At 50.5% G+C, this 243,793-nt stretch overlaps 1 protein-coding gene and 1 long non-coding RNA gene across 2 annotated transcripts; one reads left to right on the top strand and one right to left on the bottom strand.

The window, feature by feature from the left end:
- Positions 1 to 1,044: 1,044 nt before the first annotated feature.
- LOC308627589 (uncharacterized protein) lies at positions 1,045 to 130,975 on the top strand (the record flags this gene model as incomplete). Its single annotated transcript, XM_081253893.1, has 5 exons — positions 1,045 to 1,085; positions 1,262 to 1,764; positions 4,100 to 4,161; positions 81,028 to 81,208; positions 130,451 to 130,975. The coding sequence occupies 3 exons, from the start codon at positions 1,045 to 1,047 to the stop codon at positions 4,150 to 4,152; spliced, it is 597 nt and encodes a 198-aa protein (XP_081110019.1). The 3' UTR covers positions 4,153 to 4,161; positions 81,028 to 81,208; positions 130,451 to 130,975.
- Positions 47,354 to 53,489, bottom strand: LOC308627729. Its single transcript, XR_014017427.1, has 3 exons — positions 53,477 to 53,489; positions 50,072 to 50,123; positions 47,354 to 47,546 (listed from the first exon to the last, which is right to left on the bottom strand). It is a non-coding gene; the product is annotated as an uncharacterized lncRNA (long non-coding RNA).
- Positions 130,976 to 243,793: the final 112,818 nt, after the last annotated feature.

The following is a 243,793-nucleotide window of genomic DNA, read 5'->3' as shown; positions in this document are numbered from 1 at the left end:
TGTTGTAAACAGCTCTGCATCCCACCACCTGCCTGGTACCTGATGGGATCTTGCAAGGGTGTTGACCATCCCCCTTCTGAGCTCTTGCTCTGGATGTCTGTCTCTCACAGTTTAAAAACCACCAGGAGAGGCTCGCCTATCTCCTTTCTCTGGGTGCACAGCCCAGTCTGTACAAAGCAATGAACTTCCTGAAAACACCACCTTCAGGAGGCCTCTGCCTTAAACAGAACCTGTGCCTGTCTCATCATCTGCCTGATCTCTCTAATGTCTCCTGCTCCAATTTCAAGGCTCTTCTACAGTCGTACTCTCGACCTCATCACCCGAACACAACCTGTTAACGTGGGCTAGTCACCATCAAGGTGACGATGCATGATCTTTATTCTGCCCCCATCACATGCTCATGCTGGTTCCGAAATCTATTGACATGGTGCTCTGTTGTTTGCTCTTCTGGCTCTCCCAGGAAAGCAGAGGTCACCGAACAGGGTGACCAACATGCCAACAGAGGCCCAGGAGACAATCGACTGATGCAACCCCAGAGGAAGAGAGGGAGGGGGGAGGGGGGCATTTTGTGGAGGAGGCTGCAGCTACCCTCCCAGAGGGATGCAGGTTCCTAGCAGAGTTATCAGTGAAGGCCCGTAGGCACAGTGCCTAGAGCCCCCCCAAATGTTTACATTTTAATTTTTTTTGAAATCAGAAAAAAAGATAATGAATGTAACAATAAATCCATCCTGGATTATATTTGTGGTTTGTAGCAGCAAAATATAATTTAAAAAAATTTTGTTGTTGTTTTGATGGACAAAAGGGGCCCACGAAGACAAAAGTGCGTAAGGCACTGGACAGTCATAATTCGGCCCTGGGTACGGTTTACACTTTCTGGTTTTAAAAAAAGAAACGGATATCCAGATATTTGTAGGGGACCTCTTGTTTTTAAATATTAGGAACTCGCTTTAAAATTAAACAAAACGTACACGTCGTGGCCCAACAAAACACGTGGAGCTTAGCCTGCACCCTCTCGAAGGCCTGGGCTATCACGGTGTCCCCACAATGCCCGTGGTTGGACACGATCCGAGCACCCCGCTCAGGATGTAAGAAGGGGCAGCAGAAAGCCTTCGGGGCAGGACAAGGGTCTGACGGTTAAATCTCTGCCCGGTCCGGTCTTGGAAGCTCGGTCGCCACCCCGGCCCAGGCGCTCCCTGACTGCCCCACCGGCAGGCGCGGGCTTTGCTCATTCACGGGTTTTCCCGCTCCTGTCGACTTCCAGGGCGGCGCGGGGGGTAGGGGGGTGGGCTCCTCCATCTCACTGGTCACGCGTGGGCGCGGGGCAGAGGCGACAGCCCGGGGCATCTGCTGCCCAGGAGCCGAGGCCGCCCCGCTCGGCCCCACCCCTCGGAACAAGGCCCGCCCCCCGGCCGCAGCCCGGCTCCTGGATTAGGCCTTCTTCTCGCGCGGCCTGCTCCTGGGAGGCGAAGCTCCACACTGAGGACGCGGAGGTGGTTTCAGACCGCAGCGCCCGGGCTCCTCCTCCCGCGCTACCCAAGGAGGCGGGCTGTGCTCTTTTCAAGGTCCCGCCAAAGGGCCCCGCCCTCCCGGAGGGAGACCTTCGCAGCCTTCCCTCGTACACTAGGCCGGGGACCGCCGGACCGGAAGCTGCGGGGTCTCGGAGCCCCGGCTCGTTCTCGCCTAGCCGCAAGCCGCGGGTGCGCATGCTCCGCGAAGGCCCGCACAGGGCCCGGGTGAACCCTGATAGAGCCATCGCGAGGCGGGGTAAGCAGAGCTCCAGTGGCGCAATCGGTTAGCGCGCGGTACTTATACAGCAGTACATGCAGAGCAATGCCGAGGTTGTGAGTTCGAGCCTCACCTGGAGCATGACCCTTTTGGATACCCGCATCCCCCTTTTACCCCCTTGCTCAAGGGAACGAGTCAGTCTCTCTTTAGTCTCCTCAGTTCCTGTCTCTCACTGCTCTGCTGGCACGTCCTGCTTCGCTGCAGGCAGGAAGCCGCTCTCCTTGGCGCCTCACTCGCTTTCCAAGCTACTTGTTGCCCCCGCGCACTGCACCATCCAGCCGCCCGAACCCGGACGTTTACCTGCTGCTCCCTCTTCCTAGGCATTTCCTTTAACGGCACCCAGTCCCGGGTCCCGGTACCGGGGATGAGGACGGGAAGTCCCGGGGCGCTGCACCGGTGATGGGGCCCTACCTGGGCCTCGTCATCGAAAATTCCAGGCGCCCTTTCTACGAGGCGGGCCCGAGTTCCCGGCGCTGGTTCCCTGCTCCTGCCCCTCACCCAGGGCCGGGAGCGGCGTGGTGCGCGTTGGCTGTCGGGGCCCGAGCGGGGCGACCACTCCCGCGAGCTGGGGCCCGAGGCCCAGCGCAGGGCCTCAAGTGCAGCAGTCACTCTCCTCCTTTTTAACTATGGTTTGGCCAAAAAGTTCGTTCGGGTTCTTCCGTCACATCCTTACCAAAACCCCGAACGATCTTTGTGACCAACTCAATGCTGATAACTGGTCGTTGCCGCCTCCCCCCGATCTGCAGAACCCCTAGACCGCGGGCCCTTCTCCCTTACCCAGGCCTCCAGGCCTCCCTGGGCGGATTTGCCGAGTTTGGGAAAACTGCCTAGGCGTTTCCCTCCCCCCATCTGTGCCCCTGCTCCCCGGTGTCAGTCAGGAGTGGTGGAATTCTCTGGCAGACGGGAGAACAGACCGTTTTCTAGGGATATCCTTTCCTGCCTGCCGCACACCCCAGGTTCAGAAGTACCCCCCGGGGAGCAGGAAATCTGCCAGCTGGGTTTTGAAATCTTCCAGCACGCGATTATTCTGAGGCAGGGGGGCCACTTTGTCAGGGGGTGGACGGATGCCCCACGTCCTCAGAAGGTGGGGCGAAGTAGGGAGCAGACTTAGTTGTGATGAGAGGCCTCCCGGACGTGTTCTTCCGAAAGAGTGGTTTCAGCTGTTTTCATGGGCGTGCTAGGAGTTAACTCCTGGGATGGAAATACTACCAGGAGCGGTGAGAAGCAAGACCTAGAAAGCTCGGAGGAAGTGGGTGGAAGGTGGAGCTCTTGTCTGTCTCCTCGGCTGCTAATCCCAGCCCCAGATTCCGAAAGGGGAGCCCCATGCCTCCTGAAATGTGAGAAAATCCTTCCACCTCACCCAGCCTGGCTGCCAGTTCCTCGCTGAACCGGATCTTTTCGCTCACAGGCTCATCCTCAGCAGATGGTTGAGTGCTTCCCTTTAGAAATCTAGCCAGCCTGGGAGCAAACATCTATCCCCACCCCCACCCCCCAAAAAAAGTTTGCTTAATTTTTTTAAAAAAACAGGTTTATCGAGATATAATTCATATACCCTACAATTCACCCAGTTAAAATGTACAATTCAACGGATTTTAGTACATTCACAGATATGTGCAACCATCACCACAGTCAATTTTAGAACATTTTCATCAACTCAATAGGGAATCCTGTATCCTTCAGCTATCACCTCACCCCACCCCTAAATAGCCACTAATCTACTTTCTGTATCTACATTTACCTATTCTGGACTTTCATATGAATGGAATCATGTAATATGTGGTCTTTTGTGACTGGCTTCTTTCAGTTACCCTAATGTTTTCAACATTCATCCACATCCTACCTTGTATGGGTGCTTCATTTCTTTTTTATGGCTGAATAATATTCCATTGTATGGATTCTTCCCAATTTTGAACAATGGAGAAAAGGTTGGCATTTTTAAAACATTTGCTGAAAACTGCTTTTTAAAAGGGAATTAATTTTAAAATGTACAAAGCATAAAAACAGTCACACTTGCCAAGTGTATGTTTTTCACCTTGAGAGGTTATCACTGCAAGAACCGGTAAGATACTTCCAAGAGCTCAGCCAAGAGCTGAGCACGGAGCAGTTTCCTCACGTGGACAGAAATGCATGAATGAAAGATCATTCTGCCCAACTCCCTATCCATGTTGGAATATCCCTTCTGCAAAACCCTAGCTCCTGTTTGAAAAGTTCTAGCATCAAAATGTCATTTCTTCACAAGAGGATGCATTCCACTTTCTGTCAACTCTCATGGCTAGAACATTCTTCCTCTTAAATATTGTTTCTGTCCCTATAGGTTATTGCTGGAATGGTGGTGGTTTGGAGAACTCTTTTTTGGTGAGATGGTGAAGTGGGAAGGTAAGAAGCTAAATTATCAAGAGTTGCCCTTGCTCTATTTAATCTGGAAATCACAGGATAGATTATTAGTGGATTATAAGCAAACAAATAGACCACTGGCAGATTTGTAGATCAATGTCTTAATGTGAGGTTGATAGGATTTTTAAAGGTTGTGATGGGTGATAAAGATCAAGTCAGAAAATTATGGGAACATGCTATAAAAACCATAAAGTACTCCATATACAGGTGTAAGGAGGTGGCATTCCTGTCACCACAAAACTAGTGGATTAGGCCTATATGCAACGTATGGTGGCTTCAAGGAGGAAGACGGGTAAATATGAGGTGGATGAACCCAGAAGGTAGGTTGAAGTTATAGCTGAACAGCTGTAGACGTCTAGCAGGAGACAAGCCTAACCTACCCGTTGAAATCCGTTGAACTCTATTGAACTATGCACACAGGTTGACATTAGCTTTGTAGATGGCTTTGGATGGGCTCATTAAAACTGTGTGTGATACAAAGCTGGAAGGGAGTGCAAATTCAGTAGAATTTGGAGGAAGAGTGGAGCCAATCCAGGGACAAATGTTTCTGACAAATGACAAGATGCAATTTGATGGAGATAACTGTAAGCCTGTGTTCAGTTCTGAGTTCAATGTGGGGCGTGCCTGGCTTGACAGCTGTTTGCATATAAAGGATCTGGGCATTTCGGATAAGCACAGCCTCAGTTGTCCTGGCCGTGTGATTCAACTGTTAAGAATGTCAGCCAATTATTAATGCATTACTCTATAACGCATTACATGGTGTGGTGTCAGAGATCGAAAAACAACAGTCTGTGGAACAAATCTAGCCTCCAGACAGGTTTTGTTTGGCTTTCTAGCACTGACTTGCAAGTGTTTAAAAAATTTTAAATCATTTGCCTGCATATTGGGAGGTTTTACTGAAATGCCTGGATTTCAAGTTTCTAATGAAAAATTAGAAGACTTGGCCATCTCGGGCCTTATTCCCACATGGCAACATTGGCTGCCCCCTTTGGATGGGCAAGTGATCTTTTGTTTGCCGTGGTCCTACCACTCTCCATTAATCCTCGCAGAGGTGGGTACCAGCTGCTTGCTTTGCTGTTTTCTTAATCCCTGACTTATTTCTCTCATTTGTGACCTACGTTGACTGTGTGGATCAAGGTAGGGAATACCCATGTTGAAGTCAGCCTGAGGGCTGTGATCTGGGTGAACACAGCCCATTTAAAATTCAACAAAACAAAACTCCAGTTCTTTGTTATGGAAAATTTCAAACATACCCAAAGTAGAGAAAATAGTATATTTAACCACCCTGTATCCATCCATCACTACTTTCAAGAATTGTCAACGTTATTTCATCTATCTCGTTCCCACAACATTCTCCCCTACCCTAGCACTGTCACCAGATTATTTTAAAGGAAACCCCAGCTATGGTTTAATTTAACTTGTAAATACCTCAGTATGTATACCCAACAGGTAACCACTTTTAAAAAGAGCATAACCATAGTACCATTAGTACACCTAACAAGAGTAATAATAGAAACTCTGCATCATCTAACACCTCGTCTGTGTTCAAATGTCCACACTTATCTCTGAAAGATATTTTTATGGTTGGTTGGTTTGAATCGAGATCCAAACAAGGTCCATACATTACATTCGATCAATATATCTTTTAAATTTCTTACCAATTACCCACTCCCTTTTTTGATATTTATTGATCTATGGAATTTCCCACAGAATTTGGCTAATTCCATCCTCAAGGAATCCTTTCACAAGTTCTTCAGTCCCCCCTGACAATTAGATCTGGAAGCTTGGTAATATTAAGATTCAATTTTTTTCTTTTTGCAAAAATAGATTGTAGGTGGTACTATATACTATTGTATCACAAGAGAGAAAATACATAATGACTGGTTGTTTCACTTTTACTGATGTTAATTTTACTGGTGATTTCAGATGTGGTTAGCCTGGTCCATCCATTATAAAATGCCACATCAGCCTCTAACCTAATGGTTTTAGCATCTGTTGATGCTCCTTGTCTAGATTTATTATTGTATTAAGGATTACTCAACAAGGGTTTTCTAATTCAATTATTCCTTCTGTATTTATAACTGTCATTCTTAAAACCCCCCCTTTTCCACCGACTGTTTGGTTTTCCTAAAGAACAATTCACATAGAAAAGACCAGGTAATATTCCTGGACTCTTCCTTTTTCTCCTAGTCTTTAGAATAATGAATTGATGCTCTAACAACTCCCAAAGGTGACCAATTAGTTTTTTTGTTTTTTTTTTTACAGCTTTTTAAAAAAAGTATTTGACATACAATGAACTGCCTGAATGATGCTGAGTAGCTTTTCTAGTGGTTATTAGATATTCAGATATCTTCTTTGGTGAATTGTCCATTCATATCTTTTGTCTGTTTTTTATTGGGTTGTTTGTCTTTTCATTATTGAGTTATAAGAGTTTTTGTCTATTCTAGATATAATTCCTATGTTGGATATATGTTTTGTAAATAATTTCTCCCAGTTTGTGGTTTGAATTTTCATTTTCTTAATGGTGTCTGTTGAAAAGCAAACTTTTAAATTTTGATAAAATTCAATTTATACAATTTTTTCCATTATGGATGGTACTTTTGGTGTTATATCTAAGAAATTTTTGCCTAACCCAATGTCACCAAGATTTTATTCTATGTTTTAGCTCTTACATTTAGGAGTTAACTTTTGTATATGATGTGAGTTAGAGGTCTACATTTTTCTTTTTTTGTATATGGATATCCAATTCTGGCACCATTTGTTGAAAAGCCTATCCTTTCCTGATTGAATTGCCTTGACACATTGTCAAAAATGAATTGACCTTAGCTGTGTGGGTCTTTTGTTGGACTCTCATTCTATCCTGTTGAGCCATATGTCAGTGTGGTGTTATGTGTGGGTTACTATAATCGTATAATTTATATGAATCATGATTCAATTATATGATTATAGTAATCCACACATAACACTATATATATATGTATATATATAAATAAACTTTAGGGTCAGTTTGCCAATTTCTATGAAAATATCCTGGGATTTTTACAAGAATTCTGTTGAATGTATTGATCAATTTGAGGAGAACTGCCTCCTTAACAATATTGACTCTTCTGATTCTATAAGCAAGTTATACATGTCTCCACTTATTTAGGGCTTTAATTTCTTTAAGCAATGTTTTGTTGTTTTCAGTGTTGAAATGTTGTATTATTTCTTCCTTAAATATTTGGCAGGATTCACTGGTGAAGCACTGTGGGCCTGCAGTTTTCTTTGTAGGAAGTTTTCTCTTTAAAACCCTACAAATTGAATTTCTTTAATAGATTTGGGGGCTATGCAGATTACCTATTTATTCTTGAGTGAGCTTTGGTACTTTGTGTCTTTCAAGAAATTTGTGTATTTCGTTAAAGTTATTGACTTTATTAGCATAAAGTTATTATAATATTCCCTTCTTGTCTTTAGGATCTGTAGTAGCTGTCCTCTCTAACTTCTGATATTGGTAATTTATGGTTCCCCCCGCCCTGGCCCCGATCAGTCTCAGAAGATGTTTTCCACTTTTATGTATCTTTTCAAATATCCAGTTTTGGGTTTCATTGGTTTTTCTTTATTGTCTTCCTGCTTTTCATCTGATTCTGATGCACTGGAAGAGAATGTATACTGTGCTGTTGCTGGACAGTGTGTTCTGTCAATGTCAATTATATCAAGTCGGTTTATAGGGCTCTTCAAGCCTTCTATACCGTTGATTTTTCTGCCTGCTTGTTCTGTCTGTCACTGAGAGAAGGGCATGAAAATAACCAACTGCAGTGATAGGTTTTTCTCTTTTAGTTCTATCTTTTCCTCCTTCATGTTGCTGGAAGCTCTGTTATTGGCTGTATACATGTTTAGGACTGTTATGTTCTCTTTTTTTAAAAAAATATTTTTATTTATTTATTTTTGGCTGTGTTGGGTCTTCGTTGCTGTGGGCGGGCTTTCTCTAGTTGTGGCGAGCAGGGGCCACTCTTCGTCGCGGTGCATGGGCTTCTCACTGCAGTGGCTTCTTTTGTTGCAGAGCACGGGCTCTAGGCATGCAGGCTTCAGTAGTTGTGGCACGTGGGCTCAGTAGTTGTGGCTGGTGGCTTCTAGAGAGCAGACTCAGTAGTTGTGGCACACGGGCTTAGTTGCTCCGTGGCATGTGGGATCTTCCCAGACCAGGGCTTGAACCCGTGTCCCCTGCATTGGCAGGCAGATTCTTAACCACTGCACCACCAGGGAAGCCCCTTAACTGTTACATTCTTTTAAATACTCTGGTTAATGAGTTGATTCCTTCTCTTTAAAACTTTCATTACACCCTTCTCTCCATACCTAGTCTTTTCATTCATTTCCTCTTAGCCTTCTTTCCCTTTTTTCTTCTAAATTTATTTTTATCTTCTCCTATCTATTTTTTTCTTCTTTTTGACATAAACTGTAAAACTGAATTCTCTTTAAGTGTTTCTATGCTCCTTGCTGTCTGGTGGGCCCCTTGGGAGCAGAGGCAGGCAGCTGGGGTGGAGTTCATGCTGGGGGTGAGCCTGGTGGGGTGAGGATCGTTCCCCTCTTCTGTTGGTTTCCTGCCTTTCCCCACAGAATCCTTGACAACCCCTGACCTTAATGATCCAGATGCCCCTCTTACTTCCCATTACACTAAGCCATCCATGATGACTACAGTTGAAACTCCAAGGAATATGGATCCCAGAGAAGAGTGGGCTGAAGAGGGTTATATGACTTGCTTTCAGATACTCATGAAAGGAGTAGACATATTCAGTATTGACCTAGAGGGAAGAACATGAACTTAGAACTCCAGCCCATGGCGACTTCCCTGGTGGTCCAGTGGTTAAGACTCCATGCTCCCTATGCAGGGGGCCTGGGTTCCATCCCTGGTCAGGGAACTAGATCCTGCATGCCGCAATGAAGACCTGGGGCAGCCAAATTAATAAATAAGTAAATATTAAAAAACAAACCAAAAAAACCCCAAAAAACTATAGCCCGTGGGCGATGATGACAAGGAAGCAAATTTACTTTCAAAATGATTAGCAGTGTTGAGAAATGGGATGGGTTGACTGGTGAAGGAGCGTGTTTCCCAACTTTAAAAGTGATTAAGCTGAAGCTGTAATGTAGTAGAAGAGAATCTTGCATTGGTTGGGGGGTTGGTGAGGCTTCTAAGATCTCTTTTAACGCTACGATTCTTAGTTCTGTTTTCAGAAAAGAGACATTGTACAGTAGATTTTGTAATTATCTTCCCAGCTCTTATTTCCCCTTTCAGAGATGCGCATGTGACTCAAAACCTACCAGAGTCCTTCCATGGGATGTTTCTATCTTGAGCTGTCTGGGAAGAGTCTTTTTTTCTTTCTGTTTAGAAACATAAAGAATATAAATCCAGAGCTTCCTGCAGCTCCCAGATATCTTTCTAGTTGAGCTATTTGGCCGGGGAGAACAAAGGCTACATTTAATGTGAAGCAGGGAGATAAAGAGGTCGGCAAGTGTTTGAGTCTCTGATTCTAAAAGACTAGCTTCGGGGGCTTCCCTGGTGGCGCAGTGGTTGAGAGTCCACCTGCCGATGCAGGGGACACGGGTTCATGCCCGGGTCTGGGAAGATCCCACATGCTGCGGAGTGGCTGGGCCTGTGAGCCATGGCCACTGAGCCTGCGCATCCGGAGCCTGTGCTCCGCAACGGGAGAGGACACAACAGTGAGAGGCCCGTGTACTGCAAAAAAAGAAAGAAAGAAAGAAAGAATGTTACAAGAGACAAGGAAGGACACTACATAATGATCAAGGGATCAATCCAAGAAGAATATACAACAATTATAAATATATATGCACACAACATAGGAGCACCTCAATACATAAGGCAACTGCTAACAGCTATAAAAGAGGAAATTGACAGTAACACAATAATGGTGGGGCACTTTAACACCTCACTTACACCAATGGACAGATAATCCAAAATGAAAATAAATAAGGAAACAGAACCTTTAAATGACACAATAGACCAGATAGAATTAATTGATATTTATAGGACATTCCATCCAAAAACAGCAGATTACACTTTCTTCTCAAGTGCACATGGAACATCCTCCAGGATAGATCACATCTTGGGTCACAAATCAAGCCACAGTAAATTTAATAAAACTGAAATCATATCAAGCATCTTTTCTGACCACAACGCTATGAGATTAGAAATGAATTACAGGGAAAAAACATAAACAACACAAACACATGGAGGCTAAACAATACGTTACTAAATAACCAAGAGATCACTGAAGAAATCAAAGAGGAAATCAAAAAATACCTAGAGACAAATGACAGTGAAAACACGCCGATCCAAAACCTATGGGATGCAGCAAAAGCAGTTCTAAGAGGGAAGTTTATAGCTATACAAGCCTACCTCAAGAAACAAGAAAAATCTCAAATAAACAGTCTAACCTTACACCTAAAGGACTAGAGAAAGAAGAACAAACAAAACCCGAAGTTCACAGAAGGAAAGAAATCATAAAGATCAGAGCAGAAATAAATGAAATAGAAACAAAGAAAACAATAGCAAAGATCAATAAAACTAAAAGCTGGTTCTTTGAGAAGATAAACAAAATTGATAAACCATTAGCCAGACTCATCAAGAAAAAGAGGGAGAGGACTCAAATCAATAAAATTAGAAATGAAAGAGGAGAAGTTACAACAGACACTGCAGAAATACAAAGCATCCTAAGAGACTACTACAAGCAACTTTATGCCAATAAAATGGACAACGTGGAAGAAATGGACAAATTCTTAGAAAGGAATAACCTTCCAAGACTGAACCAGGAAGAAATAGAAAATATGAACAGACCAATCACAAGTAATGAAATTGAAACTGTGATTAAAAATCTTCCAACAAACAAAAGTCCAGGACCAGATGGCTTCACAGGTGAATTCTATCAAACATTTAGAGAAGAGCTAACACCCATCCTTCTTAAACTCTTCCAAAAACTTGCAGAGGAAGGAACACTCCCAAACTCTTTCTATGAGGCCACCATCACCCTGATACCAAAACCACACAAAGATACTACAAAAAAAGAAAATTACAGACCAATATCACTGATGAATATAGATGCAAAAATCCTCAACAAAATACTAGCAAACAGAATCCAACAACACATTAAAAGGATCATACACCATGATCAAGTGGGATTTATCTCAGGGATGCAAGGATTCTTCAATATACGTAAATCAATCAATGTGATAAACCATATTAACAAATTGAAGAATAAAAACCATATGATCATCTCAATAGATGCAGAAAAAGCTTATGACAAAATTTAACACCCATTTATGATAAAAACTCTTCAGAAAGTGGGCATAAAGGGAACCCACCTCAACATAATAAAGGCCATATACGACAGGCCCACGTCAAACATCATTCTCAATGGTGAAAAACTGAAAACATTTCCTCTAAGATCAGGAACAAGACAAGGATGTCCACTCTCACCACTATTATTCAACATAGTTTTGGAAGTCCTAGGCATGGCAATCAGAGAATAAAAAGAAATAAAAGGAATACAAATTGGAAAAGAAGAAGTAAAACTGTCGATGTTTGCAGATGACATGATACTATTCATAGAGAATCCTAAAGATGCCACCAGAAAACTACTAGAGCTAATCAATGAATCTGGTAAAGTTGCAGGATACAAAATTAATACACAGAAATCTCTTGCATTCCTATACACTAATGATGAGAAATCTGAAAGAGAAATTAAGGAAACACTCCCATTTACCACTGCAACAAGAAGAATAAAATACCTAGGAATAAACCTACCTAGGGAGACAAAAGACCTGTAATGCAGAAAACTATAAGACACTGAGGAAAGAAATTAAAGATGATACCAACAGATGGAGAGATATACCATGTTCTTAGATTGGAAGAATCAATATTGTGAAAATGACTCTACTACCCAAAGCAATCTACAGATTCAATGCAATCCCTATCAAATTACCAATGGCGTTTTTTACGAAACTAGAACAAAAAATCTTTAAAATTTGTATGGAGACACAAAAGACCCCGAATAGCCAAAGCAGTCTTGAGGGAAAAAAACGGAGCTGGAGGAATCAGACTCCCTGACTTCAGACACTTACTACAAAGCTACAGTAATCAAGACAATATGGTAGTGGCACAAAAACAGAAACATAGATCAATGGAACAAGATAGAAAGCCCAGAGATAAACCCATGCAGCTATGGTCAACTAATGTATGACAAAGGAGGCAAGAATATACAATGGAGAAAAGACAGTCTCTTCAATAAGTGGTGCTGGGAAAACTGGACAGCTACATGTAAAAGAATGAAAAGCCATACACAAAAATAAACTCAAAATGGATTAGAGACCTAAATGTAAGACCAGACACTATAAAACTCTTAGAGGAAAACATAGGAAGAACACTCTTTGACATAAATCACAGCAAGATTTTTTTTTTTTTTTTTTTTGCGGTACGTGGGCCTCTCACTCTTGCGGCCTCTCCCGTTGCGGAGCACAGGCTCTGGACGCGCCGGCTCAGCGGCCGTGGCTCACGGGCCCAGCCGCTCCGCGGCATGTGGGATCTTCCCAGACCGGGGCACGAACCCGTGTCCCGTGCATCGGCAGGCGGACTCTCAACCACTGCGCCACCAGGGAAGCCCCCAGCAAGATCTTTTTTGATCCACCTCCTAGAGTAATGGAAATAAAAACAAAAATAAACAAATGGGACCTAATGAAACTTCAAAGCTTTTGCACAGCAAAGGAAACCATTAACAAGATGAAAAGACAACCCTCAGAATGGGAGAAAATATTTGCAAATGAATCAACAGACAAAGGATTAATCTCCAAAATATATAAACAGCTCATGCAGCTCAATATTAAAAAACAAATAACCCAATCCAAAGATGGGCAGAAGACCTAAAGAGACATTTCTCCAAAGAAGACATACAGATGGCCAAGAAGCACATGAAAAGCTGCTCAACATCACTAATTATTAGAGAAATGCAAATCAAAACTGCAGTTAGGTATCACCTCACACCAGTTAGAATGGGCATCATCAGAAAATCTACAAACAACAAATGCTGGAGAGGGTGTGGAGAAAGGGGAACCCTCTTGCACTGTTGGTGGGTATGGAAATTGATACAGCCACTATGGAGAACAGTATGGAGGTTCCTTAAAAAACTAAAAATAGAATTACCATATGATCCAGCAATCCCACTACTGGGCATATACCCAGAGAAAACCGTAATTCAAAAAGACACATGCACCCCAATGTTCATTGCAGCACTATTTAAAATAGCCAGGACATGGAAGCAACCTAAATGTCCATCGACAGACAAATGGATAAAGAAGATGTGGTACATATATACAATGGACTATTACTCAGCCATAAAAAAGGAACGAAACTGGGTCATTTGTAGAGACGTGGATGGATCTAGAGACTGTCATACAGAGTGAAGTAAGTCAGAAAGAGAAAAACAAATATCGTATATTAACGCATATATGTGGAACCTAGAAAAATGGTACAGATGAACCAGTTTGCAGGGCAGAAATTGAGACACAGATACAGAGAACATACATATGGACACCAAGGGGGGAACAGGGGGTGGGGATGGTGGTGTGATGAATTGGGCGATTGGGATTGACATGTATACACTGATGTGTATATAACTGATGACTAATAAGGACCTGCTGTATAAAAAAATAAATTAAATTAAATTTAAAAATTTTAAAAAATTACTGTGTTATGTAAGTGGCAGTTGCTTATCTCCCACCATTAGAATATTAGTTCCTCCTGTGCTGAGCTAATAGGCACTCAACAATTAATGAATGAATGAGTGGAAGATAATAGAGGAGCAACACATGGGTGCAAACACTAAAGATGAGTGGAGAACGTGGGCCTCGTTGCTGCTGGTTTACTTTGCAGATTCAGGTCTGGAGCCTGGTTTTTACAAAGTTCTCTGGAGTCTTTCCAAGGTGTGTGCTGTGCCTCAGGTGGCTTCCCATCTAGTTGAAGAGTAGTGTTCCCACCAGAAGCTGAAGAGAAAGCACAGAGAGTCGGGGCAGTGACTTGGTGTTTATAAGAATCACCTGGGGAATGTTACAACGCAGATTCCTGGGCTACAGCCCGCAATTCTGTGAAGCCCTAGAACCGGACTGTGTGGAAAGATAAGGACTAGGTGACCAATGCATCCAAGCTGGCCTGGAACACCCCAGTTTTAGCACCAAAGGTCTCTTACTTCCTGAAAATCCCTCATTCCCTGGCAAATGACGTGGGTTGGTCACCCTCAACTGAAGGTGTTCAGAGAGGGAGATAGCAGTTGGTGGAGTAGCTTGGAATGGCTTTTTGGAGGAGCTGAGATAGAAACATTTCCCGTCCTAGACTTTGGGTGTTGGCAATCCCTTTGGCCCTGCCTTTGGGTAAGTCTAGGTTTCCCAGACACCAAGCCCAGACAGAAGGGAAAGGAAACCATTATTTCTTGAACACTTGCAATGAGCCAGTGGCTGCTGTAGGACCTTTATTACCTAATCTATTCCTCAGCAGCCTTTTTATTGCTCCCATTTTAGAGGCAGGGCACTGAGGCTCATGAGATTATGTAATTGCCTGAGCTCAGACATACACCAGCCAGAGGAGATGGGAGTGATCCACTCCACCTGACACAGAAGCCCAGGCCCTTCCTGTGTGTTTTGCTATGTGTATGGGGCTGTGTGTGTCAGAGATGTGGCTGGGACCTCAGCTTGACAGTCATCCATCAGCCCTCAGGATGGGGCTCTCCTGGGATCTAGGGAAGACCCCCAGTGACTAGACAGTGAAATAGTTAAGGAAGAGGCATCCAGGAGGTGTCGTCTGTCTTTGGGCAGGCTCCGGCCTAGTTGCGCAGATGGCCCTGTACACCAGGTGGCGCTGTGGCTCTGCCGTAGGGGGCTCCCCCTAGGAGTGCAGCCCTAGCACGGCAGCCACAAGACCCGCCACAGGACCAGCTGCAGGTCCAGCCACTGAGCCTTGTTTTATCTGCAGCCTGCAGGGCAACTAGGGCCTGTCCAGAGCTTTCTGCCTTTCCCAGACTCTGGCAGGCCAAGAAGAGAGAGGGGAGAGAGGGACAGGAGGTCTGGAGAGGAGGAGGCTTGGGCCAATGCAGAGTCTTGGCAGTGAGGGTGACGGTTGAGTGCCGCTGTCAGGAGGAGGGGCGGGGACTTCTGTCCCGGGACTAATGGGACTCTGGCACAAATCATCTCCCAGTGTGCAGGAAACACATAGGGAAAAGTGGACTTGCTCCCTCATGGTGGGTGCGGGTTTGGGGCTTGGACAAAGAGGTGCTTTTCCTATCCTACAGACTGTTTTGTCCAGTGAAGGTCTGGGCTCATGGGGAGGGATGGCCCTCAGTCATCTGCCTGTCAGCCCCGTGCTGTAGCCAGGGCACAGAAAAGGTCCCCATCCGCCCTCTGGCTGCACCTGCCATTTGGGAAAATGACTCCTAGCATGCTGGCCCTTGGGAGCTGGATCTCTTATCACCTGTTTCCTATATAAGGACTCATCCAGGGCTCTACCCCAGGGCTCAGGCCTTTTCGAGATTGTCATCAAAAAACATCACCGCGACAAACTTTTAACTCTTTTTTTTAATATAAATTTATTTATTTATTGGCTGAGTTGGGTGTTTGTTGCTGCACGAAGGCTTTCTCCAGTTGTGGAGAGCGGGGACTACTCTTTGTTGCAGTGCGCGGGCTTCTCATTGCAGTGGCTTCTCTTGTTGCGGAGCACAGGCTCTAGGCGCATGGGCTTCAGTAGTTGTGGCTCGCAGGCTCTAGAGCGCAGGCTCAGTAACTGTGACTCGCGGGCTCTAGAGCGCAGGCTCAATAGTTGTGGCACACGGGCTTAGTTGCTCCGCGGCATGTGGGATCTTCCCGGACCAGGGATCGAACCCGTGTTCCCTGCACTGGCAGGCCGATTCTTAACCACCGCGCCACCAGAGAAGCCCCTTAACTCTTCCTTAACGCCCACACCAGTGCCAGAAAGCCGTGATTTGCTATGTATCAGCTGCTTAGCAGTGGGCTTGGCCTGCAGGGTTGATGTCAGAACCTAAAATGATGTCCGACCTCGATGGCTGCAGCTTTCTTCCTGCTCCTTAGTGCTTCCCCGAGTGGGCGGTGGTCTGTCAGGCCCTCCTCAGCCCCTCAGCACACGTGAGTCAAGCAAAGCCCATCTGAGAGCGGGTTGTGAGGGTGGGGAAAGAGGGAGGGAGGGTGCAGGGCGGCTTTGGGAAAGAGGGGTGCTTGGAAGCGGGACAGGGGAGCAGAAAGCAGAGGGTGGGGCTGCTAGAGGCAAACTTAGTCACTTTCACAGTCGGCCTTTCCCTGCTGTCTGTGCTGAGGGCTGGGGCAGAAGGGCCCTCGGGAATTTTTTTTTTTTTTTTTTTTTGTGGCCATGCTGCACAGCGTGTGGGATTTTAGTTCCCTGACCAGGGATTGAACCCAGGCCCCAGCAGTGAAAGCAAAGAGTCCTAACCACTGGACCGCCAGGGAATTCCCAGGAATTTTTTTAATATTAAATTTTCATTCATCAACTGTTCACATAGACTCAATTATTAAGTATTTTGTCTGATTTATCTTTAAAATGCCATCTGTTTCTTTTTTAGTCAGTATGTAATACACTCAAAGTTTCAAAGTTCAAAGAGTTCAAAATAAGTAAACGTTTCCTTTAATATATAAAAGCACAACCTAATGTTCCCAACAAAAAACAGCAAGGACACTAAAAGACGTAGGTGGAAGAAACATGTTAAGGGTGTAGAAAACTTCCTCTGAGGCCTTTTATTTTGAGGTTTTTTTTTTTTTTGCGGTACGTGGGCCTCTCACTGTTGTGGCCTCTCCCGTTGCGGAGCACAGGCTCTGGATGCACAGGCTCAGCGGCCATGGCTCACGGGCCCAGCCGCTCCGTGGCATGTGGGATCTTCCCAGAATGGGGCATGAACCCGTGTGCCCTGCATCGGCAGGCGGACTCCCAACCACTGCGCCACCAGGGAAGCCCTGAGATGTTTTTGATGTACAAAAGTTCCAACGTTTTAAGCCATGTCTTTCCCTGTATGAGCTCTTCTTTGCCTGGAAAGTCATTGCCTATCCTGAGATCAGTTCAGTAGTCTTTTTCTTCAATTGTGTTTCCATGGCTTCATAATTTGCCCCCTAAGCCACCTCAGAGAAGTTTCTATTAGTGCTGTGGTTTTGAGATGGAGGGCTGGTGTGGCTACCTGAGGGTGGTGGCTTTGAAGGCCATTGGGGCTCCGACTCCAGCCCTGGCTCTGAACCGTACACCCTCTCCCCACTTGGCAGTTATTCACAGCAGGACAAGGCTGAGAGGGGCTAGCGTCCTTCTTGCTGGAAAACAGGGCCTGGGGAAACCGACTCTGCCGTGGACCTGGGACGTGGTAGGGCCAAGTCTGTTCAGCGTCTGGGTGCCTTTGTCAGCTGGTCTGAGATGCAAGTGTCCCAGGGCCTAGGAAGGCCAAGTGTGGGCGATTCTGGTGGACAGCCTGTGACTTGGGGAGTCCTTCCCACCAGCCACAGGGCAGAGCTGGGATCCAGATCCTAGAGAATGGGGAACCAGGGAGGCCATAAGACTGAGAACTCTGAACAGGACCATGCAGGTGGGATGGGTCCTCTGAGATATGGAGGAGCCCAATTAATCAGGACAGGCGTTGGTCCCGGCAGCCAGCCTACTCTGTGGCATTTCAGAAGATGGTACCAGAGCAGCTGAAATGATCTGTGTGCTAATGTGTGTGTGAATCCTTAGAAAACGTATCACTGTGGACATATATCAGGCCCTGAGCTACTACAGGGTCGTTATTACTGCCTGGTGCCTTAGTCCCAGCAGGAGGATGTAGATGCCCCCCTTTCCCTCACACTATCTCCCTGGATGTTGGGGGTGACCCTATCAGCCTTGTTCCTAATGGGGCCCCTCTCGTTTCCCAGGACACCTTAGTCTGACCACTGAGTTGGGGACTCAGTTCTTGGCCGGGAGGCTTGAGATTAAATGTTGCCTTCAAGCCATCCTCAGTCATGTGATGTCAGAGGACATTCTGCTCTTTCCTGAGTATCAGTTTACTCATCCATAAAATGGGACGAATGATATTGCTCCAGCCAGCAAACCAGATGACCAAATGGAGGAATAGGTGAGACACTGTTCTGGAAAAAGGAAAACGAATCATTCGAAGGCAGGATTCTGAGGTGGTCCACCCTGGGCCAGTGGAACATGGTTCCCCAGCTGGGCTGTCTCTCCCCAGGACTCCAGTAGGTGGCAGCATCGCCCTCTGCGTGGGCTGCTCTCCACCCCCGCCCCTCCTCCCAGACACCTTGGACCTCACTCAATTCACACCCCACATTCCCACCTCCCGGGGGAAGGAGGAGGGATCGGAAAGGCCTCTGAGACAGCGGCCAGGGCTAGGAGCCCAAATGCCTGGACGGGAAGGGCCTGGAAAAAGAATTAAAACCTTGTTCTTTCCCTCAAAAAAGCACAGATAGGGCAGGGGGAAGGGACCCGTTGTGTGTGAGCCCAAGAAGGTTGATGTGAGCGCTTGGGCGGGAGGGATGCCTCTGCCAGGACCTGTCCCACACCACCTGGAGGAGGCCAGGACTTGTCCTCTGCCAGGATCGTTGTCTTTAGTTGGACAGGCCAGCTGGCACTTCAGTGGGGGCAGGGCAGGGTTGCCTATTTTTGTGTGTGCAGTAGGGTTGAAAATTTCACTCACACTTCATCTGTGCAAAATAAAAAGTAATTTCTTTATTATGTAACTAATCTGGCCTTTCCCCCAACCCCTATCTGATGAGTAGTGAGAAAAACAATGAAATGTTCAACCTGATTTAAATGTCAGGGGACCCAACAGTTTAGCCTGTCCCGTTAAGTGATGTTTGTTTCTCTTAGAGAAAAGTGTTCAGTTTTCAGATTGCCTTCCTAAGCTCCTGCCACGAAGATGAGGTCGAGGTGTGTGGATGGGCAAGAGCAGCTTATGTGACATCGGGTAGGAGCGAGGTGTTGGGATCCTGTGGTGTGGCGTCCTCTGGTTTCCCGGCAAGATTCCTTCTGCCTGCTGGCCACGGATTGTACTTGAAGCTGAGTTTGTAACTCGTGGTCTGGTCCCTCCTGGTCTGGCCAGAGCCCCTGTGGTGCCCCCAGCTGCCCAACCCACTGGATTCTCCTGGCTAAACTCCCACAGGGCCTCCCACTGACCCAGCAGTGCCCCCTCCCTTCCTGTGGCATCTCCTTGTTGTGCAGCCATGACCCTGGCCACACTGCGGGCTCACAGCTTGGTAGCCAGGAGTGTGGGAACTGCAGTTGGCCTGTGAAGCTGAACTCCCGAGGCTCCTCTGCCTTACCCGGAGCCTTGGCATCAGAGGCAGAGGCCAGGTGGGTTCAGAGCAGCCTGGGAGACTGGGACAGGGGCCTCACCAGGGTTCCCTTTCTGGAGCAAAGCAGATGGGACTTCCTCTTCTTGCCTGGGCATCCATTACATAAAATGCCATGATCACACCCAAGGAGAGAGATGAAGGCATCCAGAAAATATGCTCTCAAGAGAATAGCCTGGTTTAGAAGACTTTTGACCTACCGCATAATCATATTTTGCATGTCAGATGCCAAACATTACAGCATTTTTCTTTTGTGCTTTCTATGTCAAACCTCCATCCTAGTCTCTCCCCAGGGAGAGATGGATGCCTCGGGCCAAGGAAGATGAAGGTCATGTATTCATAAAGGCAAGAAAGGAAAGCACATTCATAAATTTTCAAATATCCTTTTATGCTTGAAATGTTACCAGCATTGGATAATGGAACCAAAGGAAACGTAACAGCTAAAATGTGAAGGCTTTCTCCACGAGGATAATTCACTATCTTGGTCGTGTTAGACTCTGCCCTTTTGGGCAGGATACACAGTGAGCCAGAAGTAGATGCCACTCAGCATAAAAACGGTACACACTATGGAAAGATGGCCCAGCCAAGTGGGAATCCTTCCTGAGCTCCCTGGGGCCAAGGCAAGACCAAGGCAGGCATAGGATGAAAGGAAGGCTGTGATTGGTCGGCTTCTCTCCAGGCTCCTGTTTGCCCTTTCCTATTGGAAGAAAGACGATGCAGGCGATTCAAGCTAACTCAGAGCCTGGGAAAGGGAGTGGGTGGTGGGTGTAATTTACTGCCCCCAATCCAGTGCTGTGGGCAGGCAGGCCATGGTGTGAGTCTTCATCTCTCACACAGCTCACTCAGGAAGGGGGTCTCATCGGGCAGGGCTGACAGCCCACACTCACAGGTACTCACTGGCATGTGTCTGGAAACGTGCTCAGCCGTTCACATTCACATGTGTTTCCACGTGAATACCTGTAGAACTCTTGGGGGTACTGCCTGACATAGTGAGCACAAAATAAATGCCAGCCGTTATTATCAGTGGACGCACAGAAAGGTCTCGGCCATCTAATCAAATATAGAGAGACACAGATGTGTACATATTCATACTGAAAGACATACAGACACCCTTAAACCTTTATGTAGAAACAGTTGAATCTATATTTGTCGATGTGGATATACTGTCACGCATGGTAATTATAACCTATTGGAAATTTCCTACACAGTAGGCATTGTTCTAACGCTATACAAGAGGGTTACAACAACTTCATGAAGTAGGTATTGTTATTTATCCCAATTAACAGATGGGTGAATTGAGTTACATAGAGGTGACAGCTCAAGGTCACAAAGCTAATAATGGGTAAACTTGGGATTCAAGCCCAGTCAGTCTGGCCTCAGAAGCTACGTAGGTAACCACCAGCTAGCTATTTTGTTGTTTTTCTCACAGACACCCCAGGCCCATCACAGACTTTCCTACAGATGTGAAGAAACCTCCTACACACAGGTAGATGCACTTCCACAGGACACGTCACGAGGCATGGAATCCCCACCGCACGCGTGCTGAACCGTGCAGAACTGTCTAGCTTTCTGACTAACTGGCCTAACGTGTTAGTGTTTATTCTCCTGAGTGGACTTTCATATGGCTCCAGTCTTGCCACCTGCTGTCGTGAATGTTGGGTTCACAACTCCCACTCTTTTGGGGGCTCAGCATGGCTTTGGGGAGGAGGCCAGACTTGCCTTCATCTCCAGGAGCTAAATCAAGTTTTGGCCTTGCCTGAGATTTTAGGACCCCTGGCCTCGCCTGAGATTTTAGGACCCCTGGCCTCTTCCCACCCCCTTGTCCTTTGTGAGTGCAGGATACTGCCCCTGGCTGATGGTCTCAATTTCTCTGTGTTTGCCCAAGTCTGGCTCTTGTTCCTCATCTCCATCCCCAGGGCCAGGTGTCCCCCAGTTGGACCAAGCTTTGAGGTGGGTCCAATCGGGAAATCCCTTGGGCATCCTGGGATCTGGGGGAGAGGTCTCTGCATGAAGGGGAGGGCAAGGCGGCTCAACCAAGCCCAAGGGGCCACCTCAATGGCCTTCCACAGCCCCTGGCTGAGTGGACACTGCTCCCAACGTGGGCTTTGACCCAGGGCCAGGCTTGGGTGGGTAGTGAGGCTCCATGTCCCAGAATGTTAGAGTGAACTGGAGGCTTTGAAATTATCTAGTCCGGCCACTTCATTTTATAAGCTAGAAAACTTGAGTCTCTGAGATGGGAAGGGATGTGCCTGAGGTCACCCCGTGAATCTACAACCTCAAGTCTTAACTCCGACTCTAATTTCAGCGTGTCACAGGATGAACCTCCGTGGGGGGAAGACTAAAGCTCCCTAAGTGCACAAGTTATGGAAATTCAGGACAAACCAGAGATGCAGGCATCCTTGCTCTGGGTGACAGACTACAATTTTAATCCAGACCCAAGGACACCTTTTTGAAAATACTTTGGCGGTTGCGTGGCTGTGACTTGGAAGACACCTCTGCTCTGGTCAGGGCCCCAGCTCTGAGCCACATGAAGACTTCTGGCCTGAAAAGATCTGAACACCCCTCCTTAATGAATTTGCATTTAACTGAGAAACAACCCTCATGCAAATCTGTGTTTACCCCATTTTTCTCCTGGACTGTTCTCTCTATTGGCAAATGTTAACATAGGCACTTCCTGTGAGCCAGGCTCTGTTCTTAGCACTTTACCTGTTACTCATTTAATCCTCCCAGCAACTATCATCATCTTCATCTTCATCATCATCATCATCATCCCCATTTTATCCATTAGGAGACCGTGGTACAAAGGGATTAAGTAATTTGCCTGAGGCCCCCAGGTTAGAAAGGGTCAGAGTGAGGGCCCAATCCCAGGCAGTGCCCCTTCCACACCAGAGCTGTGAGCTTGGACCTCCAGTAGAATGGTCAGCCATCACCACCAGCTGCTCTCCTAGACAGTTCTGAGAGTCTCACTCCCAGTGACCCCCTGGTCCAGTAAGAAGAAAGCTCAGGCAGGCAGAGAGCTGCACACGAGCCCCAGACATTGTGCCGTCTTAAGATCCAGATCATTGACCTGCATAGCCTTGCAGAACTGAGACCTACACGTGAGCCTGGTTACGCACAGGTCTCAGCTTCCCTGGCCTTCAAGAAGCTGTGGCTGATGAAACTTCAAAGCTTTTGCACAGCAAAGGAAACAATAAACAAGATGAAAAGACAACCCTCAGAATGGGAGAAGATATTTGCAAATGAAGCGACTGACAAAGGATTAATCTCCAAAATATACAAGCAGCTTGTGCAGCTTGATATCAAAAAAACAAACGACCCAATCCAAAAATGGACAGACGACCTAAATAGACGTTTCTCCAAAGAAGATATACAGATTGCCAACAAACACATGAAAGGATGCTCAACGTCACTAATCATTAGAGAAATGCAAATCAAAACCACCATGAGGTATCACCTCACACCGGTCAGAATGGCCATAATCAAAAAAATCTAGAGGGCTTCCCTGGTGGCGCAGTGGTTGAGAGTCCGCCTGCCGATGCAAGGGACACGGGTTCGTGCCCTGGTCCAGGAAGATGCCACATGCCGCGGAGTGGCTGGGCCCGTAAGCCATGGCCGCTGAGCCTGCGCGTCTGGAGCCTGTGCTCCGCAACGGGAGAGGCCACAACAGTGAGAGGCCTGTGTACCGCAAAAAAATAAATAAATAAAATAAAATCTAGAAACAATAAATGCTGGAGAGGGTGTGGAGAAAAGGGAACCCTCTTGCACTGATGTGGCACATATATACAATGGGATATTACTCAGCCATAAAAAGAAACAAAATTGAGTTATTTATAGTGAGGTGCATGGACCTAGAGTCTGTCATACAGAGTAAAGTAAGTCAGAAAGAGATAAATACCGTACGCTAACACATATATATGGAATCTAAAAAAAAAAAAAAAAGTCCTGAAGAACCTAGGGGCAGGACAGGAATAAAGATGCAGACGTAGAGAATGGACTTGAGGACACAGGGAGGGGGAAGGGTAAGCTGGGACGAAGTGAGAGAGTGGCATGGACATATATACACTACCAAATGTAAAATAGATAGCTAGTGGGAAGCAGCCGCATAGCACAGGGAGATCAGCTCGGTGCTTTGTGACTGCCTAGAAGGATGGGATAGAGAGGGTGGGAGGGAGACGCAAGAAGGAGGAGATATGGGGATATATGTATATGTATAGCTGATTCACTTTGTTATACAGCAGAAACTAACACACCATTGTAAAGTAATTATACTGCAATAAAGATGTTAAATTTTTAAAAAGTCCTCATAAAGATTAAAAAAAAAAAAAAGGATAAAAAGGTGTGGCTGTTACCATCTCAATCCAAGCTCCGCATCCCCCTTTCTCTTCTCCCCCACTCTACACTTTTGACGAAATAGGGACAAACCCTTTTCACCTGAATTTTGCAAAGAAAAGATTAGGGCTTTTCAGAACTTATACTTGGAAGAAAACTATTAGGGAAAAGAAGCACATTCGAAACTGTGGAAATAGGTCCCTGTGGAAGACATAGATCTCAGTTACTCATCAGTAGGAGACTCTGACTGTTTGACTACAGACTCCTCTGAGTGTGACACTAGGCCCTGGGCCCTGACCTGGGGGCTTCAGGAAGATGTGATGCTCTCCAGCGCAAGTCAGGTTTTAGGATGACTCTGGGGATGTTCCCACACCTGGTCCCAGGCCATGCCATGCCATTTGGGTATGGCCAGTGGAGCAGTGGCGGGGCAAGCGGGCTTCTCAACATCCCAGCCCACCTCAGTGCTCCTCTCTGTCTTTGCTGGTGTGGTGGCTCAGGTGTCCCTTCCAGCCCTGAAAGTGCCCAGCATCTCTTCTGGCCCCCACCTTGGTCAGGCACCTATTTCATTGGTTCTAGTGATATCCACTCCTGGGGAAAGGTAAAATGGAGGCCCACAGACCATATGTCTAAATATTTCAAAGTTCTAAGTCCAACTAACAAACTGTTAATTAAAATCTGTTTTATCCTTCAACCTTGGGAAGTTTATCTTCAAAATGATAAAACTGAAAAGACACGTAAAGTTATGATTTTTATATGACTGGAAGTTTGCAAAATATTGAAGACCACTGAATTGAATTATTTTTGAGCACGTCAGGGGTTCTGTTGATGGACCAGTGATGTTTGAATGAATAATAAAGACATTTATAACAACATTTATGATTCATAAATTAGTATATATTTATTCTTTAAAATTTATTTTCTGGCCTTAATTTCAGCAAAATTAGTAATCATGCTTTTTTTTTTTTTTTTTTTGCGGTACCCGGGCCTCTCACTGTTGTGGCCTCTCCCGTTGCAGAGCACAGGCTCCAGATGCGCAGGCTCAGCGGCCATGGCTCATGGGCCAGCCGCTCCGTGGCATGTGGGATCTTCCTGGACCGGGGCACGAACCCGTGTCCCCTGCGTCGGCAGGTGGACTCTCAACCACTGCGCCACCAGGGAAGCCCTGTAATCATGCTTTTATAATAGAGAACTCATAATTTGTGTTCTAGTGACAGTAATGACCTAAAGGATTAAATATAAAATGTGCTTGTATTCAGAGTGGTTTCAGTTACCTATTGCTGTGTAACAAAACACTCCAAAGCTTGGTGGTTTAAAACAATCACTGTTTTATTATCTTTCATGGTTCTCTGGGTTGCTTGGGCTTAGCTGAACATCTCTTCTGCTGCTTTGCTTGGGAATTCTCACGTGCTTGTGCCTGGGTGGTGGGTGGGGCTAGAGTCATCAAGAGACTCAACTGGGATGCTGGCACAGCTGGTCCTTTCCTTCTTTCCATATAATCTCTGTGCCTCTCTCTCTCCATGTGGTTTCTCCAGTAGGGTAGCTGGACTTCCCAGATGGCAACTCAGGACTCCCAGAAGGGAGTATTTCAAAAAAGAGGCAGAGGAAACTGCCCGTCCCCTTAAAGGCCACATCCAAAACTTGTGCCATGTATATCCAGTGCATTTCATGTGTTAGCATGAGTCACAGGTCAGGCCAGATTCAGTGAGGGGGAGACCACACAGGGCATACATTTCAGGAGGTCTTGTTCATTGGGGCCTTCTTTGGAGACTTAGGTACCTGAGTGCTGTTAAGTGAGTGATGTAACAAAAAGCCTTAAGCCTGTGGTTTACTTCGGGACAGTTGGAGAGCAGAAGCTGAAGAGTGTTGAGGAGTTTCTAACGGCTCAAAACAGTAGGGAAACTTATTGGAGGCTGGAGAAGAGGGGACCTGAGATAGTCACTCAGGATTATGAGAGAATGGGCAAAATAGAAAGGGTGCCTAATGACCTTGTGATCTGGCTGAGGTGATTTCCAAGCAGAATGTTGAAAGTGCTCATTGGCTTCTTCCAGCTGACTCTGATAAAACAGGAAAAGGTAGAGAGGAACTAAAGAAGCTTTGGAGCAGAATATAGGAAATCTAAGGAGCCAGGTCTATTGTCCCAGCCAGCAAAAGGCTGGAAAAGTAAGAAATGGTCTCAGGGCAAAGAGAACATCCAGGGTGCTGCCAGAAAAATGTGTTTTCATGCAGAGTCATGAATGTGGCTGTTAAGACCCTTTAGAAATATTTAAGGGTGTGTCTTTAGATCCCTTGGATAGACAAAAGGGCTTCTAAGAAGGCCAAAGGTGTACCTCTTGGGTCCTCTCCGCTGGAGAGCAGGACTAAGAATCCCACAGTAACCTCACAGGTGGCTTAAGGTAGGAAGGGCCTTTTTGGAGATAATTGAGGGTGTGCCTTTTGTCTAAAGGAGTAGGTTATAATTTGATATGTAAGAAACCCACAGATCTTTAAAAGAATTTTTTCAGCTTGGATTGAAAGGGACAGAGACAGTTCCAAATGAAGAGACCTTTTTTATGGGCAGGAAGCAGGCTAAGAAGTGCATTTGGTTGCAGACACTGACCATTTCTTCTGGAAAAGGAAGGATAATTCAGAGTGTGGAGCCGAGAGCCACAGACAACCACCCCCAGAGAGCAGGACCAGACCCTAATAAAGGAACTGACTTGATTGCAGAATTGCTCTGTACAACTTTCTCATCCTTTCTGAATGAGAGTGTCTATTGCAGTTGACCTGTGCTGACCTCCTTGTGGTGTGTTGGGTTTGGGGAGGAAGACAACGTGTCTCTTCAGCTCACAGATCCTCAAATCAAGAGGAAGCATCCCTAAGCACCCACACCCGAGGGCCCTCCTCTGCAGCGGACCTGAAGTAGATGTTGAGGCCCTGGGTCTGGAGCCTAAGCCTGATGAGTCTCATTCATGGATGAGACTTTGGGGGGTCTCAGACAGTGAGTGTCTTTTTTAAGTGTGAGGGGCGTGGTTCATTAGGGCCCAGAGAGCAGACTGTGGTGGTCTCGAGAGCTAACTCCCAGTGAGCCATACCTCCAGTATGCATGACCTTGTGTAGTCCTCTATCTTGAATCTGGGCTGTCCCTGTGACTCACTGTTAGCCAGTAGAAAGCAGCGACAGTGGTGTTGCATGATTTCTGAGGACAGGTCACAGGAAGCCTTTTGGTTTCTCTGCCTGGGTCTCTTAGGATGCTCATTCTGGGATAAGCCAGCCATCTTGTAAGAAGTCTGATTCCTCTGAGACTACCACGCTCTGAGGAGGCCAAGCTAGCCATGTGGACAGGTCACAGTAGAAAGCAGTAGAGTCAGACAGACTCCACTTGTTCCAGCCACCCCAGCTGAGCACTGGATATGTGAGTAAAGATGCTGCCATCTTGGACATACAGTCCAGCTGAACCTGCATTTGACTTTAGACCTTGTCACCAACTACAACCATACAAGAGATGCCCCCCCACCCCGCTCCAAGTGACCACTGAGCCAGCGAATCCACAGAACTGTGAGAGAGAAAAATAATTTATTTTAAGCTACTAAGTTTTAGGACTTGCTATACAGCAATAGATAACTGAAACTGTAAAAAAAATGCCTGATATTTTAATTAAAAATGAAAATTAAATTGTGAGATCAAAGGTTCACATTCCTTTCTGCATAAGTTTTAAACTTTTTTAATTTTCAAATTTATCTATTAAAATTAAAAGGCAAATATAACTAATAGTATAGCTATTACATTTTATCTAATACATGCAAAAATTTTAATGAACTATTTAAAGCTGAATTTTAATTTAAGTTTTAAAAATTTAGTTAAATCTTAGTAAATAGTTTTATAAAAATAAAATCATTCACAGTTCTAGGGTTGTTCCATATCTGTTTAGTTGCCAACGTGAAGAGTATCGCACCGCATGTTACATCTTGACCTGCATATGTACAACTGTAGGAGAAATATGAATTATTTATACTGGAAAATGTTCCTCAGCTGCCCGTACAATTGTAACAACTGCTGTGCTAATTTATGGGTACCTCTGGAACCACAAAGAGAAGCAAGAAGCCGCTATTGAGACATGCTACTTCTACTGCATTCTTGCTATCTGAGAGGAAGGATTCGATAAATCAGTCTGTCTTTTCTCTTACCTAAGTGCCTCTACCCTTCAGTTATCCCTACACTCCAGAGCAGGGTCCGTCTCTGATGTCAGTAGCAACACGACCCACACATTGTTATAGCAATTAGACAGTCTCCTTTTGATTCAAGGACTTAACACGAATGATGTGGAGAAGCATTTCCCTGGGTCCTGAACGGTGTTACCCAGGAGAGTGGATGTCCAGGGTTAGAGATCACCTGTGCTCGTGCTGAGTGCTGGATCCCAAGGGCAGAGGCATCCGTGTGTTCTTTAATTGTGTGTGTGTGTACATGTGTGATTGCTGCTTCCGACCATCTGGTACAGGTCTGGCAGAGGTGTGCCTCTCTCCTGAACTTCTGCGGAACCCTGACCCTTGGAAGACTCATTCTCACCCTGACTTAGTTCCTCTGTTTGAAACATATTTCATAGTCATTAGCCTGGTGTATCCGTTGAGACATTGTTAGCCGTAGGTGACAAAAGACCAATTCAAACAGGCTTAAGCAGAAAGAGAATGCATTAGCTCTCACAACTGGGGAGTCCAAGGGCAGAGATACAGTGCTCACACTTTGTTTTTAGGGGTGGGGTTTGGGAAGCCATGTGAGTGACAGACGGCTCACCAAAACTCCTAGAGTTAGGGGGCGGGCAAGCACGCTTAGTTCCCCCCAGGAGGGGAGGCAGCCAGAACCCAGCATGCCCTCCACGCCTGCTTGTAACTGTTTGCCAAATTCAGTTTCTTGGTCTGTTGTGCTGGGCACCTGGGCCAGGTTTCTCAAGCAGCCCAGGTAGTAGGCACTAGCTTCCTAAAGCTGGTGGCTGCCTGAAGCAGATTCTTCACCCACTCCTGTTTCAAAGCTCTCAATCCCTGGCCAAGCCCCTGGGGCAGGTGTGACAGTCACCAGCAGGGCAGAAATGACTGAGCCCAGGGAAGGCAGAAGGCTTTCTAGGTGTGGGTTACCATTTCCTCTGGCCTGTTTGAACACTCGGGGATCCTCCAAGGATGGCTCCCCCAGAATCATACCCCTGTACTTTTCTGCCAGGCAACTAGGGGGTCGTTCCCCTCCCCCAGAGCTCCAACGACAGGCCATCTGTGGACGGAGACCCTTGTGGACGGCCTCTGGTAACATTTTGCTTCACACGGCTGCTCCTCCACATGGACTCCCCCAGAAGCCTGGCAGGCAGGACCAGTTACCCTTCCCAAGGCCCCGCAGGCCCCTCCCCAGTTCTCCCCTCCCTTATTCACTTTCCACTGACCCTCCCAGCTGAATGTACCCATTGCTCCTTCCTCCCCTCTCCCCTATCAGCCCAAAGTCCCCAGTGTTTCCTGACACACACTCCCAAGGTTCCTCAGAGCCGGCTGAAAACTAACCCTGGGAGGAAAGAAAGGAGGGGCAGGATGGCACGTCTTCCAGGCTGCCTGCCCAAGCTCCGTTAGGCCCACTGCCCACCGGCAGTGCATCTGTGGATGCGTGGAGGCCACACCTTGGGCCAAGACGTGCCTGACCCCCTGCTCTGGTCTGCGCAATGCTTCCTCCCACCCTTCTTCTCTGACTCCCTCTCCCTTTCTCCTTTTTCCTCCTTAGATCTCGCCATAGCCCTCCCCCTTCCCTCCTCTCCTGCTCTCTCTCCCTCTCCCCCACCCAAATGAGGTTGGTTAAACAAACCTTAGTACATCCAGTCTATGAACATCGTAAGCCAAATCGTGTTTTTAAGAATGTTCATTGACATGAACCTACCCATGAATATCCTGCAGAGGGAAGAGGGGCTCACGAGGCATTACGGGCAGTATGAGCTCAGTTTTCTAAATGCCCCTCCCACACCCAAAGACAATGCAATCACACCACACACTCATATATATAGCACCATAGTGTTCACTTCCTTTCTCCTCTACCCATTGGGGTCTAGGCCCTGTCCCTGGGTCGAGGCCCTTTGAAGACCCAAGGAATGGCAGATCCAGCCAGAGACAGGCATGCGTTTCAAAGGCTGGTCCATACCTCCTCCCCTTTGCCCCACTATGGTGTTTGTCACTTCCTCCCCTTGGGAGCATCTGGAGGCCCTGGCCAAGGGGAGAGATGAAGGCAGAATTGTTGGATCAAAGTCCAAACACATAATAAAGGCATCTCCCTGCCCCACCTAAGGACATGATAATGTGCATTTACCCACACAAAAACACAGAGCAGTGGGCTGGTGTGCCATAAACCTTCTCTTATTACAAAGCCGGAATCTTTTCCATCTGTGCTTAAGCTGCAGCCTAAGAAATAATGTTTACAAAAATAAGATTGGAAGCAAAAATATTGAATGCAATAAATTATGACTACACTGTGTTCTCTCCTGAGGGATGTCCTGGCCAAAGAGCCTTCAATATTTCTATCTAGGGCTGTGCTTTGTCTCTTCTTATAAAGCATTCCATTTATTGATGGCAAGAAAAGGCCTAGACGGCCGAGGTTGACTCAATAGAGCTATGGTGCTTGGCTGTCTGTACCTGCCTGGCATCTTAATTTCTCTTCTGAAGCAACAACAGCTCTGCTTGTTGTGGAATCACAAAATGAAAGCCCAAAGGGAGGCTGCCCAGGGGAAGATTTGTTGGCTAGTTTCCGTCACCCCTACCATCTCCCTCCTTCCAACCCCACCATCACATCCCCACCACCGTCATGACCATGAATCCAGACACCATCATGATCACCCTTCTTGGATGCAACACACCCTACCACTTCCCAGGCATTGGCTAGGGTTTTGGAGGGAGGGAAACCTGGGAAATTAATGACACAGATCTGAGATTTAAAAATCTCCAGGGAGATGGGCCAGATGTACAAATAACTTAGAACAAGAAGGAAAGTCAACAACAAGGTACTGAAAAGTTCTCCCAGAGTTCAAAGGAGGGAGAGATGAAGCAGCTTTTGAGTTGAGTCTGGAAGGATGGGTTGGATCTAGACCCCCAGAACTGGAAGGAAAAGGCCTTCTTGGAAGAGGGATTGATGTAAGGGAAAGTGCAAAATTGTAATGCGTGGATGAAGAGGAGAGGAGTGAATTCAGTTGGGCTGGACCCCTAGGTGTCTGAAGGGCAGTGAGGGAAATCAGGTTGAAGGGTGGAGTGGGAGTAGATCAAGAAATGTGATGGATAAAGGAAAAGGCCGCTCAGTCCAAGGATTTGGGCCTTTTACATGGTGGGAAGTGGACGACCGATGGAAAGTTATTGAGCTGTGGGAGGATGGAGCTGGTTTTGAAGCTAATCATTGTGATGTGATCTTGGGGCCAGTGAACATTCTCTCCTTTCTCTTTCCTGAAAAGATCCCAACTCTTCTCCCCTCTTGGCTGATTCAAAAATTTAACAAAAATGTTGAGTGTTAGCCATTTGCTTTAAATCCTACTACTTCATACTTTGTCCCTTAAGCATTTGTGACAGAGAGGAGGGAGAGGGGTAAGAATGAAACACACAGCCATTGACTATTACTCATACCTCTGGGCAAATAAGTATATCAGCTGCTTTCTAGAGAGTGGATTTTGCTTGCGGCAGGTATGGCATATGAGGGTACCCCAGGAGAAGCACAGGGGACAGCCTCCTGTCAGCTCACACGGCTTGCTTTGCCTTCTTTATGGGATCAGCTCCGTGTGGCTCTGAGGTGTTCGACTCAGAGTAGAGAACCCCAGGGCCCAAGGCAAGGGCACCCCCAAGAGCCAATGGGAGGAAGCCCTGATGGTTGGATAAGGCTGGTGCCAACTTCTGCGGACTCTGTCCTTGGAGCAAGGGTGGCGCTGCCCTCATTCCACTTTCTCCATGATTCCAACGGGAACCACTGGAGTTGCATCCGGGAGTCATTTCCAAGGCATTTTCTTTTTCAATTCCTTACTTGGCTTTATTTAATAACGCAGTCCCCAGTGCAATAACATCCCCTACTCTGTCCTGTTCTTCTATGTAGATAGAAGAAAGCAGACCTCTTGTCTTATTGTGGCTGGGCCTCGACCCTCATTTTCTGGCAGACGTTTAGGATGGAGCTGGGATCCCTCCCTCCGACTTGGGACTATTGGAGAAAAGGCGCCTGTGACCCTTCCCCCATCTTCCGGCCTGGTTTTCCTCTGAGGACAGGGGGAGAGGGCTCTTCCAGGCCGAGCTGGCGGCCAGGCCAGCGTTTGTGGTAGGCGGTGTTTATGTGAATGCACAAATGTTTATGCGAGATTGCCAGCCGGTTATTTATGAGTCTCTCAGTTCTTCCCCAATAAAAGCTGTTCCCTCAGTGTTCTGACAGGCCCCGCATCTGTAACTAATGTGTCACTCACTCAGCTAATGCAGTTCACTTGTGTTTATTTTTGCACAAAAGCAATTTATCCAGCCGCTCTGGGGGGGAAAAAAAAAGGCCGTGTCAGGAGCCTTCTTTGGAACAGAGTGTTTTTCCTCAAAAGATATTCCAAATGGCTCACAGGGCAGGGCAGGCTTCTGGTGTGTGTGCCTGACCGTGTCTGTGGGTCTGTCCTGAGTGTGAGGGAGTGTGTGGGCCCGTGCTTTGAGTATATGGATGTGTGTCTTTGTGCCTCTGTCTGTCTGGGACTGAGTGGCTTTGAGTGTTTACCCCTGAATCTAAGAGTTCTGCCCGGGTGTGTTTGGGTTACTTGTTTAAAAGGTATTGGGTGGGGGTGGGGGTGGATGTAACTTTGCATTCCCTCTGGTAGAGATAAATCAAAGTTGGGAAAGTAAGTTGTTGGCGGTTAAAATGCCTGGAGGAGGAGTTTGGAGGAAGGAGGGGAGGGGGACCAAGGTTAAAAGGGAGGATGATTGGCTTCAGGGCAAAATGAACATTAACACTGTCCGGCCAAGGACTGTAACTATAAAACTGCAGAGGAAGGCCTGGGCATCCTTTCCCTGTGGTTGTTAATTTTATCATTCCCACTCTGTTTTTCTTCAGTATTGACAGTAAACCTTCAGAGTGAAAAGGATGCTCTGTGGGCTTGTTTCGGGGGTGCTGTAAGAAAGGAGGGAGCTTGAGAAGTCATTGCCTGCTGCACAAGCAGATTCCTGGGAAAAGGAACCAAACAGTGGCAGGAGGATGTGAGGGGCATGTCCCCACCAGGGTGGGGGTCAGGAGTCAGGCTGAGTGCTTGAGGTCTGCCAGAAGGGAAAAGAGGTGCTGACTTGGGCTGGGGAAGGGCCTGGTGGACTCTGTGGTCCTCAATCTCATCCCATAGTTTGTCACTCTGACCCTGGCCTGTCAATGAACCAGTCTGCATTGGGCAGGAGAGTCCAGAAATCTCCATGTAGACCCCTCCCACAGCTGGGAAAGCATCCATGGATGCCCATGGCCAACTGCCATGGAGGAGGTGGCCCTGATGGCAGATGTCCTTTATGTCACCCCTAAATGACCCAGCAGTAGCAATGGCATATTAATTAGGACAGTGGTTCCCAAACCTCATGCTCGAGGAACCCTCACACTCATTACTCGAAACAGATGTCTTCTCACAGCTCAGACCAAATCTTGGCTGCTTTGTCCCAATCTGCAGGAAAATATTGGAGTTCTTCCCTCTTGAGTTTTCCGCCAATAAGATTTCATTAAACCTCTGGTGCCTGTCGAATGATACGTCAGTCGATATTTATATAAACATAGAGAAATGTACAATTGTGCTTTGCCTGAAAGCTTGTTTTTATGGACCTGGGCTTTCCAACGCTGATTTTTTCTGGCATCCGTAACCTGACTGTGAATTGGGGTGGTCAGGGGAAACCGTCCATTTGTCTCATGTTTTCTCTGGCCAGGTGACATTCATGGTCATCCCTTTGTCTCCCTGTGACCTGAGCAAATTTGACTTCGGGGCCTGCTCTTCCCCTCGGCAGGGGTGTATTCAAGGTCAGGAGCAGAAGGATGTCAATCAACTCAGTCCTCTGGTTTCCAGTGACAATTCAACTTGGACAGACTTGAGGGTAGGACAGTGAGGAGGCATTTGAAAAGTTGGGATTTGCCCTTTTGATCTGAAGGTCTCCGTGGAATACCCTGTCCTCAGAGTAGGCCTCCCTGCCCCTTCCTCGTGCCCTGGGAGCGTGTGTTTCCTTGGCCCCCACCCTCAGAGCCCCGCGCTTCCTCCTGCTTCTGCTGTCGTCCCTCCTTCCAGTCAACCTGGAATTTTTTTTTTTTTTTTTTTTTTTTTGCGGTACGCGGGCCTCTCACTGTTGTGGCCTCTTCCATTGTGGAGCACAGGCTCCGGACGTGCAGGCCCAACAGCCATGGCTCACGGGCCCAGCCGCTCCGCAGCATGTGGGATCTTCCCAGACCGGGGCATGAACCCGTGTCCCCTGCATCGGCAGGCGGACTCTCAACCACTGCGCCACCAGGGAAGCTCCACCCTGGAATTGTAAACTCCTTCTTGCAGTTGAATTCGTTCCTAGGCCGGTGGCCGACCCTCAGTGGTAAGTGAGCCTCCCAGCCACCTCTGTCTTGGAAATCTCTGGAGCAGGCTCAGGCCTCGCGTGGGTCTTAAGTCCCAGCCCTTCCTTCCCTCTCCTGTGGGCCTATGACTAGGGAGAAGTGGGGAGCTTTGAGTCTGGGGGTGGGGGGCAGAAGGAGCGAGGGGTGTACTCTGGAAAGAGGCTTACTTTAGAATCTAAGAAGAAAAGCACCAGCTCACAGCCCTCACCAGGTTCAACCATCCATCGCCTTTCTGGCTCTAACCAGCACAGCTGTCTGACGGTCGGGCTCACCAGCCTCTCCTCCCTGCTTGACTGTCGGCTGTGTGGCAAGGCTGTCCTTTCTCGCTGTGGCCTTTGGGGTTGCTCCCCACCCAGGCTCTCTTCCCTAACTGGCATGCTCACCTCCCACCTTGGCTGCTGCAGTCCAGGGAAAGGGCCATCCCCGTGAACATTTGCATCACAAAGCCATATTTTCCCATCAGCAAAATTGTTCTCAGGTCCTAAACTGAGGATCCACAAGCCCCACTGCCTGCAGGGACCCAGGAGGTAATGTAAGGAGAGGAGGGGACGGCCTCAGGGTTGAGGGCAGTGGGGAGGGGTGGCCCTGAGGCTCCCTGGAGCACATGCTCTGTCCACAGGGGTGACCCCTTCACAGCAGGAAAGGGTTACCATGTTTGGAATGCCAGCCCAGTGAAGCCAGTTCTTCTATTTTCACATCTGGACTTTTATGTGGACTCTCCTAATGTTACATGTTGGCAACCAAGTCCAGCTTAAAACATGGTGTGGGCCAAGCAAAACACGTCTGCTGGCCAGTCATGGCTCGGTTGCCCCTCTACTGGTGTGAAATGACGGGGAGCTTGTATTGTGGGTGTTCGGGGATGTACGTGGCGACGTCCAGGCCTTCGGCCCTCAGCTAACTGGGGAATCCCATCAGGTGCCATGAGGGCTCATGCTCTTTGCTAAAATCTGGACACAGCCCGTTTCCTGAGAGCCGGATGTTTAGCCTACACTGTCCTGGGGTAGCATAGGTTTGCTTGGTCTCCAGGGAGGGATGCAGACCCCTGTTTTTTTGCTGAGTGTTGTCCTGTGGAAGGCCCCTCTGGGGAGCCTGGGCAGGGAGGGCGGGCAGTGGCCATCCTGGGTCAGGATGCCTTATCCATGCAGGTGACAGATGGATGTCAAGGACGGCTTCCAGGGTTCGTGCAATGGGCGGGGGGATGTGGTACCTCCTCCGGAGAGGGGGAATACTGGAGAATCAATGCGTTTGGGGAAAACAGCCGGACATCTCTAGGTTTTTCCCCATTTTCCTAGGTCGTAAGGAAGGGGGAGGGCAGCTTTTGGCCTGAGATGGGGCGTTGCGATTGTGGCCTCTGCTTCAGCCCCTGTGTAGCCTCCAGGGGGAGGGGGAAGCAGGACCCAGAGCCCCAGTCTTGTCCCCAGAAGCTGTTCTTGGGCTCAGCCTGAGTCCCCAGGGACAGCCCGTCAGTGACACCAAACTTGGGAGGGATACTTATGTTGGTTTCACGGTCACTGAGGCTTCTGGGATCACCTGGTGTCAGGGAAAGAGCTTGGGTCCCAGCTCTGCACTTTATTAGCTTGTGACCTTGGCCAGTGATGTCACCTCCTGGGATTTAGTCCCTTGTCTGTAGATGGGTCTGTCTCGTTGGTCTGTAGCCTCCATCCAGCCTCCAAGTTCTCTGACAATGTCTGCTGCCAGCTGCTGCCGTAGCTCCATTTGACGTGTCTTTCAGAGCACGGATGGGACTCTTGCTTCACCCCTGACTCCCGAGTGTCCAGCAAGGCACAAGGCACATCGTAGGTGCTTAGCATGTCTTTGTTGAATAAATGAGCAAGACCAGCTCCCTGGCAGCAGGGAGCAGGCCACAAGCAGAGAACAAGGCAGGCAGGAGAGCCCCGGGGCAAGGGAACACTCTTGCTGCGGCTTCATCCTGGGAGCGAGGGTGCCTGCAGGCTGAGGGCTGCTGGGGCCTGGAGGCTGGAGCCCCATCTCCCAGCCCAGCATCTTCTATAGCCCGGCCCTGCCCCACCCTCCCCCAGAACTGCCCCACAGTGACCACTTTTCCAAGTCCTTTCACTGTCTCTGAATGCTTAAGGTTTTAAGATGCAGCCCTTTGGCGACATCACAGGGAGCAGCTGGACCCCGAGCCGGGCCAGGCTGGCATGTTGGAGGGCGAGCCTTTAGCTAGGACACACTCAGTCGCCAGTTCTCTGCTGCAGGCAGGAAGGAGCAGGCCCAGGCCCGGTCTCCGAGCTCTTGGAGGAGCACGAGGGGGAGACGGCCGTACCCTGGGCCCTCTGGGTAGCTTTGGGCTTTGCGGCTGCAGCTGTGGCCCCGGCCTGGGTTCTGGGCCTGAACAGCTCCAGGGGCCCCCGCTTTTCCTACGAGGCCTGTGTGGAGGGACGGGAAGGCCTAGGGCTGTGAGGGTTGGGCCGTCTGGGAGAATCAGCTTAACAGGGCGACAGTGGGGCTCTGGGACCTCAGGCAGGGGTCCTGGGGTGCACTTCCTCCGGCCGGCCTCGAGCACACTGGGGGCCTCAAGGAGCTCGCTGTCACCCCCACTGAGTGCCCGCACCCCGCTTCGGGGCAGCCAGGGGTCTCTTCTGAGTACCTCACCAGCCCCTCCCGCCCTCATCCCTGGGCGGCAGAGGAGTGAAGCGAGGGACCCAGGCTGAGCTGTGAGGGTGAGTCATCGGGAAAGCTCCTTGGGTCTTTGGATCTGGGGGATAGTGGATGTGAAACTGGACATTTTTCTTTCCTCCTCCACCCTCTTCAGGCCTCATTCTCCTGAAAATACCAGAATGAATAGGGATATAATGCACACTCATGTAGCCACAAACCGGTTTCCGAAATACAATTACAAATCCAGTCGAAGGCCTCCATGAGCACCTCCCAAACACAGCTCCCTTCCACTGCATTCCCCTCCTGCCCAAGAAGTAATTACTATCCAGTATTTGGCATCACAAATTTCTTTAACTTTTTACTACATATGCATGTTTTCTTGAAGTATTTACAGAATTGTTTTGCATGCTTTGAAACTCTGTGTAAATAATATCATTCTAATATGTATTCTTGTGCAGTCAGTTTTTGCCTCTCAATATGTTTAGGGATTCCAGCACGCGGACACGTGTGACTCTGGCTCGCTTATTTTCTACGCTATGTAGAATTCCACTGCGTGACTACATCATTTCTCCAAGGAAGCCTCCTCCCAGCCCGCTGAGGGGTGGCTCTTCTCCCTGGGGATGCTTCCTTGTGCAGGGAGCCCCAGCTCTGTGGATGCTCCCCGCCCCACGTTAGGGTGCCAGAGCCCTTCTTCCCCTCCCAGAACTGTTGCTTCACAGAGGAGGAATTTGAGTGGATTTCAGGCAACCTTGTGTTTGCCATAAATCAATGTTTAAAGTGAAACCCCAGCCCAATGGGGCTGCAATTGCAACCAGCTGAGTGCAGCCAGGCAGGCTGATTCGAACCTGGATGGAAGGAGCTGTGTGCTCCACATGGACAGGGTCTTTGACCGGGACGTGCTGGCAAGCCCTTCTCCAGTGCATGGGGAGACACTGGTGCGGCCACAGCCCCCGGCAGAGCCCCTGTGGTGACCCTGGCTCGAGGCCCACCCTCTTCTCTGCACTGACCACTCTTGCTTTGCCCAGTGGCATCCAGGGTGGGTTGGGCCACGTGGATGTGAGGATGGATGTTGTTGTATCAGCTTTGGGGGAGGGGAGTGAGGTTCTGGGACCTGCTCGGGGGCAGCCTGTCCTGATGGGCTTACATTTTAGACCCTTGAGAAGGACAGAGGCAGCAAGTCCCCACACTAGTTCAGACCCCGACCCCCAACACCCACTGCACCCAGAGCTCCCAGAGCCACACGATGACTTCTGTGCATCTACGTAATTCTGCCTTCGTGGGCCCTTTCCTCCATAAGAGAGTATTATAAATTATATTTTATGATTGTCTTGCTGTAAAGACTATGGTAGGCGCAATCATGGCTCTCAAAGATGTCTGTGTCCTACTCCCTGGAACCTGTGAATATGTCACCTTACATTGCAGAGGTGCTTAAGTTAAGGATCTTGAGATGGGGGATCATTCCGGACTATCGGGGGGGTGCCTAATGTGATTATAGGGCCTTCATGAGTGGAAGAGGGTGCAGGAAATTCAGAGTCAGAGTGGGTACATGTGAGGACTCAGCCCACCTTTGCTGGCTTGGAAGACGGAGGAAGAAGCCTTGGAATCAAGCAATGGCGGCAGCCTCTAGAAGCTGGAGGAGGCAATGAAACAGGCTCTCCTGAGAGTCTCCAGAAGGAGCACTTTCTTGCCAACACCTTGATTTTAGCGCCGTGAAATGCATTTTGAACTTCTGACCTCCAGACCTGTAAAATAATAAATCTGTGTGGCTTTAAATCACTAAGTGTATAGTGACTTGTTACAGGAGCAATAGAAAAAGAGGAGGAGAGAGGCAGCAAGCCTCCATGCTTGTCCAGACCCCAGCACTGAACACCCGCCGCACCCAGAGCTCCTTTGCTTTTGTGGGATTCTTCCTCCATAAAAAAATATTTAAAATTATACTTTATTCTAAATAAATAATATTGAGACTGTGCTGGTATAAAGGTGAATATCATCGAGACTGGATTCATCATTATATATTCATTATTATTATATATTTTTTAAATTCCTGATTTTAAAAGAAATGAAAACACTTCGGGGGTCCCCTAAAAGTATCATGGGCCCTGGGCCTGCCAAGGGAGAAGTCTACCCTGATGGCTGCTGCGGAGCCTCCAACACCCTCCCTCTATGGAGACTGCGACCCCTCTCTTCTCCAGGACACTTTCCCTGCATGGCTGGAGGGGAGGTGGACGTGGCTCCCCTAAGCCCCAACCTCCCCAGGCCTCTTCTCCCATCATGGGGGCTTGGGTGCCATGTGAACAGAGGGCTTTGTGAGTGGCCCGCCTCATGGGGGGCAGGGGGCAGCCTGAGTTCTCTACACAGGGCCACGGGGCAAATCCTCCTCAGTGCCTTTGTTTGGTATTGGGTGGGTGGCATTTCCAGATCGCCCTGTACTGGGATTGTTAAAGGACTGTAGCCTATGGTGGGGAATCCACCCTAGGGCTTGTCCAAGGTGAAGGTGGGATCTTCTGTGTACAGGTCAAGGGTGTGTTAGTCTGCATTATCAGGGCCATTGGATGGTTCCCCATCCCAAGGGGTTTATCTTGAGGGAAACCCTGATTCTATCTTGGGGATGAGGCAATGGGATCGTTACAGTAACTAAGGAAGGGGATGTATTAGCTCAGGTTGCCGTAACAAAATACCACTGACCGGGTGGCTTAAACAACAGAAATGTATTTTTTCATGGCTCTGGAGGCTAGAAGTCCAAGAGCAAGGTGTCAACAGGTTATGTTTCCTTTGAGGCCTCTTTCCTTGTCTTGCAGGTGGCCACCCTTCTTGTGGCTTCTTGTGGACACCCCTGGTGTCCCTCTGTGTGTCCAGATCTCCTCTTATATGACACCAGTCAGATTGGATTAGGGCTCACCCTAAGAACCTCATTTTCACTTAATAACCTCTTTTTTTTAGTTAAATTAAATTTTTTTTTTGCGGTACGCGGGCCTCTCACTGTTGTGGCCTCTCCCGTTGTGGAGCACACGTTCCAGACGCGCAGGCTCAGCGGTCATGGCTCATGGGCCCAGCTGCTCCATGGCATGTGGGATCTTCCTGGACCGGGGCATGAACCCATGTCCCCTGCATCGGCAAGTGGACTCTCAACCACTGAGCCACCAGGGAAGCCCCACCTCTTTTTTTTTTAGTTAAAAAATTTTTGGCTGCGTTGGGTCTTCGTTGCTGCGCGCGGGCTTTCTCTAGTTGCGGCAAGCGGGGGCTACTCTTCGTTGCGGTGCGTGGGCTTCTCATTGCGGTGGCTTCTCTTGTTGCAGAGCACAGGCTCTAGGCGTGTGGGCTTCAGTAGTTGTGGCACTTGGGCTCAGTAGTTGTGGCTTGCAGGCCCTAGAGCGCAGGCTCAGTCGTTGTGGCGCACGGGCTTGGTTGCTCCGCGGCACGTGGGATCTTCCCAGACCAGGGCTCAAAACCTGTGTCCCCTGCATTGGCAGGCAGATTCTTAACCACTGTGCCACTGGGGATGCCCAGTTAGCCATATTGACTGAGTCTGAGCCAGGTCATGTGACTGTCACACTTTCATGGATTAAGTTGAAGGATGGGGGGGCAGGTCATGTGACTCCAACAACCTTTTAGACTGGGCTGGTCATGTGGCTATGGCTTCTCTTGGTCTTGTAATGACCATATTCCTTCTAACATTGATAGAATCTACTTTCAAAGGCTCTCCAATCTATAGAGGGAAATATGAGGCGTGGTCTTGAATTATCCCTGTTCTGACCATCCAAGAACTGTCTGGGAGCCTGGTGGCCAAAGCTGGCATGACCACACGATCCTCCTCACTGCCCCAGGGGCTTCTGGAGCCCAACCACCTCTGCTAGAAAGCTCTATCTCATTGCATATCTCATTGCCTTGAGCACAGGGCATCTGGTTCCCGATATCCCCATTCAGGGGCTGGCTTTTGCAGGGGAGGTTGGGAGAAGGGAAGGAAGAGGGAAAGGAGTCAGGGAAGCCCAGAGTCATAGAGGCGCCAGTGGGGGCCAGTGGGGGCCAGGGCGGCTGGCTGGGGGCCGAGGGAAGGAGACCTGCAGCCCTCGGGTGAGCTCTGTGAGCTAGGAGCACGGCGGTGTCCTCATGGCTTGCCTGTCCTCCTCTCTGCCGGGTTCCCCTGTGAGAGACCCTTGGGGGCTTCTGAGAACTAGGCTTGTGGTGGGGAGAGTAGAGGGGGTGAAGCTTCTCAGCCACCTCAGATTCTACCAGAGAAGTGCACGAATCGTTTAGGGGCCACATCCCAGAGAGAGACCACCACTCCCCTGCATTCTCTCCAGGTTGAGTTTTCAGCTCCTAAGTCTTGGCTCCCCAAATGCCAAAGGTCTGACTCAGTCAAATCGCAGTTCAAACCAGTGCTTGCGCTGCTCTCTCTCCCCTAGCCCACCACGCTCCATCCTACAGCCACCCTGGAAGGTGGATATCATCCTCATTTCACAAACGTGCAAACACAGACTGCGGTCAGGTGGCCTGCCCCAAGTCCCACGTCCAGTTCTCATAAGGCAGAGCGACACTGGGACCCGGGCCCGTGTGACTCCCCGGCTGGGAGTGCAGCTGTTTGCTTGGCTCTGCACCATCAGAGCCTGTACTACACGCGTCACTGCTGCCCTGCAGCTACTTGCCTGGTGCCCTGGCCCCTGGCTGGCCCTGCTGGGCTGTGGGATTGTGGATGAGCACTTCCCCCAACTTCTCCTTTGCTTCTTTCCCCTCCCGCTGTTCCAGAAGGCAGGACCCCCACGTTCTCAGTTCCAAGACTGGCAGACAGACAGCACCCAAGTACTGAGCAGACCTTTCCGAAGGGACAGTGAGGCCCTTCCCATGTTGCTACCCAATGGGCAGACATGGACCGCTGCAGCCACCGTGTTCCAGAAGCCCAGAGATGTGTGGCATCTGGTGTGTCTACTCCTTCTCTCCCTCCCCGTAGGGTCTGTTTCTGTCCCTACACTGGGCCACAGGTGGGGGCAGGATGATCGGAACGCTTTTATTTTGTCTGTGCTAAAAAGTGTGCTATCTCTTGGGGCTGAGGCTGTTTGAAGATGAGCTGTGAAAAATGATCTGGCCATGCTTCAAATCAGGTCTTGGCCCTTCCTGACCTGCTCTGGGGAGAGGAGGGATGGGCTCTTTTTTTCTCTCTCTTTTTTTTTTTTTTTGCGGTACGCGGGCCTCTCACTGTTGTGGCCTCTCCCGTTGCGGAGCACAGGCTACGGACGCGCAGGCTCAGCAGCCATGGCTCACGGGCTCAGCCGCTCCGCGGCACGTGGGATCTTCCCGGACCAGGGCACGAACCTGTGTCCCCTGCACTGGCAGGCGGACTCTCAACCACTGCGCCACCAGGGGAGCCCGGGATGGGCTTTTTGCCAGAGATTCGGCCCCATCAGAGGTGGCTGGACCACCCAGCCCACCAGCAACAGGGTGTGTGGTGTGCGTGTGCGTGTGCGTGTGTGCTTGTGTATGCATGTGTCTGTGCAGGTCTGCATTTACTTGTGTGTTTGTGTGCGCACGTCTCTCTGTGTTTACACACGTACTCCTGTCTGTGCATATGTGTACATACATGCATGTTTGTGTGTGTGGGGTAAATGGTGATATGTATGCCTGTGTCTGAGACCATGTGCTTGCTCACCTGTGTGTTTGTGTGTGCCTGCACACGTGTGTGCCCTCCAGATGAATGGCAGGATGTACACCAGGCACTAGCTGGCTGAGGGTTGAATCTTAGGTCTTGCCTCAGGTTTCCAAATGGCCCACATGTAACCCTTCACCCTCCCCTGTGGCTGTTGAGCTCTCTGCCCCTGGAGACCAGAGAACTTTCCTTTGGAACCCAGCGGGCCTCACTGCCTGGGGAGGGCAAAAAGCTACTTCCAAAAGCAAACAGGATCAGTGTCATGCTGGGGAGCCTGGAGCCAGCAAGACCTAGTTTAATTCTGAAGGAATGTGTGCGGGTTCCTGCCCAGCAGAGCAGGCCATGGCCGGACTGGGAGTGCGGAGCACCAGCCGCAGTGGCTGCCCTTGGGGGAGGGAGCTTGGCTGGCCAGGCACACACCTTCCAGGGGCGGTCAGTCACACAGACTTGTGCGGCTAGAGTGGGCTAAGGGTGAGGGAGGCCTGCAGTGCTTGGTGGGTAGCATATGGTACAGAGAAGCGGCAGAGGAGTGGTCCCTGGGGACTGTGGTCATCAGGGAAGTCTTCTCGGGGTGCGGGTTTACCTGGGCCGTGAAGGGTGGGGATGATGTGGAGGGAAAGAGGTCATTTCAGGAAGAGGAGAGGGCTTTGCAAAAGGCGCAGAGATGGAAAAGGGCAAGGCCTTTATGGTGTGAAAGTGCTGACACTGGTCCAGAGGGAGTCTGGGGGGAGAGAAGGGGGAATTAAAACTCCTGTCCACACAGGGGTTCGAATGCCAGCCAGAGTTCATCCTTAGGTAGTGGGGAGCTATTGAAGATTCTTGAGGCAGACAGCGACCTGCTGAAAGACTGGCCAGGTGGTCAGGTCACGTGGTAGGTGGGGATGGAGGCTGGGACAGCAGAGCAGAGTGGAGGCAGTGGGTGTTCGGGGTGGCGAAGCCTGGGGATGAGCGGGGTCAAAGGTGGCAGAACTAACTCTACTTCACGTTGTATGACTCTTGGACGCTCTTCAGGTCTTGTTGCTGTGTTTGGATTCCCCTGACCGGAGAACACTGTCAGCCTGTCCTCCCCAGCTGGCCAACGGAACCAAATGGGCCTGGGAGACAGAGGCCAGGCCCCGAGCCAACCCAGGCCCCAGCCCCTCCTTCACCACCCTGCCCATTGTTGTCCTGACCCCTGCAACGGGCCTCTGGGTGTCTCATCCACCTGGAACCGAAAAGTGGCATCTGTCGCTGGGGGCAGGTGTCACCCCAGGGCGGCAGAGGCAAGTCCAGGGGAGCCCTTGAGCATGAACACGGCCATGTGAATGTCAGTGTGGCCCAGGCTGGGCGTGGACATGAGTGTGAGCTCCATCCAGTCATTATAGGGGGTGTGGGACACCGTCCAGCCTGAGTCTGTATGTGTACAGCTCAGCATGAGTGCGCACACAGCCTAGCCTGCACGGGCCCGGTGCCTAGCACATAGTGGGTACCTGTGTTTGTTGGGTGAGTCAGTGTGAATGTAGGCACAGCCCAGACCCCTGGGGCAGACAGAGCTCCAGAAGCAGCAGCTGGAACTGTCCTCACTGCATCACCTGGGCAGGGCTGCCTGGCCTCCTCAGTGGGTGGACACTGGCTCAGCTGTCCCTACCCCGGCCCCCCAGGCTTGATGCAGGCTTGATGGCGCAGTCGGGCTGGGGCCGTGACTCCACCCTGTCCCTCCCCTCTGTTCCCCTGCCTCTGTAGGCTGGAACTACGGCCTCCTTCAGCCATTCTGAGCCCAGTGCTTCCTATAATTGTGAGGTAAAGCAGCGAGAACATCCTGGAAACTGGCCCTAGCCTGGGGCTTGGGGCAGCTCCTGGCCTTGGGAAGGTCCTGGGGTGATGGGGGCAGGAGTCCACTCTCTTCTGTGGTCTGGCTGAGCAGACACAGGCTTCCCTTCTGGAGACGAAGATGAGTTCAGTCTTCAAGAGGCAGAGTCATGAGCTGCTGTGAATTTTTTTCCAAGCTGGGAAGAGTGAACCTCTCTGGCAGGCATGGTGATGGGATCCCTGTGCATGCAGGACCCTGAGGCTCCTATACTCCTGGGCCCTGGCCTACCACATGGGCTCCTAGGTCAGGGTCCCCTGGACGCATGGCCTGCCCAGCCTCTGGTGCCCACCCCTTCTGTAAAGGGGTCTCCAGAGCCAGGTGTTCTTTCCTGGAGACGTCCTGGTGGCCCTGGGGGAGATGGAGGTGGCCCTGGTGTTTGACAGGAGCACTTAGTGTCTTATCAGGCCCAGCCCAGCCCGAGTTATGCAGGCAGGCCTGAGCAGGCTCAGGTCCTGCCCTGCTCCCTGCTTCTCTCCCTCCCTGTCCCATTCCCCAGCCTCATGTCTGTCCCTTTACCCTCTGCCTCTCCCTTCCCAGGAAGCTGGAGTGTGTAGCCCTCGTCTGGCCAGCTGGCTTTTTCAGGTTCTAGCTGCTCTGGGGGCTCTTTTCCTTCATGGGTGTTGCTGCACAGACTGCTCAAGCCTCTGCAAAACTCGTCATCTGGCTGGTTGCAGAGTCTCCTTAAATCTACTCTGAGCTGCGTGTACTGTCATCCTCTTGGCACCTTTGAGGAGTACGTTTCTGTTTGCGATGGTCTCATCTCGACGTACAGTCAACGCAGTGCCGGGCTCCACTGTGTTGGAGCCTGAGGCAAAAGGAAAAATCAGTAATATGGATCCTGTCTTTATTGAAAAATCTGGTATTTCATTCATCCACCGTGGATATTTTGCATTAGTTTTGGTGTTTAAAAGTATTGCATTAAAATATGTTTTGTCTTGCCTACTGACTTTTCTGGTGTCCCTAAGGGTTTGCACCTGAGGAGAGTGCAAAGAGAAAGGATTCCTTGGTCTGGGCCCTGGAACATCCAGGACTGGAAGTTGACTGGAACTCTTCCTTTCTAGGAGTGGCTTGTAGAGGCCGGAGCCTGTGGGTGTGTGTGAGGGGGTGGGGGAAGGAGGGAGAGAAAACGACTGACAGATTTCAGAGCTTCTGCTAATGTTTCCATGGAGCTGAGGGGCAGGGCCTGGGGAAGGGGCCCAGCCCAGGGTTCCACCAAGGGGGAGGGTGGGTCTTTGCAGTGGAAAGAGAAGCAGGGAGCAGGGTTAGGATGGAGGGGGAAAAAAAAAGTCTGTGAAATGAAGTGAAAAGAATTCATTTCTATGGAGGTGGGCTTGAGGGGATGAGACTAGAAAATGTAACGGCTGGGAGGCCTTTACAGAGCCACAGGGGGTCGTGAAGCCCTCCACCACCCCGACCTTCAATGGGGTTCGCTCCATATGCACTGGCCTTGTGCGAGTGAGTTTTTGCTGGGGGAGTAATGGAAAGGGGTGGATCCCGGGCTTCGAGCCTGTCTGTGTGGAAGTGGGGCTGAGAACATGGGGCAGGGATGCTATCTGCCTGCTGAACTTTTCAGCGGAAGCCAGTGCCGAGAGGCAGAACTGTATTGGGCAGGTATGAGTGACAGGATTTGGGCTGGTTCTCCTGGAATCTCCAAGGGCAGGCATCTTGGCGTGTGTGTCTATGTCTTGTCAGTTTGAGGATTGCCAGGCCCCTGGCTTGCTGCCCACTTTGAGACCTTTGAACGTTTTTTTCCTCATTAGCTTCTTCTCCAGAGGGTCGACGGGGGTGAGCAGGGGAGCCCCAGGCTGTGGTGAGGGGCCAGGGCAGCTGGCCTGGGGCCTCGGATGGGCCTCTGTGCTCTGGAGCAGCCTTTCCTGCCTCCTCGGGCTCAGGGTGTACTGGACCCAGCCTGCATCCTCAGCTTATAACCCTACCCGGGCTGCGCGCGCACACACACACACACGCACACACACACACACACACACACACACATTCCTAGGGTGCTAGTGTCAGGGTATGTGTGTGTGTGAAGAGCATCAAGGCCGCCTGACCCCTGCAGTCAATTCCCCTTGTCTTGCGCTGTCACTCCCTCCTCCGTCTTGGAAGGGGGTGGAGTCTCCTCGGAGAGGGTCTGGGGAATTGGGAGCCACTCGGCTCCCAGCATACCAGCTAAATAGAGGGCGCCTGTGGGCTTCCCTGGTGGTGCAGTGGTTGAGAGTCCGCCTGCCGATGCAGGGGACATGGGTTCGTGCCCCGGTCCAGGAGGGTCCCACGTGCCGCGGAGCGGCTGGGCCCGTGAGCCATGGCTGCTGAGCCTGTGCGTCCGGAGCCTGTGCTCCGCAACGGGAGAGGCCACAACAGTGAGAGGCCCACGTACCGCAAAAAAAAAAAAAAAAAAATAGAGGGTGCCTGGACTGATCCTGCAAAGGCTGAAGGTGGGTTAATAATGGAGAATTGTGGGGCCTGACTCCTGTTACCTCCGGCTGGGGTCTGTGGCTACATTAACCTAAGAAAGCAACCCTGCCCCTTACCCTGAAGTCTCTACCCTCTCCCTCCACGTGGGAGCTCCTACCTGGCTCAACAGAGGTGGAGGGAGGACCCCCTTTCTCCCTCCACCCTGTAACCACCCTGCTTGTTGGGATTCAGCCCCAAGGGCTTGCCTCCTACAGGATGCTTAGGCACATGCTCCCTCTCTGGTCCACAAACTTCCCATCTTTTGTTTATTCTGGTGTTTCCCTGGTCATAAAACTCATTTATACTAATTGTAGGAAACATGGAAAATTGGGAAAGCATAAAGTAGAACATCGTAGTGGCTTAAACCCGGCTCTTGGAGATCCACACCGTTGTCCATTCGGAATGCCCCCCACGTTTGAGTTCCCGTTGGCTGTGGGTGCCCTATACTTGTCACAGCACCTTCCTGTTCTTGTCACATTCGATCTTCTGGCACAGCCTTATGAAGGGCCATCAGCAGTCCCCGTTTTCTCCTTTTTGTAGCTGGGAAGTTGAAGCAGAAAAGTAAGACTTGTCCCGATGTGTACCCTGCCTCGTCCCACCCAGGCCTCCTGAGCACGCTGTCCCACCAGCTTCTCAAACCTGCTCATAAGCCTGAGCTGGGGGCTGTGAGCCCCTCTGCACAGTGGACAGCCTTTCCAGCCCCCTGCCTGCACGCAGTCTTCCCTGTGGGGCTGGCTTTGAGCCTCACCCACCTGCCTGGGGGATGATGCATCACAAGCTTAGTGAGGTTCGGGGGGAGGGGGTGGGGAGGCGGAGGGAGGGGGCAGATTTCAACGGCATGCCTCTTGGAAACCACATCAAATGGTGCAGCTAGGAATTAACAAATAAATTTGGGAGACAAGTCAATTACCCTCCCTCCGTGCCCCTGTCCCTGGGGGCAAACAGCGGTCTGTGGTTCCCAGCCTGAGCACGCCTTTGCAGGGGCAGGCCCAGCCAGCGCTGCAGCTGGCTTCTGTCAGATTAACTGGGCGAGATGTGACAGGCCTCTGTCCTCTGGGGAAATGGCTCCCTTCCTGGGAGGTGGTGAGGACATTCCCAGGTTACTCTGTTCTTACCCTCTCCGCGCCCCTCCCTGTCTCACTGCCTCATGGGTGTCCACCTCCACCCCACCCCCCCCAAACACAGTCTCCTGCTCAGTTAGTTACAGGCCCCAAGGTCCACTGTGGTCACTGATCACCATGATGCCTTCAGAAGATGCCCGTGAAATGCATTTACTGAGGGAGGGCCACCTTGTTCGTCTCTGCCAGACACATTAGCACCATGGTTATTATTTTAAAACTCAGACTAACTGCTTGTTGCCATAGAAAGCATTTATTTACTTGGCAAATATTTTTAAATGCTGCTTTGTGGCAGAGGTTTTGCTAGTTTTTGCTAGTTGTAGAGATACAGAGAAAAGAGACACGCCCTCACCCTCTAGGAGCTGGCAGTTCTGTGGGGAAGTCAAACACAGACAATGACTGTGCAGGAAACTGCGGGAGGAAAAGTGGGGGGCACCTAGCCTGGGGCTTGGGGGGCTTCTCAGTAGGGATGCCCACCCAGGCTGCATCCTGAGGGATGAGTTGACATTGAGACTGGGGGATGGAGAAATGCTGTTCCAGATAGAGGGAACAGCATTTGCAAAGTCTCAGGCAGGGGAGGGCCTTGAGCTGGATCACAGGATGTGAGCGGAGCAGGGGCAGGAAGAGAGGCAGAGGCTGGCTTGTGTGCAGCCTTGAGATATCTATATATCTATCTCTCTATCTCTCTATCTATCTATATATTAACAGGGTTGCATGAGAGGGCGGTGGTATGTAACCCTCTTTCCTTAAGTCTTTTTAACGTGATTAGATTATAGATTCTTATCAACTTTCTGTGTGTGTTGGGTGAGTAGGGTGTTTTTTCTGTTTAGAAACAACAACACAACTCCTTAGAACCCAGCAGACTACAAAGGGAAAGCAGTGGTCTTCAAAATATAAGAGCAGCATCATGGAAAAATGAGCTCCCCCTCTGACATTTGTTGCCACTGAATTTTCTATGGTTGCATTAAGTAGGAGTGTTCTTTAGATCAATGATTCTCAAATTTTAGTATGCATATGGTGTTTGGGATCTCTCCTGGAGATTCTGAGTCAGTGGGGTCCAGCAATGTGCATTTTTAAGAAGCTTCCATGGTAAATCATATTCGGTCAGTAGAACGTGCTTTGAAAAGCACATTCCTAGAACCTGAATTAACTATTTCGTCGTCCTGGGGAATTTGCTTGCAATTCAGGAGGCTGCCACCAGATGGCAGTGGTGCTTTGTGATGGATCTAAGCAGAGAGGCTCTCCCCCCCCACCCTCCCATGTTTGCTGGAGACACAGTTCTTTATTGCAAGAATGTACAGAAAATAATTATACAATTATTGGTAATGAAATATGAAATTTCAGAGCTTAATTTTAAATTTACCCTTCAAACATTAAAGCTGAACTTTCCAACACGGTGGCCACTGGACATGTGTGGCTTTTCAGCACCTGAAATGTGCTTAGTCTAAACTGAGATGTGTTGAAAGTATAATAAACACGCTGAATTTCAAAGACTTAAAAAAAAAAGGAATGTAAAATATCTAGTTAACAATTTTATCATGATTTCATATTGAAATTATAATATTTGGTATTAAAGTTGTATTATTAAAATTAATTTCATCATTTGTTTTTACTTTTTTTTTTTTTTTTGGTCCCACCTTGCAGCACGTGGGATCTTAGTTCCCCAACCAGGGATTGAACCCGTGCTCCCTGCAGTGGAAGCATAGAGTTTTAACCACTGGACAACCAGGGAAGTCCCCATTGCTTTTTACTTAAAAAAAAATACTAGAAAGTGTAAAATTACGTATGTGGCACACATTCTATTTCTATTGGACAGCAGTGTATGAGAAATCACCTAAATTAATTTCTTCATTTTGAAAGTGAGGGAATTAAGGCCAAAAGTTTGATGGAAGAGTGCCAGACTTGAAGTCAAAAGACCTCCACTTAAGTTCTAGACTAAATACTCACTGCATGCTCTTGGGCAAGTCGGTGTACCTTCATTTAGCCTCCATTTCATCATCTGTAAAGAAGGCATAATTACAGCAACCCTACTCACTTAAAAGAGTTATGTAAAAGACCTATGAGATAATGAGTCCGTAGCTTGTGTAAACTCTTAAGCATCACAAAGAGATCAAATTACTATTGTTGTGGTTACTGATAACCACTAAAACCCTGGTCCTATAGTCTCACAGTCCTTGAAAGCACTCCTGGCACGAAGGTCAATGGATTGGGGCACTTCCCGACTCTTAGGAGTTTACAACCGAGTTAAGGAGTTACTACATACACTTAGGAAATGTAAAATGACAAAAGAATAGTGATTCAAGTAAGTAATGGGAAATGCCACAAGGTGTATATAGTTAATAGTGAGTCATTTCTTTTTTTAAAAAAAATTTGCATTTATTGAGCTGGGACAATAGGATTGAAAGGTTGGAGTGGGGGAAGGGACAGTACCAAAAAAGAATAACATTTAGTCTCTGTTTGCAAAGAGGTTTATCATCTAAGGGGGCAGAAAGGAGACACAAATGATACGCCAGCCTCAGGAGCTCTCAACGGAACATTGGTATTAGGAATGAGTGACAGGGGCTGCCAGTTCCTGACCAACTCTCCCCTTTCCTCTTCTTCCTTACTATATAACATCTGGACTCTTTGGGGAGTTGGCAATTAGCCCAGCTAAAATACTACATTTTTCAGCGTCATTTGAAGCCAGGGGTAGCCATGTATGCAGTGCTGAATAATGAGATGGAAGCAGAAGTTGGATTGGGCTTCCATGAAAGCTCCTTTAAAGGTGGGGGACATTTAGCCAGTGTGCACACAAGAGCCCTTGACCCTCCCTCTTGCCTGGAGGGTGGGTGTGATGGTAGTGACTCCAGCAACTATTTTGTAATCATTAATGTAAAAGTCATACCCTATGGTAGCAGAGGAGAAAGCTGGAATGAGCCTGGGACCTGGACAACATCATGGGGATGCTAGACTGTCCTAAATTTCCAACCTTTGATCTTCTAATTATGTGAGAGAAAAATGAGCCCTATTTTGTTTAAGCCACTGTTATTTGGGTTTTCTGTTCTATGCAGCCAACCCAATTCCTGAATGACACCGAGCATATTAGTGTATATGTCAAGTCTCTTGAGTTCCATGTGTCTGTGGCAAGGAGACTCTAGGGGATTTTATTGGGGTCTGGGGCTGGAGAGTCACATGAGATGGATAGGGCCACTCTTAAGTGCTAACCCAGCAGGCTGGCTGGTGGTGAAGTGTCTATTTAGTGGACACTTCCTCAGAAGAATGTAGATAGTGATAGCTCTAAGAATCCCAAAGAAGGAGAAAACAGGAATACCACAAGAAGTAACATTTAAGAGAAGTGGATATTTAGGTACTGACCTTACTTCTTATCTTCTCTGCAAATGGGTCTAGGTGATGTAAGGGGGAAATGTAATTGGCAAAATATATTGAGTTTGAACTGATTTCTTAAAAAAAATTTTTTTTTGGTTAAAACACATAGTACAAAAACTGATCTCTTTTAAATATCACCCTTTCAGTCATATTTTCTTGCATCTTTCACTTCAGAAGATGAGCCATCAGACATTGCCACAGGGAAGGGGTGGGAGAAACGGTCATCTTTGGGGCTCAAGCTGACTTTCTTGACCTCATTATTGAAACAATGGGGTGGAAATCCGGGCTTTGTGGAAATAGAGGGATGGCTAACAGATCCTTCTTTAGCATATTCAGGTCAGGTTTGGTGGATTAGATAACAGAGTTTACCTCTCCCCAGGTGGGGAAGGCTCAGGTGAGGACAAAGAGGAAGTGGAGGGCCCCTCCTTCCAAGCCCAGGGATTATGGAGGAATCTTTGTAAGAGTGTGGCAGGGGGTGAGAAGTGTGTGCTCTGCTTTCTTCTATCCTGGCCCTATTCAGGTCCTGGTTTAGGGGATGCTGAGGGTAGAGGGGCATTACGCTGCCTCATGGGGTGTTAAAGGAGGTCTTCCCCCTGCACTAAGCTGTGGGTGGCCACATCAGAGTAAATGTGGAGGCACCGTGTGGTTAGGCAGAGGTAGGGCCCGAGGTCAGCTTTCTCCAGCTGCCTTGGTGTCTGTGCTGTGTGCATAGGCTCTGGAAGTGTCCACATGAGCCCAAAGGAGCCTGGAAGTTAGCTGAGAGTGTGACTGGGAAGCTTACCAGAGGGTTTGTGGCAACAAGAGTAAAGTGCCCTATCGCTGAGGGTCACAGGGCAGACCACCTGTACTGGGCACCAGATGAGAGTCACAGTTGGACCTTAGGGGATCATGGGTGAGGTGAGGACCCTACCCGAGACAAAGAAAGCAGAGTGGGATTCTCTGGCCATGGACTTTAGGCAAGTGGACCAGAGATACTACTTTGGAGGATTTGGAGGACGACAAGGCTTGTACCAGTCAGCTCTGGCTAGGTAAGGCCTCAGTAACAAACAGCCTGCATCTCCACGTCTTCAAACGTAGCATTTTATTTTGCATTCACATTACTTGTTAATGGCTGCCGTTGGCTGGGCTCTGCCCCACATGTCTTCTTAGTCTGGGACCCCACTGTGGGACATGCCCTCCTCAGGGCAGGGGAAAAGAGTAAGAGGCTGGTGGAAACCAACACTGGTTTCTTAACGCATCTGCTTGGACATGGCACATGTCACCTGCCCTCATGTGCCACTGGCCAAGGCAAGTCACACGGTGGCCATATCCGTGGGGTGGGAAAGGATGGTCCTCCCATAGAAGTCGCTGCAAGTCCCATGGCCACGAGCAGGGATGTATCACCCTCTTTCAGGAAGGGAGAGAGAGGAGTTGCAGATAAGAATAGAATCTACCACAGGACTAGGCTGCTTTTCCATCAACACAAATTCACATCAGTAGTCCCCTCCCCTCGCCCTGAATCCCCAGACATCTTGAAGAGAGCGGGGGGAGCTGAAAGACCGAGGGTTTCCTGCAGAGGCTGAAAGGACAGCTTGGGTCACTGACCCAGGCTCCGTTTGCAGGGCTGGATGAGCTGTGGGGTGAAGTGCTTGTGAAGCCCAGATCCCCAGGGGGAAAAGCTGTGTGTTGTAGGTTGACCTTGGTGCGAGCCACTCTGTCTTCCTGCTCCAGCACTGAAGCAGACCCGGGGCTCTGTGTCCCCTTGGCCTCACCGTTACCGGCCCTCTCCCAGTGAGCGCACACAGACCCCCATGGATGTCTCTGCAGGAGGTGTTTTCCCCAAGCTGATAGCATCAACCTGTTCTTTACCTCAAACCTGTTTTTAAAAGGACTTTCCTGTTTTTTTTTTCTTCCCTTAATGACAGAATATTTTTATAACATACTTTGAACAGAATAAACAGAACCTAGCAAGACAGTTATTAAAGAGCTATAAAGTGGTTTCCTCACCTTTGCCTTCTTTCATTTCTTCCTCTTTCAGATGGGTGGGGCTCGGTGGAGTCTCAGTGGATGATCCTGGGCGAAGGAGCTGTGAATTAGTGAGGGGCCATCTGACGAGGTGCCCGCATCCACCCTACATGTAAAGGAGCTGGGCCCCCCTCCCCCAGCCCTTCGGGCACATTCTTGCTCGGCCACGTTTTGTTCATTTATAGGCTGCTGAGCACTCCGTTCTCGGGTGCTGGGGCCACCAGGCTGGGCTGATTTTACAGCCGGTGCAGGTTGTCACACCCAGTGGACGTGCAGGCAGTGGGAAGGCCTCTCTCCCATCACTTCATCTCACCCCGCTTTCAAGATGCCTGATATCCCACCATTAGAACCCCACGCCTTCTGGCTGAACATGGATGTTGGGAAGGTCCCACATTAAGCTGAGAAGACCTTGGTATAATGAGTCCCTCGTGATCACTAGAGCCAGGGCTGCAGGAAGGCACTGGGGACTTTGGGAAGCGAGGAGAGGTTCCTGGAGGTGGGACAGGGGCCACAGAAAGGGGTGGGGAGAGTGACCCAGGTGAGAGTCCACCCCTGCCCTCTGCTGCTTCTGTCTCTAGCAGGCCTGGGCCACCCCCTACAGTTGCAGCAGAAAAGGCTGCAGCCCAGAATGGGCACAGAGGTGAGTCCGTCTGGCTTGTGTCCCCGGGCAGGTGGAGGACTGGAATGGGGGAGCACCTGGGGGGATAAGCTGAGTCTCCTTGCTCCCAGCTGGGCTCCTGTGGAAGGGTGGGTCTGAGGGGTCACACACTGCCCTGCCCCCATAGGGTGTCTTTGCTGGGGGCTGGGTGGTCAGGGAGGAGGGCCCTGGTCCCAGGAACACTTCCTGCCCTGGCTGAGGCCTGGGCATCTCTGCGTGGGGTATGTGAGTGGGGTGGGGATTTGAGGAGGAGGCGAGATCTTTCCTATTCTCAGTCTGCCCCTTTCTCAGAACCCACAGTGTGCAGAACTGAAAAAGAGCCGCCCAGGCCTGGAGACACCATTGTGACCATCTCCCATGTGGTTTTTACCAAGGTAGGCACTGGACACCATCTGCTGTAGCTTTCCCCCGAGCCCTGGATGGCTGATAAACTCAGTTACTCTGAGAAACTCATGACTGATAATGGTGAGCAGTGTGTGCCTTCCCAGGTGGATCTGCCCTTTAATAAGAGAAGAGACTCACTGGAAGCTGGATTGCCCATTAAGGGAGGAGAGGGAGAGAATTTGAGGCCGGGAGACTTTCTGCTCTTTCCTATCACGAAGGTTATACTCATCAGCCCCATACTGATAGAATATGCTAGAATTTGCAAAGCCATTTCACATAGGTACGTTATTTAATCCTCCCGTCACTCGATAGAGGTGGGCAAGGAGAGGACTGTTATCACCACTTGCAGATGAAGAAACTGGGGCCCAGAGGGCTCAGGGATGTGTCCAAGGCTGCACAGCCAGATAGCGGCAGGGCTGGAACAGGGAATTGGTCCTTTTCTCTCTAAGTGAGGTCTTTTCTGGGATGCTGGCCTTCAGGGCCTGGGCACAGGGGTGTGGAAGGGGCAAAGTCCAGAGAGGCACACTCAGGTGGTGGATGAGGCAGGAGCTTTGCAAGCAGAGGACCTGCCTTTGGCTTCCAACTTCATCTATTTCTCAGAAGTTAGTTACCACTCCAGAGCCTTGATTTCCTCACCAGTCAAGTGGGAATAACAACTTTCCACTCTCACCTACCAGGGTTACTGCGAGGCCCCCAAAGGAGATAAAGTGATTGAAGCATAGTTGCAAACTGCAAAAGGCTGCCCACATGCTTGATTCCAGGAAGCCAGGGCTGGACTCTTTGCACTGTTCCCACCCTTCCTTTGGGGGAGGTAGAAGGCTCAGAAATAGCCTTCACTTCTGTCCTCCCTGCTTCCCCCGGGATCGGGGCTGAGTGTTTTCTTCTTGGAAAAACAAAAAAATCAAAGCAGTTGCAGAAAAACCGACGGTTGGTTTCTGCTTCCCCTCGGCTGCCCTTCTGCTCTTTGGGGCCAAGAGGAGAGGATGTTGCCAGAGGCCAGGGTTTGGCTGGGGGCCTTTCAGAGTCCTCACTGCCCTGCAAGGGCCACCAGGAGAGGTCTGGATGGCATCTGTCATGCGCTTAGAAGCCAACACTGGTAGTACTCTGAGGTGTGGGACCCTGATCTTCCTCGGGACATGGGGCAGGGAGAAGAGTCCAGCTTTTCCAGGCCAGGCTATCATGCCTGGACAAGCCAGAGAAACGTAGCCTCTCCTCTAAACCAGAAATAATTTTTCATTTCAACTGACACCTTTCTGGCCATTTGCAAGATGGAGATCAGGATCCTTTGAGTCTCTTTTTTCCCCTTTAATGATCCGCAGATGAGTTTTCAGGGTGTGTTTATCTTTTTCTGGAAACAAGGAAAGACCAGTTTAAGAGAAGAAACAAAACCTATGGCCCACATGTTTTGTGGCATAGCCCAGGGACCCCAGATGGGAGCGGGCTGGGTCCTGGCCCTCTGCCCTGAGCTGGTGGCTGCTGACATGGCTTCCCACTCCAGACCTAGGGTCTTCACCTGAGATGGTTAGGCAGGCCCACCTGTGTCTCCTAAACCATGTCTGGGGGAAAGGGGGTCTTTACTCACAACTTAGTAATGGTAGCAGAAGGGACTTGTCGGGAAAACCTAACCTATAGTACAGATAAACTATATATGGTTTCCTAAACAGTTAGGCACTGCAATCTCAGACAATACAGGGGTATGTGTCTGATGTTAATTTCCAATTCCTCCCCAGTGAGGGATTGAGGAAGGAATGTTCCAGTCCCTGTTCTAGCCCAGGTTTCAGGCAGTATCTTTCTTCTGGTCCTCCTCTTGTTCCAAACCATTTTCAGTCCCATGTGGTTCCATACCAGCTGCTCCCTTTCTTCTTAGGGCCTGCAGCCTAGGAACTCTTAGTTTCTCTAATTTCCCAAGGTTAGAATTAGAATACATTGTTTAGTAGGCATGGTTTCATAGCTCTATTTCTTTGCTGTTTGCTAGAGCACAGGCTTGTCTGGAGACTGGAAATAGTGGGTGGGACTCTCAGCCAGTGTATTCTGCTAAAGAAGCTGGCTGTGCTAAGAGCCTTTTATCTGCCACTGCTGTGGTTGGTATCGTTCTACTGGCAGCCTTGGGATTTGACACGGCAGGAAAGGCACAGCTTCTGAATATTGTATCAAAGAGTTTTCCTCATTTTCTAAACTAATTACTATATGACTAATCACTATTAGCTATCTGTATACATACCCACACGTGTTACTGCAACATACTCACCCAAAGGCCAGGCATGAGGTGAAATTAGAGGCTACAGGCTTCTCTCCTAATGTGTGTTATAAGGGCTGGGTAGGGGGTTACCAGGGAGGATCCAGAAAGGCTGATCGTGTAGTTAGGGGTTTTTTTTTTAACATTTATTTTTAATTTACACTTTTTTTGATACATCTTTTTATTTTATTTTATTTTAAAAAAATTAAAGATATTTATTTATTTTTATTTTTGGATGCGTTGGATCTTTGTTGCTGCACACAGGCTTTCTGTAGTTGCAGTGAGCAGGGGCAGTGGTTGTGGTGTGTGGGCTTCTCATTGCGGTGGCTTCTTTTGTTGCAGAGCACGGGCTCTAGGCTCGCGGGCTTAAGTAGTTGTGGCACGCGGGCTCTAGAGCGGGGGCTCAGTAGTTGTGGCACACGGGCTTAGTTGCTCCGTGGCATGTGGGATCTTCCCAGACCAGGGATCAAACCCATGTCCCCTTCATTGGCAGGTGGATTCTTAGCCACTGCTCCATGTGGGAAGTCCTGGGGGTTTTGTTTGAGGGCTAAAAATCACTGCCCTCATGGGACTGAATTTCTAGTGTTGTGATGTGACTTCATTCATTGTCTGTGGGGTTTAGGTGTCAAGGTCCTCACTCAACACTGTGGTTGGTTTAAAATGGCTCAGGCGGCAGCTTCCCTCCCCTACTCTCTCCTTTTCTTCCATCCTCTTCTACACAACCCTGGAGTTATTATCCTGCTCTTCAGTGATCAGACCCAAGACCCTCCTTGGGGAAGACCCAGGTTCTGGGGGCCACCATCCTAGGGCCTCCAGGTATGTGGTGACTGTCTCTTAGGGCTTCCCTTGGCCTGTATGAAGGATCTGAGGTCACAGAAGCACCCCTTCCTACCCACCTCCCAGATTTCTTCTCACGCCTTCCAGGGACATTGACTGTATGCTGAAGAGCAAACAGCAAAGATACAATCTTAAAAGCAGGCAGAGAGAAAAGACACAGAAGACTGACAATTGACTTCTCGAGTGAAACAATGGAAGCCAAAAGACAATACTGTAATACCTTCAAAGCCCTGAAAGAGAATAACTACCAAGTGGAAGTCTATGGAAGCACAGAGATCCTTCCAAAATAAAGAGGAAGTAAATATACTTTTAGAAAAACAACACTTGCTAAATCTCATCACCAGCTGACCCACACCAAAGGAAATACTAAAGGGTGTTCTTTAGGCAGATGGAAAATAAACTCAAATGTAATCTGGGAGATGCAGGAAGGAAGGAAGAACAATAGAAAAGCTGAATACATGTGTGAATGTAAATGAATATTGACTATAGTTACAACAATGATGATATCTTGTGGGGTTTTAAATGTATGGTGAATTAAAATATCTGAAATAACATATGATGATAGCATCTGTTGGAGGATGGTGGTAGAGTTAAAGCACTCTGAGGTCCTTGCATTGTCCAAGAAGTGGTAGGCTTACTTATTTGTAGCAGACTTTGATTAGTCAAAGACAGATGTTGCAACCATATCACATTAAAAAAAAAAAAAAGCAAAAACAGCAAAGTGTATTACTCTCAAAAGAGTGAGTCAAATGGCACTATAAAAACATTGAATCAATTCAAAAGGAGGCAAGAAAGGATCACAACAGGCAGGATGAGTATAAAGCAAATAAGATGGTAGATTAAAGCCCAATATAACAGTAATTAAAATAAACAAAGAAGGATTAAATACTCCACTTAAAATATGTAATTGTCAGAACAAATGACAAAACAAAACAAAACTATGTCCTGCTTACAAGAGATAGGTTTTAAATATAACTATACAGAAAGACTGGAAGAAAAAAATGATAAAATACACTGTACAAAGAGAGTTGGGGTAGCTATAGTTATATCAAATGAAATAGATTTTAAGACAGAAAAACACTGCTAGAGTTAGTGATACTTCACAATAATACAAGGTTCAATTAACCAGAAAGCTAAAACAATTGTAAAGTTGTATGAGTCTAATAATGTTACCTCAAAGTAAACAAAGCAAAAATGACAGAACTAAAAGGAGAAATAGAAAATCCACAGTCATATATGTGGGAGACTTTATATACCTCCTTCAGTGAGAGGTGTATAAATCAAGCAGAAAAAGTACCCAGTAAGGATACAGATTTGAACAAGATGATTAACAAACTTGAATTAATTGATATATGTAGAACATAGTTTCCAACAACTTCAAATATACATTTTTTGCAAGTGCAAATGGAGCATTTACAAAAATTGGCCCTATGTGAGGCCATAAAGCACATCTCAACAAGTTTCAAATGACTGAAATGAATATACTCACTGACTACACTGGAATTAAGCTTAAAAACCAGCAACAGAAAAGACAATTAGAAAATCCTCAAATGTTTGGAAATTAAACAATACTTTTTTTATATAACTGATGGTTAAAGAAGAAAACACAATAGAAATTAGAACTTTGAACTGAATGCTGATAAAAAGACTACATTGCAAAACATGAAGGATGCAGTTAAAGCCAGACTTCGAATATGTATAGCCTCAAATGCTTATAGTAGAAAAATAAGGCTGAAAATCAATTATTTATTTATTGTAAATTTATTTATTTTTGGCTGCGTTGGGTCTTTGTTGCTGTGCGCGGCTTTCTCTAGTTGCCGCGAGCGAGGGCTACTCTTTGTTGGGGTGCGTGGGTTTCTCATTGCGGTGGCTTCTCTTATTGTGGAGCACGGGCTTTAGGCGCGCAGGCTTCAGTAATTGTGGCTCATGGGCTCTAGGGCGCAGGCTCAGCAGTTGTGGCGCACAGGCTTAGTTGCTCTGTGGCATGTGGGATCTTCCCGGACCAAGGCTCGAACCCGTATCTCCTGCATTGGCAGGCGGATTCTTAACCACTGCGCCCCCAGGGAAGCCCCTGAAAATCAATGATTTAAATATCCAGCTCAAGAAGTTAGAAAAATAAACGACACCCAAAGCAAACTAAATCCAAAGAAAGTAGGATGATAGAGATAATGAAGATGTGAGCATAAATTAATGAAATTTAAAACAAGCAAACAATAGAAAGAATCCACAAAGTTGATCTTATGAAAAGACCAGTAAAATTAATAAGCCTCTGCTCAAATTAATCAGGGAGAGAGAGAGAGAAACTAATGTCAACAGTGAGAAAGGAGACTTTAATACAGATCCTACAGATTCTACAATAAGAGACTTTGATGGACTTTGGGCCTCAGGGGCTCCTGTCCTGATTGGCTGGCTCTGGGTAAGTCAGGGGATGGCCACCCAGCACTGGCTCCCAGTGCGTCTGCCCTCTGCCCCTCCCCTGACCTGCTTTTAGGGGCAGTGACTGCTCAGCCGTTCACTGCTCTCATAGGACCCCTGGGCTCTCCCCCTGTGAGGGGGAGGGAACCTCAACTTCAGGAAAGGCAGGAAGCAAGCTTAAAAAAGCACATTCCTTGGCAGGTTAAAAAACACTTTTTTTTTTAAGTGTAAAGACTTAACCTTTGCTAGGAAATGGTTGCGGTATTTTCTTTAAATGAAAAGAGACCATTGTGAATCGAACTTTGGAAAATACACAACATCCTGGTGCTGTTCTCCAGGGCGGTCTTAGGCAGCCCTTGTCAGGCCGGCTCTGCCTTTCCTCCAGATGGTCTCTCTATGCACAGTTGAAGGGGCTGGACCAGGGGACTGGTCCCTGGAAAGGTCACAAGAATGCTGAGCCCCTCCCCAGCAGGGGACCTCGGGCAGAAGGGACTTCTTGTTTCCTGCAGCGGCCTCCATTCAGGATCAGCTCCATAATTTGTGGGCCCAGTGCAAAATGAAAATACCCTGGTTCCAAAACTAATAAGAATTTCGAGATGGCAACAGCAGAGCATTAAACCAAGCATGGGGGCCCTTCTGGGCACGGGCCCTTGTAAGTGAGGGAACCTGTATGAGCACACAAGTCCCAGGCCAGGCCACCACTGATTCTGACAGATAATTTCACACTCATTCTGCAGGCTAACTTGAGTTTTTGAGACTTCTCTCTTGGGTGATACCTCCGGGGTTAGACATAGACCCCAGATGATACAGGGCAGGACTCAGGGCTTCCTTTTGGGGTCCCATCCCCATCCCTGGCTCCCACATACCACAGCTGGCAACAATTTCCCAACCTGGCTTTTCGCTCAGATTTCTTTCCAGTCACATTTCATAGACCATACTCCTTGGTCGTGAAAACATTCTGGGTTTAATCTGCACTTGCTTGTAAGGCGGGGATCTGGGGTAATCAGGGAACGCAGAACGGCTGCATGGAGTGCTGGACTCCTTGACGCTCCTTGAGTTGTTTACAAGCCTCCTTAGTGGACCTACTGTAAATAGGACAGTACAAACACATGCCGATTTTGCAGCAAATTAAAACCATCCGCTGCTTTCCCTGAATCCTAACACATAGCGGTTTGTGTTTTTGTAGGAGTTACTGCCTTGCGTGCTACTTCCAGACTTGTGTAGCTCTCTGCTAAGCTGGGCCTAAGCATGTGTGCCCTTCAGGGCCTGGGAGGCCCAGCATGTCCTAGAGCCTTGTTCCTAGGGTCAGCTGGACCTCCCAAGCCCAGACCCTCTCCAGAGCTATGCTGTCCGAGACAGCGGCCACCAGCCACTTGTGGCTCTTGATCGCTTGAGATGTAGCTACACTGAGCTGAGATGTGTTCTTCATGGTGAATACAAACTGGACTTTGAAGGCTTAGCACAGAAGAGTGCAAGAGATCTCATTCATAATTTTCCACATTGATTACATATTGAAATGACAATATTCTATAGTGGATAAAATAATTTATTAAATTTAATTTCATGTTTATAATGTAGCAATTAGAAAATTTTAAATGATACACATGGCTTGCACCTGTGGCTTGTGTCATTTCTATTGGCTAGCACTGCTCTAAAGCCCTTCTTTGTCGTATTTCCATGTCCAAGCCTATGTAGATTTTACACACACACACACACACACACACACACACACCCCTGAGCAACTGGCAGAACCTTGGAAGGACAACCAGGCGCAGTGAGCTTGTGTGACTTGACCCCAAATGCCATCTTCTCTAGGAAGACTCAGTAGAATGTCCCAGGGCCACCTCACATTACCAACCCAGGGGCCTTAGTTTGGCCTTTGGTGATGTCAGAGTGTGGGCTCCAGATTCTAGATGACTTGGATTATAGGCCTGGCTCTACCATGTATGAGCTACATACCCTAGAATGAGTGACTTACCACTTCATGCCTTGGTTTTCTCATCTGTAAAATGGGAATTGTAACACCCTAGTGCAGAATCAGGGTGGTGATCTAGGTGTCTACCTACCTCACAAGGTTGTTGTGAATATTGATTAGGTCGAGGCACAGAAGGCCCTTAGCACAGAGGCATTCGCCATACTGTGAGCCTGCTGTAGACATCATGGGCCTGATCTGGCCTCTGGACTTTCATAGCAGCCTCTGAGGAAGGAAGGGGCCAGAGTGAGGGCACCAAGTAAGTGTAGGAACTGTGACCCTGGGGAGGGTCCAAGGTGAGTGGTGAGACCTTGTACTAACCAGGACACAATGCCAGAGGTTGGAATCCAGAGAGGGTCCAGTCAGGATGCCAAATTGGAGGGCCTGGGATAGGTGGGGCTTGAGAGAGGCCAGATTGATGATGTGGAGCCAGAAGATGAGTGAGAAATGGACAGTTCTGCTCTCAGTTTTTGAACTCAAAGCATTCCCCCCAACTGGAGCCGAACCAATGGGTAAGACTGAGGGTGTGGGCTCAGATCATGTTCCAAGTTCAAAATGGGGTCTAGGGAGGCAGATCTGGGGTGTCGAGCTCATTTTTTTCTTTGCAATCTTGCTCCTCTAAGGCAACTGAATTAGGATAATGTTTGTTGATGAAACGAATAAATCCCCAAATGTCAATAGCTGAGCACAACAGACTTTAATTCTCAATCATAACCATTCAAGGTGGATGTTCCTGGCCAGCAGGGAGCCTTCTGTGTGGTGATTCAGGGATCCAGGCTCCTTGCATCAATGCTGCGCCCTCCCTCATGGCCTCGGGGTTCTCTGCATCCTGCAGGCAGACAGGGAAGGAATAGAGAAGGCAACTCTCTCTCTCTTTTTTTTTAATTTAAATCTTTATTTATTGTGGTAAGAACACTTAGCATGGGATCTACCCTCAACAGATTTTTAAATGCACAATACAGTGTTGTTAACTACAGGCAAGATGGTGTACAGCAGATCTCTAGAGCTTATTCATCTTGCATAACTGAAACTTTATACCCCCGAACAGCAACTCCCCATTTTCCCTCCCTCCCAGCCCCTGGCAACCACCATTCTGTTCTCTGTTTCTATGAATTTGACTGTTTTACATGTTTTATATAAATGGAATTATGCCGTATTGGTCCTTCTGTGACTGGCTTATTTCACTTATCATAATGTCTTCAAGATTCTTCCACGTTGTCACGTGAGAAGGCAACTCTCTTAACCGCCTTGGCCAGGACACGATAGCTCACATGCCTGCCATGAGAACCAGTCTTCCGGTCTTCCCGGATGCAAGAGTGGCCGGGAGATGACGACCCTGCACGGCGCAAGAGAGAGCACTGGTTTGCGGTGGCCATCTCTCCCGGCTCCCACTCTCTAGGGAGACCTGACCCAGCAACCTGGCCTCCTTGCTCCCTACCAGGCCCCACCCTTCCCCAAGCCACCTGCTGGTCACCATGGCCAGGCCAGGTTCTGAGGGGGCTGCTGAAGAGGAACAGAGGGAACACACGTGGACACTCACTAGGGAACAACACAGGCAGATGCACTCCATGCTCACACCGTGGCCTCACACTTCAGGCAGCCTCCTTCTCAGAGCCCCTCAAACCACACCAGCCTCTGGCCTTTAGAGACACAGAGCGCCGTGAGCCGGGCCTGCAGTGTGGGTCTGAGGAGGGTGTGGGCAGATAGCTTCCTGGGGCTCCTCCCGTCCAGGCCAAAGGCAGCCAGGAGGGATCTCACAGGGATCCCCTGGGATTTTCTGGGCTGCTCTCCCTGGTGACTGTGCTGATAAAATCCCAAGTCCCCGCTGGTCAAGACTGGATCAAGGGGGAGCGGTGTGGGCGGGATGGAGGGCAGGGATGACTTATCATCTGACCCAGGCCTTGTGCCTCCAACCAGGGCTTCTTACACACCTGCTGGCTCCCGAGGATGACACGAAGGATAACAGGGCTGGCTGGGCTTCAAGCTGCTCATGATCTATGCATAGGATGACCAGATGTCACTACCTTTGTCTGATGCAGAGTATGTGTCAGGCCCCTCAAAGAGGGGTAAATGGTGAAGGCCAGAGGGGATCACATGCCCCTTTGGGGCAACCAGGGAAGGCTTCCTGGAGGCTGAGGCCTGGAGGCTGAGACTTGAAGGATAGGTAGGGAGGAAGCCCTCTGGGATTCCTAACAGTATTCCCATGTGTGTGGTGTGGTGCTTTGTCATTTCTAAAGCCAGCTAGGCAGGCAAGGCAGACAGGGAGGCAGGGTCAATCGCTTCCATTTGACAGGGGAAGAAGGTGAGGATCAGAGTGGCCAAGCTCCTGGCCCAAGGCTGCACAGAGGTTTGTGAGTGAGAACGCAGATGTCGGCCTAGCAGCTCTGGGTGCTTTGTATCGATATAGGCTTGATGAGCATGTTTCTTCCTCAAGGCTGGTCAGGGCTGGGTCCCCAGGTGGGGCTGGGAAACTCTCATCTAGGGGGCAGGTCCTCCCTGCAGGCTTCTCGGGGCTGGGTGCTCAGCCTCCCCTACAGAACATGTGTTTCCTGTTTTCCTTCCCCCTCTGGCTCAGGACGAAGAACAGGGTTTTCCTGAGCGGAAGAGCCTCAAAGACCTGGCCCACTCCCAGCTGGTTCTGGCCGATCCGCCTGCTCATGGCTCTTGTTACTCAGGATGATGACCCCCCTCACCTAACCATCCAAGGATCTTTGTGGCCATTATTTCCCCAAACTCCTGAAACCTGGAATTCGAACCCATGGCCTTGACTCCCAACTTGGTGTTCTTTGAAGACCCTTTGCTGATCAGCCAAGCTCCTTGGCAAAACCTGGGGCTTTGTGCTGCCCTGAAGCCTAGGAGCCAGGGCTATGGGGCAGGTCTCTGGGCCCCAGGGCCTGCGTGAGGCAAGTCAGGACTTTGGCCAGCCCTTCAGCCCTGGAAGGTTCTGAGCCTGTCACCCCCATGGTTTCCCACTTGTCCTGGGTGGAGGCTGGGGCCAATGGGTGACATCACCCCCTTCTCCAGCCTGTATCTTGTGAGATTGGCATGATCTTGGGCTCAGTACTTAACTCTTCTCTGAACCACGGAGTCAGCATCTTGTCCGCTGTCTGGTCCCTGCTCCTTGGATGGAAGAGATACATGGGCTAACAGAAGAGGAAGGGCAGGAGAGCATTCCAGGTCTGCAGAGCCTCGGACCCCGGTGCTGGCATGGGCATTAAAGAAGAAAGCCTGGATTTCACAGGAGCAAGAATAGAACGGTGGTTGCCATTCTGTTGGGGGAGGGGAAAATGGGGTGATGAAGGTCAAAGAGTACAAACTTTCAGTTGTAAGAAGAGGAAGTTCTGAGGATCTAACGTACAGCCTGGTGACTGTAGTTAATAGTACGGTATTAGAGACTTGAACGTTGCAGAGAGTAGATCTTAAGCATTCTCACCACACACACAAAAAGTGAACTATGTTAACTGTGAAATGATGGATGTGTTAATTATCTTGATCTTAATAATCATTCCACAATGTATACCATCACATTGTGCACTTTAAATATATACCATTATGTGTCCATTATTCCTCAGTGAAGTTAAAAGAAAAAAAAGGAAGGTGGCAGCCAGTGCCCCCTACACACTGTGACTCCCACCCTGTGAGTGGAGAATAGGAGGGAAGGCCCTTCTGCATTTCCTCGCCTGCCCCATCCCACCCCCGACAAGGAGGCCCTGAGGGGACCCCAGTCCCGGGCTCCCTGACAGTCCAGGAAGCCTGTCTGATGAGGTGCTGGGTATGAAAACGTTGTGGGGAGGGGCGGCAAAGGTGTATCTGGGTACAGAAGTCTGTGGGGTGCTCCTGTGTGAGCTGGGTGCTGGGCATGTGAGGGCAGGATTCATGCCCTGCCTTGGCCTACAGCCCATGGACAAGCCTGGGGCCTGGGGCCTGGGGGAGACAACTGCCTCTGATGACCCGGCCTTGGGCTTTGAAGTCCTCCTTCCTTCTGGAGGCTCCAGGCACGAGCAGCCCAGGTTTATTAGGTACAGGTTTATCTGGGGCTAATTTAACTTGTTAAGATAATTGTGCCAGCAGCCGCAGCCTAGGCCCCCGCCTCAGTAATTACCCTTCTCCTCACCTCTTTCATCTCCAAGGGCTGCTCCCCCTTTGCAGAGCCTTACTGGGCCCCTCATTTGTTGGGTCCTTCCAAGGCCTCGGGAGGGGCCCTGGCAATGCTTTCACATGGTCTCATATTTTTGTAAAAACTTGCAAAAGTGTGTTATTTCGACCACAGTCATTGAAGGCTGCTGTTTCTTTTCCCCCTGACTTTCCCTCTGTCACATTTTCCCTCCTGTCAGGTGGTGTTGGAATAGCTGTGGGCATTTTTGGGATCCAGCTTAGGGAAACTTGAGTTGGGGATGCGTTTAGCGTGGGCGAATGGGCGGGTGTTTATGTGGGATGCAGTATATGTATATAGTGTTTCATGAATGTGGCTCTTGGTCACTTCTGTGTCTCGTTACAGTTATTGAGGGAGGAATGGTTTCCAGGAATTCAACTACTTCCCGTGGTGTTGACTCACCTGGTGTGATGCAGTGAGAACGTGTCCTATGGCTCTCAGGACAGGAAGCTGTGGGAAGTGGTAGGGAAAAAAGATTTGAAATGTACAGAGCCAGAGGCTAGTCTGTGGAAAGTTCTTTTACTCTTACAGCTCATATATGAAACTTGTTAAGGATTTACCCAACTGACAACAGTCCTAACAATTCACATGACATTGGTTGAGAAGCTGAAATAAACGTTTCTAAATTCTGAATAACAAAGTGCATAATTCGATCAACTATATTAGGAGGAAAGACCATTCTATACTCTGTATAGAAAGTGCCAAATCATGAAATCACTGCCATATGATGAGGCAGTCAAAGAGAACATACAGCCCAAAATGTAGAGGATGTCAGTGAGTGAATTTATTAAAATATTATTTTTCTGTTTTTTGTGTATTTGGCAGCTTTTTAAAAAATGAGTGAGTGATGGGACTTCTAGAAAAGAATGAGAAGCATTTTAAAGAAATAAATTTTCACTTTTACCCTACTTTTGTATTTTGTTTTTGGTTTCTTAAAGACGGCTCTCTAAGTTGTGTAAGTTTCAGGCCCCACAAAACTTGGATCCATTTTGGTGCTGCTGACATTTGTCTGTGGGTGTGGGGTGAGGGAGAGCCCCTATCTCCCCCTGGCCCTGAGGATGCCCCGAGTCAGGAAGCAGGGCTGGGGAGGGGCCTAGTGGACCTGGCCACTGTCCACGTCTTTCCTGTGGCCCAGGAGGGGAACAGCTGGACTCCTTTGCAAGGCTTCTCAGGCTGTCAGAACTTCCTGAAGGTAGGAGCTGAGTGAGTTGGTACCCTAAAGGCCCTTAGATCTCTCTCCATATGTGTCTGCAGGCAGTGCAGGAGGACCACAGGGAGTGGAAGACATTCTTACACCATTGTTACCAAGTATTTCTGTTGAATGATTATTTCTTTAATGTTCATCTCCCTGAGTAGACTGTAAGCTCCATGAGGACAGGAACCTTGTTTGTCTCTCTCACCACTGTAATCCCAGAACCTAGCACAGCAGCTGGTATAGAGTGGTGCTTAATAAACTTTTATCAAAAGAATGAGTTGAGGGCTTCCCTGGTGGCTCAGTGGTTGGGAGTCCACCTGCCGATGCAGGGGACATGGGTTTGTGCCCCAGTCCGGGAGGATCCCACATGCCACAGAGCGGCTGGGCCCGTGAGCCGTGGCTGCTGGGCCTGCGCGTCTGGAGCCTGTGCTGCACAGCGGGAGAGGCCACAACAGTGAGAGGCCCGCGTACCGCAAAAAAAAAAAAAAAAAAAGAATGAGTTGAATAAATAAATAAGTGCACAAGGGCAGATGGAGGGAGCCAGGCAGGGCTGCCAAGCCCTTCTCTCATCTCTAAGTCAGGAGCTCCAGGAGGTCCTTTGCAGACTTGTGGATGGTGTGTGTATGTGTGTGTGTGTGTGTGTCCATGGATGCGCCTTCTTAGGGCCATCTGTGCCATCGAGGAGCTGGAAGGCTGCAGGGGGCGGGGCAAGGAGCAAGGAGTGATTGAGGTGATGACAATGAGAGAGGAAGGAGGAGAGGATCAGGTGATGAGGATGATGAGAGAACTAGCAATTCTCGTAAAATCTGAACCCTGGAAACTAGGAAGGGCTGTGAGGCCTGGAAGAAGATGGCACCAGCCATCTGGCTGGAGTGAATGAGACAGGACATGCCTGCTCATCAAGGTTCAGGGGTGGAAAGGTCCTAGATAGAGGTCTAAAGACCCCCGAAAATGTTGGGCTACTGTCCACTGGGGCGTTTTGGCCGTTATCCCCTTCGTCACGCTAATGTGTGTGAGAGTGTGTAGGGGGTGTGAGGGAGGGGGTGTGAGGGAGGGGGAGTGGCTCTGAGCCCTTGCATCCACTTGGTTCCAGGACACCTGCTTTTGCTGGTTTTCTACATTCAGGTCCCTCAATAAGGGCTCCTGACAGTAGAAAAGATTTGGAAATGATCTATTTGGAACAAGCCATTGCAAAGCCAGGTTTTTGTGGGGTTTTTTAAAAATTAATTACTTTAATTTATTTATTTTTGGCTGCATTGGGTCTTTGTTGCTGTGCGCGGGACAAAGCCAGTTTTTATTAGTCTCTCTGTGTGGGTTTTTAATGTATCACACACCAATTGTTTTTTAGTATTCATATTTTTTAAAAAATCTAAAATCAGAGTAATTTGTCTTGAAACCACCCAGAGAGTTCTATGCTACATTAGAATTCCAAATAGAACAAAGGGACACTCATTTAGAAAGCATTTTTTTTTTTACATTTCCATAATTCTCAAGAGGAGAAAGGAAACGCTAATCAACACAGCAAAGCTTCTTCTGAAGCTCTAGTTCTACTTCAAAGAGCACAAGAGCATTGAAAGGGACACAGCCGATGGTGTGGGAGTCTCCTTCTATACCTGATGAGAGTAAAGGAGGCTTTCGTTAAAAAAAATGAAAGTGAATGCTTACTATCAATAAAAAGGCCTCAGTCTCTGCCCATTTCTGCCAGAAAGAAACAAAAAGCTATTAACAAATTAAAAATTTATTAAACAAGAGATAGATTTTTTTTTCCTATTATGATGATATCAAAAGAAGAATTTGGGGCTTCCCTGGTGGCGCAGTGGTTGAGAGTCCGCCTGCCGAGGCAGGGGAAACGGGTTCGTGCCCCGGTCTGGGAAGATCCCACATGCCGCGGAGTGGCTGGGCCCGTGAGCCATGGCCGCTGGGCCTGTGCGTCCGGAGCCTGTGCTCCGCAACGGGAGAGGCCACAACAGTGAGAGGCCCGCATACCGCAAAAAAAAAAAAAAAAAAAAAAAAAAAAAAAGAATTTAGTGTTATAACTCTCTCCTCACTGCTCCCCTGATCGGTGTAGAATCAGAAAGAGCTTTCACAGCAATGGGAAAAATTTGCACACAAATGTGCTCGACTTAACAATGACCCAATTTTTTTTTTCAGGATTGTATTAAAAAGATCAAATAATATTTAATTTTCAGGCTTCCCTGGTGGCACAGTGGTTGAGAGTCTGCCTGCTGATGCAGGGGACACGGGTTCGTGACCCGGTCCGGGAAGATCCCACATGCCGTGGAGCGGCTGGGCCCGTGAGCCATGGCCACTGAGCCTGCGCATCCGGAGCCTGTGCTCCGCAACAGGAGAGGCCACAACAGTGAGAGGCCCGCGTACCACAAAAAAACAAACAAAAAAACCAACCAAACAAAAACAAATAATATTTAATTTTCATAGTTAATTACATTTCTTGTTTATCCTTTGAATAATAATTATTTGAATAATTATTTATTTTAAAATGTTTGTCTCCTAATGATTTATTCTGAATTAATATTAAGTTTAATGTTTATATGTCTATAAAAGCATGTTTTACTTAATGTTTTATCTGTTTATTAATTTTGAAATTAAAATAAATTTAATGTTTAGTTTGACTGATTTAGAAATTTATTAATAATTCTGAACACTTAAAATACATGTATTAAGTAATTCTGTATTTTGGTTTTATTAAAAAACTAAGTATAGCCCATACTGCAACCACCACGTGGAAAAATAACCTTGTCCTGACACAAAGGACAAAGCGCAGAGAAGTTAAGGGGACTTACCCCAAGGTCACGTGGCTACTTAGCGAATGGCAGAGGATGGCATATAAATTCAGCTCTTCCTATGCTAAGCCTATAGCATGCGCCCCCGCCCTGTGCCGCCAGGCCCTCTGACCCAGGAACACCAGTGTGGTTCCTCCTCATCTGTGTTCCCAGTCACATCCCTGTTGAAACCCCAATCCTAACGCAGGACTGAGTCCCGCTACTCTTAGCGACGATGAAACCACAGGACCCAAAACCAACTCTCTTGCCTGTCAGCTCCCATCCACATGCATGGATGCTGGGGACCCAAGAAGAGAGAGAAATGGGAGTCAAGAGTCAATGAGTCAGAGAGGCAGGGTCTGACCTTCTAGGAGAGGGCCAGATGCAGAACCAGGTGGTTTCTGCTGTCTGCCTGCACATCCTGGTGCTGTGGTGTGGTGTCACACACATCTGTTTTGTGCTGAGTCGGTGCTGTATTCTCACTGTCGGGTGATGCACTGCAGGGAGTAGGGGCTGTTGCTCGCTGCCCAGTCCCTGGTGTATCACATGTGTCATGTGAAGGCCCAGCTTAGAGCACTTTCCCAGAGAGACCCCGGGGCTGGTCCTGGTGACCCAGATCTATCCTGTAGCTTCACTCCGGGTCTGACTTGCTCACAAACATCACCCTCAACTCCCAATTCGCAAGCCGAGGGCCCCATTCCCGGGCAGGCCCAGCTGCAGGCCACTCTGCTAATTAGTGACTGCTGATTGGCCCAAGAGGTGCACTCATTATGCCCAGTAGAGATCAAAGCCAGGCCCAATAATCTGCTAAACGAGATGTCAGATTAGGGCATTCTTCTGGGCTATTAGAAAGATTTTTCTCCCTGGGTAAAGGCCTGTCAGGGCATATGACCCTGTCACCCACCATGAGCTGAGCCAGAGGGGGGATCTGCAGCCTTTCTGCTCCTCTCACTTTGAATGTGGCCATTTAATGGGACAGCCCCACCCCAGGGGCCTGCATGATCCCCAGGGAGGTCACAAAATGGGAGGAGAGTCATGTTTGGGCAGAGTCACCTCTGCCTCTTTATTCTTGGGGTTGCTGAGGGTCAAGGGGAACTGTGGACCTCCCTGGATCCCTGCGCTTTCAGCTGTACTATGGGCATACTGCCTCAGTTTACCTCCTAGGGCTGGGGGTCAAGTTTAGTGTTGGTACCAGTCCCTCTTCTCAGGAACAAGCCCCAGGCTGACACTTACTTCAAACTGCAACCCCTAGCCCAACTTTCTCACTCCAGGTTTGAGAATAGAGCCCCAGTTTTTAGTATTAGTGCTAATTGCTATTTATTTTTTTAAAATTTCTTATTTATTTGGCTGTGCTGGGTCTCAGTTGAGGCACATGGGATCTTCATTGCCGAGTGTGGGACCTTTAGTTGTGGCATGCACGATCTAGTTCCCTGACCAGGAATCGAACCCGGGCCCCCTGCAATGGGAGCACAGTCTTGACCTCTGGACCACCAGAGAAGTCCCAGTGCTAATATCTATTAATGGCTACCACTGATCAAATGCAGAGAGTATCATGCACTGTGCTGGCTAAATTCTGATTTTATTTATAATGTCTGAAAACACTACAAGTTAGGTATTATTAACATCCTCTATGAAACATGAGGAGAGCAAGGCTCAGTAAATTGTCCAGGTCACTCAGCTTAGCAGCAGCTCCAGTGGTGGGTCCTGATTGGCTGAAGTCAATCAGCAAGTTGATTGGCTTAGAGAAATGCATGTGACCTATTTTTGGCCAATGAGAGAGCACTAATCACTAGACTAAGGGAGGTCCTAGGAAAGGAAATCTTTCTCCCTGGATGGTGTGGGGTATGTATGGGAGGTCTGGGACTGCTGAAGCTATTTTTCTCTCACCAGAGAAGAATCTGGAGCTGTTGGAGGGTGGGTAGCATGAGACCATGTGGGGCCAGCATGGTGGGTCTTTGGAATCGTAGTTTGAGCCACTGAATTGAACTAAGCTAAATGAGCGAATACATTGTCTTTATTGTTTAAACCAGTTTGAGTCGGGCTTCCTGAGACTTGCAAGTAAAAGGCTGGTATATGGCCTCTGTCCCAGAGGAACTAGACCTGCCCAGTGGGTCTGGGCCCCAAGAGTCAGCTCACGGGTGAGCTCACCTGGGAAGCCAGGAAGCTATTGGAAGCAGGCTTGGCAGTCTGCCACATACTATGGTTACCGCTTGTCCTACCGGCCACTGTCCCAGCTGCCACCTCAACCCAACTTGGCTACCGCCTGACCTGCCACCCCTCCTTTGCCTGATCACTGTCTCCCACCATCCTCCATCCTGCCCAGCCTAGTTGGGATGCCCAGATTCAGCCCAGGCCTGGATGAGCCCTCTGTGTTGGTTAGGATTAGGTTTGATTGCAAGAAACAGACATTCAAAGTGACAATGGCTTAAACAAGATAGAAAGCTATTTTAACAGAAAGTACATAACATTCTCAAGATGGGTGTTCATGGTTGGTGTGGCAGCTTGGCTCCACCAGTGTTCATTTGTACCTTCACTCTTTTTACATTGGTCCGCTTTGCCAGAGATTTGTCTGCTTTATCAGTCTTTTCAGAGAACCAGGTTTTTGGTTTTATTGTTGCTTGCTATGTCCATTTTCTGTTTCATTAATCTCCGTCCTCATCCTTATTATTTCTTTCCTTCTTCATTATTTGGGTTTACTTTGTTGTTTCCCTCCTCCCTAACTTGAGCTGGACAATTAACTCTAAGTCATAGCCGTTACTTTTCTTACATAAGCCATAAGTGAAAATGCAGATTTTCTCTCTAACATCCCTGTAGATGCATCAAGAAATTTAGAAATGTTGTTATGTTAATTATTGTTAGGTTCTAAAGATTTTCTCATTTCCATTATAATTTCTTTTTTAACACTTGAGTTATTTAGGAATGTGTTTATCAATTTACAAAATAATGTCTTAAAAGTTATTTCTTGCTGTCAATTTCTAATTTCTAGTTTGTGCATAATACATGGTCAATCTTTATAAGTATTCCAAGAAAAAAACAAATAATATAATGACTGAGTGAAGTGTTCTATTTTTGTCCATTAGGTTAAGATTGTTAATTTAAATCATTACTAATAGTATCTCTTTGCTCTCTCAGTTATAGAGAGATCTGTTATGATTGTAGAAACGTTGGTTCCTTTTTTGTAATTCTGTCACACTTTATATATTTTGAAGTCATGTTGTTAGGTGTCTACACATTAAAAAATCTTAAATCTTTCCTAGTAAATTTCCTTTCATTATTACATATTGATCCTCTTTATTCCTAATTATGCCTTTTGCCTTAAAATCTATTTTATCTGAGGGCTTCCCTGGTGGTGCAGTGGTTGAGAGTCCGCCTGCCGATGCAGGGGACACAGGTTCGTGCCCCGATCCGGGAGGATCCCGCATGCTGCAGAGTGGCTGGGCCCGTGGGCCATGGCCGCTGAGCCTGTGCTCTGCAATGGGAGAGGCCACAACAGTGAGAGGCCCACGTACCGCAAAAAAAAAAAAAAATCTATTTATCTGATATTGATATTACTATACCAGCTTTCTTTCAGTGATTATTTTTTGTTATATTTTAATTTCATCCCTTTACTTCACACTTTCTGGGTCCATATATTTTAGTGTGTCTCTTGTAAATAGCATATAGCTAGATTAAAAACATCCAATTTAACAATCTCTGGCTAGGTTGGCTCATGTACATTTATTGTGACTTCTGTTGTATTTGTTTATCTGGGAATGTCTTAATTTCTCCTTCATTTCTGAAGGATAGTCCTGCTGGATAGAAAATTCTTGATTGACAGTCTCTTGTATATGATGAGTTTTGTTTGTCTGTTTTTTCTCTTGCTGTGTTCAAGATTCTCTTCTTATCTTTTGACAGTTTGGCTATGATGTGTCTAGGCGTAGATGATGTAACATGGCAAGTCTGGAAATCAGATTCTCCTTTCCTTGAAGGGTTTGTTGTTTGCTGTTGCTATTGGCTTGCTTAGTGACTTTGCTGGACTAATTCTATAAAAGCCGTATTTCCTGTATATGCAGCCATTGAAGTCTCTGCTGGGTCAGCCTAGTGATTGATCAGAGATATCCTTAAATGCTTTGAATAAAATTTTCTAATTTTTCCATATTGATACATGAAGCTCTAGAACATTCACTTCAACCTCTATATAGTTTTCCATTGTATGACTATACCTCCATTTATTCATCCTTTTATCTATTAGTGGACATTTAGGTCATTTCTAGTTTTTTGACATTACATGGAAAGTGGTATTGAATATCTTTGTGTGCGTCTCCTCTAGCCCATGTGTGAGAGTTTTCGACCATATATACCTGGATCTGTAATTGCTGGGTGATGGAATGCATATCCTCAACTGTAGGAGATATTGCCAAACTGTTCTTCAAATAATTGTGCTCTAATTATACTCATTTATGTGTCCGTTATCAGTTTAGTTTTTTTTTTAATAAAAACTTAGCTTTAAAGCTGACCTCAAACGTTGTCTCCTTCATAGGGCCTCTTGTGGTTCTTCAGCCCCACTGTGGAATGCTGTTTATTTCTGTCCTGTTGCATTTCCTTCACTTTGCCTTGTGCCACTGTTATTACGGATGTCCCTTCTCAATTACAAGATTCAATTTTCCTGGAGGACGTGGACCATGGCTTGTTCATCAGAGCATCCCCCCAAAAGAATCAGATACAGAGTAGTCACTGAATTGAATGATTCACGATGTCAATACCTTTTTCTGGATCTGGTCCAGGTCTGGTCCCATAGGGGAGCCTTCAGCTTTCCCTCTTTCTCCTCTTGATATTTCAACTCAGCTAAGTTCATCTCATATTACTAAGCACCCAAGTCTGGAGATACTCATTTTGAGATGGGTTAGGGCTGGGATCAAGGTTGTCTCATGTGGAAATTTTGGCTAAACTCCTCTTCCTGCTGTGAAACGCAAGCTTCCTCATGAGCTGCCAACTCAGGCAAACATCTTTGATTTTCGGGAGGTGGTCATCTGAGGTTCGGAATAATTTGGATGTTGCTGGGAAGAAGTTAATCTTTGCTTAGCCACCCTTTCTTCATGGAAGTACAAAAAGACAACGATGTTAGGAGAGACATTCACACAAGACATTTAAAGTCACATCATTCACATATAGACAACTGCTTTGCTGGCTACAACTCATTCTTAGCTGGTCCTTGAGGCAGTTCCCCAAGGACCTCTCCTGGTCACACCTGGTTCCCATTACTGTATCTACATAAAAGCAGTAAAGCTGCCTTTCTTCAAAAGTACTGTGAAGCACGATAATTCACTCTGACCTGCCCCTAGGTTGTCCAGATGAGCTTGTCTGACAGTTTCATGTGATCACAGTTATCCACAGCCCCTCATGAAGGCACATTCAGTCCAGACAGAAACAAATAATTGGCCTGCCAGTTTAAAATGCCAACGGGATTCAGCACATACCTCTTTGGGCAAAGCCATCTGCTCTGCAACTTGGTTGGCAGTCGTGTCTCGCACACCATTTCCTGTATGCAGACACATTCACCTTATACAGATGGAACTCCTGCAGTTGCCTGGGCCCCTGGGTGGAAGTCCCAACCCCTCGATTGGTAGAAGAGGGCTGGGAGAAAGCTGGGAGTTGGTGGCTTTGGGGGAAGTACGCAGCTCTCATAAAGAGAGAGGCTATTCTTCCCCTTCTAATGGAGAGGCAAAGGGAGTCCTTTCTCTTCCTTAAAGCCAAAAAAGGGGGACACCAAGAGGCCCATTACTTTTTTTTTTAATTGAAGTATAGTTGATTTACAGTGTTGTGTTAATTTCTGCTGTACAGCAAAGTGATTCAGTTATACATATATATACATTCTTTTTCATATTCTTTTCCATTATGGTTTATCACAGGATATCGAATATAGTTCCCTGTGCTACACAGTAGGACCTTGTTGTTTGTTCTTTCTATATATAATAGTTTGCATCTTCTAATCCCAAACTCCCAGCCCATCCCTCACCCACCCCCCTTGGCAACCACAAGTCTGTTCTCTATGCAAGAGATCCTTTCTTAAAGGACCCATTATTTATGTCTCCTGGATGGTTCAAAATGGTTCAAAAATCATTTGCCCACATTTAAATCTCTTTGAAGAAAGTTAAAAAAAAATCTTTTGGAGGTGCTTGCAAAAGCCTTTTTATATTTTGAAGGGGCCCACAAAATGGAAGAGGGCAGTTTCTGGTCCGCCCCTGTGTGACGCGAGCAGGAGAGAGGGCTGGCTGGCAGAGTGGAGACGGAGCAGCGGCTCTCCCGCTATTTGGCAAAGCCAGGGTTCCCGAGCTTCCTGTGGGTTTAGTGGATGCCGGATAAGGATAAGGCAGCTGGTCCTGAGTTCTTTACTGTTACCCCCTCCTGTCTGCCCCTTTCTCCCTTCCTCCTATCTCCTCCCCACCAACCCCGCACCCCCCACCCCCGCCGACCCCACCGCCTGCCCCCTCCTTCCCCCGCAGCAGGCTGCCTGCTGAGTGAGAAGTACCAGCAGCAAATGGCCCTTTGCTTCTTGCCTGGCCTTCTGAAGAGCCCAGACATGCATCCCCTGGGAGAGCCAGCCCGTGGATGCCTGCCTCACTGGAGGCGCCAGAGGTCATTTGGCTTAACTAAATAATTAGCAGGGGCAACCAACCTGGTTGCCTTCAGCCTGACTGGGTTAGAAGATGTGTGCCCTTTTCCACCTCCTTCTCTTTGTCCCAAACGCTGGATGACCTGGACCTAGGAGGAGGCGGGGGAAAGTGTGTGAAGATCAGATCAGATCCCTTCTCCATTGCAACTAACTGGGTCTACAGCTCTGGCCTCTCCTGGGAAAGGGAGGAGAAGAAACAAACCAATAAGCAGAAATTTGTCTTGATGAACAGAACCAGATTGTCCTGGAAACTCAAGGAGACTAAAATGTATGGGTTGGACCAAGTTATAGTTGGGTTGGACCAAGTTATAGTTAAGGGAGCCTTTAACCAATGAGAAAAGGAATTTGTCATAGTATAGATAGGGTAGGATAGAAGACATAAAACCATTTTTGTGTTTATTTCCCACTAAGTTGAGACTCTTCAATAAACCAGTTATATTTGTGAATTTTTGAAGGATCAACATACAGTTCTATAGATTCACAAGCCCTAGACTTGATAATGGAGCTACAAAACATGAGACCACAATGATGCATCAAGAACTGCTGAAGGGGGCTTCCCTGGTGGCGCAGTGGTTAAGAAGCCTCCTGCCAATGCAGGGGACACGGGTTCGAGCCCTGGTCCGGGAAGATCCCACATGCCGTGGAGCAACTGAGCCCATGCGCCACAACTACTGAGCCTGCGCTCTAGAGCCCGCGAGCCACAACTACTGAGCCCATGTGCTGCAACTACTGAAACCTGTGCACCTATTGCCCGTGCTCCACCACAAGAGAAGCCACTGCAATGAGAAGCCCACGCACCGCAGCAAGGAGTGGCACCTCGTTCGCCGCAACTAGAGAAAGCCCGCACACAGCAATGAAGACCCAACACAGCCAAAAATAAATAAATAAAATAAATAAAAATTTTTTAAAAAGAACAGCTGAAGGTTAAGCTTTAAAGATTAATAAAACAGTCAAAAAGAGACCTAATTGTGGGAAAATGATTTTTGAACCAGGAAACATGAGTACAATGAAATAGTTCATGGTGGGAACGCAAACAGAATTGTCATCATTCTAGAAAAGCACTGAAGGGATGCTGCAGGTGGCCGTGGTGGGCTGTGTGCTAACCGAAGTCATACGGGAGCAGAAACTAAAAGTGAACAAAGCAAGTGGTGAGTGCACAGAGGAGAACACCATACAAAAGAAAGCAAAGATGCTGTGAGAGGAGGCTGGTCTCTGCTTTGCCTCAGTCCCAATTCCCTTTCCTTTCCTCCTCTTTCCTTACAAATGAGATGCTTCCACATCTGTGATTCATGGGGGCCAGCCTCAGTGGTGTTGGTTCAAGAGAACAGAGTTCAGAAGCCAAACATGACGTCACTAGAACTTCAGTTCTGTCCTTGGATTTCTCAGTCACGGAAGCGGATACTTCTGAGCCCACACATCTCTCCACCTCTGTGCCTCCCCAGGACACAGCTTTCTCCTCTCCCCATAATTCCACCTCAAAGCCACCCAGTGCCTCTTGGACCTTTCTCTCCTTTCCCCTTTTCTTCCAATTTCTGCTTTTCAAAGGCCCAGGGAACCACCTTCCCCGGCAGGGATGACGTCAAGGGTGGGAAGGAGAGGCCAGGAGGTGGGTCGGCTGAAGTCCCTTTAGCAGGAGAGGGGAAGAGGGAGGCTGGGAACAGTCACTGGTTAATGATTTTAACCCGTCAAACAGTAAGTATGTAGGGTCTTTGCGGCCAGATGAACCTGACAAGCACACTGTGTGACTCAGAGTGAGTTAGTTAACCTCTCTGAGCTGCAGATTCTTTAGATTTAACTGGGCATGATGATTCCTGCCTCATGGGGTTGGCTGTGAGGGTTGAATGGATGACCCGTGAGAAACACAGGGTCCCCTTGAGCCCAGTGGCTGAGCATATCTCTCTGTGGCCCCCGGGGACATGGGAGTGCAGCCACCTAGAGCCTAGGGGACATGTGTTCCTCAGAGCCCCCCAGGATGAGGGGCTTCCCCTCAGCCCCTGAATCCAGCTTCTCGGGGCCAGAGCCCCCCTCTCAGCTGCTCTGGGCTTTCTCTGACTCCCTGCTTCTTCCTCAAGACCTGGCCCAGCTGTCTGGGGGCTTCCCCTGCTTTCCTCTGATGTTGGAGGGGGCTGCCTTTTCATCTGACTGCCTGGTTGGTTTGGTTTGATACTCCTTGACTGTGCGCCTCTGGTGCCCCAGGCCTTGCTGCGGGAGCCTCTGGCATTAACTTTAGAGGTGTGGATCTGTGGGGCTGGCTGGGAAACGTTCCTTCATGGACATCCAGGCAGAAGGGCTTCCCTACTTGGCCTGGTGCCCCAAATCTCCAAGCAAACGCCTTCTCTGAGCCCCAGATCTCTGCCCCTGCTCTGTTCCCTTTGCTGCTCTGACTGGGTCAGTCCCCCTGGGTCCTCTCAGATGGCTGGGCCCTTCCTGCCTGCCCAGGACGGGGGCCCTGAGGCCAGCAGCCCCTCCTCCCCCGGCACGGCCCTGGGACTGCCTGGAAATGTGGCGTTGTGGATCAAAGGTGGAAATCTGAGGGAAGGAAGGAAGCGGGGGAGGGAGGGAGGAAGGGAGGAAATAAGTCAGTCCCTGCTCCATCACAGGGCTGTGATGTGATGCTCCTAGGAGTCTATCTGTAAAGGGCGAGCCCCGTGCCCCACACAGATGTGTCAGGTGGCTATTGACCTGACGCGTCATCTTATTAATTTATGAGCGTCCGATGGAGGAACCACGCTTGGCTTCTCCCGGCTCAGTTTGTCTCAGGGTCAGCACAGCCAGCCCTTGAGATGAGCAGTGGACTCCGCTCCCCCAGGATGTTCTGACTCGGGCCTGGGTTCATCTTCTCACTGTCGGCGCACAAAGCAGGACTAGTGTCAGCAGGATGGGGAGGCCCAAGGAGTGGGGAGTGAGAAGCTGTTTAACCCACTTAGTGAATCTGCTGCTTAGAAACACAAACAAATAATGAGTGTGCTAATTACAAAAGACAACAAGGTTTGCTGGTTTTCAACACCTGTCAGTCATCTCATTCCAATCTTCCCGCAGCCTGTGAGATGGGCCGCGTTTTTCCTGGATTTACAGATGTACTGCTGAGGTGACTGAGAGCCAGAGAGGTTCAGGGTTGTGCAGATTTGCACAGCTGGGTGCAGATTCAAACCCAGGGCTGAGTGTCACCACCTCCCAGGCAGGCTGTCCTTCCCATCACGTTGTGGGCTACTTCCGGGCAGCCCTCGGCCAGCGAGGCAGCCGGTGGTAACTCAGCATGTCACTCTCTCCCGTTGGCCGAAGGGTGACCACTCTCAGCACCCACAGGCGGAGGGACCCACCCCAGGTCTCAGGAGGCTCCTGTGCTGGCCCTGGACAGGCCCCTCAGGCCTGGGAGTCATTCAGCCAGTGAACTGGGGGTGTGGATGGGGCAGGAGCACTGGCCTTGGAGTGGGACAGCCCTGGGGTTCCAAACCCAGGCACTTACAAGCTATGACTTCAGGAGGGTCACCTTCTGTGCCTGGGCCTCATCTCCTTCAACAATAAGTGGGAAGCCAGGGAGCGGGGGTGCATCATAATCCCAATTTCTTATACTTGCTGTGAGTTTCTGATATTTGCCCCATAAATGTTCTTTTAACTCTGTGGCCACAGAGACTCCTCAAGGCCACCCAGGAAGGGGCTTTGCAGGGTAAGGAAGGCCTTATGGCTGATAGCAGGTGAGAGAAATGCTGAGGGTAGTGTGGGCTGGAAAGGGGGTGATTCAGCATCTTCCCCAGCCGGAGGCCCCTTGCACGAATCCATAGGCCTTTCAGTTTTCCGAGTGCTTTGCACACTTAACCTAGGAGAGTTGGTATCCCATTTAATAGTTGGTGAAGCTGAGGCTTAGGGGAGGAAGGAATGCTAGTGAGTTCCTACTCCACCCCCAGCTTACACTGGGCATTCTGGCACCTGTTGTCACCCTTATAGAGACCCTCCCTATGGGGTCAGTATTATTGTGCCCATTTACTGTTGAGGAGACCCAAGGCTCAGAAGGAGTCATTTGCCCATGATCACACAGCTGCCAGATGATGGAGCTAAGGTTGATGCCTGGGGGCTCTGATTACAAAGTCTATGCTTCATTCATCACCAGGACAGGACAGGTACTCTGCTCAAAGCCAGCTTTCTGGACATTGAGTCCAGTGCTCTTTCCTTGGCCCACGTTCCCCTTGTCCTGCTCAGAGACTTCAGAGGACACTAAGTTGGGATCTGATGGCTGTGCTTTTGCCTTCTCAGGTGCACCCCGTTTCCAGTGGGCTCCCACTTGGTGCTGGCTTGGCTTCTTGGAAAGAGAGTGAAAAGTCCGAGCCTAAGAGCTGCCACTGAACTCCACAGCCTTCGCCTTGCCTCCTCCTGTTTGGAAGACCCAGGTCCAGTGAGCGCAGTCCTGCTTCCCAACTAGGCGCCCGTCCACTGAGTAAGTGCTGGTGGGCAGGGCACTGCCCATTATCACACCGTTGCTTATGCCCTCTGGGCCTGGGAACCCATTCCCCTGGGGCTGAGGTGTTGCTTCCCTTGATGGTAATATGGTTCAGGGCTCTTATTTCTGTGGCTCAGGAAGCGAGGGAGTGTGAAAGGGTTAACTTAATTTTGGCCGTTATTCCTTTTTGGCAACTGCAAGTCAGCTTAATAGGATCTCAGCTTTCCTGTGGCCTCACCAATGAAACAGAAACCAGACCACAAGGGGGTCTGGAGATGGTTAAACGGTGATGCCTCCGGTGATGCCTCCTGGTGGGCTGAGGGGCCTCCTCGGAGATATCATTAGGAAGTGATGCTAGAAACGCCATGCAGGGCTCCCCTGTCACCCGGGTAGGGGAAGGGGCAGGGAACTGGGGGCTCCCCGGAAGGCCCGGCTCCAGGCAGAGGGGAAAGAGGGCAGGTGTAGTGTCCACAGATGTGGGCTGGGATCCAGGCTCCGCCACCTTTACAAAATCTGGGAGTTGCAGCCTGCTGGGGTTCTTACCACTTAGGATTCAGTGCCTAAAAGGCACTCAGCTTGCCACAGAGCATGCCCAGCTCAATAACTGTCAGCCCTACCCAGCTTCTGGTGTTTCTCTCTCTTCCACTCCTTCACTCCCGGGCCTTTTCTATTCCTCTTCTCTCTTCCTTCTGTTCATTTCTTGGCCAGCTCTTACTTCAGATCTCAGTCTGAATGTCACTTCCTCCAGGAAGCCCTCTGAAACCAGGCTGGCAGACCTCCTGGTGCCCTGAACTTCCCCTTCCGGTCATGTCCCTAGCCCTCCCCGCCTCCATCGCGGTTTCCCCATGGGGCAGGTGTTGACTGTGGCTCCCTCACCCTGGGGCCTTGGCAGCAGGGCCTGCGAGGGTCTGCACCATTCACAGCCTTGAGAGGGAAAGAGGAACGGATGGGCGAGGGAGAGGGACAGGTCACCGGTGCTCTGACCCACCGAGGCGCCCTCTGGGAGCCAGGAGCAAGGGGATTTAGCCAATCCCGAGGTCAGGACTCTCCTGCCAGGATCGCTCTTCTCTCCGCTGTGGTTTTCATTATTTTTCATTCCCAGACTATTTTGGAAGCTGGCTGCCATGGGAACTGAGTCTCTGGAAAGCCCCGGCCTCTTTTCCCCTCCTGCTTCCACCCCTCCTTCCATCTCCATTCCCTCTTAATTGGTTTTTAGTTCCCTGGCTTTCAGGCTGGTCTGTTTATTTTGATTGCTGCTCGACAGAGCAAATCTTTAATGAACAGGCTTGTGGGGAGCGCCCTCAGCAGCCGTCTGCCTCCAGGGAGTGGGGGAAGTGCCCAGGAGGAGGTGGTGGCCAGGCACAGGGTGGCAGTCTGTGGTTTGGGCCCAGTCTTCCTTCAGGTATAGTCTGAAGTAAGGAAACAGAGCTTGTCCTCCCTAGGCTGTCTGCAGCCTCAGCCTGGAAGATCCCACAGCTCTTTTAAACAACCCTTCACAGGGCTCTCCCCGTCCTCCCAGTGACCCTGAGGGGAGTGGGGCTCAGAGACACTGAGAGACCCAATCACCCAGCCAGCAAGCCTGTGCCTCCATGATCTGGGGCCTTGCTGTCATGCCTATGTCTTTTTTTCCTTGTATCCTCAATTTCCCAGGCGCCTCACTCACCCTTAGGCCAAATTGGCAGCCTATGGTTCCAGCTAGGCTCTTCCAGACCCTGGCTTTGCAAGCCAAGGCCTCCTTGTTTTATGCCTCAGTTTCCCCACCTCTGTGGCTCTAGTTTAGAGCCATCTGTGCCATACACTACTTATAGGGCAGCTTCTTAGAGTGGATGAGATTATACGTGCCTGCAAACTGGAAAAGGTTGTATGAATGTGTGTCACTATGATCAGTGTACCACACAAGCCATAGAGTTTTCCTAGCTGCAACCAGGCTAGAAGAAGCCCCAGGCCCTTTGGCCCCATCTTCAGGGTGACCTCAGGGAATGTGGGTAGTTCCCCCTTTCTTATTGACCCCATTCTGCTAGAGCCATTAATCATAGAAGCAGAGACCCATGGGGTGTTGGAGTGAGAAGCTGCCTTAGAGATCAAGCCCAGTGGCTTTCAAACTGGTGTTAAGGGCTCCAGGGTTCTGGGACTGGGACTTTGAGGACAGTAGGAGTGGGGCTAGCTTTCTTCCCATTCCTAACTCCATTCCAAGGTCCTCTGCTTTTATTTGCTCTGTATCATGGGGTCATGTCGTATTTCTTTAGAGAGGAGGGCTCCCTTTCTGTACTGGTCATGGTTGGCTCTCCAGAATACATTCAGACCAGATGGCGATCCCATCTTTCCTTTTCTGTGATTGGTTGGAAAGGGGCACTTCTGGCCAATGAGCGGTAAAAGGAAGTCTGATAGGGCCTTGTGGGAAAAACTTCTTGCTCCTAAAAATCAAACACAAGAAAGATGGATTCACTTCATTCTTGGCTAGGGGTGTGCCTTGGTTGTGCTGCCTGGTACTGTGGTAGCCATCCCGTGCCCCTGAAGGAAGCCAGATCGAGGACAAAGCTAATCCATGGAGAACTGCAGAGTGCCCGACGACTTTGGTGGGCAGCTGACCATACTAGCCCTGGAGTGGTCCTGTCTCTGGACTTTATCAGATGATAACTTTCTTCATTGTTTAAGCCTGTTTGAATACACTATCTTTTTGTTTTTGATTTTTGCTGTTCATTTTTTGCTTGCTTTTATTATTTACAGTTAAATGCAAACTAATTGATGCATACTTTGAAAACTTTGACCTAACTCAGTCCCCACATTCCAAAGATAGGGTGACTGAGGCCCAAAGGAATTGGGAGTGACTGGGTCAAGGTCATGTCCTGATTAGTAGCAGAGGTGGTCCGGCATCCCAGGACTTCTGACTGCTGGTCTAGGACTCTTGCCTTGGATTCACAGCTGGAGATATCCTGGGGCTGTCCCAGCTGGCATTGCCTTCTGGTTTCTGGAAGATCCAGGGAAGCTAGGGAGGCCCTGCAAGTCTGAGAGAGTTGGGACCAAGGGGGCAGTATAGACTGAGGGCCTCTTCAGCTGTTCTTGTGGGCAGCTTCTGAAAAGCACATGGTAGATGGATAATCCATTCCTGTGCCAGGCTGTGAGATCATGAAAAGAGGGAGAAAGTGAGGCATTCAGGGTAGCCATGTATATCAGTTAGGAATTACATTTGGCTGCTTAAGAGAAACCTTAAACAAGTTAAACGGTTATTTTTCTTACATAATAGGAAGGCTAGAGATAGGCAGTCCAGGTTGGTACAGCTGTTCAAGAAAGTCCTTAAGAATCAAGACTCCTGCTATCTTCCTGCTCTGCCATCCTTGACTGGTAGCTTTTATCCTCATGGTCACAAATGGCTGCACCACTTCCAGGCTTCACAACTGAGTTCCAGGCTGGAAGAAGTAGGTAAGGAAAAAATTTGTGCTGGCTGGATCAGTGTCTTTTTATCAAGAAAACAGAACCTTTCCAGAAGCCCCACTATAAAATTCTTTGTATGCCTCATTGGCCAGAAATATGGACATCTTCAGCTAGATTTGGAGGAGGTGAATATTTTTAACAGGGAATTTTGCTGCCCCAGACAAACTCAAGATTTTCTTAGAAAGGAGAGAGGGGGAAGTGGATATTGAGAGGCAACCAGCAGTCTTCCACAGCAGGATTTGCTCAGTCTTAGCTGAGCAACTGAGCCAGGAATCCAACCCAGAGGGTGTGAGCCCCTCTCTGAAAGCTCTGAAGCTGCTCAGGCCTCAGTTTGCTGCTTCCAGGGTCTCCGCCCTCTTAATCATCTCCATCACAGATGTCAAAGTGATCTTCCCACAGCACTGGGTCTGTCACATTACTTCCTGGCCTGAAATGTCCCTTTGCCCATAAGATGCAGTCCAAATTCTTTGGCTTAGTATTTAAGGTCTTCTGATCAGGTTGCAAACCACGTCTCTAGGCCAATTTGACTCCTATCCCCATCCTCAGCTTGCTTTTTTCCCCATTTGGGCATTGCCCCTTAACTTGTCCTTGTGGGTCATCTCCTATCCTTTTCTGCCTGATGGAATCCTACCACCTTTAGGGTCACCTCATCCCCAAAGCAGACGCAGCAGCTCTGGACCTTCCCTATGGTTCCTTCAGGCATGATAACTTGTGTTACTCAGATCAAACATTTGTCCCCTTCCAACCACCCCAGAATTTAAGCTTCCTGAGGGGTGAAAATGGACCTCATGTTTATAGAACCAAGTCTTACACGTAGATGATGCTCAATAAATATTCACTTTCCTGCAAAACAATTCACCTTGAGCAACGTCAAGCCAGGGACTCTGGGAGTGTCCTTGGATTATTGATGGATTTCAAAACACAGATGTGGGAATATGCTGACAGTTATGCTCACAGTGATTTAGAAAGTTGGGAAGTCTGTGTTCATTTGAACTGCTGTGGCCATTTGATAGGCAGGAAACCTATCTGTCTTGTCTACCACTGTGTCCCCAGCACACAGTAGGGTACCTGGCACTCGTAGGCATTGTACAAATACTTATTGAAAATGACATAAGAAGGCACTTCTGGACAACTCACAGTTGGATGGAATAGGCCTGGTTCCTCATCCTCCTCTGGGACTTGGCCTGCAGCCTGGAAAAAGCTCTCTCATCTCTCAATCCTAGTGGAGGCAGCTGAGCCTCTCAAGCCCCTCAGGAGAGCCTGAGGCCTGAGCCTCTCAGGCCACCCAGGGCCTCTGTCTCCCTTCAGTTGTCCAGAGTCAGAGTTCCAGGTTGGCACAACAGTGTGCCAACCAAGAACACAAGTGCCCTGCCATGCTGCATTTCGAAGGGTCACACGCTCTTGATCTAGCAACCTGAGAGGCTAGGAAGTCACACAACTGGGGTGCTCAGCTGTAGTGGGAAGCAAAGAAGTGGGAAAGAATGATTTTGGGGTAGACAATGAACAGCATGTGCTACTGTTCTGTTTGAAGATAAGGGAATAGGGGCTTGGAGAGAGGGAGGGACTTGCCCAATGCCCCATATAGGTAAGTAGCAGAGATGGAGACTATCTGGCTCTGAAGCCCCTTTACTTCCAGTCTGTCATCTTCATGGTGCAAGACCAAAATGTGCACTGTAGAGTGTGCACACTTTGCACACTGGGGTGGGCAGGGTATTTAGAACCTGGGAACCTCCATCCCAGGGACCAATGAACATGGCATTTCAGACACAGGCCCTCTGGATTTGTAACTCCTTCCCCTTGAAAATGGACTTTATTGGGTGAAGATGGATGGAGTGGGATGGAAAGAAGAGGCTATATACCTTTATTTTTTTGTTTGTTTGGCTGTGCCGCGCAGCCTGTGGATCTTAGTTCCCCGACCAGGGATTGAACCCGCGCCCCCTGCCGTGGAAGCGCAGAGTCTTAACCACTGGGCCACTGGGGAAGTCGCCTTCATCTGTTTTAAGCTCTTAGTTTTAAGTATAATATGCATTCAGAATAGGGTACAAATTATGAGTAGAGCTCAATTAATTTTCATAAAGGGAACACACTTGTGTTCAGCACCCAGATCAAGAAACAGAACATTACTGAAGCCCTTTTCTTTGTCCCCTTCCAGTCTTTATATCCCCAAGGTAACCATTATGCTGATCAAAACAGTTTTGGTATTTCCTATAAATGAAATCATATGGTATATATTCTTGTGTGTAAAACTTTGTTCAGTATTATGTTTGATATTCATCCATGTTGTTATGTGAGTTGTGGTTCATTCATTCTCACTGCTGTATAGTATTCCATTTTGTGAATATAGTATATTTATCCATTTTACTACTGATGGATATTTTGAGTAATCCCTAGTTTTTAGCTATTAGAAATAGCGCTATTTTGAGCATTTTGAACATGTACCCAATTCTGTTGGATCTATATCTGGGAAGGTATATGTTTAGATTTAGCAGACGCTGCTAAACAGTTTCTAAAGAAGTTATACCAATTTACATTCCCGCCATTATACGAGTTCCAGTTGTTCCATATTCTTGTCAATACTTGCTATTTTCAGTGCTTTTCATTTGAACTATTCTGTCTGGTGGGAGTTTGATTGTATCTCATTTTGGTTTGGTTTTCGTTTGCATTTCCTGCTTGACTAATGAGATTGAGCGCCCTTTAAGTGATTATTGTTTTACATGGCTTTATCTTTGAACTTTGAGTGAGGAGGGAGAGAAAGGGGAAGAGGCCTTCTGAGTGTGAAGGTGTGTGACTGCTGGGTATGGGGACTTTCAGAGGTGCATATCCACTACTTGAAAACCAAGTAGAAGGGGAATCTGGGAATGAGGGCTTCAGTGTTCATGGGGTCACACCCACGGGAGAGGCAGTGAGACACCGATGCAGAGAAAGAGCTAGACTTGGCTTGGGCGCCTACTAGCTGCTACATTTTGGGCAAGTGCTACAGTTTCCACCTCTGTCAAATGGAAGGAAGAATAATGCCAACCTGACAGTGTTGTTGTGAGCTTTAAATGAGATGGGATGTGAACAGTGTCTGGCACAGGCTACACAGAGGTAAACCATCTACATTGTCTGGCTCAAGAAGTGACAGCCATTATCACTATAGAATGACTGGCAGTAAAAACCAGAAGTTCACATCAGTTGTGTAGTAGCAACATCAGAAGACCTGGTGACTAGTACAAGACTTCCTTTTTTTGCTTAGAACTTTGCCTTTTATACACTGACCCTCACCTTAAGAGATTAACCAGTCTAAGCGTGTGTCCTATTCTGATATCCTGCTCTAGGAGCTTCTGAGCCCCACAAGGAGGAGTAAAATAAAATGCATTCATTTCTCCTAACAAGATGTCATTTAAGAATTGTCAGTATAGTGTTCTCCCGTGCTGCACTAAATCAATAAAAGTCAGTTTTCCTTCTATCAGAACAACTTTCTCTAACTGAACAAGGGTTTTCTCCAATTTAGACATTATTCATCTGATCTCACCTTTGTCTTGTCCCGTTTAGTCCTAAACTTCCTATGTCTCTAAGGGGAAAAAATGGCCATAGCGTTGTCAGCAGATGAGTACCAATAAGTTAATGGCCAAAACCAGCCCCAAGGACCAACCAGTTTAAGGTCTTGCTTGGTTGGTGACCTTCAGAGGATGAACTTCAGCTTGGCTCTCCATCTGAAAATGTTTGCCTCCATCCTGAGTTTGTGTCCCAGAGGGTAGATGTGGGAGACAAAATTTCCAAACACCTCTTTTGCTGAGGGACTGCAGCTGGAGATAGCTACCTTCTGGTTGGGAGCCCTAGACAGGAGGTGCAGAAGCAACTCATTTGGCCAACTGTTATTAAGTTACATGGGGTCATCTCAGTCTAAGTCTGCTTCTCCACTAGGCTGGAGGCCCACTCTTTGTAGGAGTCTCATTGTAACCCAAGTTCTTGTGCATATTTTACAATATGGCAGAACCCCTCCAAGAACAGTCTGGAATTACAGTGGCCAGGTTGGGGAACTTACAATACGACCCAAATGGCCCATGATAATGGTGCCTTAGACCAGGAATCAAGAAACTTTTTCTGTAAAGGGCCAAATAGTCAATGTTTTAGGCTCTTTGGGACACACGGTTTCTGTTGCAACTCTTCAGTTCTGCCGTTGGGGTGCAAAAGCAGTGATAGACGGTCCAGATAGGCATGACTGTGTCCCAGCAAAACCTTATTTACAAAAAAAGTCCATGGGCCAGAATTGGCCTGTGGGCTATTGTTTACTGAACCCTGCTCTAGTGCATACCTCAGCTGCCAACAACATAATCTTGGCAAAACAGTAAAGGTGGGGCATGCCTGGGAATCAAGACCTCAAGGCCCATTAGAAAACTTCCAAATGAATGTCATACAATTATCCTTTTTAATGGAATATGAATATGTCCTGCTGTTTTTGTTTTTGTTTGTTGTTGGCTTTGGGGGCATGTTTGTTTTCAGATTTGTTGAAACCTTTCCTTGTTGAAGAGCATCAGAACAAGCCATTCAGTTTTGCGTTTCCTGCTGGAGGGGACCCATCTACTGCTGTAGTTAATGAGTATCCTCGAATTACTAAGATGATCATTAAGGAGTTCTGCAAGAAGACAGTGCTGCTTACTGAAAATTCCTCTGTCCATACCACACCCAACCTTCAGGCAAAGTAGAAGGATGAATGGAATTTTCAAATTAAACGTAGCCCAGCTTTCAGCAACAACCGAATTTCCCTGGTCCAAAGTCTTGCCCTTGGCCTTAATGACAGTAAGATGAACTGCCCTGAGAGTACATCAACCCTCTCCTCATAAGTTAGTCACAGGCCTCCCCAAGCATCTATGACTATCACCTCCAATCCTTGACTCTACCCTGTTAGGAGCAGCAATAGCCAAATACTGCAAGGGATCGATACACTAGGCCAGTTTTATTATTAACAGCCTCCTACTCCATGCCTGCACAAACTAAAACTTCATTTTTGGGAGAAACATCATAGAAACGCAACCCTTGGACCCTGATGGAAAAAGACATTATCAGTTACTGCTAATACCTAGGAGAGCAGTAAAACTCCAAGGGTTTGATTTTTGGATGTATGCTTCCCAATTAGAGAAACACAAATCACCCCTGGCAACTGGAAGGCCATCACGAACAATAATTTCCCAGTGAGGATGCTTAAGGATCCCCTCGAAGCAGAAGATCTTCAGAAGGAGACTGTAACCTGAGACCTTCATATTAAGCAGAAGAAAGCACGAAACAGACGTGCTTCCAGATCTTCAGAATAAGATCGCTCAGATGCGGGAAGTCACAAATGAACACACTCTCCTTTGTCTAACAGTCTTCCTTTAATTTTTGCCTATTTCTTTCTACTTTGCTATTTTGTGGCAATAGTTTGCTGATAGTATAGTTGCTTCTCCATAGCATAAGCTTTATTTAGAAAATGTCTTTGGTCATTATCATGTTTATTATTATTATTATCATTTTTATAAATTTATTTATTTATTTTTGGCTGCATTGGGTCTTCATTGCTGCGCATGGGCTTTCTCTAGTTGCGGTGAGCGGGAGCTACTCTTCGTTGCAGTGCACGGGCTTCTCATTGCAGCAGCTTCTCTTGTTGTGGAGCATGGGCTCTAGGCGTGCACGGGCTTCAGTAGTTGTGGCACGTGGGCTCAGTAGTTGTGGCACACGGGTTCAGTTGCTCCGCGGCATGTGGAATCTTCCCGGACCAGGGATCGAACCTGTGTCCCCTGCACTGGCAGGCCGATTCTTAACCACTGCACCACCAGGGAAATCCTATCATTATTATTATTATTTTGGTTCTACCCATAAGAGGTGTCAAGAGATTATCCAGCTCTATCATTAGGCACCTACATCCTCAACACAGTCTATGCCCCACTAGAGGACTATTTTTTTGTGTGGAAAGCAAGCCTTAACTTCTTAGAAATGCTTAGGCATTTAAGATCCCAACACCCTCTGTGGAACAGTCTCACTGAAGCATGCCTCTAGGAATTTACAAAATGAAGTCACATAAGCTATTCTAGAAAATTACCTGGAAGAAGTATTGATTCACTTTTTATGTGCACCATCCAAATGGTGATCTCTATAATGAGGGCTATATCATTGGAAAAGAAGGACAGAAATGTACTATTAACCTTAGTTGATGTTATAAATAATTTTCCATAGCTTTTGAGGTTCATTGGACAAATCTAAATTCTTTGGCCCAGTGGAAATGGACAATCAAATAGCTTTATATTTTCTACTAGCTAGCCAGGGAATTATCTGTGCCATTGTCAACATTTTGTGTTACACCTGGATAAATATTACTGACTAGGTATAACAATCTATTTTGAAACTGAAGCAGATGGCCACCTTTCTCTCTAAGGTAAACCCAAATGGACTCTAGGACATGATTTTTAACCTGGGATTCCACAAAGCCTAAACATCACCCTTTTCATGTCCATGTCCATGGTGGTTGCCAAGTGTAGATTCTCTGGAGTCTTGACTGTGGGTGAACAAGTATAATCACATCATATGATCCAACAACTCATCTCCTGATGAACGGAACAGGGAGGCCAGATTTCTCCCACTCCAAACTGTTGTTTCTGAGATGACAATGTCACCTAGCATCCTGACAGTGATGTAGAGGCTGCTTTTGTGGCTGACCCTTTGGTTTGGCCAGGGAATGGCCATAAACGGGAGGGTCTGGAGGATAAGAACCAGTACCCCTCTCCCGTCAATTATGCAATTATCACCACAGCATGTCTGGATTTCTGTAACACTTTGTTCTTCACTCATCACCTCACCTCACTTGAACCGACCTTTGCCTTAAGAAAATAATCAGTCCAAATACCGGTGCCACTTCTGATATCCACCTTCTACTAGAAAAATGAAAACCATGGCCTCACTTCTCCTAATGAGACATCATTTCAGGATTCTCTCTATAACATTCTACCTGAGTGCAGTGGGTCAATAAATCTCAGTTTGCTTGTATCATCACAGGTTACATTTGGGGGAGGAGGCTTTTCATAGGAATTACTTTGGATCTGTTTTAATATGTTACCCATTTACCAATATCTGGTCTAGAATCCTCTGAAAAAAAATTCATGTTAGGTGTTCTAGTGACAAAAACTTTTGCATTTTGGGGGAAAAGAGTTATTTGAATCCTGGAAGGGACAGCATGCATGCCTTAATTAAGTAGTTAGTTAATTCCCTTGTTTATTCAACGGCTGTTTTGGGTAGCTGTTGTGTACAGGAGCCTGTGCTAGGTGACAGCAATTCAGCAGTGAGCAAGGCAGATGAGGTGCTGCCCTCGGGTAGCTCACAGAGGTGTTTCTTGAAGGCATGAGCAGTATTTTGTCTCCCTCACTAGTTCAGTCAGCTCTGCCCCATCCACAGCCCATGGCTGGAGGGATGCCCTGAGGATTATCCAGGGCAAAATAGTTTGCTTGCTACACAGCTGCTGCAGTAAGTGTGCATGCTCGGAAGTCCCTTGATATCATAGAATTCAAGAGTTGGAAGGGAACTTGGACATAGTTATCCAATCTTTTGTTATGTAAATTATGTTTATTTATAAATTAGTCAACTGAGACCCAGAGATATTGAGAAACTTGCCCAGGATCACAGAGCAAGTGTGTTGCGCGCGCGCATGTGTGTGTGTGTGTACAAAAGAGGGGCATAAAAGTTGTATATTCTAAGTAGGGTGAGTCAGAATCACGGTCATTAAAAATGGGCTTTCTGGGAATTCCCTGGCGGTCCAGTGGTTAGGACTTGGCGCTTCCGCTGCCGTGGGCCCGGGTTCAATCCCTGATCGGGGAACAAAGATCCTGCATGCTGCGCGGCCAAAAAAAAATTTTTTTAAAGGGGCTTCCTGAGAGACCGCCAATTGGTTATGAACTCCAAGGCTTTATTTTTTTAAAGTAAAAGATTGTTCAGTTTGAATATTGAAGCGTCAGTGTTTCCTCTGTTTTTGGCACATTAGGATTTTTAAAACTTGGATTTAAAATATCACATCAATTATTCAAAAGCATCCTCCACTCTTTACATAAAGCTCACATTGCTGTTGTTGTGTTGTCAACAGAAGTAGCACCTTATAGCCCAAAAGTTATCAATATCTGGGAGGTAAGGTGGGGGGGGGTGCGTGAGACCCTTGAGAGGCATCAGGCTTCTTTCCCTGAGCAGAGGCCGTTCTGAGGCAGAAGGGGTCACTCAGAGATAGAGACGCCTCTGCCTACCTCTTCTGTGTGGAGTTAGGCTCGATCCTCCCAGACTTGCTGACCCCTGAGAGACCCTTCCAAATCCAGATAATCCTGTCAGAGTCAAGCCACCAGCCCATCACCAGCAGCTCCGTCAGAGCCTGAAATGTCCTGGGCTGGGATGAAGGGAAGCTGGGCCCCTGAGACTGTCCCCTTCCTCACCAGTGGAGATGGTCTTTTAGGTCTGGTGAGAGGTCTGGCAGAGTTACCCCAGGCCAGGGAGTCAGAAGGGTCTCATTTCTTTCCCAAATTGCAATTATCGAAGGAAGAGGGCCTTCATTTCGAACCAGCCTGGACCAAAATTTGCTTTGTTCTTTGGGGATCGATTCTTTGCAGAGGCGCTCCCAAGGGATGGCTGAAAATGGCACAAGGGTAACACAAAGGGAGTGGAACCATATATGAGGGAGAATAAACCCCAGAGAATCCAAAGCTGGTTCCCAGACAGGGGGGGCGACTAGAGGGGAGATCAGCAGAGACAGACTTAATCCCTGTCCTCAGAGAGACCTGCTCATTGGGTTTTAGCAAAAGCCTCTGTGCTTTTTCTGTTCCTGGAGAATTTAGACAAAATATCCTTGAGCCCCATGAGGCAGGGCAGCAGGAGGCCCTCCCCAAGCTGGACTGGGGCCTTCATGGGTCTGATGAAGTCTGCGTCTGGAGGGACTGAGTGGGGCTGGCAATTGGGAACAGAGCCTGTTGGGGAATGGAGGCTTCAGAGTGTCCTCAGAACTGGGAAGAACTATCTAATCCAATCCCTGCAATTGTCAGGGATGAACACGGAGGAACAGGAGAGGCAAGTCCTGCCCATGTCACACAGGGCCTGTCGTGTTTCAGATGCAGAACTCCTGACTCCCAATGGAACCCTCTTCCCAGATCCTCAGCCTGAGTGCCAGCTTAGGGTTTATGGTTCGTTCCTTCGTTCGTTCGTTCGTTCGGTTGTTCATTCATTCATTCATGCGTGTGTTTCTTGAATAGCAGCTTTGTGCCTTGCCTTGGGTAAGATCTGTGGAAAAGTCAGAGGAAACTCACCATGTTATCTTTGCACCTCAGGAACTTAAACTCTAAGCACACACGCACACACAAGCATGCACACCCACACACGTGCCCACAGAAACACACACATGCAAACACGTGTGTACAAGAACATGCATGCACATGCAAACATACACACAGTTAAGTTGTGATGGAGAGCCGTACATGGTCTCTTCCATAATGACCTTATGGACACAAAGTATTATAGGAGGTCAAAGCATGAGGAATGGAGTGTGCTGGGGAGGGGGCCACTCTAAATCTCAAAGAGCACATCTTCGCCCGTACCGCAGACATGGTCTATTTTATGTCTCTGCCCAGCTCCGAAGGCCTTGGCTTGCACAATGCCAGAATTCTTGGGATGGAATTGAATTGATTTGAATTGAAATGGCACTTAGCTAACTGTAGAGATAAGTAATGACCCGGGTAGTGAGTGAATCAAAAAAGGTGAGTGGGGGAATAAAGGGCATCAAAAAGGTGAGAAAGACACACCGGTTAGAATGGGCATCATCAGAAAATCTACAAACGACAAATGCTGGAGAGGGTGTGGAGAAAAGGGAACCCTCTTGCACTGTTGGTGGGAATGTAAATTGATACAGCCACTATGGAGAACAGTATGGAGGTTCCTTAAAAAATAGAGCTACCATATGACCCAGCAATCCCACTGCTGGGCATATACCCAGAGAAAACCATAATTCAAAAAGACACATGCACCCTAATGTTCATTGCAGCACTATTTACAATAGCCAGGTCAACCCAAATGCCCATCAACAGACAAATGGATAAGGAAGATGTGGTACATATATACAATGGAATATTACTCAGCCATAAAAAGGAACGATATTGGGTCATTGGTAGAGATGTGGATGGATCTAGAGACTGTCATACAGAGTGAAGTACGTCAGAAAGAGAAAAACAAATATCGTATATTAACGCATATATGTGGAACCTAGAAAAATGGTATAGATGAACCGGTTTGCAGGGCAGAAATAGAGACACAGATGTAGAGAACAAACGTATGGACACCCAGCGGGGAAAGTGGTGGTGTGGTGTGATGAATTGGGAGATTGGGATTGACATATGTACACTAATATGTATAAAATAGATAACTAATAAGAACCTGCTGTATACAAAAATAAATAAAATTCAAAAGAAAAAACAGGTGAGAAAGAGAAGGGCATTCTGGGTTGAAGGAATAGCTAAGGTATAGTAATAATATTAGCCATCATTTATTCACCACCAACTATATATCAGACACTAAGTTATTTAAGTTTATATACATGATCTCATTTAATCCCCATGATAAACGTATGTGGTGGTGCCATCATTATCCCCAAATTATAGTTGGGAAAACAGGCACAGACAGAATAAGTAACTTTTCCAATTAGTAAATAGCAGAACTGGAATTCGAACGCAGGCCTTCTGGTTTTAGAGCCTTCTTGGATCTGTGCTGTGTGAGAGAGCTTCTCTGTGTTCAAATGGGACAGCTTTGTTTGAATAAAAATGAGCGTTCCTCTCAAGAGTACAGGAGGGGAGACCTGTGGCAGTATAACTTGGTGTAATCTTTCGGAAAAATGATGTGGCAACATGTGTGGAAAGAGCATTAAGGGCGTGCATACTCTTTGACCCAGTATTTTCACTTCTAGAAACATATCCAAAGGAAATAATCAGAAATGTGCAGTAAGGTGTACAACTGGAAATGACCTAAATGTTCTTCAGTAGGGATTGGTTAAATAAATTGTAGCATAGTTCTACAGCAAAATATTACGCAGGCTTTAAAAATGAAAAATCCTATTTGCTCCTCTTGGTTTGTGTCTTAATGGTGCTTTGAGGAAATAGGAGTGAGGTCTGTGAAAAGAAAGGGGGGTGAGCCGCTCTGTCAGGATAGCAAGAAGCTGGAGCTGGAACCCCTGGCTAGTTCTGGGGGAGGCAGGGAGTCCAGGCAGAGGTGAGGCCTGCAGCGGGGACGTGAAACTCCGCTCCAAGTAATCACAACCCAGGGGAGGGGCTGCAACCAGCCAGCAGCCAGCCTGGGCCCTGGCACCGGCTCCAGTCTCCGGGTTTAAAGAGTTTTAAAAGCTTATTAAAAAGGTTCTTTAGACATCAAATGGCTCTTAAGAATCAATATTTTGATGATTTAAGTGCAAGAGAATCAGAAACATATGGATCAAATTGCCCTCAAATTATACACACTTTAAAAAAAAATGTGTTGGTCTTTAGCAAGCCCCAGATATTTGAAAAACAGATAGAGACATTTTCCTCATCTCCAGACAGAGCTCAGCCAGGTCAACTTGAAGAGTCCAAAGAGGAGGTAAGTGGGGGTGGGGCAGGGCTCAGAGGGAGACAGAAGGAAACTCCTCCAGCTGGAGCCTTGCCATGGAAGCAGGGCTGCAGGGGTCAACTGTGTTGTGCCTACGTGTATGCGTGTGTGTATGCGTGTGTGTGCACATAAGCATGTATGAGTGAACATGGGTACACATTCTCCTCTGGGTCTGCCCTGACCCTCCTGATGCAGCCTCGTCCCTCTGTGTCCTGGACATATATATGTATTTATGTGTCCAGTACTGTACCCAACCTAAGGTCTGAGGAGTTAAGTCCCTTTGGTTCATCCTTCTAGGGTCCTTCCTCTCTCCCCGGGCAGCCCGGGCCCTCCTGCAGTGGGTGTGGTGCTGCCGGTCTCTGGAAACTTCAAGCTGGGACAGAAACAGGTATCACCTGTCCCAGAGGTGATCCAATGTTTCTCAGCTGTGAACTCATTCCGCACATGAAATCTTAGGGGTGAAGCCCAGTCCGCAACCGATAAGACCAGAGTTGCTCTAGCCCTGATTCTTTCCTATAGAATGCTTGGGCTCTGAGAGCAGAGTTTGAAAACCACAGATCTCATCCCAGATCCTCATTTTACAGAGAAGGAAGCTGAGGCCCAAAGCAAGAAGACCCACAGCACACCAGCAGAGCCAGAGGAAAAGCTGTCACACACACCACTTTAGCTTATCTCAATCGAAAGCAATAAATATTTACTGGCCCCTCCCCTTTCTCCTGGCCCAGCCCAAAGTCCTGCTTGGGGTGGTGGGTGGCAGAGCCCATGCGACCTTGGTGCCAGCCTCATGGTGACGAGGAGGTTTTTTTTTTTTTGCAGTACGCGGGCCTCTCACTGTTGTGGCCTCTCCCGTTGCGGAGCACAGGCTCTGGACGCGCAGGCTCAGCGGCCATGGCTTACGGGCCCAGCCGCTCCGCGGCATGTGGGATCTTCCCGGACCGGGGCACGAATCCATGTCCCCTGCGTCGGCAGGCGGACTCTCAACCACTGAGCCACCAGGGAAGCCCAGCGAAGAGGTTTTGAAGATGACTCTCCTGTGCTTAATTCCACCGCTGGGAGGGGGCAGTTGAGTTGGGAGCGGGGAGCTCCCACTTTTGAAATCTGTTGCTAGAGCCTTAAGAAGGGGGAGACAGGCCACACCTGGAGGCCTGGGCTGAGGACAGAGTGGCTCCAGAGGAAGCAGAATGGGGGCCAGCTGGCTTCCCATCTCCAGCTCCTCCGGACTGTGTGGTTTAGGCCCTTTCAGGCCCCCCGACCCAGCTGTCCAAGGCAGGATCTTGGGTGGGAGACCAGTGCCTTGAAAGGGATGGTGGTGACTCAGCAGGCCCCTAGGTGCATCTCTGCAACACCCACCTCCCTGGCTAAACCCATTTCTGGCCTGGGAGTTGGCCCTCCCCACTGGACCCCCTGAGCCTCCATTTCTCTTGCCCCAAGGGATGCGCTGGATCCCAGGCCTTGTGACACCTCTGAAGGACAAGGGGCTCGTTCTCTGTTCTGGCCCCAAGCATGGCTTGGGAAGCACTGGCCTTTGTCAGGGGTGGGAGGCAGGGGGCTCACCAGACGATTCAGCCGCCCTAGTTGTCTCCTCGCCTCTCCACCCTCACCAGCGACGCCCGGGAGGCTTGTTAATTACTGCAATGATTTCCACCTCGATGGCCAGAATCGAGGCTTGGGGCACTCCCCCTGCCCCATATACACACATAGGCTGAGTAGCGGGGAGGGGAAGGAATATCAGAAAGAGAAATGAGGGAGAGATGGATGGGGATGGGCAAGGGTACCAAAGAGGATGGGCCATCTGCTGGCATCTGAGGTTGGCTGGGCACAGGCTTGTGGGACAGGGTGAACCATTAGCAGCCGGCCACTGGCAACAGCGGCATCATTAGGAGAGCCAAGGGAGGTAAGCTGGCCTTGTCAGCTGCCATGTGGGTTCTTTACAGCCCTGTCCTCAGGGCCTTCTTCCGGGAGTGCCTGGCTGAAGAGGGGGAGACCAGGTAAAAGGTGGGATTGCAGTGGGGTCTGGGAGGAGAGAGGGAGCGGGGAGCCAGCTGGGGTCCTAGGCCTTGGCTGACCTCTCTGGAGTGACTCAGGGAGAGAAGCTGAGGGCTGGTGACAGATCCCTGAGGACTACGGCCCCCTTGGCTGGGACAAGCTAGGGTGCAGCCTGTAGAATGCGAAGAAGTAAAATCCTCTCTTCGACACCACAGAAAGGACAAGGAGTGGAAAACGATGCTCAGCTCAAGTTTCCTGTTTCCGGACACGTACTTCTCCCTGTCACCTCTGTGCCCGGCCCGTGGAGACTCCACGTAGAGAGAAACAAGAGACCAGAGATCCAGCTCCCTGGCTTGGACCCAGCAGGCCTTGGGCTAACAGCCCCCCGAGGAAGGGCTGCCCCCCATAGCATCTGGCCACTGCATCTGAGTGGGCTGGGGTCTGTCCCCCCCAACAAAGGCAGGTCATTCTAAGCATCTGCCTCCCAGGAGCCTTGGCCAGGCCCGGGCTGGGGAGACCCCTACAGTTCTGGAACATGGCCCCTTATCCTACCTCTGCACCTTTGCTCCCCCATCCAAGGCCCTCCACCCATCCTAATCCCGCCCCTTGGGCTTGGTGCAAGTTCTTTCGTCCCTCCTGTCTTTGCCACATGCTGTCTCTCACACATAGGATGGGGTGGGAGGACATGAAGTGGATCTCAGAGGATGCTAGGATTTGATTTGGCCGAGAGGGAGGGGCAGCTCTGTCTTTAGCCCTCCTCTGTCACTCAGCTCAATCCTCCTGCCTGGTCCTCTCCTTGGGCAACACCCAGGTCTGGGTTTAGACAATTCCAGAGCTCCAGGCCAGCACCTTCCCCTCCAGACCCACATCCCTAACAGCCCCCAGATACATGGCTAAGGCTGATACATCATCCTCTCCCCCTGGATTCCTGCCTGCCCACCTGCACTCAGCTGAGCAGACCAGAACCCTGGGGTCATCCTCGACAGCACCCTTGCCCTCTTTCCCTCCTGTCAGTTCATCGCAAGGCTCTCCCACTCCCTCCTAAATGCCTCTCACATCTGCCCTTTCACCTCTAACCCTGCAGCCCCAAGTCCCAGCCATCAGTGCTCGCCTGGGTGACAGCCACAGACTCCCAACTTGTCCACTTTTACTTCCCACCAGGGCTTTTGCAAATTTCTGGTAGTTTGAGCTTTCTAAAATGCAAAGCTGCCTATGTCTTTTCCCTTTCCCTTTTAAAAGCCCTGGTGGGCTCTCCACTGCCTACCCAGTAAAGCCCTGGCTCCTTGGGTCCGCCTGAGGAGCTAGGGCTTGCCCCCCAGTGACCTTGCCCCCCGTGACCTGGTCCATCCCTCCTCCAGCCCCTTCTCCGGCATCTCCCCTCCCTGAACCTTCTGATGCAGGCCCAGTGAACTCCTGGTGTGACCTAGGCCCACGTGGGCACTCTCTTCCCTCTGTGCCTTGGCACATGCTCTTCCCTGTCCCTGGCACGCCCATGCTGGTCAGCCCCTCTCTCAGCCCACGCCCGACCTCCTTGTCCCTGACGTCCCCAGCAGAGCTGTGGCCCCCAGATCATCTCACTCTCCACAGGGTCTGAGCACAGTTCACCAGTAGGGTTCTTTGACTGTCTTTCTGGAAAGCCTGGGTGCAGCTTGAGGGCAGGCACCACACGTGAGACCCCAGCTCAGCACCTGGTCAGTGCCTGTGGAGCAGAGATATGAATGAGCTTGTCCAGGTGGAACCCATGGGCCAGTGCCCCCCGCCCTCCCTCTGGGTGAGGTCCCATCAGGACCCCTACATGCCAGGCATCTGGGCCTAACAGAAGCAACATGTGGCCCAGCTGTGGAATCTGATCTTATTTTTTGAAGTTTGGGCTGTTTTCGATGCAGCCCAGGGCTGGAATGGAGAGGCCCCAAGCTTCCTGCTCACTTTGTCATTCTGGAGGGAGTTCGATGGAGGAGAGCGGCATACATCTACGGGGACGCCTGGACGTTGACCTGGTTCCACCTACCCAAGCCATGTAGCCACTCATTTCTTTATTCCTTCCACAAACATTTATTGAGCACCTACTGTGTGCTTGGCCCTATCCCAGGAGCTTGGATATAGGTGGTGAACACAATGGACGCAAGCCCTTCCCTCCAGGTGAGAGTCTGGCCAGGAAGACAGACCTCAGATAAACACATACAAAATCAGCACGTTCCCAAGGGGAAGGGAACAAGAGGCAATACGGAGCAGACTTCTTCAGACGGGTGGTCAGACAGGCCTTCTCAGAGGGACAGTGTTTAAGCTAAGACCTCAAAGATGCCACTCAGAGAGCCGAGGGGGGAGAGAGATCCCGGGGAGCGGGGGGGAGGCAGCCTGTGCTGTGGCTTGAGCGAGGTGCTTGATCCCTCTTCACGCCTCCGTTTCCCCGTTTATGGTGGAGAAGCTGTGTCCTCACAGGGCTTTGGTGAAGGACGGGGAGAAAGGACATGTCCAGTCAGGCTCAGCGGCCATTTGGATCTGTTCCCATGTTTATGGCAAGACGGCTGTCCCCTCCTGTTCTTGCACAGGGAGGTGCCACCATCTTCATGCTCCTTAAGAAGTAAACCACCCTGGGAGGGTCTCCTCTCAGCCTTATCAGCTGCGCAGTTCTCAGTCTGAATTCGATCATCAGAATCTATCAGGAGACCAGATTTCATAGATGAGAGAGCTGGGATCTGAGATAGAAACGGGTAGAAGAGACCACTGTGGGGAAAATGGGAGAGCAGGTCTTCCTGACAGGAAGCCCTCGAGGATAACCCCAGTGCCTGGCACGGTGTCTGGAACAGAGCAGGGGCTCCAGATAGGTTTGCTGAGTGAAGCAACAGACATTCCCCACAACTGTACCCACAGAATGGAGACTTCCGGGCGCTGAGAGTTCTCTGGGGTCCCCACTCCCTACCCTTTCCCCTTTCTTGCTTCAGTTCTTCTTTCCAGCCTTTTCTTGCAAGCTTTCAGTGGTACTAATGTTCCCACTTTCCCAGTGGACATTTGGCTGGGCCAGTGGGATCGTGTGTGTGTGTGTGTGTGTGTGTGTGTGCGCGCGCGCGCGTGCAGTCACGCGGGCTATGAGGGGGCTGGAGACAAAGGCCCCAGAGTGAGATTCAGGGCACAGCTGAACTGCCCTGAACTTTCCTTTTTGTTTTCAAGGAAATGCATAATCCAAGAACCACCCACGGCCCTGGCGGCCCTGCTAAGCAGGGCTGGAATGTGCTGCCTTTCCCGTTAGTAATTGTTTTTTCTGGTTAGGCTGTAACCCTTCCCCTGCCGTTCCCTGTTGCTGGGGCCAGGCCCTCCCTTTGGGGCATCAGCAGATCTGGGGCTGGCACCTAGGCTGCCCTCTTCAAGATTTCCCCAAACTCTCCCGCCCACCCACCCCCAGGGCGTGGGCCAGTGGGGTTGAGGACCTGACCTTGGCGTTGCATCACAGACCATCTGCCTGCACAATGATTCCTCTGCTCTCGCAAGGGGTGCTGGGGGCTGCCAAGGACTCAGGGACCTCGGAAGGCAGCCTGGTCCTGCCCGGGGCCTGCCAGCCTTTGTTACAGTGGCTGTGTGTCTGACTGTTGCCGTGTCTGTGATTGTGAATGGGTGTCAGTATGAGCCTGTGCAGAAATGTGAGTTTGTGTGGGTGGCTGTGATCTGGGACACCAAGGGCCCACTTGTGGCCTCAGTGTGTGTGTGTGTGTGTGTGTGTGTGTGTGTGTGTGTGTGTGTGTGTGTGTGTGTGTGAGTGTGTCCTGGGAGGGAGAAGAGGCTTGCTCCGGAGCTGACTCAGCACTTCTCTTTCCCGCCCACCCAGCTGAGGGGGCTGAGCCTTTCCCCAGGGAGGAGGCAACACCCCAGGCCCCCGTGTTTCTGTCTTTGGAGGCCCCACCTCCACCAAAAGGAGGGGACAGGCATGGCACCCTGGGCCCCTTCCCGGTTAGATCCTTGTCTTTAATCCTTAGGGACTCAAGAGGTCAGAGGCTTGTGCTATTTCCTGACCCTCTCTGCCAAGCCCTGTATTTTCTGGTCCTGGAAGAACGGTCTGGAGCCCTCTGGCTGCATTTCCTGAGGTGGCTGTCACTCAAGGCCGGCTTCTGCTCAGACGCAGGCAGCCTCTGCAGAGTAAGAAGGGGCACTGGGGTGTCCCTTGCTGCGCCTTGACACCACCTCTCTCCACGTTGACACAGCTGCCTCATCCTCAGATAGGCCTGACGTTCGGCTTTTAATTCTTAGGGTGAGCACTGCCACCCTGGATAGGGAGTCGACGCCGGTGTGGGCCGGGCTGCTCCATCTCCAGGGGGGTCTGCACCTCCAGACCTCAGGAGCTCAGGATGACGGAGGGGCTGGAAGTCGGGGGCAGGGGGAGGGCTGGGATCTCAGGTAGCAGCCTTGGGGCAGAGGCCTGCCTGTGCCCTGAGCAGCTGGCAGGGGATGCAGTGCCAAGGCCCGGTCCAGTGTGACCGCTGAACATTTGGTGCGAATCAAAGGCTTTTTCCAGCCAGGAGAGGAATGCTGCCGAGCGGGGTTTGGGAACGGGCCCGGCAGGGCAAACACTGCCCTAATTGAGGCCCTTCTAGACTTTTAATTATAAGCAGTGTTTTCCCAAGCTTCCTAAATTGACCGTGGAGACCCGCTGGTGTTATTGCCCCTGCCAGGGACAGGAAAAAAAATTGTTGTTAAAGCTTTTTCAGCAAGGTTTATTTTAGCCATGTTTTGAGGAGGAAGAGCTCACACAAGTGGAAGCCAGAGCCATTTTTCTCAGAAGGCCTCCTACAGACACAGAGGGACCATCGCCCACAGGTGTGATCAGATACTCAGATAGAACACGCAAACACACAGACAGACACCTGGGGAGAAAGACACAGGTACAGACAGACGCGGTCATGGACGCGCGGCTGCAGATGCTGTAAACACAAGGCTGGAAATCCGATCCAAGCACCCGGAGCGTTTTAGAAAGGAAAACACTGTTCCTGGCTCCGCCCGACCCACACCTCCACCTCCATCTCCTCCCACCCTGCAGGCTGGCCCGGTCTGGGCCTGCTTTGGAGCCCCTGTCCCCTTTGCAAGGCCTGTTTACAAAGGCAGACTGCAACCCCCCAGCTGGGTGTTCCTTATTCCAGAGAAGCCTTTGTCCCGCTCTTGTCCCAGTCCCCAGGGGATGTGACTGTCTGGGAAGGAAGGCCACGCCCTTGTCTGTGGAAAAGAGGTTAGAATACAACGTCAGCACCACAGCTGAATCCTTGGGGCACCTTCCAAGAGAAACATCCAGGTTCTGGAGGCAGCCTGTCCTGGTGATGGATGCAGAAAATGGAGGTGCCGCTAGACACCTGAGTGCCTAGCTCTGCTTGTGTACAAGCATCACCTGGATCCCAGGACTCCCTTCAGGCAACAAAATCTGGATCCCCGTGGCTAGGGCCTGGGAGTCTGCATTTTATACCACTGCTCACCCCTTGTATCCCGAACACCGGAAGTGCTCAGTACATGTTTGCTGAGTCAGTGAATGGCTGATGCTGGGCTTTGGGGCCCTCTGACAGCTCTGAAGGACAGAGTAGTTTCCCCACACACACGGGTGGTCTGAGAGGGAAGCCCTCAAGGAACCTCCCATCCACTTCTCCTCTTTCCCTTCCCATCATGCTCCACGCCTGTGGGTCTGGACTGCCAGCCAGACTCTAGAATCCCTTCCCATCATGCTCCACGCCTGTGGGTCTGGACTCCAGCCAGACTCTAGAATCCCTTCCCAGTGTTCAGCTATGAGCCCAGGAACGGTGCACGATAGAAATGGGCAGGAGGAGGGCTCCTGAGTGGGAGGGACAGAGGCCAGAGACAACTGTCCCCAATCTGCCATTTTGCCAAGGGTCCTCTTGGGCCTGGGCAGTGCCCAGACACAGGGCAGGAGGCCAGAGGCCAGGAGCAGAGAGAGGCCCTTTAGTCAGGGCTTGGGCAGGGTGAGCCTCGGTGGCCGTTATAGGCCGTTGCTATCGTCCCTTATCTGGGCTCCTGGCTCTTACATCACGTCCCCAGCCACCCCTGGGGTCAGGGGGCCCCTGCCGCTCCCTCCCCAAACAGACCGTTACTGGGTTTCCGTTGTTTGGGGAGGGGGTAAGGAGCTGTCTGCTTAATTAATCATTTTAGGCCACCCTGGGAAACTCATTAAGCCACATCTCAGGGCTCGGAGAGCAACGCTGCTCTCAAAGTTGGAACTTTCTGGTCTGCCCCGTTGGGGTCCATTTTCCCTTCCACTCATGTACACACACGTGCGTGAGAGTGTGCCTGTGTGTGTGGGGAGGGGAGAGAGCGAGCCAGTGTGCCCTCCTATCCACGATTGTGTGTGTGTTTGCGTTTCCTAGATTCTGCAAGGAACTTCCCCTGATTCTTCGTAATTACCAGCCTAGAAGAAATTCAAGATGCTGAGAGCAAAGGTCAAACTCCACCTGTTTTCCCTGCACTTCATTTTCCGGCAGTTCCCACAATAGTACAGATAAGTAAAAGATTAAGGCAATCTTTTCTAATTAAAGTAATTAAAAAACGGTGATGATTGCACCTTTCATCCGAAAGGGAAAATATTTACTCATCCAAACTGCAGGCCCTTAAAAGCATTCAGGAGGTCTGCTTTGACAAACAGGTCCTCTTCCCCTCCCCCAGTCCATTCTCTCTCCTCCGGGACACACACACAAAGGCAGGTTTATTTAGCAAGAGGCAGCTTGACAGGGGCACCCTGAAAGCTGGGCAGGAGGATGGGAGCCTGAGGCAGGTTTTGAGCAAGTGGACACTGCAGCCTAGTCCCTGCCAGGCCCTGCAGGGATTTCTGGGGCTGTAGGGATTTTGATTTGACCAGTCGATGTTTCCTTCTCCTTCCCCCAGGGGCACCCACCCGAGGGTCCCCTGCCTCCCTCTGACAGCTTCACTCTCTTTTGGCCTCTTCCCTTTGAACTGGCTGGCATGGAGGGCTCAAATGGAAGACTGGATATAGCCTGTCCACCTGCCCATCGTCCCATCCTTTCAGCCAACACACGTATTAAGTTGCCTGTGTGCTCAACATCAGCGCCGATGGGGCTCTGTGGGGTGGGGGGGGTGGGGGGGGTGGCATAGCCCCTGCCCTCAAGAAGCTCAGTCTAGTAACCTTTTACGCAAACTGCCCTTGGCTTCCCCAGGAGAAATCAAACACTGAGTTTTTGAGGCAGTGTAATCACCCAGTTTCCTGGTGAGTGAGGTTTGAGGTCCCAAGTTGCAACTTTTCCCTACTTAAGGAGTTATGCCTGTGACACGTGGCAGTGGGGACTCTAGGTGCTGGAGTCTGTGGGGGACTGGGGGGTGTGAAGGGGCAGAGGTGTTGGCCGCCCAGTCCCATGACCTGATGACCTGGGCGTGACCCAGTCACTGCCCAATACACCCCTCCTCCTCACCTCCACTGCCAGGAGATGGGACATGCTTTGGAGCCGGTGCAGCTAGAGTTTAAAGCAGGCTTGATGGTATAATCCCACTTAGAGGCTGTCCCCCAATCCTCAGAATATGACATGAAGACAAATTCTGGGAGTTCTCCTGGAACATCAGGGCCCAGCTGTCCCCTGAGAAGGGCCTGGTGGCCTCTGCCCCTCCAAGAGGGGCTGGATGGTGTCCTCAGCATGACCCATAGCTCTCAGCTGTCTTCCCTGCAGAGGCATGGCCTCAAAGAGCCAGCATGGGCAGATCCGTTTCTGCAGGGAGCCTGCTGTCCAGGAGGGCTGGGCGAGGAAGGGGACGGCATCTGTGCGTGCGTGCACATGTGTGCGCTGTGTGTCCAACCTGTTTGTGGATAGTCTTATTTTGTACCCAGAATGTCTCACCAGAGACTGGGTCCAAGCCTACAGGGTTCCCCCTGTCCCACAAGCTCACTCAGTGTCAACCATTTTTGGACTCTGGCCTCTGGCAAAGCCACCTGAAAATCTCCCTCTTGGGCTTCCCTGGTGGTGCAGTGGTTGAGAATCTGCCTGCCAGTGCAGGGGACACGGGTTCGAGCCCTGGTCTGGGAAGATCCCACATGCCGCGGAGCAACTAGCCCCGTGAGCCACAACTACTGAGCCTGCGCATCTGGAGCCTGTGCTCCGCAACAAGAGAGGCCACGATAGTGAGAGGCCCACGCACTGCGATGAGGAGTGGCCCCCACTTGCCGCAACTAGAGAAAGCCCTCGCACAGAAATGAAGACCCAACACAGCCATAAATAAATAAATAAAAAAATTTTTAAAAAATTCACAGCTTAAAAAAAAAAAAAAAAGAAAATCTCCCTCTTTTCCGCATGGAATGACAGCTTTCATTTTACCACTCCTCTGCCTGGTCACCCTCAGCGGCTCCCCAGCTCTGGGGAAACAGATTTACCAACACACCTAAAGCAGAGGGTCCGAGTGGCCTACCTCACATCACAAGGGGCTTGAGTCAGGCCTGACCCCAACTGGACTCTTCTTGCTGGTCCCAAAGATCAGGGGAGCCCGTGAAGGCTGTGGGCTCTCAAGAGCACATGTGTGTCCACCACACAAAGATGCAAACAGTTGCAGGGATCCTGGGTGCCCCAGAGCCCAGGTTGGGAACTTTTGTCCCTCCCACAGGCCCAGCTGCTGGGTTTGTCTCCAGGCTACCCGCACCCTGTCCTCGTTTCAACCTGCAGTGCCAGCCCCTGGGCCCAGAGCCTGAGCTGGGCAGGTGGCTCCCAGTAGCCAGGCTCAGGCTGCCTCAGTCGGACTCACCCGGTGACTTGTGTTTGACCAACCTACACATTTGGTGATTAAGTTGCTCGGTGGAAACAGCCCCTGGGGAACTGGAATCCTTGTTGCAAAAATAAATTTTCCCTCTAGACCTAGTTTTTCTAATCTTGCTTTCTCTGCATTCTTTTTTTTTTTTTTTTTTTTGTCTTCTGTCTTTCTAGTATCCCAACCCATTTTATCTTCTTCCTTTCCTCCCACTGAGACCCAAACAAACCTCCTGGTAAATAAACTCTCAGGCCACACTCTTAAAGAGACAGTGCCTGCTTATTGCCAGCTGGTTGCTCATTCCTGCTCACTCTGTGAGAGCCCCAGGTGTGATGGTCTGGGGGTGTCGAGGGGTCACAACGGGACACTCACAGGATGAAGTTGACTTTAAGTGGTTTACCAAAAAAGTGTCCTAGGAGATGCCTCTCCTTTCCCACACCTCGCTGGAGGACACAGACCAGGAGGAAATAGCTTGGGGTTTCGCAGTAGCAGAGGTCTCCCTGATCCCTGCCTTGAGGTACTGGTGAGGTATGACCATGAGACTACTATTTTCTTTTGTCTATATGATCTGAAAAGGATTCCTTCCTTTTCAAGTGTGATTTTTAAAAAATGTATATTTTCATCTCAAACCTCCCACCCACCACCACCAAGCGAACACATCTCTGAAGTGATCACATCAGTTGAAGGGAAAATACGATCAGGGGGACAAATCTAGTTTGCACACAACCTGCCTGGAACTTGGCTACTTTGTGACTTGAGGAGGCCGTGGTCTTAAATTGTGTCATTTGTGTATTGCTGGTTTGGTGCCATGGACTCACTGCGGGACAGGGGTGAGGTTACGTGCGTGTACGTGTGCTTGTGTGTGCACGAGTCTGCACGGGTGCCGGATGGCTGCCTTGAGGGTCTCTGCCCTGAACAGGGGTCTCCTCAGCACGGGGGATGTGGACAAGCTGAGGACACTTGTCATTTCCCACCTGAGTTGTCTGGACTGGGAAGAGGGCAGCTCTTGGAGGAAGGTGCTGTGCTGTTTCCATCCCCCAAGTGGCCCCGGGCCAGGGAGGAAGGTGTCCACTCCAGGACCAGTGCAGCAGGCTTGGAGGGGCTGAGAGTCTGCGTTTGTAACAGCTTCCTGGCCAGGCTGAGCTGTTAGTCCCGGCCCACGTCTGAGTAGCAGGCCCAGAGAGGCGGCAGTGGGCCTGCAGGGCTCCCCACGCCCTTTCCTTGTCCCCTGCATTGAGGACTGGCCTCCACCCGGCACTGGCGCTGCCATCAAGGCCCAACTCCTGACACTCCTGAACCATAGGCCTCTGTGGAACAAACAAAACCTAACTAAGGTGGCTTTTCCCCTTTAAGAGAATACATTCCTCAGCAGGACAGTTGCCCCCAGGGCTCTCTCCCACTCCCACTTGGAAGCCAGGCAGAAAAATTGCCTGATGGGCAGGATTACGGGATTAGTCAACTTTCCCAAAACAGGCCCAGAGCCTCTGGGTCCGAAATGAGTTTTGTTCTGAGCCTTGGCCTGTGATTAGTGACAGATGTGTCAGTCGGGCCCACCCTCCTCCCTCTCCCAGCCTTGCCTCTTCCTTGAGTGCTAGTAACTCACGGTGTCACCTTAATCACAGGCCCCAGAAATTTGGAGGAAATGTGTTTCAGTGGAAATGGGCCCTATGGTTCAGTGGCCCAGGGCCCAAGGAGGAAGATATTACTGACTGGACCAAGGGTCTGGCTTTGCCAACCTCTCTGCATCCTCACCAGAGAGCAGCCCCATCACCTGCCCCACGCCACCAATCCCCCCACCCCGACATTTTTCCTGTACTAGAGAGGCCGAGGGGGCCTATTAGGCCATGATAGTCTGTAGCCTGTCCAGCTCCTGTCTCAGATTCCTGTCCCTGCTCACTGTGCCCTCTGTTTCTGGGCCCAGCTCCCAGGGTTCCCCTAGAGTCCAGGCTGGGCCCCGGCCCTCCTGGGTCTACCCTTCAATCTCAATCAGTCTGTGAGCTGGCCTGCACCAGTCCCAGAGCTGGTGTTTCCCAGGAATCCAGCTCCTGAAGACCACTCAGCTAAGGCCACCATGCTGGGACAGTCAGATGTCTGAGGATGTCCCTGTGGACAGATCTAGGGCTTGGATCTAAGCCAGGAAGGGAGGCCTCTTAATACCCTTCATGGGCCTAGAGGCCTTGTTTGCATTTAGAAGTTCCTTGCAGAGAAAGCATATACCCACAGCTGGTGTCTCTATAGCAGGGTGCTCTCCTTGGAGTTATTTTCTGAGTGAAGGCTGGTGGCAAGGAAATAAAATTTGTTTCTGACCATAATGCCTGGGATCCCCAGAGCTAGCACAGCCCTCCTTTTAGCTCTTGGCCTCCTCCAACTCTCCTGATGGAGCTGACTTGATAGTCTGTCTGGAAATGAGATTCTGCTGCCCTGTGACAGCCACAGGGGCTGAACTTGGTTCCTCTGGGCTATTATATCTCAGGCCACACCCAGAATCCAGAGTCCTGAGCCCAGGCCAGTTCCCAGAGCACAGCAGGACCAAGGTCTGAGTTCCCGCAGAGCCCAGAGCTCTGGTGATGCCAACTTCAGACTAGGCTGGAGCTGGGGACAAGGCTGAGTGCTCAGTCTCTCTCAAGAGAAGGGCTGGTCCTTCTTTCAAGGGTATAACATAACCTGGGAGGTAAATACTTCTTCTGGGTAAAAGAAAACAGCTCATTAGATATTAGAGCTGGACAGAAATGTATAGATCTCCCAACTTTAGCTCGCATCAGAGTCACCTAGAAGGCTTGTTAAAACACAGATTTCTGGGGACTTCCCTGCTGGCATAGTGGTTGGGAGCCCACCTGCTGATGCAGGGGACACGGGTTTGAGCCCTGGTCCGGGAGGATCCCGCATGCCGCGGGGCAGCTGGGCCCGTGCACCACGGCTGCTGAGCCTGCGCTCTGGAGCCCGCGAGCCACAATTACTGAGCCCGCATGCCTCAACTGCTGGGGCCCGCACACCTGGAGCCCATGCTCCGCAACAAGAGAAGCCGCCACAGTGAGAGGCCCGCGCACCGCAACAGAGAGTAGCCCCGGCTCACCGCAGCTAGAGAAAGCCCGCGTGCAGCAACGAAGACCCAACGCAGCCATGAATAAATAAATGAATAAATTTTAAAAAACAAAGCAAAAAAACCCCACACAGATTTCTGGGCCCTGCCTGAGAGGTTCTGATTCATAGGGGTGAGGTCTGAGGATCTGTATTTCTAACAAGTTCTCAAGTGATGATTGTGCTGAAGGGGACACACTTTGAGAACCATGGTACTAGCCCTCCTCTCCCATTTTATGGATGTAGAAACCAAGACCTAGTGGGACAAAGCATCTTGAGCAAGATCAGCAGGGGGTGATGGTGCAGCTGGGAGGGCAGGATTCTCACCTCCCTGTCAGCGGACGTTCTACTGCCCAGTCCTGCCTCATGTCCTTACGCGCAGGGTCACACAGCTGGTAGCCAGCCCTCCCTGCTGGCGACCACGGCCCACTGGTCACTGTTTAGTGCTGGTGGTGACTTAGAAAATGGGTTTGTGCCCGTGGCACCCAGTTGGTGCTGGAAATGGAAGTGGCATGTTTTGGCACGTCCTGGCCTCCAGGCTGAAAACTGTTTGTTTGGACAGTTAGTAACACGACTTCAGCAGAACCGCAAAATCAGACGGAAACCTTTATCTTGGGTGGCATGCTCTTGGTTTCCGCTCCTGCCCTTGCAGGCTTGCAGAGGGGGGCCACATTGGACACGTGCATCTGGGTGATTCCAGGGGCTCTGGCCTCCGCTCTGGAGAGATCAGTCAAGGGTGTCAGGAGCAAGCCTCCTTGGTCGCGCTTTGTGCTGAGTTTGGGATGGCAATGGGGGTGTTAGGAGGGGACCCGAGCTCTTTAATCAGGGATGCTAGGGCCTTTGGGGTCGCTTGAAGTGTGGTTGGGGTTTTTTCTGCAACTGGCCGTGGGACTCGGTATCTGCTAGGCCATCTTCCGCCACCCCCAGAGATCATTATCTCCACTTATCTCCTCATCCTCCTCCAGCCAAGAAAGCTCACATCACCCATCCCCACTCCGGGACACCAGGGGGCCCTTGGTGCTGGCAGCATTCGGTCCCCCTTTAGTCCCCGCCCCTCTGGGCGTTCCTGGGCCTCTACCATGGTGAGGGGCTCATGGGTAGGTAAGTCAGGTGTCTGCTTATAAACCTCCTTGAAGTTTAAGCTTCTCCCCAAACAAAACCCAAACCTCAGCCTCCCCCAGTGGCTCTGAGAGGAGCCAGCCCACCTCAGCCATAGCAGGTCACGGTTGGCCACTGTGTTGAGACACAGTCTCATAACTGGGTGCTTGGGGGCTCTGTGCGGGGTGGTCATGACAGCCTCCCTCCCCAAGCCGCCCTCCCTCATTCACTGCCCGCTACGGCAGCAGTGCAGGCCTGCCCTGCTCTCAAACCCTCCAGGGCCCTACCTGGAGCCCACCGGGTCCCTGCAAACACTGATAGAACTTGCCTCTAGAACCTCAGCTTTTAAAATCCTACATCTTATTCTGTTTCTAAATGATTCACGTTTGTCAATCTCATCTCTTTATCTGCACATTGTAAAACCTTCTTGGGGCAGGAACTGGGTTTCCTGCCCATCACAAGCCCTGGTCACCACCCACTTTGCTCCCACGACCCACCTGGGGTCTGGGTTGGGGCTGATGAGTGATTTTGGCCTTCACCACGGTGGCTAAGGACCCTTGTCCCAGGTTGTCTGTGTGAGGGCTGGCAGGTGAGGGCACTGGAACACATCTAACCTTTCTTTATCTGCCTCATCAGCTATCTTGGGATGCAGCCCCCCCACACACACACTGGGGATGGGTGCAAGGGCGGAGGGCTGGGAGGCAGGAGGGTGATGTCTCCCTTCGGGAAGCGCCTTTCCGCACTCTGCCCGGCGTGGATTCCAGCGAAGGGGGTGGAGGGCGGGCATCTCGATGGAAACAGTCGAATCCCCAATCTGTTTCTTCATCCTGGCTCCAATCCCAATTTTCAAAAAAAAGAGAACAGCAAAGAAAAGAAGCTTGCCTGGGGCTGAGCCAAGGGTGGGGGAAGTCAGCAGTCCAGGGAGGTGAACGTCAGGCAAGAGCGTGAAGAAGTCTGCGTTGTTTTGAAACTGGTCACTTGCTTCCATATTCGTATAGACTGGTAGAGACAACATGGCCGGGGAAATGGGATTTTAATGAGAGAGGAGAGAAGAAACAGCAAAGCACAATGTAAACCTGGGGAGGATACTTTGGGCTGCCCGTTAGCCTGCAAGGCCAGCGGCTTAAGGAGTTGAGGGCGCCCCTCCCGTCCTGCCCCGGTCCCTCCAAAGCCTGCTGGCCCGGCCCGCCTGCCTCCGCCTCCACCTGGGCAGCCTGGAGGTTTGGACTGTGAACAGGTGCTTTCCCCTGGGCTGGGCCCTCACTACACCCCATTTCCTGGAAGGGAGGCCTGCCTGAGAATGGGCTCAGAGGTAAGCGGGGGAGGGACGGGGGAATGTGGGCTCTTCCTCTGGGAAGGAGACGGATGTAAGCAGTGGGGAGATGGCTCAGCGGTCCCTGTGCTGGGATCCCACCCTCAGGAGCCCCCGTCCCCCCGTCATGCTCTGGGGAGAGAGGCCTGGCTCTGAGGGCTGTCCGGCCTCCTTTAGACGCAGTGCTGCTCCCCGCAGAGCCCGGCCCACACGCTAATATTCCGGGCAGGCTTGACTCTACCAGAGGTGTGAACAGGCCTGGGTGTGGGGACCAGAATGAGGCACACTCATGGACAAGTTGGAATTTGTTTGTGAACAGTAAATTGCCCCAGTCCCTGAGGCCATTTTCCATCATAAATCTGAACAACTGGACTCTGCAGAGCCCCAGTGCTGGAGCCATTTCCAGGGCAACAGGAAGGCTTGCGGGAGCTCTAACAGGGCTGGGCCTGCAGGAAGCGGAAGCCTGGCCCGCAGGGGAGGCCATAGCTCTGGGCCACCTCCCGCCTTCCTACCCCCACCCTGCTTGGCACCAAGGGTCCTGCCTTCCTCCTGGAGAGCCTGTTCTGGGCGTCGAGGGCACGCGCTTTCCTGACTATCCTCAGACCACTGAGCTGGCTGCTTCTCCTCTCCTCTGCCTCATTCTGCTGCCTCTCGCCAGGTTCTAGACAAGCGTCTCTGTCCTGGGGTACTGTCTGTGCCTACAGCTTCAGGAATCACGCTCTGTGGATGACCTCAGAGCTGTGTCTCCAGTCCTGACTTCTTTTTTTTTTTTTTTTTTTTGCGGTACGCGGGCCTCTCACTGTTGTGGCCTCCCCCGTTGTGGAGCACAGGCTCCAGACGCGCAGGCTTAGCGGCCATGGCTCACGGGCGCAGCCGCTCCGCAGCATGTGGGATCTTCCCGGACCGGGGCACGAACCCGTGTCCCCTGCATCGGCAGGTGGACTCTCAACCACCGTGCCACCAGGGAAGCCCGACTTCTTTTTTTAAATTAATTAATAAATAAACTAATTAATTAATTTATTTATTGGCTGTGCGCAGGCTTTCTCTAGCTGCATCGAGCAGGGGTTACTCTTCGTTGTGGTGCGTGGGCTTCTCATTGCAGTGGCTTCTCTTGTTGTGGAGCATGGGCTCTAGGCACGCGGGCTTCCATAGTTGTGGCGTGCGGGCTCAGTAGTTGTGGCTCACAGGCTCTAGAGTGCAGGCTCCGTAGTTGCGGCGCACGGGCTTAGTTGCTCCGTGGCATGTGGCATCTTCCCATACCAGGACTCGAACCCGTGTTCCCTGCATTGGCAGGCAAATTCTTAACCACTGCGCCCTCAGGGAAGCCCTCCAGTCCTGACTTCTCTTCCATGTCTGCCTGTAAGATTCTCCACAAGGGTGTCCCACAGGCACCTCAAACTCGTGCTGTCTAACCCGAATTCATCCTCCCCTTGTCCCCCACCCCACCCCACCAGTGGGCCCAGAACCTCTCTGGAATTGCCTTTGGCACCTCCCTCTCCCTGGTCTCCCAGGTGGCCCCAAGTCCTGCTTCTAGACCCCAGAGGTCACGTCTCCATCGTCCCTTCTCCATCCCTCTCAGAATCCCATGGACTGGATCATTTTTTGTAAGAGCCTCCTGAAAGTCTTCCAGTCGTGTAGCTCCCGGGCAGTCATCCCCAAGCCGGGCCCAGAGTGTGTTACTTCCCAATGTCAACACTCTTGATGGCTCCCCAGTACCTCTAGAATACCCTCAAAAATCTTTAGCATAGATTCACAGTCCCCACCTTGAATCAACTCCCAGCCCCACTTCCTCCCCTGGTTGCCCACTCTTGCTTATTAGAACCCATGTGGTGCAACTCTTCCAGATTTCCTGAGTCAGCCTTGCTCTTACTGACTCCGTGATGTGGCTCCCGCGTGCCTCCGGCTTGGCATGGACAGTGCTGCCTCTGCCGATCACAGTCCTACCCTTTGTTTAAGACCCAGCCTAGGCACCAAACACCCAAACCCAAAAGGTAGAACAAGGAAGCTAGAGCCAGACTGACCGTGTACAGGACCCAGTTCTACTACTTTTATTGTTTGAGCTTTTGGTTACTTAACCCTTCTGTGCCTTGGTTTACTCATCTGTAAAATGAGGATAATAATAATAATAGTAACACCTGCCTCACTGGGTATTTGAAGAGTAAGTGAGGGCTTCCCTGGTGGCGCAGTTGTTGAGAGTCCGCCTGCCGATGCAGGGGACACGGGTTCGTGCCCCAGTCCGGGAAGATCCCACATGCCGCGGAGCGGCTGGGCCTGTGAGCCATGGCCGCTGAGCCTGTGCGTCCGGAGCCTGTGCTCCGCAACGGGAGAGGCCACAGCAGTGAGAGGCCCATGTACCACAAAACAAAAAAAACAAAAACAAAACAAAACAAAAAAAAGAGTAAGTGAGACTGTGTAACGTGGAACAGTGTCTGGCACGTGGTCAGCACTTTATGAGTCAACGATAATAACCCAGATTATGAAGCCTCCTCTGATCCCCCAGGGCCAAATCTCCATACTTCCATAGCATTTTGGTTGACACTGCTGGTAGCACTCACCACACTTGCCTGGTTATGGAGTTAGAATTCTTTGATGACAATTGGGAAATTGTCAGAAATCCACTGGAACAAACAAGGAGATTTTTATCACAAGCATATGGTGGGTCTTATAGCACCCAACGGCAGGAATGCTGTGGCACCTCAGAGGGCCCTGGCATTGGCAGCTGGAAATATTGCTTGGGCAACATTCTCTCTGAGAACATCCACTTAAGTGTTTTCTTTATAGACTGTAGCCTTGAAGAGCTGGCTGAAATCTTCTGCCCACTGCCCTGGAGGGCACATGCCACTGTCCAATACAGCAAGATAGAATCTCTCTCTTGGTCCCAGTTCAGGAACTCTGACCAGCCTCTCTTGGATAAGGGCAGGGAAGGGGTCATGTGATACCGGATTATTGCTGGGGGTGCCCCACTGTGGGAGAGGGGATGAATTTATGGGGATCCGTACCACAGACTGCAGTTGGTCCCTGTCTTTCTTAGTAAAAGAACTCCCAGTTTTTGCTGCCCTGAATGATGACTACATTTCCCTGCCTCCCTTGTGGTTGGATATAGCCATATGACTAAGATCTGGCCAAAATGTCATTAAAGGGCAGGGAATGCCCTTCTTAGCTTCTTCCTAGTAGCTGGACTCTGGAGCCAGACTGAGTTGAAATCCTAGCCCTGACATCTAGGGGCCTGACCTTGGGCAAGTTACTTAAACCCTTTTGTGCCACAGTTTTCTTAGCAGTAAACAGGAGTAAAAATAATACTGCTGTAATAGGGCTGGGGTGAGGAGTCCATGAATTGAAATTTGAAGCGTGATTAGAATGGTTCCTAGCACATAGTATGTGCTCTGCAAGTGTGGCTCTGGTGAGGAAGATGGTGAGGAAGATGAAGAATGGGATGAGCAGGCTGGAGCTTGAATGTCATGTCGGATGATGGGGTAGAGCCGTATGTTGAGGGTGGCCTGGACCCTAACATTTGTTGAGCCACAAACACCAGCCCAGACTGCTTGCCTCCTGACTTTAATTATAGCAAAGAAAAATAAATGTTCACCTTCGTTAAGCCACCATCATTTGGGGTTTTCAGTTACTTGCAGCCTAACCCAATCCTAAATGATACGGGACCTTGTAAGTTCAGCATACAGCCCTGTTCACTGTGTCATGCCTTGAGATCATGTCTTATTGTGCCTACTTAAGTTGTACATTCCTTCAAGACAGGGTAGCTCTCCACACTATCTTTGTGTCTTTATACTCTTTATAAAATCCTGCTCATCGCAGGTATTCAGTAAGTAAGAAGTGAATAAATGGGAGAATGATGCTAAAAATTGTTGTCCTGGTTGGGTAGACTCTGTCTTTGTTTGAAACACCCAAAGGATTCTTTGTATTGGTTGGTTGCAGAAAATCTGTGAGAATATTAAGAGCAACATTTATCCAGCATAATGCCTGCTGTTCCACATACTTCGAGTGCATTATATATTTTAACCTTCATGGCAACCCTGTGAAATAAGTACTCTTCTCAGCCTCATGCTGCAAATGAGGAAACTTGGCTTCAGAGAGATGGAGGTCAAGGTCTTAGATCCAGCCAGGAGAGCCAGGACTCAGACTCAGGCAGCCTGACTCCAGAGCCCAGGAACTTAACAATTTTGCTATGAAACGTTCTCAGGGCTTTTGTCCTATGAGCCCTTTGGAAAGGAGATTGAGATCACACAGAAGCTGTTCAGGACAACAAGAACACATCGCTTCAGAGAGACCTTGCTTCTCTTTACACTTCGAGATTTGGTTGGAGGGCTGAGCTTCATAGAGACTGAAAGGAGAAAGTCGGGGTTTTCTTGAGTCAGTGAGGTGGAGATCCCCACCGACCCTGCCCCCTGGACCAACCCAATCTCTCTCCCTTCCGTACTGCCATAGCGTTTTTGTGGACATGACTAGCCGCTGGTCCAACTGGCCAACTGGTGGCAAAACAGTGGCAGCGTTTGTCTTTATTCCGTTCCTATCTGCCTGTTATTTGATTGTCACCATCTGATGTCCTGTTAGGGATTTCACATGTTATCTCAGCAAGGAAAGCTTCATTTTGAAAGATGAAAATAAAGAATGAAAAACTTAGTCGTCCCTCCCCCCGTCTGCCCCCAGATGAAAATTTCACGGTGAGAGTTTAGTCCACAGAGATTCGGGGGCTGGAAAACTTCCTGCAGCCCCTCAAATCACTACTGTCAACTTCTTCTCCTGTTCCTTCCCTTCCTCTTCCTCCTTCTCCTCCTCTTTTTTTATTTTTATTTTTTAAACCATTTTGCATCCCCTTTTCTTCTTCCCACCCCCAGAGCCTGCATGTCCTTCAAGGCCCACTTCCAGTCCCCTTGTCCAGGAGGCCTTCTCTACCTATTCCCATGCACAGTTGGCCATCCCCGTCACCCTGGCCATCCCTGTCACCGGCCATCCTGGCTGAGGGTTCTGTGGCTCCTGCAGTCTAGGCTGCACGCTTTAGTGCCCCTTCCTATACTGGGCCAGTCCTCCAAAGGTTGCTTACAAAGTCTTCGATTTTGTTAAACTGTTTGCTCTCAGAGCACCAAGGCCACATGGAGCTGCCCTGGATGCTGTTGCAAGAATTTCTACTTTAGGAAGTCGCTTTTTTTTTTCTTTGCCATGCCACATAGCATGCGGGATCTTAGTCCCCACCGCCCACCCTGACCAGGGATTGAACCTGTGCCCCCTGCAGTGAAAGCCTGGATTCTTGAGCACTTGACCTTCAGGGAAGTCCCTGGAAAGTCGCTTTAAAGTGACCTCTTAAGGCTCTTTCTGCGCTGAGACTTGAAGTTTTTCTCCTTTTCCTCTCATTTCCCCCGTGGTGCCTGCTTCAGTGTTGGGGAACAGATAGGTGCTTAGGAAGGGTTTATTGAGCTGCTAAGGCTTCCTCTTTCTGGAACCAAGAGTGAACGTCCCTGGAGGCAATGGTGGGAAAGTTCTCCTGTTTTCAAAGATCTCCCAACAAGGAGGCCTGTCCAAGGCAGTGCACTTTCAGGGTTTGGGGATCAGTGCTTTTTTGAGGCCACCGTGCTACCTGATCTTGGTTGTGCTGCAATGGACGCTCTGGCGCCCCCTCTGGTCTGGCTGGCCTTTCCGCTCCTCTGGGTCCAGTCTCTGGGCCTATCTTCTGGCCTGGGCTGGAAACCACAGCGGCCCTTCCTGAAATGACTCAACATCCCACTTGGACTCGGCTCCAGCTCCTCCCCCGGCTCCAGGCGGCCAGTCCCTAAGGACCAGGCCAGGACCACAGAGGTCCCAGCTTTTCTCAGAAAGATCTTGCTGCTGATCAGGGACAGCCATGCCAGAGATTCTGCAAAATGCAAATGCAAGCACTTTCAAGCCGTGGGCTTCGTGTTTCTGTCCCCACGGCCTCATTCCACCAAACTCCATGTTGCCTAGATGGAGTAAGTTCATCTCAGACTGGAGCACATGTTTCCCCTCTGACTCGCCCCAGGAACCTGCTTGGCATGGGGCTGCTTGGGTTGGGACCTGGGTAGAGCATCCTGCCCTGCTGGAGCTTGGACCCTGACCCCAGCACCCCTGAAAAACCTGGTCCCTTAGGGAACCCACTCTAGACAAAGCCGAGGAGGTGTTTGGATCTGGGTTTGAGTTTGCAGTGTGACCTGGTGTTCGAAGACCCTTTTGGTGCCCTAGGTGATGGTACCCATGTTCACAGCACACAGCTCAGGACCTTCCTGCCTGCCTCTCTCCCTCCCCAGCACTCTAGCCACAGGGTGGAATGAATGGAGGGGTGACTGAAGACACAGGTGGAAACAATGACCCTTCCTTCACATTTGCTTGAGACCCCAAGGCCTTTGCATCTTGCCATACCTGAGTTATTCCTCCCTTAGCATGTTGAATCCACTGCCTGGAATGGCCTCACGCCCTTGCCTGGTCCACATCCTCCCTGTACTTTAGGGTGTGGCTCAGTCCTGCCGTCACCACCTCCCTTCCCTGCCCAGCAGTCCTCGGGGACCTCTTTTTCTCCTTTGAACTCTTAACTCTTGACATCTGCATCTCTCTCGTGTGACATTAATCCACATTCAACATTGTGACATTGTTCATTGTCTCATGCATCATCTATGCAGTGTTTTGTGTGTTTATTTTCCATCCACTTTCCACACATTTTAAACCAGCTCTTCCCAATAGAAATATAATGTGAGCTGCATACGTAATTTAAGAATTTCAGTGCTTTTTTGTACATTAACGAAGTACAAAGAAACAGGCAAAATTAGTATTTTATTTAACTCAGTATATCAAAAATACATGAAACCAATATACAAATTATTAATGAGGTATTTTACATTTGGGGGTACAAAGTCTTCAAAATCTGGAATGTATTTTACACTTATAGCACATGTCAGTTTGGCTGCTAAATTTTCATAGAAAACTCTTGATCTGCATTTAGATTTAATCATGACCTCTCCTTTTCTTACAAATATGACAGATATTGGACCAGAGCTTCTCCTTAGTGTTTCCGAGATGGAACCATACAATCAAGGGGATTCTGGGAATTGTAGTTCCCAGCCTCTCTCAGTGCCACAGAGGAGACCTAAGGTGGGGTGGTAGTGATGCTGAGCTGACTGCAGATGATCTGCCTATTATTCCATTAGCTCCTAGGAGTAAGTAGGAGGACTTGCCAGATGGGAGGGGCAGCAGAAGCAGAGCACAGACAGGGAGAGAAGGCAGTAGGTAGAGCAGGGACCCTGAATAAACCAAGAGGAGAGGAGTCTCTGGTGGTGGTAGGGGAAGCAGAGGAGGAGGAGGATGGAGGGAGGAGAATGGTGGGGCCCCTAAATTGTTCTGGGCATTCAGATGCCCCAGTGTCATGAGGTGGCCAGGACTATATCTCGATAACACCCATGGGGGGGAGGGGGGAGGGTGCTCACCGTTGTCCCTCCCCCTGACTCTAGGTGCTAAGGTTTGCTGGAACAAGGTGGTTGCTCCTAAGGTCTCAGATACTCTCTGAACTTAAAGGCCATAGGAGGGACTTCCCTGGTGGCACAGTGGTTAAGAATCCACCTGCCAATGCAGGGCACACAGGTTTGAGCCCTGGTCTGGGAAGATCCCACGTGCCGCGGAGCAACTAAGCCCGTGCACCGCAACTACTGAGGCTGTGCTCTAGAGGTCGCGAGCCACAACTACTGATTATTCGTGCCACAACTACTGAGGCCTGCGTGCCTAGAGCCCATGTTCTGCAACAAGAGAAGCCACCACAATGAGAAGCCCGCAAACTGTGACGAGGAGTAGCCCCCGCTCGCCGCAACTAGAGAAGGCCGGTGTGCAGCAACAAAGACCCAACGCAGCCAAATAAATAAATAGGTGAATAAACAAATAAATAACAATTTAGAAAAACTATTTAAAAAAAAAAAGGCCATAGGAGTCCTACCTCCTCCAGGAAGACTTCCCAGTCCACTCTCCCTTCAGCCTGAGCCCTCTGCTTTGACACTTGCTCACACATGCACTGTCATGGCTTGCTTGCTGTTCTGCGTGTGCTGTGTCCCCCATGCAGCCCTTTGGCATCAGAGGCCCAAGCTATCTCAAAATCCCACACACTCCTGGAAGGTGCTCCATATATCTGGGCTGGACTGAGCTGTGGCAGAAGCCAGAAGGAAAGGTCCGTGGATATCAGCAGAGTCACCTAGGCTGCTCCGCGCCGATGGGCAAGGCTATGGAAGGAGGGACAGAAGTCCATCTAGAGCCACTTCCCTTCATCCCCCAAGGCAGCCAACCCAACTGAGGGAACTGGAGGAGCAAACCTTGCTGAAGGAAATCAGAGATCAACTGCACTGAATCCTCAGGCTGTTGAAAGGAGCAATGCAAACAAAACATGGTGTGTGTGTGTTGGGGCCAGCGGGGAGCAGGGAGTGGGCTCCTGGTTGCCATGACACTAAGGGCACTGGGCCACACCCACCAAGGCTGGGCCAAAGCCTGGGTGAGGTTCTGAGAGGGAAAGTGGGTTAAACAGCCAGGTCCTCCCCTGGAGAGGAGAGGCCCTCCACAGCACTGAGACAGTTGCCTAGTAATGAGGAGACCCCCAGTTGGTGTCCAACTGAGGACACCAGCTTCTGACCAGGGGACGAGTCACTTACCTCTCTTTCTAGATGTTAACTCTAGAGATTGGAGCCACCCATGACCCTCTCTGTGCCTTCTCAAGGACTTTAGGGCTGGGCTACCTGTATGCGCTAGGGCTCATCTAGTCCATCGCCATCATCTTACAAATGAGGACACCAAAGTGAATGCAAGGTCAGGTTTGAGGTAGGACCTAGTGTCCTGGCTTCTCCCAATGGCTTTTCCTTCTTCCTTGGGTCCTTCTTACTGGTCTCACCTCATGTATTGTCTCATCCTCTCTCAGGACTGGAATCTTTTTTTCTGATCTTTCGTCTCTGAAGAGATAGCACTGCCCATATTTTAGCAGTGTCAGAGCAAGCACGGAGTGCCTGGTGCATCTGAGGACCTCATGAATGGTTAGTGAGGTCACATCTAGTGAGCAGGAGGGAAGCACGCACGGGACAGCAAATCAGACCCTGTGGGCCTGTTGAGCCATCCAAACACCCAAAGTCAGACCGTGGTGTTTGAAGCAATGAAGTAGGGTTGATTGGACAAGTCTTGTCCCTGGATTCTGTCCCCCACCCCGCAACCACCCAGACTATGTGCCTGCAATTCAGGTGTCTGGCACCAGATGGCAGTGTTGCTCTGTTATGAATTTTAGACAACCCTCTCCTCTGAGAAAAGTTTTAAATTTCATTCATTCATTCATTCAGCAGATATTTACTAAGTACGTACAATATGCCAAGCACTTTTAGGTACTTGGGATACAGCAGTGAACTAAACACAGAAATTTGTGCCCTCTTGGAGCTTATATTCTCATGCAGGGGGATGGTGAATGAATGAGAAAAACACTTGGTATATCAGGTGATAATGGGTGCTATGGAGAAAAATAAAGCAGAGAAGGGGGAAAAGAAGGACTTGGATGGGGGGATGTAGTGAAGTTAAAGTGGAGGTCAGAGTTATAAGATCTTAGAAACTCTGCTGGGAAAGGCTATGGAGGCTTTAGGCAGGGGGTAAATCATAGAAGCAAAAAATGCTTGCATAGCATTTTAAAGGGGGTTATATTTGACAGATGGGGAGACTGAGGCTCAGAGAAGGAGAGTGACCTGCCCAGGGTGAAAAATCTGGAGGGCACAGGCTGGCAGCCTTCAGTTCCAGGCCCAGCTCACCCTTCCCTCCTGCCCCACCTCCTCCCAAACCCCACCTTGGTCCTGTGAGGGGCCCTCTCTCAATTTGGCAGAGACTATGAACTCACCAAATTCTGTGTACGTTTCTTCCTGAGCACATTTTCCAGCCTCTTTTGCAATTAGTATGTGCAGTTACCAAGTTCTGGCCAATGGATATCCGGCCAGAGTGATGTATACTAATTCCAGGCCTAACCCCTAAAAACTTCCTGTAGGTACTTCTGTGCACTCCCCTTTTCCCCATCTGTGCAACTAGAACTCTAGAGGACTCTAGAGCCCTGGAGGATGAGGAAGGCAATAAAACAGGGGTCCCTAGATGACTGCATGAAGAGCACCTCAACACCCTGCTTTGGACTGTGATGTGAGTGAGTCTGGTGTGTTAAATCATTGAGATTTGGAGGTTGTTTGTTACAGCAGCTAACTCACCCTAATTGATACACTCACCATGACTGAACCTAACTGAATACATGTCCCACCAGCTTCAACTCCCAACACTATGTGTAGGGGATGCCTGCTGTTTCCGTCTGCCTGCGCAGCACCATTCTCTCTTTTCTTGGTCATAGCTCCCATTTTTATTAGAGGAGCCACCCCTCTTCTTGGTGAAGCTATTTCTTATGGGGCCTCTTCACCACCACCCAGAGGGGGGCGTGTGATCCAGGGGCCATTGGCGTACACCATCCTCTTGGCCAAGTGATTGGTTCAGGGGTAGATACATAATGCAATCAGTCTCACTTAAGATTCAGGCTTTGGATGCTGGAAGGAGAGTCTCTCCTCCACTGAGATCCTGAGTGTTGAGGAGGTACTGACTGATGAGAGCCTGAGGCTGCTGGAGCCATTGCCCAAGGACACAAGAAGAAGCTGTTGGCAGAATGAAGCCAACACATTGAGGAAAGTAGACCAAAGGCCCAGAGACAAGATCCAACTCTGCATCATTCCAGTCTTCGCAGAAGCCAGGCCTGCCTTCAGTTTTCCCAGTTGCAAGAGCCAATGACCTTTTTTAAAAAATTGATTCCGTTTGAATTTCTGTCACTTAGCACTGAAAGAGTTCTGATTAATAAGTAATTATTGATCCAGTATGTATTGAGACCTACAGCTCATGTTGTGAGCCAGAGACTGGGGGTAAATGGTGAGCAAATTAGACACGAGCTGCTAGGACCTCCTGTCCCCATACACAGATATATTTGGCAGGTGGGCCTGATGCCAGCGTAAAGTAGGAGAACAACCTGTCGAGAAATGGGGTGTCATTTTTCTACTTTTTAGGTTGCTGGCTTATCAGGATAGAAGAGGGAGTGTGTGCCTTTTCCTTTACACTTCTGGAAAGCCCAGCTTTTGAGTTCTTGAGGTTTGAGCTTTCCTTATCAGCCTGAGGGAAGTAACAGTCTTTGGTCTGTGTTTCCGGCCAAATGGAGAAGTTACCAGGCTGGGGTGGGCTGCCCTGTGATTTGGAGGGCCTGTGCCCATCAGGTGGTTAAACGGGGAATCTGTCGGTAGGGCCAGGAGAGGGGGCTGGCCTTTGGGGAGTGTGGGCCTTCTTGGACTGCAGAAGAGAAGAGTTGGAGGTTCTGTGGGGTGTGAACACCAGAGATCGGCCCCCAAGAATTGCTGGATGGGAGAGGGGCTGTTCTGTGCCTGCGAGAACTGGACCCCAGGTGCTGAGGCTCAGGGACCTTGAGAAAGGTCTCCAGGCCAAGTCTGCCCCAGAATCAAGGTACCTCCTCTGCACGGACCATGTGGGCGACGGCAGGGACAACCATGGATTGAAGATTAAGCCCCCGCCATCAATCTTCATGGGCCAGGCATAGCCTGGGGTCCTTCGATAACTTTTTTCATCAAGTACCTATCATCATGACAAATGCAGGTTTTAGCAAGATGTAACCTACTTGGGGAAATTTTTAAATGCAACGCTTCTTGCACTGTAAATTTTGTGGCGAGATTAACCTCTATATTTAATTACAAATTGTTACAAATTATGAAGGGAAATTATGGGGCTCCATGAATCCGTTTAACTGAATTTCATCAATTCCGTGGGAGTAAATGATATTTTTTACCGAATGAGGGAGTTGCTTTAGGAAACCTCCTTAGGTGCAGTTTAGTCTTACGGTTAAATGGAGTTCGGGGACTCTCACAGTTCTTGGAATTTATTTTCTATCAAGACAAATTATAACAATCGCTTATTATGTGCAAGAGCTTCAGGCCCTCTTGATCCTCATCGCTCAGTATCTCAGAGGTAGAGAAACTCTCTCTGGCATCCATAAAGAAATCTTAAGCAAAACCCTGATTGGTATCACTGGGTTGTGTCCATCCCCGAACCAATCAATTTGTCAAGAGGACTGTGTACTTGGAATAGCCAGCCTAGATGATCTTATTCAATTCTCACAACAACCTTCTAAGGTAAATATCATTATCTCCATTTTACAGATGAGCAAACTGATGTGGAAACAGGTTAATTTACTTGTCCAAAGTTGTGGAGGACATTATTATTGCCCACCAGCACCTGGTTCCCCTCTCCTTCCCGGAACGTGGGAGGATGGTGCTTTCCAGCCCTCTTGAAGTTAAGTGAAGTCATGTGACTTTCATGTGAATGGACCTGATATGGGTCACTTCCCAGTGGCAGCACTGAATCGCTTGTGCTTGACCCCCAATTTTCTCCCCTCTCCACAGTGGTCGAAGAAGGCCGTGTCAATCTGGAGGGGCACCACAGGGTCTTCACATGGAGGGCAGCTGCACAGAGCCACCTAGACATGTAGCAAGGCTTTGTGTCAGTGAGCAGACCTTTCTTGTTTTAAGATTTGGGGGTTATTTGTTCCTGCAGCATAACTTAGCCTATCCTGACTGATGTAAACATCACTCAGCTAATAAGCAGCAGAACTAGAATTTGAACCAAAACGTGTCAGGCCCCAAAGCCTGTGTTCATAGCTATTCCTCTAAATTTCCACCATTCTTTGGGAGGTATTTTTGCAAAATTTGCACTTCTCCTAACTCTAGTGTTCTGTGTAATCTCTGTGAGTTTTGATCTCCAAGGGATGCAGCTTTCTCCCTCAGCTTTCATATACTTCCTGCGTAGCCATGTTTCTCCTCGTTCTCATCAATTGAAATTTGGCAAAAAACAAGGGACTTGCCTTCAGAAGCAGCTGGCACACCTAACTTGGGTATGAGTGGCTCTTCTCTCCCGCTGTCCTCCAGCCAGTCTCTGCCCCTCACTGTGATCCCCATCTGGGAGCCCGATTCCTGCTGGAGACTCTTTGGAGGAGGATCCAGTTGGGAGCCCAGGGTTATTGCCAGTGTCGTGCCAGGGAAGGAAAAGCCTAGAGACCAGGCAGGTTGTTGCTGCGCCATCCGCTGGGGAGGAATGGAAGGTAAGACAGCCTCGGGAGTGACAGGGAATCCAAGAGTCTCTGAGATGCTAAGAAGTTGGGGAACTGAAACCTGAACGGGGAAGCCCAGAGGCGCCCCCAGCAGTGGTTTGATGTCATTGGTCTGCAGCGCAGGCTTGAATGTATACATTACACATTACCCAGATGATTACCACACAACGGACAGGTTCTTGCCACCCTGGGCTGGGCACACAGTGAGGCCAATACAGACTTGTGGACTGTCTGTGACAAGACTCAGACCTCCCTTCTTCTCCTGGAATCATCCGTACAATTGGCCCTGCGACTGCTTAGTTGGAGTTGAGCCTGTTCACTCACTGTTGTTTCAGAGGAAGATGAATAGCCCCCCTAGGGGAGAGGATGCCCCTACAGCCCCAGGGGTGACAAGTTGGGGGACAGAGCAGGGGTCTGGGAGGTTGTGAGCCCTCCTAACAACAGGGAGGACATTCATGGCCATTGTGTCTGATCTTCAGCTACCCTCTAAACACCACGCTAATTGACCACCCAAACGCCATTCTCAACTTCTTCCCGCCCCCCCTCCCCCGCCCTCTTCCAACCTTAGAGGCTGAAAAAGTGACACTTTCCCAGCCTCTTTGGGGGCATGAAATGGTCACATAACCCAGTTCTGGCTAACAAGACGTAAGAAAAATTTGCCGGGAGTTGTGGGGAATGGCAATGGAAAAGCTTCTGAGAAAGATTTTTCATCCTTGATCAAATAAGAAAAGCACATGAAGAGAGCTCTTTCCACTTTGACCATCACCCTACATCTGACTTTGGAGGAAGTCTTAAGATGTGATATCTGGAGCTGTGGCAGCCGTCTTGCAACTGTAAGGGAGAATATAGAGAGAATTTGGACCCTGATCCAGAGCGCTGGCATCTTGAAGTTGCAAAGCCAGCTTGATAACTGCCTACCTCTAGACTTCTTAGTAGGCAACTCTCTTATGGTTGAAGTCCCTGTTAGTCAGTTTCTATTACTTGCAGAAAAACACACAGGCTCTGTTATAGACATTACCCTTAGGGTACAGATGAGACCTGGAGAGGTTAAGGACTTGCCTGAGGTGTCCTGATGTGAAAGGACATGTCCTCTCACGGGTGGGGCCTCTGGAACAGCAGGAGAGGAGTAGGGAGCCACTGAAAGTTTCTGAGCACGAGGGAAGGGGTAGTTGGAGGAGGCACAGGGAAGGTTTGGGGGGACTTTGACCAGAAAGCACACATGCAAACTCGCAGGTGGAACAACAAAGGGTAGCCGCCTTCCAGCAGGGACTTCCTTATGGCTGTCTCCAGAGAGCCTGCAGGAAGGAAGGAAAGGCAGTGGCTGGGATTCAACATAGACTAAAAGGACCTAAATTTAGATCAGATATTCAGGGCGAGGCTAGGAAATCCACTTGCAATTCTCTCTCTCTCTCTCTCTGCAACGCTTTGGCCTACAGAGCACATCCAGCTACACTTTCTTATATGACCCTCCAGCAGTCCTTCATGGTCGGCAGGGCTGAGAACTGTCATTTACAGATGAGGCCACAGCAGCACAAAACCACACGGTGGAGGACGGCCAGAACCCTGGTCTCAGCCATCTTTCTGGGAGTGGAAAACAAGTAGCCCAGATTTGTAGCATTTGCTGATTTCCATGGTGTAAATGCTCCGTGGCTGATTTTGCCAACCTTTAAACAACTTTCTTGCAGAATTACTGGCATTTAACAATCGGCTCTTGGAGCCCATAGGAGCCTGCTCCAGGACACCCCTGCTTTAGACGCCGCCCACCACGGCCCCCCGCCCCCGGCCCCCCATCCTGACTTAGTTCAGGCCCGCAGGCCCCTCCGGCCTTCTGCTGGCAGGTCTGTCCCTCTCCCACCCCGACCCTGGTTGTGGGCTTTCAGCTCGTGGCCCCCCACCTTGATGCTGCATGTGTGTTCCTACCCTCATCCCTGGTTCGCCACCTCTGCTTTCCCTTAACCCTGACCCCAGATTCCTGCCCCTGGCCTCTGCTGGTAACGGGCTGGATGGCTTGTTGTAGGACCCATTCCCTCCTACCTTGGCCACAGCTGCTCCGTGTCCCTGGCAGCCTGTCTGGATGGGCCCCGGGGCCTCGTATGGGACATAACATTCCACCCCATGATGTGGGACTGGGGTGTCTGGATAGTTGCAGATGAAGAGGCCCAGGGATCTCACTCTGAATTTCTTTCATTTTCCAAATGTCACACTCTTCCCTCGCAGTGCTCTGAGACCCCCTTAAAGCCTGGATTCCCCTCCTGTCTTCCTGAGGGCAACCCTCTCCCATGCCCTCCTTCGCTGACTCTCTCTCCCTCACTGAGTGAAGGAACACGTCTCAACTTGACCCACAGCCCCTCTGGCTCTCCGGGACCTCTGTCCTTTCCAACCCTCCCCTTCGGATCCACCCATCTGGTGTCTGCGTCTGCTGTCCTGTGTCCAAAACCTACTCTTCCATGCTCCCTCCCTGCCTTTATTAAGGTCTTATCACTGTTTCATGACCCAGATCCTAACCATCATTACTGAGGTTTCCACCAAACCTGCCACCTCCCAACCCACCCCTGAAGTCCCACTGCATTTCCAGCTGAGCTCTTCAGCACGCTTGAGCATCACTTCCTCCAGGAAGCCTTCCCTGATCTCCCCCCCCCCCCTGCATCCTGAGTAAACCTTGATTGTAACTCTTCTCTCATTGTGATATAGCCATTTATTTGGGGGTCTCTCCCATTAGGCCATAGTTTTTTTTGGAGGACAAACTATGTCACTCTGCCTTGAAGCCTAACACAGCGCCTGGCACGAGGTAGGTACTTCATAAACATGGTTTACTTTGATGATGCCTGGGGTTAATGGTCATTTCTCTTGCAGCACGCTAAAAGCACTTCCTGTTGGAGTGCCTCTCAGCTCCTCCACTAGAGTGGAAGTCTCTTGAGGCCATGAACCTGTCCTGTTCCTCAGGGCCCTTCCCAGTATGTAGCTTCAGGCAGCTTCCTGATGCTGAGGCATCATAGCTACTTGGAGGAGGGTGGGCAGAATCAGGTGTGTGTCCCATATGTCTTCAGGTGCAACTGACTGTTGACTGAGGCATCTCAAGAAGCAATTAAGTTGAAGATAGCTTTTAGTTACATGCTTGCAAGTCCTCACCCTGATTACGAAGACCCCTGGAGGGGCAGGGGGCTGTGAGTTCTGCACGGAAGCTGGTGGCAGGAGCAAAGGCAGGAGGGCTGGGAGCCAGGCAAGCTGGTTCCCGAATGGCCCATCCAATCCCAGAGAGGCCAGAGGAACCTTTGAATGTGTCTGAGGGGCTGGGGATCGCTGATGAGGGTGGGGCAAGCCCTCCCCTCCACCCCTTGGCCAGCCTCCTTAGCAGGGAACATGGACTCTGGCTCCCAGCTGGAACCCCACGAGGAGAAATGTTCTTTTGGTTTTCCTGTTGGAATCCCACGAGCAGGAATGTTCTCGTGGTTTTCCTGTTGGAATTCCATGAAAAATGCTTTCATTCTCTCATCCTTGTGCTCCTGAAGTTTCAGGGGCATGGGGTCCGGAGGGATTCCCAAGCCCGGCCCCTCCCAGGCTTTGCCTGCGGGCTCTGGGTATCTAACTAGTATGGAAACCTCCTGGACGAGGAGCTCTTTGGCCACAGACAATGCTGTTGCTGCAATTTCTGAGCTAAGCTCTGGTAATTTCTGTTCTGCTTCTATAAACGGGGTCCCCTGGAAGGTGGGCAGCCCTAGTCTGGGGTGATGAGGTAGGATGTGGTGATGCTGAGATGGAGCCACACTGACTGGGTCTGGATCCAAGCTACTTAGTGGCTGGCTGTAAACATACCTGAAAGTCTCTGAGCCTCAGTTTCCTCATCTGAATGGTAATCCAGTCTATGGCATTAGAACGGTTGTGAGGGTGTGATAAATGAGATGACTCCCCCCGTCTCCTTTCACCGAGCCCAGGACCAGGCAACACAAGCCGCACCCTTGGTGAGGTCCAGCCACTCTGTGCTGTTGCTGGGCAGAATCTCTCTTTTTCCTTGGCAGTGTCTCCTCCATCTCACGACTCCATTCCCAGGACCCCTTCCTACTCCCAACAGCTCTGGCCAGCTGTCAAGGGTCATGTGCAGGTGCCCATGAGCCCTACCCCTGGCCCCACCCACCTGCAGCCACCTCCCCTGCAATTTTTGGCAGGATGAGGGGCCTCTTTTGGACCACGGATGTTTGAGGAAAGAGGCCAAGGGCTGAGGCCAGAGCAAAACGTGTCCAGCTGGCATGTCAACTTTACTGAGGCTCAGCTCCTGGTACAATGGCTCAGTGATTCCCCCATTGGGTGCCTCCCATCCCTGCCCTCCTCCTCCTCAGCATCATCATCCCAGCCTCTTTCTCAGGGCACTTGTGTATTCACTCTCTGTCTGAATCGCTATGAAACCCTAGTTAGGTGGGTGAGGCATAAATCACCTTCCTCGTTTAGGGAAGAAACTGAAGCTCAGACAGAGTAATACCAGTAGGTTACGCTTTTGTTAGTTCAAAACATTTTGCAATAGGTAATTCGCTCACATGGTTGACGGATCAGAGCTGTGTGAAGATGTGTACCGTCAAAAGCCCTGCTCCCACCCCATCCCCTTTCACCTTCCCAACACAAGGTAACCCCATTTGCTAGTTTCTTAGGTATCCTTCCAGAATATCCTTCTGTAAATCCAAGCAAATAGGGCATGTGGTCTGATTTCCCCACCCCCTGCCCAGATGGTAGCATCCCACACACCATGCCTTCCACTCAACATCCGTCTTGACAATCTCTCCCTGTCAGTTCCTGGGTGTCTCTTCTGTTCCTTTACCATCACTGACCACCTGCATTGAGTATTTGCTGCTGCCAGGTGCTGTGCTGAAGGATCCATGGGGATATCGTCACATCAACCTAAATGCCTGGGGCGCTCTTATCATCCCCCTTTACAGATGAGAAAATTGAGGTGTGGAGAGTTAACCTAGTCCAGGGGACACGCCATCTGGTTCCAGAAACAGAGCTCTCATCCGCCGTGCAGCCTCAAGGTTCTGGAAGGACCCACCTCTTGATTTTACCCACCTCCCAGTGAGTGGTTTGAGTGCAAACACCCAGCTGTGCTGAAAGCCACAGTCTTTAGGCTGCCAACTAACACACACCCAGTTGCTCTCTTTCCCCACCCACGAAAGGAATGGGTCAGAATGTTATGTAAGTGGTTAGACATGTGCCATTGTCTCACCGAACCCCCAACATGTAAAAATTATTATTCCCATTTTCTGGAGGAGGAAAATAAAGCTCTGAGAGGGTGAGCGACTTTTTTAAAGGGATTACGACTCAGGACTCAGGTCTCCAGACTTCCTCCTGGCAGCCCGCACCGTCTGACTCCCCTTCCTCTACCTGCCTCCTGGGACAGGGCAGTGCTGCTGCTGGGGTCCCTCTCTGGGAGGGAGGTGAGGGCTGCACCTGCGTCCCCAAGGGGCAGCTGTGGAGGCAGAGCCGGCTCTGGGTCAGCTCAGGTGGGTGGTGGGAGGGGCTTCTTGAAGGTTATAAAGAGGGACGAAGATCTGTCCCCTCCCCAGAGCTGGGCTTCCTGGGACAGGAGGACCAGACTCCTTAGAGTGACGCCAGGGCAGCTAAAGTGGCTGCTGGGAGCCCTTTTCCACAAAGAATTGGCTTCTCTGATCAGCCAGGATGATGGACTCTGCTTGGTTTCTTGATCCTCCCAAATGCACTGGGTGGGGGTGGGGGGGTTGGGGGTAGGCCCTGAGTCGCCTGCTGGCCTGTCTGGCTCTTGTTCTGCTCCTCTGGGCACTCGGCTATCCAAACCGTCCCACCAAAGGGAAGACCTCCCCAGGATGGAGAGGCTCAGGGCTTGGTGGGAGGCTGACCTGCGCTCCCAGCCTGGGGAGCCGCGGAACCAGGGACGTGTAGCCATCAGCAGAGGGGCCCTGCTCCCCACACCCTCAGGCCCTTCGTAGTGTCCGTGTTAGGGTCAGCACCCGGGGTGCCGCAGGTGGGTCAGGGTGGTCTCAAGGCCCATCCAGCTTTGGGACATATGGTTCCGCTAACTCTGCAGTGCCTTCCTCTGGCCCCTTCTCGCCGGATTCCTCTGCCTCTCCCTCCTGCCTGCCCTCCTCTCTCCTCCCCAGCATTCCCAGCCCTGCCTGTCTCCCGGGAATCCCAGCAATAACAGCCACCATTTATTCACCACATGCCACATGCATTACAGCTGCCATTTATCAAGCCCTCACTGTGTGCCAGGCATGTGTGAAGCATTTACACACATGCACACGCACATGTGTGCTAAGTCAATTAATACTCGAAACGCCCAAGGGAGGAAGGTAGTGTTATCATTTTTTTGCATATGAGAGAACTGAGAAGTGAAGAGACCCATTCAAGGTCATGCAGCCAGTGCGCAGAGGGAAGGTCTGAGTGAATGTGGGCTGAGTGGGCATCCCAGGTGCGGGGAAGGAGCCGGGAAAGAAGCTTCTTGTGGGTCAGTAGGGCTGGTGCCCAGGCAGCGGCTGGAGACTCCACGCCCTCAGTACGCCTCTAGGCCATGGACCATGGGCCCAGTGGAGAAAGGAAATGGTCCACTGTGTGTGTCCCTCTATTCTAGTGCTCGTGAGTGGTCACCCTTCCAACTGTCCTGAGTTGTGAGCTGGGGGTGGGTATCAACAAAGAAAAACCTCCTCTCTCTTCCTCACTTTGTCTTTCCATCTCTCTGCATCTTGATGCTTCTGTTTCCTCTGTTTCTCTGTCTCACTCAAATCTCTTTCTTTCTCTCCATCCATCCATCTTTCTTTATCTCTTTGTCCTGGCAGGGGGTAGGGGGAGGCCTCTGGAGCCCAGGTGGGGTTGTGCCCTCACAGTCAAAACCTTTAGAAGTCTCAAGAACAGAGAGGCTCTTGTTATTGCACTTGGATTCTTTCGGCTCAGAGTCCAAGGTCTGTCTCAGCTTAGTAGACACACCTGGGAGCACCCTCTTGGCCCCCGGACACATCCACCACACAAAGCTTCCACCCATGGTTATGAGGAACTGGATGGCTATTGGGAAGCCATTTCCTGTGTGTGACCTCTCACCCTTTTCCTTTTGGGGCTCCCCAGGGCAGGTGGTTGCTTATCCTCTCTATCAAACGGGCCCTCCGAGAGCAGAGCCGTGCCTCCCTCACAGGTGGAGGACGCTACCCCTCTCTGATCCTACATCTGTCTCACTGCCTTGCTCCTTCCTCATTCACTGGCTCTCCTGCAGGAGGTCTGGGCCTTTAATTCCATTTCCTCGGCCCTGGATCTATGCCTGCTGCTGACCAGCGCATAGCAGCAGGGGGCTGCTTTCCCAGGTACCCCTGAGAGAGCCCTTCCCCTAGGGCAGGAGGGCAAGTCAGGGAAGAGGTCACTCTTGGAAAGTTGCATTTCTGGCTTTTCTGAAAGTTGCGAAAATGTGACTTTGAGCAAGTTAAAAAAGAAATCAATGCCATCTCCCACAAATGATACCGTTTCTCAGGCTCAGGGAGCCGCAGTTGGTAGACAAATAGGACATTAAAAATAGCTTTGTGTTTCCCAATCTTACAGCCTCTGGGGGCTGCAGGGAGAGGCCTTGGCCCAGCCTGGTTTTCTGGCCCATTGTCTGCCTGCCCCCGGGTTAGGAGTGGGCGTGGACGCTGTTTCTAGGCACAGTAATTCCCGGTCAGAGAAGGGAGGAGAGGGAATTCTTGGCGAGGATGAGCCAGATAACACACACTTGAATGGAGTAGCTGTTTGGTGTTTACTTTTCCTTTCCCAGGCCAAGAAATAGAGCACACTCCATTTTGAACTTTGGTTTCCACCAACTTTTTTTTTTCTTCTCCTCTGCTTTTTCTTTTTTTCAAAAGTGTACAGGGGGAGACTGAGATACAAGGTCTTATTTCCATCTGGGCTGTGGCCCAACAGCCTTGACCAAAAAGTTACTTAAGTCATATTTCCATCATCTTCAGATGGCTGTGTATTTATTTCTCACCAAAGTAAAATCCCAAATGGACTGCAGATATTTGCACGAGTCAAAACTGCTTCCTCCTGGCAGGGTTGGGATGGGGCTTTGATCCTTCTGAGAAAACAGAAATGTTGGCCTCAGCCCGGCAACAGTGATGCCTTTGGGATTTCGCAGAACTACCGGAGAGCTAGGCCTTGAGGGGGTGGGATGGGGATCTTGGGATCCAGAGAGACCATATCCTGGAGATGGGTGTGGGAGCTTTGAGAAGCAAAGCCGGATGAGTGATCGGGGCAGAAATCAAAGCAGGTAGGGTCACTGAGCAGGTGACTGGCCCAGAATAACCCTCTGGAGGATGGCAGCCACCAGAGGAGCGCTGTGAGCACGACTCTGTACGGAGAGAAGGGCGAACTGTGGAAAATTACTCAGGGAGAAACCGCCACTCCTGGACACAGAGCCCTGCTGTTAGGCCAGTGTCCAGTGGCCCCCATCTCTTTCTTTGCTCCCTCACCCCCCAGGGCGCTGAGCCTGCACTGGGAAACAGCCCCTGGCCCGAGCCGGGCAGGTTCAACCCTGGGTCAGGAAAGGCAGCCGGGTTACCGCTGAGACAGGGCTCTTCTCTGCCACCAGGGGGCGCCCTCATCTCCAGGGTGGAAAGCCTCTGGGTGCCCGCTGTCCGCCTCCCCAGATGGCTCCCAGGAGGAGAGGGTTTGAGTGAGGATGGTGGGGGGCTCTCCAAGCTGAGGGGGATCCACTTAAGGGCTGAGCGGACGAACATAAGGAACCAGAGAAACAAAGAAAATGGGAAAAGACAGAATGTCGAAAGCTTGTGTTCTGACCTCTTCTTCCCTCTGCCTTTTCCTGTTTCTCATTTTCATTGATGTCCAGTGTGTATTTACATTGTTCCCTCTGTTTCTTGGCTTTCATTTTCCTCTTTTTTGGCTTCAGGTCCCTTGCAACAGTGCTGATTTCTGTAAAGTGAGTCCTAGGTTGCTGCTGATAAAATCAGTGTGATCCATGATAAAATCGCAGATGTGTCCCCGTGGTCATGGGAGTTGAGAACTGAAGGCTCTGCAGAGGAACAGAACCTTCGCTTACTGACAAAGGAGGCAGAAAACTGCCAGTTTGTACCACTTCCAGAACTTTCCCAGCTTCCTCAGGGCTGTCCTTTCTGCTGCCCTTTTCCCAGCCCCATGCAATTCCTCTCAGCCTGGGCCCTCCTGGCATCCCAGGCTGCAGGGCCTGCGCGGGACTCTGTGCCCCGGGGTCTGACTTTCTGGGTGGAGCCCCCCTTGGTAAATCCAGCATCAAGTGCAGGGAGCTGGGTCTCTGGTGCGGTTTCTCCCCTGGCTCCTCTCCATCCGGGTCAGTCAGCAGGCCCGTTCCCCAGCCCAGGCCCGCCCTCTCTCTCCCACATCTTGGCTCAGCGCTCTGTTTTGCTTTAAGACTTTCTTTCAAACAGAGCCCAGAGTTGGCCACCAGTGTCTCTGGCCTGGCCCACCTCGAAGCCTGACCCTGACTCACGGCCCTGGGTCCCGACAGGACGTGGTTCCCACCAGTTTAGAAAACTCGGGACAGCAAAGTCACAGACCACCTGCACCCTCTTCTTCCGCTCCAGACGTTATTTATGTGTGCGGCTTTGTACTCGTTGCTAAATGCGGCCTGTGTGAAGGCTGTTAATTAACCCTTTGAGAAATGAGCTTCCCATCAGGGAAGGGACAGGAATCAGGAACATGTTTGTAATCAGGCTGTTACAGGCCGATGATTTATCCTGCTTCAGAGCAGTGGCTTAATGAAGCGGAGGAACGGGTAGAGGAGATGCCCTCCAGAGTGGTGTAAATAAAGCCCATCTTGTGCACACAGGTTGTCAGAAGGGCCGGAAATTCTAAATCAGCGGTGCTCCTGGGCCTTGGTGAGGGGGCAGGAGGTATGTTGGGAGGCAGTGGGGGGTGGCAGTCTGCCAAAGCTCGCCTGTGTGATCAGGAGGCGGGTGCAGACAGCCCTCCCGGTGATGAGTTATGCGGTCACTTCATCCCCTTGGCCATCTGTAAAATGGGACCGTGCCTTGCCCTGCCTTCCTCACAGGTCAGCTGTGGTGAGAGGACGGAAGAGAGACAAAGCAGGAGGTGGGACTTTCATTCCCACTTGGGAGGGAGGGTCTGGGGAGAGGATGTCCAAACATTTTCTGCAGGGACCTTTATTCCCTCACCTGCAAATGAGGGTCATTCTAGAACCTTCAGGGCTGGCTATGTGATTGTAGTTCCCCCGATGCTGAAGACAGTCCTTCTCCTGAAATGAGAGACCAGCTTTCGGGTGTCCCTGAGCCTTGGTTTCCTGACTCAGGATCCATGGTTCCCCACCCTCCCCAGATGCTTGGAAGGTGGCTCTGGGAAGGGCAGGCAGGAAGTCCCACCTTGTCCCGGCTGCGCGTGGGCCTCAGGGACTGAGTGGGCCACCAAGGCCTGCTGATGTTTCTAACAGCGACTCTTTACGTTCTGTGTAAGGCATGCCTAAGAAGCATCATTGAGAGCAAGGGCTCAGACGCCTGCACTCAGCCAAGCTTCCTGTCAAAGCCGAATGTGCCCAGAGCACAAAAAAATGTATTCACAGCTCTCAGCCTTCCCTGCTTCCCAGGCTTATTTCATTTGAAAATATTCAGAGCTGGAGAGAGAGGAGGAAAAAGAAACAAGAGTCCAGCCTGATTCCTCAGTGACCCTGCGTCTGCTCGGGGGTTCTGTAACCTCTCGGAGCTGCACATTTGCCAACTTATAAGGACGTTGTGAGGAGTTGAGATAGTGCATAGGAAGAGCGACTTCAGCAGGGGAGGCACAAAGAGTGCTCCCCCAGCCCTCCCTCCCCTTTCCAGGACCCCCTCCATTCTCTCCTGAGGTCTCCACATCACCCCTCCGTTGCATCCGTTTATAGTTATAAAAGGGACCCAGGTTAAACCAATCCAATACCTTTCAGTGAGTTACCCAGAAAGCCAAGCGAGAAATGAACTCTCAGGTGAACTGAACCCAAATATCTGTATTTCAGCGTGACTCATAAACAAAGTAAAAGTGTGTGTGTTTCAGGCTTCCCTGGTGGCACAGTGATTGAGAGTCCACCTGCCGATGCAGGGGACACGGGTTCATGCCCCGGTCCGGGAAGATCCCACATGCCGCGGAGCGGCTGGGCCCGTGAGCCATGGCCGCTGAGCCTGCGCGTCCGGAGCCTGCGCTCCGCAACGGGAGAGGCCACAACAGTGAGAGGCCCGCGTACCGCAAAAAAAAAAAAAAGTGTATGTGTTTCAAGTTTTCATTTAGTTAGCTGTGCTTTAGCAAGCTTCCAGGTGATTCCGAGGCAGGCTAAAGTCTGAGACCACTGTTCTAGAGTGTGTAAGTGCTCCCAAGCCTAGAGGTGAGGCAGGAGGGAGCCATGACATTTCTTACTTGCAAATGGCTCCGGGAGCCCTTTGCTAGGAAGGACACCTGCTTTGGCCACCTCCTTCTTCCCTGGGGCCTCTAGTCACTCAGGAAGGGCCCAGAAACCCACTCTCCACTCCAGGAGTGGGGAGTTGGAAGTTGCCTTTGGGGAGTGTCTGTGCCCCTTGGAGGTTGACTTCTGACTCTCCATTATGGCGTGTCCATCTCCTCACTCTTGAGGTCCAGAGACGACTGAGAGTATTTCTCAAGTGTATCCCACCCATAGCCCTCTGCCCACCCACCCCCAGGGTCAGTAAAGCTACCAGGATTCCCTGCATCTTGGTTTTCCCAACTGGCAGACACATCTCAATAGAACTTCCTGTGTTGATGAAAATGTTCCATGTCTGTGCTGTCCAACCTGGCAGCGACAAGCCACATGTCACTGTCGAGCACTTGCAATGTGGCTAGAGTGGCTGAGGAACCGAAATTTAAATTTGCTTTCATTGAAGTTAAAGTCAGAGAGCCACATGTGGCTCATGGTGACTACTGCACTGCATAGTGACGTTTTAGAATCTCCCTCAATGCCTTTGTCTCTGAGCTCTACCTTCCCTGCCCCCTTGACATCTGCTCCAGGCCTATGGAATCCTGTCCGATTGCATGGAAGGGAAACTGAGGCCCGAGAGAGAGGGCACTCTGGGATGCATAGGAAGCTGAGGGGACTGGGACCCACCAACTACCCCTACTCTGCCTTCAAGCCCAGGCCTCGGGCCAGCGGCCCCATCAGACCCTGGCCTCTGGCCGAGGTGTGGGAAGTCAAGTGTGATGAAACCCAAGCCCCCTTGGCTGGTGCCCAGCTGTGGTTTCACACTTGAGCCGCGGAGTCGGGCGGAGGCGGGTGGAGAGGACTGTCAGAGGATGGGAATTCGGGTGGCCTGGCCAACAGGCCCTGTGAACAGGAGCTGTCCCCAAGGGGGTTTCCAGGCCGAGCAGGCTGCCAGATTCTGTGGGTGCCTCCTGGCGGCTGAGGGCTCTGTGTGACCCAGGCCCTCCAGTTGCCCCGCCGTGGGGAGCGGCAGAGAAAGGACAGTGAAAGTGGTGACTGTGTGTGGTGAGTGTGTGTGTGCGCGTGCGTGCGTGTGTAGGGGGTGTGCGCCAGCTTCTCTAGGGAGGAAACCAGCCAGCTCGCCCCGCCTTCACCGCCATCATCCCGTGCTCCATAATTTGCAGGGCCCAGCGTAAAATAGAGACGCGAGGCCCCTTGTTCAAAAATTATTAAAGATTGCAAGAAGGTGACGTCAGAGCATTAAACCAAGTGAAGGGCCTTCTGAGCACGTAGTCCTGAGTGACCGACAGGCTGCAAACTCATGAAGCTGGCCCTGCCCCCAGTGCCGGAGACAGACGTGGGAAGGTCTCAGAAGAACAGAGTACCTATCTTCCTGGCCAGTGAGGGCAAAAACTGGCCCGTTCCTCTGTCCTCAGCCCTGCGGGGCTCCTGGGGGCAGACAGAAGTTTTGAGTTTCTTCTAGGACATGCACCCCAAGTCTTCTCTTAGGTGGGCTGATGCCTTCACACTGGGATGAGGGAGGCTTGAGACACCATCTCAGCACCTGCCCTGATCCCTGCCAGAGCCGCCAGGGGGAGACCAGGGAGGCAAGATGCAGCACGAGGTCATAAAAGCAATGCACGTTTAGTGAGTGCTTACTTCACGCCAGGTGCCTTGCTAAGTATCTTGGCAGTATTACCTCATTTGATCTTCCTAACACGCCAAGAGAGAGGTACTCTTGTCTGCCCCTTTTATGGATGGGAAAACTAAGCCCAGAAGGAGGGACTTTCTGCGGTGAGGGAAATGTTCTTTATCTTGATTGTGTGGTGTGTGACATGCATGTAGACATTTATCAAAATTCATCAAGCTGTACACTTAATCTGCACGTTTACTGTGTGTAAATTATCCCTCAATAAAGTTGATTTATTAAAAAACATATTTGGAAAACTGAGACTTTGAGAACTTGCCCAAGGTCGCATTCCTAGTAAGTGACAGAACTAGGATTTTTAACTTAGGCTAAAGAGGAGTAAGTACCAAGCTGGTGCAAAGATCCCCGGTCCTGAAAGATGAGGTTCCAGACCTACCGACTTCTTGTTCTTGAGCACATTACAGAGCCTCTCTGAGTCTCAGGCTCCTCATCTACAAAATGGGCCTCCTGAGGGGGTGGTTTAGGGTGCTGTCAGGGACATGTTCACAGGGTGAGAACCCCACAATGTCCCCAGAAGCTGTACTCAGTGCTCTTGTCCTGCTGTTCGTGCCTGTGCACTGGGGGCAAAGCTGAGGCTCTCATGCGGCACCCTCCTCTGCCTCTACCAGACCCTCTGTGGCTTTCGGCTCAGGTGCTGCCCGGTAACTGGGAAGCAGGGGCATGGTGGGGCATGGCCCATGCAGGGCGAAGGTGGCAGGGTGACACCAGGGCTCTCCAGGGTGGCATGGGAGGAGGGGACCTCCCTTTGTGGAGTCACTGACAAGCTCCCACAGAGGGAATTGATTTGGGATTTAGAATGTGGAGGATGGGAGGTGTCTGGAGGGCACTTGCTAAGGTCTTCCTGGTCTATGTTGGAAGGAGGATGGAGTTTGCTGTAGATTTTATTAGAAAAAAATATCAATTTAAGAACGTCTTAAAAGTTAAGAGTCTCAGGCTTCCCTGGTGGCGCAGTGGTTGAGAGTCCGCCTGCCGATGCAGGGGACACGGGTTCGTGCCCCGGTCTGGGAAGATCCCACATGCCGCGGAGCGGCTGGGCCCGTGAGCCATGGCCGCTGAGCCTGCGCGTCTGGAGCCTGTGCTCCGCAGCGGGAGAGGCCACAACAGCGAGAGGCCCGCGTACCGAAAAAATAAAAAATAAAAAATAAAAAAATAAATGCTGTTAGACCAAGAACTGAGAACTGGGGTTAGCCTGCCAGCACGAGGACTTAGGCCCAAACTCTACCAAACTACCAAGGGGGTCGCCCAATCCATTGCTCAGGTAGGAAAGTGACTCTGGACCCCACCAGCTTCCTGACATGGGCCAACTCTGGTGGTTCTGTTTCCAGGCCAATTCCTTCTCAGTTCTGTTTTTGGGGAAATTCTGTTGTTTTTATCCCTAAAGAGCCGCCTTGGTCCCCAAGTCCTAATAATACATCCATCAGTAGAGTAACACATGTGTTACTCATGAGAAAGCTGAGGCTCAGAGAGGTTAGGGTCTCTCCCAAGGACACACAGTGAGGTCTTGACAGAGCCACCCCAAGCACTTTGGCCTCCTGGACCCCTGTCCAGCACCATGATACACCCGTTGCCTCTAATGCTCTCAGCCTCCACCCCCCCCACCCCAGTAATGGAACCCAGCTGAGTGGGGTTGGCTGCTGAGAGGCTCCAGGCTTGGCTTGGGCCAGCGACTCATGGAAATTGGGCCATTTTCTTTGGGCGGAAATGAGAAGCAGATGTGGCTTGGGAGCTGGGGTGCAGGCTTATGCCATGTCAGGGGTCTCAGGTTACATGAAGGAACACGTGACTGTGGTTACAAAAACAGCCTGAAACCCCCAAGCCCCACATCGTTGGGGGTCTGCCCAGGCCTGGGGAGCCGAGCCTCATCCCCACACCTTACCTCCTGGGTAGCCCCTGAGATCCTGGAGGGAGCGTGAGACAGGAGGGGCTGAGGGAGACTGGGGCCTTGGCTGCCATGCCTTCTCACTCTCACTCTGTAAGGGGGCGGCGGGGTGTAGTTACTGCCCCTCAGCTCAGGGCTGAGCCCCAGCAGCAAGTCCCTGTCCTCTGGAGGACACCCAGGAAGGGCAAGGCACCCTGTACAGAGGCCACAGCAGGCGCCCCCCGAGGGCTGGCTTGAGGCTCGGCCCAGGCCCCAGACGCCTTTTACTGCCTGAAACACCTGGTGTTTCACCGCTTTGCTCCAATCCTTTGTGTTAAGGGATTGTCCCTGGTTGCAATGCATAACCTTTCTGAGAAAGCATCCGGTCTTAGGCAGTATTCAGGCAATCTTACCTGAGTGGAGATTAACTTATCATCTCCTTCTAAACAGCCAGTGGGGCCTGGACCCAAGGGGAAAGGGCAGAGGCAAGGCTCTGGAGGAAGAGGCTGGAGATCCTGGCACAGGAGGGGCCCAAGAACAACTTGGCAACGGCATGGTTTGTGTGGAGGGGTCTCTGCTCAGACCCCTGATCTTCTCCCTCAGCCAAAGGGGCAGGGCCCCATTCATTCAATCATTCATTCATTCATTCAATAAATAAATGGTTCTTGTATACCCACTGTGGCCAGGGCAGTGGGCTAAGCCCTGAGGATCCAAAGGTGACTGAGCATGGATTTCAGCTCTAGGGTTTCACTGACTGCTGAGGGAGCCCACCAGTAAATAGCTTTGATTGACTGATTGATTACTGAGTGTATACCATGTGTCAGCAGTATTCTAGGCTCATAGCATCTACGGAAGGGAGACAAACTATAAAACTAAAAAATAGGGCTTCCCTGGTGGCGCAGTGGTTGAGAGTGCGCCTGCCGATGCAGGGGACACGGGTTCGTGCCCCGGTCTGGGAAGATCCCCCATGCCCCGGAGCAGCTGGGCCCGTGAGCCATGGCCGCTGAGCCTGCGCATCCGGAGCCTGTGCTCTGCAATGGGAGAGGCCACAGTGGTGAGAGGCCCGTGTACCACAAAAAATAAATAAATAAATAAATAATAAGTTAAATAATATGTTTAGAAGGTGAAAAGTGCTATAAGAAAAGAAAATGGAGCAGGTGAGGGGGATCAGAAGGCACAGGCTGGTTGCGGTATTCACAGGGCTGGGAGGGTGCACTTTCCTGAGAAGGTGAGACTGGAACAAAGACTTGAAGCTGATAGGGGAGATGAGAATGGGCTTCTGGGGGGTGTGCAAAGGCCCTGGGGGCAGGAGGCGGCCTCAGGAGTTCAGGAGCAGCAAGGAAGCCAGTGCGTCTGGGGTGGAGAGGGAAAGGTGAGAAGGGATGGAGGTCCAGAGGTAAGGAGGACCAGGCCAGGAGGATCTCAGAGGCCACTGTAGGGCTCCAGCTTTTATGGTGAGTGAGATGGGAGGTGCTGGAGGGTTTTAAGCCGGGAGATGTGTGTTGACTGGCTTTTTCAGAGGACCGCTTGGGCTGTTGTGTCTGCAGTAGCCTGGAAGGGGTTAGGGCCAGGGAAGGGGGACCAGTCAGGAGATATCTACAACAGTCCAGGTGGGAGGCGACGGTGCTGTGGCCAGGCCGCACGGTGGACGATGGGAGAGGCACCCCGGGAGAAACCTGAATAAGGTTCTACGGTAACGGGAGAAGGGAGTGATTAAGTCTGACGAAGGACGCTTTCCCAGGGGATGTGACTCAAGCAGGATCCTGAAAAATGAGCAGTTCAGCAGTCACTCAAGAGAGTGAGCATTCCAACACCAGGTGTGACAGGGGCCAAAACAAGAGAGAGCCAGGTCTGTTTGGGGACCCATGAAGTAGCTTGTCAACGTCAGAGCAGAAGGGCCAGGGGAGGCCGGATAGGGAAGGAGCTTGCCACTCTGCCAAGGGTGTTATCCTGTAGACACTGGGGAGTTTGGGAAGAATTTTAAGCTTGAGGGCTTAAGACCTAATTTCCCATTAAGAAAAGTCCTGTGGTCACCACGAAGGGCTGGGAGGGAGGTGGCGAGAGGAGACCCAGATGGGAAGCAGAAAATGAGGGCTGATCCAGTGCGGTGGGGGAGGGAGGGAGGGATGAGAACAGTTTAGGGAGAAGAGAGGACCAGACGCGTGTGGGTTTAGGGAGAGAGGAGCAGGTGCTTCTGAGGAAGAGGATGAGTCAGTTTGGGACAGGCTGAACTGCAGGAGCCGCTGGGAGATCAGCTAGCAAAGTCTCAGAGGAGCCCATGGAGGGGTCTGGAGCTCAGCGAGGGGATGCGTCCAGAAGCCTCGAGGGGCAGGAGGCATTTAAGCTGTGGAAGTCCACCAGCTAGAGGGCCCCTCCAGATTTTTATTATTTATTTATTTATTTATTTGTTTATTTATTTATTTATTTATTTATTCGGTACGCGGGCCTCTCACTGTCGTGGCCTCTCCCGTTGCGGAGCACAGGCTCCGGATGCGCAGGCCCAGCAACCATGGCTCACGGGCCTAGCCGCTCTGCGGCACGTGGGATCTTCCCAGACCGGGGCACGGACCCGCGTCCCCTGCATCGACAGGCAGACTCTCAACCACTGCGCCACCAGGGAAACCCCCAGATTTTTATCTTTAGGAAGATCTGAACAGAGGTATCGTTGCCTCCTCTTTGCCTCCCTCCCAAGGCCTTTGAGAGATGGGGAGAGAAAAACATTCCTGAGAGTGAAGAGGAAGGATCCAGGAGTGGGTCTCCTGGGGTACCACTGAGAAATCCCTGAACTGGTCCCACTTCACCCCAGGGTGTCTGTGGTGGGGGGTCTAGATAGGCAAGGGTCTTGGTATCCTTGTCTATGGATCTCTGCATGCAGATATGTAAAGTGATGTGTTTTTATCTCCCCGTGATTACTGTTTTCCTGTAGCCCTTCTCCATGAGTCTTATTGCCCAGTAAAGCGGAGGGAGGATTCAAAATAAGGCTTCAAGCAGGGGTGAAGCAGACGTGATGTAGAGAAGCTGCTTCTGATGGCAATGGGGCCAGAAAGGGGGATCCAAGGAAGAGGGAACACGAGAAACAAAAAGGCAGCACCATCCTTCAACCTCAGAGGCTGGTGTGGGAGAAATCCCAGTCAGCTTTGAGGGAAAATCTCGCTGCAAGGGATGGGTGGGGCTTGACTCAGATTGCAGCGGGGAGGAAATTTTAATGACACTCCCCTTTGCAAAGCAGAGATTCAAGATGGTGCCAAAGCACTATGGTGCCAACCAGGAGGTGGTTTGAAATGGCTGAGGAAAGGGGTCTGGGAAGTGGCTTCATGGAACGCTGCTTGTTCCGGTGTGGCTGGGAAGAATGCAGCCAGGTGGTCCTAGGTCCCGGCGGCCATAGAGGCAAGATCTGTACCACCAGCCACATGTGGGGACCACACACTTCAGTATCACCCCTCCTCACCCCAACCAGTGAGCCCCAGGGACCAGGTGGGACCAGCCCTGTCCCACCTGTGTGTGTTTGTAAGAATGCAGAAGACTCCACTCAGAACTTCCACCTCCTCTTCCCACTACCATGAGGTCCATAAACGTCTCTTTGCACCAGAAAGTTATCTTGGCTAGGAGAAGAGGGAGGGGTGAGAAAACCTTGGAAAACTGAGCAATTTTACTCAAAGGAGACTGAGTTAAACATACAGAAATGGAGGTACGTCTAAGGCGCAGTCTAAAGGTTTCTTTTTGTTTGTTTTATTTTCCTTTTTCTTTTTGTCCCACTTGTCAATAGTAGGAATCATCAGATCAAGATGAGAAGAGTGCAAGAAAAATTAAGAATGATTCTGGTTTGACCCATCTGGGTAGGAGTGTGTGATTTTCAGCCCTGCCACAATCATGTCTGTACAAGTTTGCTGGGGCAACAGTGTACACTTTTTTTAAAGATTATTTCTTGATTGATTGATTGATTTTTGGCCGCCTTGGGTCTTAGTTGCGGCACGCGGGCTCCTCGCTGAGGCATGCGGGCTTCTCTCTAGTTGTGGCATGTGGGTTTTCTGTCTCTAGTTGTGGCACGAGGGTTCCAGAGCGCGTGGGCTCTGCAGTTTGTGCCACGCGGGCTCTAGCTGAGGCATGTGAGCTTATTTGCCCCACAGCATGTGGGATCTTAGTTCCCCAACCAGGGATCGAACCTCCAGGGAAGTCCCCTGTACTTTTAATTCTATCCGTCAGACCTTTCCTTGAGGAGCTGAGAATCATCAAATCATCAAATCTGTATTAATTATCTATTTCTGCATAATAAATTATTCCAAAATTTAGCTGAAATAAGCATGTATTATCACACATGCTTCCTGGGGATCAGGAGCAGGGGTTTCTGGCTCAGGGTCTCTGATGAGGTTACAATCAAGATGTGGTCATCGAAAGGCTCAACTGGGGCTGGAGGATCTGACCCTAAGACCCACCTGCCAAGCTGGTGTTGGCTATTGACAGGGGCTCTCAGTTCCTCAACTCATGGATCTCTTTCTAGGGCTGCTTGGGTGTCCTCATGACATGATGACTTACTTCCTCCAGAATAAGTCATGTGAACGAGCAATGTCTTTCATGACAACTTTACCCCAGAAGTCTCACTTTCCCAAATGGTCCCTGCTCTCAAAAATGTTATGGTATTGCAGGCTAGATGAAATGTCCCTACCGCAAAATGCGATGTCTGAGGTCCAAGAGAAGTGATATGGGCTCTCTGAGGACAAAATGAGCTGACCAGTCAGGCAGCAGGAGGCTTCCCGGGAATGGGCAGAAAAACCCTGCCCCCTTGTCCTGCCCCAAGTGGCTCTTCCTTGTGGAAGGAGGCCTGGTACCTGCAGACCGGTCAGATGGGGAAACCTGCAGCGGCCTGGCTGAGTGAGAGGACTGATTCGTGCTCACTGGACAACCAAGGGTGTGTAGAAGGGGGCACTCTGAGACTGGAGAGAGGCTGCCAGGGGGCTTCTGGGGGCGAGGCAGGGTAGGGCCCCGGAGGGACTTGAAAGTGAGACGAGGAACAGGGTGGTCAGGTGAGAGACAGGGCTTAGTGGGTGGGGGAGGGCAGAAAACCCAGAGGGCCACATGGCCCTCTGTTGGTCAGCATGCCATCTTCCTGGCTGTCATCCCTGGCCACAGACGCATTCGTTCATGCGTTCATTCGTTCATTCCTGCATGCCTGTTTGCTACAAAGTCCAGGTCCCTGTTCTTGGTGAGGTCAGAGTTGGAGGGTTGTTTGTATACGAGGAGCATACCTTCTTAGGGAGGGTCGGGGGGCTGTCAGGAAAGGCTTCTCACCGGAGGTGAGGTCTGAGCTGCTTCTTGAAGGGGAGGAGGATTAAGCCAAGCAAGGCAGGGTGTTCTAGGCTGGGAAACCAGCACATTCACAGGCCCAGGTGTGGCAAAGCACGAGGCATCCCTGGCACTGCCTCAGCGGGACGGCTGGGAGAGTGTCGAGAGATGAACCCGGAAGGACCAGAAGAGATGTGGCCTTGCCCACCAGACGGGGTGGTTTGGAGTTCTTCCAGAAGACAACAGGGAGATTATGCAGGAATTTAAGCAGAGGCATGAAGGGATCTGCTCGGAAACTTGGAAAGCGTGTCTGGGCAGTGGGAACGAGGATCTGCAGAGGGAGAGTCCAGGAGGAGAGGGCACTACCCCGGGCTAGGCCTGCGGGGGAAGAAGCAGGGGTGGAAAGGAGAGAAGGAGCCCAAGAGGCCTTTAGAAGGCTGAGCAGCATCCACTCCTGCCTAGAGGCTGAGTGGCAGCCCGGACCACAGACTGAGCCGTCTCAGCTCATCTCAGAGAAACTGTCTAATTCAGGTCGGGCACAAACCCAGCCCTCTGCTTTTTAGAAGATCTCATGGCCCCAACAGCCTGGCCTCACGTGGACCCAGCCAAACCCCTACCCCAGCCTGCTGCCCTCCTGCCAGGGGGATGCTCAGTCTCGTAGAAGCCGGCCTTTAGCTGGAAGGTGGTGAGGACCTGTGAGTTGGGAAGTGCTGGGGTGGGGAGGCAGCTCGGGGGCTGTGGCCACAGGGCAGCCCGAAGAAAGGAGGCACTGGGCTGGGGTCAGTGAGTCAGGAGAGGTCCAGCCAAAGACGAGAGAGCCGGGCAGGGTTCCAGCCCCATCCAAGTGGGCCTGAGTAGCGGTGTGGGCACCTGGAAAGTGAGGAGAAAGAAAGACGCTGGGCACCCAGAGCACTGGCCACCTGAGAGGTGCCTGGGGGTGATGGGAGATGACCCCATACTGAAGGCTATTTCCTATGGCCCAGAACCAAGGCTGCGATCCCCGAGATGGGAGTTACTGCCACCCCAAATTCTCAAACCCTTTAAAGGAGTAAGCTGTGCTGTTCCCTCCTCACAGCAGATGGCGCCATCGTGCTGGGATTGGTGACCGAGGGGCCTGAGGGATCCCGCCCGGAAACCCTGCCTGGGAGTGGGAGGGGCCGGGCGCCCGCGCTGGGAGCTGCTGGAGGGGGTGGAAGGGGGCACCCTAGTCCTGCCTCCCTCCCGGAGGGTCTGCTGCTCCCTGGGCCCCTCACCTCGTGCCTGCCCGCTCCATTCACTCCTTCCCACTGGCTGAGCCTCATCGCCAGCCTCTTGCTGCCTCTCCCCTCTGTCCCTGTTTCCCTCGCTGTCCCCCACCCTCCGTTTCTGCCTTCAGCTGGGGTCAGCGTCCGGGAGCTGGTTCCCTTGGAGGCATCATCCCAGGATAAGGGAACTCCAGGCCCAGCCAGGGGGGATGCATTTGCCAGTGGGAATGTCCCTGTGGGGTCTTCCCTGAGCAGCTCCCAAGGGCTTGCACACATCCTATGTCCTCAGGAGGTGCTCAGTGCCCCTAACTAGGGGAGGGGGTAACCAAGATGGTGGCAGGAGAGGCAGGGTAGAGAGGGCGTTTGCTCTGAGTGAACGAATGACAAAATAAATTACAGCAGCTTTCAGTATGGCGGGGAAACTTCCGCTGATGACAGTGCCTTGTATCTCCCCATCTCTAGGTCTTTAGTCAAGAAGCAAAACCTGAAGAGCCCTTTCTCTCCCCACTTCTTCCTTTCCTGTGCTTGGGGTGGGGCAGCCGACTCGAGGCAAAGAGTGGGTGTCAGCTGGTGCTGGCGGTACACGGAGTTGGGGGTGGGCCCAGGAGGGCAATGGGGTGGGGAAGCAAGGGTGCCCGGGGCAGAAGGACCAAGGGGAGACCTCCAGGGAAACTTCCAAAGGAACCTCAGAGTCCCTAGCACGGGGTCTTAGGGGCATGAGGGCTCCTGGGGAAAAGAGCAGGGGTAAGAGGTGTGTGTGTCGGCTGATCTCCGCCTGGGATACACAGTGCCCCACCTGCCACTCCCCTGATCCGGGATTCCTTAAGGATAGCTGCCATGTTTTTAGCCTTTAAATTGGTGCTGTTGGTTTGATAAGAACGAGGCCATCTATGAGACAATAGGGCAGAATATGTTACAGAAGGGCTGCCTGGTAGCAAGAAGTGCCCACTCCCTGGCACCCATACCACCCGTCCCCAAGCTGCCATCCATTTCCTTACCTCAGCTGGAGGTGGGTGGGGTGCTGCGTTGTATTTCAGCCTTAAATAAGCAGCCAGTTGTCACACTCAGCCTTCCTAAGGATGGGCTGCCCTCTCTCTAATAGCTCTGGCTCACCTTGAACTTTTAGGTGGTCAGTGTATCGTAGGCAGTGGTGAGTCTGTGGGTTAGATGTGAACTCTTGTGTCAACGTGTACCTGGGCAGGGGCAGGTGGGTCGGTGCTGAGCGTCTGGGAGGGAGGAAGTGTGAACAGAGGGGGAGAGATGACAGGATATCAGAGAAAGGGGGATGAGGACAACCAGGCAAGAAGAGGGTGTCCCTGTCAACTGCTCTGTCGCTGCTCAGGAAAGGATGCCGGTGGCACCCCAGCAGTGGGCGTGGGGCTGCCGCAGGGAGGAAGGGGCCAGGAGTGGTGGGCCTGCACTCAGGACGGGATCGACGGGCAGTCATAAGGGTCGGCCAGGAGTGTGCTCGGCTGTTCCCAATCCAGGGAGCACGCAGGCTGGGCTGGAAGTGACGGAGGAAGGGGATGATGATAAAGAGTCCTCAGATGTCTTGGGCAGCCAGCTGGAGGGAGGTCTGGGCTGGCAAGGCTGACTCTGGGACTCTGCTGTATATCTGGAATTTTCTGACCCAGGTAAAAGTTGTCCTCCGAGTTGCTATTCTGCAAGAAAGTAGCTTCTTGCTTGATTTATGGCTGAGGGTGACATTGCTGATAAACCTACTAATGGTGCTCGTTTGCCCGTGGTAGGGAGAGGGGGCAGTCATGGCTCCCAGCCCCAAAGGAGCTTACGGTGCACCTGGGGAACCAGCACGGGCACGATGAGGTAAGAGCTTCAGTGTAGGAGGAACCAGGGGGATGGGAGGAACCAGGGGGTGGGCAAGGAAGACTTCTTGAGAGAGGAAGGAGATTCAGATGGAGAAAGAGGAAGGGTTTCCAAGATTATGGAACAGTGCAAGCAAAGGCATCAGGAAGGCGTGGAAGTTTGGGGGGATGGGGAGAGGTGGTGGGGGACACTAAGGAAGGACTTGGCACACAGAAGACACTCAACAGATTTCCTAAGGAAGGAAGGGGGGGCGAGGGGAAGGCGGGAGAGAGGAGAGGGCAGAGAGCTGCTCTCAGAGGCAGGTCGCCCCCCACATTAGCCCTGGGGCAGACAGCTGCAGAAGCACCCCCCTTGGGGAGCCACATGGCAGGCCCTCGTTTCCCCAGCTCCCATCCGGGGCTTGCTCGAAAATATGAAGCTGAGGCTTAAAAACAGGCTTGTGGTCAAACCCCAGCCCGTCGTCTTCTTCCAGGGCCTGTCTCTAGCCAATTCCTTGCAGAGTGGCAGCCACTCCAGCGCCCTGCTGGAGAGGCAGGGGTGTTGCCACCATGGGGTGACTGACCGGCCAGTAACCCCCCACCAAGATGGCAGCTTAGGGAGACAGCGGGCCCTTTGTCTGGTCCTGACCCTGCTGGGAGGCCCGCCGGCCTGAGTTTGCTCAGTGTTAATAATTGACCAGGTGCCCAGGGACAGGGCCCCCTCCGGCCCAGCCGGATGGAGGGCGCTCGGGGCTGGGGCCTTGGCCTCCCACAGCATCAGGTGAGACTCACCTGGGGCCGGGGGAGGAGAGAATCCTGGCCTTGAGTGAGGCTCAAAGAAGCCCGATGCCTCCCCCACTGCTCCCCAAGCCCAGAATTATGTGAGGTGCAGGGAGGGCCCAGCCCACGGTGGCTGGAAGCCTCGTAGTTGTGACCCTCCAGAAGGACAGGGCGGGGCAGGGGCAACACCTTTACCCCAAGAAGAAAGGAGATGGAGGATGGAGAGAAGACCCTGGAAGGCAGGTGTGAGGTCCCCTGAGGAGGACAGAGCTGGACTCTTAGACCCAGTGGCCCCAACCCAAACAGCACGTGGCCACAGACCCCTTCCTCAGGCCCGCTGATGGAAAATGCCAGCCAGAGAGAATGCTTGGGTTGACTCCTTCTGGGCCAGAGGGAAGAGGGTTAAGGACCCCCAGCCCTGGTCAGACCACCTGTGGTCTCTGGCCCTGGGTGAGTCAGGCACTGTTCACCCCAAAGCCACGTCGGGGAGGCCTCAGCCGGGAGCATGAAGGAAGGTACCTTGTGATGTGCATCTCAAGCCACAGGAGGGAGAGGAGGAGAGAAGAGAGAGAACGAGAAGGGGAGGGCGATGCTATTGACAGCAGCTCCAGCTCCTAGGGCTTCTTTATAAGAGTAAGTGATCTCGGGGCTTCCGGGGCTTCCCTGGTGGCGCAGTGGTTGAGAGTCCGCCTGCCGATGCAGGGGACACAGGTTCGTGCCCCGGTCCGGGAAGATCCCACGTGCCGCGGAGCGGCTGGGCCCGTGAGCCATGGCCGCTGAGCCTGCGCGTCCGGAGCCTGTGCTCCGCAACGGGAGAGGCCACAACAGTGAGAGGCCCGCGTACCGCAAAAAAAAAAAAAAAAAAAGAGTAAGTGATCTCAGTCAGTCATCCTAAAGAGCCCTTTGAGCCGGTGCTGTGACTACCCCCATCTGACAGTTGAGGAAACTGGGGCACAAGCCGGTCATCTGTCCAAGCCCCGGAGTTGGGAAACAGCAGAGCAGAGGCAGTCTGACTCCAGCCCTGTGACCTGTACCACTCCCTTATCTCCTGGGGTCAGGGCAGGGGGGAGGGCTGCAGGAAGGAGAACACCCCCCCCCCAGTAGCAGAGAGTGGAGAATAATTGAGGAGGGTGCTGCCTGGGGATGCCTTTGAGGTGGAAGGGGGTGGGATCCAGCTTGTTCCGCTACTGCAGCCTGATCACCCAGTATTCTCCTTAGGGAAGGAGACCAGGTGGGCTGGCCCCTGGGTGTCAGGCAAGTGTGTCTCAGGCCTTGAGAGGGAGGGGCAGCGAGCCTCACCCCCCCGCCTCAACCCCATCTCTCCCTTTCCCCTTTGGCTTCACCTGTGAGAAGTCAATATTGATGTTTTATGACCCAAGATAAACACACATTTTTTTCCTCCCATACAGGGGTTATCTGGTCTGGAGGGTTAATCAATGACCACTGGAGGTGGGGGGAGCCTCTGAGAAGAAAGCAGCTATTCAGTTCAGTCCCCTGCCCCAGCCTCTCCCCTTCCCTCCTCCTCCCACCTGCGGCCTCCACCTCCCCCAGCCAGTGGGGACTGACCTGGCCCTGCCGGTGAGTGGGGACAGGGAATTAGGGAGTGTGAGGTTGGAGTCCGAACGGGTGTGTTTGGGGGACTTAGTGGGATGCAGCAAGGAGAGCATCCTTGAGGCAGTTTGCCCTGTGGTTTTCACCACAACAACTGTTTCATTCAGTTGGCGGGACAGGTGGGCCCGCACGAGGCTGCTGTGGGCCCAGCCTGGCTAGGTGTCTGGGAGAAAGAGGGAGCGCTGTCCCCTGGGAGCCGCACACAGAGGAGATGAGACTCATGTCAGAGAACACTCGAGTTGACCCAGGATGATGCTGGCCGCTTCCCAGGCAGGGGCGTTGGCGCCCAGTGTGTGGGCCAACCCTGCCTCTCACCCGCTCTGTGGCCTTGGATGGTGGCTTAACACCTCTAGGCCTCAGGGGCCTCACCTCTCCTTGCAGGGGGGTTTCAAGGGTCAAATGAGATCTTGTACTTAGAGTGGGAAGGAAATAAAGTGACTAAAGTTCACACGGATTGTAGCCTCCTCTGCCTTCTATGGGAAGGGCATGATTCATCTCTGGGTTAATGGTCCTTTTACTTAAACAGTGATCGGCCTTTAGAGTTTAGAAAACAGAGGGCCTGTGAGCGCAGCCTGGAGGGGTGAGGCTGAGCTGAAGCAAATGGGCAGAACTGTGATGCTGTGAGGACCGTTCCTGGGAGCGCTCAAGGGACCCAGAAATAGGGGAGAATAGAGTGATGTTGGGCGTCTGGAGAGAAGGCTTGAAAAATACCTTGTGGGGCAACAGAGGAATACTGCCAAGGGGAAGCTCCTGGGGTGGGGAATGACCAACACATTTTGAGAATGTAGTATGTGACCTTGAATTTGAAGTCGTTTCCACCTGATGCTAAAGTCACTGTCCATTATTCCTAAATGTGATTAAATATCTGCTACACCCATGAGCCTTGGGTTCCTGGTCGCAGAGGGATGAAGGAGGAGACTGGCATCAGCTTAGCAAGAGGCAGTTCTCAAACGGGACGCCAGGCGCAGGGTTGAGGGCCACGATGAGGAGTAGCACCCCGGCTGCATCAGGAGAAACCAACCGCCCACCTCAGAAAGCCCTCAGGAATACGGGGCATGAGAGGTGACTCCACAAGGCTGGAGAACTTGAAGACACACAGACCAGGGGCACCTGGTTACATCAGTGAAGACGCCTTTTAAACACGATCATGCCACAGATGGCTGCCGTCATGGGATTGGGTTATGGTCTGGGAAATTTGAGGTTGAACACATGTAGTCACTGACCCCCTGCTGGGCACTTGGCTGTGCCTACAGGTGATGATGGTGAGACAGGTCTCTGCCCCTCAAAGAGTTCTCTTAAGAGAGGACAGGCTGTGACCGACATGACTAATTTTCCCCTACGTCACTGGCTCCCCTTGTTTCTCGTTGTGATCGAACCCCCGCGTTTTCAGCTGGGCACATCAGCCCAGAGTAAAGACTGCTCTTCATGGTCTCCCTTGCAACTAAGTGTAGCCACATGGCCAAAGGGAGGTGAGCAGGAGTGGTGTGTACAACTTCTGGATTGCATACTCCCCAGCCTCTTTCCTCCTTCCTGTTCACTGGAATTGAAAATTGGGGGTGACCATGTTGGACCCTGTAGGCGGGGACACCCTCCTGGGACAGGAAAGCAAAAGGGCCAAAGAAGCCCAGAGTGTCACAGAGTAAAACCATCGGACCAGCTTTGATTCTCTCATGAGAGAGAAATAAACTTCCATCTTCTCGAAGCTGCTGTTATGTTTGGTCTCCCAGTTATAGCTGCCAAAATCTTTTCCGTATTTGATTTCGACTACTTGGAAGTAAAGGACTGTCATAAAAAATACTCACTTATGTGGTACTGGCTTCACAGTCAGGTAGGGCCGACACAGATATGCAGACGGGGAAGTTGGTGACCCTTGTTATGCTCTGGCAGAAGATTTAGTAAACTGTCATCTTTTTTTTTTTTTTTTGCGCAGTACGCGGGTCTCTCACTGCTGTGGGCTCTCCTGTTGCGGAGCACAGGCTCCGGACGCGCGGGCTCAGCGGCCATGGCTCACGGGCCCAGCCGCTCCGCGGCATGTGGGATCCTCCCGGACCAGGGCACGAACCCGTGTCCCCTACATTGGCAGGCGGACTCTCAACCACTGCGCCACCAGGGAAGCCCCTAAACTGTCATCTTGATCAGTACCTTGACAGGAAGACCACATGTGCTCTGAGCCTGTAGAGAACTTGAGAACTGGGGAGGTCCTGACTACTTGCTGCCTTTGGCAGATTCCTAGAAAAGAGAGATGAACTCGGGTTAGACCTAGCCAGTTTTCAAGCAGAGACGGAAGGGAATACAGTTCTGCTAAGGACACCTATGCCTGCTGCCTGCAAGCTAAATTGACTGAGAGTCTGGAATTTTGGAGCCTTGAAGAATTGTCAATGCCAACTGCTTCTGTACCCCAGATGGAAGGAGTGACCAAAGTTGGCTCTGAACAGACAGCCTTAGTAGGAGTTAAGACTATGGCCCTGAGCCTTCCTCAAGCTTTCCCAGGTGAGAATTCTCTGCCAGACTGTGGGAGCCAGCCCAGCAGCCAAGATCAGATTAAGGGTGTTCCCTTTCCACCCTGGCCTATTGTCTCAGATGGCCTGAAGATAGCAGCCATGAAGCTGAGAGAGGGGTCTGAGCACGGAAGACAGTAAAAATACAGCCTGACAAACTCTGTCAGGACAAGACCTTTGGCTGAGTTACCTGCACATGGAACTGACTCAAAGCAAATAGGCCAGGAGCCCGAGAGAGGCATATTCTTTGATGCCCACTTCAGATATGGTTATGGAGGTCAGTGACCTAGTAAGAGTCTCCCAGAGGACAAAGCCAAGAGCCAAGGAGGACAGTGGACAAGGGAGTTACTTCTAGAAAACAGAAGGACAGGAGTCTTTATAACTTCTAACTAGCATGATTTGGTAATTGCTGTGGACTGGGGCCATCTGTGTAGTTCCCATTGTTTTATTTTCTGAGTAAGAATTGTTTTTAGGGCTTCCCTGGTGGTGCAGTGGTTGAGAGTCTGCCTGCCGATGCAGGGGATGTGGGTTCGTGCCCAGTCCGGGAAGATCCCACATGCCGAGGAGCGGCTGGGCCCACGAGCCATGGCCGCTGAGCCTGCGCGTCCAGAGCCTGTGCTCCGCAGCGGGAGAGGCCACGACAGTGAGAGACCCGCGTACCGCAAAAAAAAAAAAAAATTGTTTTTAAAATGTGATATGTGGTTCTTGTTCCATCATTGTCTGTTGGAGGAGGGTGGGGTGCAGATGTGTCCTTTTTTTTAATATATAAATTTATTTATTTATTCATTTATTTAATTTTTGGCTGCATTGGGTCTTTGCTGCTGCACGCGGGCTTTCTCTAGTTGCTGAGAGTGGGGGCTACTCTTCGTTGCGGTGCGCGGGCTTCTCATCGTGGTGGCTTTCCTGGTTGCGGAGCACAGGCTCTAGCCGCACAGGCTTCAGTAGTTGTGGCGCGTGGGCTCAGTAGTTGTGACTCGCGGGCTCTAGAGCGCAGGCTCAGTAGTTATGGCTCATGGGCTTAGTTGCTCCGTGGCATGTGGGATCTTCCCGGACCAGGGCTCGAACCCATGTCCCCTGCATTGGCAGGCGGATTCTTAACCACTACACCACCAGGGAAGCCCCAGATGTGTCTTTTAAGTGTGTTGGTCTCCAGGCCACAGGTAACCACATCCAGATCTGATTGAGGTGTTTGGTGCAAGATGACCTGGTGTTTGAGGTTGTTTGTCTTGGAAGACAATGTTAGTGTTTTATGTATGAAAAGAAGAGTGATCACAGATAGTAAGGTGGCCAAAGGGGTGGACTGTGGCAGAGACTGCTAATTTGCCCCAAGATCCTCTAATAATATAACACCTGAAGTAGGGTGAAGCAAGTGGCCACCCAGGATAAAACTGCATTTCCCTGACCCTTTGAAGTTTTATGTGGCCATAAATCTAAGTTCTGGGCAATGGGATGTGAATAAAGTGAGGGTACAAGTTCTGGATGATATCATAGAAAGGCAGGAGACACTCTCTCCATCCCCTTTCCCTGTCTTGATGGCTGGAAGGCAGACATGTTGCAGAGTCATGTTGGTCCACACATATGATTGCAAACCCTAAGGATGGTGGAGCAACAAGATAGAAGGAGCCTGGATCCCAACATTGCAGAGCTGAGGCAGCATGCCAGTTGGGACTTTTAAATGAGACAGAAATAAACTTGCTCAAATCACTGGTATTTGGAGGTTTTATTTGTTTTTGTTGTAGCGTCTGAACCTCTAACCTAAGTAATACAGCACCTCAATTACTGCAATACCGTGGAATAAGAGCTCTAGTAGACATATGTGTAAGGTGCTATGGGAGTGAAGTGAAAAGAGTGATTAATTGTGTTTTGGGGAAATCTGGGAAGACTCCCAGGAGGGGATGATATTTAAAATGCATCTTGAAGGGTGAGAGACTTTTCCAGATGCACAAGTGAGGCGAAAGGGAAGGACATACCTGGACGTTGGACAGTATGAGCAAAGGCTCAAAGTGGTGAAAGCACCTGTCAAACGGCTCAAGATGCATAAAGGGAGAGGCAGTTCTGGGAGATGGGACTGGTGACTTAGATGGAGTCAGTTGGGAAGGACCTGTCATGCCATGAAGTTTAGACTTTATCGTTTGGAACCATGGAAGGGTTTAACAGGGAAGTAACATGATCTAATTTTTTTTTAAATAAGTCTGCAACTGTGTTTAAGATGGATTTGTGAAGAGAGAGCATGGGGGCAGAGGAAAGGCACTATGTAAACGTAATGCAAGTCAATTTTGACTTTCCCACAGAAACAATGTTATAAAAGAGGATTATGCTCCTGGCCATGGGTCTGACATACAGATTTTTATAGAACTGACCACAAAACCAAACTCAAGGAGCTATAATGGTATACCCATAATCTCTACATTACAAAGTTTCTAAACAGTATATGAATAATTAAATAGGGCCACACAGTAACTAACCACAAAAAGATATGTATAATATAATATAATGACTTTAGTCTCTTATTTCTACCCTTTAAGGAATTTATTGTTGCAAAAGTAATCTGTTTATTTTTAATAGCTTTATTGAACTATAATTGACCTATAGTGAACTGCACATACTTAAAGTATACAATGTGATAAGTTTTGACATACTTATACACACTTGAAACCATCACCACAGCCAAGAAAATGAACATTTCCATCACCCTAAAAGTTTCCTCTTTCGTAATTCTTCTCCCACCCCTTCCCCATCTACCAATTCCCAAGCAATCACTGATCTGCTTTTTTTTTAATATTCTAGAATTTTATATAAATGGAATCATATCATATGTACTCTTTTTAGTCTGACTTCTTTCTCTCAGCATAATTATTTTTGAGATGTATCCATGTTGCAGCACATATAAATAGTTAATTCTCTGTTAATATTGAGTAATATTCCATTGTACAGATATACCACAGTTTATGTGTCCAGTCAACTGTTGATGGACTTTTGGTTGTTTCCAGTATTTGGTTATTACAAATAAAGCTATTATGTGCATTCATGAATAAGTCTTTGAGAAACATATGCTTTCATTTTTCTGGGTAAATACCTAGGAGTGGAATGGCTGGATCATGATAGGTATATGTTTAACTTTTTAAGAAACTGCCAACAAGTTTTCCAAAGTGGTTGGTGGTTGTACCATTTTACATTTTCACCAGCTATGTATGCAAGTTCCAGTTCCTCCATGTACTTGCCAAAACTTGATAGGGTCAGTCCCTTTATTTTAGCCATTCCAATAAGTTTTTAGTGATATCTCAAATCTTTTATCTGTTATTGATTAGATTATTTTCTTACTATTACATTTTGAGAGTTCTTTATATATTCTGGATACAAGTCCTTTATCAGATATATGATTTGCAAATACTTTCTCCAAGTCTGTGGTTCCTCTTTTCGTTCTCTTAATGGTGTCTGTTAAGAGTAGACATTTTGAATTTGGATATAAGTCCAATTGATCAATTTACTCTTTTATGGATCATACTTTTGGTGCTATATCTAAGAAATTTTTGCCTACTCCATGGTTGCAAAGGTTTTCTTCTAGATGTTTTACTTACAGTTAAGTCTATAGTCCATTTTGAGTTATATTTTGTATATGGTGCAAAGTATAGATAGAGACTTTTTTGCTTATGGGTGTGTAATTGTTCCAGCAGTATTTGTTGAAAACACCATCTTTTTTGGACTGCATTGCCTTTGTTGAAAATCACTTGTCCTGTAAGTATAGGATAATACTTATAGGTCAATTTCACCTCAATAAAGCTGTTTTTTTTTAAAAAATATATAGGGTCTATTTCTGGCCTCTTGATTCTGTTCCATTGATGTCTATTTTTATGCCAGTATCAAGCTGTCTTGATTTATTGTAACCTTTTAATAAATTTTGAAATCAGGTAGTGTTTTCCAACTTTGCTCTTCAAAAGTTGTTTTGATGATTCTTGGTCCCTGGCACTTCCGTATGAATGACAGAGTTAGTTTTCAAACCTCTGTTTACTTTTATATACAAAAAACACAGAGAAAAAAGTAAAAATCACAATAATCTTACCACTTAGAGACTATCCCTGATAATATTTTGGTTGTATACTTCTTTTTTTTTAAGTCCTTGTTTTATTTATTTTTGGCCACACAACTTGCGGGATCTCCGTTCCCTGACCAGGAGCTGAACCTGGGTCAGGGCAGTGAAAGCACCAAGTCCTAATCACTGGACCGCCAGGAAATTCCCTTTGGTTGTAGATTTTTTTTCTATGCTTTAAAATATTTGCTTTATTAAATGTTTATGTAGCATTATATTCTAAGCACTGTTTTTTTTAACATTAGGTTTATCGAAATATATGTATGGTGAAATTCACTTTACAAGTGTATGGTTTGATGAGTGTCGACAAATATATAGAGGCATGTAACCACCATCACAATCAAGATGTAGAATATTTTCATCACCCAAGAAGTTCCCTCATGCCCTTTTACAGTCACTCCCCTCTTCCAACCCCAAAGAATCACTGGCCTTATTTCTGTCCCTATACTTTTGCCTTTTTTCTAGAATATCACGTATTTGGAATCACAGTATGTAATCTTCTGTGTCTGTCTTCTTTCACTTAGCATATTGCTTTTGAGTTTCATGCATGTTGTATATATGAATAATTTGTTCCTTTTATTGCTAAGTAGTATTCCACTGTATGGACATACCAGTTTGTTTATCCATTCACCAGTTGATGGACATTTGGGTTGTATCCAGTTTAGGGCAATTGTGAATAAAGCTGCTATAAACATTTGCATACAGGTATTTGTGTGCACATGTGTTTACATTTCTCTTGAGTAAATACCTAGAAGTAGGATTGCCAAATCATTTGCTAAGTGAATGTTTAACTTTATACATTTTGAGTCTTGATATTCATAATGGCCACAGCTGTAAGAGATACGTCACCAAATGATAGACATGCATCATTCGCTGGGCCCATTAAATCACGGCATTTGTATTTCACTCCCATCCATCCACTGTGCAATTTAATTTGACATTTAGCTAGTAAATCTCCACCTTTCCTGGTTATTCTTGCAAAATAATTGGAAGGTTTTGTGTTTTTATATTTTTAGCCAACCAATTCAACATTCTCTTAAACTCTCTGGAAAATTATCCAAGCTTATTTCTTTAATTGTGTAGTGTAGATAGAATTTTTAATGGGTGATATATTTACATAGTTTTCAGGAATAACATCACCTTCTGATGGAAACATTTCCAAATAACCAGTTTCAAAATGATCTCTCCTTAGCCTATATTTTAGTTGAAAAGATGTGCCTCTCTCACTCACTGCTGAAATGTTCCCTACAGGTTGATAAGAAGGACATTTTTTGTCTGAAATATTGGCTGGGGTCACACACTACCAATAAACACTTGTCATAGAAAAGGTGAGAGAGTCTAGAATATACTTGTCTTTCTGTAAAAGAAAAATGCACAAATTGTCCTTAGATTTGATTCCCAGAAGACCTGCAGGTTCAGAAAGAGTTTCCTGTTATACCCTTCTCTTTTACAAAGTATGAAAATATACTTCTGTTTAAGGCATCGCTTTTATTTTATTTTATTTTTATTGAAGTATAGCTGATTTACAAGTGCCTATCTCTGCTGTACAGCAAAGTGACTCAGTTATACACACATATATATATATTCTTTTCCATTAGGGTTTATCATAGGATAAGGCATCGCTTTTATAAAACCAACCGCACTGGTGGCACACTGTAGCACTTAGGAACAAATGAAGCCTTGTGCTGACAGGGAGCCAAAGTAGGAAGGCGCCCCCTAAATACCCCACACAGAGGAGCTGGCCCTTACCTCTAGGATTCCCAGAGAACCTTCTGGGACTCAGGATAATCTGAAACTGGGACTGAGGGAGGGCACAGTGCCAACCCATTTATTAAATATTTGGTAAGTCTTAAATTTCTAGATTAAAAAAAACCCGACTCAATATTTTTATGCCTCACCCCAAGGATCATATTGCAGTTTTTCACTTTGGAGACCAAGGTATAAGGAGAGACTTCTGGGGCATCAGCTGAGAGATGCCTGCCTGCAGGTTGGACCCTGAAGTCTGGAGGGCCCCCTTTGGGGGAGTAATAGCTTTTCCTTTTAACCAGAAGGAAAACCCAGACTCCCAAGTCCCTCAGTCCCTGGTACTATCTCCTGAAGTGGGCAGGGGACCGCCACTCCTCTGCCACCTACTCCTCTGGCTGCCTCTCGGAGGAGTCCTTTGATCCTGGAGGGTGGGGAGAGGGCCCCCGGGGGCAGGGAAGGGGCTGCCAGTGCCGCGGATATTTTCTCTGGGAGGCTCCCGGGTGCACCCTCAGCAGGCAGGGCCTCCATCAATTGCCGGTTGAGGGGACGGCTGAGGCAGCAGCTGTGGGTGTTGGTAGGGAGAAAAGCCCTAAAGTGGGACCTTATCACCCTAAACCTGGAGTCATCTGGGAGGCGGGCCCTGGTGAAAGGGCCTCTCCCCACTGCTCCCAGCTTTACAGAGCCTTGTGCTTAGAACCTCCTCTGTAAATATTTGTTGGATTTAGTTGAATGGAGTTGAAATCTCATTTCCTGATTCCAGCCAGGTTGGAAGGGAAGGCTGGGTGGGCCAGGCTCTGATTTGTGGGGGGTGGAGTGGGAGGGAAGCAAAGCCAAATTGGGCAGCTCAGCCCTTAGGGGAACATCCTGAGCCCCGAAGAGCTTCAGCCATTCTCATCCTTCCAGCCACTGCTTGGCTGAGGGTCCGCATCCCAGATGAGGGTCCCTGATGGTCCAGCATGCAGGGAAGCAGGTGGAGGGAGAGGCTCGGAGGGGCCAAGTGAAGGGAACAGCCAAACCCAGAGCCCCAGGGGATGTGTGTGCAGAACACAAGTTTCAATGGAACAGAGTCTTGGTCCCCATCTTCGAGGACTTCTCTCCCAAGGACGCTTCTCAGCCAGTTCTGCCCTCCTTGGCCTGGTGCTTGGGAAAGGCTCCCTATTTTGGCAACAGGAGAAGACCTCGGCACGTGTCCCCCCCGTGCTCAGAAGCATTACCTGTCCTCAACGCACGCGCACAGACCCGCGGCTGTGCCTACTTGCAGATTCACGCGGCCAGCCCAAGGCACACGTGTGTCCCACAGGCAGACACACAAGCACGCGCACTTGCCTGCCCTCCGTCAGACCTTCCAGTGTGAACACACGTATACGCACTCCTAGAGACAGCCAGCGCCCCCCAGACACGGGTCGTCCCTCAGGCACAGCCAGCCAGCCCACAGGTCCCCCTCGGAGGGACGTGAAGCAGATGGGGTCCCCCAGGCTACGTGCTCCTCCAAGGCTGGTGTCCACCAGAGTCAGAGCCGCATTAGAGCAGCTGGCGTGACACAGGCTCCCATTGTGCTGCCAGGCCCAGGGGACAAAGGGGGCCTATTTCCTCCCTCTCCCCGCAATCCTCCACCCTGGGGCCTGGGAGCCCAGCCGCCTGTTGCAGAGGGTTAGGGAGACTCCCCAAGAGGCCAGGTTCTGCATGAGGGGCTCGTGGAAAACCCCAGCCTGGGCGGGGAAGGGGGGATGTAACTCCTGCCTCAGGAACCCCAGAGGGACGGGGGACCCCCTCCACTCTTTGGGTGGGGAGAGGAGAATCAGGGTTTGCACTTGTCCTGCTCGAGATGGGCACAGACCCCTACAATGTCTGGGAGGAGAGTTTCAGCTGCTCGTGGAATCAGGACATGGCCACTCTGTGAGTCTGAATCGTGAGGGTGTGGAGGCTGCAGCCTGCTGGTCACTTGGCCCCCTCAAAAGCCTCCATGACCACAGCCACCGCCATCATCACGCCCTCCATTTCTGCTTTGACATCTTCTCTATTTTTTCTGGCACTTAACCCCCCCCCGCGCCCCCCTGCAACATGTTCATTCTGTTGCATCTCTCCATCACTGGTGATGGATTTCTTACTAGGTACGGCTGCTGCTCTGAGCACAGGCGTGCTGGGCTCCTTTCGTTTCACTCTGTGACAGATTTGCACCAGGGCTATGTTCCAGGCAAACTGATGTTTCTTGCTTTCTTCCAAATACAAGGCCTTTTCCTTTCTCTGTGCTTTTTGCTCATTCACATAGTAAGGAGTACAATAAACACTTATGGAGCATAGGGTTACCAGACACAATAATGCAGTATTTTTATTCATTATTAGTAGTATTCGTTATTAGTAGTATTCATTGTTTATCCAAAATTCAAATCTAACTGGACATTCTGAATTTTTATTTGCTAAATGTGGGAACCTAACTGAGCACCTACTGTGAGCTGTGCTTGGGAGATACAGTGACGACAGAGCCAGTGTCTGCCCTCAGGAAGCTTCCAGTGTTGTGGGCGAGACTGACAAGTAAATACAGCCCTACCACAAGGAGGGCTGGGGCTCTTATAGGGGAATTTCAGGGTGCCATGGGTGCCCAGGGTAGGGAAAGCCACCCTGGTCTTGGGAGGTCAGAGAAGGCTTCCAGGAGGAAGGGTACTTGAGTTAAGACTTGTCTTAGTCCGTTCAGGCTGCTGTAACAGAATACCATAGACTGGGTGACTTATAAACAACAGAAATTTATTTCTCACAGTTTTGGAGGTGGGAAGTCCAGGGTCAATGCACCATCAGATTCAGTGTCTGGTGAGATCCTGCTTCCTAGTTCACAGATGACCATATTTTTGCTGTGTCTTCACATGGTGGGAAGGGTGAGGGAGCCCTCTGGGGTCTCTTTTATAAGGGCATTAATCCCATTCATGAGCGTTCCACCCTTATGACTTAATCACCTCCAAAGTCCCCACCTCCTAATGATATCCTGTCAGGGTTAGAATTTTGACATGTGAACTTTGGGGGCACACAAAAATTCAGTCCACAGTGAGTATTAAAAACTCAGTGGGGGGCTTCCCTGGTGGCGCAGTGTTTGAGAGTCCACCTGCTGTTGCAGGGGACACAGGTTTGTGACCCGGTCCGGGAAGATCCCAGGTGCTGCGGAGCGGCTGGGCCTGTGAGCCATGGCCGCTGAGCCTGCGCGTCCGGAGCCTGTGCTCCACAACGGGAGAGGCCACAGTGAGCACTGGGACGGGAGAGACGGGCTGCAATTCTGTGCATTGGCACAGGGAACCCCACATTTAAATGGCTCTCTACTGGGGGGTGGTCAACTGGGACAGGACTGAAGGCATTTGGAGGAGCCACAGTCAAGGCTAGCATGCAAGACAGGGCAGATAGAGACAAAGGAAACTCCAACTGTATGGGTAACCTATGCTTTCTATAAAAGACTGAGGCAGGGCTTCCCTGGTGGCACAGTGGTTGAGAGTCCGCCTGCCAATGCAGAGGACACGGGTTCGTGCCCCGGTCTGGGAAGATCCCACATGCCGCGGAGCGGCTGGGCTCGTGAGCCGTGGCCGCTGAGCCTGCACGTCCGGAGCCTGTGCTCCACAACGGGAGAGGCCACAACAGTGAGAAGCCCTCATATCGCAAAAAAAAAAAAAATGCTGAGACAAAGAAGGACCCAGAATCAATTACAGATTGAATGCTTGGCATTCAGAAGGGGAAATGTCAGGTGTCACCTTGACCTTGTGTCAGGAACCACCATGATATCCTCCCTTCCACTGTATGACTCCCCAGCTGGGACTTAGGTAGCCAACCCATGGCTGGATGTGAGGGAGGGGGTTATGGCCAGACACAGACGTGAATGTACATGCATATGAGCATGTATGGCTGGGTGAAGTGGCCAGGTGCCCGAGTGCATGACATCTCTTGTTGTCTCATTGGTTTGGGCTTGCAAGACTAGGGCAGCAAAGGATGTAAAGAGCATGAGCATCAGCTTTAGAAACACCCGAGTTCGAATCCTGACTCTATCACTTACTAGCTGGTTAATCTCCACTGAGTTACAGTAACCTCTCTAAGCCTAAGTTTCCCTCTTTGCAAAATGGGGAAAAATCCACCTAGCCTTGCCTTAAAATGAACAAACCAACAAATTAATGGGACTAATGCTAATTTTGCAGGATTGTTGGGAGGATTAAATGTGATGATGTAGATAAAATAACAGGCACATAATTGGCTGTGTAAAGGTTTATTTTTCTTTCCCTGCAAGCACCACACCTGCTATTCACACAGCAGTCATCACGTGAATAATAAGAGCAACATTTATATAATGTGAACCAACCAGTTAAGTCTTTTTTTTTTTTTGGCCACGCAGTGCGGCATGCCAGATCTTAGTTCCCTGAACAGGGATTGAACCCATTGCCCCCTGCAGCGGAAAAGCGGAATCTTAACCACTGGACCGCCAGGGAAGTCCCAAGATTTTCTAAGGTATTCATAATTAAGAGATGGAACATCGTACTCTTTTAATATCCCAGTGAGATTTCCTGTATTTATAACCTTTCTTAAACTAAGAATCATAAAGACTTGTTACTCACCGATGGTTAAGATCTAAAGAAAAACTCATATCTGGGTACAGTCAGGTATTTCCATCATTAAGTTTCTACTGTTCGCAAATGAATGCAAAAACTGTTTTCCTTATTCCAATTTAAGCATTTCTCTGGAAAGTGTTCTCAGTGCTCCCGGGGAGTCATGGGCCATCTGTAGCTCTTCCTGTGCTGTCAGCATTCATTGCCCCCAAGAGGAGGACTAAATCTGCGATCTGTTCTGCTAATCCCAGGGAAAACTTTATTTTCTAGCACACTACTTTCTCTTGCCTCTTGCAGACTAAAGGAGATCTCTGTGATGGATTAAATGTTTGTGACCCCCCCTGCAAATTCATATACTGAAGCCCTCACCACCCAGTGTGACTCTGTATTTGTAAATGGGGCCCCTAAGGAAGTAAGTAGGGTTAAACGAGGTCATGAGGGTGGTGCCCGAATCCAACAGGACTGATGTCCTTATAAGAAGAGGAAGAGACACGAGAGATTTCTCTCGCTCTGCACCTGCTCAGAGGAAAAGCCATGGGAAGACAGAGAGAAAGGGAGCCGTCTACACGCCATGAGCATCCTCACCAGGAAGCAAATCAGCTGGCACCTTAACTTTGAACTTCCAGCCTCCAGAACTGTGAGAAATAAATGTCTGTTGTTGAAGACACCCAGCCTGCAGTACTTTGTTATGGCAGCCCGAGTGGACAAATAAGCCTCTCTATTCCTCCCATGTCGCGTCTGCCCGTGGCAGCTTGGTCTCAGACGGCTGCTAGTGCATGATACACATGCACAGGACACGCTTTCCCCCCTCCCAACCCCGGCCCCTTTCTAATAGCAGGTTTCCCCAGCAACCAACTTTCCAGGCAGTCCATTCCCTTTCCTCTTAATCAAGACCATTCTCCATTGAATGGGCTTCTTTACTCACTGCCTTGAGGGAAGCAGATTCTTTTTTGTTTTTTATTGTTTTAAATTTAATTTTTTTTGTACAGCTGGTTCTTATTAGTTATCTATTTTAGACTTATTAGTGTGTATATGTCAATCCCAATCTCCCAATTCATCCCACCACCACCACCACCACCCTGGCCACTTTCCCCCCTTGGTGTCCATACGTTTGTCCTCTACATCTGTGTCTCTATTTCAAGGATAGCAGATTCTACAGACTGACATTTTCTAGGGACTTTTCATCTTTAAAGTGCTTTTTTTCCAAATCTATATTTCAAAGCATACCCAGAGGGTACAGCAGAATTTTAAAATGGTGATCCCCGTGAGTGACCGTCTTTGGTGTGCTCACTCTGGGGTCTCTGGGGATGGGATGGGGGAGGGGACAATGGTATGTGAATGGTCCCGCCCTTACCACCTCCCACCCCCAAACGGGCTGGGCTCCTTTGGGCTGCCATTCCTTTGCTCCCGCTCTTCCTGTCCTCAGAGCTGCCTTCCCCATTCCTCGCCAGCTAACCCAGTCCTAGCCCACCACCCTGACTTGGGTCCACCCCACCTTTCCCATGTCTTACCTCCCTTTTTTTTTTTTTTTTTGTGGTACGCGGGCCTCTCACTGTTGTGGCCTCTCCCATTGCGGAGCACAGGCTCCGGATGCGCAGGCTCAGTGGCCATGGCTCACGGGCCTAGCCGCTCCACGGCACGTGGGATCCTCCTGGACCGGGGCACGAACCCGTGTCCCCTGCAACGGCAGGCGGACGCTCAACCACTGCGCCACCAGGGAAGCCCGTCTTACCTCCCTTTTTTGACTGTCAGCCCCCTGCACGTGGTGGCTGCGTCTCTCTCACCCTTGTGAATCTGACTGACCAAGGACTTATCGTGATTTACCACCATGCTCCGTGCTTACCTGGGTTCTCTTTCCATTCTCAATGTTAATTCCCTTGGGTAGTTTCTCTTGTCCCCATTTTACAGAAGAAGAAACTGGCTCATTGAGACAAGGTTCCTTGCCTAGAAGCAGGCAGCAGGGGTAGGAACTCTGCTCCCTCATCCCCCAGCCCAGGCCCAGCGCTCAGTGCCTTTGCTGACCTGCCATCTCCGAGACCCCTTCTCTCTGTCTGAGCCCCGACCTGCTCCCCTAGGTGCTGGTCTTCAGGACTCTTTATTTTCCGGTACAATCCACTAGAACGCCAGCCCCGGGAACCCCCAGCATTTATTAACAGAGCCTGCAAGTGGTGGACCCTTGATTATATTGGGTGAAGAAAAGAGCCCTGTTTTCCTAACTAGACTTCAAGTTCTAAGCAGCAGAATGCACCTGCTTGGCTTCTGTCCCCGGCACAGGGCCGGGCACACTGGGGGGGCTCCTCCCCCACCCACTGGACACTCCTCACCGTCCCACCCCTGCCTCCAGCTGCTCGTTATAAAAACCCCAGACTAGCACCCATGATCTTCACCCCTGCTGCCGGAACTCACTTTCGCCATGATTGTTAATATGCCTTTTTCCTTTTTCTCTCTGAATCAACATTAGCTTTGCTAGCTCCCTTCCCTCCGCCTGATAAGGATGGGGTAACGGCATCTGTATGAACTTGGGGTGTGCTTTTGTTGCCTTGTCAGAACAGCAGCTCCTATCTGGCCGGTGATGGGCTGGGAGCCAGCCCCCAACAATGGAGGCCTTGTGAGCCGGCCTTGGGGGGTGGTGCTGGGAAGCCTGCAGTTCAGCACACACACAACCCTTCCGGGTGCCACCTTCCTATCTCCGGCCACCGAGCCCTTGCCAATGTTGGAGCTGTAACCCAACCCCTGTAATTGCATGTCCCGATAGAGCATTGCTGGGCTTGGGCCACCGCTCAACAGTGAGTTAGGGTGCTGGGGACAGTCACCATAGACTGTGGGTGCTCCTGACTGGGGGAGCCTCTGGCTGGGTGTCCCCCACTCTCCTCCCAGGGGTCTTGGGCTGACTGAGAAAACCACAGCACAAGGCAGACGATCTCAGCTTCCCACACCTTGGAATCAGTGTGTTGGGAGACCCCCCACACACACCCTGACCCATTCAAAAAGAATGGTTTCTCTTTCCTCTGCAAACCTCCCACCCCCAGCCTACCTCCTGCTGATCCTGCCCCTTTCTCTGGAATTCTCCACCCCTCTCATTCTGCTTGCTCTTCTTTCTTTTTTTAACATCTTTATTGGAGTATAATTGTTTTACAATGGTGTGTTAGTTTCTGCTGTATAACAAAGTGAATCAGCTATACATATACATATATCCCCATATCCCCTCCCTCTTGTGTCTCCCTCCCACCCTCCCTATCCCAAAATAGCTAGCTAGTGGGAAGCAGCTGCATAGCACAGGAAGATCAGCTCCGTGCTTTGCGCCCTCCTTATCTTTGGCTTTCTCCTGCCTTTTTTCTTAGGCTCTCCTCCTCCTTAGGCCCAGCCTCTCTTCCCATCTTCCTCCTTCTCCCTGGGTCTTCTCCCATAGAGGGAGCTCAGATGGCAGCTCTGCGGTCCCCAACCCACCCCAGGATCCTGACCTCTTTGGAAAATCTAAGGTGCCTTGGGGGAAGCAGTTGGCTCCAAGACCCCCTCCCACTCTTACCAAGGACATCATCCTGGCTTCACCGAGCCCCCAGGGCTGTGTGCTCCAAACAGTGCCTGAGATGAGGTGGACTATGGGATTGGCAAAAGCCCTGCCCTCCCAGAACTTCCAGTTTGGGGGAGGAAATGGGTACTGAACAAGTCTTCAGGTGCCAAGTGCTGTGATGTGTGACAGTGAATTCTAATCTGGGACTTCTCCAGTGGAAAATAAGAATTGGATACTTTGCACTGGTGCCCATTTGTTCCAGGTACACCCCTAGTCATCATGTTATATTCAGTCTCATGTGCAGGTTTCAGGAGGATGCCTCTGGTTGCCATGTAACAACCAGCAACAAGACAGAGTGAGCATACAGAGACAGGGGAAGCCATCAGAATAGCACAGGATGAGGTGATGGAGGCTGCACAACATACTGGCGATGGAGAAAATGGACGATGGGACTGATTGAAGAGGATTTGAGTGGTAGAATCTGTAAGTGAACGTTGGGATGTGAGGTGAAGAGGGAAGGAGGTATAAAGATGGCTCCCAGTTATCTTGCTTAAGCAGCTAGGTAGATGGAGGTGCCATTTACCATATGGGAGGAGTGGAGACAGCACATATTTGGGGCTGGGAGGGGAACCAAGAGTTCAGCTGTAGACATGTTAAGTTTGAGATGCCCAGGCTATAACAGTATCAGCATCCCTTCCCTCCTTTTTAGCAATAGAAGCCCACTGCCTATCCCCCCGCCCCAGCCAGTGTTTCTGGTTGGGCTATCACGTACACGGCCTCACTTCCCCAAGCACGCCGAAGGGCATGACTCAGGCTGGCCAATCAGAGCACTCACCCCCCTGGACACAAAGGTTGGTCCTTGGGTGAGCACACATGGGGGACACTGAAGAAGAGAGGATTGCACTCTTCTCTGAGTTTGTGAGCTGTAAGAAAATGTAGGGCTGGCACTGTCGGTGGCATCATTCAGCCAGAGAATGAAAACAACACAGAGGAAAGACAGATCAGGAAATGGAGAGAGACAGCTCTGGTAACATCATTTGAACCTCTGGGTCCATCCATGCCTGAAGGTAGATCCTCTCTTTGATCCAATACATGACCTCATAAAATCTTTTTTCCCCTAGGAGCTAGTTTGAATACTTTCGCAGGTGACTGAAAGAGACAATCCAATAAGACTAACACAGCATCCAAGAGATGTCAGGTGGGCCTTCTGGAGCAAAGATAGATGCAGAAATGGAGGAAGCCATGTTCTGAGGAGGGACAGACAAATGAGACAGTGGCTAGAGAAGGACACGGAATCAAGGGACACGTGGCAGAGACTCCCAAATGACTCCAAATGGCTTCACTTTTGCTTTCTTTCTCGAGTTTTTACCTTCCAAGTAGGTGCAACCATGTGGCTAAGTCTGGTTAAAGGGATGTGAGTGGAAGTACTGTGCGGGCTTTTCCATTTCCCACTGAATGGGCGAACCTGGTGGTGAGAACCTTGGGAGCTCTCGTGGACTCTGTAGCCTTGGACACCAGTGGACACTGTCTGATGCCCCATCTAAAAACGAGGCCCTCCTTCCCCCAACTGCCAGGAGCACTGTCCCCTCACAACTCAGCTGAATCTTTCCCCAGAAACTGCTTTGCCCAAAGTAATGCTTCCTCCCTGGGGGTATCAAAAGGGAGCCCGTATCCAATGACTTGTGGGGTAACAAGCCTAGTTCCTTGCTTTAATTGAGACAACTATGAAGGCCACCCCAGCTCCAGAGCTCCTCTGGGATTGGCTGAGTCCTCTGTTGTGACTGCATCACAGCTCAGCTCTGCCCTTTGCCCAGTTTTACCTCCAGCACTCCCCCTGCCATCAGGGTTCACTCCCCAGTAGAACACCTGGCTGCAAATCTGTCTCAGAGTCTGTTTCCTGAGTAATCCAACCTCTGACAGAAGCTGTCTTAGACTGTGTGCTGGAAGCAGCAATGTTGAAAGTAGTGAAGTAAAAAGATACAAGAAACCTGAGTCCTCCAAAACCACTAAACCCCCGTATCAGCCCTGAACCATCAAGGTACATGAGAGAAAAACAAACCAAAAAAAAAAAAAAAAAAAAAACCCTTCTATTTTGTGTAAGCCAGGGTAGTTTGAGGCCTTTGTTACAGTAGTCTAAACCATATTCTGATTAACATAGAATTTGATATCCAGAAGTGGAATGTTGGATGTGGCAAAATTTTAAACATGAGGCGTCGTGCAGTGAGCAGATATGTCAGGTTGGAAAGCTGGTGACCCATGCTATGCAAAACAGTTGGTAACACTATCTCCTCTGATATCTTGGAAGACAGTTCGCATGCCTACTGAGCCTCTAGTTCTAGAGGAAGTGGTTAGAAAAGGTGCAAGTGTCGGTGGGTAGTCTTCCCCCCACATTTAGCAAGGTCCTGGAAGAGAGAAAAACTCAGAAGAGAGACAGAAGTTTGCAAGCCTAGATGAAAATAAACAGAGCTCTGTTCATGGAGATGCTTCCTGCCTGTGGCCAGTAAGGTAAGTTGACTAAGAATCCAGTATTTGGAAAGGTGCTGAGAAAGTCAACTGCTTTTGCACCCCAAACTGAGGAAGTGACGTGAAGGAGCCCTGAAGAGGCAGCTTTCCCAGGAGACAAGACTGTGGCCCAAGCCTTTCCCAGTTAGCTCCAGTTAAGAACACCCTGCCAGACAATGGGAGTCAGTTCAACAGCCCAGAGCAGATTCAGGGTGTTGCCTTTCCACCCAGGCCTACTAGGTTAAGTAACCTCATCAACTATTGTAAAGGTAAGAGAGGGTAGGATGGGCAGGGTATAGAGGCTGGGAAATAAATATGCATAAGTATGTCTTCAGGTTTAAGAATTATGTCTGCTCCAGCTTTTTTGGCTGGGTTACTTGCTTACGGAACAGATTACAAACAAATAGACTGTAGTCATACTAATTTTTTAAAAATAGTTTTAGGGACTTCCCTGGTGGCGCAGTGGTTAAGAATCCGCCTGCTAACGCAGGGGACATGGGTTCGAGCCCTGGTCTGGGAAGATCCCACATGCCGTGGAGCAACTAAGCCCATGCGCCTCAACTACTGAGCCTGTGCTCTAGAGCCTGCAAGCCACAACTACTGAGCCCGCGTGCCACAACTACTGAAGCCTGCGTGCCTAGAGCCCATGCTCCACAACAAGAGAAGCCAATGCTATAAGAAGCCCACACACCGCAACCAAGAGTAGCCCCTGCTCACAGTAACTAGAGAAAGCCCACATGCAGCAACGAAGACCCAATGCAGCCAAAAATAAAATAAATAAATTTTAAAAAATAGTTTTATTGAGATATAGTTCGCATATGATAAAGTTCACCCTTTAAATTACACAGTTCAGTGGGTTTTAGTGTATTCACAGAGTTGTGCAGCTATCACCATTATCTTCATTCTAGAACACTTTCATCGCCTCCCAAAGAACCCTGTACCCTTTAGCAGTCAATCCCCATTACTACCTCCATGCCCCCAGCCCCTGGCAACCACTAATCTACTTTCTGTCTTTGTAGATTTGCCTATTCTGGACATTTCATAGAAATGGAAATCATACAATGATTGGAAATCCCCCAAATGACCTACAGACTCAATGAAATCTCTATTAAAATTCCAGCTGCCTTTTTTGCAGAAATTGAAAATGTATCTTAAGATTCATATAAAATTGCAAGGGGCCCAGCATAACCAAGACAGTCTTGAAAAAGAAGGACAAAGTTGGAAGACTCACACTACCCTATTTCAAAACTTACTGCAAAACTATATTAACACAGCGTGGTACTGGCATGAGAATAGACACATAAGTCAATGGAACAGAATTGAGACTCTGGACATGGAGACTTTGACACATGGTGAAAAAATAGTCTTTTTCAAAAATGGTCCTGGGACAACTAGATCTCCCTATTCAAAAGAATGTAATCAGATCCCTACTTCACACCACATATAAAAATTAACTCAAAGTTGATTATAGACCTAAATGTAAGAAAGGAAACTACAAAACTTCATGATCTTGGATTAAACATTGGCTTTTTTTTTTTTTTTTTTTTTTTTTTTTGTGATACGCGGGCCTCTGACTGCTGTGGCCTCTCCCGTTGTGGAGCACAGGCTCCGGACGCACAGGCTCAGTGGCCATGGCTCACGGGCCCAGCCACTCTGTGGCATGTGGGATCTTCCCGGACCGGGGCACGAACCCACGTCCCCTGCATCGGCAGGCGGACCCTCAACCCCTGCGCCACCAGGGAAGCCCTCTTCAATTTATTTTAATGATGTTTTATAGTTTTCAATGTACAAACCTTGTTCGATTTATTCCTATTTAATTCTTTTCTATATGATGGTAAATTGAATTATTTTTTGTATTTAACTTTTTAATGTTATGCTAAGTTTTTGAGGGAAAGTCATTGGCAAAAGTCTACAAGTCTGGCCAGTACAACTTTAGAATTGCTCAACTCCTAAAGCAAACTGTGAGCTCCCAAACCTGCACCAGCAGGAAACAGGCTGTGAACACTGCACCCTCACCACCCAGAAGGGTATATTCTCCAATGCCCTTTTCAGATGTGGCCCTGGAGGACAACAGGTAGACAAAGAAGTACTGCCCAGAAGGCAGAGCCAAGAGCCGCAGAGAATGTTTTCAGGTATTCAATACCAAAGAACAGTCTCCTCTCTGAGACGGGGAACCTTTGGAATTCCTGCCCAGTGGGATCTGTTAATTGCTATGTTCCTGCTATGTGTTTTCTATTTTTCCCTCTCCAAATGGCAGATTAATTGTGGTTCTACCTCGTAGAGTATATGTGTATGTGTTGCTGGTTGGTAAAGGGGAGCAAATAGATAACTTGGTTTTTAGTTTGTATGTCACCAGACCAACATCTGAACTTCATATAAAGAACTGACAATTGTCAGGAAGCCCTGGGCTCTGAGCTGGTTGCCATAATGGATGAAACCTTGTGGGTTTGGGCTTGGGAAGGGGATTAGCATGCTGCATGTGTGAGAAGAGAGCGTGCATTTATTTGGGCGGTCAAAGGTGCAGCGGGTGATAGAGATCGCCAGCTTTCCCTCAATAGCCATTCTTCTCTTCTTCAGTAGTGATGGAATCTTTAAGTGGACACATTGCTGCCCAACGGAAGACCATATTTCTTAAGTTCCTTTGCAACTAGTCGTGTTTTTTGACCAAGTCTGAGGGCAATACCTTGTGATTGGATATGTATGCAACTTCCAGGCCGTGTCCCTCAAAGGAAGTAGCCTTATCTCCTCCTTCCTCTTTTCCCCTTTCCTTCTGGCTGGGAGGTTAAAGTGCTGGCAAGGGCTGGGGCATCCATCTTGGAGAGAAGCTGCAAGTTAAGGATGGCAGAGCAACAGAGAGAAGAAGTTACCATATCACCCCTACATGGCCTTCCTAGGCTTTTCATGTGAGAGTCAACTTCTACCTTTGGTACAGTCTTTGGGGATTTCTCTGTTACAGCAGCCTAACGTTATCCTAACTAATACAGAAAGTTTATCGGTTTTTTCCTTTTTATTTCCGGCCGCGCCGCATGACTTGCGGGATCTCAGTTCCCCGACCAGGGTTTGAACCCGGGCTATGGCAGTGAAAGCGCCGGATCCTAACCACTGGACCATCAGGGAATTCCCAGTTTATTTGTTTTTAAGATGGGAGAGACTAGAGCATGTTGTGTGCTCGTGGAAATAACCCATTAAGGAGGGAGAGATTGATGAGGAAAGAGAGTGGGGAGAGAGCTGAAGGGAAAAAGCCCTTGAGAAGATGAGAAGGAATGGGATTCAGGGAACAAGAGATGAAATTTTTCTTTCACTGAAGAAACTGGGACACTTCTTCCATTGTAATGAGGCAGACACGGGAATATCTGTGAATTTACTGGTGGGAAGATGAGGGAGGTTCAATATAATTGCAAGAGAATAAAGCCATGATAACCCATGGAATCTTGATTTCATTGGACTCCTCCACACATCCTTTGTTCCCTGACGTACTCATCGTTGATCCACTCATGGTATATATATATATTTTTTAATTAATTAATTAATTTTTGACTGTGTTGGGTCTTCGTTTCTGTGCGAGGGCTTTCTCTAGTTGTGGTGAGCAAGGGCCACTCTTTATTGCGGTGCGCAGGCCTCTCACTGTCGCGGCCTCTCTTGTTGCGGAGCACAGGCTCCAGACACGCAGGCTCAGTAGTTGTGGCTCACGGGCCTAGTTGCCGTGGGATCTTCCCACTAGGGAAGGGAAGGGCTCGAACCCTTGTCCCCTGCATCGGCAGGCAGATTCTCAACCACTGCGCCACCAGGGAAGCCCTCGTGCTATTTTTTATTTTTATTTATTTATTTTTTTTTGCAGTATGTGGGCCTCTCACTGTTGTGGCCTCTCCCGTTGTGGAGCACAAGCTCCGGACGCACAGGCCCAGCGGCCATGGCTCACGGGCCCAGCCGCTCCGCAGCATGTGGGATCCTCCCAGACCGGGGCACGAACCCGCCTCCCCTGCACCGGCAGGCGGACTCCCAACCACTCCGCCACCAGGGAAGCCCTGTGCTATATTTTTAATTAGTTATTTGTAATGATTAAATAGGCTCCTGCAAAACCACCACCCAAACCAAAGCCTTGACAATGACCCACATCTTTCCATATGATTCCTCCTCGCCATCCCAACTCCCTACCTCCCCCGACCCACAGTAATTGTCATCCTGAAGTCTGTGTACCACATTCCCTTGATATCCTTTTTATATAGTTTTATTGCATCTACATATATTTCCAAAAATTATATATTTTATATTAATTGTTTTTAACCTCATTAAAAGGGTATTGTTCTCCATGTAATCTTTGGGGACTTACATTTTTTACCTAATTGTTTATGGCTAAGATTTATTCACATTGTTTTACTTTGCTGTGGCTCATTTATTTAACCTGCTTTGTGATAGTCCATTGTGTGAATATCCCACAGTTTATTCATCCACAAACCATGGACTCTAAGCTGGGAGAGGAGAGAAGTGAAGGCAGGAGGGGGCTGATGGATAGAGAGAAAGTGAAGGAATCAGTGGACTGGAGAGTTCTATGAGGCCAGAGAGCTGTGGCAGGGCCACCTGGGCCAGGAAGCAGAAAGGCTTGGAGGCAATGGATGGATGGATGGATAGTGGAAGGTGAGAAGTTCTGGTTTCAGAAGTAAGGCTTTGGGTGGCCATAAGGTCTTCAGGGCTAAATGTGGCAATGGATAGCTAAGGCGGGAATTATTGGAGATGTAGGTGATGAAAGCAAGAGGTCAGAGTGTGGATATAGGTCATTCTATTTGTCTAGGATAGTGGCAGGAGGGGGTGCGGGAGAAGATGAGGATGCTGGAATGTGGGTCTTCAGTGGGGAAGGGAGCAAGCCTGGGAGGCTGGGAGATGACAGGGCTGAGGAGGGAGGATGGCATAGCTGGAAGCAGCAGTGTCAATGGTTCAGGGCTTTACAAGAGGATGGGAGTAATGGGCTGGAAATGACCATGAGGAATAATACGGACAAGCTCCATCTTTTAACCCTGAGGTGCAGAGAATGTGAGATTAAACATCCTCCACCTGAGAGGGCTGCTGGGAGGTGGTAGCTCAGGGCCAGGAGGAGGAGGACGCGTTCCAAGAAGAGGCTGAAGATCGAGGAGAGAGCGCTGCCTGTGGTGCAGGAGCTCCAGGGCGCATCGTGTAAGAGCAGAGGGAGGGCAGATCGCAGGGGAGGGCAGGCAGGCATCTCAGGGCTCAGCCGAGGCAGGCGGGGAAGCCGTGCTGTGGTGGGAGGGGAGGCCAGCCTTGGCTGTCTCACCAGCTAGGAGCGCTGCGTGCTGTGGCACGTGCGTGGAAGGGTCATCACTCAGCATCTTGCTTCCCTGCCATTGTGTCATCAGCCCTGTTTGTCTCTCAGGGTTGATGTACCTCATGGGAAAGGGAGCCAGGGAGTCAGTACTCTTCCCTTAGATCCAGTGCTGGGGTCAGGGGAAACCAGTGCAGAGAACTGCCTTGGTTAGAGAGGTGGGGCTGGAGGTCTTGCCTCCATCTCTAAGGAGATCCAGGGATGCAGCCTGGACACCTGACGTCACCTTCCTGTTGGTTCAGGTTGGCCCTGGGCTAGTCCAACTTGCCCTATGAGAAGTCTTCAGACCCCAGTCTGAGGGTAGAGACACCATCTTGGCTCTCAGGGAGGCCCCTCTGAGGGAAGATATTCAGAGGGAAAGAAGAAGAGGTGAAGCCAGCCACTTGGGAGCCAAGGACGGCTCTAAGAGAGACGCGGGCCTGCCCACCATTGTTCTTCAACACAATCAGTACAGAAAGAAAGGAAGAGCCCAGCCCAGCCCAGCCTGTGTTTCTGTGGTCTGAGGCAAGTTTTCCTTCTGGATTTCCCACCTAGGATTAACTCAATTATCCTTCTTAAACCATGAAAGCTTGGAATGAGGGTCTGGGATCGTTAGACTCAAAGTCCCTGGATTATCTTCTGTGCCTCATCTCCTACACTGACCTCAGATATGACCTAGCCACTGCCTCTCCCCCATCCCAGAAACCCAGCCCCTACCCCGCTGGTGCTTTCTCTTCCCTCCCTCCGGACCATGGGCCTCAAAGATCTGAGTAGAAGCCCGAAGTCGGAACGCTCCCAGGTGACAGCAGAAGAGGGAGGAGTCAGCAGTTCCTCCTGAGTCCTCCACTGCTCGGCTCTCTGTAACTCTGTGCCCCAAGTGTCCTGCCTCAGAGACAGATGGGCCATCTGTGTGCTGCCCTTACCCTAAAGAGAGGGGCACAGCTAGTATCCCGGGGGCAGGGCCCGGGCTTTATACTCCTCCACGGCTCCAGCGCTCAGAAGTCCCGGTCTGATGAGGGAGCATGGCCTCCACTCTGTAGGAGCCCTGGGCTGACACAGAGTCTGGTCTAACCCACATACAAAACACTTTGGAACATGCCCAGTGAGATGGAGTCAGGGTGTAGGGAGAAATGAAAATAACTTCTCAGGTTAAAGAGAACAGATCTGCCTCTGTGATGTGTCTGGTCACACTCCCAGCAAACGGTAGGTTGGTTACTAGGAGGACTTTTCTGGATTTGGATGGAGGTATATATACATGGTCAGAGAACAAATTCTGTCCTGGATACAAGAGATGGCATTTTCAGCCCACAGCAGTGGGTACCAAGAGAAGGTCCCAAGATGTATTACTGAGGATATAGCCTTGGCTGATGTAACAGAGACCCAAAATAAGAGTGGCTTAAACAAGAGAGATGTCCGTGTAACAGTCCAGGCATAAACAGTTTGGGGCCACAATGGTATCAGGGACTCAGACTTCTTCTAACTGACTTGTTACTCTGCCGTCTCTGTGGTCTTGTTCTCACCCATAGGATCCAAAGTGGCTCACCATCACATAGGCTTCCAGATCGCACAAAGTGGGGGAAAGAGGGCCAAGAGTATGCTTCCCATCTGGAAGTTTCACACCTGGCTTTGCTCACATTCCATTGTCCAGAACTCTTAGCAGCCTGATCATTCTTAGCTGCAAGGGAACCTGGGAAATGTAGTTTTTATTCCAGGCAGCCATGTATCCCAGTAAGCACCTTTTGTTCTGTTAGAGAAAAGGGGAAATTGTTATTAGGGGAACAACTAGCAGTTCTGCCTCAAGAGACCCCAAGTACACAGCAAGGAGGTTATTGTATTGTATGTGTCTGTTCAGTACCTCATTCCCACAGGGTTGGGCAAGTGACTCAATCTGGGAGAACCACAACAATGCATCCCTCTGGCCACAGCAATTGGTCCAGAACTGAGCACATGACTCAAGGTGAGCCAATCAGTGTTCTCCCTCAGGACTTTTCCCTAACCAAGTAGCAGATGGTGTAATTTCCTTTCTGATCATAAACCCTGAACTGACCATGGTCATTTTCCCTGCCAAGGCAGGGTAAAGCCTGTCTGCAGAAGATAGGATGACACCAGCCTCTGAGAGATGCAGAGAGAAGGGAGTCCCAGCAGGGTGAGCTCCATTCTCGCCCTGAATGAACTAGTTAGTCAATGCCCCTTTTCACCAAGTTGATTCAAGCTGAGTTTTGGCCATTTGCAACCCAGAGTTCTGACTTACACAGTACTGAAAGTGATGTTTTCTCTGGGGTACTTGGGGGTGGGAGGGAGGGGATACAGATGAGATTGAAAACCTGGATGAAAATAAAGTGGGCTTCAGCCAAGGTGCATCTTTCTCCTGCACATTTGCCCTGAGGCATCTTAAAGTTCTCACACAGCATCTCACTGTAGAGAATGTTCAGTTTCTTTACATTTTTCCAGTCAGTCCTGTTTCCTGCAAGGCAGCTCTCCTCAGAGCCGGCCCAGCTGTGAGGAGGGGGCCTGCAGAGGAGCCACCCTCACAAAGGGCTCATTCTCAGCTTTTCTGGGGCTGTTATCAGCCAAACCTAAACTCGGAATCACCTGCATCCGTGGGCAGCCCTGTAGGTGGCTTGATTCCCTCCTGGGCTTCCCTGCGTCAGGACCTGTGAGTGGAGGCGGACTTTCAACAAAGGTTCATGGTCTTCTCTCCCCTCACGCTATCAAGGTTCTGTCCAAGACCTTCCTGAGCCTCATTTCCTCGTCTCTTCACTCACCCCCACCCCCGTCCTGGGCCCCCATCCCTCTGGGCACCATCCATCCCCATGCCACCTGGTATATCAGCATAAAGCCCTCAGGGGAGATGGGATGGGAGCTGAAGAAGGAAGGGAATGTGCATGAGCGTTCTCTCTCCAACTCAGTCAGAAGGAGGATGGAATCTGAGAATGTCCTGTGCTTCCAAACCTGTGACTCCCCCAGTCCCCTGGGACCTCCCGAGTCCCCTCTACCTGCCATGACTGCAACCAAGCTGTCCTGGGCCTGTGGTGTCACCTGGTGGCCAGCCTTGGAACAGTCCAGCTTCCACCTCCTTTTGTTTCTTTTGAGATTAGAAGGATGGGGTCACGTATGTACCATAATTTCCCTTTTCCTTCTGTTTTTGTTCTTTGTTTTTTACCACAATCAGTTCAGTTCAGCTCATTCTTCCTCAGGCCTTTTTTTTTTTTTTTAGCTTGTGGGATCTTAGTTCCAAGACCAGGGATTGAACCCATGCCCTCAGCAGTGAGAGCGTGGAATCCTAACCACTGGACTGCCAGGGAATTCCCCTCAGGGCATCTTTAAAACCCAAATTACACACCCTTGAATCCACTCCTTCATCTCCTTTCTAACAACCCGACCCCAGTTACCTCATGAGTTCCTTTCTCCAGTTTATTCTTTCCACCCAAACAATCCTGGCTGACTGCATGTCAGGATAGAGCCAGGACTGGCCCGTGTCAAAAAAAAAGGCAGACTGAACTCCAGAAAGATTCATCAGAATGTTGAAGAACAAAAGCTTTCAGCCTCTAAAGCCTTTGAAAACACCTCAAAGTTTCCTTCAGAATGTCCCACACATCGCCTCATACTCCTGGTAAGAAACCTGCTTTCCCTCAAGCACCAGCTTTCAAGAAAAAATAAACAATTTTCTACACCCACATTGTTATTTTCCATTTCTACCTATAGGTCTTGAAACAGGAGGGTTTTTCTTTTTTCCCCTGTGTGGGTGTGTGGCAGCCCAGCCTTGTGATGCGTTAAATGAGCATTTATGGCTCAACCTGGAAAACTGAGCCCCATTCATAACGCTGAGTCCTCGATTTTCTCTTGGAACCCCAGTCCACTTCCCAGAAACCAACTTTTGAAATGTTACTCACTGGCACGCGGGGACTGCCTGATGGTAGACATTTAAGATAAGGAGATACTTTCCTCCGGGGCAAGATAGCAGCTGCCTTTTGTTGTTTTAAACAGGATAATGTATATGAGCTGTCTGACTTCCCAAGAAATGGAAATCTTGACGTCTGCTTGAAGCCTTGAGGCTTGCAGGATGGGCTGGGCCAGTGGGCTAAGGTTGGGGGGAAAGGGTGTGGTGAAGAACTAAGTGATGCTGTAGACCCAAGGACCAGGCAGAGAGGATTCGAGAAGGGCTAGGCTGAGTGGAGGGGGCTGCAGAGAAATCTTCGGACCAAGCACTGGAGAGAACAGACCTGACTAACATTTATTAAGCACCTTCCACATGCCCAATAGGGAAGTGTGTGGGTCCCCCAAGCAGGCTAATCGTTTTATGTCCCATCAAACTGGTATTCCTTTACTATCAGTTCAACTTTAGTATAGTGGAACTGACCTCTGCTTGGAGAAAGGGGGGAGTGGGCAGAGGAGGGGACCCCTGCTGCAATACTCCATCTCCTCTGAGCAGTTCAGCTCTGACGCTGAACTTGCATGCTGCAATTAGATACACAAAAACTCTCTAGAGACCTTGCCCCGCCCTCCTTCCGGAACAGCTTAGAGACCAGCTATCGTTATTCCGGCCTCTTCTTTTGGAGTCCCCCCCCCACCCCATTACAAGTAGCTTATTAAAGCAGAATGTCCAACTGACCCTTAAAAGAGTTCCATCTCTTTTAACGTGGTTTTTTCATCTCCTTATATGTCCAGTGATGACTGAGTACCTCATAAAGACGGCACCCTAGCCAGCTGCCTGGCTGGCTCACCCCTTACACCAGCTCTGGTCCTGGGCACTGAGAATGTTCTCACCCTGCCACCTAAGTAACATGATCTCCATTCTACCTGGTGAAGCTGAGGCTGAGGGCAGTTAGGTTAGCTGCCCAAGAGGCCCACAGCTGGTGAGTAAATCCCACCTCTGGGCTGAGATCTGAATTCAGGTTCATCCGTCTTATTCCAAAGCCCAGATCTTCTTCATTTCCTCCCTCTCCCCCAGGAGAAAATGGAAAGAAAAAGCCGTTGAGAGCAGGAGGGCGGTTTCTGTGAAGAATTACAGGAGGTGGAGGTTTGAACAGGCAGCTGTAACAAGCAGAGTCAGAGACCCTGTGGGTGGCAAGGGGGCTGGGTGCCCAGCAGTGCCACTGCAAGATGGCCCGGGTTGGGTGAGGGGAGTAGGGTGGAGTCAGCTTGGGCTCTTGGAGTGTGGGAGGGTAAAGCCGCCTTGTCCTCGAGAGAGGGGTGTGTGATGCTACCAGTCCAGGCCCCCTTCCTCCGCACGCAGCCATACTAGCAGTGCCCACTGAAAGGGCACGGTGGGCCTGGAGTCTGGCAAAAAGAGTCTGGGGTCCGAGAGGAATCTTTGCGAGGGAAATCTCTCCTTCAGCCCTAGATTGGAAGCTGCAGAAAATCATTTGCACCATGTGGGGGCAGGATGCTGAGGGCCCAGGGGCTGGCTCTGGTTGGTTCCCTTTCTCTCCTCATGCCCCTTGCCTCCAAACCCCCAGTCCAGGCCAGCTCAGCTCCAGGGCCAAGGAGGGCCTGACAGCCTGTTCCTGGCCTCCCCAGCAGAGGGCTCCAGAGCAGAGCTCAGGAGGGTGGGTCGGGGAGGGAATCTCCACCTCCCTCCCTGCAGGGAGGTGTGGGAAGCACTGGACAGTCCTCTCTGCTCCCAGGTGTCCAGGTGTCCATCTGCACAGGTGCTCTTTACTCGTGCATGGGTGTGTCTGTATGTGTGTGCACCCCTGTGGGTGTGTGCAAGTGTGTACGGTATCTGTGTATGTGGGCGTGTCGATGTCTGCCCTGCTGAGGCACAACTGCCTGTGTTTAAGTGTGTTGGGTGGTGTCTGTGCACACGTGTTTGCCCATTTTCTCTTTGCACACGCCAGCACCGCTTGTGTCCCTGTGTATGTTTGTGTGCGTGCGGGTGCCTGTGTGACTCGTGCATAGGTGTCTATGCTTGGCCTTGTAAGGAGAGGGGAGAGAAATAAGTGACGGGGGTGCTGTGGAATCTCAACATTCTCGGGGGCAGGGATGCGGGGTCCTGTGTCCCTCTGTCCCTCTGTATTGTCCCACGTCCACACACACTGACCCTGCCGGGCCACCTCCTGCCCTGGCTCAACACAGCCCCTGGGTTTGTTAGAACCCTGTTTACAGCAGGTGTAGCTGACGTCTAGTTCCCAGGAAGCAAGTACTTCCAGAGGTGTGTGTGTGTGTGTGTGTGTGTGTGTGTGTGTGTTCTGGTTCCCTCTTTTGCAGCTTGAAACTGTTGTTCTCCTTGTTGGCAGCGGAGACCAGAGCCCCAGAGGATGGGGGGAAGGTAGAGGGCTGGAGAAAACAGCAGGCGCGTGGCTGTCTCATCCACAGGGTGAAGGAAGGCAGTGGCTGAGGGGGAGGGTCTTGGCCCAGGAGTCTGGGGTCCTGGATAGGGCCCAGCTCTGCTATCAGCTGGAGGCCCTGGCTGGCGAGAAGCAGCCCCTCCCGGCCTCCTCATGGTGGTCTGTGCCGGTGCTCAGCCAGGGCCGTTGGGGAGAGGACAAGCGGGATACTCCCCTCACCCTGTGTCGTGTTGAAAAGACGCTTGTTGAAGGGAATGGGGCAGGGCATGACAGCCACCACACGATGGGAGGGTGTTTTCGTTTCCTATCGCTGCTGTAACAGATCACCACAAACTTCGTGGTTTAAAACACACACATTTATTTGACGTTACTGGAGGTCAGAAGTCCAAACTCGGCCTCACCAGGCTGAAGTCACAGTCCTGGCGATGCTGTGTTCTTTCTGGAGGCTGTGGGGAGACTCCATCTCCTTGCCTTTTCCAGATTCTAGAAGCCGCCTGCATTCCTTGCCCTGTGGCCCCTGCCTCCGTCATGCTGTCGCATTGCCTTTCCATTACTGTGACCTTCTTGCTTCCCTCTTCGGAGGAAGCCTTGTGATTACAGTGGACCCTCCCAGACACTCCAGGACAATCTCCGCATCTCAAGACCCTTAACATGATGACATCAGCCAAGTCCTTTGCCTGTGAGGTAACATATTCATAGGTTCTGGGAATTAGGATGTGGCCATCTTGGGGGGGCGGTGCATTATTCTATCTGCTGACTAAGGCAATCATAGATAAGCGGCCAAAAGGGGGTGACATTTTGTTTTCAATGAATTTTTATTGGAGTGTAGTTGTTTTACAATGTTGTGTTAGTTTCCGCCGTTCAGCAAAGTGATTCAGCTATATGTATACATATTTCCCCTCTTTTTTGGATTTCCTTCCCATTTAGGTGAAAAGGGGGGTGCCATTTTTTGTGGGGGGGAGTGACATTCTTAATCCTCTCGCGGTTTCACTGAAGCATCGAGTGGGACCCTCACTCCTGCCAAGGAGCCATCTGGTCCTGACGTCTTGTCTGGGGGACTGAGCCCCAGGAACCAGGGTACGCTGGCTGGGTTAAGGGCCTTTCCATTCTGCCTGCCCTCTCAGCAGCCCCTGGCCAGGCACCAGCTATGACCTCAGTTTAGACTGGCCCCTTGGTTCCCTGAGCGCCGCCCCCCGCCCCCTCCGCAGCCTGCTCCAGATCCAGCCTCTGGCCTCGTCCACGTCCCCAGATCACTCCTCACGACTTGGTTCCTTCTCTGTCATGGCCCCCACTACCTGCCCCAGAGGCACTCTGGGCTCCAGCCTGCCGGCTCAGGCCCAGCCAACACCCAGCCCTCTTCACACGTGTGAAAACCGCATGCATAGGCTCTCTCCAGCTCTCCAGAGAAAAGTCCAACTGCAAGACCCGGAGTTGAAGAAGGGGGACGCGCACAATTGTACCGGCCAGTGCTGGGGGTGTCCGATGGGATGATGGGCCTCCGGATGCTTTATAAGGCCAAACTCCCCAGCACAGTCAGCACCACATCTGGAATTAAGCTGGAAATTCCAATTGCTCTCTGCTGCTAAAAAAAAAAGTGTCAACTTTTCCCAGAGATTTTGTGGAAATGGGAAGCCCTGCGGGGATGGGGGTAGGGGTGGAACGCTCACTCCACGGGACCCCAGAGCTTTAGGGAAATCCAGATGTCACAATGTGTCCACAGTCCTTGGCTGATGGCTCTCCCAGCCTCCCTCAGCTGTGCTCCCTGCCCTGTGAAAATTAAAGACGCCTGGAGCGGGAGGGGTGTTTTGCTTCTCCCTAGGACCCACAAGTCCGTCCAGGTATGTGCGTGTGAAACTGTGACTTTTTTGGTAGGGATTGAGTAATTTTTTCCTGGAGAGAAAAATGTTGACATGGCTTTGGTGGATCGTCTACCCAGAAATTCCCGATGCATGAAGGTGTGCTCTTCCCTTCGCTCTAACACACAGGCACGTGCACACACCTCCCACAGGCCCATATCTCACCAACCGTGTTGTCTGGGCCCCTTCAGGGACTCACCTGCACTTCTAGCCCAGCCCCAAGCAGTGTGGGACAGGCATTCCACAGAGCTGGGCCTGCGGGTCCAGAAGAGGCTCGACCACTTGCTAGTTCTCTATCTCTAGGCTAGTGGATGTGTTTCTTGTTGCCGCTGTAACAAATCACCACAAGCCGAGTGACTTAAAAACAATGCAAATTTATTCTCTTACAGTTCTTGAAGTCAGAAGTCCAAAATCAGCCTCACTGGTGTTGATGTCACAGTTCGGTCATGTGCTGCCCTACCTCCTAAGGTGGTGCCCAGGGTTCACATTATCCTTTCCATGGCAGAGATGCTAAGAGAAAGATCTGGATCTGAGTTCCAGCTTTGCCTCTTCTGAGCCATGTGACCTTTTTGAGCTCCCATGTCCTCATCAGCAAAATGGAGGCAATCATTGGCCATACCTTTGTTTTGAGGACTAAATAAGATAATGTCCTATTTAACTGAAGTTTGCAATTCTCTGGCACATAGATATGCCTCTGAACGGTGACTCTAAATATTTTCTCTCAACCGGGACACCACCGTTCCCTCTTCACGCTCTCATTCTAGGGGCTCAAACTTCTGGAACCAGGAAAGCAGTCTGATAAAACCGCATCACACCGATTCCAGCCTCAGCCCTCCTCAAAGAGATTCTCATTCATTAGGTCTGGGATGGGTTCCCAAACTCACTATTTTTATTAATCTTTATTTTTTAATAAACATCCTGGGTGATCCTGATGTTTATCTAGGTTGGGGAGCTACTGGAATAAGTGACGATGGGGTTTTATTTTAATAAAGCCCAACTTGTGCCCTCAAAAATGGGGGTTTAGCTGCAAGGTACCTTCCCACGGCCCCTGGAACCACAGCAAGGAGGACCCTCTCACGCCCCACGGGGAGGGTGGCATTCCTCCAGAGCAGCTCTGTAGGAAGGGGTGGGGACCGCGCCAGCTGTGTCCCCTCCTGCAGCTGTTTCAGTGCCATGGCCCCGTGGAAACCACTGTGAAATTCATTCTCCGCATCTTCCAAAGCTGGGCCAGGTGGCGACTGGCTGGAGTGGCTGATCCCACCCGACGAGAGGCTCTGCGGCCCAAGGAAATATACCCACCCACCTCCACTGAGCACAGGGCGCCCCCAAATCCTATGCTCCTGGGCCATCAAGTGCTTTTTGTCCCAAATCAATTCATGCCTTCAAACGGGAAAACTTTACTCAGGAAGCACCCAGCTCTTGCATTTCTGCAGGTTCACTCAGGACTGTTTGGCTCTGGAAATTGGTTGTGGCTAGATTCTACCTCAACCTGGGGACGCCTGAGGCCTGGGACAGAGCTAGCTGCTCTGGGAAAATGCAAAGAAAGCTGCACATTCCCCTCATCCCTGAGAATGGCAGCGGGTGGGAGCTTTCCCTGCAGCAGGGAACTCAGCCTTTTTATTAGCTGCACAGAGGTGCAGAAGCAGGGGTTTGGCTGAGGAAGAGGGAAAGGCCCAGAATGAGAGCACTGTCCTCTGCCAAGGACACAGGACTGTTGACGTGGGAGAGATGGGCGCAGCCTCTGGATCAAGTCCACGGTGAGGAGGAAATGGTTTTCACTGAAAAACAAAGTTGAAAAACAGTTTACTGAAGGGAAGAGAAAGAGGAAAGGGGCGGGGTGGGGGAAACCACCTCAAACTGTCTGATCATCAAAATCACCTAGTTGGTTTAAAAATACAGCTTCCAAAACCCGTTCCAAGTCAATAAAATATTATTCTTGGTAGCTCTGGGTTTCTTTTCCTTGCGGTTTAAAAATGTAGATCCCTTGTCACTTATATCTCACTAAAGCTGGGGAAAAAATTAAGCTACATATAAAATCAGTTGGAGAATGAAAACCAGTTGCACAACGAGAAAAATTTTTCAGAAGGTATTGAGTGGACGTGGAAGTTGAGGAACGCGAATTAAATCATTAAAGTCCACCTTTCTAAGCTGGACGTCAATATCTGAACTTGAAAAATTAATAGTATAATCAGCTTTTTTTCTTATGAAGGAGAACCTGCCGTTGGAAATAAAATGAGAACCAATCTTTTCAAAATGCAGATTTCAGCTCATGGAGCTTGGAAGACCCCGGGTGGGGGGGTCTCCTGAGTGAGAGGAAGCAGTTGATCCCTCATGGCTTATGTTTCTAATTTTCCCATTAGGCTTCGGGAAGGAGGGAGAGAAGGAGACACAACAGGATGGGAAAAAAAAAAATCCTAAAAGCCACTTCTCTCCAACCAGGCTGGGTCTTCGTCTGGATGACTCTGTGCCATCCCTCCTTCCTTTCTCCCTTGTTTTCCAGTGAATTGTCTCCACTCACCTTCTCCATTCCCTCTTCTTCCCTTCCACCATCAGCCCCTGCCACCCAAATAGTGGAAGGCTGAATAATGCCTCCTGCTGCAAAACGTCCATGTCCCAATCCCTGGAATCTGTCCATGTCACCTTATGTAGGACTTTGCCTGTGCGATTAAATGAAGGATCTTGAGATGGGGAGATTATCTTGGGTTATTTGGGTTGGTCTAATGTAATCGCAAGGATCCTTTAAGAGGCGGCCAGGAGATCAAAGAGTAGAAGACGATGGGGATGACAGAAGCAGAGATTAGAGTGATGTCCTTTGAAGATGGAGGAAGGGGCCACAAGCCAAGGAATAGAGGCGGCCATGAGAGGCTGAAGAGGCGAGGAGATGGGCTCTCCACTGGAGCCTACGTAAGGAACCAGCCGTCTGGCACCTTGACTTTAGCCCAGTGAGCCTGATTTTGGATTTTGGACCGCTAGAACTGGAAGAGAATAAAATTGTACTATTTAAGTCACTCCGTTTGTGGTGATTTGTTACACAGCAATAAGAAAGTCATACACCTCCTGAGCTCTGCTCTGTCCACCGCACCACTGAGCCCTCTCCAAGGTCGCCAGGGACCAAATGCTTGCCAACCCTTGAGCCTTTCTCAGCACCTCTCTCTCTTGTTCTTGGCAATGTCTGACATCTTCCACATTGCTCTTTCTTAAATCTTGTGTCAGCCCACTGCCCTGGTGGTCCTCCTGCCTCTTGGGTCCTCTTCCTCAGCCCCGTCCTAGCGCTCTCCTACCCCACTTCCAACATGGCCATGTACCCCAGGGTTCTCTTCTCAGTGCACTTGTCTTCTTACTCTCTACTTTCTAGGGGTGCCACATCCCAATGATGACCCTAAATCAAGGCCCTGTGCTCCACACCCTAATAGCCAACTGCTGAATGGTCCTCCAGTTCCCTCCTCAGTAAACAAGTATGTGAAGTGCATTTTCCACCTTCCCCACCTGTTTGAAATCTGGTTCACCTGTTCATTCCTCAAGGTCCAGCTCAAACGTCACTTTCTCCAGGAAGTCTTCCCTGTCATGCCATATGCTTGGTTTTTTTTAATTGTTTTTCATTTATAAACTTTATAATTAGGACTTCCCTGGCGGTGCAGTGGTTAGGATGCTGCGCTTCCACTGCAGGGGGCTTGGGTTCGATCCCTGGTCGGGGAACTAAGATCCTACACGCTGTGCAGTGCTGCCCCCACCACCCAAAAAACCCACTTTATTTTTTAGAGCAGTGATAGGGTCACAGAAAAATTGAACAGAAAATACAGAAAGTTCCTGAGGAGCACTTATTTTTTCATAGGCTATTGTGTGACCAGCTTTTATTGACATTAACTTATTTGTTTCACTTAACAAATCTATGTGATAGAGATGCATTTTCCCTTTCTTTCTTTCTTTCTTCTTTTCTCTTTCTTTTTCTTTCTTTCTTTCTTTCTTTCTTTCTCTCGCTCTCTCTCCCCCTCCCTCCCTTCCTTTCTCTCCCTCTCTTTCTTTCCTTCTCTCTTTCATCCAGGTTTTTTGAGGTATAATTGACAAGTAAAAATTGCATATATTTAAGGTGTACGACATGACGTTTTGATATACATATACACTGTGAAATGATTACCACAACCAAGCTAATTAACAATCTATTACTTCACATATTACCTTTTTTTCCTTTGTGGAAACAATTAAGAGCTATGCTTTAGCAAATGTCAAGTATATAATATATTAACTATAGTCTAGTGCTATACATTAGATCTCCAGAATTTATTCATACTGTGTATCTGAATCTTTGAACCCTTTGATCAACATCTCCCCATTTCTACCACCTCCCAGCCCCTGGTAACCACCATTCTACTCTCTGGTTCCGTGAGCTGGACTTTTTAAACTTCCACATGTAAGTGAGATCACGCAGTATTTGTCTTTCTGGGTCTGGCTGATTTCACTTAGCATAATGTCCGCCAGGTTCATCCATGGTGTCCCAAATGACAGGATTTCCTTGCCATATACTTGTTGACTGTGCCCATCTGTTGTCTCCAAGGGACTGTGAGACCCTTAGAAGCAGAGTTATGGCCTGATCAACCGTGGACACTCAGCACCCAGCTCAGTGGGATGGCTGGAGCTCTAGAACACTCTCCCTCCCCACAGCCTTGGTATCAACACCTGACCAGGAGGTAGAACCCTACCCCAGCCCCTCTGCCATTCTCTTGTCTTCTGCCCCAGAGCAGGCTGCCACAGCAAGGTCCCCTAACCTCAAAGGTTCATGACAACCGATGTCAAGTGTCCTGCATGGTTCCTGAGGCCCAGAGGAAGCTCACGAATAGTACCCTCTCTCCTCTGATGGGGATGCTGCTAGCTCTGTGACGTCATTCCCTATATTCTCCACTTGTCACTCCATTCCAACCATACTGGCTTCCTGACTTCTACTCAAGCATGCCAGGCTTGCTCCTGCCTCAGGACCTTTGCACTTGCTATTCCCTTTGCCTCAGTGGTCTTCCTCCAGATACCCACAGGACTTGCTCCTTCCCTTCCTTCAGGCCTTTGCTCAAATATCAACCTAGAGAGGCCTTCCTGGATTACCCTATCTGTAAGTTACCCACCTCTCCGTATCACTTCCCATCCACTTTACCCTGCTTTGTTTTCTTCACAGCTCTGAACACCATTGGCTATGTTTTGGGGTTTATTACCTGGTTCCCTCACTAGAATGTTGTTTCTTGAGGGCAGGAGCCCCGCCTCTTTGGGTCACCCCTCTTTCCTCAGTGATTGGCCCATAGTAGGTGCCGAGTAACTATTTGTGGAAAATGACAGGCGTGAGCCCATGCTCCTCACAGGACCTCTACCTCGGGTGGTACTGGGTCACTTTCCCATGGGACGCACCCCTCTGTGCTTTGGCAACGCTGGGTGGTGGAGAGAGAACTAGAGTCGTGTCTTGGAGTCCCAGGTCCTGTCCCATCTTTCACACCTTGCCGGCCTCAGGCAGCCCTCTCTACCCCTCTGAGCCTTGGATGCCCCGTGTGAAGAAGAAGAGCGTGGTCCCTGCCCTGTGTCCTCCCCGGAAGGCCACAAGGATGGGCTGGAAGGAAATCCTCCATAGAGGAGCTTCTGAGAGGGCTTGGTGCCCCACACCAGGGGCTGGGAGCCCCAGAGGGACCTGAACAAGTTGTGCACTGACCACTAAGCCCAGCACAGCAACTGCCCCTCCCGACCTCCCTCTGCTCGGCTGGCCACAGCTCTCCCTGGACTCTGGGGCATTTCTGAGAAGTTGAGGGGGGCAGCTGTGTGGCAGCAGGAAGGGCCAGGCCCAGCCCGGGAGCAGTGGGGGCTGCTGGCTTCAGCCTCCAGCCAGGCTCCAAAAGGGAGTCACATAGGGTGGGTGGAGGGGGTGCACCCGAACCCCTGGAACTTTCTATGGGTCTCAGAATGTGCAGCAATGTGGTAAGGCACTGCTCTGGGGTTCCCTCTTACTTTTGTTCTCATTTATACAATTTGATGAGTATGCATTGATGGGAGACACCAAAAACTTTGCAGGCGTTCACATCCTTTGATGTGGTAATTCTATTTCTAGGAATTTATCCTAAAGAAATAACCAGAGATGTATGCAAAGGTGTGTGTATAAGGATGTTGTTAAATTATTATTTATGATCACAACCAATTTGGGAATCGCTTAAATGTCTGATAATAGGAGATTGGTTTAATAATTAGTGTGCTATACCATGGGATACTACAAAGCCATTTAAAATTACATTTTTAAAGACTATTTTAATGACCTATGAAAATTCTTATGATGTAATTTATATGGGAAAATATCAGAATTTTATATATGTGTGTGTGAATAATTTTACATCCATTTATAAAATCATGATTTTGTGTGTGTGTGTTTGTATGTAAACACACACCTACACACATTATCTCGATTTTATTTAAAAGTGTATGTGTGTGTGAATACGCCAATAATGCTTATCTCCATTTAGTGTAATGATTATAGGGTATTTTTATTTTACTCTTTACACTTTTCTAAATTTTAAAGTATTTTTTACGATGAACCTATATTCATATCACAATTTTTAAATGCTATTGGGTTTTTTGTTTGTTTGTTTGTTTTTGGCTGTGTTGGGTCTTCGTTGCTGCGCATGGGCTTTTCTCTAATTGTGGCAAGCGGGGGCTACCCTTCATTGCGGTGCGCGGGCTTCTCATTGCAGTGGCTGCTTCTGTTGCGGAGCGTGGGCTTTAGGTGTGCAGGCTTCAGTAGTTGTGGCGTGTGCGCTCAGTAGTTGTGGCGCACGGGCTCAGTAGTTGTGGCTCGCAAGCTCAGTAGCTGAAGCGCACGGGCTTAGTTGCTCTGCAGCATGTGGGATCTTCCCAGACCAGGGATCAAACCCATGTCCCCTGCATTGGCAGGCGGATTCTTAACCACTGCGCCACCAGGGAAGTCCCTATTAGTTTTTTTGGCCACATTTTTTTTAAATTGAAGTATAGTTGATTTACAATGCTGTGCCAATCTCTGCTGTACAACAAAGTGACTCAGTTATACACATATACACATTCTTTTTTTTTATATTCTTTGCCTTTATGGTTTATCACAGGATATTGAACATAGTCCCCTGTGCTATACAGTAGGACCTTGTTGTTTATCCATTCGATATGTAATAGTTTGCATCTACTAACCCCAAGCTCCCAGTCCATCTCGCTCCCTCTCCCCTCCCCCTTGGCAACCACAAGTCTGATCTCTATGTCTGTGAGTTTATTTCTGTTTTGTAGATATGTTCATTTGTGCCATATTTTAGGTTCCACATATAAGTGATATCATATGGTATCTATCTTTCTCTTTCTGACTTACTTCACTTAGTTTGATCATCTCTAGTTGCATCCATGTTGCTTCAAATGGCATTATTTCGTTCTTTTTTATGGCTGAGTAATATTCCATTGTATACATGTACCACATCTTCTTTATCCATTCCTCTGTTGATGGACGTTTAGGTTGTTTCCATGTCTTTGCTACTGTGAATAGTGCTGCTATGAACATAGGGGTGCATGTATCTTTTTTAATTATAATTTCGTCCGAGTACATGCCCAGGAGTTGTATTGCTGGTTCATATGGTAATTCTATTTTTAGTTTTCTGAGGAACCTCCATACTGTTTTCCACAGTGGCTGCACCAACCTACATTCCCACTAACAGTGTAGGTGGGTTCCCTTTTCTCCACACCCTCTCCAGCTAAATGGTATTAGTTTTATTGATGGAGAAAAATAATTCACTGATTACCTATCACAGCTTCACTGAGGCAGAATGTGGATGGAGTGGTGTTAACAAAGGCTTAGGGATATCAAGCATGCATTTACCCTTTGGGTCTGGAAGTTTCTTGAGTCCCAAGAGTCTTCTGATGCTTGTAAGGTGTATGTCCTCTGCAATGAGTGCTGTGGTTCAGTGGTGCCCTGCGATATTTTTATCAGGAGACTGGACTGAAGTCTAGTGCCCTCTCCCAATATATCATGATGGGTCCCTCCTGAGAAGGGAGGTCATTCTCAAGAGCCAGTACCTGAGGAAGAATGGGTTTTTCAAAGTGAAAAGTGAACCAGGGAAGAAGATGCTAAAGATTAAGATGAGACAGAGGACTGGGTGTGCAGCCTGTCCCCTCATGGATCTTCACAGAGGATGGGCAGGACCTGGATGCCTCTGGAGGGAGCCTGAACCCTCACTGAAGGAAGACTGGTTAGTTTTATAATTCTTCTGGGTGCTGTGTTTCTGTTCCTATTGTCTCCCTGTAGGGCTTATTAACTCTACCTAGTATAATCATCACAGGTTTCTTAGCTGTGTTCTGCTTAAAGAAGCCAAAGACTGGGTTTCTAGCTATGCTTGGTTCTGAGAATGGAAAGGACAGTGGCATCCTGAGGGGCAAGCAGGGAGAGGCTGTGGGAATGAAGAAAGTGACCCAAAAGGGAGAGTGAGCAGAGGTAGATAGAGTTAGGGCTGTTTGATCCAGCCGGCCCTCCTGCCTGGAAATTCTCCTTCTTGAGCCAAATCTTAGAAGTTCTGGTTTGTAAAATAATAACACTGATAATAATTTTTAAATCATTTTTGTACTCTTTGTATAAATAAATGCATGGCAATTCTAGAAAAAGATACAAATTCAGATAACCAAAATCAAAAGCAAAACAAGAGATAAAGAAGAAATCTAAAATTACTCCTTATCTTACAACCTGTCGATGTTTTGGTGTATATCCTTCCAACATTCTTAATGAATTGACAAATTTTCTAAATCAGATTATTTTCTATATTTATCAGCTTTTTATTTTCCTGCTTACTATGCTTTAGGCTTATTTCTACGTTCTTCTACAGCATCATTTTTTAAAGGCTGCATTGTGTTTTATGTTCTGGATGGTTCATAATTTATTAAACAATCCCCTCTTATTGGATATTTAGGTTGTTTTCAATTTTTCAGGCTTATAAATAACAGTAAAGAGCAACCCTATAGCTAAGTCCTTACACATATGTGTATGCCCCTAGAACAAATCTCAGGAATAAACTCCCTCGATTAAAGGATGCTAGGTTTTGTCTCCATCCCTGAGCAGGCCCCAGGGAGGGCTGGGCGTTTCTGGAGGTCTTGGCACTGAGCCTTGCGCCAAGCTCCAGGGCCCACCCAGCCCCCAAGTCTGCATGATCCATGTGGTCCAAACCATCCTCCTCCCTTCTCCCAAACTCACCCCCAGGCTGTGGGCTCACCTGAGAGAATGAAGTACACCTCCCAGCCAGACATGGGGCCGTTTGTCTTATGCTCTGGGATCCTGATGAGGTAAAACCTGGGCAGAGCACATGTCTTTATTTAATGTATTTCTGGGTGGGCAAGCCCCCACCCTTGGAGATCGCCTTTCTCCAGATCAGGGTTAAGAGTTTACAGAGAGGGGCTTCCCTGGTGGCACAGTGGTTGAGAGTCTGCCTGTTGATGCAGGGGACGCGGGTTCGTGCCCCGGTCCGGGAAGATCCCACATGCCGCGGAGCGGCTGGGCCCGCGAGCCATGGCCGCTGGGCCTGTGCGTCCAGAGCCTGTGCTCCACAACGGGAGAGGCCACAACAGTGAGAGGCCCACGTACCGCAAAAAAAAAAAAAAAAAAAAAAAAGAATTTACGGGGAGGAGCAGCAGGTCATGGCAGCCAGCTCATCCCATGAAGGCCAGAGGGGATCCCGCATCCCCCTGTCCCAGGCCGACCCTAGCCCCAGTTCCAGCCTCCCAAATCCTCCCTCCCAATCTGGGGCACAGGAAACATCAAGAGCCATTCATATGGCTGAGCTGGCAACAGGGATTCCGCTCTTCAGGGAAGGAGCTGGGCTCCGAGCGATGTGCCTCAGTCTCTCGTGCCGTGAGAAGCAGAGTCTCCCTGACCCCTATTCCGGGCGCTGGATGCCTCTGCAAGGCCTCGCTGGCACTGGCTTCTGGAGAACTGCTCAGGCCTCTGGTTTGTCTGAGCCCGTATGGCGATATCCGCTCTGGGGCTTTATCCTTGTTTTAGGCTCAAACTCTGCCAGTTCCCCCTTGAGACCCCTCAAAGATCCAGGGTTCTCTTGTGCTCAGACACCCAGGACACCCCTCCAAATGCCACCTGCCACCTGTCCTGAAGGTCACAGCTTTGACTCTCTGAGTTTGGTGTCTCTCCATGTAGTATGGGGAGCATGCGGCTCCCGACCCCCATCAGATCACCAGGGGAACTCTGTAAATACGCAGGGTTCAAGGCCTCTCCCCGCAGAGACACAGACCTTGCAGGTCTGGAGAGGTGCCCTGGAACCCATATCTTCACAAAGTGTGGTCCTCCTGGCTCTTTGCACAGAACTGGCTTCCTGTCCCTCATCTCGGCAGATATGGGGGGACAGGAAATTTGGCCCCCAGGTCAAGCAGGCCCAAGACAGGGGAAGCAATGACCAACAGATGGGCTACAAGTCTGCTTCCTCAGGTAACCTAAGTTCAGGAGCTTTGGCAGCCAAAAGGGCTTCTCCTGGCCGGGGGACTTGGCCACGGGCAACCTGAGAGCCACACAAAGCCATCCTCACAGCCTCTCTGGCCGTGAGTCCCCAGGCGCTTGCTTGCCCTGGATGCACAGGCACGCCTCTGTCAGCCAGGCCTGCAGGGGTTTGTGGCCGGGAGAATCAAAGCAGCCATCCTCAGCTCCTGTGGACACCTCCTCCAGAAGGCTCTGGAAACAGCACACCAGGTTTGAGGAGAAAGGGCCTCTGTGAGCCAGAGGTGGGTCTCTGCAGACAGAGGCCCACACACCTCCCTTCCTGTTCTAATACCACCCCCTGCCTGGGCACCGGGTCTCCTGTATCAGCCCAGGGGACTCAGGGAGGCCAAGCCCCTTCAGGCTGCTGCCCGTACCCCGCCCCGAGGCAGGAAGGTGAGCCTCCTTCTTTCTCTACCAGGGCCCCTTGGGACCCCTAGGGCTGCAGTGGGTGGTATGATGAGCCAGAGGTCCCTGCGGGCAGTGGGGACCCCACAGATGGCCTGCTTGGTTCCAGCCATTCCTGATTTCTGGATTTTTGACAATTAAAGAAATTTATTAAATGTTCAACAAAACTCATTCTCTATTTGAGTTCATGGCAACTCCATGCCTTCAGCTGCTCAGGCCAAAACCTTGGAATTGTCCTTGAATCTTTTCTCTTAGACTCCATGTTCAGTCCATCAAGAATCCTGTCAGCTGGATTCCAACATATTCCAGACCCCAGCCACCTCTCACCATTTCTGTTCTGGCATTTCTTGCCCAGATAATTTCAACACCCTTCTACGTGGTACCCCTGCTCCACAGAGCAGCCAGGGAACAAAGCTGGGTGGTGATGGGGGCTCTGTTACTGACCTCCATGTGTGTTCAGGACCCTCCTGTCCAGATTTGATTGCGTCTCGGCTGGTCTTACCAAGAAAAACAGTTCATCAGTCATTGACAAATGAGATTCCTTTTATATCTTTACAAAATATCACAATGCCCCCAAATTCTTCTTCAGATCTTACGTCCTAATTCAGGGTTTATGAAATCTACCATCCTCATAGGGACTCCTCTCCGGCTTGAGGACTTTGAGCCATGAGCCAAAGCAAGAAACTCAGCAATCCAGGGGCCTCTCCAAGATGCTGAGACCAGGGCCGTGGAGCCCCAAGACTGCAGTGCCCTGCTTGGAATCTGCTGTGGGATGATTCTGCAACCGATGTGATGATGCAACAGCTGTGTATGAATGACATGGGAAAGCTGGGCTCCTTCGCCCTAAGGGACGCTCCCACCACACTGTCAGCAGGAGGGAGCTCCTCCTAGGAGCTTAAATCAGGACTCATCTTTCTGTGGGACCCAAGCCTTCATGTTGGGTGATGTGGGCAGAAACGGGTTTTTCCTGGGACTCTGGGGGGTGTGGGTGTGTACCTGTGTGTGATGACACACCCTGCCCTGCGTCCCCTGCAGCTCCTCCAATCTGGAGGTGACAGTGACCAGGCTCAGCCTCTCCCCGCTGGCCTTCCTACCCCCAGCCCCACCGCTCTTCAAGGCCGAGCCCTGCAGCGAGCCTCAGAGGGTAGCTCTCCCAGGCTTGCTTTTTTTTTTTCTTTTTTTGCGGTACGCAGGCCTCTCACTGTTGTGGCCTCTCCCGTTGCGGAGCACAGGCTCCGGACGCACAGGCTCAGCGGCCATGGCTCACGGGCCCAGCCGCTCCGCGGCACGTGGGATCTTCCCGGACCGGGGCACGAACTCGTGTCCCCTGCATCGGCAGGCAGACTCTCAACCACTGCGCCACCAAGGAAGCCCCAGGCTTGCTTTTGCTTAGCCTTGTTTTCCAAGCCACCGCCATTGGACTGGACTCCCTGGCTGTAGCTGAGTAAACCCCATATCAGGGCTCGGAGGAGAGCGGCCATCTTGCCCAAGTGAGGACTTGAGGCTCAGAGAGGAGGAGGCCCCCGAGCCCGCGTGGCCCAGCAGGTCCACGGTAGAAGGGGGATCAGAAGCCAGAACCGCTTTTCAGCACAAGCTAGGCCTGCTGGGAAAGGGGTCGGGCAAGGAAGGAAGGAAGAATGGGCAGCTCTCAGGCTGGGATGCCAGAACCTCACCGGTGCTGGAGGTCTCCTCACCTCCAACTTAGCCCTGAGGCCTGCTCAGGCCCGCTCCCTGCCAGCCGTGCCCCCTCTGTCTTCGTGAGCCCCCAGGGCCTGCCAGAGGCTTCCTGTTTCTGCTGCCTTGCGTCCATCCCCCTGCAGTTCCCTCCCTCTCTTGGCCGTGGCCTCTCTAGTCTCCAGGCAGGAGAGCAAGCGCTGGAGGGGAGAGGAGGGTCTGTGCTGGACTCGGCCGGCCTCACTTCCAGCCGGTCTGGCTGCTCTCCCCTTGACAGACTTCCTAGAAGACACCCCCCCGACCCTCCCCACCTCCACCCCGGCCCTGACTCAGCCCATAAATTACCTGGGGATGGTCGCTGACTCAGCCAGGAAGCCCGGAGCGCCCTCCTCCCCATCCCCAGGCCTCAACCCCACAGCTGGCTCTCATTCCAGAATGCTTGGTCTCCTCCCCTCAGGAAATTCCTGGAAAATATCAGGCTTCTTCGAGGGGAGATCTCCTGACCACAGCCGCAGCAGGGAAGGGAGCCACTGCAGCCTCATCCATCATCCTGTGGCCCCGGCCCTCCTCCCCCAGCTCCCCCAGCTTGTGTGTTTGTGTGGGGCTGAGTGTGGAGGTGTCGGTCTCCATAAAGTGACAGGCACCTGGCCGTGGAGGGACCGCAGAGCGGGGGAGGAGAGGCCAGCATGGGGTGGGGCACTCAGGGCAGGCTGCTGGGAGGTGGGACCAGTCCCGGGCCAGGAAGGATGGTGAAACTGAGAAGTGGAGAGATGGGAAGGGAGCTCCAGGCCCAGGGAATGGCCTGAGCAAAGGCACGGAGGTGGGAAGCAGCCCAGTCTGCACATGGGATGGGGAGGGGGCTGGAGAGCAAGCAGGCTGGAGGGGTCGCTGAGCAGGGGAGCCCGGGCTGATGAGGCCGGAGGGCCAGGGCCAGGGCCAGGCTGAGGGATGTGCAGTGGCTCTCCAAAGCCAAGGCCTGAGAGTCTCCGGGGCTCCGGAGAGTAGGAAAGGGGATGGGGTAGCCCAGCAATGGTTGAAGAGATGAGTCTGGGAAGAGGTGGATCTTGACCAGCAAGCCCCAAGGAACACTGGTTTCTGCAACATCCGGGGGCCTCCATGGGCTCCTAATGCTTGCTCAGACCTGGGGGGTGGGGCAGGGCCTCTGCATCGTCACACATCCAGTCAGATGGCAGAGGCAGGGCTCCTGCCCTCAAGGAACCCAGACTGAGGGACATGGCTGTGGCATCAGACAGCTGCCAGTCTAAGGGAGGGACAGACATCCCAGGCCCTTGCTCACTCCTCTGGACCCAAGTACACCCTTGAATCCCTTCCTTGGAAACCCCGTTTGTGAGGAAAAGCCAAGTGCAGTCTGTAGGTAAAACACCTCCTAGGGGGCTTCCCTGGTGGCGCACTGGTTGAGAGTCTGCCTGCCGATGCAGAGGACACGGGTTCGTGCCCCAGTCTGGGAGGATCCCACATGCCGTGGAGCGGCGGGACCCGTGAGCCATGGCCGCTGAGCCTGCGCGTCCAGAGCCTGTGCTCCACAACGGGAGAGGCCACAACAGTGAGAGGCCCACGTACCGCAAAAAAAAAAACCTCCTAGGGACCTCCCAGGTGGCACAGTGGTTAAGAAGCCACCTGCCAACGCAGGGGACACGGGTTCGTTGCCTGGTCCGGGAAGATCCCACATGCCGCGGAGCAACTAAGCCCATGTGCCACAACTACTGAGCCTGCGCTCTAGAGTCCGCGAGCCACAACTACTGAAGCCTGTGCTACACAACTACTGAAGCCCGCGCACCTAGAGCCCATGCTCTGGAACAAGAGAAACCACCGCAATGAGAAGCCCGCGCACCGCAACAAAGAGTAGCCTCCACGGGCTGCAACTAGAGAAAGCCCGCACGCAGCAATGAAGACACAACACAGCCAAAAAAAAAAAAAAAAAAAAAGTTGTTATTGTCTGAGGGGAAGTAACCAAAAAAAAAGGTGGGGTTTTTTTGTTTTTTTTTTAATAAACTTATTTATTTATTTTTGACTTTATTTTCTCTAGTTGGGCAGAGTGGAGGTTGCTCCTCGTTGTGGTGCGCGGGCTTCTCATTGCGGTGGCTTCTCTTGTTGCAAAGCACGGGCTCTAGGCGCACGGGCTTCAGTAGTTGTGGCTCATTGGCTCTAGAGCGCAGGCTCAGTAGCTGTGGCGCACGGGCTTAGTTGCTCCGCGGCATGTGGGATCTTCCTGGACCAGGACTCGAAAACGTGTCCACTGCATTGGCAGGCGGATTCTTAACCCCTGCTCCACCAGGGAAGCCCCAATAGCAACTTTTTAAAGTACAAAAATTCCTGCCCAGCTTCCCCCCACAGGAAGGATGGCTGGCTCATGTGGCTGTAGCCATAGTAACAGAGTCACCGAGGAGAGAAACAAAGTAAGCTAGGGGACCCAAGGGGTGCATCAATGGGGAAGATTTCCTGAGCCCCCCAGACCCCGGGGATGGGACGCCAAGCCAGGGAGCTGTGGGAAGGGGGGCTGCTGAATTTCTAGTATTTATTTACCTTTCCTGGGAATACAAGTCCTAGGGCATGGCAGGGAGTCAGGAAGATATGGGGTTAAAGACAGAGAGAAAGACGGGACAGAGCCAGCCAGGGGAACCAGAAAAAAAGAGGGAAAGACAGGGAGAGGCAGAGTGACCCAGAGAGGAAATTCCTTGAAAGCAAGGACTGGGTCTCACTCAGTTCGTGTATCCTTAGCCATGAAGCCAGGGAAGCTGCTTAATAAACTGTGCCCCCACAAAGCCCCACCAGCCCCGGAAGATATTCTTCATCCAGCCTGGACTAAATGCTTCTGCTGTGCGCATGTCTCTCAAAGCCCTAAAACATTATATTAACATTCTCGAGTTGCCTATTGGACCACCGCTCTCTACTCTGGACCCCCAGCCTTGTTCACTGTTGCATCTCAGCACCTGGGGTAGGGGCAGCCACTCCCCCCAGTGTCTGTTCAAGGTATGAAGGAAAGAGGGAAAGACTGTGGGTAGGAGACCCTGCAGACCCACCATGGGGTGTGGCCTCTTGGGAGAGACTCCAGGGCACCTGCCTCTCTTTTCCGGCCTTGCTGCGAGGGCCTGTCCTGTTCTCGGAGCCTGAGTTGGGGAAGGGCAGCCAGGGAGGGTTTGGGCTCAGCTGGCCCTCCCCTGCCTCTGCAGAGGCACCGACAGGCTGGAGAGGGTTACCTCTGTGGGCCCCAGCTCCCGAGAGGCGCTGGGTTCTGCTGGCGGGGTTGGCCTGGTCAGGGCAGGAAGCGGGGGCATCCTGCCTCATTGTCACTGGCCCAGCCGCATTTCCAGAAATTCTTTCCTCCAGTTAGAAGAGGAAAGAGAAGCCGGGATAGCCTCTCGGGCTGCCGGGAAACGGATGGGCAAGTGGGAACCAGGGTTCCCAGAGCTCTCACGGGCCAGGCTGGAGCACTGGGGCCTCTTGCCCGGGCCAAAGGGCCGTTTCAGCCCTGAGACAGAGGCAGGGCCCCAGCCAGAGGTGTCGGAAGAACCAATGGAACCTCAGCTCTCCATGTGCATGCCTGCTGGGCTGTGTTTGTGGCTGCAGAACAGAGGCAGGAAAAAAGAAAGCCTGGAAATCACTGGGCTTCCCACAGGCCTTTTTAGGTTCTGGGGGAGATCAAAGCTTATATTCAATCCAGAGTAGTTATTGCCTCCCCTCCCATTTCAGTGTCTAGCCCTATACTAGATCTTGATGGGGAGACAAAGGAAAAATTATTATTATTGATGTTCTTGTTATTATTCTCCAGCATAGCATTTCCCTAGCGTGTTCTGCTTATAGGAGTAATCCTTAATAAAGCAGGTAGGTTTATAGAACTCGGCGCATCAGCTACCCTCTCAAAGACTCCTACTGCACAATGCGAATACTGAAGCCTCAAAAAAATTCTGAAGAGATCCAATTAACTTTGGTTAATTCCGTGTTTCTCCAGCTTATTTGACCATGGAACACTTTTTTTCATGCAGCACCATGAAGCAGAGTTCCCAGAAGCACATTCTGGGGAAAGCTCCATTAAAGCTTCTGATGGGGATGGTTTTCTAACTTTGTTCCAGCCAAGGCGCCTCAAGGGTGATCTAAGGCAAAAGGGGGAAATGAGCCAGCTGGACTCTGGGTCTCCATCCCAACCCAATTCAACCAGCAGGTCCTGTATTCTGCTTGAATTGATTTTCCAACAATACACTTTTATCTGATGAATGGGCTCTGCTGCTAAAACTAAGTTCGAAATCTACTGTTTTACGGTTCTTCATGAATATACGAAGAAAGAGAAAGAAATAGGCAAAATTGGTCCGGGGGAGAGGGGAGGGAATCTAGAAATAAAAATTGTCAGTGAGGGCTTCCCTGGTGGCGCAGTGGTTGACAGTCCGCCTGCCGATGCAGAGGACACGGGTTCGTGCCCCGGTCCGGGAAGATCCCACATGCCGTGGAGCGGCTGGGCCCGTGAGCCATGGCCGCTGGGCCTGCGTGTCCGGAGCCTGTGCTCCGCAACGGGAGAGGCCACAACAGTGAGAGGCCCGCGTCCTGCAAAAAAAAAAGTCAGTGAAATTTAAAAAACAATGGATTAAACAGAACTGGAACAGGGTGCCTAGCGTATAATCTCAGAGTGCCCTGACCAGGTATTTCTAATTCCATTTTAGAAGTGGAGAAGATGGGACATGAGGCATTGGGCTACCTGCCCAGGACTCTAACCAGAGTTAGAGTTATCTTGTCATCCTTCCCCAGTACCAGGGGCTGGGAGAAGGGCTCCTATCCTCAGGAAGCTCCCAGTTTCACGAAGGAGGCAAAATTTGCTCACCAAAGAATGGCGAATGGAAGCAGTCTAAAGTCCAGGGCACAAGCCAAGGTCCTGTGGTTAGGGCTGAGGTGGTCAGAAGAGAGAGACTTTAGGAGCAAGGGGATCCAGAAGGCTTCTCTTTGAGGTCTGGAATTGCACCATGATGGCCCAGAACCTGGCATGATTCTGCTATATGAAAACTTACGTGTCTTCAATTCTAGAGATTTCTTAGCCACTGTCTCTCTGAAGATTGCCTCTCGCTCTTTCCAACCTCTTTCTGAAAATCTGCGTGACATAGGTTGGACCATCTCATTCTATTCTTCACACCTCTCACTCTTCCCTATTTTCCACTTATTTACTTTTTTGCGCTGTATTTTGGGTGAATTCTCAGATCTCCTTTTCTAGCTCTGTTTCTCCCACTGAGCTTGAAATTTCAATGATTATTCTTTTTATTTTGGAAGTTCTACAGTCTGGCTTTTGAAACTCAAAATCCAAGAATTCTAGCCTATTCTCTGAGCCAACAAATGCTGCAGTGGTCAAGCTCCCGCTTCCCACCTAGCATCCTAGGACTGACGCTTCCAGCCCCCAGCAGCCTCCCTAGGTCCCCTCCAGTTATCCCAGGGGCCATGCGAGCACTCACATTCTCTATGCGTACTTCAAAAGAAACTAGCTACAGGAAGTGGGCGAAGCTAGGGAGTGCAAGAAAATATTGGGGGAAAAGACTGGCTAATTTTTTTTTTTTTTTTTTTGCGGTACGCAGGCCTCTCACTGTTGTGACCTCTCCCGTTGTGGAGCACAGGCTCCAGACGCGCAGGCTCAGTGGCCATGGCTCACGGGCCCAGCCGCTCCACGGCATGTGGGATCTTCCTGGACCGGGGCACGAACCCGTGTCTCCTGCATCGGCAGGAGGACTCTCAACCACTGCACCACCAGGGAAGCCCTGGCTAATATTTTTTTAAAATATTATCTCACCATATATCCCATTCTACGTGGTAGATACTACTATTGCCATAATTACAATGATCATTATTAGTCTACCACCTTTCCACCTAACCTTGGGAATGTTTCCCTATTCCTCGCTAAACCTTGGTTTCCTCACCTGAGGCTACGCTAATCCACTGCATTTGACACTTGATTCCTTTCTTCATCAGTCCCTGAAGCTCCCATTCCCCATAATCTTTCTCCCTCTCCTTTTCCTGGTCCAGTGAAGGGTCTAGGCTGGCAGAGGCCTGGGTCCTGATAACAGTGGAACAATGACAGCAGAAGCCCCTGAGCGAGGGCGTGGGAACCAGCTGAGGTTATGGGGAGAGGGACAGGAAAAGGGGAGGGGAAACCCAACAGCTGGACAGGCAGACACGTCCGCCCCAGGCTTGCCCTGGAAGCTCTGCTTGGCGGTGGGTGGAAACAAGGCTGTTTCTCTTGGATGGTCCCTCCTGGGCTACTCATTCATTCAACGGCTATTTACTGGACACCTACTAAGTGGCAGGCCCCGTGCCAGGAACAACTTTGCCCCTCGGGACTGTCCCTTCTACTTGGCAAAAATATTCACGACTGTGGCTTCTGGGCTCACATCACAGTCCTGAGTAGCAGGAAGGGCTCTGATGGACAACGCTTTTTGACAAATCAGAGGCCCAAGAAGGTGTCATGAGTTCTGCAAGTGTGCACAACAGAGCAGCCTTCAGTCCACCTTCTGCCCCCTGGCCTGGGAGAATGAAATCCTCTGTACATCTTGCCTGAGGACAGCTAAAAGAGATTGATTTACCACATTTTGTGGCCTCCTCTATGCTGGGGGGAACAATTCTTACTGTGAGCACTTGCACTAGGAGCTCCAGCTGTCTGGCAACCTTCTTCCCTACCACGTAGTCAATTTTTAAAAACATGTGCCCCAAATCCATCATGGAAATTGCTCGACTTTCCAGTAGAAAGCCATCGGGAAACTTTTCCACCTTTGCCAAAGTGGGGAAAAGTTCTGAAAAGTTTGATGAGCAATTTTTCTTGGAAACGCCAAGCTACAAGCTTTTTAATCGGCCTTCACGAGCTGGCAGCTGGGTTTCCACTGGATCCAGTCTCTTTCTGCTTGCCTGAACTTCACAGGGTGTGGAAAGCAGACCCCAGAAATTCCTGATTTCTTCTTGGAAGAGCAAGCCCCGTAAAAGACTCAGGGCTTTTTATTCTCAAGCTCTGATGATACTTCACGTCATCACCAGGCCCTGCTCAAGGCCAGTGAGTCACAGGGCAAGGACGCCATGGGTCTACCCAGAATGAACACGTCGTGGGTCACGCAAACATATGTGATGCACACACATCCTGCACTCTCACCATACCTACTTATTCTGATGGCCACTATATACAACAGGCACGCTTCACACACCCCACACACCACTGACAGAACACAAACTACTGCTATGCTCTACAGACACAACTGCTGCATAGAACACACTAAATACACACACACGTTCATGCCACACCTACACTACACGAACATGCCTCGTGCATTAACATGCATTACACACGTACAACGTATTCACAAACACACACAGATACACATGCATTTCCCAAACACATCCTATTTTCTGATTAAAGTTCTCAAGATCTTAGTTTCCATTTAAACCCAATTATATGAGTCATCAACTTCCTTTGGCCTGTCCTTTTCTTTCTTGACAATTTTTATGGATTTTTTTCTGTTTCAGCAAAAAACAAACAAAGCAACAACAACAACAAAATTTTCCTTCGTATTAGCTATAAATAAATGCAGCTGGGCATACATTTTTCAAAATGCTAGGAAAACAAATAGACCAAGAACTCAGATGTGGGAGTGTTCACCCTCCCTTTTCTTCTGCGTGAAACGTGCCTATGCCTTTGTTTAGACAAAGCTAAGTGGTGGGTGCTTGGAGACACCTGCTTTCCATCTAGATGTTTGGCTCCGGGGAATACACAGAAGATTTGTCACAAGGACTGGGAGAACCTCTCTTCATAGAAGGTTGGTCCACCCCCTGCCCCTCTGCCCACTGTTAGAACGTAGGGCCTTATGAAGACTGGAGGAAGAAGGCATGTGTACCACCCCCCTCTCAGGAGGCCACAGCAGACATCACTAATGGATCACAGCATCTGTCCCTCCCAGCCTGGACTTGGCATCACAATCCTCCACCTAGCCTTACCAGTTAGTCAGGGCTGGCAGGGAACTATTTGAGATCTCACAGAGCCCAACACCCTGGGTTTAGGGGTGAGGAAACTGAGTCCCAAAGAGGTGGAGTGCCTTGTGTGAGGTCACACAGCACCATTCAATCTGCTCAGCTCTGTGCTCCACAGGTGTGGCTGGTGCGGAGCAGGAACCTTGCTGGGGGCTGAAGGAGAGGGGCCAGAGGGAGGTGAGGCCAGGCTGGGTCTTCTTAGACACACGGAGCCCCTGTTTCCCTGCTCTAAGCCCTGCCCACCCCTCACTGGGACAAGCGGAGGGTCCCTGCTCTTGGATACAGTGCCCCTGGCCCTCCATCCCTGGGCCTCTGACCTTTAAGATCAAGGCAGGGAGTAGAGAGCCTTTCAGGGTTTGTGGATGTCATCCCCCTGCCATGCTCTTCCCTCTTCCCCGAAGCCTTTCCGACCCCACCAGTTCTCACCAAGTGTCTCTCCCCAGAATTGCCGCCCCTCACAAAGAGATGTTTGTCCATACACTGGCACCTATTGGCCTCTTAATTGGGCACCAGGTTTGGTCCCTCTGCTAAGCCAGAAGTGCCCCTTCTGAGTGCCACAGCTTTGCCACTGCGGTGCCTCTGCCCTTTCCACCTTCCCCTGCTTCCCACCCACCCTTTAACACCCATCACAGATGTCACCCTGCCTTCCCCAAAGCACATACGGGCCTCGTTCAAAATCACCAAAACTGTGTTTCTGGGCTTTTCTCACAACCCTGATCAGGTTGCCTGCTGTTGTCACGAGAGTGAATGAATGGTATCTGGGTTCCATCCCCTTGATGCAGTGATCTTGGACTTGCAGTAACTACAGTACACCTCTCCAAGGGGCAATCCCCTCCCTCCAGAGACAACTGCCAGGCAACTCAGGACTAGTGTGGGAACTTCTACTTGTCCTCACTGAAAGCTCCCTGGCCAGGCCCCTGCTCCTGGCACATTGTAGGTGCTGGGACATATCTGCTGATGCGGCGCCATGGGATGCGTATGTTACAGGGCCCCTGCCCTCCACGGGTTCCTGGACAACCTCACTCCCCTGGACTCCTCCAGGCTGGACACAGGAGGGCTCCTGTGGACTGGTTGCCCGGCCTCCAGGCACTTCCTCTCGGGGCAGTCGGTCCCTCTGGGCAACAGCTGCATCAGGCAGCACTAATGCGGGACACTGGAGGGGCAGCTTCTCCTCCTGGGCGGCCCTGTCACAGGGCCAGCTGGACACGGTGCCCCACCTGTGCTGCCATTCCAGCCTGGGGTGGGCCTTGCGGCTGCCAGGGACATTCTTTCCCTGGGAGCAAGATACAGCTGCTTCTAGAGTGGCAGGGTGAGAGTGTGAGCCTCAGCATTTGAGTCACATCACACCCAGACAGACAGATGCTGACAAAGGCAGATGTGCCATCACACGTGCTCATCACACACCCACACAGATACCCTCACCCAATTACAAACCACACAGGGCACAGTCATCTCCCCCAGGAGCTTGGGCAAAACCAACACTGAGAGAGGCTAAAATGGTTTCAGACAATGAAGGAAGAAAATAGAGCAACCAAAGGCAGAAGAGGAAAAACTCTGCCTTTACCAGTGGGAAAATCCTCAGATCCTATTGCTTCCAACCCAGCTCAAACCCGGGACTTTAAGGACTGTCTTTATCGTCTCTGTACCCCAGAGCCCAAAGCCCGGAGATCAGACTAGTTAGCCTCACCAGCAGCCCCATGAAGTACATGGTGGAAAAATGTTGGATTGGGACCCAGGAGGTCTGGGTCTCCAGGCTCACCCAGGACCAGCTGGGCGACCTCGGATCAGTCCCTTGACTTTTCAGCTTCCTGGTCTCTGTGCAAAGGGCAGCTCTGATGTCCTTTCAGCTTGGAAATTTCATAAAAGAGAGAGGGGGCAGGGTGAGACGAGGGGGCCGTGCGGGGTGAGAACTTAGAAAGGGAAACCCTCTGTCAAGTCTGGGAATATGGAGCACATCCTAGGTTGCCCCTGGAAATCTTCTTAGAGAAAGGAGAGACCAGGCCCTCCCTCCACTGGGTTAAGAGGCCACTTCCTGTGGCAAGCCTTCTCCACCTGCACGTTCACAAGCCCATCCTGGGTGAGCCGCCCCATCAGTGCTCTCAGCAGGCATGCCCGCGTCTGAGAACCAGACTCTGTGACGATGATTCGGTGAGATAATATGGGAAAGGGCTTAGGTGTGCAGCCCGCACAGTAACGTTGGCAATCCTCATGGGTGATTCCTTACACCTATTAGTGAATAGCTCTCTTGTATTTCCAGGGACTTGTCTGTCCCATCCAAGGCTATTTCCTGAGGTGAGGACAGCAGCCATTTTGTCCACTGCTCTACCCTAAATGCCGCAGTGCTGGGCACACAGTAGGTAGTAGACTGAAATTCCTGTTGGGGGCTGGCCTGGAGACGTGCTTTGGGGGAGGGGTCCTGAGGGAGGCTTCCAGGCTGCTGGGCCTCTTCCTTTGCAAGCCCCTTCTGTGCATGGCTTCTTATCCGGGGTGCCCCCTTCTCACCACTCACCACTCCCTGTTGCATTCCTTGTGGACAAGTCAGGGATGGTGGGACCACTGCAGATCCCCCCCTCTCCTAGACCAGTCTTCCCATGAGCAAGTCAGGGATGGTGGGACCACTCCAGACCCCCTCTCCTGGACCAGTCTCCCTGGGGCCCTGAGTGTGGTTCAGGCTCGTGCTTAGGTTCCAGAGACCCTTCTGGTATGCTTGGCCCTACAGGGGCCTCGACCTCAGTGAATTACTTGATGGGCGCTGTCCTCTCTGTCAGGACCCAGCCACATCTGGATGAGGCTCGGCTACACAGGTGGAATCATTGCAGAGCCAGGACCAGTGTGGAGGCAGCCGAGTGGCAAGGGTGGCCACCATTCCCACACCAGAGGGGAGAGGTGAGCTCCCACCCTCAGGGAGGGTCCAGCTGGCTCCATGTTTCTACGCTGGAGGACTCGATGCTGTAGTGCGGGAAATGATAACAGGAAAACGATGATCTAGGAGCAGCTTGTGAACATCTGTTTGCTGTTGCTTTGTTTTCTGAGTATTTCCTCTATCCAGGCTCTCCCTATACTACTTATTTTACAAACACGATCTCCTGTATCATCAGAACAACTCTGTGTTAGACACACTGTCTTCCTCGGTGTTTTATTTTATTTATTTATTTATTTATTTATTTTCTGCGGTACGCGGGCCTCTCACTGTTGCGGCCTCTCCTGTTGCGGAGCACAGGCTCCGGACACGCAGGCTCAGCGGCCATGGCTCACGGGCCCAGCCACTCCGCGGCATGCGGGATCCTCCCGGACCGGGGCACAAACCCGCGTCCCCTGCATCGGCAGGCGGACTCTCAACCACTGCGCCACCAGGGAAGCCCCTTCCTCAGTGTTTTAAAGACCAACTCACCAAGGCTCATAAGGCTTAAACCCCATGCCTGAGGCCACACAGTAAGTGATGTACTTGGGACATGAAGCCAGGACCACCTGACACGAAAGTCTGTTCTATGCCTCCTCCACCCCGGCAGTGACAATCCTACTGTAGAGGTGTCGGGATTCTTTGGCAATTTATTAACATGTCTTCAATCGTTTGCTCCCTTGATTCTGCCAGCCACCCAGCATGATGTGCATTATTATCCCCATTTTAAAGGTGATGAAGCTGAGACTCAGAGAGGACAAGTGACCATCCCAAGGTCACCCTTCCAGGAAGTGGCAGCATCAGGACCAGGACCCCAGCCTGAGTTTAAGTCACACACTTCTTCACGCTGCCCAGATTCGCATCCACAGAAGAGAGAACAAGAGGTTCCCCTGCTGGGGACTTCCCTGGTGGCGCCGTGATTAAGAATCTGCCTGCCAATGCAGGCGACACGGGTTTGAGCCCTGGTCCGGGAAGATCCCACACGCCGCAGAGCAACTAAGCCGTGTGCCACAACTGCTGAGCCTGTGCTCTAGAGCTCACGAGCCACAGCTACTGAAGCCCGCGCGCCCTAGAGCCTGTGCGCTGCAACTACTGAGACCACGTGCTGCAATTACTGAAGCCCACGTGCTCTAGGGCCCACATACCGAAACAACTGAGCCCGCGTGCTGCAACTACTGAAGCCCGTGCGCCTAGAGCCCGTGCTCTGCAACAAGAGAAGCCACCGCAATGAGAAGCCCGAGCACTACAACGAAGAGTAGCCCCCGCTCGCCGCAACTAGAGAAAGCCCGCGTGCAGCCAGGTTTCCCTGCTAGAACTGGCAGGAGGAGGATGAGGAAGAGAAGGAGGAGGAAGAAAGAGAAAGAGGAAGAAAGAGAAGGAAAAAGATACTCCAAATTTCTTTATGTTTCCATTTTATATAATTTACAGATATTCCTGTTTTATCGTGGCCCACTAGACACAGGATATATTTTCAGTCCTTCAAAATGTGGTACTATAAAATTTGGTTTCCTCATCAATGTAAAATTGAGTTGGGCTTCCCTGATGGTCCAGTGGTTAAGACTCTGTGCTTCCACTGCAGGGGGCGCGGGTTCAATTCCTGATCTGGTTGGGGACGTTCCACATGCCACAAGGTGCAGCCAAAAAAAAAATAATTGAGTTATTTCTTATGTCTATACAATGCTTCCTATGCACTTTGAATCCTTTTCAAAAACTATTATTCAGTATAACCCCCACGTTTTATGTTCACTTAAAATGAGATCCACTAGTCTTTCACCAAGGAAGAGTTTATGAGTGAAGCCCCAAAGGTCCACAGAATTTTGCAACCTGCTTTTTTTTTTTTTTTGCGGTATGCGGGCCTCTCACTGTTGTGGCCTCTCCCGTTGCGGAGCACAGGCTCCGGACGCGCAGGCTCAGCGGCCATGGCTCACGGGCCCAGCCGCTCCGTGGCACGTGGGATCCTCCCAGACCGGGGCACGAACCCGTATCCCCTGCATTGGCAGGCGGACTCTCAACCACTGCGCCACCAGGGAGGCCCGCAACCTGCTTTTTATATTTAATATATTTTAAACATAATTCCAGATTAATCAACATAGATTTGCATTCTTTGGTTTCTTTTTTGGTAAAATATTTTTTAAAATTTCAATATAAGTATACGTTAGTTACAGTAAAATGCAGAGTTATTCGGTTTGACAAGATTTTACATATGTATTACTCATTTAACCATGACACAGATCAAGGTATAGAACATTTCTAACACTCCAGGAGGTTCCCTCAACTCTTTCCTAAGTCGATACCTCCCCAGCCCCATAGGCAACTATTCTGACCTCTTAACATTTTAGATAGTTTTGCTTGTTTGGGATTTGCATCTAAGTGGATTCACACAATATATATATACTCTTCTGTGTTTGTCTTCTTTCACTCAATGTTCTGTTTTTTGAGGTTCATCCGTGTAGTTACATGAATAAGTAGTTTATTCTTTTTCATCGCTGTGTAAATTCTCAGCTTATAAATATGCCGCAATATGTTTATCCATTTTTCTGTTGACATATGTTTAGAAATGCAGGTGGAAACCACAAGGCAACACCTTTACACATTTCCTAGGAAAGCCAACATGAAACAGGCTGATGATACTGAGTGTTGGTAAAGATGGGGGCCAAGTGGAGCGCCACCAAGTGGTGGGGGAGGGTTGGTTGGAACAGTCACTGTTTTAGCAGCATCAAGTTTCACATACATCTATCCTCTGACCCAGAAATTCCATCTTGGGTACCTACCCAAGAGAAGGGCGTGCTTATGCCTGCCAAAAGACATGTACCAGAATGTTCATGGCAGCTTTATTGATAATTCCATCACTGTGTAAATGGCTGCCAAGTTCTCCATAGTGTACATGTACCAATCTCCCTTTGCCCAATATCCGTTCTAAACCAGGCTGAGATAAGCGTCCTTATACACACACCTCGTATGAACTTACAACTGTTTCCTTAGGATGGACTCCCAGAAATGGATTGCTGAGTCAGAAGGTATGTACATCTTTAGGGCTGGAGACTCACATGGCTAAGCTGTCCCCAGAGAGGCTGCATCACTTCCCCCTCGCATTGATCACGCGTGCCCATGGCTGTGAGGCTTTCACAAACCCCACAGTCACTCCCTGTTTACACGTGCCCAGCCCCCTCCCTGGAGCTCACAGAGCTGAGGCTTTCCTGGCTCCTGGCGGTGAAAGGAAGGAAGGTTTAGGGTAAACACGCTAGAAGCACAATGGCCACAGCCCTCAGGGCCAGGCGCTGGGGCCACAGGGCCACCACCTTCCTTCCACCTGCTGTGGCCAGAGTGTCCGCTGGTGCCGGTGGCCTCCCACAGGCTGAGCACGGGAAGTGGCGGCTGCAGCACATAAGGGACCAGCTGCACTGGCCCAGGAGTGCTGATGCAGGCCTCTGCAACATGGGAACATCAGTGGGTGAGCAAAACACCCAGCACTTCCTCCTCAGCCCTTCATCTGGGCACTAGTCTCTCTCTGAACCTCTTCCAGATTTCCCTTCTCCAAGTGCCCGGAGGGTGTCCTGATGTTCAGGCAGGCAGCCGTGTGTACAGGGGTGTGGAGGAGGAGGTCAGAGTGTCAAAGGCCTTTCCTCTTCTTTGAGATCAGGGCCGGGTCTACCGATGTGATGTGAAGAGCCCCGAGAAGTCCCCAACTTGGCCGATGACAAGACAGTGCCTGAAATGTCCGCATTGTCCTCCTGCCTTTGTGTTCGAAGCTGCCCACCTGCCCATCCACCCAGGTAGCAGCAGAGTCAGCAGGACGGAGGGAAGTTATGAGACAGACCCCTTCCTCCTAGGGGGAAAGGGGAAGGAAGGTTGCAGGAAGGCTGCTTCCCCAAATTCACAATTCAGCTGCCAGCTGTGTGGGTCAGGCCAGCTGTTCCAGCCATTCCAACCCAGTCAAAGCCCTTTCTCCACGCCACGGGAAGACCCCGTGCTCAATTTCCCCAGGTTCTTTCCTGCCGAGGGTCTGGCTTCTGCCAATGCCCACCCCCGCCAGGCAGGGACTGGGTGTCTGCAGGAGACCGGGAGCTAGAGTCTGGCGGAGGCTTTCGGTTCCCTGGGACACAGAGGCCTAGAGAAGAACTATGCGTTCTCAGTTGCCACGTTGAGAAGACAGGACTATGTGTCTCCCAGAAGTCAGGCTCAGGGTGGGGACTGAGTGAAGGCAGGAGACTGGCTGAGCAACCCCTACCCTGGCCTTCCTCCTCTGCCCAGACCGGAGTCCCCAGCTCAGGCTCCCAGGCTCCCCCGCCCCTTCTGTCTGCTCTGATCCCTGCAGCCCAGGGCAGCTTGGGCCCTGATCAGCTTCATCCTTGCCCCATAGCCACACGTGTCTGGAGACAGGGGCCCTCAGAGTTCTTGTAGGGCAGGCCTGAGCCTCAGGTTAGGGTCCTAGAAGCAGAGCCTGACACGGCCATCCCTGAGAGACGGTTAACTGGGGGAGTGCTCTCGGGGGTGGGGCAGTGAAGGAAGCAGGGGCAGGGGAGAACCAAAGCAAGGATGTGGCCTCCGGCTCCAGCCTGATCCCATGGAGCTTGTGGAGACACGGCCTTGGCCCGCCTGTGATGCCCTGGGTCAGTCACTGGCTGCAGGCGGGGCGTCGGTGCCTAGGAGGTGCCAGCCAGAACAGTTCTCCAGAGAAGTGGGTGCAGTGAGCCTTAGCAGCCAAGTCTCACAGCAGTCACCCCACCGACCCCACTCCAGGTGGGGAGCCCCCAGGCAGCCAGCAAGGTGCCAGCCCACAGGCTCGCCTCGGCCAATTCTCCGCAGTCTGCCTGGGAAGCGCAAGGGCCCTGCCTCCAGAGGAGCACAAGGGGGCCTGAGGAACAGGTGACGAAAGCGCAGCAGAGCCAGGGCCAGACCCTTGGCCAAGTGCCTTTACTTCAGGAGCGGGGCTTCTAGCTGGGGGCGGGGGTCACAGACTTGCACCTGCCCCTGGAATCTCATGCTGGCTCTGGTACGTGTGTGAGTGGGTGTTTGGGGAGAGGAAATCCACAAGTGCCATGGAGTCTCAAAGGCAAGGAAACTAAATGGGATGGTTGGTCCTCACCTGCTTGTTCCCACAGACACGTCACTGACCAGGTGGGTATTACAGGGGCCCTGTGCTCAGGAACCTCAAGACTGGGTGCACACAGCCGTGCACTCTGCCCTCTCCTCCTGGTATGGGTAGGGCGGCCGGGCTGGCCTGGAGTCTGGAGGAGAAGGTGCTTCCCCTCTTCATCGTGGGTGGGGCTGGGCCGGAGTTCTAGGGCTGAGCCCTACAAGCTGCCAGAAAGCAGTACCCAAACCAGGCCACCATTTACCCTTACAACACCTCCATGCAGATTAGAAAAGGCATCCTCATGGGGAGAGACAAAGTACAGAGAGCGCCGCCTCGAGGCCAGTGAACTTCAGAGAGGGCCCCTTCTTCAGGGTGGGCCGGCCTGGGCCCTCCCCGTGGCTTCACGGCTCTGCATCATCTCTCCTACCTCAACCAGTCAGCTCTAGGGGACAAGCCCACCACCCTCACTGGGCCCCCAGAAACTGAGATCTGTGTCCAGGGTGAGAGAGGGAGCAGGGAAAGCCCAGGGTAGGTGCCTAGGGCTCTGAAATCTGAACTAGGGCGGAGCTGGGCCAGCATCTCAATGAACCTGCCGACAGATTCTTGGCCTCGAGCCAGCTGCACACCAGACCTGTGAAGGGACCCCAGCCGTGCCAGGCTGGCGGGGCTGCTGAAGTCAGGGCCGGGGAGCGCACGGCGGCCGCCTGGTCTCCATGGCCATGGAGGTGCCCCAAAGGCAGCAGAGGCTGTTGGACACGAGGATCCTGGGAGGCAGCGGGCCTGAGCCTCCCTTCAATGCGGTGACATCCACTGAGCCCTGCCAGGAGCTGGGGGCATCTAGATGTGTCTGAGGGAGCGGGCATCTTGCACCCTCTCTCTAACGACAGCCTGCTTGTGGGGACTGGGAGAGGTGTCCAGGGAGGGGTCCTCCATCAAGTTCAATTCCCTGGACCTCAATCCCTTGATCCTGCCTGCTCGTGAGAATCACCTTAAAGCAGTACAGCCTCTGGGCCCCACCAGGATTCCATAATTCTGGAGTAAGGTCATGCTTCATTTATTCATTTATTTTTAGACTCTGGGGTTATTCTACTGTGCAGCCAGCCAGAGCAGAGAACTAGTGAATTGATCATTCACTCCAAGAAAGTCTCCTATTTCCAGAAAGGACTCTGAGACCAATTAGGTTTGGGAAATGCCTACAGGACACATTGACATTTCAAAAAACTTCCCAAGCAAAAAAGTCTTTGCTCTGGAAACTTGTTGCTGTTCTTCTTGGTGGTGGTAGTGGGGTGTGTGTGTGTGTGTGTGTGTGTGTGTGTGTGTGCGTGTGCAAAACTGTCCCTATTTTATAAATGGGACTCCAAGAGGTTAAGGAATATGCCCGATGTGGTCCCCATGGCCAGTGGCAGAGTGCTGATTCAAACACAGGGCTTCATCCACTTTGTATATAGTCCCCTCTCAACACCCCCTAAACACCTCCAGAAATGGGACTCTCAACGACTCCTCCTGGGAGTCAGGTGGCCCCAGGGGGGCTGTGACAAATTGCTCACCCAGCCCCTCTCCCCACTCGACTTCTGTCTCTCCCTGCAGTCAGGCCCCAGTCTGCTTCCTGTCCAGCCCCTCACAAGGCAGATGTGGCAGAGCCCGTGCCCATCCTCCCTGCGGGGGGTGCTAGTGCCTTCCACGTGCCCAGATCCTCTGGGTCCGGTTTGTTGCAGGCTTTCAATCCTCCCAGCTCTCCGTCCCCGCTGAGGGCGGGGAGGAAGTCAGATGGTTTCCAAATTCTGTTCCTTCGGGTCCACATCATCAACATGGCTTTCCCAGCACCAAAAAGTGGGTCATACTTCCAGGCACGATGGTGGAGTGTATGGCACTGGGGAAGGCTCCGGAGAGAGTTGCTGGAGGTTAGGAGATCATCTTTAAGTAGGGCTTTAGGCCCCGCAAGCTCCAAAACGCAGGCTGTTCTCCTGACACCCGCCAGGTCCCTGCTCCCTGCTCCTCAGGCTGGAGCAGGGGTTCCCCCTTCCAAAGGAATTTTAAAGAAATTCCTCTGGGCTCCAGGTCACTGTGTTCCTTCAGCAAAAGGGAGCTCCTCGAGCTGGTGAAACCTGAGTCCTGGGGTGCAGCCTGGACCAGAAGCACGTCTGAGTTCTCAGAACCGGCACGAAGACGTAGGTGGGAAAATCTCTTGGAGCATGTTCATTTTTCTCTGGCTAAATCTAATTAAGACGAAACCTTAGCTTCCTTGGGAGTCTGCTGCATCCGTCAGGCAGGTCCTGAGAAGGACTGTGAAAATTCTCTGGCTTTCCTGCGGCAAGACTCACTCAAAATGTGCTCCGTTCTCTCTGGACTCTTATTTCAGCAACAAATCAATGTCTTCCCACGAGATGTGTGGATGGTAAGCTTCTGTTTCCCAGTTCCCAGTGAATTTTATGAACTAAAGATCCATCCCATCCACGCACCACTCTCCGCAGTGGGGGACTCTACATCCACCTAACAACTCTTTCTTATTCCCTAAACAACCCGGCCAAAAGCAAGTAAGACAGGCAGTCAGAATCAGAGAGGTGTAGAAGAGACCAGAAGGCCAAGTGCCATGACAGTGAGCAAAGCACAGGCAGAGCGATAGCTCATCGTCCAGAGAGCCAGGCCAGTGGCCCCTGGGAACCCAAGTGGCAAAGATAGTCTTAGATGACAGGTCCTCCAAGGTGGGCCCAGCTGGCTAGCACCCCAGCACCCAGGGGGGCTGGCAGCATGACGACTTAGTGGAGTAATCATGCACATGCAAGTGCTTCTCTGTGTGCTTTATTTAATCTTCCCAACAATTCTGCAACATCCCATTTTACAGATGAAGTATCTGAGGCACAGGGAGAGTAGTTAACTTGCCTAGAGTCGTACAATCAGTATGTTGTAGGGTCAGGATTTGAACCCCAGCAGTCTGGCTTCAGAGTCTATGCACTAAACCACTACACCACAGCTCACACACAGGGGAGAGGATCCCGTTACCGGATGTTCAGTTTCCTATGGCTGTGCAACCCCAAAACTTAGTAGCTTAAAATATCATCACTCGTCTATTTAGCTCATGAATCTACAGTCTGGGTGGAACATGGTGGGAAAGGTTAGGTTCTGCTCTACAAGATGGTAGCTGGGGCAGCTCATCTGAGGACAGGAGGACCCACGGGCCAGATGACTCACTCACATGGTTAGCAAGTAAGAACCGGCTGCTGGCTGGGAGCTCAGCCCAGACTGAGAGCCAGGGACCGCGTTCCTCTCCACATGGCCTCTCCACGCGCTGCTCAGGCTTCCTCACAGCATGGTGGCTGGGTTCCAGGAGTGAGAATCCCAAGAGAAAGGAAATGGAAACTGGCAGTTTCTTAAAGCTCAGACCCAGAAACTGGCACGGCATCACTTTTACCATATTCTATTGGTAGAAGCAGTCAAGTATTCCAAGTTCAAGGAAAAGGGATCTAAATCTCACCTCCAAATGGAAGGTGTATTAGAATTTTGGGACCATGTTTTAAAACTGCCACATTGGGGCTGGGATGCAGGAAAAGAACTGGATCTCCTGAATGAGTGAGAAGCAGCTGACTGTTGGCTCTCGCTCAGGGCTGAGCAGAGGGAAGTAAGTCTCCAGTGTGTGCCAGGTCCTGGCCTCACAGGCATTATCTCCTCAATTGGATGCAAGTTTTCTCACCACTTTTTATAGATGAGCACTCTGAGGCTCAGAGAGGGTGTTAGCCTTATCCAAGGTTGCACAGCTGGTAAGTGGCAAAGCTCTCCTGATTCCAGAGCTGAACCCTGAACTCCTCTGGTGAGCTGCCCACAGATGAGGATCAGGGCTGGCCCCAGATGAGGTTGTTTGGGAAGAGGTAGGAGGGCATGGAGTCAGGCTATCACTCCCTAACCACTCCAGGAGCCCTCCCAGATCAGCGAAGGACTCCCAACACGCCGTCCCAAGGCGTCTTTTCCCTTCTTGCGCCTCCTTTCAGGCTGGGGCATGTACAGACCTTCCTCCTTAGCCCTGCCTCCCAAGTTGTGTTTCTCAGCCCTGAGCAGTTCCCGAAATTCTCTCCGTACTTCCTTGAAACCTTCCCAGAGGCATTCCCCCAACTCCACTTGTCTCAACCATAAGCTGTGAATAATTACCAGCATAAGACTTTCCATTCCTTAAATAAAGTTTTGTTTTAATTTATTTAATTTATTTATTTTGGCTGAGCCACGTGGCTTGTGGGATCTTAGTTCCCCGACCAGGGATTGAACCCCGGCCCACGGCAGTGAAAGCACTGAGCCCTAACCACTGGACTGCTGAGGAACTCCCTAAGGTTTTTATTTTTAGAATAGTTTTAGATTCACGGAAAAATTGTGAAGATGTTACAGACAGCTCCCCTATTCTCCATACCCAATTTTCCCTATTATTATCATCTTATATTAGTGTGGTACATTTGTCACAATGAATAAACCAATGTCAACATATTATTATTAGCTTTACGATATGATTAGCATTACTATTAAAATGTAAGCCCATATTTTCTTCAGATTTCCTTAGTTCTTACTTAATGTCCTTTTTCTTTTCCGGTTTCCTCTTCGCTGTGACACTTTTTCAGACTTTCCTTGTTTTTGATCGTCTTGACAGTTTTTAATTTTTTTTTTTTTTTTTTTTTTTTTCTTTTTGCGGTACGCGGGCCTCTCACTGTTGTGGCCTCTCCCGTTGCGGAGCACAGGCTCCGGATGCGCAGGCCCAGCGGCCATGGCTCACGGGCCCAGCCGCTCCGCGGCATATGGGATCCTCCCAGACCGGGGCACGAACCCGCATCCCCTGCATCGGCAGGCGGACTCTCAACCACTGCGCCACCAGGGAGGCCCTGATCGTCTTGACAGTTTTGAGGGGTACTGGTGAGGAATTGTGTAGACTATTCCTCAGCGGGGACTTGTCGGATGCTTTTTCTTGTGGTTAGACTGGAATTATGAGTTTGGGGAGGAAGACCACAGAGGTAAAGTGCCATTCTCATCACATCACAGCAGGGGTACATGCTACCAACGTGACTTATCACTGTTGATGCTGACTTTGACCACCTGGCTGAGGTTTCTCCACTATCGAGTTACTCTTTTGTCCTCTTTCCACCTGCACTGTTTGGAAGGAAGTCACTATGTGGAGCCCACATTTAAGGAGTGGGGAGCTGGGCTTCTCCTTGAGGGCAAAGTGTCTGCATAAATCACTGGGAATTCTTCTGTCCTAGAGTTCTGTCTCTCCTCCCCCATTTATTTGTTTTATTTAAGAACTTAATTATTTAATTGTTAAATCATTTGTTTGTGTAAGTATAGACTCATGAATATTTATTTTATAATTTGGGTAATAATCCAATACAACTGTATTTATTTTCTTGCTCAAATTGTTCCAGCTTTGGTCACTGGAGCTCTTTCAATTGGCTCCTGTGTCCCTTTGACATACTCCCATCTATTTTTTTTTAGCACTTCTTTGCTTTCTGGCACTACAAGATGCTCCAGCTTCATCTTATGTATTTCCTGCCTCCTGTCCTAGAAGCAGCCATTTCTCCAAGGAGCTCTGGTTCTTTTTACTGGAGAATGGTATTAGAAACCAAGATCTGGGCACTAAGTGTGCTCCTTGCTACTAAGGCATCACTGCTTCTAGACCCTCTCAGCTGATAGAACAAAGATATATATGTGTGTATACTAACCTATCAAACTAACCAAAGAGACACAAATCTATAAATATATGTATATATGTAGCCATCTGTATCTATATTAAGGTAAACCCGAGTTCATACTGACGTCTACAACTTTTTTTTTTTTTTTTCTTTATTCCCGGTACGCGGGCCTCTCACTGTTGTGGCCTCTCCTGTTGCGGAGCACAGGCTCCAGATGCGCAGGCTCAGCAGCCATGGCTCACGGGCCCAGCCGCTCTGCAGCATGTGGGATCCTCCCGGACCGGGGCACGAACCCGTGTCCCCTGCATCGGCAGGCGGACTCTCAACCACTACGCCACCAGGGAAGCCCCAGATGTCTACAACTTTAATCCATTATCACAAGGGTCATACTAGCCTTCTCCCTTTGCTTGTCTGTAACCTTCCACCTCCCACTCCCACAGTGAGAAACCCGGATCCCACCATCCACCATCCACTTACTTACTGGTTCAATTCCAATATACATGTATAGGGGTTTCAGAATCGTTAACCCATTCCCTACAGCAAAGTGCTTCATCAACTAGTGTACAGTGTTTATGCAGTTCCTTTTGCCTTTCGTCTTATGGACTCTACTCATTTCCAAAGTTATTTAAATCGAAACCTTTCCCCCCACCCACTTCAGTGAGGTTGTTTCATACTTTTCTAATACAGATAGGTTTGTCATAGTCTGCATTCCATCCTGGGATCTCCTGGCCTCCTAAATGATTTTGTTTAATGTGCATATATTAAAGATTCACTCTTTTTTGTTTTTAATTTTATAAATTTATTTATTTATTTTTATTTTTGGCTGTGTTGCGTCCTCGTTGCTGCATGCGGGCTTTCTCTAGTTGCAGCAAGTGGGGGCTACTCTTTGTTGAGGTGCGCGGGCTTCTCACTGCAGTGGCTTCTCTTGTTGCGGAGCATGGGTTCTAGGCGCACGGGCTTCAGTAGTGGTGGTTCGCGGGCTCTAGGCATGCAGGCTCAGTAGTTGTGGTGCACGGGCTTAGTTGCTCCGCGGCATGTGGGATCTTCCCAGACCAGGGATCGAACCCGCTGGCAGGCAGATTCTTAACCACGGTGCCACCAGGTAAGTCCCAAGATTCACTTTGTGCTGTAAACTTTTATAGGTTTCAACGAACGCAGTGTCACGTATCTATCACTAAAAGATCGTACAGAACAATTTCACTCTCTAAAAAAAAAACCCTGGGCTTCACCTAATCAACCTTTCCCCCCACCCTCAAGAAACCTTCAATTTTAAAGCATATTTAAATGTTTTTTCAAAGTTCTTTTTTTTTTTTTTTTTGCTGTACGCGGGCCTCTCACTGTTGTGGCCTCTCCCGCTGCAGAGCACAGGGCTCCGGACGCGCGGGCTCAGCGGCCATGGCTCACGGGCCCAGCCGCTCCGCGGCACGTGGGATCCTCCCGGACCGGGGCACGAACCCGTGTTCTCTGCATCGGCAGGCGGACTCCCAACCACTGCGCCACCAGGGAAGCCCTCAAAGTTCTTTTTATGCACATTACCTATTTAATCTGCAGAAGGGATTGAAAAGAGCAGAAGCATCATTCCCACTTTATGGAGAGGAGACCAAGAATCAGAAGCATTAAGAGGCTTGCCTTTGGCCACATGGCTAGTGTGTGCACACCCGAGACTGATCCTGCTGCTTTATTCCTACTCTGCTCAGGTCAGGGGTGGTTACCAGACCCCAGAGGTGGAGACAGGAGGGGCTAGATTTCAGACAGGCAGGAGATTGGGCCATAATTGAAAACCAGCTGTGGGTTGACAGGGACACCTGAGCTCTAGTCCTGGTTCTGCCAATTTACTGGGTGGTCTTGACTAAATTACTTTCAACTTGGCTTGGAAGTTTACAGAAATTCCTCTTCTGTAAAGTAGTGAGGGATGTGGTGACCCCTGGGTCCCATTCGAATCTAGCAAGCTACGTCTGGCCTCAGCATGGGGCCAAGTGCAGTCAGCAGGGAGATTTGGGGGCAGTCAAGAGAGATGGTTGAGAAGTAAAGCTCCAGTCAACCATGGAGAAGCAGTGGTGGGCCACGCTGGGGTCAGGGGGGTGTGCCCAGGGTGGCAGCTCCCACCTTTCTCTCCCCGCAGCAAGCTCTCCAGGCAGTGAAAGCACATATGCTTTTTTTTTTTTTTGCAGTGCGCGGGCCTCTCACTGTTGTGGCCTCTCCCGTTGCGGAGCACAGGCTCCGGCCATGCAGGCCCAGCGGCCATGGCTCACAGGCCCAGCTGCTCCGCGGCATGTGGGATCCTCCCGGACTGGGGCACGAACCCGTGTCCCCTGCATCGGCAGGCGGACTCTCAACCACTGCGCCACCAGGGAAGCCCCACATATGCTTTTGTATCCCATTCCATGGTTTATGGCCCAATGGGTCATGACTTGCAATTTTTAAAAAATAGAATGAAATAGAATAAGATAGATCAATGCATTCAACATAACAAGGAAAAGTGTAAACTTTTGTTTTAGATCATATGTGCAGGTAATGGGGCGAAATGTAAAATGTATTGGTCAGAAAAGCCTGAAGTTGCTGGCTGACAGAACACATCCTGCATCCTTATCTCATTTTATCCTTCCCATAACCCTGCAAGGAGGGATTATTTTTATCATCCTTATTTTCCAGTGAGGAAACAAGCTCAGAGAGGTCCAAGGGGGCACTCAAGGTCTCCTAGTTAGTGAGGGGCGGGTTATGAAGAACTCTTACGGCTCCCAGACCCAGCCGGGCTTTCCTGCATTTGACCCCAAACAGAATTGTGGTACTTGTCTGCTTCACAAAGTCCCAGGCAGCACAGCCCATGGGAAGCAGGTCCAAGTTGGAGGATGTCTGGACCCCTGAACCTGGCCAGTCCCCACTTCAGCTTGGCAGGAGGAAGGCTCGTTTGCCATCCACCCACCACTGCCCTCCCCAGAAGCAGACTCAGTGGGAGTTCAGCCAGGACCAGGCTCCGCCAGGGTGGGCGATTAGGGTGGGGGGAGTGAGCTGGTGGGAGAGGCTGGGAAAGGTCACGTGGGCCTCCTCGCTCCACCCAGATGCCACACACACCACACTTAGCAAACACACTCATAAAAGCATGCTCTGACTGGGGCTCCAGACTCCCTCAGGGCCCCAAATCCCAGCCGGGAGTAACTGTGGGTGCTACAAGGCATCCATCTGTCCGGCCTCTGTTCCCCAGGTTCTCCTGCTTTGCCTGAGACCAACATGAGGCAACTGGGAGTATATTTTGCCCCTTTTCTTCTTTCTTGTCCCTCCTGATCTGAACACCCACAGCAACACTGTGTTGTCTTCTGATTTATGAGTTCACAAAACTCACTAATACTTTTTCCTCAATTACCTCGATGTAAAGAAGCCCTTGGTTTCTCTGCAGACATGAGGGCCCTACTTCTCCCCCAGACACAGACCACAAGGCCCTAGCCAGGACCCCTCCCCCAGGGCTATGTGGCTTATTTGTGATCTGTTCATTCAAAGGTCACCATTGTTGGGAAATCTCTGACAGTGGTGAGGAAAAAGCAAGAAAATTGAGGGCCAGGAAGAATTTTCCCGCAGCACAGGTCTCCTGGCCAGCCCCTTCCTGGCCTCTGTTCCTTGGCAAGCCTAGTGGCTCGACCAGGCCACAGTGGGTCTCAGCACCTCCCAGTGACTGGGGTTTGAGGGCACTAGGAAAAGCCTCCTGGTGGGAACTTTCCAGCAAGTCCAGGACCCCCCTGGAGAGAAAGCACTTGACCTCACTTCAGGTCTCTGCTCAGGTGTCACCAACTCAGAGAGGTCTCCTGTGACCGCCACTCCCCTCACCCCCCAGCTCCCAGACCCCCTTCCTGGTTTGGCGTTTTTCCTTCCTACCATCTGACAGCTGCTTTCCTTATTTTCCCAAAGCCTCTCCCACTAGAATGTAACACAGGATCTTTGCTTTGTTCATGGCTTTCTCCCCTGTGGCCTAGGACAGTTACCGGCACATAGTAAACACTCCATAAATATTTGTTGAATGAATAATGAATGAATGAATGAATTTCTTGGGCCTAAAAGTGGCCAAAAGGACCCGTTCCATGGCCTTCCCAGAATCCTTCAGATATGCACTCCCAATGAATTCTAGAAGAGCAGTCATCCAGACTTGCTGGGGGCTGGTCCAGACCCACACCAAGGATAACCCAGACCCAGGCCCTCTCCTTGGCCAACCCTGTTGGGGCTGGTGTTTGCCCCCAAGGCTGGGACTGCCTCAGAGTTGCTCTCCTTTCTGGCCTGGCCAAGGAGGCCATTAGGCAAGTGTCCTGGGTCCACTCAGGCCCTGTGCTCACACACTGCTGTAGGAGGCCCACCACACGTTCCCTGGGCCAGCACTATCTCAGAGTGGCCCCTCACCTGAGAGACCCCAGAGCTTCCCCCCAAACGGGCAAGAGACACGGCTTGGGCCCAGTGCATCCTTGGTTTCCTTACACTTAGAAGAAACTAGGACCCTGGGGTCCCCAGGAAGGAGAGAAGGAAGGGCCTGAGGCTCGCTGAGCCCCCAGATGGACCCATAGGTGAGCAGGCAAGTTGAACCCTGGCCATGGGAGAGATGCAGGGAACAGAGAGACAGAGAAAGCAAGCCTCGGAGTGGACAGACACAGAGGGGAAGGAGACACAAGACAGGGAGAGACACACAAGGCAGAGAGAAAAGGAATCAGAGGGAGAGAGAAACAGTCGGGGAGGCAGCCTCGGAGACCGGCAGAGAGAGAGACAGAGGACAAGAGAGCAGACGACTAGGAAAGGGGCGGCCGAGGGGCTCGCGGGGCGGGCGGGCGGGCGCTGCTGAATCGCCGCTCTGTTCTCCACGCCGCACTGAGGGGCTTTCTTCGCGGCCGTGGGAAAGTGGTGGGCGAGTGCGCGCCCAGCCGCCATGTGGACGGTAATTAGCCGGATTAGGGCGGGAGCCGCGCGGGCCGGCCGGGAACAAAAGGCCCCTCTTCGCCCGCGCAAACGGCGGGGTCGCGAGGTCACCAGGCAGGGTCCCCCAGGAGCGGGAGAGGGGAAGCTTGGCCGGAGAATGGGGCCTCTGTGCACCTGGCGGGGGCCCGGCTTTGGGGTCCAGACTTGGGGGTGCGGGAGGAGAGAAGCCCGAGGCGGCAGACACCGCCCAGCCCGGGGATCTGAACTGGAATCTGAGCTGATAATAGTAATAGTATTGGCAACATGGATACCATTTATTGAGCGCTTACGGTGTACCAGCTCCACGCCAAGACATGCATCATCTCGTTTAATCCACATGACAGACTTCCCAGGTGGATCGTGTAATGCCCTGATTTTACAGATAAGGGAGGTGGATGCAGAGATTGTGACTTGCCCGAGGTCTTGCAGTAGGAAATGGTGTCTCACACATTTGCTGGCCCTGAGTAGACACTCACCAATTCCATGCGGAATGAATGAATGAATGAATGAATGACAGGGTTGGCCCTGACCTCGCTCTGTGGTCTGTGCGTGACCTGGGAGGTTTAGGAAGTGGAGGCTCTCAGCCTGACACGCTGGTCCACAGAAAGCTGTGCTGGGAGATCCACGCAGGGGTGTGTCGGTACTAACACCTCCTCCCACCCAGGGCAGTGCAGGGGAGCTCGGGTCGCTAGGGTCAGGGGTTCTAGGGGTAGGAAATGTGACCATTTGGTTTCCTTTCCAGCAGCCGCGGCAGAACGGTACCTCCCTTGAGGATCTATGCCTGCAGCCCGTGGCGCCTCTCCAAAGCACAGGGCAGCATGGGGAGCTGATGGTGACCCATGGGGGCGGGAAGAGGGGGCCCTGGGACTTTCTCCTGCCACCCGGCTCTCACTAGCCACTCCAGAGGGTCCAGAACACTCCAGTTTTAAATGAAGAGCATTCTCTGGGCTGTGGGCGTCACCCTCCTCACAGGTGGTCTAGTCGGAGAGCACACTCTCCTGCCCATAGTAGCAGCCGGTGATGGGAGCCGGAGAGGTGGGCCGGGGAGCCTGTTGTGAGGCTTTGAGGGAGGGGGGGCGCTGTGGCAAAGTCTGCAGTGAACGTGGCTGTGACTGCTCTCCCTGGCCCATTAGCGTCTTATGGGCCAAAGTAGCCAGGCCTGAGCTTTTTAAGAGAGACAGAGAAATTCAGCCTTTTAGGTGTGATTTCCCAATTTTAAAAGATGCTGCGGGCTACACTAACACAGGTAGGGTCCAGATTCAGCCCACAGGTCTGCAGTTCACAACCCCCTTTCCTAGGTGTAGTGTTGCAAGTATTCCTGGCACTCTGAGCTTCAGGAAGAAGAAACACGCCATCCCTTCCCCCAAGCCCCTCTCCCTCCACCTTCTCTAGGGTCAGTGAGTGAGGAAGGGGTTAGGGATGGGGGTTGGAGGAGGCCCAGCCCCTGCCCAGGTCCCTGTGCCCTGCATCAGGCTGTCCCCAGGATGCAGAGGGCTCAGGCAGGGAACCTCCAGGCCACTGAAGTCTGAGTGACCAGGTGCCTGACCAGAAGCCGGAGGTTGTCACATCCAGTTTGGCCAGGGGAAGCCCAGTGAACCAGTAAAGGAGAGTTTTCTCCAGCACTAGAGTGTGAAAGCTGCGGGCACATGAGAAGGAAATGGCAGCTTCTGCCCAGTTCTTCCCCACGCCCCACCTGCATCACCCTCACAAACTTCTCGTCAAGTGGAAGATTGCTGTAATCCCACTTCTCAGATGAAGACACTGAGGCCCAGAGGGCTGGAGTATTTGTCTGAAGGGAGTAGAAAGTGAGCATCTAGGGGCATAGCTTGAAGTAGCTCCAAGTATGAAATTTGTTTGAAACGTTTTCTTAACAACTGATGTGAATTTTGCTTCCTACTTCATAACATAGACATGGATATTTCGCTATAAATATAATGGTGGCTTTTCCTCCAATAATCTGGTAAACCTGACCTTGAGAGAATGAGCCACGTTTATCCTGTGGCATCTCAAACCCCTGGCACTTCATTGTGAAGCCACAGCAGTCCACAGACACAAGAGAGAGAAGCCCGGATTGAGGGATCAGGCCCCCAAAGTCAGTTCGTGACAAAGTAGACCTGAACCCAGGGTCCCGACTGTTTCAGGGGGCGTGATAGGCATAAAGGAGGTGTGTTGCTGTTCAGGTCTCTCCTCGGTTCCCCATTTCAGCCTCATGGAAAGCTGGGGGGAGGGGCCTGGTGCCTCGCTGGGGCGGGCACAGCCCTGGCTCAGAGCTGAGTCCCGACCTCCACAAAGGCAGGACGCAATCTCCTCTTTCCTCCTCTCTCGGCCACCTCCATGTCCTGTCCCTTTTACAGACAAAGCTCTGCCACAGCAGCTGCCGCCTCTAGCTCCTGAGAGGGTCAGGGCTGTGTGCACCCAGCCCCCGACATGGACTGAGGTGCAAAGAGGGCCTTATGCCCCTTGCTTGGCGTTGGGGGCAGCTAAGCGACAGTGGTGGCAGCAAGGGGTCAGGCCACTCTCCCCCCGTCCCAGCCCCTGAAAGAGCACAAATCAGGGCGCCCGACGCCCACAGGGGTGGACAGCCGTGGAACCCTCAGGGCGCATGGGACAGTTCCATGGGGCGAAGGACGGCTCGAACCCAGTGAAGGAGCTTCAGAACCTGAGAAGCAGGAAGAACTTTGTCCTTTCCCAGGAATACCCATCACTGGAGCTCGCTGGCTCAGTGGAGTGCTCTGGGGGGTCCTGGGGGGCTCTCCCCACTCTCCTCCAACACTTGCCCACTTTTCCCTTCTGGCAGCTGGTGGTGATTTCAGAAACAACCAGGCAGAATCTCTAAAGCACGGTAAATGCTTGCTTCCTGTCCCCACCCAACCCTGTTAGAGTGGGAGACATGCTTAAGGGGAAGGATTACTCCAAAGAAACCCAAGTTCTGGCGAGAAAGACCTCCGAGAAATGTGGGAAACGTCTGGAGCTGTTACAGTCCCCGATCAAATTTCCGAGTCTTGTGTTCCCAGCCGGGCCAGAACATTTAAGTCTCAGAGTCCCTCTCTTCGCCTCTTTCCCCAGTTTGCACGTAACAAGCACAAGGGCTCAAGTTCCAGCTCAGGAAGCACAAGGCGCAGCCCAGCCCCTTTCACCAGGGGGAAAGGAGAAATTTCATTCCAAGGCTTCATGCTAATTACATTGCCCACTTCCTCAAACCTCCATCCTGGAGGGAAACCAAATTCCCACAAGTGTCTCCCTTCTGTCCAGCTCTGCACCCGGGCACAGCTCCTCTTCGGGGTCATAAACATGGACATAGGTCTCCAGCCTGGAGCACTTGAGATGGCCAACTGCAGTGTGGATGCCAAGGCAGGCCTGGGGCTCAGGAGCGGGCGCAGAGAGAAACCTGCTCTACCCATCGGTGAACTTGACATCACGGTTCTGGACATGCCCCGTGGAGAGATGGGTTTGTGCATCTAAAATGCAGTAAGCAGTGAGCTCAGGGCCTGATCCAGGCAGCCTTCGTGTCCTGCTGATGGGATAAGGGAAGAAACCCAGATGCACGGCCTTTGTAGCTGGATTCCAGCCAGCCTTTCATAGCATCCTTCATGATGGAGACCTGGAGGGTGGAGCCGGTTATGTCCAAAGCTTGTGAGTCCTCAGAGGCTGAGCCTCGAGGCCTGTGGCTGCAGGAAGAGAGCTTCCTATACAACCTTGGACCCTTCAATATGTTTGTCAGGGACTGGCATGAAGCTGTGGGTGGTAGAATCCTCAAATTTGCAGATCATCACATCTGAGAAGAGTAAGAAATACATTGAGTAATAAAATCCAACCGGTTTGGTCATGCTGGGTGAATAGGCCCCATTTCAGAGATGAGTCTGAAGACAGTTCAATGTCAGGCTCTGCTTAGGGGGTCCAAGAAATCAACTGCCTTTAGCACATGTAAAAAACTAAAGGATTTGGGGTTTTCACCATAGTGCCCATTAGCTGTGTGACGAAGCTGAACGATACAGTGATGTGATCTGATCTTCAAGTGCAGTGAGGAAATTCTTGTTTTGCGGGATTTCTTTGTCCCGTAAATCCCATTAAGGGATTTCTTGTGGGTTCACTGACCACTCATATCAAAACCTTTGGGGCTTGTTAAAAATTCAGATTTCTGGGCCCACCCAGAGGGCTCACTCAGGCACTATAAGGACGTGGCCCCAGAATATGTATTTTCAACCACCTCCCGAGTGATTTTTTTAAATTAATTAATTAATTAATTTTTATTTTTGGCTGTGTTGGGTCTTCGTTTCTGTGTGAGGGCTTTCTCCAGTTGCGATGAGCGGGGGCCACTCTTCATCGCGGTGCACGGGCCTCTCACTATCGCGGCCTCTCCTGTTGCGGAGCACAGGCTCCAGATGCGCAGGCTCAGCAGTTGTGGCTCACGGGCTTAGTTGCTCCGCGACATGTGGGATCTTCCCAGACCAGGGCTCGAACCCGTGTCCCCTGCATTGGCAGGCAGATTCTTAACCACTGCGCCACCAGAGAAGCCCCCGAGTGATTTTTGAGAACATTTTCAGCTCTGCCTACCTCTTTAGCCCATGCTGGGCCCCCTTGCCAGGACTGTTCTACCTCTAAGCAAAATAAGAGGACCCCCTGCCCGGCAAAGCTTCCCTCTATGCTAGAAATTCCACTCGTGGAGCTTTGCTCCTTTGGGTTAGGACACTGCCCCTACAAATGGCCTTGTCAGCGAAGATTTTTAAAGATAAAGACAGCTGGCTTATAGCAAAATTGTGGTGGAGGCACTGGGTAGGGACACAGGCTGAACTTCCCAGACAAAGGGTAAGTAAGGCTTAATCATACTGCCAGAGGGCCTCGATCCAGCTCAGCCTGAAGCTGCGGAGAGACTGAGAAATAAGCCATTTGTTCCTCGCTGGCGTGGGAAGCCCTCAGGCTTTGGAGAAGCAGCCTGACCTGAGTGTAAATCCCGATCAGGCCCTCAGCAGCTGTGGGACCCTGAACATTGACTTCAGCTTCTCTGAGGCTCAGATTTCCTCTCTGTGAGATCTTGACGCATTCTTTACCCAGCTGTTCTGAGGAGTCGATGAATAACGTATGTGAGGAGGTAAAGCCCCCTGAGACTTTGGCACACAGTAGGTGCTCAGTGTTGCTTGTTGAATGCATGAATGGGTAAATAGTGGATGGATGGAGGGATGGATGGATGAACGGATGGACAGATGACCTCTGTGAATTCTTCTTTTTTACTTGCAGACAATCAGCCTCTGCCTCTGAATTGATTAGCCATAGTTTTCCCACCCCAGTGTCATTCCCTGACATCTCACAGATGTCTTGACTTGGGGTCCAGGTTGTGCCTCCTGGGAAACGCCCCTCTCCCTTCCCCACCCTTCCCCCCCCCGGATGCCCTTCTCCCAGCTTCTGTCCAACTGCCAAGGCATTCCTCTCTGGCATTGGGTCTCCAATTCAGCACAGGGGCAAATCTTAGGGCACAGCCTTTCAGAGACTCCCCTGATATAGGCCAGGAGCATGTTTCTGACTCTAACTCAGGTCACCTTTCTGGCCAGCTCCTAGAAACAGCCCATCTCCAGGCTGGCTGGGGCTTGCAGAGGAAAATCAGCTGCGTGAGGCACAGATCCTGCCCTCTTGGAACTTGGACTCAAGGAGGAAAAACTAGGAGACAGTTAGAAGGTGGTATCTGCTGAGCGTGAGAAAGCGCTCCCAGCCGGCAGAATCAGAGAAGACGTCTTGAAGCGGGTGACATCTGGATCTTAAAGGTTGGATGAGTTGGAACATTCAGAGCTGGGGGAAGAGCATTCCGGAGAGAGGGAACAGAGAGGGTGGAGTAGGGGATTGTTCAGTCTGGCAGGAGCACAGGTTGGGGGAGGTGGACAAGGAGAACAGGTTGTAGGATTGGCTGGGGCAGGCACCGTGCAAGGCCGTGAATGCCAAGCTGAGGCATACGCTTGACTCCCCCGCTGTGAATCCAGGGAGAAACAGGGGCTGTGGTTCCAGGGTGGCCCCCCCTCCCCTCAAGTCTCTTTCTGTACCCCGCTACCGGCTCCCCCAGCACGCATCTGACCTGTGTGCCTCTGCTGACCCATGCAAGCCTGGTGGGCCACCGCTTCTGGGGCCATCTGCATTAACAAAGCTGCACCGACTGCCCATTCCTGCTCCCAAAGGGATGAGTGGAGGAAGTTCAGGCCTTGTGCGGGCTGTTGGGGGGTCCGCTGATGCCCGTGTAAGGGTGACAGGCTTCTCAGCCCCAGGCATGTGCAACTGCTCCCTTGGTTGTAGGTCACCCCTTCTTCCCCCACCACCCCCCTGCAGCCTGCAAGTGGCAGGTCTCACCCCTGCACTTTCCCCAGCTAATCCAAGCCACACAGAGAGCAGCCAGCCCGCCAGCGGGTCTTGTTTCACTGGAATGTTGGCATCAAACTTGAGATCGGAAATGAACTCATTATCTGATTATTTTTATTTATGAAAATGTAACTGCTCTGGGAGAGGTCTTTCTTGAATAGCCTTCTGAGTGGATGAGTAATCCTCTCCCCTTTACACACACACACACACATGCTCAGACACATATGTTCAGGCACACACACACACACATACTCAGATATTCCGAACCCCCCCTGCTTCAGACACACACACATACACACATACATCACACATATACACACAGAGGCGGCCATATGTTCCAGCAGATACATACCTTCAGGTACACACCCAATCACAGGAAGACACATGTTCTGGGTCTAATAAGCTCCTTTGAGGGCAGGGACTTTGTCTCTTTTATTCACTGCAGAATCCCTAGTGGGCATCCCATAATGGGCAACCAGTAAATATTCGCAGAATGAATGGATGAGGAGTAGATGCACACACACACACGCGCACACACACACACACACATACCCCTACCTACATGCATGCACACCTGCCCATCCTCTCTCCCTTCCTGGAGAACAACAAAGTCAGAGAATCCTAATTCCGCAGCCTAAAGTCTTCACACCGTGAACCACACCTAGTATTAGCTGAGAACACCTCATCCAGAACCTTCCAGTGGAGATGTCCATCACCAGTTTCCAGGAGGCCAAGGCAGCTCCTCCCCTGAACTGCTACGGCCTCACCAGACGCTTAAAACCATCCCATCAGCCTTGCCCGTCAGGAACCTATTGTGATGGTCTGGCCAGGGAAGCCTGAGGTGTTTATGCAGGGCAGGCTGTTTTCCAGAAATGTCCTCTGGGGGCTGTCCCCACTCACCCACGCTGTCTCAGTGGCAGGCCCCCGCACAGGCTCTTGGGCAATGCCAGCCCCCAGGCTCTGGCTCTGGCTCTCTCTCTCTCCTCCAGTCCATGGCTATGACTCAGGCTGTCCAAGGCCTGTGAATGTCTCCTGGAGAGGAGACCTGGCCAGAGGCAAGGCTGGTGGGCCGGCAGGGGTGGAGAAGCCAAGAAAGGGCGGCCTGGAGTCTGATCTCAGGGTGGAGCGATGACCCTGACCCCTAACTGTCCTTAAAGGCCTCCCCCATGGAGAGAGCAGTCAGCTATAATCAAAAAGAGCTCTGGGCTGGAGTGAGGCTCATCTGAGCTGACAACCCAGCTGGCCCCATACTGCCTGTGTGACTTTGGGCCGGTCATCAACCCTGGAGCTTAATGTCCACCAGCAACCTGGGCAACCACATCCTTCCTGCCTCGCTGCCCTGGGCCTCACCCTCTCCTGACCTCCCTTCCAGCCCCTGAAGGAGAGCCCACTACTCCCTCTGTAGCCGTTCGGGCCTCTTCAAGTGACTCTTTCAAAGTGCAGAGCCCTCCAGGGTGGGTCGTGCAGTTCCTCACACCAAGCAGTGTGTAAGAGCTGCCTGACCTTCCCAAGAAGTTGCACACAGGAGGCGGGAGGACATGCAGAGGAAGGGACAACTTACTTTGCTAACACTGCCTTGTCCCAAAGCCTGGCTGAGAAGGAAGGGCTGTGATCTCTTAAAACTGCAAGTCCGCCAGCAATTCCACTCCTAATTATATACCCAGCTGAATCAAATGCACATGTCTATGGAAAAGTATGCTCAGGGATGCTTTATTCACAGTACCTCAAACTGAAACAACCCAAATACCCATCAATAGGAGAATGGTTAAACACATTGGGGTGTATCCATATAATGGATTCATATATCCATATACACAGTGATAAAACACAAGCGTTTCTGCGACACACAAAACAGCGTGGATGAATCTCCCAGGCATGATATTGAGTAAAATAAGCCAGATACTATATGTAGAAGGTCAAAAACATTGAAAATGAATCGATGGTGATAGAAGATAGACCACTGGTCACCTCTAGGGGTGGTGTTGACTGGAAAGGGGCACAGGAGACCTTCTGTGGTGCTGAAATGTTCCATCTCTTCATCTGGTGGTCACGTGGGCACAGACGCATATGTGAGTCCATCCAGCTGTGCACTTCAGCTGCGTTAATGCTCTTGTATGTGAGTTTTACTGGGGGAGCGACCCAAGTCACAAAGGGTCTAAGCCATGTAGAAAAGAGGAGTTCTAAAGAGTACTCACAGGATTTTAGGGTGGAAGAAAAAGAGTGAAGCCAATAGTGGAAGAGAGCAGGCCCAGAGCTTTCTTCCCAGAGAGGCTGAGTGACATGGCCCAGGAGGGGTTGCCATGAAGGAGGGGTTAGGGACCTGACCCTCCCAGTGACCCCAAATGCACCAGATCAGGCTACCCTTCAGTGGGTGTCCTGCACAGCACTGGGCATTGGGGTTGGGACCCAGCATGGAGGCCAGTCTCAGACCATCTGTCTCCTTCCTTCCTTCCCTGCCCATGGTTTTGGGGCAAAGAATAGGCTGAGACCCAAACCTCTCTTTTAACCCCAGTTAATAGATAAACTCAATCTGCTCCAACGGGCTTAAATAAAAGGTATAAAGTAGAGAGCTAATTCACTCTGACCTTGCTTTATCCTAAACCCCTGGATGGACTCCGTCATAAGAAAGAGCATTCCAGAAACCTGCATGCTGGCCTGCCACCCTCTGGGCCTCTTGATGATGGTCTGCGGGCCTGTGAGTGGGCAGGAATGTATGTCTCAGTGTGTTTTTGCCCTGTGTATTGTGTTTCCTTACAATGGGGTCCTCTGGTTTTATCTTCATATACCCTAGCCTCCCGCCATTCTGCTTTCTCGCCCCTGTTCAGCACCCCCTGCCCCTCCTCTACAGATACCCAGTTTTCCTGTCCTGACAATGGGATTAGCTTTTCACAATGACATGGAGAGACTAAGTCCTCATCCTTCTTGGACATTGTTTAAGGAACCCAGAGAAGGAACCCAAAACTTAACCTTAAGGCATTGCTTTCGAGTGCCATGACAGGCAACTCAAAATCTCACCCCACTACAGGACTTGAAGGCGAATCATGGGGAGATGGTGGCATTTTGAAGATCTGGGACTCGAAGGCATAGCACCCCCGTGTTCCTGGAGCCCCAGCATCATATGAGTGACCAAGTGGGTTCAGTGAAGAGAGGCTGCCAAGCCTGGGGCAGCTCTGGACACATCTGCCACATCTGCCTCTGGAATGATGGATCCCTTCCCCCACCCGGCCTTGTCCCCTTTCTCCTTCCCTGGGCAGTTCCTGCCCCAGTCAGCTTGATCCCCTCACACAGCCCACAGCCCACAGCCCACGGCGGGCCGCCCCTATCCTCCTCCCTCAGTCCCCACCCACTGGCAGACATGCAGTGCACATTTCCTACAGAGCCCAGCAAGCACCATGCAGAATAAGTCAGATACCCACAAGGCAGGTACTGTTATTACGCTCACTCCACAGGTGGGGAAACCTCAGCTGAGAAATGGAGTGCTGTCCCTGAAGCCACACAGCTGAGAGTCATTGGAAGCAGGGTCTGAACCCCGGTAGTCAGACTCCAGTCCCCAGCCCAGCTCATCCCTTCACAGGAGGCTGTAAGGGTGGTGGTCGAGGGTGCAGGCCCAGGAGCTAGGCTTCCTGGTTCACGTCCCGGCTCCTCCTCTTCCTGGGTGGCCCCTGGAACACGTGACCTACCCCTCTGGACCTCCCTCCCACCAGCCCCTGTCATCAGATGGGGTTTGGATTGAGTGGGACAGTCGCTCCTGCCCTCTCAGAGCTCTCACGTCCAGCCACCTCTCTGGATGCTGTCTCTGGCTCTGGCCACACACTTGGGCCATCCTGTCCAGGCTGGGAGCAGATCAGCGATACAACACAAGGCAATTGTTTGTAGGGCCTGCTCCGAAGAGGGCCATGGGCCCCAGGGCTGAGCAAGAAAACCCAGCCATCTGGATGTCACAGGCCCCTCTCCAACACGGTGGCCTGCGTGTACAGAGCCCTTTGCCAGGGACCCGGGAGCTCGCCGCCCGTGCTCCTCCAGCCCCCTCTGAGCTCCCACCGCACCCCAGCACTGCCACCATCTGCATTACTGCACACTTGAGCGTACCCCGTCTAACACTTCTCCCAGGATCCCATGCATGAATTTGGCTCTCCTCTAGGCTGTGAAGCCCCAAGAGCAAGGGCTTGATTTTCCCCTTCCTGCACCTCCCTGACAGCCCAGATACAGGCCCATGCAGACACCAGGTCGTCAAAACCCACTTGAAATGTACGGGATTGAGTTGGAGGCTTAGATACCACAACTTTGGAGTTGCTGGTTAAATACTTAGTCTTACTAGAGGTGGAAAAGGGAACAGTGTAGTGTGGGGTGGTTGTGGACTTGGATGCAAATGAATGCAAATGACCGTGCAGTGGTATGCAGATGTGCAGCCTGGATTTATGGGAAGGAGGGCCCTGACTTCAGAATCCTGGTCCCGGACTTCCCTGGTGGCGCAGTGGTTGGGAGTCTGCCTGCTAGTGCAGGGGATACGGGTTCAAGCCCTGGTCTGGGAGGATCCCGCATGCCGCGGAGCGGCTGGGCCCGTGAGCTACAACTACTGAGCCTGCGCGTCTGGAGCCTGTGCTCCTCGGCGGGAGAGGCCGCAGCAGTGAGAGGCCCACACACCGCGATGAAGAGTGGCCCCCGCTTGCCGCAACTAGAGAAAGCCCTCGCACAGAAACGAAGACCCAACACAGCCAAAGATAAATAAATAAATAAATTTATTTAAAAAAATATACTGAAGTGTTCCACCATACAATTTAAAAAAAAAAAAAAAAAAAAGAATCCTGGTCCCATGAGTTCTGCCCTCCAGGGGGTTCCGTGTCTGCCTGAGATCTTGTGCAGCAATGCTCTGCACGGCTCTCCAGCACCGCTGGGATCTAGCTGGGGAGCTGCACCCACCCACAGGCAGCCTGGCCTACAAGACGTGTATAAACCAGAGGCCTGCCCTGAAGAAGGGCTGGAGGTGGAGCCAGAGCTGTGGACGGCTGGGTTCTGGGGACACAGCTCTGGGCGAGCACAGAACACTGGACCAGGGCTTCCCTGGTGGCGCAGTAGTTGAGAGTCTGCCTGCTAATGCAGGGGACACGGGTTCGAGCCCTGGTCTGGGAAGACCCCACATGCCACGGAGCAACTAGGCCCGTGAGCCACAACTATTGAGCCTGCGCGTCTGGAGCCTGTGCTCCGCAACGAGAGAGGCCGCGATAGTGAGAGGCCCGCGTACCGCAATGAAGAGTGGCCCTCGCTTGCCACAACTAGAGAAAGCCCTCACACAGAAACAAAGACCCAACACAGCAAAAATCAATAAATTTATGAATAAACTCCTACCCCCAACATCTTCTAAAAAAAAAAAAAAACACTGGACCAGGAAGGAACTGATCACCCCTGGTGTCACTGTCAGGTTTTCAGACTCTGTCCCAACTCTCTGCCGTGACCACCACTCACCACGACCAATCCCAACCCTACCTAGTGCTGCCCACCAGCCCAGACCCGCAGTGGGTGGGCAGGCCATGGTAACTGGAGGAGCTAGGGGCTTCCCAACACTTATGAGCACCCTCTTAGGCTAATGACTGGGACTGGGACTGTCACAGTCAAGGAAACTGAGGCTCAGAGAGGTGAGTGGCCTCAGCCCACACAGTGGGTCAGGGAGGAACCAGATCAGAACCCAGGTCTCCAGAGTTGGAGGGAGCGTGATGACAGCCTGCACGCGTGGGCCCCCATTGGCAGCCCAGGCCCAGAGGCTCTGTCTCCTTCGGGTAAGTCATGGCAAGGGGGCCGAAGGAGAAGAGAGTGAGGATAGGGCCAGAGACGTGGTGTGAAGAGAGCTGGGCATCTGGGAATTTTCACGGGGTTTTCAAGGCAGCCCAAAGCTGGGGTTCCCACAGCGGCAGGTGGGCATCCAGTGGGCCAGGCCGAACAGGGCTGGCACCAACTCTAGTGGGGTTGGAGGTGCCAGCTCTCACCCGCCAGCCAGGCTGCCAGCTGGGGAAGCTTAATTAGAATTCCTCAGCCCTCCAACCCATTTCCTTCCTGGTGAACAGGACAGCTAATGGCCCCTGCCGCCTGCTACTGGGGTGAGGTGGCCGGGCCAGGGGTGCGGGTGACCTAACAAGCACAGGAAGCATGCCTCTCCCCTGCCTCGGAGCAGGGATCAGCCCCCGGCGTGACCCTAAATTTCCCCAAGTCAGAGACCATCCGCCTGTCTGTCTATCCATCCCCCCAGGGCCCAGGGGGCTGGTGAGTGTGGACAGACAGGCACAGGCCGTAGGAAGCTTCGGTGATTAATGGGTGATGAAAACCAGACCCCGTCAGGATGGGGGTGGGAACAGAGAGGCGGAGAGAGGCCGTCTGTCTCATGCTTGGCTCAGCTTTGAGCCCACAGCCTGGGGAGGAGGGGGGCGGCGGCTGAGGGCAGTGCCTGGCCCCAGCCTCGACATCCCAGGTGGGGCAACAGATCCTGCTCCACCGATGCCCAGCTGGCACCTCCTTCAGCCTCTGCCCTAGAAGGCAACCCTGTGAGGAACCAGCTTAGCTCCCAACAGCCAGGGACTTGCAGGGTCCCTGAAATATCCTCCCTCCCGCAACGCCCCGAGGCCTCCACCTCCTCGGCAGGGAAGATCAAACAGTCACCCCACCTCCTCCTTCCTTCACCTTCCTCCTTGCTGTGGGGCCCACGTCCCGGGGCCTAGACCTTGAAGCTCATTTCGCCTCCCACCGCCGCCCCCGAAAAACACGTGACAACCCCATCCTCTGTCCTCAGGACCCCCTCAGCTCAGTCCTCACCATGGAAACTTTGAAAAGGTGAAAGTGAGCTGATTTTCCGCCAGAGCTTCCTTGACAGCAAAACCTCCATCTAGGAGGCTTTAAATCAAACCTCCAAACCTGCAGTTGAGAGAAACCAAGCAGGAGGGAGACTTGCACAGCCACGTCTCACGGTGCGCACCAGACAGACCCTGGAGGGACCTCGCACCCCCTCCCTTGCCCCAAAATACCCTCCCCACTGGCCTGCCTGCCCTGAGCCTGGAATTCCGCCAGTCAGTCCCCAGAGCGAGGCTCTGCCGCCCTCACCAACACCCGACTGTGAGAGGCTTTCAAAGGCTTCCCAGCATGTCCACCCCCAGGGCCCTGGGATCTGGCCAGGCAGGGCCTGAAACGAGGAAACGGGATAGAAAGAGAGGAAGTGGCTTTGAGAAGGTGGGGCACAAAGGCAAACTGCTGACTGAAGACTTTTGCTGCTGGCTGACCAGGCCCGCCTATCACCCACCAGAATTAAACTTCTGGTTGTCAAAAAAAATTTTTGTTTCCAAGATAGCTGTTGTGTTGGGGTAAAGCAGGCAATAGGAAGACAATATGTATTCCTTCCTTCTTGCCCACCAGGCACCTTGTGTGTATCTCTTGGCTCACGTCCTATGGGAAGAAACTGAGGCTCAGGACCGTGCCCACCGTGCACCCTCCCCTCAGAGGGTTAAGTGATGGAGCTGAGATCCCAGGTCTGTCACACACAAAACCCTCCTACTTTCTGAAGTCCCACCCTGCCAGGGGCTGTGGGGAGAGAGCTGGACACCATCTGGGAAGAATCAGAGAAGATTTTGAGAAAAGGCCTCATGTGGGAACGAGAAATCCTTCAATAGGGCTTTTTCATCAATAAAGCAGAAACATAACCTTCCTCCTTGCAAACATTTCTGGACTCCCAGGGGTACCTGACTCTGTGTCCAACAAATTATTAAGGAAGCAAGTATAAAATTAAAAAATCCCAATCCCAAGCAGTCAGAGAAGGCTTTTTATGGGGGTGGGGAAGGGTGCAGCTGAACTTTATTGCTCCTTGCATCCCAGCTCCTGTCTCTTGCCTTGACAGAGCCCAGACTTGTCATCTGAGAAGAAGGGGGAGGGCGAGGTCACTGCCCTTCTCTGGTTTCCGCCCAGAGCTCTGCTTTTCTGCAGGGAATGCAGGGCTGGGGCAGCTTTGCAGCCTGCAGTCTGTGGCATGGAGGGAGCCGCTGGGTGGCTCTTATAAAGGGGAGTGTAAGATGCAGCCCTCCCCCTCCCTCCTCAGTGAGAAGACAAGACCTCCTTGGCCAAGGCCGAGTGCCTGCTCTTCACGTATGGCCGTTCAGCTGGGCCCAGGCCTAAGCCGCAGCCTGGACACATGCCTCCAGCCTGCCCTGTCTGCAAAGGAGGAGTCGTCAGACCCTCCTCAGGACCTTCTCGGGATGAAACAAAAAAGTGGAAGTGTATTCGTTCTCTGTTGCTGCAAAACAAATTTACCACAGTGTCAGCAGCTTAATACAGTACCCGTTAATTATCTCAGTTCTGTAGGTCAGAAGTTCAGGTGGACTCAGCTGGACTCTGCTCAGGTCTTGCAAGGCCAAAATCAAGGTGTGAGCTGGCTGGGCTGGTGTCTAGAATTTCTGGGAAAGAATCTGCTCTCAAGTTCATTTTAATTGTAACAGAACTCAGCTCCTGTGGTTGTACGACTGAGGCGCTCTTTTCTTGCTGGTTGTCAGCCAGGGGTCCCTCTCAGCTCCTAGAAGATGCTCTCTCTTAGGCCTCTTCCATGTGGTCCCCTCCATCTTCAAGTCATCAAAGGTACATGGAACCACCCCCCCACCCATGCTTCAAATTTGTGACTTCCTTTCCTGCCACCAGCCAGAGAAAGCTCTCAGGTTTTAAAGGGCTTGAGTGATTAGATTAGGCACACCTACCAGATAATCTCCCTTTTGATTAACTCAAAGGTGACTGATTCAAAACCTTAATTGGGTTTTTAAAATCATTTTCCATACAATGTTACAGAATCAGGGGCTTGATATCTCCTCATATGCATGGATTAGGGTGAGAAATCTCAGGCGGGAATATTTTGAATCTGCTTACACCCAGGGAGCAAAAGCACTTTGGCATTTTCGTCTAAATGCTGGACTAAGCTCTTATCACAGGACTTCCTTCCCTCTGCCCCAGAGGAAAAGGTGGCACCTGGCAGGGTGGCTGCCTGGGAACCCCTGGCCCTCTTTCCTCCTCCTCTTGGGACAGGCTCTGGGGCTTTTCAAGACTGAGGGGGGAGTCCTGCTTCAGGACCGCTGGGGCTCCTTCCCTCTTCCAGAGCTTCAACCACCCCATTCCACCCAGGTCTCTGCTGGGTTCTGCCCTGCTCTCCAGACTCTCTGCACTGCACCACCTACATGATCTCTGGTGGTCATCTACACTCGCCTCCTCTCCGCCCGCCAGAATCTGGCCTCTACCCGTCCCCACTCCTTTAATCCGCTGTCTCCCCCTTATCCCAGTGGACGCCTTCCAGGCCATATTTCCCAGGCCTTACTGCGAGGGCAGGGTTGGATTCCATCTTGTACCCTGTTTTATTGCCAACACCCAGCCCAGTGCCAGGAACATAGCAGCCACTTAGCAAGCATTTGTTGTGGTTTCTCTGGGTTCGTGTATCTGTGGGGTCCATTTGCTAAAGTGCTTCTCTCTCTGCCCCAAATCCAAACATATGTCACCACCCACCCCTGCAACAAGTGAAGCCCATGTCACATTCTCCTTGGCCTGAGGGCAGTAACCAAAGCAAGGGGCTGAGTGTGTGGGTCTCTCAGGATGAAATGCTCCACCAACTCAGTTCTGTCTCACACCACACACCACACACACACACACACACACACACACACACACACGTGGGCCAGAGACTCCAAGTTCCTTGTGGCCCATGGCTGGGGAGGCAAGAGTCGCCACCCTCAGGCTTCCGCCCCTTATCCTACGTGGGCCCCAGGTCAGCCATCTCTCTAGGAGTTTACTTGTGCTGGCCTTTATCTTTTTTTCATTCCATCCCTGAAGTGGGACCCATGTTCTCATTCCCCAGGGACCCACCCACTTCCTCTTGGGAGTCCAGCCCAGGACAGTGTGGTTTGAAGAAACTTCTAATCCCAGCCCCAAAGCTCTGAGAGAAAAAATGACTAAAAGCCCTGGAATGTGGAGCCTGCTGCTTCCTGCAAAGCATTTTGAATGAAACACGTAACCAACAGCTGCAGCACAGAGAATGGAAACTCTGAGGGACGTCATGGCTCCAGTCCTCAAATAGCAGGCTTGTGAGCAGAACAAGCTCTTTATTTCTGCCCAGTCTGGACGCCCTCGGCGCCCACCCCTCCAGGCTTTCCTTCCAGGAGCCGGGCCCACCGTGCCAAGGACGTGCTCCTGTTGCTCACTTATTCCAAACACTCTGCAGCCCCCTCAAAGCCCCCAGCTCATCTACCCAGGGTAGATGGATGCCAGAGCTGTTTCTCTCTTCTTTCCTCATTGCAAATATAGAAGACCTGTTCCCATTATACCAAGAAGTGGGAAAACATCGCCTTAGAGATCTGCAGGCTGGGATTTTCTCACAAAGGAAACTTTTTTTATTTTATTTTATTTTATTTTATTTTTTTAATTAGTTTCTGCTTTATAACAAAGTGAATCAGTCATACATATACATCTGTTCCCACATCCCTTCCCTCATGCATCTCCCTCCCTCCCACCCTCCCCATCCCACCCCTCCAGGCGGTCACAAAGCACCGAGCTGATCTCCCTGTGCTCTGCGGCTGCTTATTTCAGGCTTTTGTGCACCCAAGAGCCCAACAGGAGCCCCACTAGTCCCTAGGCAATAAGATAAGGCGGAGGCAGAGGGCCGAGCAGTGGGCTGGGAGGCATCTCAGAGCACCAAGCCCAAGGAAAAGAATAAAGAGGCTCATTCATTTAGTCAGCAATATTTATTGAGCACCTACTCTATGCCAGGCACTGTCCTGGGCACTTCCTTTTTGGTTATCTACTGCAAGGTAGCAAACCACTCTAAAACGTAGTGGCTTTAAATGAACAACAAACACTTATCATCTCTCAAGACTTTATAAGTTGCCTGGTTAGTTCTTCTATTGATCTCACTGGGGGTCTCTCGTGCTGCTACAGCCAGATGGCACCTGGGATGGCAGTCATCTGGGCACTTGACTGGACTGGCTGAGTCAAGATGGCCGACTCTCATGTCTGACACCCTGGCCAGGACCCTGGAAGGCTGGGCTCAGCTGGGACTCTAGGATTGCTGGGATTCCCTCTGTCTCCACTTACTCTCAGGGTCTCTCCCTCTCCATGTGGTGTTTCCAGGTTTCCTCTCCACATGGAATTCTCCAGCAGGGTACTAGACTTCTTACACGACAGCACAGCACTCCCAAAAGTGCAAAAGTGGAAGCCCCTACACCTCACTAAAGCTTAGGACCACACTGATGCAGCGCCACTTTGGCCGTATTCTATGGTTAAGGTGAGTTGCAGTCCCAGACCAGATTCAGCGTGGGTGGGAACTCTACAAGGCAATGAATATAAGGTAGCGCCATCTTGGGTGACCAGTTACCACCCAAAAAAGTTCCTTTTCTTTCTTCTTCTTCTTTTTCACTTATTGAACAAATGTACGTTGTCAGGCAAACAGTCAGGCAAACATATCCTTCTTTTTTTTTTTTTTTTTTTTTGTGGTACGCGGGCCTCTCACTGTTGTGGCCTCTCCCGTTGCGGAGCACAGGCTCCGGATGCGCAGGCCCAGCGGCCATGGCTCACGGGCCCAGCCGCTCCGCGGCATATGGGATCCTCCCAGACCGGGGCACGAACCCGTATCCCCTGCATCGGCAGGCGGACTCTCAACCACTGCGCCACCAGGGAGGCCCAAACATATCCTTCTTGAATGGAGGAAACTTAACTAAATATCACTTTTGTTTGGTTCACTTTTGTTTGATCATTCAGGATAACAGCCCTGAGAAGCTCTGTAAAGGATAAGTAACATTCATGGAGTATTAGGTTCACACCATACCCCAGCTTAGTGCTTCACAAATGTTAACTATTTACTTCTTACTCATTTACCCTCCTTTGAAGTAGGTATTATCATTAGCCCTATTTATAGATAACGAAAGGTTACTTAAAAAGGTTATCTATTGTTGAGTTACAAACCACCCTAAAACTTAGTGGCTTTAAAAAAAAAAAAAAAAAAGGGTTTATTACCATTCCCAGATTCTGTGGCTCAGGAAACAAATAACTCAGCTGGGAAGTTCTGGCTTGGGGTCTCATGAGATCGTAATCAGACTGTGACTGAGGCTAGGGTAGGCTTACGGGCTTCTTCACTAATATATCTGGCACCTGGGCTGCGAGGATGCAAACAAGTGGGGGCTGGAACAGTGGGGATCCTGGGGCATCTCTAACTCTCTCTGACCTTTCCACATGAGCTCTCCAACGTGGCAGCTTCAGAATAGCTGGACTTCTTCCATGGCAACTCAGAAATCCAAACACATGTGTCCTGAGAGAGCAAGACAGAGGCTGTGACACCTTTCCTAACCTAGCCTTGGAAGCCATGCAATGTCATTTCTGCCATATTCTACTTGTTAAGACAAAGGCTTACCCCAACATGGGGGAGGGGACATCAATTCCATTTCTTGGTAGGAAATGTGTCAACAAATTTGAGCCATGTTTAAAACCACCATAGTCTATCCTCTGCACATCAATTAATTTCATTCCTCCCACATGCAAAATACCCTCACTTGCTTCGAGTGATCCCCCCAAAGTCTCAACTACTATGGCCTCAGGTTTAGGCTAGAGGTCTAGATTCTTGTCATCTAAATCACCCAGCTATGGAGGAGGGTCCTCAGAGGCAATTCCTCAGGCACAGCTCCTTGAGTACTATTCCTCTTTACCTAAAGACTTGTGAGCTAAAGAGACAAGTTATCTCACCCATGCACACCCAACACACAATAATGGAAAAGGCATAGGAGAACCACTATACATGCTCCCATTCAAAATGGGCAGGCACTTCCCTGGTGGCCTGGTGGTTAAGACCCCATGCTCCCAATGCAGGGGGCCCAGGTTCGATCCCTGTTTGGGGAACTAGATCCCCCATGCTGCAACTAAATAAAGGTCCTACATTCCTGGTACAGCCAAATAAACAAACAAACAAACAAATAAAAAAATCTTTGTAAAAAAATGTGCAGAGAAGGAGGCACTTAAGGGTCACTAGTCCACAGCAATTTTGAAATTCAACCAGGAACATATGGCCAATTTCTTGATTAGAGCTCAGTTCTACCGCCTGGGGATATTTCTCTGTGGCTCTTGGATCTATCCTCTGGGTTCTTGGTTCCACTTTCTTAATCTTCCTTTCTTTTCTATTAAAAAAATGGCTTTTTTTTTTTTTTTGACAGCTGAGCAGTTTTCTCAGCTTTCTTCCTTTCCACAGAATTTTGGAGCCCAAAGTCCAAAAAAATTGGAAGGGGGTCATTTTGTTCTACTCTGTCCCTTTTAGTCCAAGCTGACTGTGCTTCTGCCTATATAATTCCGTTTAAAACTTCGTGGGGGGCTTCCCTGGTGGCGCAGTGGTTGAGAGTCCGCCTGCTGATGCAGGGAACACTGGTTCATGCCCCGGTCCGGGAAGATCCCACATGCCGCGGAGCGGCTGGGCCCATGAGCCATGGCCGCTGAGTCTGTGCGTCAGGAGCCTGTGCTCCGCAAAGGGAGAGGCCACAACAGTGAGAGGCCCGCGTACCGCAAAAAAAAAAAAAAAAAAAAAAACAACACTTCGTGGGTTTCCTATGGATCCTATTGAGGTTCACTCCATTAGTCAAAAGCTACACACAAATATCATCGAGATCAGCTCTTCTCTATCTAGAAATTTTGTGAGGCTGTCAAGAAGGATAATCCCCTTAAGGTTCTTAGAAACCTTATTGTTTAATGAAGAGAATCTGTGAGGCACCCTCTTGAAATATTTAGAGGGCCTTTGTCTATTGGAAATATTTTATGAAGGATTAGATCTTTCTGAGGTTTCTTAGAGTCCCACTCTGGATTTTATCTTTGTCTTAAAGCCCTTTCATACTTGGAGAATTTTTTGCTATCTGGAAGTCTGAGAATGAGAAACAAGATTTACTTGCAAACCCAACAAATTCCTGGCTTTTTTATATTTCCTATAAATTTTGTTTAAAAATTAGAGTTTCCTTTTTAACTCATCTTTCTCCATCTTTATCATATGCAGCTAAAATAACCCAATTGGCACTTTCAACATTCTGCTTAAAAATCTTCTTAGCCCAGGGCCTCCCTGGTGGCGCAGTGGTTGAGAGTCCGCCTGCCGATGCAGGGGACACGGGTTCGTGCCTCGGTCCGGGAGGATCCCATATGCTGCGGAGTGGCTGGGCCCGTGAGCCATGGCCGCTGAGCCTGCGCATCCGGAGCCTGTGCTCCACAACGGGAGAGGCCACAACAGTGAGAGGCCCGCGTACCGCAAAAAAAAAAAAAAAAAATCTTCTTAGCCCAAATCGTTGGCTCATTAGATACATTTTCTACTGCCCACATCACTTCAAGTGACAATGTTGCTAAATTTGCCTCTGCTACATAATAAAGATCCCCTTTCCTGTCACTCTAACACATTTTCCTCACTTTCCTTTAAGCCTTCACCAGCAGCCTCCTTGAGGGCCATCAGGCTTCCACTAACAATATCTTCAAAACCCTTACAACTTCTACCCACCCGCCCAGTCCTAAGCCACAGATGAGGCAGATTAGTCAGCTCTCCAGGTCTAGGTAACAAAAAGTCTACCTATAGCATTATAACAAAACACCCCAAAATGATGGTCTTAAAACAATAACAATTATTTATTTAGCTCACAAATGTGGGGGTT

This window comes from Mesoplodon bidens (genome assembly GCF_964165515.1).
Source record: "Mesoplodon bidens genome assembly, chromosome: 14".
Lineage (NCBI taxonomy): Eukaryota > Metazoa > Chordata > Mammalia > Artiodactyla > Ziphiidae > Mesoplodon > Mesoplodon bidens.
This window is presented reverse-complemented; position numbering and strand designations above follow the sequence as displayed.